At 35.5% G+C, this 288,358-nt stretch overlaps 2 long non-coding RNA genes and 1 other non-coding gene across 3 annotated transcripts; 1 reads left to right on the top strand and 2 right to left on the bottom strand.

The window, feature by feature from the left end:
* Window positions 1–93,197: 93,197 nt before the first annotated feature.
* LOC123836594 (U6 spliceosomal RNA) lies at window positions 93,198–93,306 on the bottom strand. Its single transcript, XR_006789000.1, has one exon. It is a non-coding gene; the product is annotated as a U6 spliceosomal RNA (small nuclear RNA).
* Window positions 93,307–111,125: 17,819 nt separating this feature from the next.
* LOC135365260 (uncharacterized) lies at window positions 111,126–272,022 on the top strand. Its single transcript, XR_010412898.1, has 3 exons — window positions 111,126–111,220; window positions 168,713–168,826; window positions 271,898–272,022. It is a non-coding gene; the product is annotated as an uncharacterized LOC135365260 (long non-coding RNA).
* LOC135365259 (uncharacterized) lies at window positions 210,625–215,823 on the bottom strand. The gene is made up of 3 exons (XR_010412897.1): window positions 215,715–215,823; window positions 215,130–215,211; window positions 210,625–211,199 (listed from the first exon to the last, which is right to left on the bottom strand). It is a non-coding gene; the product is annotated as an uncharacterized LOC135365259 (long non-coding RNA).
* Window positions 272,023–288,358: the final 16,336 nt, after the last annotated feature.

Genomic DNA, 288,358 nt, shown 5'->3' with positions numbered 1-288,358 from the left:
CTCAGAGAGAGTGAGGGAAATCTCTTGATTTTTTTTTTTTTTTTCTCTCTTCTTTCTCCCTTCTGTAACCGTCCATACCCAGTTGATCTTGCAGCCAAAACCGAGGCAGGGGAAACTTCTTTTCCCTTTGGTGAAGCTGCATCTCCAAGAGGGTGATGCCAAACTGTTGATGTTTGTCCTCTCCCTCTGTCCTTCTTCCTCATGCCTTGAAGGCAGTGGAATTACAGAAGACAGTTTCTTACCAGAAGACCAAAAAGCAAAACACCATACCACTGAAAAGTACCAGTGATATTATAGACAGAAAATATCTAGGGAAAGCAATAATTCTGTTTATTAATTCTTGGGAGAGCCCCTGACCTATGTAAACATGAATCTGATCCTAAAGAGTATACCATATACTTTGAAAACTGTGCTAAGGAGTAGATTTCTCACCCAGACTGACCGCTGGGCCATGCAAATGCAGAATAGAAAAGGTAGCATGGCAGAAGCTTTGAAAATGGAACTGACATTGGAAATATAGCCTTTAGAAGGCTGAAAGAAAATGATCATTCTCATAGAATATAAATAAGACCCAAAGTTTCATAAGATAATATTCAAAATGAATACAATACAACAAAAATCACTTGGCAGAGGAAGAACTATAGAAATCTCAACTCATATGGGAAAATGAAATCAAGAAATACAAATGAAAAGATGACAAAGATGATGGAATTACCTGGCAAGGACTTTAACGCCTCTGCTTCATACATTGCTGTCATGCTTTTCACTTATTCATAGCCTATGATTACCCAACACATTGTTACTATAATTACTTTAAACAGGTGTTTTTTTAGATCAGTTAAGAATAAGAAAAATAAGATTTCATTTTACCTTCATTTATTATTTCTCCATTACTTTTCCTTTTTTAATATAGATTCAACTTTAAACCTATATAATTTTCCTTCAGCATGAAGAACTTCTAATCTTTCCTATAAGTTTGGTCTTCTGGTGAGACATTCCCTCAGTTTTGTTCATCTGTGAAAATCTTTATTTCTTTATTTTGAAGATGGTTTTGCTGGATATAAAATTATAGATTGGTTAGTTGGGTTTTTTCCAACATATTAAATATTTGACTCTCTTTTCTTGTTCTTGACATAGTTTCTGTTGAGAAGTCACTTAATTCTTATCCTTGCTCTTCTACAGACAAGGTGCCCCTGCTGAGCAGGGCACCGGCACTTGATGTGGGGCTTGATCCCGGAATTCCATGATCATGACCTGAGCCGAGGCAGATGTTTAATCAACTGAGCCACCCAGGCACTCCTAAACATAGTTATTTTAAATTCCTTGTCTGATAATTCCAACATCTATGTCATATCTGAGTGTGGTTGTGAGGATTATTTTTTCTCTTTAAACTGTAGGGTTTTTTGGGTTTTTTTTTCCTGCTTTTTAGCACGTCTTGCAATTTTTCTTGAGAGCTAGAATGTTGGAACTGAGGGAAGTAAGCCTTTAGTGTGAGGATTTATGGTAATCTGTTTAGGAGTTCTCCTGTTTAATACGTGCTGCAGCTATAAGCGCCGAGGGTTTCGAATTCCTATAGTATCCTTGTATTTGTCTCCCCTCTGCTTTGGGGCTTCCCTTTGTTCTGCTCCTCAGGTATAGTCTGTAACCTGCTGCTCTTTTAGCTGTAATCCATTCTGATTTTACTCGAGCCCTGTTGGCGTGGTCCTAAGGTGTGGGAGAGGGGAGGCTTCTCTATTCTTTAGATTAAATCTCAGTCTTTTCATGGGCTGTGTTTGGGGGATGCATCCTTTCCAGGTGTTTCTGTAGTGGCATAACTATCCCTCTCCTGCCCTCTAATCTCTCCTCTGGCTGCAGTGCCCACCACCTATTTCCTGGAAGCCTTGCCTCCTGTGATGAATGTTTTCCCCTCCTGAGTCTAAATACAAAGGCTAGAGAGGATGGAGTGGGATGAATTCTCTTCCCACTGCTGGGATAAGGCTTTGCAGTTGAGCTCTGGCAGCATCCTTTTTTCTGGATAGCAGGCCTTTGTTATGGATATATTTCACAAGGGTTACTATTCTTCGCTGGCCTGCACCACCAAGGAATCTTAGTGGATCCCTCAGGATCCATCCATTTGTCAAAATTATTATTATTATTATTTTAAAGATTTTATTTATTTATTTGAGAGAGTGAGAGAGAAAGTGCGTGTGCACATACACAAGAAGGGGAAAGGGGCAGAGGGAGAGAGAGAAGCAGACTCCCTGCTCAGTAGGGAGCTGGACACGGGGATTGATCCTAGGACTCTGGGATCATGACCAGAGCCAAAGGCAGACGCTTAAGGAAATGAGCCACCCAGGTGCCCCCAAAGTTATTATAAGTGTTTTTTTCTAGCTTAAGGCTTCATTGACTTCTGCTTTACATTAGCACTTCTCATCTGCTCTCTCTCTGGAAGCACCTTTCCAAACTGATTTCAAGGTGACAGTTTGCCTTATGCTCTCAGTTCTCTTACGGGTCAAAAAAGTCATTAATATTCAGCATGTCCAGCTTCTTCTTGCTATGAAGATGGAGTGACAACTTCTAAACTCTTTATCTCATTTCATTTAGAGATGAAGCCAGAAGTCCCTTCTCTGCTTTTTCTCCCTTATATACATCACAGGCTAACAAGATCTGTATTTTGTTATTAACTGGTTAATTGTTTTTCTCTCCAAATCGTCATGTAAGTTTCATTCAGGCAGAACTCTTAGCTTTCTGTCTCTATAGCATTTCTGTTTACTGGCAGCAATCCAAAGTGAATGCCCAGATATTAATAGAGAAACAATTGGTTTGATGGTGATTGTTTTTGGGATAATTGATTTCAGAGATGAGAAATCATTTTCATCTCACATATAATAGATGAGCAATAGTTGCCTGGAAAACGGAAAATAGGAGAAAAAATTTCCGTGACCAATGAGATTTTTTTTTTCTACTTAGCAGGAAGAACACTTGTAGTACCCTTGGCCTATGTGCGCCATCTCTGGCCATGGGTGCACAGACATCAATTAGTTATTTTTCAATAGGTGACCACATGGTTTCTCTGCACTGCTCTTACTAGCTATATACTTTCTAATTTAGTCAAATTCTCAAAAATACGTGTGTGTAATTGATCTATTAATAATATATAATTATTTACACAAATAATTTCAACATAATTTTAGTCCTTTCTAGTGAAAAAACAAAAATCTTTTTAAAATTTCCAGTAACTAGTGATCTTTCTACCAATATGAGTAATCTTATTTCAACCGACTTATATTTAACTTGTATTCTCCAGTAGCTTTATATATGTTAGATTTTCCATTTTAATCATATTTCCATTAGTCCTACAAAATCAGATTCACTAGGGTCAAATACAATCAACTTGAAAGTTATTTGGATAGATTCGCTTTCTGGGAATTCAGATTCATATTAAGTGGTTGGAATTTAACATCTTTATTTTAGATAGTAAGAATTTTCAACAACTGGCACTCTAGAGTTATCAAGAACATCACCACTTAAATTCTTAGAAAGGCTACCAGATACTGTATTAACCCAAAATAACAAGGTGGGTTTTTGTCTCTTGTATCAGATGAATGTTAAAAAGAAATATTTTAAAACTTGGTTGTTTTTTTTTTTTTTTTTGGTACACCTATCAATAAAATCATTTGGACAAAGAGCTTCCAAATTTAATTTCCAAGTCTGGAAAATATTGAGGAAATTTTCTGTTTTAATTGCAAAATGAAAAAAGGAGTCTTTTTTTTTCTCTCTGTGAAAGCCTTGATACAACACAACATACTTCTTGTCTCTGAGACATTTCTTCTTATTATTTTTTGATGATTTTTTTTGGAGTGAAATGAAATTTATTTGAATTACTGGTAGCATTTTCAAAAACTGAGAACCCTAAAATAATCCCAAGAGTTAAAATTCTAGGGAAATAAACATGTACTAGCTGAACACAATGTAGTTTTGATTTGTCGAAAGAGATAAAACACAGTGAAGTACAACAGGATGTATAGACATTGATGTATTTGGATTGGATCCAGGTCTGCTCTAGAAACTCCATTATTTTTATCCCATTGAGTAGTTCTGTATAATTGTTTGATATACTGCCCTTACTGCCCTCCAAAACCATGCCCTTTTAGATTCCTTAGGCTGGCATTTAAGGCTTGTGAGTAAAACATGAAGTAAAATTAGATCTGGTTATCTGTTCTAAAATGCTCTAATGCAATTGCATATATTAAAGCTTAGATTAAGAAAGTTAGAAAATTTTTTCAATTTGAAAGTCACCAGACTAGAGCTAATCTCTAGCCTGTCTAGGGACAAGCGAGATGTTCTTTTTCCCCTCTCTTGATTTGCTTTGCCTTGGTGCCATCGAGGTGCTAATTTTATTCCATCCAGTTTTTAAATATTAATTGTACATGTCAAAACAAAAATTTCTTCCTGGAACAGGATGTCATATAAAAAAATGTCATCTTGAAAGAAACTGAAGCATGAACTCTAAAAGCTTTAGCTAGCTAAATGAATATTGACTGGCTAATGCTACCTATAATGAAAAAAGCTTTAATAAGGTCTCAAGTAATAATATGAAGACTGCATCTCAGTTACCAATGTTTTATTACATCTTAAAAACATAAGGTTTAACTCCATTAAGATGGTCCAGATGATCTAGAAGTATCTGTGACCTCCCGTTTAGTTTACCAGATGGGCAGTGACTAGAATAGAATTAAATATGCGGTTCTGTTCGCTGCCTGGAGTTTGCAGTGATGGCTGAAGTGGTAAAGTTGAAGCATTCTCAGCTATTTCCTATGCTCTACAGTGAAGAGTCAAAGGAAAGTGCATCATTATTTAAATCCAGTAGTGACATCATTGGCAAGATCATTCATACAACATTGACTTAGCAGTTTGTGGGATATGCTATATGTTAAGGGACAGGTCCAAGAAAGATGAAGCAACAATTAATGTATTTCAAGGGTTGTACTAAGCACCTTGCATGGACCATAGCATGTAAGCTTCAAAAGAATCCCTTGAGACGCCTGTTTTTTTGTTTTGATTTTTTTTTATCATCGCCTTTCCAGGTGTAAATACTGAGACTCAGAGAGCTTCAGTGACTGCCCCTTAGGGACACATGATTAGTACATTAGTAAACAGGTTTTGGTTCAACCCAGGCATGGTTTGCCCTCCTTTCTACTCTCGACTATAGTAATATACTACATTCCTAGAAAAATGACCAGAGGCAGAGATAGTTAAGGAAGTACAGTCCCTCCACCCCAGGTATTTAAATCTCTGTGCCCTGATTTATGGCTTTTATTGTTGCTGTGTAGATGTAGACTGTGGTAGGAAGGATAAGGGCTCCTCAAAAATGTCCTTAGCCTAATTACCAGAACTTGTGAATATGTTACCTTATGTGGTAAATAGGGACTTTGTAGATGTAATTAAGTTCAGGATCTTGGGCAGATTATCCTGGATTATCCCCATGAGTCCAATGTAATGATAAGGGTCCTTATAAATAAGTGAAAGAGGGAGGCAGGAGACTCAGAGTGATTGGATGTGAAAACTCAACCAACGCTTGCTGGTTTTGAAGATGGAGGAAAAGAATGAGGAGCCAAGGAATACAAGCAGTCTCTAGAAGCTAGAAATGGCACAAAACAGATTATCCCCTAGAGCTTCCATAGGGAGCACAGTCATGCCAACAATTTGATTTTAGTCCCATGAAAGCCATTTCAGACTTCTGACCTCCAGAACTGTAAGAAAATATTTTGCATTGTTTTCAGTCACAAAGTGTCTGTTAACTTTGCTACAGCAGCAATAGGAAACTCACCTAAAACCCAAAAGCAAAATCTTTCCAAAAACGTCTTTTTTCCTTCCTCCCTGTCCCTCTCCCTCTGTACCCTATAAAAGATTTGGAATGTTTAAGCAACATGTGTTCAGGTGATCTTTATTTGTAAGCAACCACCCAACCTCTCTGGGAGATATTAAAAGCATCGCCGACTGCATACTCTGAACCCCCCTCCACCTGTCTAACACCCCCATTACAGTGTGGTGTAGGGCAAGGGATGGATAAGCTTTTCATCTTCCAATGCTGGTTCTTTTTTAATAGCGACATCATTTGAAGTGCAAGTTTGAGAAAAATTCTTAAAGCCATGTGGAGGCTCACTAGGAAAAAGCATTGTGGTCAATTATCCATGTAAACATTTGCCACAAGCTAAGGAGGAGGACAACAATGTTATGTCCAGAAGTGGGAGAGACTTGGGAGGACTCTTTAGAGTTATGAAGGAGAGCTGATTCATTGGGAACAGTCAGAGATTGTAAAGAAACTTGAAGGTATTAGGTAAAGGGTGAGGGAACAGGTATCCCAAAATAAAATTCTTGCCTTATTGCAAATATTTTTCTTGGGCATCAACTGGGATTACTATTTCCTGGGCCTCATGACTTGCTCAAGAACGGGCATGTCACAGAATTGGAGTAACAGTTTTTCAGAGACTCCTAGTTTTTTTTTTTTTTTATTTTTTAAAGATTTTATTTATTTATTTGAGACAGAGAGAATGAGAGAGAGAGAGAGAGCACATGAGAGGGGGGAGGGTCAGAGGGAAAAGCGGGCTCCCTGCCGAGCAGGGAGCCCAATGCGGGACTCGATCCCGGGACTCCAGGATCATGACCTGAGCCGAAGGCAGTCGCTCAACCATCTGAGCCACCCAGGCGCCCCAGAGACTCCTAGTTTTTAGGAGACTGTAATCCATACACAGAAATACTTTCTTTGACCTAGGGAGATTTATACACCTTGCAGAACCATGAATTCTTTTGCTTGTCATTACAGTTAATAAAAATACCATCAGCAACTTTTAGTAGCTAGACAAGTATCCCAAACTTAAATGTGGCTTGATTATATATAAAACTTTGGATTGTGTTTGATGAGCCCTAATTAAATATCAGATTGGAGATCTTTCTCCTTTATTTAAGAACAAATTACCTGAAAAAAAATACTTGTTAGAATTATTTGTCAGATACTCTGTTTTATCATTACAGCAGTGCTTCAAAATCGACTGAAGGGAAAGGTCAAAATACTAATTTTTGCTTGGAGTTCTCAATATATATTGACCAAGAGCAATGCTTCCTATCTGTAATCACTGGCAAGTTGATAGCTTTGGGGAACATGATGGTCTGGAATGCATATTGAAGCAACAGATATTTCCCCTCAAATATTAAACTCTTTTAAGTTTTCATTTTTATTTACATATAACCTAGATATTTCCTTGAATCATTTTCACTGATTGTTTTTATTAACTGAGATGAGAAAAAATCGTTATCTAAGCATAGGAAGAAAAGCTCTTCTCAATTGATGTGTTCATCATTTTAATTGGGCATAGTTTATAATTATACACACTTGACAAAGGATATGTTTACAATTAAGGCTTCTTTACATTTGTTGTGACATTAACTTAGTTTGGCCAGCTCAGCTTTTAAATCATCTGCTAATTTAATACTAAATATATGCTACAGTTGAAAGATTCATAGTATCAAAATGTTAGTAGGTATAAAATAAAATGCCTTCTTTTTGCAATTAAATCTACTAATTAGCAATCTCTTCTTGTTGTATTTATGGCACACAAACTTGTCACCAATCATATGGGCTGTTGGCAGGTTAAAAAGAAAAAAAAAACTGTTTTGTGAATGTTGAAAAAATACAGAGATTCCTAGTATATAGTAATCCTTTAAGATTCAATCAAAATGTCTGTGGTTAAATATAAGCAGGACATAACACACAGGGAAGTAGAAAGAGAGCAATGTTTTAGGACTGATATACAGGGAATAGCTTTGCATAAAAAATTAAGATTCATCTGAACCTACCTTAAATAAAGCATCCGGTGCATGATAGAGATGGATCACTTGCTCTCATAAATCTGGCATTTAAACTGAACTAGTTATGAATATTCGTGACAGAAAGATTTAGCTGTATGCCTCATCCCCCCACCAGTGACTAAATGATTAGTCTTTCATTTAATCTTCATTACCATTGTCATCTTCCACCTTGTCCCTTGAAAACAAGATTGAAATAGAAGGATATCTAGAAATTCATACTGAGAAATATGAGAGCTGTAAGCCATTCATATGACAAAGGTGCTTGAAGAGACAGCAAAAGTTATTTCATCTAATCTATAGATACACCAATGTTAAATTGATTAAAATTTCAAAGGAGATTTCAGTGAATGGTAATGCTGATGAATAGTCTATAGACAGCAAAGGGTAAGATGAAATGCAGGCTAGGAGGAAGCTTAGTAAATTGTCTTTCACATTCCTCGTGCCTCTCTATTGTTCCTGCCCCCTGCCCTCAAACACATGTAGCTGCTCCTTCAATCTCATGGTATAAATTTGTTTCTGGAAAGGAATATACGTGATAAGAACTAAGATCTTGAATATGCTTTTGTTCTACGAGAACAAGAGAGACTGACTGAAACTTATCCTTAGAAGTTAAATTTTTTGTCACTGGGAGGGCAACTTCGTTTAAGCACTACTGACTCCTGAATCACCAGAAATAGGAAGTGCATTAACAGAAAAATGAAGCTAATGATAATACTATTTATTTAGCACCTAGTAGGCATTAGGCAGTTTGATCATGTTACCGGATGATCCCCACAGTCCTGCCCTATAGGTGTTAATCTGCCTTCACAGGTGAGGAAATTGAGGCCCACGAGGGAAAAATAACTTGTTCAAAGTAAGAACAAGTTTATGGTAGGACAGTGACTTCAAATCATATTTGTAAGATTTTAAGCAAAAACTGTCAGATCGTTTTACTTGTGGGCCACATATCTCAATTACTTCTTCTACTTTTTAGGTAAACCAAAGAGAGAGAAAGGGTACTAAGAAAATTCAGCTGTGTGGAGAAAAGCAAAAGTAAATAGACTTAAAGTAAATAGTAAAAAAAGAAATAGACTTAAAGGGTTTTCTTAAGGTTAGATTTTTTTTTTTTTAGCTGAAATTATGCTGGTAATAGCCATTTTATTCATTTATTTAAAAAAAAAAAATCTTTGGGTGCTCATGTGTCCAGGAACCACATGTTTCTGTGTAGGCAAGGTTTGTTGGTGTTAGCGCTTGTTTAACTAAAGTTATTGATAAGATCTGACAGTTTCATCCATTTTTTTTACTTTCATAGACAGCTCTTCCTTGGAGGTCCTCTGAGTCCTTTACCTGGCCTGAGTATAGAAGGTATCATGCTGCCTTCATTTGTTTGCAAGGGTGCAGGGACAGAAGCTTCACTGACATTCAACAAGAGGGAATCTTTCCAGTGAAATTTAGAGAAGTCACCTTCCTGTCAATAGCAGCTTTAAGGAAGTTTTGTTTTCAGTATTCCTCCATAACCTCAGCCACTTATTATTCAATATTTTCTTTCAAGATCTAGTATCTAAATCAAGCAAGAACATCTTGTATTGTCACCAAATGATGAATTTATTTGTGAAAGAAAGAGTTGCTCTTTTGTTTTTCATTTAGACATAAATAAATGCATTTTTCTTCCTAGACATGAATTAATTAATGCTTTTCTGTCCCAGACTACAACATGAAAAGAATGTAAATCCAGAACTATCAATACAATTAACATTGGAAACAGAAGAGTCGGAAGAGACATAGTCCAACAATAAATTTATAAACTTTAAGTCCATCAGAAACTAACAAAATACATTGTGAATTAAAAGGAAAAAGAAAACTCACTGGATTCCAGATAAGGTACTTTTTAGTTGGGCTGTGTGATCCTCCATGTTATCTTTCTGCCACAGTGAATTGTTACAGTTGAAATAGTTGGTTAATTTCAACACACAAAAATTGTGACATTTTGGGTGCCCGATCTGCAAGAAACTGCTACCTTTGCTTATAGGTGCCTCTTTGTACGGTAGTCAAATTTCTTCTAATCTAGTTGGAACATTAATTAAGATCATTATGGCTCAATAGCAGAAACTTTTGGCACCTATCTTAGAGATGCATATGCTTTGAACCTAAACAGCAATGCAAAATTATAGCAGTCTAGGCTCTTTTCAAAAGTCAGGTTCAGAGAAGCATTCAATCATTCCTTAAAATACTTTTAACTCAAAACCTGGATTACTTTAGACCACCAGAAGAGTATATAATTAGGAGAAATTAGTTCAGATCAGGGAGATTAAATATGGAATGCTCTATCATTCTCTCATCTTGAGGAAGATACAGCAATTTGCGCCCCCACTGTATCCAGAACTGACTATAAACTTACTCTGGGAAGAGTTTGATATCTTCCCTGGAATCATATTTACAAAAGTGTATTTTATAATGTCATCATGTTTGTTAGAAGATATTTAAGGAAATTTAAAATAAAATTTATGTTTGTTTTTGCCATACATTTTTTTGAGGAAATTGTGTCCTACATATAAGTTTCAAGAATGATCCTTGCTTCTACCTAGAAATTTAAATTTTTTCCTCCTTTTTAATGCGGGCACATAACTATGTTTCCCATTTGATTTCACTGCTGGAAACTTCAGATCCAAATTATAAGCAAGCATAATCATGTTAGTCATGCAGACCTTTATCACCAATGAATCTTTATAATCTTTTCCTTGGTTCTGATGTTCCATTTCTCTTTTACTTTTTATTATGTGTCTTTTCTTAAAATCTGCTTCAAATTCTCTATGGGCAGAGGTGAGATTATAAACAAATAAAAATTTAAAAATATATGTGGTGGGAGTGAATATTACTGGATAAAAAATTGCTTACTATTTTTTCAATGAAGATGTTCCCACTAAGAAAGAAAGACCTTCTGTTCCAAGTAAACTTTCAGATATTTGAATGCTAAAATTCTAAAGCTCACATAGCACAATAAATATTAATGATGAGATAAGATTTGGGGTTTTGAGGTTCTTGACCCCTAGAGCTAAGTACTTCTGTACATATGGGTTTAGTCCTATTTAGAATAGGCTGCTCCAGATTTCCAAACAATTCAGCTTTTGGGTCCCATGCTTTCATGCCTCAGCTCCTTAAAACCTACCTACAGCTCTTGCTGTGAAAAATCAGCCAATTTTATGCCATTTCTGTTCAAAATGGTAAATGACTTGTGCTTGATAGTTGAATCTAGGTGGTAGAGAGGTGTTAAATACAAGGCAAACAAGTAACTTTTCATTTTGGGGAAGGAGAAAGAAAAACCTTGAGAATATTAAAAATTTAAACCATTAAAAATTGTTTTTTGAAGATTTATTTGCTAACTTTAAGACATTCCATTCTCTCATTTCAGATTCATGCTTATTAAAATATTAAACATTGCTTTACCCATACTTTCAAACTCTAACCATATAGGCTCATTAGAAATTTATAATTGAAAAAATGAAAGATTTCATGTTAAGTCCAGAAAGATTTCCATTTGTTTTTCAAAGCAGTAGGTCTCTTTTTACCCATTCAAAAATGAAAAATAATGCCTCAGTTTTCTTTTCCCATGCAAATCCAAAGTAACAACAAATCTAAGATGGTAACAAGTGTGAGATGGTGGCCCATAAAAATTAACTCACACCACTGAAAACCAAACAGTCAGTGAAATCAGTACCTCACTATTTAATAAACTGAAGTTAGATTCCTGTGAATTCTTGCCAGAACTGAAAATTTAATGTTAGGTATTCTCGTACCTATGGGACCCATTTCCAAAACACCCCCAATGAAGCATCTGTAATCTCTCTGCTTTGCATGCATTTAAAAAAGATAGATAAGAATTGTTACTAAATCTTTCCTAGCGTGTCTTAAAATGAAATTATTTCCTTTAAAAAGAATGGTCAAAATCAAAGAAATGTAGAACAGAAAATGGGTTGCCAGGGGTTAGAGAAGGCAGGGAGTGTGTGATTATAAAGGGACAGCATGAGGAGTTTCTTTGTGGTGATGAAACAATTCTGTATCTTGATTGTGGGGGTGGTTTTAAGATATATATATTTATTTATAGTAACATGTCATAGAATGGTTTAAAAAACATACAAAAGGGAATAAATGTAAAAAATGGTGAAATCTGAGTAAGATCTATGACCCAGGTACCTGAATTGTGCCAATCAAGTTTTGGTTTTGATAAGACACTGTGGTTTTGTAAGATGTCACCACTGGAAAAAGCTGGGTGATGGGTACCCAGGACGTCTCCGTTTGCAACTTCATGTGAGTTTAAATTATTTCAAAAGAAAAAGCTTTTTTACAAAGTAATCCAATTAGCTGAAGGTGAGGCACATTTTATTGATTTTGTTTTCAATAAACAGTCACGTAATACACAGTAAGAAGAAAATGAACTTAGGTATAAAGTAGAAATAAATACATGAAAGAGGAATTATGTTTAGATATTTTTAAAATTGATTTCCTACATTTTGATTTTAATATGATATTATAATTGCATTAAAAATTGTACTCATTGTTTTGCTATTATGTTGTGGTAGAAAATAGCATTTCTCATGCACTAATCTATGGGTCTAGATGTACGAGACCATTTCAGATGTGATACCATTGTTCCTAAAGAAAGTAGAATACCTAGGTTCAATTCAACACTTTCTCAATAGGCTGCCTGGCTGGCTGCTTCTGCACCCCCTTGGTGTATAATGACATATATAATTTATGGTGAATAATTCCTGTCAAAGTACACCAGTGCCTCTTCTCTGTACTCTATGGCTATAAATAGGTAACATTTATTGAGTACCTTTATGTTAACATGAACAGTGCTAAAAGCTTTATAAATTATCTCATTTAATATCCATCCTCACCCAATGTAGTCAGTTCTTATCAGTGCGGTCTTACAAGACTGGCCTAAATATGCCACAGGCTTTCCTTCTGAACCTCATCCTGCCGGGTACTGGTTTGCTTACCATTAGTAATGTACATGTTTACCATTAGTGTGTATCTCCTGAAGTGTGGACTTTGATCCTAGGTCCCCCTGGTCGCTTCTGAAACAGCCTCATGGTCTGAGGCTCTCGACAATACGCAAGGGTTCACAGTTCTCTAGTTTCAGCACAAAACTCACCTCATGACGGGTTCTATCCCGTCATCCATGAACATAACCCATGAGTCCAGTTTGCAGTTCACATTCCCCAAATGAAGCGCTGTTGGCATTGTCTGCTCCCAGAGAAGGGGTGTCCCCATTTTCTAGTTGAAATGTCTGCTTTTACATTAAGAGACTAATGGGATCAGTATAATTGCTCTAATTTATAAAAAAAGCAATGTATTAACGGAGGCTTCAGAAGTTTAGTGATAGCCCAGTTCAGTGTTGCATGATTAAGTCAGGTTTTAAAACACAAAAGAAACAAAGTAAACCCTTGCCCCAAGCTTCAAATATACAGATTCCCAAAACTATAAAGGGATGATGATCACATGGTGGTGGTGGTCGTGGTGGTGGTGATGATGATACACAAAGGATCAGTTTACTTTGGGTGAGGGATTTATTGATTTACCTATAGATTTTGTATGAATTAGGTTTTTGCAGTTGATTTGAAAGCACAGCACAGAACATGTGGCACCTAATTAAACGGTGGTATTTATTTGTTTAACCTTAATTCATGTTTTCAAAAGTTAAATGCTCCTAAGTTGGGCGCTTTAAAGTTCCCTGAGAGCAAGAACTGTGTGATTTGTAATCACACAATAAGTTCCCAGCATAGGAGACATGCAGTAAGTATGTGATGGATTGATGTTTGGAGACAAGAAGTGTAACTGATTTAAAGCAAACAAACACTGTAATACATCAAAACCATTCAAATAAAACTGAATCACTGTATCCTTCAAATTGCCACAGATGTTAAGAAAATTCTTTATTCACATTTCTATTGTTATGTATTTCTCTGTGGTATATTGTGTTATGTGTAATGTAGTCTCTAAATTATATTTGTATATATATGTGTATATGCATTCAACTTATTTTCATAAAAATACTCCCATTTTAATAAGGTAATTATGATTAAAAATTAAAGCAATAGCCAGGTTAAAAAAACAGTGTTTGGATCAACCCCCTTCCATAGACCAAATGACCCTTATGTACTTATTTTTTAAGAGGAGTTTGGGAAATTTCCAAATTTCTTTGTTCTTTAACCTTCTATATAAAATTAGCCCGAAGGGGATAGGGATACAGAAAATAATTGCCATGCAAGGAATTCTTAATCACAGGAAACAAACTGAGGGTTTCTGGAGCGGAGGGTGGGGTGGGAGGGATGGGGTGACTGGGTGATAGACACTGGGGAGGGTATGTGCTCTGGTAAGCGCTGTGAATTGTGCAAGACTGTTGAATCTCAGATCTGTACCTCTGAAACAAATAATGCAATATATGTTAAGAAAAAAAAAAAGAAGAAGAAGAAGGTAGCGGGAGGGGAAGAATGAAGCGGGGGAAATCGGAGGGGTAGACGAACCATGAGAGACGATGGACTCTGAAAAACAAACAGGGTTCTGGAGGGGAGGGGGGTGGGAGGATGGGTTAGCCTGGTGGTGGGTATTGAGGAGGGCACATTCTGCATGGAGCACTGGGTGTTGTGCACAAACAATGAATCATGGAACACTTCATCTAAAACTAATGATGTAATGTATGGGGATTAACATAAGAATTAAAAAAAAGAAATTAAAAAATAATTGCCATGCAAAATATATTCAACTGGGATCTAAACTGTGAGAAGTGAGCAGCACACATATTCCTAATACCTGAGATAATTGCTCTTAATGTGTTGGCATAAACATAATGGTTCCAAAGTAGAAATGAGCTAAATGTCCACTAACTGGTGAATGGATAGACAAAATATAGTAGATCTATATAATGGAATACTATTTAGCAATAAAAAAATAGTGCCACATTTTTAAGGAATTAACAGTAAATGGCATGAGGGATTTTATTGGATTTATGGTTATGGTTGCACTACTTGGTAAAGTTACTAAAACCACTGAACTGTCTACTTGAAATAGGTGAACTTTAGGATATGAAAAAAAAAAAAAAAAACCCGCTAAAGTTGTTAACAAACGTGTTGGCATAAAGCTTTCCCAACTTTTTCTAATACATATATTAAAAAGGGTTGTAATCTCTAGGCTGATTTATAATTTTTTTTTGATTGAGCACATATCATAGATTTTTTTTATTTCAGCTTAGTGCTACATCACTATTTTTGGTAGACTATAGTATTTTATTAAACAGTTGTACCATAATTGATTTATTGTTTTTCTAATTTTTTTAACTTTAATATATGTGTGTGTATAAAGCTTTATACATTGGTTTGTTTTTTTGTGTCAACTAAAATATTATACATATCCAAATATAAGTATTTGGATATATTTTATTCATATCTATTTTTCTATTAACAGATCATTCTCCATAACATATTACTAATTTATATTTTCATCTCTAAGTAATGAGATTACTCATTTACTCTCACCCTTAGCAGCCACGGACATTATCAACGTTATTAACCCGAGCCAATATTTTTAAAAATTATAATAATGTTACTATAATGTGCAGTACCTACATGGAGAGATCAACATCTCTTCATATATTATATGTTCATTTTATATATTTTTTTGAGAATTGCCTGCTTGTTTACATTGCTTTTGTTTTAAATAGAGTTGTTTTTAATTTAGCAGTTAAGATTTATTTACTTACTAACATTATTATTTGCCTTTTATGTATTTTGCAGCATTTTTTATAAATTTTTATTTGACTTGAAGATTGTCATATAAAAGCTTTACATTTTTATGTAGTCAAATCTATCAAATTCTCTTAATTGTTTTTTCTTTTGATGCTATGATTATGAAATCCTTCCCTCCTTAAGGGATTATAAAAATATTCACTTAAGATTTTTTTCAGTACTTTTTTGATTTTAATTTTTATCTTAAATATTTAAATCACTTGTGATTTAGTTTGGTATTAGTAGTGTGGTAAATATGCAACTTTCCTTTTTATTTTTATGACTCCTTAGTTGTGTCAGCAACAGTGACTGGATAACCTCTTCCTTCCCTAAACTAGTTTAGGGAGTTAACATATACCACTCAGGAGTAACAGAAATGGGTTTCAGATAATTTTAAAAAATACATACATTTATCATAAATCTTTGGCAGGGTATTCTCATTCCTGACAGACAATTTTGCAGTCCTGGGTTTTTACATATCACCAAGATCAAGTAAAAATTAGGACAAGAACTATTTCCCATTTGAGTGATGAAGTAGGAACATCGTTTCTTCAGGTGCGGATTGACATTTTATCTGAGCTATCTGATAGGAGAGATGTAATGTCCATTTTTCGTTTGGTACTTCTGAGAAAATTCTGTGTCGTCATTGACTTGGAGTGAATTCTCTCCATTTACTCCTTTTTCCTGGATAGGGTATTTTAAATTACATGGTAACTTAGAAATCCCTATGAATTATGATAGATATAATAAAACTATAAATATAAAAGATTAGGATCACAGCACTTAAATATAGCATTTAGAGTATACACATGTTGCCATGATTTAAAATGAATCATAAAATACATAAGTGTATTTGAAGGTAAATTTTAAAGATTTTTGAAGAAAGCACTTTCTTTCTAGCACAGGGCAGGAAGGACCCTCGGCTTGAAATGATAAATGCTGAGAACTGTTGAATGTTTTCTATTTGCTAGGCACCGTTCTAAGCAATTTACAGAGGTTGACTGCTTTGATTCTCACACTGACGCCTTGATGAGACCATGGAAGCCCAAGAGCTTGGGTAACTCACTGAAGAGCTCACACTTGCAAACAGCTGAGCCAACATTCACTCCAAGCAGTTGGTTCTGGAGTCCAGCCCTTAACCACTACACTGGCTCTCTCAAAACTCCAGTGGTTTCCAACTCTGCTTCTTCCATAGTCTTGTGCTCTCATACTGTCACATGCACAGATGTAAGTTTCAGCTTTTATATAAAAGGGTGAAATATAGACCACTTTCTTCACAGAATGACTATGAAGATCAAATGAAAATGTTGGACAAGCTGTTAACGTATCAAAGCACAGTGAAAAATACGAGTTTTTATCATCATTATAAAAACATTTCCTGTTCATTTTTATGGTATTTCATAATGAAAAAATAATCACTCTAGGCTCTATGGTTACGTACACTTCATGTGTTCATTCACCCAGCTTTCCTTCAAATAATAAATATATGAGCCCATCTTTGTAAAAGTTGGGAATACAGTGGTGAACACGATAGCAAGGATTTCTACTCTCATGGAACTTCCAAAGGGCTTGGGATAGGAGAGAAGGACTTTGCAGAAAACAAGCAACATTTTAGGAGATGCAGAGTTCTGGGATGATGCTAATGAAATTAGTCCAAAGGAAGTACAATTTTCTATACTTAACACCATGAAAATCAATTCAGCTGAAGAAACATTTCATGAAATCCTCTTCAAAATTAAAACCACATCATGTTAGAAGACAGAGTGATTCTTTAACATATGAAATCAATTATTATTTTAGTGCTGTTACATCTCAAATCACTGTTGATGGAGGTTACATCAATCTAGAAAAAGTGATTCTTTTTTTTAAAGATTTTATTTATTTATTTGACAGAGAGAGACACAGTGAGAGAGGGAACACAAGTAGGGAGAGTGGGAGAGGGAGAAGCAAGCTTCCCACTGAGCAGGGAGCCTGATGCAGGGCTCGATCCCAGGCCCCTGGGATCATGACCTGAGTAGAAGGCAGACGCTGAACAACTGAGCCACCCAGGTGCCCCTAGAAAAAGTGATTCTTAAGAATAAAACTCAGACTGAGTACTTTGTAACAGGAAGTATATAATTCATTTTATTTTAGGTCTGGGCTTTTGAAAGCTAACACTTGAGAACTAAGGTTTTGAACCTTACTATAAACCCAGGATAGCAGTAACCAAGTAAACACTTTGAGTTTCCAGTCTCTGGAGGAAGCACACAATAGATACTACCAAAGAGATAATTTAGCATTTTGTCGATACTTGAAAATAAAATCCTAGATTCAACTAATCTTAATAATTAGCCAGGAAAATCATCAGAACTTCCACCAGATTAGATAAACCAATAGGATTTGTAATGCTAGTAGTTGTATTTTATCAATAAGCCGGAATGTTAATTTACGCCTAGTCTTTGGTTTTATTTTTGCACTTTTCTCCTGGGTTGGAATGTGCCCCAAAGCCAATGTGACCAGAAAAGGAAAGAGACTGAAATAGAAATCATGCTCCAGGATGAACTGCAAGATGTGAGCAATCTTTTAAGTATTAGTGTATTATTAAGAAATATCCTGCATGGTGGGGCACCTGGGTGGCTCAGTCGTTACGCGTCCGCCTATGGCTCAGGTCATGATCCCAGGGTTCTGGGCTTGAGCCCCACATCGGGCCCCCTGCTCAGCGGGAAGCGTGCTTCTCCTTCTCCCACTCCCCCTGCTGTGTTCCCTCTCTCACTGTGTCTTTCTCTGTCAAATAAATAAATAAAATCTTAAAAAAAAAAAAATATCCTGCATGGTGATGAGTCTTTCCTCTTAGCCATTAATGCGCTTCCTTATCATAGTTTATTTATAATACATTTATTCATGGACTTATTTATTCTTTATTTATCTTTCCAGATATCTAGTAGTAACATCTCATGAACAAAGTTAAACTATGAACTTCTAAGTTTTAATTGAGACACATGCTACCAACTCACCTAAACTACCTCTGTATTTCACCATCAGCCATTATCTGAATCAGATTACCTAAATCAGCTGCTTGCAAATTGCCAAATTCTCCTATTTACCCTTCTCATATTCGCTGACCCCCAATCTGGGTGGCTCCATCGTTAAGTATCTGCCTAAGTTATTTCCTTAGTTTGATTACTTAGCATTTTGCACTTCCCTGATGTTGGCTTTTGGCATTTTCTACTCAGATGTCAATGTCCTCAGAGTATGAACAGTGTACTTTTTTTTTTAAGATTTTATTTATTTGACAGAGAGAGACACAGCAAGAGAGGGAACACAAGCAGGGAGAATGGGAGAGGGAGAAGCAGGCTTCCCGCGGAGCAGAGAGCCTGATGTGGGGCTCGATCCCAGGAACCTAGGATCATGACCTGAGCTGAAGGCAGACGCTTAACGACTGAGCCACCCAGGCGCCCCTGAACAGTGTACTTTTATTTACACCGTATTGACATCATACAGTAGGGCTAATAGAGAATGGTTGTTCAGTAAATATTTATTTCATAAAGAAACAACTACACTATTCGAGTAGTCCGGTGAGTTACTTAGTAACAAAAATTATTGAAAATTAAATTCAGTCTGATGATTTAGAGGTTTCAGAACAGGAAGAATTAATTTTGTTAGAGTTATACTCTCTTAATTTTTGTGAAGTTTTGAAATCATTTGGTGTATGGAATGCCATTTAATGAGTTAAAGTGCCTTTATCTTTAAAGGTCCCAGAATCCAATAAATGTAATATTTGCTAGAAAACTTAGATTGTTGTCAGCACTAATAATTACTCACACATACATAGTGGAAACTTAACATTCAGAATTTCCAACCCTTTCAGTGCTGCTGAAAGTTTTAAGAGGAAGCTTTTCAGAGACGGAGCATGTAGAAACTTTATTTCTTTTCTTTTAATCAAAGGAAGAATTCATTTCCAAAAGCTGTCCATCTGGTTCCTTTCATGAGCTCTAAATTTACATGATAAAAAGGCAGAAATATAATTAATATATTTTTTCAATAAGAGACAGTTTTAGGCATGTGCTTCAGCAATGAATTGTGAAAGCTTTGACACATCTAATTTTGAAATCTATGTCTCCGCCCTGAGAGAGGATGAAGGAGAAGGCAGGGCCTGCAGCCTTTTGCGTATAAGATCTTTTTGGTGATCTATAGCTGCAAACCATGGGAGGATAGTTTCAATTTTGCTCTTGAAACATGTATCAAGCCCTATTGCCAACACATAGTCTTTCCTGTCACACATTTCACTGATTCTAAATCAGTGAAGGAGCTGCCTTCTGGCAGCATTACTGCATTTGAATCTCTTCTCTTTCAAATCTAATCTGCAATTGCTAAACCTGGCAATCTGCATTACCCCCTCCAAAAAAAAAAAAAAGGCAGTGACTGTAATAATGTTAGGCCATTAATATTTCCAAGAAATAGATTGACAGGAAATGGAACATCTGTAGAGGAGGGAAAAGAAGATATGGGAGAATCCAATAGTATATTTTCAAAAGTGGAAAGGCTGGGAGGGGAACAAGATCAGACTGTTGGTATTTCAAGGTCAGGTGCATTGATTTATTGCAGAAGTTCAGTCACAACACCACCAGTGTGCCGCGGATTCATACCAAAAGAGAAAGAAGTGTATAGTTGTTGGAAAACTCTGTCATAAATATTAGATTCACTAGTAATTGTTGCATGACAAAACACTTAATTTCAGTCAGCATTTTCTGTAAAATATTACACATGGGTTGAATCTATCTAATGAAGTTCTTTTGATTAGTGCCTGACCTGGAACTAGGGAGGATATTATAGGAAGGAAACTTAGAGTTTGGGGGTTCACCCTGGCTCATTTTCCATGGATAATGGATGTCTATAAATTGAACACGAATTACTCTTACTGTGTAGCTCATCCAAGTCTTGCCCAACATGGGTGCCCATGGGAGGAGTTTCAGGGGAATATTTTAGAATATGATTCTGTTGAAGTTTTCACATATACATATCAGGCACATAAGGAACCAGAATTTTCTTCACTTGGTGATACGGACTGATTGGTAAAAAGGGCTTGAAGACAAACATTGTTGTTGGAATGTGTTTATGCAAGGAAGATGAATGTCATTTATGCGTCCACATCCGTGCCAACTTCGTATTGAGTTAATCAGAATACATATGTGTGATCCCTGTTGAACACAGTGACAGGAGAAGTAGACTGTGAGAGCAAAAAGGGGAGAACAAGAACAGGTATGGTTTACTTTTCTAATGCTCTTCCATACATTTTTGGTAGTTCAAAAATATTTGTGTAGAAACATTCATGGAGTTAGCTGCTTATTTCCAAGAAATGGCAAGTTGCTTTCTCACATGGCTTAGAAGTTACACTCATAAGCATCCCAGGCCTCCATGCCCAGAGAAAATTAACTGTCCAGTATGGAAAGAGAATTTTGAATCTTTGCTACATTCATCCAGGAAAAACACACATTCATAGGCATTTGAACTCAGTTAACCCTCAACAAAGAGTAGGGAAAACAAATGTATTAACCAATAAGACATTGCTAAACACAAACTGATTGTTGCTTATTGGTAAAGTCTTCCTCTCCAAGAAGCAAATTTGTTTTCTAGTTTTTTTCCAATGGGTGTTTCAAAATATATTTGAAAAATCAAACGCAGGTTAGAGAGCAGATGTACATTCATATCAGTCATCTTTCAACATGTGTTCAGCTTTGTTGGCTTTGAAAAATCTAACTTAGTTTTTCCCCAAATTGTCCAAACATAAAATGTAATTTAAATTAGATTTTTAAAATATATTCCCTGGCCCTGATCCCGTACATATTGATTATTACACAAACCTGTGCCCTTTTGTAATATCTGTGAGCACTCAGAATTCCACATGTTGAATAAACCCTATTTACTTTTCTGTATATTTCTCATACTGAAGGCAACATTGAGGGCAAATTCCTTTTAGGTAAGTAGTAACTATGTGTTAGTAGTTTATGTCAGGACATAGCTTATGTCAGAAAGTCTGAATAATCCAAATTATTTGCACAAATCACAAGAAGAATAATTTGGGCATTCTTTGAACTCACTATGTAATTTTTAGCAGATGTTCTGAGTGACTTGCATTTCCCTGGTTAACCAAATTACATGAAAAATGTTAAATTAGGCTGATGATCTGTCATCATATTTTAATAGCTCTTACTATACTTATGGAATATTTTTATAATCTTGTGTTAATTACTAACTGCCCTATTCTTGGAAGAAAAGAGCTAAGAATGAGAATAGAGAACCAAGTCTGGTATTTGATGCTATCTGCCCTTATAATGCCAAATACATTTATTTACATACACTTTTAAAGGAAATAGATGAAAAAAAAAGTGGCAAGGTGGAATTTCCTCTTCTGATAAGCTATTTCCCAAATATAACAACATAATGTAAATTTTCCGATGTTGACTATCTTTTCTTCCAAAAATTTCAACAATGTCACTTGCCACATGATGGAATTATTTACTCCTCAAGTCACTGATTAATGAATTCAGTAAATGATTGCAGATCTCCTATGGGTTAAGAGCTGGGGCAAATAAGTCACATGTGGTCATCACCTGCCTGGAGTTCATAGTGATGATGAAGTCCGGGTAGAGGATGGAGTTTGTTCTAGATTTGCAAAGCCCAGAACCAAGAATGAAAATGGCTCCTTTATGCAACTCCCAGGGCCATGGATGGACACAGCTGCGGTGTCAGGAGAGAGCATCACCTTGACACTGACCTATATCCCTGTTCCCAGTAAGAAACACTTCTCCTTGGACTGTCCATCCCTATTTATCACATGTTCTTGTGAAAGTCTGTCTTCCAGGTCATTTGTTACAAGCATCCCTACCATGTTGTGCTCATGCCCCAGTCTGGTGCTCCCTACCCCTACATGCTCTGATTTCATAGAGACCTCAGTCCACAGAGGACCCCTTTTCAGGCTTGGCTTCATGGGTATACAACCCTACTGTTGCACAGAGTCCCTATTCAGACAGGCCTAGCACTTAATGTCTCTACTGTCACCATCTTGAAATTCTTAATAATTTTTAAACAAGGGCCTTGCATTTTCATTTTGGTCTGGGCCCTCCAAATTCTGTTACCAATCCCAAGTACCCACTTCTGCCGTTGCAGCATTATAGCTTTGAGATTTAGTTATTTCTGCTTAAAGTTGTTAATTCAACTCTTCAAACAACTGGCCCATATTCTTAAGATCTTAGCAAAAATTCACTTTCTCATAGAGCCTTTGCTCCACCACCATTTTTATAGAAGTCCTCTTTGTCCAGTTCCCTCTATCCATGTCACTGGATTATCACTAAAGCATTTATGACCATGTAGAACTATTTTATCTGTTTACTTCTCTCCCTGCTGTAGGTATACTCCGTGAAGGAGGGGACCTGATATAGTCTCTTTCTCGGTGACACTACTATAAAACCCCTTTTATTTTTTCAAGCCAAAATAAAGACTGAGTCACTGATTTTACCTCCATGTCTTATGATGTAGAGTCAATATTTATTGAATAAATAAATGAGTGCATGAAACTTAGTGAATCTGAAGCATAGGAAGCATGAAGGAAGTGATACAAGATAAAGCTGTTGAAGGAAGGAAAGATCATGAGTTAGGGATATTTATCTTTATCCTCTCAAAGGGGGAAAGATAGGAGTTAGGGTATAGTGATTCTTTTTTCAATATTAGAAAGTTTTAAATTGCATTTTTGTTTAAAGTTGACCTTTCTGATAATCTATTTCTCGTTACAAATCATCATCTAGAGTGATATTTTACTTAAGGGAAAAAAATAATAATCAAATTTTTAGCTTTTCGGACTTCAGAATGTTTCAATGCTCTCCTTAAAAGAGCAACAGACACTGTATTATGAATATATAGAAAAATAGACCAATTATCCTCAGTCTGGCGCTACCTAGAAACTATGACTGTCATTTTGTTAATACTTCTACTTTTTTAAAGAGAAATATCAAAAAAAGAAATTATATCTAAATTAACATCTCAAGGGTCATTGTGTATATTACAAATGTTTAGGTCATTCAGCACATGAGTGTGATCTTAATCCAAAATTATACTATTTTTCTTATGAACATCATTTTTTCTCTGGGCATGTATTCTTTTCCCAGAAAAAAAAAAATTATATATTCAGTTAAAGTGATCTTATAATCAAGTGAGTAGGTGTATAGAAATGTCAAATAGGAATGATAATATTTCCCACCTACCTGCCTTCACAGGATGCTTTGAGACTTGATACGAAAATGTCTTTGAAGTGTTTTGAACTCCTTAGAAGAAAGATATGATATAAATACAGAGTCGTATTTTTGGAAGTATGATTCCAATGGCCTGTGTGATAAATCTTAGGACTTTAGAAGTAGAAGCAATATGGCTGCCTTCTTGTCCTATCTCCTCATTATAGATTTGAACCCCAGAGAGATGACCATTTTTGGTGACGCTACTATATAACACCTTTTATTTTTTCAAGCCAAAATAAACACTGATTCAGTGAACCGTTAGCATTGACTTCATAGCTTTGGACACTGAAGGATGCTGTACCAGCAACACACTGTATTAGTTTGCTAGGGCAGCCATAACAATGTAAAACATCCTGGGTGGCTTAAAAAACAGAAATTCATTTTTTTCACAGTTATGGAGGCTAGGAGTCCAAGATCAAGCTGTCAGCAGGATTGATATCTTCTGAGGCCTGTCTCCTTGGTTTGTAGATGGTTATCTTCTCTTTGTGTCTTCACATGGTCTTTCCTTTGTATCTGCTTGTATCCTAATTTCCTTTTCATATAAAGACATTGGTTATATTGAAGTAGGACCTACCCTAATGACCTCATTTTAATTCAATTACACAGTAACATCCCTGAGTACTGGGGACTGGCACTTTGACATACAATTTGGGGTGGACACGATTCAGCCTATAACACTCAGATACCTGGGTGTGGGCCTGGTATAAAGTCACTGATTAGTCACTCCATACACCCACACTATTAATGCTTCCCATTGCTCTTTGGATAACATGTAAACCTCTTACTATAATCTGTATGGGCCTGTATCTCATGCTATTCTCCCTGCCCCTCACTTTTTTCCACATTGTTAGTCTTCCTGGTTTTCAACATGCTCTGCCCCTTCTCTCCTAGGTTCTTTGCACCTGTCTTTGCCTGGTAAGTTTGTCTTTTTTTTTTTTTTAAGCTCTTCATGTCATTATGCCTCAGGTCTTAGCTTAATGTCATCTTCATGAAGAGGTCTCTTTTGGGCCACATTATGTATATTAGTCCTAGTGATATTTATTATCGTATCCTGTTTATTTTCTGAGTAATCTATGGGAAAAAAAAAGAAGCAACCCCTGATGTCTGGGAACTGATATATCACTCAGACCTAGGCCTCAATGCTGTTGCAAACTGATCTTGCTGTTACAGCTAAGCCCTGTTGTTCTCCTGCGGGACATAATGTCTCACACAGAACATTCGCATCATCGAGGTCACTGGGCGACCCACGAAATAACCACAACCCCCCCTCCCTAAATGAATGACTATTTTAAAAAGCCAGTTACAGCTTTAAACTTGCCTTAATCTGTCTTCTCTCTAGATAAGATTTATTGAGATCTCCAATGATAGAATTGCCCCTTCTCTATGACAACACCCAATCTACCCCTAAACTATCCCCAACCTTACCCAAACAAGCTCAAATGCTATAATAAGCTTTTGCTATTGCCCTTGTTGAGACACACCACAGTTCCCAAGGGTGCGTTCTCCCTCTGTTGTAACAAGTCATACATACAACTTGTTCAGCTACAGGTATTCCTGGTGGCCTTTGACTGAGTTAACTGTTATCAGGATGGTTGTCTGTCCCTTCCATGAGGGGATAAGCTACAGGAGGGAAAATATCTGGGTTTTCCCCCCTCACCTCTTCGTTGGTAGTAGCTTTCATAGCAGCTCCCACTGTGCTGGACACATAATAGGCACTCAGTTAATATTGGATGAACAAATGAATGAAATCGACACCAGAATATTTATAACTTAACGTACCTTCAAGTGATTTCCTTTAGAACTTTGCGGGCCTTCCTAATAATATTACAGATATACAAAGGGGATATATTCCCTACATAGGGAATGGCATATTGCAAATTGTATGTGAGGAGGAGTATCACTGCTGTTGAGAGTAGAACAGAGTCCAAGGGGGGAAATAATAAATATTACTGTGTTAGGTAATGGAAGATAAGTTTTGGGTGGACACCTGGTTACAACAATTTGTACGTGGCATGGAAATCTATTTAAAAAAACCTCAACTGTTTTCTTCATTATAACCTTATCCTGTAAAAATCATTTGTATGTATATTCTTCAAAGCCATTTTTATCTGGAATAGGTTTGTTTTCAATAGAAAAGAAACAATAGAATTGTTTTCTTTCAAAAAATTGAATGGTAGCTATGCTCTTTGTGGAAAAGAATCAACCCAATTAAAATACCCGAGCCCAATTTAAAAACCTTTTAGCTATTGGATAAGAAACTATACCACACCAAGTATGAAATGTGATATTGATAGAGAACTGTTTAATTTCACTAATATTTTTGAGCTAAGTTTTTGTAAAACAATATACAACATGAGGACTGCAAAGATAGAAGAAACAATTTCTATTCTGTATCTGTGGGATATGGATGATCCATGCAATAAGTTCTGATTCTAAATTTTAAGTCCTAAATCTACTGCTTCAGTGCTTTTGAGATAATCTTACAGAAAACAGACTTTCTGAATCTTACAATTGGATTTTGTTTGCCCACATAATTATAAATATTGGGTGTACTAGTAATTAAAGATGTTGTATATTTTTCTGTTTATATTAGTATAAAATATTAATTTAAATTTCTGTAAGTAATAATGATGTGTATCTAGATGTTTTCAATTCTACACAATCCTATGTTTTGTGCTTAATGCAAAACAAAACAAAACAAAACCCTCTGATTACTGAATTTAGCAATGTATAATTCTATGTGGAAATTACTGCTGAAGTAGTAAATAGTATTATATTCATGTTTTATAAGGAGGAACGTAGGCTCACTTATGAAGCACCTACTTAGAATCTGTCGATTTCTTTCTTTTAATTTGTAAGCTCAAATTCTTTTAAGTGGCCAACAATGAAAACTTGAAAGGAATGCTTTGTTAATTATATTTCTCCTAATACAGGTATGTAGATGTTTCATTTCTAAATGTTTAAATAGAAAGTTTAATGCTACTTTTCTAAGACTTAAGTTTTTTGTGACTTTATCTTTCACTATGAGCTATTGTTGCTTTCACATCTTTTAATCTTTTGAGTTCTGAATTACACATCTAACTCTCTGGAAAACATAGGCTTAAAATGCACTTTCCTATCAGAAGGAAAACTATTTTATGGAATGTGAATGGCTGTGTTAAATACTGACTTACTGTTAGAATTACCACTGAGAACAAAAGTGTGGCAGTTTCTTTTATTTAATTAAAAAAGCAAAAGTTTGTAAGTGCTACCCTCAAAGTGTGACAAGGCAACAAGAATAAAGAGAGTAGAGACCATCACTTCATGTTACTGGAAAACAATCCACCATGAGGACCTGGAATATAACAGTGTGGGTTGTCTCTTACTATAGTTTTGTTTATTTCTATCTCTACACACAGTATAATGTCCTCAAGTATTTACTTACTTTTTTTTAAATCAGGTTTGTTTTTGTTGTTGTTGTTTTGTTTTTTTCCTGCTCAGATAATTTCTCAACTAGTTAGTTTAAGTGGAGGAGTGGAAAAAAATTCTGGTGTGACTCACACAAAGAGGCAAGCTTAAGACAACATCAAGGGAACACACTGGCAGGAACTGATCTTGAATGATGTTCATAGTCTCTGAGTCATTTTGCTTTGAGACTAACACAAAGAGCTCTTTAATCTGGGGGAGGAGAAAGGGATGGTAGAGGGAGAGCTTTAGCTGTCTCTTCAGTGGGTCTCCAGAGGAAGAAGTCTAGTATTTGTTTATTTTTATCAAAATATTAGGTGAGAATGGCTAGAGTAGACAAAACTTAATTTCTCTTGTTTGTTTAAGGGTGAAACATGGGCACCCGTGGCCTACATCTAGGCAGAAGGGATCAAGTTCCACTTAGCCATGTTCTCCTTTCAGACCTCAAGTATTTGGAAAAAGAAAAATCTGTAGCCTTTTTATACCTATTACACAGAGTGATCATTAGAATTAAAGGCACACACACAAAAAAATCTTTATTATGATCTATTCAATCCAATTTAAAAGTACTTGGTTTAGAAATTTTTTTGAAACTTGATTTCTTTTTTTTAGATTGGAATAGAATGGGATTATATTCTTATTTTACCCCTATCTATTAAATAATTATTCTAATAGGCCATTCCTTTCTTATATACTTCCATCATTCTTAGATGTGGATTTTCTAACAATAAAAAAAGCATTCCTGAAGCATAGCCCATTAACCACTAGGGATTTATAGGACAGTCTTTTAAAATGTTCATGCTTATGACTTAAGAAAAAAAGTGACTAGATTCTTAGTAAATTACAGTTCAGCTAAACATTTCAGGATTCATTGATGTTCATCCCAATATTACTCGTCCATTTTACCAGTATTAGTTCTGAGAAACCTGTATACTTTTACTTTGTTTCTTCAGTTCAATAGGATTTTACTTCATATTCCCTAATATGAAGTATTTCACACATATGTCCCTTAGCTGTACTCTCTGAAATGAAAAAAAAAAAAATCTCCTTTAGACATAGTTCTCCTTTCTTGCATCACCAACATTTGAGCATTTCTCCCCTATGATGTGAGCTTTTGGGATAGTTCTAAAGGCAAGACTATATAGAAAAGTTTTTCTGGTGTGTTTTTTGCTTCATGTAATAATTTATAATGAGTCTATTTCACAATCTTATAACAAGTCAAGTATTTTACGCATGGCTAGACTCGTCTAAAATCTAGAGGCAAACCATATATCTGACAAAGAATTGATATCCAAAATATTTGAAGAAGATATACAACTCAGTAGTAAAACAAAAACAAAATCAGGCCAATTAAAAGGACCTGAATATTTTTCCAAGGAAGATATTATTTGCTGACGGGTACATGAAGATGTGTTCAACATCATTAATCATCAGGGAACTGCAAATCAAAAACACAATGAGCTATCACCTCACACCTTTAAGAATGTCTCTTATCAAGAAGACAAGAGATAACACTGTTGACAAGAATGTGGAAAAAAGAAATACCTTGTAATGCTATTGGCGGGAATGTAAATTGGTGTAGCAGCTATGAAGAACAGTATAGAAGTTCCTCAAAGAATTGAAATTAGGACTACTATATGATCCAGAAATCCCACTTCTGGGTATGAAACCAAAGGCTATTAAGTCACTCTCTCAAAGACATATCTTTATCCTCATGTTCATTACAGCATTATTTATAATGCACAAGCCAAGGAAATAACCTAAATGCCAGCTGACAGATGAATGGAGAGAAAAAATGTGGCATTTTATGTACAATGGAATATTATTCAGCCATAAAAGGAGGAAATCCTGCCATTTGCAACAGAATGGATGAAACATGAGGGCATTATGCTAAGTGAAGTAAATCAGAAACAAATACCATATGATCTCATTTATATATGAAATCTTAAAAAAAAAAAACTCATAGGAACAGAGAACAGATTGTTAGTTTCCAGATTTTTTTGGGGGGGTGGGGTATTGGGAAATGGGTGAAGATGGTCAAAAGGTACAAATTTCCAGTCATGATATAAATAAGTTCTAGAGATATAATGTACAGCAGAATAACTATAGTTAACAATACTATATCATATATTTGAAAGTTGCTAAGATTAGATTTTATTTAATTTTTTTTTTTTTAAGATTTTATTTATTTGCGAGAGAGAGAATGAGAGACAGAGAGCATGAGAGGGAGGGGGGTCAGAGGGAAAAGCAGACTCCCTGCCGAGCAGGGAGCCCGATGCGGGACTTGATCCCGGGACTCCGGGATCATGACCTGAGCCGAAGGCAGTTGCTTAACCAACTGAGCCACCCAGGCACCCCTAGAATAGATTTTAAATTGGTCTCATCACAAGAAAAAATTGTAACTATGTGAAGTGATGGATGTGTTAACCAAACTTGTTGCAGTAATCATTTTGTAAAACATATATCAAATCATTATGTTATACCTTAAAGTTATATAATGTTATATGGCAATTATATATCAATAAAGCTGGAAACAAAATTAGGATAATAGTAAAAGACAGGGATGTTGGAGGATGAAACCAGACCTTAATTGAATTAGCCTGTTGTAAAGAACGGCAAAATGACATTTATTATTACTATTGTTATTATTACTCCTATATTTTCTATTACTCTGGAAGAACCTGATTTGAACGGTATAAATCATTCACATAAAGTCTCATGATGCTTTGTATAGACTAGAAGGCAAACCAGTAGAAAGTTGTAGAAAATCTCTAAAAACAATTTATTTCACTTGTTATAGCAAGGGAACTGACTGAGCTTATAAAGCTTACAGTCCTTGACTTATGTAATTGGGTAGCTATAATCATTCCTACTGATCTGTGGAGAAAGAGTAACGAATGGGATTTGGTAGGTTTTACAGGAACACATGCAAGGAGGAAGTAAAAAGGTATTTTTAAATCTTAAAACTTTCCATTCAGAAAGGGAGGGCTACACAAAGCTAAAGCAATACAAAAGGCAGCTCTATCTTCCCTTTACAAAATATGTGCCTGGAGGAAAAGCACATCCCTGAAATTTAAGAGTTGGTCGCAGCTTAAGCAGTATTAGACTGTGTTAGAAGTCTAGCAGGTAGTTTGCTCAAGGACATTTTGGCATTCCTCTCATGATTTTCACAGGCTTCTAAGTACTCTTGAGAAATCAAAGTTATGTTCAGTACTTAATGTTCGTAGTTGACTCTGTAAAAGGTAAAGGGAAACCATTAGACCGATTCCCCTTCCTTACAGTTTTACAACATTCTCTCTTGAAGAGTGGTGATACCGGGCGCCTGGGTGGCTCAGATGGTTAAGTGACTGCCTTTGGCTCAGGTCATGATCTCAGGGTCCTGGGATCGAGTCCCGCATCGGGCTCCCTGCTCGGCAGGGAGCCTGCTTCTCCCTCTGCCTCTCTCTCTCTCTCTGTCTCTCATGAATAAATAAATAAAATCTTTAAAAAAAAAAAAGAGTGGTGATACTATGCAACGTGTACTATTGCCTTAATTTCGGTAAATGAATTTCCAGAAGGTGGAGACCTCTTTCATCTTCAGCCTTCCTCACTTTTCAGTTCATTTTCACACGTTGCCTTACTTTGTAACAGCATCTGCCATGCTCCTTTCTGAAATTTTTAGGGCCAGAAGTAATTAAGAGTAACTTGGATCTGCTCTAGAAATGGCCTAGAGAAATTAAGCATCAACCTCCAGCATCAGCTGGTTTTTGGCTGCCCTCACAATGTGCCAGAAATGAAAATCCGGACTAGATCCTAGTGTCCAAACTCTCATTATAGAATGTTCTTTTTCATTCAGATGTTTTGAGTACCTATCTGCCCATAGGTTTGGCCTTCTCTAATTATTTGTTCCCCATTTCAGTATATAGAATAAAATCTTATTCCTACAATGTTTTACAATATATTTTATTTGTCACAGGGGGGTGGTTAGTAGGGAAGTAGAAAGCTAATAAATAAGACTCAGTAATGATAAAATTTTGGGGGGGAGGAAACCTAGCAGAAATCAAAACGCAAGTGTGCCTGCCGAGCTATCAGAGTTCCTGAAGAGAGGAGGAGGGATGCTTTGCTGTCAGGACCAGGAACAGCACAGGTGTCCCGGTCGGGAGGGCAGTTGGTATAGGGAGAGGGGATGGGGTGCCAAAGGAGTGGTATACGTTGCTTGAGAAACAGAGTAAATGGGAAAAGTCTATGAAAGACGAAAATAATTTCTCCATGCCAGCCAGAGACGCTGAAAAGATTTAGCAGACTTGCCTTTAGGCTCTCTTCCAAATACCTATGGAACTGCTACCAAGTAACTTAAGCAACCAAGCAGAAGCTTTTCTGTCCCTCTGCTTGACAGTACCCTGACCGTCATGGCGGGGTTAAGTCCTAGCTCTAATCACTCTGTGGTGTTCAGAAGCCATGTACCAAATAGATCTCAATTGAGTCGTTCTAGAGAGGACATTTTATTCTATTTTAGTTTTATTATTACGTTATGTTAATCACCATACATTACATCATTAGTTTTCGATGTAGTGTTCCATGATTCATTGTTTGCATATAACACCCAGTGCTCCGTGAAAGGACATTTTAAACAAAAAGCACGATCGACACATTCCTATAAAAATAATCCAATTTGTCCTTGTTTAATTAGGAAATAGGGTTAGAAATAAGAGAAAATAAAAGTCATCCCGAGGTGAGTAATGGCTTCAGGTAAAGAATACTGTGCATTGGAGACAAGTGGAGACAGATCGTGAGACCTCATGACTTCCTCAGGACCCACCTGTTTTATCGCAACCAATCTATGCTCAGAGGTGTGTTTTGTCAAACAGTTAAAATTGCAAACAGCAACATTTTACATGATATGATTTTGGGTTTTTTTTTTTTTTAACACTGTGGATTTCTTATACTTCTCAGCTCATAGGTAATTTTTAAATCAAGCTGTTTTTATTATTGAATGGTAATTTCTGCCTTTTATTTAAAAATATGTATCAAATTAGGAGTTGAATTTCATGATAAATGCTCCCTTAGATGACTCAGATGTTACTTATTATTAAACTTACAAAGCGGTCAGGGGAGATTAGGTTGCTGAGAAACGCAAGTGGTTTAATACATTCTTGTATCAAACTAAAAATTTGTCTAAGGGACCCTTTGAACAAGATGAAGCTCTTTGGGAGGCTGGTGTGTAAGTTTGTGTTTAAAAAGTGAATAAAACGCAAAAATAAAATCCAGTGATCTCAGGGCTTAACTACATTCATAATTAATGTTCTCACTCTTGCAATGAAGGTCTAAAATGTATTTAAAAATGCATGTGTGACCCTAGTTTATACATATTTCAATGTTTCAAGAGCAATCTCTTTTAACCGACACTCAGTTTTTTAAATGTGGAGATAAATGTATTGGGGAGGAGCTGGGCAGAGAAAGACAAATGTAAATTTGTTTCAGAATATTTTATTTTCACTATGACTGTGTCATATTTCAAAGGGAATTACATCAATATGTTTATTCTGTTACTTAGGAACCACAATTAATTTCCCTAAAATGTAATTTTTCTTTGTAATACATTTTCCAGTACATTGCCTTTTAATCTCAAAAATACATTTTATTTGTAAATCAAAATGGTGACAGAGTTTGCTTTTCTTTCGTCGTGATGGCTCAGAACGTGCAAATTACCTGATGGGTCTGGCAACAAAGAGACAAAGAGGTAAATAGGATCCAAGTTACATTTTCGCAAGTTTGCTTTCCTGATGTGTATTCTGATGCTTCTCGTTGTAAGTCCACTTTATGGCTGTCGAGGGGTGGCCATTTCCAGTGGGTGGTCATTTATGAAAGTACATTGTTTTGTGACAGGACAGTGCTTGCTAGAAAGGAGTCAGTAGGTGGAGAGATAGTTGCATGCATTGGTCTGTTTACAGTTTTCAGTGGAAAAAAATTGTGTGGGCAGCTGTTTAATCTGCACTAGGAAATGTAGAGTAATTAGAGGTTTAATAAAATGTTCATTGATGGTAATTGTGAGTGTGAAGGAAGTCAGGAAAGCCTCAAGTTATATCTTTTTAAATTTATTTGTATTATTATTTTACAACTGTTAATATGTATCTTTAGGTCACTGGCAGAAGGAGGACTCTTACAAGGATCAGAAGAGAGTATCTGACAGGGGGAATGTATTTTACACTCAGCAGTAGCAATTCTACTTTGAGTTCTGTGGAGAAAAATGTTTAGATATTGATCCAACTGACCAGCTAGCTTGTATTTTTCAGAAGAGAGTAAAAGAGAATTCAACTTTTGACTGTGGTGGGTAAAATGCCGTTATTCGGAACAAGTTGTTATTATTATTATTATTTTTAATAGTGGATTCATTTAAGTAAAAAACAACCCTCATGAAATCTCTTTATTCTGCATGTAGAATTAGTCATCGTGTTTTACCTTTTGAGGAACTGTGGCACTAGGGATCCACACATAGATTCTATTCAGCTTTGCTCATGTTTTATTAACTCTGGGACCTTTATAGGATAAAACCTATAGAGATAATGTGGGTCGCACGCTAAAAATCAAGTTTTCCCTCAAAGCACACAGCATGTTCCCATCTTCTACTCTTGGGCATTTCCTTTTCAGAACAGGTCCCCTAATGGATATTAGACCAAAAGTCAAAAATATAGTGTCTCTTTTCAAATCTTTCATTACAGAGACAAAGAGAGTTTGCTAATTTCCCTCCTTTTATTCTCACTTAAACATTAATATTAACTGAATCCCTGACAATCAGCACTCAGTCAAATAAACAAATAAATCAACAACGTAACTATTTGTAAGATAAATGTGATCTAAATTGTCACTGAGAAAGGCCAAAGCTGAATTCATTTTATGCAGACCTCAAGCAACTCAATTTCTAAAGGATGATTTTAATGGTGGCCTTCACTAAAATGCATATTTTAACAAGGCATATTTACAGTACATAATAAATGTTTAAATTAGATTAATTAGTATGTATGGTTGAGGCTTTCTTACTGTTTAGAATTATTTGCCTTGCTAAAGTAGTAAATCTAGATGAGCAGAGCACTCAAATGATTCCAATAAAAACACTTGGCATTTGTCTAGCGCATTATATTTTCTAAGTACTTTATAATTACAGTATTAATTCGTTACGTGACACAGTGATCTTGTGAAGAGGTCTGCATCATTATCCCCTTTCACAAATGAGGAAACTTTAAATGCAAAGGACACAGTAATTCACATAGCAAGTAAATAAGGTTAAGACTGAAAAACCTTTTGCATGACTAGTACATGCCTGAAGCTACATTTTACTAAGGATAATTTATTTTGATGTCATATTCTCTTTGCTCAAGAGGTAAATGTTGCATCCCAAATATACATTTTCAGAAAGCTAGAAGACTAAGAATAGAAGAGAAGGAGTTCTTCGGTTTCATTGCACTTTGTATCCCAAAGTAAACTTTCATCGATCCTTGAGTCTGAGTTGTTTCCCAAATTTCTTTTTTGGATAGTTTGTTGTCAGCTCATAGAAATGCAACTGATTTTTGTAAGTTGATTTTGAACACTGCAAATTTAATGAACTTGTTTATTAGTTCTAATGCTTTTTTTTTTTTTTTGCACATGGAATTTTTAGGGTTCTTTTTTTTTTTTTTAAGATTTTTTATTTATTTATTTGAGACAGAGAGAATGAGAGAGAGAGAGCACATGAGAGGGGGGAGGGTCAGAGGGAGAAGCAGACTCCCTGCCGAGCAGGGAGCCCGATGTGGGACTCGATCCAGGGACTCCAGGATCACGACCTGAGCCGAAAGCAGTCGCTTAACCAACTGAGCCACCCAGGCGCCCCTTTAGGGTTCTTTTTATATGTAAGATCATGTCATCTGCAAACAGACCACTTTGCTTCTTCCTTTCCAATTTGGATACCTTTTATTTCTTCTTGCCTAATTCTTATCCCATACCCTATAAAATTAACTAAACATGAATCGTAGACTTAAATATAAGAGATAAAACTATAAAACTTCCAGAAGAAAACATGCAATAAAATTGTTGTGACTTGAATTAGGCTAAAATCTCTTACATAGGGTAAAAAAGGCACAAGCCATAAAAGAAAAAAATGTGAGTTGGACTTGATCAAAACAAAAAATTTTGCTTTTTGAAAGCCACCACCAATAAGAAAATACAAGGCAAGTCACAGACCTGACGAATGTGTTTCCACAATACATTTCTGATCAAGGATTAGCATGTTTAATATAGAAAAACTTTACAGCTCACTAATTAGAAAATAAAAGCTATATTTAAAAATGGGCAAAAAATTTGAACAGATACGTTTATAATAAAAGATATACCAATGGAAAATAGGGAAATGCAAATTAAAACCACAGTAATGTAACACTCATGCCCTCTAGAATGGCTCAGTTGTTTTTTTTTTTTTTTTTAAGACACGCCAAAAACTAGCGACGATGTAGAAGAACAGGGTATCTCACATGTTGCTAAAGAGGAAGCCAGCAGCTTGGAGAACTAGAACTAAACATACAATTAACTACGATCCTGAAACCTTGTTCCAGAGAAAAACTAAAACTCTTGTCCACACAAGAAGCTATATGTGAATGTTCCTAGGACTTTTATTTATAATTGACCAAAACCGCAAACAAGCTAAATGCCTATCAGGATAAACAAACTGTGGCACATTCATGCCATGGAATAACTCATCAGTGAAATGGAATGAAATGCATGCAACATCATAACAGGATCTTGTAAAAATTTTTTGTTAAATGTAAAGAACCAGACATAAAAATCTATATACTGCTGGGATCTATTTATGTGGCTTTCTGGAAAAGGCAATACTGTAGGAACAGAAAACATATCAGTGGTTCCCTAGGGGAAGGAAACAACTGAAAAGCGGCACAAGGGAACTTTTGGGGTGTTGGAAATGTTCTATATCTTGACTGTGGGCATGATGACACAATTGTATATATCTGTCAAAACTCATTAAACTTTATGCTTAATAAGAGTGATTTTTATTGCATGTAAATTGTATCTCAATCAACCTGACTTAAAAATGAATTTAAAGGCAGATGAAAGGGGACTTAAGGAGTTGGGTTAGAGCAGTAAATTATAGCTAAAAATAATATGGCACTCTATATAGCTATCAAAAAGAACAAAGTCATTTGTGTGTACATTTTTGAAGAATTTACTTAAGTGTATCATTAAGTTAATGAAAAACAAGGTGCATACCAAGAATGGATTATGAAGAAATAAAAAATCTGAAGAGACCTAAAAACTAGTAAAAGACTGAATCAGGCATCATAAAACTTCCAACAAAGAAAGTCCAGGACTAGATGGTTTCACTGATGTATTCTATCAAACATTTAATGAGGAGTTAACATCAATCCTCCTTAAATTCTTCCAAAAAATTGAAGAGAAGGAAAGACAAACTCCTTCTATGAGGTCAGTGTTACTCTGATACAAGGCCAGACAAAGAAACTATTGGAAAAGAAAATTAAAGACCAATATCTTTGATGAATACGCAAAAAACCTCAACAAAATCTTATCAATTGATATTCAGTAGTATATTAAATGTATTATTCACTATGACCAAGTAGAATTTATTCCTGCAGTGCAAAACGGTTCAACATATAGAAATCAACCAATGTAATACACCACGTTAACAGAATGAAGACAAAAACATAATATGATCATCTCTATTGATGCAGAAAAAACATTTGACAAAATACAATGTCCTTTTATGATAAAACACTCAACAAAAAAGAAATAGAAGGAAATGACATCAATTTAGTAAAAGTCATATATGAAAAGTCCGCAACTAACATCATACTCAATGGTAAAAGACAAAACTTTACCACTAAGGTCAGGAACAAGGCAAGGATGCTCACTTTCATCACTTCTATTAACATAATACTAGAAATCTGAACCAGAGAAATGAGGCAAGAAAAGAAATAAAAGGCATCCAAATCGGAAAGGAAGTAAAATTGTCTTTGTTCACAGATATTAGAATACACTAAAGATTACACACACACACACACACACACAACTGTTGGAAGTAAGAAACAAATTCAGTTAAGTTGCAGGATACAAATCAACACATAAAAATCAGTTGCATTTCTGTATCCTAACAATAAACAATTTGAAAAGGAAATTAAGAAAAAAATTTACCTTTAATAGCACTGGAAATGATCAAATACTTAGGAATAAACTTAATCAAGGAGACTAAAGATTTGTGTATTGAAAACTACAAAATATACTGCTGAAATAAATAAACACACAAATAAATGGGAAGATATTCCATGTTCATGGTTCAGAGGATTTAATACTGTTAAGATGTCAACATTATCCAAAATGATCTACAGATTTGATGCAACCTCTATAAAAATTCCAATGGCATTTTTTTTGCAGAAATAGAATAATCCATTCTAATACTTATATAGAATCTCAAGGGGTCCTGACTAGCCAAAATAATCTTGAAAAGAACAAAGTTGGAGGTCTCAAACTTCCTGAATACAAAACTTATTACTAAGCTATCATAGTCAAAAACAGTATGGTATTCACATAAAGATAGACATATAGACCAATGGAATAAAATTTCAGGCCCAGAAATAAACTTTTGCATATATGGTCAAATTATTTTTTACAAGGTTGCCAAGACCACTCAATAGGAAGAGGATGATCTTTTTAACAAACGACACTGGGAAAACAGGATATCCACATACCAAAGAATGAAGTTGGATTTTTACCTTACACTACCTGCAAAATTTAACTCAAAATGAATCAAAGACTTAAATGTAAGAGCTAACACTATAAAACCCAGAATAAAACCTGCGGAAAAGCTTCACAATATTGGATTTCTTGGGCATTATACCAAAAGCACAAGTTACAAAAGTAAATATAGATAAATTGGACATCAAAATTTAAAAAAATTCATCAAAAGACATAACCAACAGAGCAAAAGGCAGCCTATGAGGTGGGAAAAGTATTTGCAAATCATATACTTAAAAAGCAATTAATATTCACAATATATAGAGAAATAATAAAACTCAACAACAAAAAAACTCAATTAAAAAATGGGCAAAGGACTTGCATAGATATTTCTCCAAAGAAAATATACAAGTAGCTAGAAAGTGCATGAAAAGATGCTCAGTATTACTAATCATTACGGAAATGCAAACCAAAACCACAATGAGATCCCACCTCATACCCAGTAGGATAGATGCTATCAAAAAACAAAACAAAACAGAAAGTAACAAGTTTTGGTGAAGATGTGGATATTTGGGAATGATTGTGCACTGTTGGTGTGAATGTAAAATGGTGCAGCCACAGTGGAAAACAATAAGGCTGTTCCTCAAAAAATTAAGAATAGAATTTACCATACGATCCAGCAATTTCACTTCTAGCTATATACCCAAAGGAATTGAAAGTGGGATGTGAAAGAGATATTTGTACTGTTCATAGCAGCATTATTCAAAATAGCCAAAAGATGGAAGCAGCCCAGCTGTCCATTGATGGATAAATGGACAAATAAAATCTGTATATACATACACTAGAATATTATTCAGCCATAAAAAGGAAGGAAATTCTGACATATGCTACACTACACCTGAACCCCGAGGACATTATGCTAAGTGAAATAAGCCAGACACAGAAAGACAAATGCTATATGACTCCCCATGTATGAGGTACCTAGTCAAATTCATACAGATAGAAAGTAAAATGGTGGTTGCCAGGGTCTGGAGGAAGGGAGGAATAAGAAATTGTTTAATAAGCAGAGAGTTTCAGTTTTGCAAGATGAAAACAGTTCTGGAGATTGCCTGCCCAACAATATGAATGTATTCAACAGCACTGAACTTTACAGTTAAAAATGGTTAAGATGGTAAATTTTATGTTATGTGATTTAACCACAACTTAAAAAGTATTTAAAAGGTGAAAAATAAAAGCAAAGTGCAGAATAACAGCTATTTGTATACACCATTTATACAAATAAATTAACTATAATTTAAAAATTGAATTAGGGCAGGATACACCTGGGTGGCTCAGTTGGTTGAGCATCAGACTCTTGATCTTGGCTCAGGTCTTGATCTCACGGTCATGAGTTTGAGCCCTGGGTTGGGCTCATGCTGGGCATGGAGCCTACTTTAAAAAAAATGAATTAGGGCTGGAGAAAGAATGAGAGAAAAATAGAATAATTAATTTTGTGTTTTGTTTTTACCTTTGGTGTGTTTTGGAATTTTGTCCATGAGTATATATTACCTCTACTTTGATAAAAACACTTAGAAATGTAGATTGATATAGATGGATAGGTAGACAGATGGACTGGCATCAGATAGAGAAATAGATGGATAGATGCATATATAATTGGGAGGGACATATGAAATTGCTATTTGATCAATTTGACCCACAAAAAAAGGGCAACCTCATACAATTCAGTAAAATATGGAAATTAGCAAAAGAAAACAAAAGTGGCTTAATGTTTAAAATCCTTTCCAGTTTTGATTTTATGAATCCAAAAAAGATAGCTTAAGATATGTCTCAATTTAGTGTTAAAAAGTTAGAAGTCTATTCAGTTTTTGATATTATAGCCCAAATTGCTTCATTTGCAATTCTGGTTGCAAGTATTGGTTTTTGTGGAGCGTTTTAGCTCATCGAATTTCTAAGATTAGAATTTAGGCCTTACTGCATAGTTCATTCACAGCACATTTATTGAGACTTAAACAATACAGACATATGTAGCATCTTAAAGAATATTTCTAGACAAGTCAACTTTGTTGATTATCATAGAGTGTTTTCCACATACTAAATATATCAAGAGAGATAATTTGAATGTTATAGAAGTAGACTTGCCCTTTTTGGATCCACATCATTTTAAAAGAGGCAGAGCAGAAAAACCATGACTGTGAATTGGGAAGAAGCTTAGAGTGTTTGGTTCAAAAATCATTCTTTGCCCGTCATGGAGCTCATGTTCCTTAGGGAGATAATGTATAGTAATAGTTGAAGCATATAATAAACATCCTTTCTTACTAATGTATTACATTTTATTAGCTAGATCAATATTGCTGTAATTTCCACCCATTAGCATCTCATTGCTGTAAAGTACATAAAAATATTTACATTAACACTGATCAAAATTGCAACAGCGTATATTAAAATATGAATGACATATAATCAGAATTTTCTGTTTCTACTGCCTCCAGTTATTTGTGACCCCAGATATGAAGTTCAAGTTTATACTTAATAGCACAATTATGTAAATCTGTAATTCTAACACTGAATTACAGCTGGTAATGATCAATAATTATATTTATGTATGATGTGAAGTTAATACTGCCACCATAGATTAACGTAAACAACAAAATTATTTCTGCAGTCGAGAGCTAACAAATCATCATAAACAAAGAGAACTAAAACAATCTCTTCAGAGCCTAATTTCTCCAGCAGAGTAAACAGATTTTTCATTCCCAATGAATGTAAAGCCCCCAATTAGAGAGAACACAACTCTACCAAAATATCATGATGGCTGAGTGTTTCACTATACTCTTTGATTCTTATTTCAGTCTTCAGAAAAGGGACAATAACTCTGAGATATCTGATAAAGCTTTGTTGAGAAGAGCACTGGAAGAGGTGAAAGGCAGAGAAAGGCAGAAATTCCAAAAAAATACAACAAGCATTAAAAAAAAACCCAATTTGGAGAATATACACATATTTCTATACATTATAGAGTTCAGTCTTTCAAAAAAAAAAAAAAAGTTTTGTAAACACATCAGAAAATTGTGCAGTTATTTTTTTGTCTGACCCTTTTTTTTTTTTAAGAGAGAGAAAGAGAGAGAGAGAGAGGCACTAGTAGGGGAGGGACAAAGGGAGAGGGAGAGAACCTTAAGCATGAGCCCAACGTGGGCTCCTGAGATCATGACCTGAGTTGAAGTCGAGTCAGACGCTCAACTGACTGAGCCATCCAGGTGCCCCAGTCTGATCCTTTCTTGAATTATAACCACATTTGGAAGAAACAAATGCTTGAAATGTTCCATATAAAAAAGACTGTAAGTTTCAATAATTATGAATTTCTGAATCTGGGAGAAGACACAGGAATCATGCTACACGTATTTGCATTGCCTAGTGCTGTGTAAATAGTGTGCACTTGATCAACACACAGGGTATAGGTCGAAGAGCCATACTGAAATACAATGAAAGTAAGTGAAGAACAGTTGCAATACTGCAAAACAATTATACTCCTTGCTAAGACTAAAATCAATGTCTTATTTCCTATTTCATTACTAAGGTTAAAAGAGGAGGGATTGCCTGTAGGAGGATAGGTATTTTACATCTGTTTTATTTATTCATCAATCACTTATTTTTAGCTAATGTTTATATATTGTTTCCTAAGGGCCAGGAAATGTTCTAGGCAGTTTGTATATAAGAACTTATTATTTCTCACAATCACTCTGTGAAGTAGGTACTACCAGTATCTCCATTTTACAGATGAGAAAACTGAGGCATGAGGGCATGTAAGCTCATACAGTTAATGAGTGGAGGAGGTAGGATTTACATATGTTTTGCCTGAAACGGAAAATCATGTTCTTTGCCTCACACCACAGTGCAAAATCCAAATTATTACTATGTAGTGGAACTCTATTAAAATACTGAAAAATAAAACAAGATGAAAGCAGAGAGCGAGACAAACCATAAGAGACTCTTAATCATAGGAAACTGAGGGTTGCTGGCAGGGAGTGGGGAGGGGGAATGGGGTAACTGGGTGATGGACATTAAGAAAGGCACGTGATGTGATGAGTACTGGGTGTTATATAAGACTGATAAATTACTGAACTCTACCTCTGAAACTAATAATATATGTTAATTAATTGAATTCAAATTAAAAAAAGGGAAAAAATAAAGCAGTTACTGGAAAAAAAAAATCAATAATCTTTTGTAAACCTCACACTAATGACCTAGTATCTTTTCTTTTTATTATTAATTTCCACTAAAACCAATCTCATTCCAACAAGAGGTAATGTTTATCCATGGATACATAAATTCCATGAAAAGAGCAGTCCCCTCTAAAGAGATGCATTTATGTCTAAGAACTGTTTAACAAACAAAATCAAGAATATATTAAAAAAAGATAAGACTAACATTTGAGGGAAGAGACAAATGGAAACTAAGATTGCTGATTTGGAATTTTACTAAGACAAAAAAAAATACAATTTTTAGCTTCTTAATTTCGGCCAAGCTAGATTATTAAACACCACTCCACTGCACTCCACTTCAGGATTTCTCATTTTCTGTGCTATTGACACTTTGGGGTCAAATAGTACTTTGTTTTGGAGGCCGTCCTGTGCATTGTAAGATGTATGACATGTCTCTGGTTTGTTCCCTCTAGATATTAGTAGCACCTCCCCACTCAGTGGTAACCACCAAAATGTCCCTGGGGAGCTAAACCAACCCAAGTTGAGAACCACTGAATCCTAGACAAACCCTAACAACTGCATATGGTAAAATGAATTTTTAATAAATGCTTTTTAATAACCTAGAACACGTATTCAATAAAAGTCAGATATTATCTCTATCCTCAATCTACCTCAGACATGTCACATCTTTTTTTTTTTTAAAGTAACACTACTTTTTTTTTATTTATTTATTTTTATTCATGAGAGACAGAGCGAGAGAGAAAGGCAGAGGGAGAAGCAGGCTCCCAAGGAGCAGGGAGCCCGATGCGGGACTCGATCCCAGGACCCTGAGATCATGACCTGAGCCAAAGGCAGACGCTTAACCATCTGAGCCACCCAGGCGCCCAGACATGTCACATCTTGATACTATCAAGAATGAGTCTGGGAAATGAGAACTGACAACAAGAATTAGTCATTTCCATGTAACAACTTCTCATGGTGATGTTACCAGTGATGAGTGGCCTCCCTGTCTTTTACGGATTCTAATCTCTGACATAGCTTATTTTTCACTATATTGACTATATTGACAATATGAATAGACATCTGGAAAGAGAGAGTTTCTATTCCTCCTAACTCATCGACACAACTACTTTATATATCCAAAGATTGACTATTTCTAAGATAATAAGTTAAAGCTTTGCTTATGAATGTATTTCTGTTCTTAATTTAAATAAAGTTCTAGTGTCTTTTAAAGGTTCCCATAACAAAATAACTCCATTCACTTTCACACTATAGAAACTTTTCTTGGATTGGTAGTAAGGAATTATTGGCTGATGGGCCAATTTTCCCTGAAAAATCCTAGGCACTATTATAGCAAGGGGAAAAAAAAAAAGCAGAGTAATTCTACCCCTCTTGCAGAAGTTCCTTGTGACATGGTGTTCTCCTCACACTGTAAATTTTCACCCAGTAATATGGGATGATAGACTTATAGTTCTTACCGGTCCCTGTGGGACTTCTCAAGCAGCTTAACCAAGGATAAGCTGGTTTAGTCTCCCTTTTCTGTACAAAAATGTTTCCAAGACCATACATTTATGTGAAATTTATTACTTTGAAGAAAAAATACATATAAAATTTGTTATATGCTAGTCACTGGCCTTTGAGAGTCAAAAAATTAGCTAATTCAACTCTCACAGTGCTAGGAGGTTGGCAACTATTTTAATAATGACCTTGACCTCAAAAACAAAGAAACTGTGGCACAGAGGGTTTAAATAACTTGCCCAAGATCCACAGCTAATGAGTAGCAGAAGCAGGATTTAGACATAGGTGGTGTGGTTCCAGAGCAGGCACTCTCAGCTCTTGGCCACACTCCAGAATGTTTTGTATCATTTTTTAAAAGAGCCCATTTCTTTTCTAACTTGAAAATACCTCTACATTTATGCAAAGGAAAATTTGCTATTCTTAATATTTTTATTAATACAAAGATTTCCATTTATCAGATAGCTGAGATTTTTGAGACAAAGCTCTAATCCTAAATTTGCAAAATGGAGACTGTGAGCTAGATTTGCCCAGAGGGGTGTGTGTATGTGCGTGTGTGTGTGTGTGTGCACGTGTGTGTCTGTGTGTGTATGTATGTGTTGGACCAAATAAAGTTGTTATTATTACATTATTTGCCAACGTTTAAAGCTATGGGAAATTTCTCAGAAAAATATGGATATTGGGTTTTCTTGAAATAATTGGAAGATAAGAAAATAACAGATTTAGCTTTCCTATATGGCAACAATCTGTCACAGCTATGCAGCTGTCCTTTTTATATGGGACAAGCAAGCCCCAGCACTCTCTGTTATCTTACATCTTGCCAGTCTCACTCATTATGTTTCTTGATGATCTCTGTGGAACTTTAAGACCCCTGCTCTCGTCTCTGGAAAAACTGAAAAGAAGCAAGACAGAGCTTAGTTCTCAGAGGACATAGGGCCCGGGGAGGTATCATTTCTAGAATTTGAGAATAAGGTGAGATAATAAGCTTAGAAAAATGTTCAGAGATCAATGATTAAATCTGGGTTACAGATTACAATATTGTGATACTGTGTTATTAAGAAAACCCTAAATTCACCTGAGTACATTGTAAAGATCTTATTGGCTTTATTCAACAATTCCTGAATGGGCAGCATCCAATCTAGCAGATAGAAAGGAGCTCCAAGGAGTTGTACATAATGGAAGACTTTTACAGGCAGAAGGGAGTGGGAACAAGGAAGTTGCTCTAGTAAACTTAGTTGTGGCAGGGTCACTTACCTTTAGGGGACTGCAGGGGTCTATCAGGCAGATGACTTCACTAATGCTGATCAGGTAATTCCTGACTGACTAGTTTAACATTCTATTTGTGGGAGAGCTGGAAGTGTAATTAAGTCAAGTCTCAGGACCGTAATGTGGGGCTTAGTGTTAATGACTCCATTCTGGGCCTGTTGTCTTGTTTTAAACATGGTTTGTAAAAATATATGTTTGGTCATTTCAGGTGACCAAAAAATACTTCTTATATGTTCAGTCCTTGTCCACAGCTCCTGGCTCACAGCTCCCCAAACCCTTGGAATCTCCTGAGCAATAAGGGCAATGGAAACATCTTTCTTTCTTTTTTTTTTTAAAAAGATTTTATTTATTTATTTGACAGAGGGAGAGAGAGCACAAGTAGGCAGAGAGGCAGGCAGAGGGAGAGGGAGAAGCAGACTCTCCACTGAGCAGGGAGCCCAACGTGGGGCTCGATCCCAGGACTCTGAGATCATGACCTGAGCCGAAAGCAGCCGCTTAACCGACTGAGCCACCCAGGAGCCCCGGAAACATCTTTTGTTATAGTATTTAGTTCCTGAAAATGCTTCAGGGCCACAAGGGTGAAAAGGGTAGGCTGTCATTCTTAACAAGTCCCTTTCCACCACAACGGGGTTTGTGTTAATGAAGTAACTTTTGGAAAGCACCTGAGCTGGTTGCCAGTGAAACTAATCGCCGATGGAGGGGTGGAAGTTTCTGTCCCACCCCCTCATTTACAGGAAAGGAAGAGGGCGAAAGGTTGAATCATCACCAATGGCCAATGATTTAATCAATCATGCTCCTTTAATGGTCTCCATAACAACCCACAAGGAGATGGTTCAGAGTGCTTCCAAGTTGGTGGAGGTCCTGGAGGGGGCATGGAAGCTCCCTGTGCTTTCCTTATACTTCACCCTATACTTCTCTTCTATCTGGCTATAGCTGAGTTATATCCTTTTATCACAAACCAGTGATCAAGTAAGTAATTAGGTTTCCTGGGTTCTGTGAGCTTCTCTAGCAAATTAATCAAACCGAAGGAAGGGGTTGTGGGAAACCTGTGATTTATAGCCAGTTGGTCAGAAACATAGGTAAGAATGTGGGCTTGAGACTGCCATCTGAAATGGGTGGAGGTGAGGCGGAGCTGGGAAGAGTCTCGGAAGGTTGTGGAGGAGAGCAGTTTTGTGGGCCTAAGCCCTCACCCTATGGAATATGATGCTGTCACTAGGTAGACAGTGTCTGAATTGAGTTAAATTGTAAGACTCTCAGCTGGTGTTGAGAACTGTTTGTTGGTGTGGGAAATCCTTAACGCCCCCCCACCCCACCATGGAAATTGGGTTCCAGAACCCTATTAAATAGAAAAACCAGTAAGTCTGACCATGTACAATTACCATGCCATTACCCTAGAGTAGGCACTGTATCTTCCCCTTGATAAGAAATAGGAATTAAATTAGCAAGTGTGGCATCATTGATTGTTAAGTTGGCCCAGATGTGCAGAATGGAGGTTTGTAGAAGGCTCTAATTTTGTTTTTCCACTATTGAACTTGCAAAATGTGCACTCTTTTGATGAAATTATCAGTGTATTTCTCACCTTTGTATATTACCTGAGCTTCATTTTTGTCGAAGAATTATATAGAAATATAAGTATTATGTGATTTTCTTGTAAACATATATTAGAACTTATTCTCTGAATTCCATGAAAGGTGAAAATATTTAATTCACTAAATAGGAGAGGAGAAGGCTATTAAAAATGTCTTTAACTTCACTTAGCTAGACACTGAAATTTCACAAAACTCAACAGTGGTTAAATAGTTTAATTTGGAATGGTGGGCAATTAAGGGAAGCAGCTGATAGCTGGGAGATTGTAAATTATCTGCAAGTGGCCGTAAGTGGTTATGTGACAAAATCTTCGTAGAACAGTTAGTGAAATGCTTTAAACCTGAATCCAAGGGCACTTGAATATATATAAAAAGTGATAATTAAGGATGAAAGGACCTGTCAGTAAAGGGGTGATTCTCTAATGACACATCTGTCTATTAGCATTGTCTCCCTGGAAAACCAGAAACTGGAAGATCTTTAGTATTACAGTGGTATCAGTTACTTCATGAATGCCATTTTTGAGGAAACATTTTTCAGTAACTTTAATGCATTACAGAAAAACTTAGAGTTGCATGGATGTACTCCCAGGTACTCAGCCTCAGAAATAGTTTATATGATGGAATTTTCATTGATGGTATTTACGAATCAAGACGAGGCATTGAGGAATGACAGGTAGGCCAAGCCTATTCTGCAAGCAGCAAATCAGTTTGAGAACTAGAGATTCAAATGTGTTTAGAGAGTAAAATCAACGTGTGCAGTAAGAGAAGATGAATCAAAGCAGAATGAATGAGGAGAAAGTATTTGCAGATTGCTGATTAAAGCCATCATCAATACCCGAATGAAGAAAGCTTTGTCATTAGTTTCCAATTGGCAGGACATTTATCCTTAATGATTGTATACTTTGTGGTGTCAGCCAACATATATTATATATTTTTAAATTATCTGTTTCATAAATTCTCTATAGCTTAAGGTGTGAATTTTGTTCCTGTTCACTCATCTTCCACTGGCCATTTTAAAGTACAAAATTAACAGATTTTTTTGTTTGTTTTTTTGGAAGGAATCAAAGAGAAACTTTCCTGGGTGAATCTGCCTGGTATCTGAAGACTCTATTCTGGTGCAAAGACATAGACAACCAGGTTAGTGGCATCCCAGATAAGGAGGTAAATAAAAAAATAGGACTGACTGGGTAGAGTTCCAGGGCCTGGGTGGGACAGAGAGAATAGTGGTTCCGAGATTGGAGGTCTTTGCCATGGCCCCAGATCAAGAAGATGATGAAAAAGTACTCCTCAAGTTGTATTTTAATAGTCAATATTTGAAAAAACTCCGAACGAAGTTAGGTGGTCCGAACCCAGGTCATCAATCTAAGGTCTACTGGGAGAGAGGAAGATTAGGCACTACATGTATTATCTATTGCTGCACAGCAAGCCAGCCCCAAATTCTGTGGCTTGAAACCATAACAATTTACTATCCATCATGAGTTTGGGCAATTTCTTGGCTGATTTTTCCTCTTGGTTTCTCATGTGATTACCTTTTACTAGAGAATCTGCTAAGCTGGATTATCCAAGATGGCAGGTGGTGCACAGCATTAGCTAGGGAACCTCAGTTCTTCATGGACTGTTACCTTCCATGTGTCTAAATTGACTCCTTACCTGGCAGTCTCAGGGCAACATTGCCAGAGGTTAAAGGCTGAAGGGGCAGAGTATCTTGAGGCCCAGAGTCCATTACTTGTACAACTTTAATTTAGTCACATTTAATTAATTAATTAATTAATTAATTAATGTAAGTCCTAAGACTGCCTCAAATTCAAAGGGTGGGGATATAGGCCCTATTTCCTTATGGGAGGAGTTGAAAAGGATCTGGACATGGAATAGGGGCATTGAATCAATGGTGGTCTTGAAAACCAGGGACCCAGGAAAATTTCTCTTGAGTTAGAGAATGAAGAAGTCAAGAATAATTTTCAAGGCAAAATGTGAGTGCCCATAGTAAATGTTGAAGTGTTACTCCTGTGCTTACTTACTAGTGTTTTGGGTATGTTTAAAGATATTTAGAGGACGTGATCACCTACAGAATGTGGCTTAAGCAGGGATTTCTCTGTGGTAGCATGGTAACTTAATTATATATTTATACATTTGGTTGGGACAATTATGTCTTCATGTCTTTCATTATAACAGTATAACAAAGTTTTAAATGTTTTGGCTACAAAATAACTTTTCATTCATACTGGGTTTTATGTCCTAAAGGTATTTGAATGGTGGTGTTTCCTACCATACACTGTTAATACACTTTTCATTGAAAAATGATACTGTAATAGCATTCTAAGGTGACAGATGGTAGCAACACTTGTGGTGAGCATAGCATCCCATACAGAGAAGTTGAATCACTATGTTGTGCACCTGAAACTAATGTAACATTGTGTGTCAACTATACTCAAAATTAAAAAAAAAATGCAGAAGGATTGTTTTCTCATGGTCAGAAGAAGACATTTATCTATGGGCCTCAGAACTTCAGGGAATTTTTTCTTCTATCTTGGAATTGTAGGTTATGTGATTTCTCTTTTCTAGTTGCTACTCAGTGGTACAGAAAGCAGAGGACCCAATATTACTCAGATGGTGACGTCAATAAAAGAATCTTAGGTCTAAGCCTTTCTCATTGTAAGCTTGTTTTAAGGACAGCTGTGTATAACCGCATGTATTGAGGAATGCCTGGTTTGTTATTTTGTGTTGTCCACAACCTATTAGGTTTATCCACACATTAATCATTAGATTATGTTATAATGATCCAATATCCTCAGTTACACAGAGCCCTGAATGTGTTTAACAAATAAAGTGATAATCTGAATTCACTCTTTAAATGTCTAGTGTAGTCATAGAGTGGTCTAGATATTTAACCCAATGAGATCTTGACTTATTTTAGTTTTAATCTTCATTTGACTTCCTAATCATGGCAGATAATAGATCTAAATTACCTTCTTTAAATTAGATGAGAAAGATATGATTAAATTGAACTTTCGACCAAAGTATCATTTGTCACTTACTCAAGAAACAGCATGAACGATGCCTATATTTCCACTCGTGTTAAATTCTAAGTTTCCCTCCACTGTGCAAAGGTGAGCTTTATTTCTTTTTTTGCATTTCTTGGAACAGCAAGTACACACCACTTCCCATATTTAGCATGCATTTATATCACATTTAGGTTTGACTGCGTATTACATTTCTCCTAAATAAGAGTAGGCTAAAATGTTAATTTTTCTCTAGTGCTTAAAATAAGGCAGGCAGAACAGGGCTTATCTGGCAGCCCCCAAAGCTACTTCAGGTAACAAGTTCCTTTTAGATCATCTTTCTGTCATTCCTAAGGTGAGCCCATAGAACCCAGGGTGGTGAGTGGAAATCCAATTGTCATATGTATGTTCTAAAAAGCGGGAGAAGGGAAGAGGGGATAAAAGATAACTCCCTCTTTAAGTATGTAATACTTTACCTTACTGACTCAATCTTACTCAAATATATACACCTGCCAAGAAATCTGGGCAATGTAGTCTTTTAGCTGGGTACATGGAAACCCATCAATAATTAGGATTCTATTGTTAACAAAGAAGAAGAGGATGGATACTGAGAAGCAACCACCAGTTTTTTCCACAGTACTTAGTAAGAATTAATTGAATTGAATTGAATTGAATTGAATAGAGATCATAGAGATTTCTGATATGTGCTTTAAGAATCACTACTTGACAAGGTGTCGGAAATCACCTAACTTATTATTTGGTGCTTCATGCCATTTAAAGTATAACCTGAATTTAGATTACCAGAAGATGCTGTAACCTCTTAAAGTATGAATCTATTTATCTTCAATTTCTGTGCTGAAGGCAACAGCTGCATCTTACCAATGAACCCCCATCTGATAGAAACATGTGTCTGATTTCTATTTTAGTCTTGGCATAGTAACTGTGAAAGACTTTGGTTGGCACTTAGTTATATTGCTAATATGTCACCGACTATTATTGCTACTGAACCAGCTTTTCTGTCACATCCCTTATCATGTGGCATATCTATAACCCTCATAAGTAAGCTAGATTTCAATCTACTCTTTTATACAAATATACATCTTAATTCTGTCTCTAAACATGCACACTCCCACTGCCTTGTGCATTTCATATTTTGTCTTCTATTTTCACTTAAATTCTAATACCATTATTTAAAAATTGTCAAACACTCAAGAAAAACTGAAAAGAAGGAAATCAACTAGAAAATTATCCAGTTGGCAGCACTGTGTAAAAATGATAAAACTGTATATGTGTATTACTTTAAACACAAGAGATGATTATTTTGCTTGCTTTCTTTTGGTTTCTTAGAACATTAAATCTTAAAATTGGTATCTACTCAAAAATTTGTTCTATACTCCCTTTAGTAAAAGCATTGTCAATATCCTGAAATCAGAGTTTTAGGAGGTTTAAATTGTTTTTGTTTTTTTTAAACCAAATGTCCTTCACAATCTTCTGCTGTGTCTAAAATGCCACTGATACCATTTTGTATGTCCCTAATTTCAGGTATTTTATGTTTCAGTTAGGAGATTTCCATTTGATTCTCTTTAAAGGTTTAGTTTAGTGTTAAAATTTTTTGTTCATTTCCCTCCTTCTCATAAATATATTTATCATCATTATTTTATAACCTGTTAAATCTAATAATTAGGTGATCTAAGAACCTTTTTTTGTTGTTGTGGGTTCCCCCCCCCTTTTGGTTTTTAGGCATGCAGATCTGTCTTTAGCATGCCAAGTAACTTTTGATTAAATGTCAGATAGTATACATAAAAATCATGGGGGCTGCAGATGATGTTATCTTCGGAGATTAGAGAGAGTTCACTGTTTTCTTTGGTAGACGAAAGGAACGAAAGTTGATCACCCAAATAAATGGAGACTGCTGCTTTGACGTGTGGCAGTGGTGATGTGGCTTGGCCTTCCCAGGTTCACCTTGGACCTCTAGAGTCTCCAGTTGGGTAGATGGGGAAGATTTAGGGGCCCCATTCTCTTGGCAGGTCTCATACTCTAATTTTTATTTCCTGAGGCTGGTGTACACCTCCATCTACTTTTCAGATATTGTACACTTTAGCTTTTAACCTTTCATCTGCACAGTCCCTGAATGTGGCCATTCCTTTGAGGTAAAACCCATTCATGCACTTGAACTTCCTTTCTGAATACATATCACAAGGTCTTTTGGTATTTCTTTTCCCCAGGAGGAACACTCTATTAGTCTAAACCTCCAATTCTCAGGCTCCTGGTCAAGCCTAGGATTGGCAAATGCCTCAGGTAAAAGCAGCAGCCAAGGTCAGCTTACGCTCTGGAGAGGCTCCCCTCTCTGGAGTTTTAGACCCTTCAGTCCTTGGTGCCTCAGCAGTTCTCTGGTGTCTTTGAACAGATGATTTGCATGTTTTATCACGTTTTCTCTGAATTGTTCTCTGCAAGAGTTTTGGACTGCCAAAAATTACTCCATTCCATCTGGTAGATTGATTGATTGATTGATTGATTGATTTACTATTTGCTTACTTTATCTTTTTTTTTAAAGATTTTATTTATTTATTTGAGAGAGAGAGAAGGAGAGAGAGAGAACACATGAGAGGGGATAGGGTCAGAAGACGAAGCAGACTCCCTGCCGAGCAAGGAGCCCGATGCGGGTCTCGATCCAGGGACTCCAGGATCATGACCTGAGCCGAAGGCAGTCACTTAACCAACTGAGCCACCCAGGTGCCCTGCTTACTTTATCTTAAATAGTATACCATATGGACATGTTGGAAATTTACCTCTCTACCTTTGTAATCTGTTAATGACAGACTAAAATATCAATGGTCTGAATGTATACTCGTATATAGGGAGGTATATTACTTCACAAATGAAAACATAAAACTAAGATTATGTCACCAAATACATAAACTTAATAAAATGCTTTCAAAATTCTTAAACTTTATTAAATCTGTGTATTATATGATGTCTTTAAAAAGAGCACTTCAATCTCAAAAGTATATTTATGCATTCAGAAGAATTTTCCAAAATATTTGAAATGTTTATCTGACAGAATTTTTTTATGTGCTTTGTTTCCCCCCCTAATATCTAATGACATCTTATATTTTAAAAGTTTATCCGATTAACATATAACCTTTACACTTATATAATAAAGTCGATTCTTAGAAATTGATAGATCTAAATTTTCTAATTTCTATCTATAGCTTTTTCTCTTTGAGAAATCTCATCTATGCCTATTAATTCAAGCACAGGTTATACAGTAGAGATGACTTTCAGCCCAGACAACTCTTTTGGGCTCCAAATTTGTACATAGAAAAGTCACGAAGTTATTGTGACTTAAATGTCACATGGATATGTCAGACTCAACTTGCTGAAACTTTATTTCTACCCCATGACTCCCACTGTACCTGACATTTGGCAAGCACATACTATATATTGACTGATTGATTGAATGACATCCCCCACCCATCTCCAATCAAGATCTTCTTTATTCCTTACCTTGGTGAACCCAAGAAAACCAACCACCCCTTGTAATTATCCCAGGTTCCACATACCACTTTCTATTACTTATTTAAGAAGAAAATGTCTCTCCTTTTTTTTATTTGTTTCTTCTAATTTCTTTTTCCATAAGAGGTGTTCTCAAATACCTAAAACTACTTGCCTTTCCCTATCTATTAAGAATAAAACACACAAAAAAATTCTAACTGTAAGCTCAGTATCTCTTGCCAGGGCTTATTGAGTGATTGATTTCATACCAGGATATTGGGGAGGAGACCTGTCAGTTATATTGGAGAAACCCTCAAATATCAGCCTTTCTTCACAGGTCATTCAGTTTCATCAGAAAAGAGTCCTTAGGGCTTTTTTTTTTTTCTGGGAGCAATAGACCTGTAGACTTGATTGAATATGTTCTGGGAGTGATTTTTCTATCTCTGTCTCCGTGTGTGTGTGTGTGTGTGTGTGTGTTGGGGATGGGGGTGAGTTCACCATTAAGTATATAAACTTTTATTTAATATATTTCAATATTGTAAGTTAGCCTCACCCTTTGCTGTTTATTTTTATTTTATTTTTTAAAATTATGTTCAACATAGTACTAGAAGTCCTAGCCTCAGCAATCAGACAACAAAAAGAAATAAAAGGCATTCAAATTGGCAAAGAAGTCAAAATCTCTCTCTTCCCTTTGCTGTTTCTGATGTCCGTAAATCCACAGACTGTTTGAATTTCTCCAAATTATAAATCTCCAGGCTCTGTCACATGGAGAAGAGGCAACTAACTGACCTTGCTAGTTGGTAAAATCCTCAGTAGGTTTTTCATGTTCCTGTAATACCCTGTGCACAACTCTGTTACAACTATCATATTACATTATACTATGATAGATGTTTGTCTAGCTCTTTGCTTTCTGACTATGGATTCCTTGAAACCAGACTATTAGCACAAAGATAGTATTTAATGAGCACTTGAGATGATGAAATGATTGGAGATATATATATATAATTTATTATATGTATATTTATTTCTTGATTTTTTTTTAGACAAAACTTCTTCAACAAATGTTTATGAGTAAGTGTCATGCATGGTTTTAAGGAGTGCCGATATATCAGTCAACAAAACAGAAAATGACCAGTGCCTTCTGAAACTTAGAGTCTAGTGATGAGAGAAAAAAGAAATTAAAAACAAATGTAAGGAATATGTAAGGTATATAATGAATTAGAAGTTGATAAGTGCCATGAAAATAAAGACAAATTAGAGCAGGCTGAGGAGGAATGGGAGTGTTGGAAGAAGTTCAGTTTGTGGTATTAAAGTTGTTTCTTAGGCAATGTTGGTGAGACTAGAGGAAAGACTTGGAAAAAAAGTATGAGCTAAGTGAATAGCTGCAGGAAGAATGGTCCAGATAAAGAAAAACAAAGAACTAGAGCAATGGACCCGAAGGAGAAGAGTTCAGTGTGGCTAGAGTGGAGTGAGCAGGAAAGGGGGAGAGTATGGAAGATATGATAACAGAGGAGCAGGCCCCAGCTCATGTTGGGATTTTTAGGCCATCGTAAGGATCTTGGCTTTTACTTTAGGTGAAATGGTGAATCATGATGAATGTTGACAATGACATGACATGATCGCAATTACATCTTGTAGCATTGCCCTGTTTGTTATAGTAAGAATGGATTGTAGGAGGGAAGAGTGGACACAGGGAGATCTGATAGAGAAGTATAGCAGTAGTGATGAGGGAAGATGGTGGTTCTGACCAGGATGGTAGCAGGCGAAGTGAGCAGTGTTTAGAGCTTAGATATTTGAAGGTGAAGCTGATGAGATTTGCAGATGGATTAAATATGGCTTTTGGCCTGAATAACTGAAGGATAAATCTCTCATAAACTGGGGGACAAAAGGTAGGATTGATCTTGGGAGAGAAGATCAGATTTGGACATATATTGGATTTGTCTTTTAGACAATTTCCATGACTATGTCAGGTCATCAAATCAGGAGAGATATTTAAATTGGAAACATACATCTGAGAGTTTAAGCCTACAGATGCTATTTAAAGCCATAGGACTAAACGAGATCATCAAGGAATGGGGCAATGATAGAAAAGAGAAGATCAGGGAATGTGTTCTGGGGAACTTTCAAATGAATAGGCCTGGAAGAAGAGGAAGAACAGAAAAGGAGGCATTCATCAGGTAGGAGGAAAACCAAGAGACTGTGACCTAGGAACCAGGTAAAGGAAGTGTCTCAAGGAAGAGGGAATAATCAACTCTGTTGATTGCTGTTAAGTCAAACAGGGCAGGAACTTGGAATTGATCAATGGATTTACAATTAGGGAATCATGATCGAAGAGCAGAATTTGGTGGCAGTGGCCATGGCATGGTGGTGATCTAGACTATGGTGAATTTAATAGAGAATGGGAGGAGAGGAATTAGACATAGAAAAGTCTGTTGAGGGTTTTTGCTGAAAAGGGAACAAAAAAGAAAAAAAAAAGTTTGTCTAAACATGTGAGAAATAATATTATAAGAATCAGCATATTATTTCCCATATAATGATGGGCAAGGTCCAGCAAAGAGTGAATCATTGATATTATAGGAGAAAGTGAGGGGCATAATTCCTGGGGCTATGCCCATGAGGAGGGGAGAAAGATGGGAACTGGTGTGAAAGTCAGACTTTAATTGAGAAAAGAGCCTGAAAATGGCATGAGTCACACCAGGCAGGAAGGCAGAGTATGTGATCACATATACTGGTAATGTGGAGAGTGGATTCTTCGGAGGTTCTTTTCTGATTGCTTCATTTTTTTCAGTGAAGGAAAAAAAAAAATTATCCCTTGAGAGTGTGGATAAGGGAGAGGGTGTTGAGTTTCGAAGAATGAGAAGACATGAAATGTGCAGGAGAATAGAAGTGTAAATGTACTGGAGACATAGTTAATGATTACATGATATCATTAAGGGCCCACTATAGACAATAAACAGGAATATGAGACCAGTCAGCATGATGGAGTATTATTCTCTAGCCAGATTTTGCTGTATAGCTGTGGGATTTAACCAAAATCAAGAGAGGGCAAAAGAATTAAAGATGTATGTAAGGAAATGTTTATAATGTTTGACTATGGAGATTTTTTTGTTTTTCTTGTTTTAATTCCTGCTTAAATTTAAAGAAATCAAACAGAATTCTTATTTTTGTAAACCAAGATAGTATTTCCTGGAAATGGAATGATAATAATAATGGGTTCATTAATATTAACATACCAAAGGGGTGCCTGAGTGGCTCAGTCAGTTTGCCTTTGGCTCAGGTCATGATCTCAGGGTCCTGGGATTGAGCCCCGCATTGGGCTCCCTGCTCAGTGGGGAGTCTGCTTCTCCTCCCTCTGCCCCTCCCCCTGCTTGTGCTCTCTCTCTCTCAAATAAATAAATAAAATCTTTAAAAATTAATAATAATAATATACCAAAGAAAAACCCAATTTGAGTATTTAAAGTTTAAATGTATCTTTGAAATTTCTTCATCTCTTTTTTAGAACTTCAATGAGATGTCACTACTGATATTTCAGCAATTGACTATTTTGTGTATATTCTCTAAATGGGAGCATTATTAACTACCATAGCAGTAAAGCAATGATGTTAAAAAACAAGATCTGTGACTGTCCAATCATTTGAAGCATCTCTTCTGGAGCAGATAATTAAGGAAACCACTGGTATAAGGGAGAATAATGGATAACACACAGAAAAGCATTGAATTTACTTCCAAATCTCATTTTCAAAATTGTTATTAGAACTATATATCTGTACAGTTGACCCTCAAACAACATGAGTTTGAACTGCATGAGTCCACTTATGTGGATTTTTTTTCAATAAATATCATGCAGTACTGTAAATGTATTTTCACTACCTTATGATTTTCTCAGTATCAGTGCCCCTAACCCTTGCATTATTCAAAGGTCAACTGTATCCTTTATTTAGCTGACCATTGAAATTATGCTAAAAATCTAGAAAAAATGAAAACTGCATATTCACTGAAGTAAGACATCTTTTTAATAAGTACAAAATAGTCTTTAAGTGATCCTGGTTCTAGAAGAGGCGATGCAAATTAATGTGTATATTCTTTTTGCCAATGTTTTTATGTTGTCTGCGCAGTATGGCCCATTATTTGACACAAAACATGTAATCGATCTTTATAACATGGTACTTAATTGCTTCTTTCCTATATGATTAGTTAGAAACTTTTTTCCTCTAAGTTAGCATTCTCATTGGCACTAAAAGAAGTCTATTTCGAAATAATTCTATTGAAAGGGGTCTTAGCCTAACGTATATGAATTGTTGTCTGTAGTCATATTTTTGGCAAAAATGTGTGTGTGTGTGTGTGTGTGTACTTAAGCACACACTCCTGGGTAGAGATTCCTTCCTTTCATGAACTTCTCAGAGGGATCTTTGACCCCCCCCAAAATAGTGGTGATAACTGACAAGTCTACAATAAAGGGACAGGTTTTTTCCTATGTTCTCAAGAGGAGTAATTCTTTAGCATCCCTACATCTATGACACAGAGTAAAAATTTGCATGTGGTAGTTTTAATTCATATGTAATGAAATCGGGTTGCTAAAGGGAACAAATGGATGTACCCAAATCACCCAAAAGGCAACAGTGTCAAACACAAAAGCCACATAAAAAAAAAAAAAAAAATCCTTCTCCAATGGACTAACCAGGAGCATGCAGTTTTTCAGCTGTGAGCAATTGGCTACTGATAACCTTGTTCGTTAACAAACCAAGCAGCTGTTCAGATCTGCAGAGAAGCCCCCATGTTGTCCCTAAATACTCCAGTACAAAATCAGTGTAAACCAATTAACTTACACAATGGGAAAAAGATCAGATGTGTAACTGACGCTTCACTTAACCTCAGCCTACCCTTCGTTTAGATTTCAATTCTCAACCTCCAGAAAATGATAAATTTTTACATCAAACTCCAATAAATGTTCCAGAGTAAATTCTACTATTTAAAGAGGAACATATTTTAGAAATCTAAAATTTTGCGGGGCTACTTGAACTTTAATTATTTTTTACACTGAAAAAAATAAATCAGTGACTGGAAGGAATCTGTGGTCCAAGAGATTTTATTATTTATGTTAAGAAATACTGTTTGCACTTACAAAGTTGTCAATTATCTGTGGAAGAAATGGTGGAGGTATTATTTTCAAATTATACTATTGTAATTGAATCAAACTGTCAAGATGTACTTAGTACACTTAAGATATGTCAACAAGAAATCTAAATTAGGATTTTAAGGGTGTGGCAAATTTCACACACAAAATTATACACATTTATATTTTTCACACAAATGGAGTAAAGCATATGGTCTACCTCAGCCTTTGTAGCTATTAGCATTTTGAAATAATTTATGTCAAAACTCATTGTGAGAGAGTTGAAATGATTTTACCTATAGCTTCTTAGTTCATCTTTATAATCTATTACTTCCTTTTGTTTGGATAGTATCAAAATTGTGGTAAATGTTAATCTTAAAATTACAGAAATTTCAGAACTTCAAACGATTCTCAAGGTCGTTGGGTCCAACTCCTTTATTTTACTTCCCCAATAAAAACTCATTAGGAAAATAATCCTGTTTTTCACATTCATTTCTAAAGGGAACACAGATTTCTATGCTCTGTCACCCAGCCCAGTTCTCTCAGTGAAAGGAATGACCTTGAATTGAACTGTAGAAAGTACATGGAAGAAAAGTTTACTGAAAAAGTTTAGTAAGGATACAGGAGATTAATGCATATATTTGTGTTGGACACCCTTTCCTGTGCCGCATATTCAAAGTGATGGGATCATGTTATTTATTATATTTTTCAGATCATTTGCAATGTTAATTTATATGAGTTTGATATTGCTTTTGTCTTTTAGTTATGTGTTATTCTGAGAAATCCCTGGGGAAGCAGAGGATTTATATGCTTTGTGTACACGTTCTGCAGACTAAGCGCTCTGGTATAATTATTTTTGGCACTCGCTAACTGATTAAAACATCCAATTTAACTCATGATCAGTAAGATTAAACCTTTTTAATATACCTCAAAAGTAAATTATCATTTACTACTCAAACATCCCCTTCTGCACATGTCCTCAATAAAGCTTTTCTTTTTTCGTTAATGTACCTTTTAACGAGGATTCTTTTTTATTCCTTCCTTTGGGCAAAACCGCCTTACCCTTTATAGAGAGGTAGGAACAAAGATGAGATGGGAGCTGACTAGATAAATACATGGAGTTTTAATGTGATACCAATTACCAGCCTTCATTTTTGTTGTATTTTGTAAAGGATCTGCTGTTCAAGAAAACATGTCCCTGCTTTGGGTTTACTTGATGTACAGACAAATGGGAACAGTTAGAAAGAAATAATATTTGAAAAAAATCGTTCACGTGACTTGGCAAAACATCTGTCTTTTGTTTAATTTTACATTAGTTGCTTTGTAAAACTTAAGTGTTGCGTTTCAGTTTTGCAGTGCAACCCATTTGGCGGAATATCCAAAACACATTTCAACCTCACAGAATTTGTAGGGAAAAAATGTTCCCAAGGATTAATAAGTGTGATATAGTCTTGAATTAGAATAATTGCAGTTTGCAGGTCCTCTTCCTGCTGAGGACTCTTGCAGTGGATCATCCCTGTAATGGGAGATGTGGAAAGCAGAATGCTCTAGGTAACATGCCTTGGTTAAGTTAGGGCCCCATGGAGCTTGAAAACAGTCACAGGTGTAAACACCTCACACACTGAGGGAGGTAGGGGGGAGGAGAAGATCAGATTAGTAGAATCCTCCTGCATGGATGCTCGAGTGTTATTGTGTACAAATGTTGTGGTTACTGCCTTTTATGCATAGGATTAACATCAAATGAAACAAGAATTATGGAGTAGGGCTTTAGATAGAAAATAGGTCAAGTCAATGCAATAAATATCCTGTCAGAATTTTGATCCAGATTTACAAATACTTCACCAGATTGCTAATAAGCCTGTAGCCCAGCATGTAAATATTTGAACAGTATGAAAAATGCTTCTGAGTTAAACAACACTACTATGCCCCAAATAGGTTGAACTGCTGAAATGTCATAAACCAAGCAGAAGGGAGACCTGTCTGGAATGTGTGGTAGATAGAACAAAAACACTGCCAAAGGTGGTTTCCTAAATTGTTAGGAAATCAAAATCTAAAAATGAGTAAGTCTAGTAGTTGATTACACAAATTCTAAGAACTAGAAGAAACAGGCTTATAAACTTTGTATAGATTTCCCATTCTTGGATCTAGAAGTGTTGGAGTCTTCTGAAAATACCAAGGGAAAAAAAATGACCACTCCTAACAATATCCTTAAAGTTACCGTATCCATAGAGTGGTCTCCCTGTCAAGATGTATTCTGGACATGGGAATATTTTGAGGAGCCACTAATAAATGTGATATTTTATTAGGCGTGCGTGTGCCAGCCCCCTGGACCTTAGGGGCTGCACATAGGCATAAGCTTGGTGGGCAAATATTTTCTCCATCTCACATAAAATTAGAGACTAAATTGCTTTTGAAGTCCAACATATGATTCCCTAGGTTAATGTATTAATTTCAACAGTTATTAAAGCTTGCATAAGACCGGTCACATTTCCCTTGTACCACGGTACCTAATTTATGGTCTTGATTTTTTCCCCCTAACTTTTTGGCCAAATATGACACTAAAGCCCGCAAGTAAAACATTTGGTTAAAAAGTGAAAACAATAATAATAAATGTTTTATTTTTTCTCCTCTGGTTCTAGCAGCAATTATACCAAGTTTCTAGTATATTTACTTGTTGCTAATTGATGAAATAATAATGGGCATTCTTTTCTATTAAGAAGCAAGTTCAATTATTGATCCCACCATCTGTAAAAAGGCAATATTCTATCACTTTCCAAGTGTGTGATTTATTTTTAACTAAGAATGAAAAAACTTTGAACATGGGAGAGGGTAAGCTTGTTGTGCTTAAATTTTCATAAATTGGCAACTTTGGGCACAGATTCTAAAGACAGAACAAGAATAAATGTCTCAAGCCTTGGTTGTTAGGGTCTGATCATGAGCATTGTGGTGTAGAATTCATGGATTATTCATGTGTAATTACAGATAGCTATTGTGCTCCTTTAAATCATCCCGATGGCCCATTATGGCCCATAACAACTGAAATAGCAATTGTCATAGTAAGGTTTGGGCTCTGTCACAGAGTGTGGACTCTAATCAATAATGATGAATGGTAAAATTTTACATCAAGCAGTCCAAAGTCTGGTTGGCCCCCTCCATAAATCTGTACAAACACTAAGCAGAGCAGCTGCAGGGTCTGGAAATTTAAAAGCCAACACTAGCCTTACCCCCTATATGCATTTACCTCTGTAAAAGTTAAAAAAAAAATGGGGGGAGGAGGGAGAAAAGGAAATGCTCAATATATCAATTCTAATAATTCACATGCTGTTGGAAGAATTTTCCCTCTATTTAAATAGGAGTGAACCCTAGGTTGTTTTCAAGGTCAATTTCAGGTGAAAGGGGGGTCATCTAAAGGTCACTTCAGCTCCCATGCAGGTCAATAACACCTCTTCACTTCCACAGCAGACAAGCGCTCACACCCAATCAATCCACCAACGCTGCTGCGGCACCCAGCGTAATGAACAGTGAATAAATGTAGCCTATCATCGCAAAACATGCTTTTTAAGTACCTTTCCTTTTCATGTAAAACCTCTCGCTGTCAAATTCTACATTCACTCATCCAGCAGTGAGTAGCAAAAGTGAGAAATCAGACTCTCATTGGGGTTGGTAAAAGGTCACAGCTGACAGACATGGAGGTTAAACTGCCGAGTTAAAATACTGTTCATTACCCACGGCAGCTTTTTGCTAACTACACTTCTTTGTGTTATAGTCAAGCAGTACATCAATATGCCCCTCCTCTTAATTTATTAGCAATTGTTGAATTGTGTGGGGTAGGGGCTAAAAGAGAAATTGATGGCTTATATGTGGCATACATATGTCTGTATCTATATCTACCTATCTATTTTACTTTTGCTTTTTGAATACTTCTAATTCCTTATCTATTTTAATACTTAGTACTCTGCGCAGCATTGTGTCTACTTGAGATGCACCCTAATGATTCAGGAAACATAATTCCTAAGATCATAAGAGACTGGGTAATCTGAATTCCAAAAGTCCGGGGTCCGTTGTTTGAAGATTGTTTTTATTCAGGTATCTTTTTTCTTAAATGAATTGTGTATGAGACATTTTGATTTTTTTCTCAAAAAAAACCCTGATTAAATATATAGGACCTTGTAATTTCCATCAAACATGCAAAAAATGCATGTTAAATGTACATGGTTTTCAAAATTCATTTTCTTAAAAACTGGAAGATAGTCTTATGCTGACAAGGTTAGCACCTATCAAACACATTGTCAGTCTAGAATATAATCTGTTACTTTTTCAGAGAAGTGTGTAATACCTGTATTTTTTCCCCCTAATTCTGATGTAGTCAAAGGAGCCTTTAAAAGCGGTGAGTAATCATTGGAGTTGAAGTGGAAACAGTACTTTTTCTGAAGTCAGTTGACTAAATGAAATGGTTTGGTGTGAAATCTGAATGGATTAGAACAATTTTCCAAAACTGAAATTTCACTCTTTGATTAATTAATACGTAGGTGGAATTCCCTTTATTGAAACACAGAAGCTTTGTATTTAAAGATACCGATATGAAAACAAGTTGTAGAGTGTTACAATGCAAAATCACAAATCATGAATAAAATAAAGGTTTATTTACATGCTCTCTACAACAATAACTTAACTCAACAAAATTACCATTATCTATTTACATCTTTAAAAAATGCATTTTGAGATTTATTCTAGAAAAATATATCTTTTTCCCCCTCCTGTATGCCTTCTCTCTCAGTGGGACTGAAAATAAAATGTTATGACTTAAATCACAAGAGGCTAACATCATTTTTAGCAACAAGGGCTGCATAATTTCAAGACTATGAGTGAGTGGCTGACTTTAACTAAAATGTTTCAGTTCTCTGCGTATATAGGTACATAAATAATTCAGAATTAATCCCTGCAGAGGGGACAATGGGAATCGTAAATTATCCATGTGCCGTCCTCAACATTAGAGGCAATGAACCTATAGTAACAAACTATGAGTGTTACTCATTACATACATTTCACAGACACCTTAACCTTTTGAATATTAATTTCCCTCTGCAGCTTGTAGCTAGGCAGATCATTTTTTTAATTTTCCTTCCCACTCTTCTTGCCTTCATTTCGTTCTCTCACAAAATCTCCCAAACCGTAGTTAAGCCACAGCTAAGAGTGGATGTATTGGAATACATTGATTTGTTACAGAAAGGGTGTTTTTGTTTTGTTTTTTTTTTAAGCTGAATGTTATTCTGTAAAAACCCCTTACTATCACATGTAGCCTTTCTGTAGAATGTAAGGCGAGGTTCATCAGTCAGGCTGTTTTTGTAAAGATAAATGGGGTTGCAAATCTGGGCCAATCTGACTCCACTGTGGTTGGCAATGTCCTTTGAATTTCATAAATATGTATTATACTTTTTTAAGCTAAAAGGATACTGCAGAATTGTCAAAATTTTCATTTGGAGGTGAAAATAAAGTTAAAAAAAGAGAGATGATAAATCCTAATTATAAAATTTATTAAATTATAAAATTTAACTTAGGGAGTTTATTTTTTAAAAAAGACTTAGATGGAACAATGTGTAGTTTCACTTTTGTCTCTAAATTAAACTTCCAGTTAAAAATACTCCAATTAGCTTTAGAACTCTTATTTTGAATAACATAGAGATTAAAGAAAGATTTCTTCCTAGTCTAATTCATTATGCCCCATTCCTGTTTATTAGAAAAAATAAATCGAAATGTTTATCATAAATTTTTATGAGAAATAAAATTTTAAGATAATTACAGATATTTATAAGGATATACATAAATATAGGCACACATGCATATATGTATTATACATGTATGCATATAAATTGATGTGAACAGTATTATAAATCTCTGCATTTAACTGAACTATACATCATAGGAAGGGGTGCCAACAGATATGGCTGGAGTGAAGTTCAACAGAATCCTTGTGCACCAAGCTCTTCAGAGTTTTCCACATGTTTTTCCTCAGCATAGTTGCATGCCTTACTCCCCCCTCTCTTTAAGGTCTTTTTTTTTTTTTTTAAGATTTTTATTTATTTATTTGACAGAGAAAGACAGCATGAGAGGGAACACAAGCAGGAACACAAGCAGGGGGAGTGGGAGAGGGAGAGGCAGGCTTCCCGCTGAGCAGGGACCCCGATGCGGGGCTCGATCCCAGGACCCTGGGATCATGATCTGAGCCAAAGGCAGACACTTAACGACTGAGCCACCCGGGCACCCCTCTTTAAGGTCTTTAATTACCTCTCTTTACCTTCCATTAGTGCCTAATTTAAAATTACAAACCCACCAATATCCATGATCTCTCTGTTTTGTTTCCTTCCTTTATCTCTGAAACTCTTGTAGCTCTGACATAATAGATAATGTGCTCTTTTATAGACTTATGTCCAGACTGGAAAATTTTTGAGGATAGGAACTTTTGTGGATTTTGTTCACTGCAGTATCCTGAATGCCTGAGAGATAGTAGGAGCTCAATAAAGATGCTAAAGAAATGAAACATGGTAGTAAATTTTAGGTGTCAAGAACTATTTGAGAATCACTCTAGTCCCAGTACGGGCGACTAATGGGGCAAATCATGACATGAATCTAAGGCAACATTGCCTTCTCTTTCCGTGGCATTTCCTGCACCTTGTACAAAGCCTTACCTTTGGGCATCCATTGCTTTTGGACTCTCCCTGCAACTGCTTTTATTGACATTCAAACTTGCTCTCACTAAAAGTCTGCTATCATTCACTGACAAATTACATTGTACATGTAATTAATTTGTTCCACAAAATGCATTTGCATTTTTAAGACTTGTGCTATACAGTTAAAGGATTTGTTTTCTATGAAACAAACAAAAATTGCCTCTACAAACAGTAGAGGCAATTAAGTTAGATGTAATACCTTTTTTTTTGTTTGGTTTAATGGACTTTTGATTTTAGATCTTCAATTCATGTTATATAAATTTCCATTCCTCTCACCTATATATAAAGACAATCCTGCCTATCGTTCATTTAAATTCCCTGGGGGCTGGGGTGTGGCCAACAGGTGCTCACTCATTTGTGCACACACACACACTTTTTCATGGGAGGGAAGTAACTAATTCTTTGTATTTTATATTTTTTAATTTTTAAAAATTTTATTATGTTATGTTCATCACCATACATTACATCATTAGTTTTTGATGTAGTGTTCCATGATTCATTGTTTGCATATAACACCCAGTGCTCCATTCAATACGTGCCCTCCTTAATACCCATCACCAGGCTAACCCATCCCCTCACTCCCTCCGCTCTAGAACCCTCAGTTTGTTTCTCAGAGTCCACAGTCTCTCATGGTTCGTCTCCCCCTCTGATCCCCCCCCTTCATTTTTCCCTTCCTACTATCTTCTTTTTTTTAACATATAATGAATTATTTGTTTCAGAGGTACAGGTCTGTGATTCAACAGTCTTACACAATTCACAGTGCTCACCATAGCACATACCCTCCCCAATGTATTTTAAATCCTTTGTAACAAATTTTATTTTTTAAAAAGCAGACATTTTTTTCTCTAAAGTCCAAAGGGTTCTTTGAATTTATTGAATATCTGGATTTAGATTTTACTTCGGAGATGGTATTTGTAGTTGTTAAGAAAATCAAAGAAAGAACTTGATCTCAGGCCATCTGCCCCCAGTTTTACCCCAGGAGAGCATTGGCTGTTTTTGTAGGATTGAGTCATAAATTTTATCCTATCATTTTGGCATCAATGATATTGGTGTAAAATAATGATTAGGAAATCACAGTTTATAAAAATAACATATGGACTCTTTTGTAACTCAATTTTTATGAACAAACCACAGTTGAAGCTATAGGGTCTGATTAAACTGTTGTTCACCATATTTATGTGGGATTGTGAAAGCAAGGACCCAACACATAAGTAAATCACAGCTTTTTTTATAACAAGTTGTATGTTGTTTGAGTATATTTTTTCGAGACATACCCTTTTTGGTAACCCAATCCTTTGTGCGTTGAGCAGAAGTGCTTATCATTTAGTGAAGAATGGCTGTGTTGTAGCAGGAATGAATCTCAGTACTTAATTATAGTTGTGTACGAAGCAAAACATTTTAATTTTCTGTACCTGAACGTAGGTTCTACTTTAGGTCTAAATTGGAAGATAATATTAGCCATTCCAGGTGTTCTTTATCCATTCCTGTGGGTAGAAACCTACACTGCTGGGGGTTGTACCGTAGCAAGGCTTTGGGGGTGATGATGGGTATCTTGCTCACCACCATTGACATCACCTACACTGGCAACTGCAGGGGCATCTCGTTACCTAAAGAATTTGGCTTTCAGACCAAGCACATCCCTCCTGTATTCTTCTCTTCTGAACCTACATGACCTCTCTTTCTCTCTGAACTCCTTAAAGACCTCGTTCATGCATAGGACATTGCAATTTATTTGACTCTTTCTGGGGCCACAGGAAGCTTGTAGCTTTCCCTCTGACTTAGTGGATCATGTTTTGTGTCAGAACCATATGGCTGGACACCCCACTGAGCCATCTTTACTCTCCCTCTCCTGACATCCATGCTGGTTGAGGAGATAACACTAGGCTGATAGAGATTTTCTGATCACTACATTAAATGTGAGCAGTAAGCACCAACCCTCTTTCTCCTTTGGTTTTCCCAAACTCATTTGAACATGGTTCTCCCATAGTTGCCCCCGCCCCCTGTTTTCCTCTTCTCTTATGAATCTCTTTAAGAGTAGGGCAGTGGATCCTGATTGTAAAACAGAACTTCAGGGTGGAATTACTAGAGTACTTGTAATTATCCTTCATGATGCCATCAAGTTTAGAAAAGACTATTATAGAATAGGCATGTTTATATATCCCAGTTAAGGTGCATTATTATTGATAATTTTTTACCCCACAGTGGGATATGTGGTATTGGGACATTTGCTTCAGTTTGGAGCAGTGGAGAACAGAGTACATTCTCTTTCTGTAGAAAATAATGAGAGCAGGGGAAAAGCAGACTTCTCTGTAGCTTATCTCGACACACTCTTGAGGAGTACAGAGTAGGGGTAGTTGATTTTAAAGTGAGAAAAACAACTCAGAAGGGGTCTGAGTTGTTACTTGATGAGGAGCCAGGTATCCCTAGTGGAAAATAGGTTAGTCTTGTGGAAAGTAGTTTCCTTAATTCCTTCTTTTCTTCAAGCCACCATTTCTAATGGTAGCCAGACTATGGTTTAGCAGGCACATATCTTCTTTGGAAACATGAATGTTTACATTCTCGTAATTTCGACCTCATTCTGCAGGGAAAGAAAGGAATTAGTGAACATGTGTCCTAGTTATTCACTTTTATCATTTTTACTCCCCAGACCCAAAATATATGAATATAGTGCTGGAGGGCCATTTTAGTACTTTCCTTTAAAAGTTAAGAACAAAAAGAGGCAACAAGGTGGGTTTTTTTTGTTTTTTTGTTTTGTTTTGTTTTGTTTGTTTGTTTTTTTGCTGTTAGTGACCTTCTGTAAACAAAAGATTCTGTTGTATTGTTGCAACATCTTCATAGTGAATTCAAACTGAGTGATCCTATTCAACCAGGTAAGTCTTGCAAGTGGACCTGAAGGAGTGAAAAATTGCAATGTCTTTTTCAAAATTAAAGTTGGAGTGTGTAGTAATATCAAATTGTTAAATTTTGTGCTCACATTTAAATCAATTCCATTTCTATGAAAAGGACAACCAGGGTAGTTTAGAATCTAAAATGAAATCATGTTGCCAAAGAACTCTTCCTGTGTGTGGTGTGGAATGAATACACCAGCCTTCTAGACTTTTTTAGTACTTAGTACACAGTAAACGTGAAATAAATGCTTGCTGAATCACTTTAGGAAACCATCTCTCCTTATACCCATAAGTGCCCACAAAGTATTTCTTCCTGAAGGATTTTAGATCAGTCTCTAAGGACATACCATCCTTAGCAATATAGTTTATTGGTTTAAAACATGATAATGTAATATAATAAGAGTATGTGATAATCTACAAGTAGCTGGCAGAGAATTAACATAACTAGCTATACATTAACTTTTTTGAGAGTTATATGAATAGATATAAGAAAGTATGTAATGAGACCATGAAGCTACTATGCATCTGAAGATGAAGGTAGTGCCATAGAGATGAAAAAAAATTTAAAAATGCAGAGTCTGGTGACATCAAAGAAATTGTTTGCTTATTTCTTAATTTTGGTGTTCCCAATTTTTACTGTTCCCATTTAGAGGCTACACAATGGCTACCATCAACTACTTAAAACTTAAATGTTCATCCTGTGAAAATAAATATCTGAATTATGCTATTGTAGGGAAATATAAATATAAATTAACATACTAAATTAGCAAAATAATAGTTATTGCAGTCAAATGCTCTACCACTGAGCTATACCTCCAAAATAATAGTTATTGGATCATTAATTGTAGCTGTGGAAAATCTAGGCATTGATCAAAGTACCCTTTTCTTTACTTATGTAATTGTTAAAATAAAACTGCTCAAATGAAAATTATTTTGCAATGCAAAGCAAATCTAGATGGTGCTTTCAACATATCAATGCTTTTTTAATATAACAAATAATATTACTTATAGTGTTATAATGTATTTTGAGATAATGTTACATAAAAACTTCTTAGTGAAATTAATGAAAATATACATTCTTTTAAAAATCAACTTTTTAAAAAAACTAATCTTAAATAATTTTATAGTTGTGACATACAACCATTAGGGTATTTCTAGAAGTGATATTATACTTAACACCCAACTTTGCCTTTCTCCACTTTTACACTTATAATCTTGTGTTCTACCATGATCAGTGTCCCCAAGGCTATTGCTTCTCTGCGATAGTATTTCTGGGAATGACCTTATAACATTATCAGAAATATTGCTGCCAACTCTGATAATAGTGGGTAGAGAAAGGTCTAGGACCTTATTGTAGGGACTAGGCAAAACTATCAAAAAATGTTAAAATTTAGAGGCTCTGTAGTTTAACTCCTCCATAAACATATACACAGTCACGTACATGATTCCAAGAAAATTAACTTCCAGAGGTCAAGTCTGTATTATATAAATGATAGTACAATTCATTGAATGATTCCTATGTAAGAAGTTCTCTATACATTTATTTTATATGCCTCAAGGTACTCAGAACCCAGGAGTTTCTCTGAAAATTTAAGACCAAAGATCCACTAATGTAGGCGTTACAGGATATCCATATTGTAATTTTTTTTAGTGCCTGATTTCTGAAGGGCACCACAAGTGCTTTTGAATTCTTTCTTAAAGCTCATGGATAAACTGAATAATTGAAAAATATCTTAAAAGTTGATGAGTCAACTAGAGAGAACCTGGTGAAAAATGTTCATCTACTCAACATTTTCCATGAGCCTTGATCAAAAAATTGAAAAAGTAGCAAACAGTATCTGTTTAGGTAATTCTTCAGAGTATCATTCTGTAGATAGAAGAAACCAATGCCAATTTACTGAATAATAAAGGACCCAAGATTAGTTGAAATTTCACTTAAAAATTTGGATTATAACAAATCCTTCAGGCTTAAATTAAGAAACAGTAATGTCCATTTCCATCATGGATTTAGACTACATGTTCCTTTATAGCAGACATTTTTATCTTCTTAATGGTTACATCACTGGCATCCGGGATATAGACATTCAGTTCATATCAACTGAATTGATGAGTGACTAAATGAGTGAATGATTGAAAAAAGGAGTTGAAATACTTTTTCAGTTTGTCATCAAGTTATAAGTACTTTACAGTTTCGCCTAGCAGAGCACATTCTATTATAGAACATAATGTGAGAATAGAATGGGTAAAGATATAATAAATGCAATATTTGTAAGAGGTACTCATTCAAAATAAATCTTTGCCTCAAAGGCAAATACAAGTCAAATTGGTTTTATCTTTTCACAATGGTGTAATTCAGATGTCGACTCTCAAGTGTTTCATTTACTAAGGGGGCATACATTTTTTTTATTTTTCTTAATATTGCTTTCAATTTATATTGAAATTAAATAGTAGATTTTTATTCAGAAAAACTCTAAGCGAATGGAAAACTATTGTGTAGATATTGTAGTAAAAGAGTGAGAAAAACCTATGCTTGATTATTTTTATTTGTAGTTATGTTAAATGAATTATGTTAAAATAAATCAAGTAAGCCCACTTGACTAGGACTTAAAGATTACGTGATTTTTATTTTTAGAGAAAAACCCCTCATAAACCATAGTCCAATTATTCAATTTTGCTTACTAATTATGGAAACTACTCATTTCTTGGCCTCAAGCAGTAGATGATACATCTCTGAAGGGTGACACAAAATCTGTCACCATCTATGGCTCATTTTATTCAATGTAAATATTTTTGGAAAACAAAAATACATAGTTTAGAAATTCCTACATTCAATGTGGTTGATATATGCACCATTTCTGATTATGTGAGCCTTGGTTCATATCCTCCTTTAGATAAGGTTGTGGATTATGCTTTTTTTCCCTCTGGGACAGTGAAAAACACAGAAAGACATCAGTTGGAACAAAATTATAAACATGTTTTCTCATAATAAAAGCTGGTGTTTAAGCTATCAATAAAATTAGAATTAAATTGGGCCAATAGCTCATATTTTTAGAACTATCATTTGAGAAATTGTATCTATTTCTTTCCTATATGGCACAAAAGGAATATTGCTGAGTAACAAGTTGAAATAAATCTCCTTCCATGCTTTTTCAAATGTCCTCTGAAGCAGCTAAAGATATAGAGCTGAATTAAACTCTTCAAAAAATGTATTTTAAATAGTTTAAGATTATAGGGAGGATTGATGAGATATGTATGGAATTTTCTCCCTGCATTCATGGGATCCTGTACTAAATATAACTGTTAAAATTTCAAACAAGTTTCATAGCAACCATGACTTATAAGATATGGAGCTCACAAATACCATTATTGGATAGGAGATAAAGATTTTAGAAAAATTTTCCACTTTAACAATATTAATCTAGAAAAGGTGGCCCTCATATTTATTTATGGAGTAGTTATTCTTGCCATTTTTAATTCTTCCAGCAGTCCTCACTGCATTGTTTTAAGAGCTTTATGAGAAGTTAGGAGCTTACTAACTTAGCTCATAAAACATATTGGTATATTCTAAAGACAATCACTTATCATGAAAATCATATTTTTCACTTTTTATTTAACTATGTAGACTACTTAACAAGTATGAATTTGAAAGAAACTGATGATAGTGATTCCGTTTATTATTATTGGTGGATAATATTGGAAACAATTTAAAATAATTAAACTCTTAGAATTTTTATCCCTCTTCATATATTACTTAAAAAAACATTATTTTTAACTTTTTTTTCTATTTTACCATATTTCTCCATATGTTTTTTTTTTATGTTATGTTAGTTTTAACTTTTTGAGGAAACTTCATACTGTTTTCCAGAGTCGCTGCACCAGTTTGCATTCCCATCAACCCTGCAGGAGGGTTCCCCTTTCTCCACATTCTCACTAACACCTGTTTTCTATTGTGCTGATTTTAGCCACTTTGACATGTGTGAAGTGATAGCTCATTGTAGTATTGATTTCTATTTCCCTGATGATCAGTGATGTTGAGCATCTTTTCATGTGTCTGTTGGCCACGTGAATGTCTTCTTTGGAAAAAATGTCTATTCATGTCTTCTGCCCATTTTTAAATTGCATTATTTGTTTTTTTGGGTGATGAGTTGTAGAAGTTCTTTATGTATTTTGGATACTAACCCTTTATCAGATATGTCATTTGCAAATATCTTCTCCCATTTGATAGATTGCCTTTTAGTTTTCTTGATCATTCCCTTCAATGTGCAGAAATTTTATTTTATTTTTTGATGAAGTCCCAATAGTTTATTTTTACTTTTGTTTCCCTTGCCTCAGGAGACATATCTAGTAAGATGTTGCTATGGCCAATATCAAAGAGGTTACTGCCTGTGTTCTTTTCCAGGATTTTTATGGTTTCATGTCTTACAGTTAGATGTTTAATCCATTTTGAATATTATACTATGTTAACTAACTGGAATCTAAAGAAAAACTTTTAAAAACCCATTATTTGGGTGCCTGGGTGGCTCAGATGGTTAAGCGTCTGCCTTCGGCTCAGGTCATGATCCCAGGGTCCTGGGATCGAGTCCCACATTGAGCTCCCTGCTCCTTGGGAGCCTGCTTCTCCCTCTGCCTCTCCCTCTGCCTCTCTCTCTCTCTCTGTCTCTCATGAATAAATAAATAAAATCTTTAAAAAAAACATTATTTTGTGAAATCACAGAGGGCAATATTTTGAGAATCATGTTTAACTTGAAACAATAAATCATTTCAAAGATAGAAATGTGAGATAAAAATTAATAATATTTAAATGATTGGAAGTTAGAAACAAATTCCTGACTGGGTATTTTTAAAAGCAGAAGAACCATCTATTTTTTTAAAAGTTTAGATATTACTAAACTAAAGAGAGGACGTGGATAAATACCAGTCTAATAATTGGGTTGCCTTGTAATGATGCATTCCACAATGTAGTGATAGAAGAGATTCAAGGGCTAGATTCCATGTTTTATAGAGTATAAACTACAATTACTTATATAATAATCATCCAAATGACTAAACAAATCTTAAATAAAGGGCTATGTATATGTGATTTAAATCACTTAGTGTAATTCTGCCTGCTACCTGTTAGTTGAATTGGATTTCAATGTTTTAACATTAGGTAACGTTAGGTAATTAGGTATTTTAGACCATTTTAAGTCTGATAAAACTGATAGAACATCAGTTAGATTTTTAGTTAAAATTTCCTTTGTTATTTCCTTCTACTTTATATTTCACATAAAACAAAACTTACTGAGCTGAGGGGGTGAAAATAGTAGAAAGATCATACTATTGATATCAGCTGGATCATAAAATAAATGGGTACACATGGGTACATCTAAGTCCTTTGTTGTTTTTGTGCCCTGACTTCATTTTATCTGTAGCATCTATTACCACTTAACATATTCTCTCTCCTCTCACTAGGTTGTGTACTCCCTGGGTATAAGAACTTCATCTTGTATGTTCATTTCTGGATCCTCAGAACCTGGTATGTAGTAGGATTTGAATAAATATTTGTGGAATGGAATAATTGACATAAAAATTTATATAGATGCATTTATGAAAACATCTATGCTCTTACATAAGTCGAAAAGATAGTGACATATATTACTTCCAGTGTTTGCCATAGTATTTCTCCCTTATATTTCCTCTTGTTAGTTTATACTTATTAGTACATGTGGATGACTTCATAGATTTTTTTTCAAAGAAAATATAGATACTATTCTCGAGATACAAAGAACATTAAATTTATAACTAGCTATTTAAAGACTAGAGCAGGGGACAAGAAAAGATACCCCAAACTAAAAAGAATGTATTTTCTTTTCAATAGAATTTTAGTTGGCTGATAATAATTATGCACAAAATGAGACTTATCTCTAGGGTATGTGTTTCCTGTGTGTGGTGGTTCTATAAAGAGCAGCAGGATAACTTTCTTTTCAAAATACAGCCAAGGATTACCTTCAGTCTAGGTATTCCAATGGAGAATAGAATAATTCTTTAGAGTTGAAGAGGAAAGACAAATGCTTAGAGATAGGCAGGTTTGGGACACTAGGTGATAAAGTAGGCAAAAAAAAAAAACAAAACACTTCCATAATTTTAGCTCATTAACTGTATCATTGATATTTAACCCTCATTTATAAATAACCAAAGACTACATACACATAAATATCTTTCCATTAGATTAATTTCTTACACTTTTTGGTATGATCATATATAATTTGCTAGCATTTCAGATACCATTAGATAATCTTGTCTGAATTTTGATAATAAGTAATGATGCCAGTAGATAATCTTGTCTGAACTTTGATAATAGGTAATGAAACCTTGTAAATTCAGTTTATGGCTGAGACTAAAATCACATATTCTGATTTCACTTCATTTAATAATTAAAAGAAGAAATTTTGCACCTCAGAAAATACAGGTTCCTTAAGAATTCCTTAAGAATTGCTTCCATAAAATAGATACTTAGCTAACAGTAAATGTGTAATAATGATTTTATTGTATGAGAAGTTTGTTTCTTAAAATTGTGCTCCAGTTAAAGAACATTAAAAGTATCCCCAAAATGTAACAGTCTTTTAAAACATAGTTTCAATTAATGTTCTATGAAAAAAAGACATCAGACTATTTTTTCACTAAGTTCACCTAATTCTTTTTACCGAATTTATCAGATATTTTTGTGTCATGAAATATTTCTAAAATTATACACTGGAGGTAATGATAATACTGGAAGTAGACCTTGAATTCTGTGTTTTATAATGAAGTTAAGCATTAAAAAATTGAAGTGGTAATTATTAGCTCTTTCCTTCAATTGTCTGAGCATCTAGACTAAAAGTGATATTTTTACCATAGTTATTTTGACAAATAATTCTTTTATTCAGTTTGAACATAATTCTTATATAAGCAAATTTGTAAAACTTTTTGTAGCCATATTTCAAATGTAATTTATTGGAGAGAGATGCCATTTTAGAACAGACATCCTCATGTTGCATCCATCTTATTCATAATTTTTAAAGCCCCCACATGGTTAACATACTTGTTCTAGATTTTTTTTTTCTTGCCCTTTATAAGTGAACTGGAGGTCTATGGGACTCAAGCATCCACCCCTTTTGTCAACACACACATTCTAGCTTAAAATACCTATATGATTTATTTAATTTACTGATCATTATTGTTATTGTTTAGATACTGTTTTTCATCAAATTTAGAATTAATATTCCATACATAGCTACTTGGGCATCAATTTCAACCTTTACAACTATTAGCAGAAATACATGTCTTTGAAAATATTGGAAGCAACAAAGTGATGGGGGCATTCTGTGCTGATTTTTCAGTATTTGACACAAATTTAGCTGACAGATATTTTAATTAAAAAAAAAAAAAGCTAGAGTAGAAAGTTATTCACCAGGAGGTAAGTGAAGACTACCAGGAATCAGCTAATAACTTGTTCTTCCATTAGACTGAACCTAGGTCAGAAAGGTAAGCATCTAGCTATTATACAGCCAACTTTATATCATTCAAGTCAAGCTTGAAAAAGCAGGTTTCAGATGTTGACTTTTGCTTTCCCCTGATATATGTGATCTTTGGAGGAGAAAAGGACAGCTTTAGGCTCTTGGTGCTGGCATTTTCATGTCTTTCTCAATACCGCAACCATGCTGTGTCCTTTGGAGATGTTCTTTTACTGGACTGCTCCCCAATGAAACTGGGTCTTGAAGTGTCAATGGTATCAAGAGAGATCATAGGATACCCCTCTAAATCTGCCTCTGGTTGATGTCAGTCCTGCTAGCCCTGTGGATTCTGGTCATAGCTGCCAACTTTCTCTTTGAAACTTCTTCCTTTTCATTATGTTTAGGTGCCTCTCAAGTCACCGAGCTTTGGTCCAGACTCAAAATCAAATTTCTTTTTTCTCGTCTCTCCCTGACTGATCTCAGAGATATTACAAAGCACATTAAATCTCCAAAGAGAGACAGCACTTAAAAGTGCTATTTCACTTTTGTGTTAACTCACAAAAGTCAGTATCTCTGACTGATCACCTATGAAAGAACCCTTAAAAAGAACAGTATCACATTAAAAAAAAATTAAAGCATTTTAAACTGCTCTTTGGGGTCTATCTTCTTTTAGACACTTCAACCTGATATAATGGGGGGGGGGTTGGTGGGTGGAAACTTGGTCTAAAAAATAATGATTAGCAAATTTAGGAAATTCTTTAAATTTGGCTGGATACTTTTTGCTTTGTCAGAACTGTCAGTGTGTATATTTTACTTTTGATTTGGCCGGTTCCAATTACTTTATAAGAGTTTCTGTTTTTGAAAAACTGGTTTCTTTTGTTTTTTTCCCTCGGATAAAAGAAGTCATGATAATACTAGAGGTAGACACAGAATTCTGTGTTTTCATAAATATAAAATTAGGAGTATTAATTTAGAAAAGTTATGCCATCTTTCAAAATGTTAGGAAAACTAAACATTACATGATGGTGGGATTTTATCAAAGAGAGGGAGTCAGGTTAATCAGCTTGGCCAGTACATGGAGATGATCTAATATTTATAATTATGACTTACTGTGCTCTCAGAGCAGAGGATATTAACTTGAACATATTTACCAAGAAGCTTGAACATCTTGCCAAGTAGATAGAACAAAGCTCAGAAAAATCAAGCTGGTTCAACCTTTCCAAAATAGTTTTTATACAATGCTTATACTGTAAAAGTGGAATCTATATAGCTTTAACTAGATCTTATAGCACAGCATGAAATACCAAGCAAAGGTATGTGGTTAATAATCGTTTTTATTATGTCATGGGAAAACTGAATAATTCTCAGTCTCACATACCAGTAAGAATTATCCATTTATATGTGGAATCTAAAACAAACAAACATACACCTCATAGAAAAAGAGATCACATTGACGACTACCAGAAGCAGGGAGTGGAGGGAGGAGGAAGTGGAAGAAAGTCGTCAAAAGGTACAAATTTCCACTTATAATAAAATAAATTAGTACTCAGGATGGAATGAGCAACATGATGCCTATAGTTACCACTGCTGTATGATATACATGAACGTTGGTAAGAGAGTAAATCCTGAGAGTTTTCATTACAAGGAGAATACTTTTCTTTTTCCCCCCCATTTCTTGTATCTATATGAGATGATGGATGTTAACTTACTGTGTTAATCATTTCACAGTGTATGTAAGTCAAATGTTTATGCTATACACCTGAAATTCATATAGTAATGTATATCAGTTATATCTCAATAAAACTGGGAAAAAATTTTGCTGAGCTAAATTGGATAGAAGTGTGTGTCACATTACTTTTCCCTGCACTTTGCTGTAGTCTGAGGATGCTACGGTAGACACGGGGACTGACTCCAAATTAAGTGTTAGGTGAATTTTTGATCTACCCAGTGAATGATATTAGACGATTTTCGAAGAGTGCAACTGTCTTATACTTTTTTGGGCTTAATTTTTATTTCAGAAACCCATCAGTCTACATAAACTCAGTTGATACCCCATACTAAGGACATTCAGATAAAAATGCATGAAGAGTGAGAAAACATTTGCTTTTGTAAATGAATAATCGGATATCAGATGTTTGATTTATGTTGTCACATGGGATCCATGAGCATATATGTGAAACTATATATCTAGTGTTTCGAATTATGCCTGTGACATTATAGATGCTCAATAAATATTTGTTGAATGCTTGAATAAGAAAAAAAGAATTATCAAGGCCTGGGAAGTCACATACAGATTTGATTCCCATAAAATATTTCTTATGACTTAAATTTCCCAAACTAGGCATCAGAATTTTGGGAACACTTATTTGATTTTAACATTTCCAAATGGTTTGTGTACATGTGCATGTGTATGTGTGATCTTCATTTTCTGGTCTTTGTAAACGACATACTGAGAGGAGGAAATCTAGAAACCACATTTTGACAAAACTGGTGCAGTTAATGTGAAAAATCATTGCAAAGTATTACAGCCTCTCAACTAAAATTTTAAGATCACCTTCCATGTGGTAAAAGCAAACTATACTACAAAATATTCTTTCTCCAATAATTTTTATTACTGGCATCAAATAGATATTTCTTTTTGTAATTGATACTTCTTTTTGTTCCCCCTGAGTTTTAAGCAACTGCTAGAACTCTTTATATCTTAAACCTTGAGGCAAAATGCATAAAGGTATTTATATCCTATAGAGTAACTTTTAAACCTTTTATACTTTTGGATGGAATAGATACTATATGTGAATATAAGAACACTTTTAGAGCTTAGTGAGTTCTTATACATTTATATAGTGTGAGGGTTTAGTTTATAATTCAATTTGCTCCAAGTCAGAGCAGTTGACATTTTGATTTCGATTTTCACATATTGAAGTGTTGTTACAAATTCCACTTTCTAGCTTGTTCATTTGCATTGAGTTTTTTTAGATGAACAAGACTGCGCATCATTAAAAGGTTTTCCACATTTTGAGATAACATAAATTCAAATCAAACTTAAATCTATATTTTTAATTTTTAAAAAAATCTATTTGACAGAGAGCATAATGGAGCACAAACATTATTAGTATATCATATTATACATCAATTACAATATTGGTGCCCACTAAATAAATGGTTAATATCTATGGACAAATAATTTATAAGGTTTATAAATACAAAAAATATTTATCTAGTATGCTATTTAAAACATGGATGGGGGCGCCTGGATGGCTCAGTCATTTAAGCATCCTACTCTTGATTTCTGCTCAGATCATGATCTCAGGGTCATGAGACTGAGTCCCACGTCAGGCTCCATGCACAGCGTGGAGTCTACTTGAGATTCTCTTTCTCCCTCTCCCTTTGTCCCTCTCCCTGCTCTCTCTCTCTCTAAAATAAATAAATAAAATCTTAAAAAAAAAAACAAAAAACTTACAGCACTCACCTGTATGATGACCATAATGTGAGAAGATATAACCTAAAGTTATATAATTCCTAGCTGGCAGACTGTTTGCTAAGTCTTCAATTTGAAAGATTCATAAAATAAAATGTATTCTTATAGTATTGTCCTGGTTATTCTAAAAGGGAATAAACTTACATCTTATCTAAGATAGCCTTCTTAAATATTTTACCTTAAATGTATACTTTAAGTTTTGAAAAAGTAATAGTTACTGTTTCCAGATACATTGAGTGAACTAATGTGAGCTGATTTTTCTAGCAAAATAATTGTTCTCATTAAAATTAGCATGGTAATAGCTAATATTTTTGAGCAATTATTACATGTCAGACATTTCCTTATGCATCAACAAGTATAAACTTATTTAATACCCACAGCAGTTCTGTGTGGTAAATACCATCATGAGATAATTTTGAACGTAAGGAAACTGGGTTATAAAGTTGTAGAGAAAATTCCCAAGGTTCCACAGCTCACATAAGTTGGATTCAAAACCAATGCCTTTAATCAATGATCTATATTACCTATAAAATATTTGCAGGATTTCGCTTCTCTGTCCTGATCTCTATGTCCTTTAGTTTGTGTTGCTTCTCCAGGGGATGGATATTGAGATGAAAGTGAAAATTTTAGTTTATCATTTGGGATTTCTATTATTTTTCTGTTACAAGGTATGGGAGAAAGACAAACTGATTTCATAATTTGTTATTTTTTGCAGTTTATTTCATTTCATCAAGATTTTTGATCCTATCTTGACATAGCTTAACTTAAATAGAGACAAGCATGCCCTGGGGAGGAGAGAAAGGTTGGTTGTACACACTTCATGACTGCGTCTATTTTTTCCCTAAGAAGTTGGTGTAAAGAAACAAAACAACCCAAATCTTAAAACAACCTTTAAATCTCTTAAAAAACTTTATAAGATATTTTAGTTGAGAAGCTATGTTAAAATATATGAAATATTGGGCTCACCAAATTAATTACTACTTACACTCTTAATATTTGTCCTCACAAGAGCATAGTGTATTACACCCTATGTGATCAAGAGGGAAAAAGCATTATTTCATTATTTCAGTTTAGAAATCTACAAAGGAAGAAGTTGGGCTTGATGAGAACTCAAGATGAACATCAGATCCGGAGGGGAAAAGTGCTGAAATAAACAGAAGTTTTTATCAGGTAGTGCATTAAGTTTTATGCAATAAACTAATTAACTAAAAAAAAAAAAAGCAATTTACACAGATGCCCCGTCAAACACTACAGGGGAAGCACAGATGGGACACTATCAAGTAGCATAATGCTCTAGTACTCATTTATAAAATCTGCATAATTCTTCCAAACATCTGAAGCCCTGTAAAGAAACACATGCTAAATTTAAAAAAAATATATATTACTCTAAATTCAAACACTCTTTTACATACTGCAATATATTTGAGTGGGTGAAGTGCTATTTGTGGGTAGTATTTGCTTCGCATTCAGTAAAGTTTGGAGATGGAAACAAATGTACACATACAGGGAATTCCCTTGAATAAGCAATATATCTGCCCAATATTGCGATGTACACTGTATTTTCAGCGTATTGCTCTACCTAATTGAATCAATATAGAATATCTTGAGTAGTTGAACCATTCACTTGTTTGAAGGTAAGTGTAAAATTCAGGAAACTTTATCTACACTGGAGGAGAGATTTATTTTCTCCTTTTAAATTATTTTGTTTTTCAGGCTTCAAAAGCTCGTTTTATTTAATTCATACTGATGTTGCTTGTGTTATAATGTTTTTTGGACTGACGTTCAAAGCAAAAGCACCTAAATTTAATAATCACTGCTAAGTGCACCCATGCATTTTCCTCTAATGATATTAGTGGACAAATTTATATTGTTTTGCTTTGTGTTTATCTTTTAAGGATGTATTTTTGAAAATGACTCTAGTGCCCTAAGCAGTGTGTAGAACAAACCATTAACTAAATGCCTGACTCCTCTTTCTCTGGCTTACGCCTTATCTTTTTCTGCAGAGATTCTTGATAGTCCTTTATGATTTTATTTTTTTGCTTTTTTTGTTTTCTTAATGTTATAAGCCAACACATCAAATGCAAGAAGTGAAGTTTGGGTTAAGGTTGGGGGCAGGGCATGAAAAGCCTCTATGAGCATTGCTTTATTTTCCCCCCAATCTCTCTGCTACCTCTATTATAAAACATACAATATGCAATCTCATTGCCTTTGACCTTATTGGTTTCTCTTTCGCATGGGCAGTAATAATTAATACAGAGCCATTGAGTGATGCGAATATATTCTGCGTTGCATTGTTGAACATGCTAAATAATTTAAAATGCACAGAAGACTCTCTAATGCTTGGTGGGGGAGGCAAAACCATACCCATTTGGAAGGGGCAGGGGGTTGGGGGGTCTTTGCTTTTTTGTTTCTATTGAATGCTTTTCGGCTGTACAGCTGGAAAGGGCATTCCTATAGGACTTTAAAGGCAAAGTAGAAAAATGACATAAAAGCCTTGCTTGGATTTGATTGATGCACTCTCATATTTGAAGTTCACTCAGAGCTTTGTGCTAGAAGGCCTGGGTCACTCTATCCAGCACTCTAATGAGACTGTGTGTGAACACTTCCAGCTTTGTAGGCCTTCCTTTAATCAGAGATTGGAAAACACTCCTGACTGATAGGCTCCAGAATCAGATCTAAACAGAAAATAACATGCTCGATTTGGCCTCTGAAGGTGGGTTGAGCAAATCTTTGTGATGTATTGGAACATTTGCTGAGTGCAAGTGCACGTGGGGTGGTTCCTATTTCTGTCGGCAAATACAAATTTTTCACTCAGCAGGCGTAATCAGAGCTAACTCGAGAGGAGAAATAACAAAAACTCAACAGCCCTTAGCAACTCAGCATGGCATAGAGGGATTTAAGACTTTAGCATTTTATCTCCATCAGTATGAAAATGTATGAGGAAATCTGAACTTTGAAAGTACAAATAAACACATTTAACACGTTGCGAGCCACTGATACTACTGGGTCTTTAGCTGGGCACTTTCAATTCTTCTTTTTTTTAAATCAATTGTTTATTTATTTATTTTTTTAAAGGTTTTTTTTAAGATTTTATTTATTTGCGAGAGAGAGAATGAGAGACAGAGAGCATGAGAGGGAGGAGGGTCAGAGGGAGAAGCAGACTCCCTGCCGAGCAGGGAGCCTGATGTGGGACTCGATCCCGGGACTCCAGGATCATGACCTGAGCCGAAGGCAGTCGCTTAACCAACTGAGCCACCCAGGCGCCCTAAATCAATTGTTTATTAATTTCACCTAAGATTTTCAAATTTCATAAAACTTATTTCCTAACTGGTACCACTTAACTGACTGAGTTCATTTGGATGAGCAAAAAATAATGTAAGTAGTATTTCCTAATGAATTGCTAGTACTTAGTGATATTCTGAAGTTTAAAATTTTGTGCTGGATGACAAAAGGTAATGTCATTCACTGATGAGCAAAAATTATCCTCATGCTTCATAAGAAATACTAGAAATCCCTGACAATCACCTTTCAAAGACACCTGAGTCAGAGGCGCTTTTGGAACTCAGTTGTAGAACTTTCTTATACATGTTAAAAAATAATGCAATCGGGGCTCCTGGGTGGCTCAGTCGTTAAGCGTCTGCCTTTGGCTCAGGTCATGGTCCCAGGTCCTGGGATCGAGCCCCACATCGGGCTCCCTGCTCCACGGGAAGCCTGCTTCTCCCTCTCCCACTCCCTCTGCTTGTGTTCCCTCTCTCGCTGTGTCTCTCTCTGTCAAATAAATAAATAAAATCTTAAAAAAAATAATGCAATCATGCAAGTAACTAAGAAGCATTCATGCCCAGTGTTTTATTTACATAAATTTGATATAAGTTCTCATTGTTTTGTGATTTTCTTATCCTTATTAATGTCATTTCTTGGAAACAGTGAAATATCAAAACTTATGGTATCAGTGTTTAATATTGAACCTCATGTCCCTTTGTCATCATGTCTGATATATGAGATCCTTCTTAGAGCAATATATGAGCACTATATACCAATGTTGCCCAAGCATCTATGGTGTTAAAGTTCTGTTAGTAAGGTACTCATGTATTTTATTACCCAAAGTTAGATGCTTTTAGAATGAAAGAGCACTATTATTAATAAGGCCAAGAGAGCAGATATATTATGGATTGTACTGGGAAACCATGACGTACGGTGTCCTACCCACAGGAAACTTCCTACCCACAGGAAACTTTCTGTACATCCTTCTGATGTTGAAGCCTTATTAATAAATCTTAGAAGGATCATTTTACCATAATGAAAATTTTACTTCTCATTTTTCACATAGTTAGTAGTCTTGAGTCAGCTTTGTTTCCAACAGCACTCTAAAGATACTTGGCTCGCATTTTATAGATTCCTTGGCAATTAAAATTTTAGATGTAATCTTGTTTGAAAATCCTAAGGAAATGTTAACAAGTCCAAATACATGCTGCACTTTTTTTTTATTATTAATATTCAGCCCGACTCCTGGAAGGACCAGAGTGATATGAGTAGTTAAAGGGATACTACATTTTCTCTGACTTTTGGGCACTGGAATTATCATCTTCATTATGAAAGTGGGCATTGGACATCAAAACAAAGAGTGGGGAACTAACAGACTTCCATAGTCCATATCCTAACTTATGTTCTAACCTCATTCTACCTTTTTTCCTTAATCCCTGGGGATGTTTATTATGAACCCAAAGAAACTGCCAGATCAAATGATTCTGCCTCATAAAGGAGCCAGGGATGGACTGCTGTCAAAATTGTAAATTCTGGGATCAAATATTCTAGGTAAATGTCTCCTTTGACTATTGCCGAGATTTTTTCACTTACTCCCTGGGTTTGTTTTTCAGGATGCAAGTGAATTCTTTGGTTTAAACTAAATTGTGCACTCTCTCTCTCTCTCTCTCTCGATCCTTCTCTGCAACAATGTTTAAAAATAATAAACCTGAAATGAAGGATTCTTGTAAACCGCATAATCCCTTTGGCTTTTATATTGCATAATTTGCATAAATGTTTGCATGTATATCGTAAAATAGCTTATTGAATGAGTAAATAAATAGAACTATAGTAAAAGGTTAATGCAATCATTTCTATATATACTTAAATGAATAATTATACAAACACAAGTTTGTGAATATTTTAATATTTCTTACTAAAGGGTTTTTTTGTTCCAATTGCCATTTATATTAAAAATTAAAAAAGATTATAAGTTATTAAGTATACTCTCTGCAGTTCACTGGTTGGCAAATATTTATAATTCTACATATGCCACTGTTGTTCTTATTTTTGGACTTTTATGTAGTTTTCTGTAAAATATATGTAATTTTCTTTTAACTTGGAAAGAATTAGTAAAACTAAAATTGTTACAAAAGAATCATGCTCGATTGGACTATGAGACTATGGACTCTGAGAGACTATGGACTCTGAGAAACAAACTGAGGGTTCTAGAGGGGAGGAGGGTGGGGGGATGGGTTAGCCTGGTGATGGGTATTAAACAGGGCACGTTCTGCATGGAGCACTGGGTGTTATACGAAAACAATGGATCGTGGATCACTACACCAAAAACTAACAATGTAATGTATGGTGATTAACATAACATAATAAAATAAAATTTAAAAAAATCATGCTCTCACTAAAATGAGAAAAATATCATGGTGTTTAAGATTTTAGAGAGTATATAGATGGATAAACTTATTTATACCACGTGCTTCTTTATGGTAAAATTTCAGTATATTTGGGGTTGTTGTCAGGTGGCACATAAACATACTTTAAATGTTGCATGCAATAATCTGGTATGATTATTACTTGGTAAAATATTATAATATTGTTTATATCCTTAACTACTCCTTTTCTACCACATCCAGTCCAAGACTAATCTCTGTCCACTCGACCTTCTAAATAGCTGTCAGACAGAGCTGCTTCTCCCATAGCCTGTCACTGATTTAGTTCAGACCATAGTCTCCGACATGAACTGTTTGCCTCCAGTTTTGTCACTTTTCAATCCATTCTTCACATGGTGAGGATCAGCTTTCTAAAATGCAAATTTTTTATCATTCCCCTGCTTACAACTCTTTGAAAGCCCTCTGCTACTTGAAGATAAAGCTGAACTCCTAACGTTACTAACAACTCTCTATCATGGTCCTTGCTGACCTATCACTCACACCTTTCCTCCAGTGCATGCTCCCGCTCATTTTCCCAAACATTCTCTTTTTTAATCCTTCCCTTTTCTCTTCTATAGTAATTTAATTCTTTCCTTCATTCAGAACTGTTTTGTCACGCCGCCTGAAAGCCTTCCCTGATTTTTGGAGTCTGGGTTAGGTGTTCCTTCTATGTGCACCAGTATTAACCTACACTTACCTTGTGATACTTGTCCATTTATTTATCTGAACTCCTGCTGTACTGTAAGTTTCATAATATTCTTCACCTTCCTTTTCTTATTCACAATGATAAGCCAGATATAAATGTAGTATCTGGTCCCTAGTAGGGTTCAGTGTTTTTTTTATTTACTTAATGAAATAACAATCTCTATGAGAACAAGTTGATATTAAAGACATATAGATTTCCATCTTGTTACCCACATTTCCTAACACAATTCTATGTAGTGATCTGGCTTCAGTTACATGAAGCAATTTACAAACAAATTCATTATTTGATTTTAAATGTTTAGCCATCTATTCTTGTTATTTTTCTCCTTTATAAGCATAGGCTCACCTCTCTCTCACTTTTTCTCTCTGTCTCTATCTCTGGTCCTCGTTATGTTTCAAAGTAAAATACATCATCAGTAGGTCACAGAAAAAAGAGTAGACCTTTTTCATGAAATGTTCTGAACGAATTCCAAAATCTCTGAAAGAAGAATGTTGACACAGATTCTCAGTCTGTATTGGTAGTCATTAACAGAGACATTTGCATTAATGCATAGTTCTACGTAAAGAAAAAAACATAGTTTATGTAAGTTTATTGCTACCTCACTGTGAAGTGAATGTACACTCACTTAGCTATTAATTTTCTATTAAACCATTTTTTTAAGATTTTATTTATTTATTTGAGAGAGAGAGAATGAGAGACAGATAGCAAGAGAGGGAAGAGGGTCAGAGGGAGAAGCAGACCCCCTGCTGAGCAGGGAGCCCGATGTGGGACTCGATCCCGGGACTCCAGGATCATGACCTGAGCTGAAGGCAGTCGCTTAACCAACTGAGCCACCCAGGTGCCCACTATTAAACCATTTTTAAGATCAGGCAGCATATTTTATCTTCTCCATCTCATACTTCTGGGTCTGAATCTTATTTTATGTGTCTGAATGATGTTTAAGGAGGGATAAATTAGCTTAATTAATTAAATGTATTAGTTAAATACACTTAACTAATGAATTGATTGTAATATTTTCCTATCTGCAACTGTGACACAATAAAGCTTATGAGAGGAACATATTTAATATATAATAAATAAATGAAACTTATAAAAAATAAGTATCCCAGATTTCTTCCTTTTTATTCTAATTATTTTCAAATTCTTAAAATAAAATGGACATGGAAGAAATGAAACAGGAATAAAAATCTAGTTATCTTAAAAAGCATAAAGTTAGAAGTAAAGAAAATATCTAAATTCAGATCAATTTAACTTTAAAAATTAAGAGAAAAAATTCTAAGGGTTAAATAAGTCAATTGAAATATAAATAAATAAATACAATACATTTGGTGGGAAAGATCAAGTACCAAACATGTCAAGAGACTTGAGACTAGTCTGCTTCATGTTGGATATACAGTTGACCCTGAGAAAGCACAGGAGGTGGGGCACCAACCCCACATGTAGTCAAAAATCCACCTACACCTTCTTACTCCCTAAAACTTGACTACTAATAGTCTACTGTTGACTGGAAGGCTTACCGATAACGTATGCAGTTGGTTAACACACATTTTGTACATTATATGCATTCTATATTCTTACAATAAAGTAAGCCAGATGAAAGAGAATGTTAAGAAAATCACAGGAATAGAAATACATTTGCAAAAAAAAAAAAAGAAAATACATTTGCTTATTGAGAAAAAATCCACTTATAAGTGCACCTGCACAGTTCAAACATGTGTTGTTCAAGGGTTGACTATAATTTCCAAGTGTTTTATGTTTACTCATAAGCCCAGTTGCCTTTCTCTTTGCTTCTCAATTTTTGACCTGATTTCATGATTTGGAATGTTTTGGTAAAGTTTAATTAATATGGACAGGCGGCTTAGCATTTTCTAACACATGACATCTTTTTTCTGTGATGGGACCACAAGTGGTAAGCAACACATTTCTCTTGAGGGAGCAAAATGGCTCTTGTTCTGACAGTACAAGGGGGAAGCTACATTTACTTGAGCAGCTCATATTCCCCTCCAAATTGCATAACCCTAAAGCAGCATAGTCTGAGCTCCAGACGAGTGTGTCCACTGCATTTACACAGTTTGCACTGTTACCTGCAGGTAGAGCATAGAAGATGCATTTGAAGACCAACAACCTTAAGATAGATTTTCCTGAGTAGCCCAATAGTTGGTTTCCATCACAGGCAACGTGGAAACTTAGAGTTAATATATTTAATTCAAGCTCCCTCTGCTTTATTATTTAATTACATAAATAAAAAAATGTTTAAGTATTGCTTCTGTTTGTATAGGTGAAATCATTTTGGAAAAGTCAGGGTTGATCAGTTACTACATCATCCACACAGAGGTTACTTACTAAGATCAAGTGCTTCTTTCAAGTTCCCCTTTAGTTGTGGAAGTCTGACAAATGAAGCTCATTTCTACTAAATGTTTTAAAAAGTGCTTTATGTTTCTTTGTATTTTTATGAAGAAATGACAGTTTTCTAATAGCATTAATAGATATATAGTTTAAAAATATCCCAAACTGGTTTAGTCTTAAACTAAAAGTTCAAGATGTTTCCAGAGGTCAGACTAATTGTGATTGAAACATCCCCCCGCTTTTTAAAAAAGCACCACGATGCAGTAAATCATCCTAATAGTTCTTCAGCAATCATCATGATATGTTTGTTTATTTACATATCATGTTGTTTGAGATGAGATAGTTTATTACAAAGAGAACTTGATATTTGGATGGTAAAGTAGTAGAAATTGGTATCAGAAAAAATCATTTTTGTTTTTCAGTACTTTGGTTAATTTCTTCTTAGTGTTTTCTTTTTGTAAAACACAATTTATTCTTTAAATCATTAAGCCTTATCTAAAGTGTTTAAGATGAGGGGCGCCTGGCTGGCTCAGTTGGTTAAGCGACTGCCTTCGGCTCAGGTCATGATCCTGGAGTCCTGGGATCGAGTCCCGCATCGGGCTCCCTGCTAGGCAGGGAGCCTGCTTCTCCCTCTGACCCTCCCCCCTCTCTTGTGCTCTCTGTCTCTCTCTGTCTCAAATAAATAAATAAAATCTTAAAAAAAAAATAAAAATAAAGTGTTTAAGATGAAACAGAAAAAAATAAGCTAATAACAAATGAAATGTTTGCTTACATTTATTTCCTACTAAAATTCTAAATATTTCTCCTTAACTATGTTTTTTTTTTTTAAGATACACTTTAAGTTTTCTCAGTTTCAGGCAAATTGTGGAAAGCAATTAGATATGATTACAAGGGATAAAAATATATGAAGATAGGACTTATTAAAGTACAAAGAAGCAAAACTGAAATAAGTCCTTTTCTTTCCAAAGAAAAGAATCTCAATGTTTTTAAATCAAGGGGAAAAAAAAAAAACAAAGGTCTAACTACCGTGTAAACTCATTTTAAATGTCATGTCTTATTAGAGCCTAATAATCAGAATGCCTATTTCCCTCTTTTGCTTGAGCTATCAAATTTGTCAAAATTTTATGATAATTCATCCCATCATTCCTTAGACATTTAAATGACAGACAGTCATGGTAAAGGGGGAAAAAGCCTCTGTAATCCTACTCCTCATGTTAAAACTGCCTCCGGAGAGGTTTTAAAAATATTCCGTATCATAGCATGTGGAGCAGCTAAACGTCTCAATTCCACTTATGATTCCCTGCCTTTTTGGAAAATGACAATAAATTGGCTACCCACCATTCTTGACCTTTTGACTTTTGAACCATGGCTGACCAAATCTTTGCTGACTTGTTTAAGTCAGTAGCTCTAGTATCTCTTAGATCCTCTCCCAAAGGGTCTGAAGCTTTCTCTCTCCTGAACGGGTAAGCTCCCCCTCTAGCGTTCACTGCTCATCAGATTATTCCTCCAACAAATAAGGGAACTGCCCGGTTTTGGGCTCCCCACAGACAGACATAGCTTGGAGTGACATTTATAAGTGTTTAATGGCACAAAGAGGAAAAGGTAAGCATGAATTCTACATTTTAAAATATGTTCTTTCCTTTCAACAGCAGCCCTACTATTTGGCTCTGGAAATCTAGGAAATGCTGTTTCGTGTTCCTTGCAGGCAGAATGTAGGCTGAATAGATGGGATGATTTTGGAAGCTATAAGATGACCTGGTAAAAACGATCCTTTCTGTTGAGAGATTTGAAGCCTTGTTACAAATAAGTGACTTTTTATTGAAAGCTGACAACCCAGGACCTCTTTATTTGCAGACCAACTACCAATAGAGGAGCAGGATTGGGGAGTACAGAGGGCTAGAGGCTCCAGTTTTGTTTTTTTTTTTTTTCTTTTCAAGAATTTTGAGAAAGACCAGCAAAAGAATTAAAACCCCTCCATTTGCTGTTACAAAGAGTTTAGGTAAATAAGGTTCCGTATACTGTAAGGCTTATTCTTACTATATCTGGAGCAGAACCACTGAAAATAAGTACAATGGATATTGGTGATAGTTTTAAAGTGTGTTGGTCTCAGAGGTTAAAAGTTCAGCCTCTTCATTAAATCTAGTGTTGAAACTTCAGTGAGACATAATCCAGAATTTATCATGAAGTTGAAAGTAAGAGAAAGAAAGGAAAAGAAAAGAAAGATCAAACAAAAGAAGGGAAAAAATAAAAAGAAAATCTGAAATAGTCCTGAAAAACTCTGCCGTTGGTTACCAAACTAATATCTAGAAGGCTTATTTATTTTTAATTATGGCACATAATGTTAAATTAAAAAACAAAAACAAGCTAGAAAGCATACACCAAAATTTTTGAAGAAGGCCCAAAGAATCCTACTTAAGTGATTGTTTCAAAATTTGTTTCAAAGGATAGGATATGTCATGGAATAAATCATATAGTTCATTTAAAATTCAGGTTAGAAATAGCATGATATTAAATTAGCTTTGGTGTTAATCGTCTGAATTTTGAGGAATAATGGAAGCCCTCAAACAATATTTTTCTTAATATCGTGATTCTAAAAACATGGTTGGTTAGTATTATTCTTGTATTACAAGTTAACATACATTTCTTACTGTCAGTACTAAGAATTTTAAAACTGATGATAAATAAAGATGACCTCCTAAACTCAAGAGAGAAACTTCCTTTTAAAGTGTTCTGTTTTCATATTCATGATCAAATAATCACTATTACCCTCGTTATCACTCAGCATGTATCAAGTACCTATAAATTATATAAAATATACATCCCGTGAGAACACAACTTACATTTTGTTATGGTGTTTTGATCTAATAAATACGTTAAGATATTTTCTAAAGTAAAGTAAAGCATCCCTTAAAAATATTCCTTCCTTTGTTGTTGTTGTTTTTCTCTTTACTGGGTCATTTTGACTAGATTGCTTAATATAGCAGCAAAAGAATAATGCCGTCAAGCCCTGCAATGTTAGACCATCTTAAGTTTTTCCTATTTTCAATTTTCCTGGTTCTGTGTTTTATTAAATTCCATTTTAGAGCTCTCTTTTAAAGTTGACTCAAGGGTCTTCTTAAAAAGATCACCCTTCGTGAACTGATAGGATCAGGTGAGTAAGGCCTATCTTTGATCCACAGGAGCCCCTTTGAAGGTTAGAGTCCTAGTATGGTCCATGGGTCCATTTAGTTTTGAACTTCTTGGATGAGACTGATAACACAGAGGATGATCATTTCCACTGAGCTGAGGGTTTGCCAGGTGGACACTCTGCTCTGAACTGGACTGAGATCACACACACTTCTCTCTGCACAGTTGTTTGACAGGAATATCCATCAGTCATATGTCTCATACTAGATTGCATTATAAGGCACACGGAATTAATTGGAGGCCAGCACAAATATATTACCATCTTTAATTTTTTGTTGTTGTTTTAGATGGTGCTCTAAGCCACTGGTTTAGGTAAATTTCAAACCATCAATAAAATTCCAAAGTAAATAGAATACCATATATTACAGGAAAACTGAATTTTATGACATTTCTGTAGCTTAAGTTTAAATGTACAAAATTCACACATCAAAATTTCTAGTATGAAGGAGGTAATGAGTTAGCTTGACTAATTTTTAATTACTAAAGATTATATAGCATTGCAAAGAATAGATGAAGGGGCTTCTGTTTATCAAAGTGGTTATAGAAAAACACACAGAAAAATATGGAAAACAACAAAAATAAAAGCATGAAATAAAGTTAACTACACAGAACCTAAGGGTCCTGGTAGTTTGGAACGACTTATAATAAGATTATGAAATATAAGAACCATAAGGGACCTTATAGATGATCTCATCTACTTTTCTTATTTGCCAAATCTCAGATTCAGGAAAACTTAGAAAAATAAGTTGCTTACTTATTATTATGTGGCTACAAAATGGAGAACAAAGCATCAGATCCTGATCTTGGGGCTTCAATTACAGTGCTCTTTTTTTACCAAGGGAGCTTTGGTCATGCCCTGAGGGGGACAGGGGTGGTTTTACAGAAATAGAAAGAAAGACATTTTTGGAAAGTTTGGAATAGGTGGGAGTTAGTCAAGTAGTTGGGAAATATTTAGAGAGGGCGCAAGTTAAATGTTTGATGGGAGTAAAATGTACTTGTTACACTCTTAAAACTCATGATCTTGGAATTTACCTTCACTAAGATAACCACTAGTAAGATACAGTTTGTTATTGAGACTGGGAATAAAAGAATAAATGATGGTTGACTGAACCATATACTCTGTAACAAATATATTAGAAATGTTTATCAACTATGTACTTACTCATTAGGTCTCTATAATAAATCCACAGTCCTGGGCCCTGGAAAAGGCATAAGCATGGTTCTTATGAGTTACGATGGAAACTTTAGTCAAGTGGGCTCATTTATTTTTAGAAGAAACTGCATTCATTGATTAATCAGCAGCCATTCCAGTGGTGATGAGAGAAAACTGCTACAGGACTTTGGGACACAAGAAAGAAAGGAAGGTGCTGGTTTCGAAAGGAGTGTAAGTAGGTAAAAGTCTAGATTTAGTTAAAAGAAAATGATCATAATGGAGTATAGATGACACCTTTCAGAGTTGGAAATCAGCAAGGAAATAAGGAGGGACATTTACCTGCAGGGACAGGTAGCTTCAAAATGTGGTTCACTGTTCTCATTGTGCTGCTGAAGTTCTTGAACTAAATAAGAAACAAGAGTATTGTTGACATTTACATTTAAGACAAAACTTGCAAATTGCAGATTGTTCTTTAATGTAAGTGCAAAGAACATATACATTAAACATGAATCAAATTGCTTAGAATCAGTTTTTTTTTTATTCTGTTATGTTAGTCACCATACAGTACATCATTAGTTTTTGTTGCAGTGTTCCGTGATGCATTCTTTTCATATAACATCCAGTGCTCCATGCAATACCTGCCCTCCTTAATACCCATCACCAGTCTAACCCATCCCCTCACCACTCTCCCCTCTAAAACCCTTAGTTTGTTTCTCAGAGTCCATAGTCTCTCATGGTTCATCTCCCCCTCCGAGTCCCCCCCTTCATTTTTCCCTTCCTTCTCCTAATGTCCTCCATGCTATTCCTTATGTTCCACAAATAAGTGAAATCATATGATAATTGACTTTCTCTGCTTGACTTATTTCACTTAGCATAATCTCCTCCAGTCCCATCCATGTTGATGTAAAAGTTGGGTATTCATCCTTTCTGATGGCTGAGTAATATTCTATTGTATATATGGACCACATCTTCTTTGTTCATTCATCTGTTGAAGGGCATCTCGGCTCTTTCCATAGTTTGACTATTGGGGACATTGCTGCTATGAACACTGGGGTGCAGAATCAGTTTTAATTAGTGGAAATTGCTAGTCCACACGGTAAAGAAGTTATCATGGGCATATTGAAATGTGATTATTTTGATCGTCCTACATAACTTCTATTCATTTATAAGAACACCCATCATTAATAGTCTCCATTCAGAGGCCGGCTTTGTTACCCCTGTCCTCCCTTGCTCACTTCCTCCTCACTCTATTAGGAGCCCAGTTCTTTGCTTTATTTAGATACTAGCCTTTTCCACACCTCAACTATAGATTTCCTCATTCTATTCAGCCAAAAAATAGTCAAAAGTGTTGATTATATCTTTCTTTTCTGCATCTACATGAATTTGTGTGTCATCCTTGCACAGGGGCCATGCTAATCTCTGTATCTTTCCAGTGTTAATATGTGAGCTGCCCAAGGGAGTACTTTTTTCTGCATCTATAGTGTCTTCTTCTCTGTGTCTGGCAAATAATAAGCACTCAATGGAAAATTCTTTCTCTCTTTCTTCTTTCTTTCTTTCTTTCTTTCTTTCTCTTTCTCTTTCTTTCTTTCTTTCCTCCTTCCTTCCTTCCTTCCTTCCTTCCTTCCTTCCTTCCTTCCTTCCTTCCTTCCTTCTTTCTTTTTCTTCCTTTCTTTCTTTCTTTCTTTCTTTCTTTCTTTCTTTCTTTCTTTCTTTCTTTCTTTCTTTCTCTTTTTCTTGCTTTTCTTTCTTTCAGATTGTATTTATTTATTTGACGGAGAGAGAGAGTGCAAGCACAAGCAGGGAGGCGGGGAGCGGCAAACAGAGGGAGAGGTAGAAGCAAGCTCACTGCTGAGCAGAGAGCCCAATGTGGGATTCGATCCCAGGACCCTGAGATCATGACCTGAGGCAACAGACTGAGCCACCCAGGCACCCCAGAAAATTATTTCATGAATGAAATCATGATTAGAAGGAAAGAAAACTTTGGTTTCCCAGTATCTGTTCTATAGTTACTCATTATTTTGTAGATATGGCAATGAAGTTTCCATGATACTCAACATTTTTTTTTTCAAGGTGAAATGATGTATTCAGAATTGGAGCCATACATGGAAATTATGACTTTAACTCTAAATTTATGAATAATTGTAAAACTGCTTTGCTTTAGAATGTCAAAATTATATCTCTTTTAACAAGTATCTCTTTATATACTATATAATACCAACACAGGCATTTTAATCTCATTATTTTTTCTGTGATATATTAACCATTTCACGGCATTCATTCAGTGAGTATTTAAGGAATGTCCTGGCAGCACAGTAGTAATTAAATTTTCTTTTCTTCATGAAGTTATATAGTAGGACAAGAGGCAGATGACAAATAAACATGACAAAAATGCAATGGATGAAAAGAATAGCCAAATACAGGAGTTACAGGATGCTAAAAAAAGGTCATACCTGAAGTTGCTGTATGTCCTATGTATGTTGTATTGTGGTGGTAGGTCACAAAAGTCTGTCTATGTTCATACAAATATTACTCTATACAGACAACAGTGTGTCCAATTGTTCTTCCTTATTTTTTTTTTTAAGAGATTCAATCCAAGAATACCATGAGGCTCCAGTGTGTTTTCAAGTATATATTGAATGCTTCCCTTATTGCACTGGGTTGAGTAGTCTGCTGTTGGTTATTCTCCAGACATATTCAGTCCAGTGTAATTTGTAGCAAAAATTATTATTTTAATAATGTTTGAGAGATATGGGGGAAATGTCCAGAAAAAAAAAAGAAGATTTTTTTGAGAAACAATGGAAATAATGAAGAAAGAAGAAAAGGGGCTATAGTAGGTACCCAGGTATCATTAGGAGAAACAAAGCAGGTGATCTCTTACAAAACTTACAGTTTCAGCAAGATATCAGGTAAACTGAACAGGATTTAAAATATTATTATGTACACATTTGTACAAATTTGATGTAATAGAAGGAGTAAAAAGTGATACTGGTTGCAAATCAGTCATTCTACTTTCAATAAATTCCATAAACCTTAGACTGGAAATGTGTCTGATGGAATTTAAGTAGGAATTAAAAGAAACAGAACCAGCCATGACATGAGTGTAGAAGTACAGCATTTAAGAGATAAAATAGATCTTAGAGGGAGATTTAGATAAAAGTTTTAACTTTATAGATGAAGCTAAATTGAGGGGAACTGTTGAGTACAGACCACCTTGCAAGAGAGAAGATGTGGATAATGCTGTCATACTATAAATGTTAATGTAAGCTTAGCTCGGTTGCTTACTTCTCTCATACATCTCATCACATCATATGAATGTAAACTTCATGATTGTGGGAGCTATCTCTCATATACTGCTGAAATCCTGTTGTTTAGCACAGAACCTGGTATGATAGTTCTATAAATCCTCATAAATAGTTCTTATAAATGCTTGATTACTACATTGCTTGCTGAATAAACAAGTGAAGGAATGATGAATGAATAGATGGCTGACTCTATGCAGACTATGATAAGCCAGAGAGCCAACAACAGTGCATCTGACAGAACTTGACTTACTTTTGGAAAAATTTCTCTCACACTTCTAAGAAATAATGAGAACAATTGCCTCTTTAATCTTAGTTCTAATAAAAGTAAAATCAAAATTACTGAGTGTGAAACATATGCCAAAGCACTTTGCTTATGTTAAGTTGATTCACCCCACAACCCCCTGAGACATATGTTATCCTCCATGAGAAGAAAAAGAAACCAAAGTCTAAGAGAATTTAAGTAAATTGCCCAAAGTCACACAGCTTGCAAACAGCAGAGCTCGATTTGAATGCACCTGGCTGACTGCACAGCCAAAGCCCGGTGCTTTTCTCTTCTTCCATTCTCCCTTCTATTGTAACATGATTTGGAGAAGTGGTGTTTAAGAACCTAGGAGGATGTGATATTATTAACTTAGAATTTATAAAAACATGGAGAGGAACATTGAATGTAATTTAACCTCTACCCTAGACTTTAAGGAGGAGACACATTTCAAAAATGTTGAGAGAAAAGAGACTTGATTCCATGGTCATCCATTTTGAACTGGAAGGTGGTTCTAGTGTTATAAAAGACTCTGAAACATGAAATACCAGTAAAATCACTGAGCTGCATTCTTCTAAATCCTGGCTCTGTCCCTTACTAGTGTATAATTCTGGGGACAGGGCTTCTTGGCACCTCATGTTCCTCATTTATAAAACAGTGGTGACAGCCATACTTTTCCTTAAAAAAAATTGGACAATTGCATGAGATGTAAATGTAAAGAAAATTTAGAAGGAACGATTGGCATATAGTAGACATTTAATGAATGTTAGCTATTATACTGAAGATGGAGACATTCAAGTGTCCAAATGGTTCTATAACACAAGACACAGGGTCAAACAAGTGGCAGTAGAGAGAAAGGAGTAAGTCAAGACAGTAGGGGACAAAGGTCAGTGGAACCAATTGGGACGGAAAAGTCAATTTTCTTTAGAGGGAGGGTTGCAATAGCAGTCTAAATTTCTGAAGAATAAAATGAATCTGGAAAAGTTGAATACGGTCTGCTGTGGCTCTGGGTGGCATGAGTGGTATGGTCTGACTGGCCATCAGCTGTTTAGAGAATAAAAATATCAGGAATCACAAAGAAGTTAAAATCCGGGGAAAAGCAACTACAATTTATAGGATTAGATATAATAGAAGTAAATATAAAGGTCTGCATTGAGGTCAAAAGGTCAAGATAATGTGGAAAGATTGGCATCACCTTGGAGACAAGTTTGTTTATTGATTACTGAAAATTATCTTTATATAAGATACTTACCACTAATATTGCATATTTTCTTTTACATGTTCATCCACAATGTGTTCCTACTAGAATGCATGTTTCCAGATAGCAGGGAGCTCATGCAACTTGTCCACAGAAGCCCACGATGTGCTTAGCACAGTGAGCGGCACATAGGATGTACTCCAGAAATATTTTTCAAAGAAGGTACTGATTTCACCTTACCTTTGTGGGGAAAGTTGCTTAACCTAAGCTCCAGAGTCTTTATCTGCAAAACTGTTATAATAAATGAGATAATATACGTAAAGTGCTTGGCGTGATGCCTGGCACATTGCAGCTTCTCATAAATACTAATTTTATTCTTCCTGCCTAGTCCTGTTGCACGGTAGATAAATCCTATGCTTTGTAGAGACACTCAGTGGTACGGAATGACACAGGACTGGTCTTCTTTAAATACCATGCCTCACAAACTACATAATCCTTTATGTATTTTATCTTTGCTAGAAACTCCTAAATTATTTTACAATGAAAGTTGCTATTTACACTATATCTTTAGTAAAATATTGATAAAAGTATCAAAGAAATTCATTTATATTAAATTCAGTAAGCACTTACTGATTTTTATTACATAACATAAAGATGATACTATTTTTGTCTTCAAAGACTGTATATATGGCCCAGCTGGGTGGACTTAGATTAAATAGCTATATTGCAAGGAATATATTTTTAAAAATGTAAAGAGGAACTGGAGTCACCATCATCTTCAGCAGATGATTTCTTTTTTTTTTTTTAACAAGCTGGTATTGAACTCTTGGAGACATCAATTTCAATACTACTAATCACCTACTCAGAGTTTCCTTGGGTTAGACAGAAGCGCTGCAAAGCAGTAAAACAAATCACGGAGGATTATTTAGCTATTTTTTTTTTAACTCCAACTCCAAATGAAAACAATTATATTGGAGACATGCATTTAAGAAATGGGTGAATCATAAGGTCAAATTATCTTTAAAACAATCAAATGACCATTGAAATCCGTTACAAAAGACATTTGGCTTAGGAAAATTGTTTCTTTTACTTGAGACTCAGCATTTATACATTTGCTGTTTTAAAATTACTTCTAAAGATTATCTCTGTATTATAATGGAATTGTTGTGCAAATATGGCTTAATACATAAAATGAGGGCTATTATGGTTTCCCTTATGGTTCCATCACGATCTGTAAAGAGGCCTCCCAGGTCTCTGTGCAGTCTGCCCTCTGCTGCCCTCAGACTGCGCTGCCACAGTCCCATCACATCCGCCTGCTTATCAGCCCTGAAAGAAAAAGCAAATTCTGAGCTCCATCAGAGACTCCCTAGATGCAGCCTAAATTCAAATTAAGAAAATCAAATACTATCAAAGGCTGATTTTGGAAGAATGCTTTCCACCACTAAAAACCAAAACAAAAAATAATGTATCTTAAAAGGCCAGTTGAGCATAGGGCTCATTATCAAGAAAAAAGGTAGGATATGGCAGCAACTTTCAATTTATCACATTTAACTCTCTGCAAGGATTATACATTAATTGTAGAATTTCTGAAGACGAGTGCTTCTACTAGGAAAATAATCTCTACAATAATATGCTTAGTAATGAGTTCAGTCTTCATTATTTCATAGATTCCTTCATAGGAAAAAACAAGCAAACAAACAAAAACAACAACAAATTATAGCTGGAACAAGTTCTACTTTTTCTTCCCATAGATATTTAAAAAAATTAAGCAGAGATTCAAATACATTTACTTACTGATCGTATGCTAACTTGTAAAATTTCTTCTTTTAAGCTTGGTGCCAAAACTCTTATACTTTAAATAAACATAGGAAGTAAATTCTAGGAAAGGAAAAGCATGTACTGAAACTCTAAAATATGGTTTAGAGTTCATAAATCACATAATGAAAATTTATTTCATTAATTTAAACAAGCTGCCAGACTTTATGAAAGACATCTTCATATTCTAATTTGGCATTTAAAATGTGATAGGTCTATAGTCTTATTTTAACCTGAAATGATCAAAATCAGGCTACTTAATACTTCATTAACTGTAATCCATTAAAGAAGATGACTAAATTCAGAATCCACTAGTTGAATATGTGATAAAAGCTGACATTTTGTGGTATTAACAGTTTATAATTGTCTTTTTGCATATGGAATATTATTGATATGATTAGCACTACACAAAATGAATAGCAAGTTATGTGTCTTGCAGAGGAAGAGCTAGCGTTTTTTTTTTAATTATATATATAGCATTGGAAAACTCACAAATCTGAGAATTGTGCCTTAATTGAACTATTATGAATTAATTTGTTAGGGGAGGAAGCAGACTTCTGGGTGATTTTAATGATGAGCTATATTGAATTTCTTGCACAATAGCATGCGTGTCTTTGATGATATCAACCTCAGAAATAGATCATTTTAAACAGCCAAGGTGGCAATTATAGAAGGTTGTCAGATTACAAAAATTCAGCAATTACACAAGTATTTTATCAGGGGATGATTCAGTGTAGGTATGGGTTTTTAAAATATATATATATAAATTTCTGTTACATCTCTTTATAATAAAACATTTTACTCTCTCTCAAGATCTCTCTAGTTTAACAAAATCCTCCCACCAGATATGCAAACTAGAGCCAGGCTAGTCATTTTGGAATTGTGAAAAAAAAAAAAGGGGGTAATAACGTGTTGCGTTACACTCTACTGTTCCAATTCATTTCAATGAGAATCAGTCAATAAAAAGTCTCTGTTTCAGCAAAGGCGGGAGGAGAAACAAAAGGACTTAATGAAATGATCTGTTTACAAAATGCTAAGTGAGGGTTCTATGAGAAAACAGCATTAAATCCAATTTTTGTTTCCTAATGCAATTTAGGAAATCTCATATTCTCCCAGTTTTTGCTTGTCATTTTTTTTTTTTTTTTTTTTGTAAATGGACTGAGGCCTGTGGCCTTTTTTCTTAATGTTAATTTTTTTTAAAAGCTGTTTAACTTTCTTTCTCTTCAACTTTGCTACAGTATTTCTAAATAGCCCAGAAGAGATAAATCAACGTCTGAACTGTAACCTTACACTTATATACTTGTTAAATGACTTTTTTACAGTCTGTTATTGCTAGAAATTGGATTGCTTTTAAACTAATGCTGTCTGGCGGGCAAAAGTGAGTGAAACCGCGAAGCCTGGAGGAACACTAATTACTTGTTTTAATTAGCAGCAACTTTCACTAGAGTATAATCTCCCTACAGGCCACTTTTCGGTAGGTGTGGAAAAAAAAAAAATCATGTAGGAACAAACTGATAATCTCTTACTCGCGCCTAAATGAGAGCAGACCTCTGCGTCTAGTGTAGACATATTCTGTACTAGCCTCTAAACCCGCCGGGAACAGGGCCTACAGGCTTGGCTACCCAATTCAAAGATCTTTAGCAATCAGTTGCACTATAGAGCTCCCTATTTTATGCTGCTACATCATAAAAGTGGTCCTTTTGTTACATTTCCATCCTGAAAAGGGTCTTAATCCCTTTCTTTTCAGACCAGTCTATGGCAAATTCCATTGGGACATCCCATTCGCCACAAGGACTGAAATGACCCACTCCGAAAGCAGCATGTGAAGCTTTGAGCCTTTTTTCCCCCTGCCACTCTCCAGAGAACATTAAATCAGACTTTTCATTCCCCTCACCATAGGGGGAACCCCCTTAATGATGACAGAGAAAGAAAAATTCCATCACACTGTCCTATGATACCATTCTGTTGTCAAGCAGGCGTTTCCCTGGTCAGAGAATCAAACATGGCTTCCAGCAGGTGGATAGTGTTGAAGGTCAAAGGCAGCCAAATGCAGAGGTTACACACAGAGGAAGCGCAGGTTCCCACAGCAAATTAAGTCATCTGTGAAGCCTTCTCATTTCCCAGCGACTAAATTGATGACGGCTCTAAAGGGTCATCATTGCTTACATGCTCATGTGTTTAATGAAAGTAGTTGAGAGTTTAGGAGAGTGAGAGCGGCCCAATTAAAACGCATACATGAGCTACATGTTTAGAGGAATGAATGAAATATTAAAATCTGTGTATGTGACTCTTTTATTAGTTATTAAGGAGATAGACACTTCATAATATTTAATAATTTAAAAATCAGGCCTTAAATAACAGGTTGAACGTGGGTGTACTTCCAAAGTAAAAGTGGAGGTATTGGGAAATAGTAACATTTTTTTCTTTGATTAGAAAAACTATTTTAACTTTTACCTTAAAGATACTGAAAAAAACCCACAATATTATGGTTGTGTAATGCTATTATAAATCTTGATTATTATTGTGTGGTTTTATAGATAGCTCAAAATATGCATTTCATTTAAAAAAATCAAAGCTGACTTAAAATAATTTTTTACAAAATAAAAAATATGGAGTAGTAAATTAGTAGTTTTCATTAGATTTGATGACCTGAGCTTGGTTAACTTTATTCAAATTAAAAATAAAATTTTTTTCATAGATTTTACCATATTTATTTTTTTTATTTAAAATACCTTTTAAATTATACTGTAGCTCTTGCTCAAAAGATGAAATTGAATAAGACTCCATTCCATTTTACACAAATGACTTAGAGAATAAACTTTCACAGGTGTTGACATGTCCAACTGTAAATAGTGATATCATTATAAATACTCCCTTGATCTGATTATGATATTTTTTTAAATGTAGATATTTGTTGAAAAAATATTCATTTTCCAATTAATAACTGAGGAGGGGCCTTAATTGAAAGGTTCTCTCACCCCTCTACAGGTATAACTTCTTGCAAAGTTATTTCTATATAGGGAGCTATTTTTTTTGTGTATATATAAATATATATATATATATATATATATATATATATATATATATATATATATATATATATATATAACTTCACGTGGTAATATATACACATTTATTTATCCCCTACTCCAGGATTTAAAAATTTCTGAATTATGAAAATAACCTTAGAAAATAAAAGCAAATTCAAAACTAAGCATATCAACTCTATAATACAACAGATATTTTATTCTGCCATTTTTATATTACTCAGGTGATATTTTCCCGTGCTTTGTTATTTAAAATATCAAGGAAACAAACCCTCCAAAATGCTTAAACTGTAACTTCCCTTTTGTTGCTGCAGAGTATTTCTCCCCAGAAATTTATTTTAGCTTGCATGAAGGTACCTTTAGTTACTGTTTTGTAAAAAGTGAAAACTCACAAAGCCTTTATACAAATGATTGAATCTTTGGCCTGAGATTCGTTTTCTTCAATGGGGAAGGCTTGTGGTTTGGTTGTGTTCAGGGTGCAGCTTGCTGGAGGGTGGGGTATGCTGTGCATGAGATAGCAAAAAAAGATCTGAATGAGTTTAAGTAAACATCCAGAATAAAGGAGCAGTTGAAAGGGGCTTTGTGAACTAGGAGTGTTGCAGTGGAGGAGAATGGGTGAGGGTGGGGCTGCCCCAACCCTTTGTTTCCCCTCACAGTAGTGCCTCTGAGGGACCTGCATTGTGCCCTGAATGAACTGACCATCTCTCAAACGGGCTAATAGTCCCCCTGTAAGCACATTTAAACTATTTAGCCTAAATATTTAGAGTTATTTAGGGCTCTTTTTTCATTAATTAGTGGCTACCTACCTGCCACTCCTCAATATTCCGTACACTCTGTCCCTGATACTTTCTACAAGACACATGCTGAAATCCCTGGCTATAAGTTATGACTGGGACTTGGTGCTATTGAATTAAGTCTGAAGAAAAATCATTTAATTTTCATAAGATTTATATGCTATTTAGAGAGACTGCACATCAAATGAGATGCAAACTCAAACACAATTTATTCCTATTTTCAAGTTTTAATTTCTGGACAGAAAGGTTATTTGAGCACAGTTTTCATTTATTTGTTCTTAAGTGTGAGAAGAAAACCCATGTCTGAAGAGTTGTCTTGCAGAATCTACACACCACCGAGGAAAGTTGACTTGGTATAGGCTGCAAAAAGATAAAGAAAAAAGGAAACAAATTTTTTTTTCCGTTCACTAAATATCAAAGTATTTGTGTTTTATAATTCTGAAGATTCTCTAGGTAGGTATCTTGATGGGAAATCAAACTTGAAAGTCCATGAGGGACTCAACCACAATTTCCAAGTGTCATTTAAATTCCATTACTAACTTTTTCAGTATTGTGACCAGTGATTAACCTCCTAGGGAAACACCATCGATAAAATGACTTAAATTAAGTACCGAAAACCTAAGTATAGGAGCCATGTGTACTTTACTGTTATTTATAAATGTACATACATGTATCATATATAGCTGATAGCTTATTTGATAAGGCGTTATGTAAAGGGTAAATTTTTCTTCTGAGGTAACAAGTGATAAAACTATAAGGGATTTTGATTATTGACCTTTGAAACAAACATTCCTGACTCAAAATAGCTTCACCAATTCTGTATAAGGCAAAAATTTGAAGGTGTCGTCATACTTAGCATTTTGGTAATGGAATTCTTTTTATCTTTGGAGAATATTTGTCTTTGACTTTGAAATATAAATGCCAAAACAAAGATAATCTTATATTTGAGAAGATGTGATAATATAAACAAATATTTTAATTATAAATAATTATAACTATCAGTACTTAAATATGGGTTCTGGTTACATGGCTGTGTTCAAATTGTGAAAATTAATTAAGCTGGTGTTTATTATTTGTTTCCTCTCAGTATGTATATTTTATTTCAATAAATATCCTATTTAAAAATTTAAATAATTTCCAGAATCATAGAACTCCAAGAGTTACCTTACAAATTGTCTAATACAGATTTTCCAATGGGTCTTTCCTTTTTAATTTTTTTAAGATTTTATTTATTTATTTGACAGAAAGAGAGAGACAGAGAGACAGCGAGAGAAGTAATACAAACAGGGAAAGTGGGAGAGGGAGAAGCAGGCTTCCTGATGAGCAGGGAGCTCAATGCAGAGCTTGATCCCAGGACCCTGGGATCATGACCTGAGCTGAAGGCAGACAGTTAATGACTGAGCCACCCAGGCGCCCCTGGGTCTTTCCTTTCTGAATGGACAATTTTATACCCAGACTATTTTGGCAGGGTGGAAGCCCTAGACAACCCACTTATGGCATCTTTAAAAAGGGTATAAACAATAAACATGACAGAACTCTGAAAACCAAGATACGAACTATAATTACAAAAGATTGTTAAATTTTCTAAGTGATAGCAAGTTGCACAAGACAAGTTTGTTTACCTCCAAGAACTCAAAATACAGAAAGGACAAAGTTAGACATATTCATAAGTAAGTGTGCCAGTTCTTCTGATTGAAATACAAAAAATTATGGAGTATCTTTGATAGATGCTTACAATGTTATTTTTCCAGAGGTTTTACCTGAATAATAGTTATTTTTCTTAACAGTCCTGTGAAATAGTTACTATTATTTCCACTTACAGATGGAGAAACTAAGACTTTAAAATCATCAAAAAACATAAAGTTAGTAAGTGTTGAAGAATGGATTTGAGTGAAGGCAGTCTGACTCTGGAATCTATGTTCTTCTCTACTATTGGAGACTAAAATATTTCTTAGGTCCCCTGGAGGTCTCCAAGAGGGAGGAAGAAAATGTAGAGTTCTGAACTTCTTCAGATGAAATGCATATTCAATATGAATTAGACAATGACAGAATTCAAAACATGTGTTCTCCAACTTGTTAATTTAGACCTTGAAATGGATTTACACATAGAAATGCTATTATAAATTTATTCCCCAGTTTACAAATATCTGTTTAACTCCTAGTTAAGATTTTCTGTGCCAAACTTATGGATCAATTTGCTGTGTTTTAAGTCTGATGAAGTATTCATTGTCTAATATATATTTATTGAGTATGTACTCTGTGCCACAGCAAAACATTACACTGATTATTAGGCCCCCATATTCTAACAGAAGAAACATGGAATTATTGAATGCATTGTGGTAAGTCCTATAGTAAATATGCTTTCATAGTGTTTTAGGAGTACAGTAGAAGGTAGATTTATCTTGCCTAGTGGATTTGGGGAAGACTTTAAATTACATATATACTGTTACAGAACTGTTTGTCATTATTCTTTTATGCCCCTTAATGGTAGAACTATGATTTTTGGTCCTTGTTTATCTAGAACTCAATTAACATAGTTTTGGAGAGTCTAAATATTGTTGAGATTTTAATACATGATTGAAAATTCTTTAACACTTCTCAATGGAGAAGAGGGGTCAGTGTTTCCTCCCTTTCAATTTGGGAGGCCATGTGACTGCTGTGAACACTAGAGAGTGCTGGGAATGGCCCTATATCTGAGACCAATTCATTAAAGGCCATGGTGCTTGTCTTATTTGCCAGGACAGAACACTTGCTCTTGGAGCTGTGAGCTGCCATATAAAAGGTCTGACTTGGAATCATATATTTTGAGAATTAGTCAAGTGAGAAACATGACTATTAAAATAAAAAAAAAAAAAAAAAGAAGTCTGACTAACTAGAGGCCTTCATGTTAAAGATGATCCAGTCAAGATTCCCAACTGAGCCTTGCCTTCCTTCCATCATCCCCAAGAGGGTACTAGAAATGTGAATGGAGCCATCTTGGATTTTAATGACCGCTGAACTTTACCAAGTTACCTCTATCCATGGTACATGGAAAAAAAAAAAAAAAAAAGGAGTCTCCCAGCCAGGCTCCATCCAAATTCCTGACCTGCAAAATCATAAGGTATAATAAAGTGGTGGGTGCCTGGTGGCTCAGTTGGTTAAGCGACTGCCTTCAGCTCAGGTCATGATCCTGGAGTCCCTGGATCGAGTCCCGCATCGGGCTCCCTGCTCGGCAGGGAGTCTGCTTCTCCCTCTGACCCTCCCCCCTCTCATGTGCTCTCTCTCATTCTCTCTCTCTCAAATAAATAAATAAAAAATCTTTTTTAAAAAAAGGTATAATAAAGTGGTTATTATTTAAAGCCACTAAATTATGAAAAAATTCATTACACAGCTCTACATAGCTGTAACAAACTAGACAAACATGTTCAAAATTATCTTCCATATATTAAAATATTTGACTTTCATATCTCTCTAACTATACTCTTATCTCTTTCTTTCCTTCACTAGAATTGCTGAATGAATGAATAAAAGATAGAATTATGAATCAGGGCTTTTACACTAAATAAACACACAAAATAAATATAATAAATTGTGATAAATGCTCTGAAGTAAGTTAAGAAGGTGTTGTGAAGAGCAACTTTTAGGAGAATCTAGTCCACATTAAGTGCTCAGAGAAAATTACTCTTCAGAAGTGAGATGAAGGATGGGAAGGAGTAGGTGGGAGGAAATTAAAAGAATGAATTTTCTAAGAAGAAAGAATAGCTAGGTGGCAAGTCTATAAAATAGGAAAGAGATTGGAATATTCTAGAAACTGAAGGAAAAAGAAATAACCACTATAACTGAAACATAAAAAGCAAATAAGAGGACAGCTCAAAGTGATTTTGGAAATGTGGCTCAAGAGCCATATTATAGAGGAAAACTTCTTTTAAGAACTTGGATTTAATCCAAAATTCAATGGGAAATTATGTAAATTCTTTATAGGCATTAGCTATTATTATTTCTACTTATGTTGTAAAATATTTGCCAGATCTCTTTCTAATAAAACATTATATTTATAATACTAATATAACATTGAACTTTTAATATTTTTTTCTTTGTAGAAATTTGAATGCTTCTCAAACCAAAAGCAGGTTCTCAGCAGAAAGAATAATGCCATTTCTTCCCATAATTTGTCCCTACATGGTAACTCCTAGGCAGCCTCTGGAAGCTACCACAGCACAGGAGTTAAGTGGAAAAAGAAAAAAGGCTCCAGGGAAACAGAGAATCGAGGTCCATCTGTTGTCAACACTGAAAAAAAAAAAAAAAAAAAAAAAAAAAACCACATTCCCAATGGTCATAGTGAGGGCCCAAACAGTATTTCCCATGGCAGTTGTGAGGTTTAAATAAAATAATCTATATATTTCTCTCATGACATGATGTGCCACACAATGGTGTTTTAGTAAGTGTTAGTTATTATTGTTACATTTGATGTATAATTATGATGAGGTAACTTTTCTCCCGAAATGATGTAAAGCGTACTTGTGAAGTAAGCATTCACAAGCTGAGTATTTCTTGTCAGTAGTCCTTATTTAGGGAGGCTAGCTTTTCTCTTATAAGTTATAGGCAATATACCAAGCTGTCACTGAATAGAGCCATTATTTTGAGGGCAAGTGTGTTAACTAATTTTATAAATAAGCCCAGACAAAAGTTTGATTGCTTAAAAAGGAAGATTTTGCTCCTTTCTCACGTACCATTTAGGATCACTTCACCCAAACTTGGATAGTTAATGTAATCTAATAAGACTAAGGAGGTGTGGACTCTACTTCCTCCTCTTTCCTTCACACTCCAACATGCTACAGTTATAAGAATGTGGTCATTACTCCCAAATCAGTTTTCTTTCTCTGTGTCTTCCCCCATCTGCATCTAGATGAAGAGGCTCCTGCAGGGGATTCCCAGGGGAGAGGTATAACCATGAGATGCAGGGACCGTGGTTCCCTAAATCACCATGTGAGAGCTCTCAAACCAAACCCTGGGCTTGAGCTGCTGTGTGAGCAAGAAAGAGACAATTTGCCTAGTAAGCCACTCATTGAGATCTTTGGATTTTATGTTTAGCTATTGGAGTAACTTGATTAACTACTTGAGAGACTGCAGAAAATACCATTCTCTCAAGATATAAATGAATTTTTAAAATTTCACTTAAAGGGGAGCCTGGGTGGCTGTCATTAAGCGTCTGCCTTCAGTTCAGGTCATGATCCCAGGGTCCTGGGATGGAGCCCTGCACTGGGCTCCCTGCTCTGCGGGAAGCATGCTTCTCCCTCTCCCACTCCCCCTGCTTGTGTTCCCTCGCTGTCTCTCTCTCTGTCAAATAAATAAAAAATAAATAATAAATAAATAAATAAATAAATAAAATAAAAATCACTTAAAATTACCATCTTTTTCTCCTCTTTAGTTGTCTGCTTCTCCTAATAGTACCATCATTTTCCCAGGCTCTCAGTCTCAAAATCTTGATGTTATCACTGGCTCTGTTTTGTTCCTCGTATATAATTTGTTCCCATCTTCAGTGAAGTTGGAATCCTCAGTGATTTTTCCACTTAGCCCTTCTTCAACAAATATAGCAGTTTATATCATTGGTATAAACTTAGGTATATAAACAGTATATACCTCTTTCCTTGATCATTATTTTAGTAATTCAACCACAATTTATTTGGTTCTCAATATGTGCCGAGCATTGTGCTAGGGAGTGTATCAGTCAGTCCAGCCAGGAGACAGAAACCACACAGTAATTTGAATCTGGAAAATTCAGTATTTTAACTTATTTAACTTATTTAACTAGCAAAAAGGATTTAAAAAAGACTCTATGGCTAGACAAGTAGCAAATGCAAAAAGCACAGGGAATCAGAGAATAACACCAAAGTCCCCATATTCTATTAGCTCAGAAACTACTTGGGCCATGATACAGAAGTAAGTATTTATAATAGATTTGGATAAGTGCTATGATAGGGGTATATAAAATATTTATAGGAATATAGAGAAGTTCACTTAATCCATCCTGGGAAATGGGAGAATGATCATGGAAGAGCTGACATTTTGGGTGAGTTACGAAGAGTGAGCAAGCACTAGCTGGATGGGGCATGGGTAAAGAGGAGGAAACTCTCCAGACAGGAAACAGTAAGGGCAAAGGCCAAGACTGAGCTAGAGCATTGCTCATATGATGAATCATAAATTATGTAAGCTGCAAACTATGGGAAAAAAGTGACCCTAATCTGTCAGCATGGGCTAGATCATAAATTTGTCTGTTTTTTTGTTTTTTAAATGTTATTCTAAAAAGCTTGGATTTTATCTTGAAGACACCAGAGAGTAACCTAAGGATTAGAAACAGTTGGTTAGGGTGGGGTGTGGATTGTCAAAATTAGAATCACAATACTGAAAATCCATTGCCAGGGTGAACTTGGTGTAAATTCTGCAAGGATGGATATCTCTATTCACTGGCAAGGCCCCCATGCCTATAATAGTACCTGGTACTTAGCACAGGCTCAAATACTTGTACTTAGCAATAGTACCTGGTACTTAGCACAGGCTCAAATACTTGTACTTAGCAATAGTACCTGGTACTTAGCACAGGCTCAAATACTTGTACTTAGCAATAGTACCTGGTACTTAGCACAGGCTCAAATACTTGTACTTAGCAATAGTACCTGGTACTTAGCACAGGCTCAAATACTTGTACTTAGCAATAGTACCTGGTACTTAGCACAGGCTCAAATACTTGTAGCCAAACAAATGGACAAATGAGTGAGTGAGAGTTCATTGTGAAGATGGCACCTAATTTGAGTTGGGTTAGAAGTAATTGAGTATTCACTTGTGGAAGTTGAGGAGCCAGGTGGATATAAATCTCCAGCTCAAGAGCGATTCTGTCAAGAAATTTAGTTTGGGGAGGTGCCAAGATACAGGCAGGATTTGAGCTCTTGAGTTTAAATAAAATCATTTAAGGAGAGTGTAATGGAATGATATGAAATAGACTTTAGGAAACTTCAGTAGTTACTACAGAAGTAGAGAAAAAGGAGTCAGAAATGAGATTGAGACATAACCAAAGATTTTGGACAAGATCATGAGAGAAAGGTAATTCGAAGACAGGGGAGGAGAGAGAGATCAAGAAAGAAGCAATAGTGGACTGAGCGTAAGAGTCAAGTGAGATTAAAAAAAAAAAAAAAGTAATGTTAGTATCTTTTAATCTGGCTTTTTCTCCCTAATCTTATAATACAGCCTACATGTTGCTCTCTGTGGAGCCTTCCTAAAGTCTAGTTCTAATCATTTAACTTCCTCTTTAAAAACTTTCAATGATTCCTCACTGCCCTTGATTCATGATCAGGAATAATCAAGGAGGCCTTACCCTCAGGACAGGTGTGACCTCTGCTTTGAGTCCCATTGCATTGCACTGGAACTTGCCACACTCAGCCTTTTCAGTACCACATCTGTAATCCCCCTCAACTAGACTGTAAGTTTTCTGAGAACAGGAGCTGAGTCTCACTCTTTGTATCTCTGCAGATTTAGCATGATGCTTAATTTTTAGAAAATAAAATGTATTAAATACCATATTCTAAAAATCAAGCTAAATTGCCTTTCCTGATAGTGCTATTAATTAACATTGAAACCTATAAGTTAGGTAAGATACTCCCATTTTGCCTCTTCAGTGGACCAAAAATTCCTTCCTACATTACTCTTACGTGGAAAACCAGAGCTTCAAACCAAGGCTGTGTGCCCTTTAAGACTGAAATGTTTTCCACGCTGTACCACACTATAGATGGAAGGACACCAAGAGATATTTATTTAATTAAATTGGTTTGAATTGATAACGACCTTGGAAATGGTTTTCTGTTGTGTCGGTAGAGCTCCTTGCTTTGCCTTTTTGCCTCTTATTTTAGTGATATGATTTGGATGATGATATAGCAAGCAGGGGTGGGGGATACAAGGACAATAAGTTGTAGAGGACAGAATTAGGATTTTGAATGATGCTGACAGGTTGAAATGATGGGTTAAAGTGAATGAGTTGAAATTTAACAGGAAGAATTCTGGAGGATGTATTAGCAGTGGGAAGGCTCAAAAGGTGAAAGAGCAGTTAGGATGGTTTTAAACAGTCCAGGAGAGAAGAAATGGGGACTGAACTCTGTTAACGGGAATGGATGTGAGTGACACGGTGCATTTAGAATAAATATACCTTGACAAGTGAATGGATGCAAGGATGAGGAAGAAAGATTCAAATGGGACTTTAAATATTTGAGCCTGAATAACCCAGAAAAGGTGAAGACATTGGCAGAGACAGAGAAGTCAGAAAAGGGGCCTGGATGGGGAGTGGAATGAGAGGAAGCACAGGGATTTCGGCTTCAGGAATGCAAGTAATTCAAGTGGACATAAAACCATTTTCTTTTTGAAAATTGGGACACTATTGATTCACCTCATTTATTTTAGGCAAGGTGTTAAACCTATTCATAAGTTTTACAGCTACATAGTATTGAGCAAATACTTTGCGCCGGCAACACAGCGGAGTGCTTTATGTACATCCTCTCACCTAATTGCCCTAACTTGCTTTGAAAGTCCATTTACATCTGAGGAAATTGAAGCTGGCAACTAGAAAAGACAACTTAAGACAACCAGAGACATTTCTTAAGACATCCAAAGACCTTGGTGGAAATCACTAAAGCTCATACTGAATCCATTATTAAAGCTTCTATTAAATGAAATTGCTCTCTTTTTGTAATATTTCTGCCCAATGCAAACCATTAGTTAAGCTGTGTCCATCTCAATGGACTTGATACGTCACTTTGTTTCCTGTTTTGTCACCATTTTGGCATTTACTCATTGGCTGAATCTATCTGTTCCTGACCTTCTTGCTTAAGGGGGAGCTCTAGCACCTGGAACTAAAATTCTGAGTCTGATCCATCAGGCCTACCCTTAGCTGGCCTTATTCTCCCACTCTGAGGAAAGGATCTTGGATATTCTCTGCCAGGTATGTCTTCTTGAAACTCTCCTACTCTCTCTGGGCTTTCTAGGATTATTGTTTGAACCAGATTTTGAAGCTGGAGGGAGAGTTTCATGAGTGAATATGAGAAGAAAGATATTCCAGACAATAGAAACAGTATGTGCAAAGCAGACTAAGGTAATTGTCTTAATGATACTTGTTATACTTTTTTCAGTATAAAGAGTCTTGACAGTGAAGGTTGAAGATGAAGACTTAGAGATTCATAGTTCTGTGTTTTACTTTCATCTCCTCAGAACAGTGGTTTTCCCTTTTTGTTCATTTTTGTATACCAAGCATAGCTGAAGTGGACTTCCCTGTTTCCGGTCTTACCCTTAAAACTTTCTGTCATCTTTGACTTACTCTCCTTGGCAATGGTCACAAAGGTCCATGACATTTTTTTATTTATAAATCTTAGCTCATCAAAACTCTGTGGTTTCTGAGGATAGTCCTTCTTTATCTCTTCATAGATTTTGCTTTTATTTTTGTTTGGTTCAACTGTTCTGCCCACAAGAATCTTCTTTGGGGAGGGAGTTCTAGACACCAGATCATGCCTACAATGTTGCTTTATTTTATCAATGGCTTTCTGAAAAGCCTAAGGTACATGTTTAAGAATCTCCAATAGGCAATTTTCATGCTTTCATGAACTCATAGATGACATATGGCAGTTAACTGTTGGTTGTTCCTCCCAATGTTTAATTTTTCATTATGTCCTCAGTGATAAATTCACAAGTTTTACTGGGATATAGAATAAAGACCATATTTCTCATGTTCATGGGCCTAAATTATGGCCAATTGGATGTAAGTAGAGATTATGTTTTGTGTATATCGGAAGTGTCTTTCAAGGATGGTGATAAAAACTTTTCTTTTAATAAAGTTGAAATGATTGGCGCTCTAGCTGTCATCTCAGACTGATTAAGAGGGCCCCATCAGAAAAGCAGTAGCAGTAATGATGGCCAGCAGAATATGTAGCATTTGCCATGTGCCAGGAATTACTCTTTACACTTTGCCTATGTTAACTCATATGCAACTCATGTGCATATAATAATCATATGAAATGGAGATCTCAGTTCCCTTATCTCTAAGTAGTGCTTAAGAGCAGGGTTCATATAGCCACACTGCCACATCGATGCTGCTTTTTATCATCTGTACCTTACTTAGCAAGTAAAGAGTTAAAAAGAACAGCCCCTATATGTGAGAAACACTCATTAAATGTTAGCTACTGTTACTTTGGAATACTTATTAGAAATTACTACCCACAGTTCCAATTAACAATTTCCATTAAAGTAATTTATAGTTAGTAATTATAAATCTATTTACAGATGTAGATATGGAGGCACAGAGAAGTGAAGTGACTTGCCAAAGACTGAACAACTAGAAAGTGGTGAAGTTAGATTCTATGTCCATGTTCTTAATCCATCCCGTTTTGAATGAAGGGCTGAGAGGGGCCTGGAATCTGCACGAATGTGTGATGTTGCTACCCTAACCCTGGAGAGCTGACCTTTGGACGTTTTCAGCAAAGATTCTAATCTTATGCACTATGCCAGTTAATTTGGATTTTCTCTTGCATGCAGCTAAACTTAATTCCAACTGTATCATGTCTTAATTTCTCCCAAGGGCATTTCCACTTTCAGATCATTACCCAGTTGTTTCTTCTAGATCAGAGTGAAGTGCAGAGTAACAATTTCTTGTTCCCCTTGTATCTTCTGTGAGGTAAATTATCAGCAACATTAGTGAAGCATTTTAAACAGGAAGTTCAAGTTTTAATGGAGTTCATGTTCTCAGATATGTGGGTAGATGTAGGCTGCATAGCTCCGTCAGCATCTTCCCCCAGGTCTGTATCATTTATTGCCTATGTTAGGAGATCATTGTTCACATCCTCTGCATGCTCGGGCATTTAATAGTACACTTTCACCAGCGAAACACTAGCGTCTCTCTCTTTTTTTATTTTCACCCGGTCTCAAGCATGCTTCTATCTTCATGGTCATGAAGTTTAGTAGAAATACCTATCTGACTAGTTTATGTCCAAGACCTCTTGTAGCTAAACTCATGATTTTAAGAACAAGAAGGTATTGAGAAATGGTGGACCTCTTTGTTTAACACAAGCGCTTCATCGTTTCCGCTGGGTGTGTCTAACAGAAGTACGGTGGGATTTGAGTCTTGCTTTGAGCTTTGGCTCTTGGGAACTATTAAAATTGTTTGGTATAAAATGTCATAAGTTAAAAAGCAGGGCAAAATGACGAGCAAATTATTAACATTTAAACTAACAAATTTAGGGATGCCTGGGTGACTCAGGGGGTTGAGCATCTGACTCTTGATTTCAGCACAGGTCATGATCTCAGGATCATGAGATGGAGCCCTGAGTCAGGCTCCATGTTGGGCATGCATCCTGCTTGGATTTCTCTCTTTCCCTCCTCTGCCCCTCCCCTGCCCCTGCTCATGCTCTCTCTCTCTCTTTCACAAAAAATTTTTTTAAATAAAAATTAAAAAAAAATAAACTAACCAATTTAGAAGTGTAGTTGAATCTAATCTAATATTTTCTATTTGTTTTATCTGATGCTGCTATTAGATAATGTTTAGCTGTAGTATAGAAACTCACCTATAGATCTTATTTTCTATAATTTCAATGATATGGCTAGATAAAGAAATTCATATTAGCACATTTTAATAATTTGCTTTTTTACTTAATTTTGTTTTTACGAATTCTCAGAAGTGAGAACTGGGGAATCCGTAAGTGTTTGAACATGAGGAGGCAAAAAAATTACGTGTAAATTTTAGGCCGGAATAACCAAATAGAATATCTTTTGAAAACTGGTCCATCTTTTGTTACTGCTGCCTAAGCAGTCAACCACAAGGATGTTTTTTTTTTTTAATTTTTTTAATTAATTAATTAATTAATTATTTTATTCTTATGTTAATCCCCATACATTACATCATTAAGGATGTTTTGATTTAACCTCAAATCTTCTCAGATATACTCAGAGGTGTAACACTAACACACTAAAGTAAATACCACAAAATATCCTTTGCCTTTGAAACATAACTGCTGTCATAATGACCATCTGCCGGCTGTAAGTTTCGAACATTCAGTGACCTCTGACATTTATGACAAATTATGTACCAAAGTGCTAGTGACGCCTTGTTAAAATGAAGCCAGAGGCCCTCAAGTTCTCAACCCCTCTTGTCTTTAAAAGCATGGGTTAAATAGCAGCAAGAGGCAGCCTGGACAGAAAACAGACATGGCGACAGCTAAAAGGAAATGAAGCCCTAATCCTCTACCCTTTGACTTTTGCAGCTGGCTTCACTGCAATGTGCTTTCAACCATTAAACTACCTTAACCTTCGGAAGAGCCAAACCAGTTAAAATTGACTGAAAATTTGCACATCACCACATAAGACTTGATTGATTCTTATTTGAAAATTGTGGGGAGGACGGTCGCTTACTGCAATATTTTTAACCAACAAAATACGTTTCTCAGTCACCTCTGGTGCACAGTGATGTTGATGTCATATAAAAAGCAATGTGAAGAAAACTTTTCAAAGTCACAAAGTTAGTCTAGTTGCAAAATACAGTAGTGTCAGTTGGATTTAGACAGAGTAGACTATATTGTGTAATGGCTTTTAAAAATACATAAAAAACAATCTTATTTTTGATTCCAATTCCGAAGATATTGGATATCCCATATGCATTTTACACATATGGGATAAAACAAGATCAATTAGTATTTATTATAAAAATCTATCGGTATATTTTTGTAACCAATAGTTATTTTATTACAATTGTCATGAGAAACAGTGAAAATAATGTACACAAAATAAACTTATACAACGCAATTTCTTCATAAAAAAAACCCCAAGGCATTTTTAACTTATGATCTCGTGACACAAGGTAATGCTCTGAAGACCAAAATCTTCAAGTTAACATAGTAATTGGTAAACTTATGAGGCAAGCCATATAAAAGAATGGCGTATAACTAACTCTACATGATGGGATGACACAAGAATGTTGACATACTGTGAAATATTAAGACATTTCTTAAGCAAAACCTTTAGAAAAATTGGAGCTCCTAAGTATCCAGTTTCTCACCTGTGTTTTCTTGACTCTTCAGTCAAATAGATTGTGCAGTCTCTGGCATGGAAAAAAAAAAAAAAAAGAGGAACCGAGTGAGGAGACCATAGAGCACGAAGGCATGTACTTAAACAATGCAAAAATCTACATTGTACCCCCAAGCTTATCTAAAAAGTAGTTTACCTATATATTTTTAAAGAAATTACAAAGTTTTCATAACTTTGCTCTGTTGGAAATATTATCTACAGTTTCAAAAATTGTTTTAGATAAAATTCTAACTTGTCCAAATGAGAATGTATGACACCACCCAGGTGTCCCTCTTATCTTTTTTTTTTTGGACTACTTTTAGAGGGCACGGGTCACAGATATAGATATTGCACATTCTCTACTATTAGTATTTTATAAATCATTGGTGCCCGTATAAAGTATACACATAAATATATGAATATGTTTGTATATATATATATATATAAATTTTATAATTATAACTATCATTTTTATTTTAATATTCAAACTGATATTCCAGAGACAAAATCTGGTCTTAAGCAAAATTTATAGTATATTTCCAGTTCCTTTTCTGCCTTTGCATTTCAGTGGATTCTTTCATCCACATCCAGTGCCTTTCTTTGTCCTTTTTGCCTCTCCAAAGACCAGTACGTCCTTTTCCTCCTGTTCCCCATCAAAATTAGCAGCTACATTGTGGTCCCCAGACCATGTTTTCTTTTCTGGAAATGAACAAAATAGTACCAATGAATATAGAAACATTCACAGATTTTTTCCATGGGATGTTAGATCCAAAATCTTATGGATCACAGAACCCAGTGATTTTTCATAAACATATTTTTTTAATTAATGGGATTCCTTTTATTTTCCTAAAGATATCTCTGTTTGAAGTAGAAGGGAGAAGACAAGAGCCCTCATTGCTCATCTTGATTTCTGCCTCTTTGAGCTTCTCTTTAGCTACTGTGGCTTATGAAAGACTCCTTGAACAGAGTTTGAAAAGCATTCTGTAGCCTAACTATACAGACGGATAACTAAGTCCAAAAGAAGTGAAGTGACTTTGGCTCCTTGTCTGAAAGGCTCCTCCTTAGTCTATATCTTCATTTTTAAAAGCTCTTTTTATAGGATTCCTGTTCCATCATGACCGAACTGACTTCTCCTAGAGAAAGTCATTATATACTCTGTTGTTGTCACCTATTTTTCCTTACAGTTTTTAAATAATACTCTGCTGCAATTGTTTGTGTACTTTTTGGGGACAGAAACTAACTCATTTTTATCTCTGGCATCTACCAGTGTCTAACCATAGCAGGTACTCATTAAATGTTAACATGTATCAGTACTGTCTTTAGAGTTGACAAGAGTTATGTACAGCCTGATACCGGCAGGGAAAACAAAACAAAAACCTAGAATGACCAGTTCTCCAATCTTTATTGCAATGCTTTATCTACTATGTGGTTTTTGCTTTAGATTCTTTTCTAATAAGACTGTGTATTAAGACCTTTATCTCAGTACTCAACTCAAAACAAATACAAAAATATGAGAATTTCAGATATAGAATAAAATGCTACTGATATACCTATGCCAGAGAAGTCCTATTGTATTTTTTTAAAGATTTTATTTATTTATTTGTCAGAGAGAGCAAGAGACAGACAGAGCATAAGCAGGAGGAGCAGCAGCAGAGGGAGAAGAAGGGAGCCTGATGCTGGGCTCGATCCCAGTACCCTGGGATCATGACCTGAGCTAAAGGCAGATGCTTAACCCACGAGCCACCCAGGAGCCACCCCCCCTTTCTTTTTGTAGCTAAATTTGTCTGTTAACACTTGTGACTGCCAAAACAATCTTTTTCACTGCATGCATACTTCTGGCTGCTTCTTATTTTGCAGCAAGTATGTCTCTTCCACCCATACCCAGGACTTTACAGTTCCACTCTATACTCGTTGGCTCTGTATCATGGGAAGAAATTTTGATATTCTAGGAGTGTCTGAAATAGAATGGGTTGTTCTAAAATATAAATATTCAGTGTTGTTGGTGGGTTCAAGTAGAAGATGAACTGTCTGTTTTGTAGATGTTCAGAAGCGAATTTATTCTTTGAATCAGGGATCAAACATATATCCACATTATTTAATGTACCAATGTGCTCCTATCTATATCCAAAAGCTCTGCCTTCCCCTGTTAAACTGTTACAAAGTCTGTGCTTCTAAGGTAAAATCCTGTATTTGTCCCTAATAAAATCCCTCCTCATCTACTCAAAGACGTCACTCCAGCAATTCTCCCTCTGTCTCCTGTATCTTCAGTGTTTCCACTAGACAAACATAATGTAATACTCTCCATCTTTAACACAATTCCCCTTGAGGAGGAATAAGCTCTCTCACTGCTTATCTTTGTCTACTTACCACCACCGCACTTCTCTACTCTGCCTTGCAGCAACACTCTTAGAAATAGATCTTCCATACATCTCAATTTCCTCCCTTTGCTTTGCTTTGATTTTCTGTTGACTCAACACCAGTCAGCTTTTTTGTTATTCTGAAACTCAGAATTATCTCACCAAAGGATAGAAGGTGGGGGCATTTATAACCTGGAGTCCCATCTACTCGCTACTGTGGGGGTCCTTAATTCCATACATGACCATGGAGGCTGAGTGAGTTTTTTCCGTTTTGGAAAAAGCTTTCAGAAGTTAAGCAGAAAATCTTGGAGGCTGTTAGCATGAACTGAACTGTCTACCATGATACAGAGCTAAATACCACAGTTTCACCTGAGCTTGGAGATTGACCAAAGGAATATGATGCACAGGATGCAAAACAGTGTCTGCTTTGGCCTTTCCTGTGTTTGGTCCATCTTATTCTCTTTTCCCAAATCCTCCTCATTTTCCTAACCTTTAAACTGGCATGCCCCAGGAGTTAATCCTTGACCTTTTTCCTTTTCTAGCTACATTTACTACTTATCTGACCTTACATGGTCCAATCACTTTGAAATACTGTTTTTAATGTTAAATTCCAACTTTATATTTACCTCTTTCCTAAATTCTTGACCAATATATCAGGTACCTACACAACATATCTACTTGTATATTAGCTCAAAACCAAACTTTTCACATAGATTTACCATACAACCCAGCAACTTTCCTCCAAGCAATCTACCCCTGAGAAATAAAAACATATGACTTGTATGTGAATGGTTAATGCTGCCTTATTTATAATAACCCTGAACTGGGGGAGGGGGAGGGTGGGGGTAACATATCCATACTATGAAATACTATTTAGCAATAAAAAGGAGTGAAGTACTGATGCCTACTATAATACAGATGAGTCTCAAAACTGTACTAAGTGAAAGAAGCCAAATACCAAAGCCTATGTATTGTATGATTCTGTTTCTATGAAATGTCAGAATAGGTGAATCTGCCAAGACAGAAAGTAGTTTAGTGATTGCCAGGGGCTTGAGATGTATGTGAGGAGTTACTACTGCAAGTAGGCACAAAGCATCTTTTTGAGGGTGATAAAAATATTCTGAAATTAGATCAGATTGATGGTTGCACTACTCTAAATTTACTAAAAATCATTACATTATAAACACTTAATGGGTGAAATTTATGGTATGGGACCTATACTTCAAAAATGATGCTAAAAATAACCCTAATTTTGATCTCCTGCCTTATTGCTTCTCGGCCTTTTGGCTAAGATCAAGTGTGATCTCCTGCCTTAAATTTTCTTCTATCTTTCTCATTTCAGGACATATCAGCTCTGTTTTACCAGTTCCTCCAGCAAGAAACCTTGGAATCATTTTTGACTCCTTTCTCTTCCGTCACAAACCTAATCTGTCACCTCTACCACCACTGATCTCCTTCCCCATTCCCACATTAGCATTGTGGGATATGCTAATAATTAGGAATTACCATTCCTCTCTTGCATTGACTACAACAGCCCCAACCAGTCTCCATGTGTTTATCCCTATGATTTCTTTTCCATACAACAGATTATTCTACTTATTTGTTCAAAATGCTTCAGCACCTTTCCTTCTTACTCAGAGTAAAATCCAAAGATGTCATCATTGTAGGGTTTCCAGATAAAATACAGGCCACCCAGTTCAACATGAATTTCAAATGAATGACAATATATATATGTGATATATATATATATATATATGTGATATATATATATCTCATACATATCATATCATATGATATATATATGTATAATATATATATTATACATATATATTACATATGTCCTCTGCAATATTTGGGACATACATATATTAGAACCATTAGTTGTTTATCTAAAATTCAAACTTAAATGAGCATTCTGTATCTTCATTTGCTAAATCTCACAACCCTCCATCCAAAAGTGCTCTATGATCTGGGCTCTCACTCTCTTATCTCACCTTCCTCCTCATTCTTTCTGTTCAAACGACTGAGGCCTTTTCACCACTTTCAAACAAGCTAAGACTATTCTAGCCATAGTGCCTTTGAGTTTGCTCTTCCCTGTATCCAGAAAACTTTTCCTCCACATATCTGCCTGGTTTGTTTTGTCATTTCATTTACCTTTCTGGCCAAATGACAGATCAGCATAGTAGCCTTTCCTGATCCACTAGGTCACCAACTGCTCTTGCCATGTGCCATTCTCAGTTCTCTTGTGTGGCTCTTTCTATCTTCTTAACACTTTTCATAAATGGGCATGTAACACATTTGTTTTTGTCTATCTCTAACAATGAAGTAGAGGCAGAAAATTTGCCTTTTGGCACTTCTGTACCTAAAAGGACTAGAATAATATATGACAGATAATAAGTGATCAGTAAATGCAATCATCCATCCATCCATCCATCCATCCATTCATTGATATATCTATTCATCCATTCAACACTTTTCCTTTTCTAGGTTCTAGGTTTCAAATCACATGTAGTGATCCTGTCCATGTATCAAGTAGTGTATTTTTAGAAGGCAAGTGGAAAAAGAGAAGGAAGGGTGTGGTGAAGCTAACAGAGACAAATTGACAGACAGAAATAGATATGTGTCTGTAGACTAAGAATAGCAGGAGAAGTTGGATGGGAGCATGGTTGCTGCACTTGTATCCCTGAGTGACAAGCCCACCCACCCAACTGGAGTTCAGGGGAAAGGTTAAATCAAGAGACAGTATTTGGGACTCATCTGCCTAGGGGGGATAGTTAAAACTGACGTATCCTGAGTTCCTGTCAGCAGCTGTTCCCACGCACTCGAGAACTCTCCATTAACATTTAAACTGACTGTCAAGTCCATAATTTTGTCCTCTCTCTTCCATCAATTACCTTCTTCCTTTTAAAATGTTGAAGTCCTCCCTGTCTGTTGGCACATTCGCCATTGCCTATCCAGTTCTCCAGGATTTTCTCTCTTCAAAACGATTTCACTTTACTCTTCAGGCTTGTTCCATCTTTTACCTCCTTTCTTTCATTTCTCTACTTCCTCATTAACTCACTTCAACCAATGGACTGAAAATTGAATTCTTCAAGGTCAGCAATCCCAAATCCATTTGTGTTCTTTTGATCTTCATTCTCCTGGACTTCTCAGGTGAATTGAGACAATTGGCCACAAATAAACAAACACACATACATTTATACACACATGCACACACACACATACATATTTCCCCTGCTTTGGGTTCTCCAGTACTACTCAACAAAACCTGTTTTGTTTTGTTTTTTTCTTCCATCTTTATTACCTTGATTCTTCTCTGAATAATTCATTTATCTTTTTCTCTATGTTTTTGTCTTCAAATGCAAATAATCCTCAACATTCTGTTACCAACTCTCTGTTGCTCCTTTTATAGTCTCTTGCCTGTGGAAGCTATTTATAGCCTTATGACTTCAAATTGCAATAGAGGTATATGCCTCCCCAGTCTACATAAACTGCCTGGTTTCTTACTCCTCCAACTCCAGTAATACATCACTATTTGTTTGTTTTGTGTATTCATTTTAATGTACTAAAGATATATACATTTTAACATGTTACAGTGTAATTTAATAATTGATACGTCTTGGCCTCCCAAACAGATTTTTTTCTTACTTAGCAGAATAAGTTCTGACACATATTTCTTTCCAAAAATTATCTTTATATATCTGATAATTGAACAAATACTGTTTTAGATGAAAAGGAAACTGAAAAGCTTTATTTATTTATATAGATTAAGGAGCATACATAAATGTGTACCAAGCGTTTTCCTTTTTTTATTAGTCAGCTTACTCTTACCAGTTTAGGGCTTAAAGTACCAGTGGTACTTTAGGAAAGCAGGATGGGAAAAATTGTAGATACATACACATTTATGTTCATACTCACATTTTTTGGTGGCTTTAATCATACTAAACTTCATATCATCTTCATTTATGCCAGATATAGCCATCAACTCCTGCTCTAAACCTGTGTTCTATGCTTCTTTCTGATTCTGCCCAATTCCAAAGATAGTGATTCAGCAGCCAGCCCGTTGGGAGAACTCTGACTGTGATCTCTGGTCAAAACTAACCTCCCTTATTTCTAGTGAGCCCCCTCTGTTTCTCCGTGGGTAGAAGGATTGCCACGCAATAGAACTTTGCTAGAATTGACATTCTGCCTCTTTAAAAATGTTTAGAGTTTGTACTTGCTTACAAATTTTTGAATTTGAGAGAATTTAAATATACTGAAAAGGAATTTATATACAGAACTTTATAAAGAATCAACAGTGATATGGGTAAGCATGGATATGGACATAATCTTTTAATCAATACATATGTTTTGGTTCTTAAATATTTATAGAAAACAAAGTTAGGGCACCTCAGTCATTAAGCGTCTGCCTTCGGCTCAGGTCATGATCCCTGGGTCCTGGGATCGAGTCCCGCATCGGGCTCCTTGCTTGGCGGGAAGCCTGCTTCTCCCTCTCCCACTCTCCCTGCTTGTTGTGTTCCCTCTCTCACTGTCTCTCTCTCTCTGTTAAAAAAAAAAAAAAAAGAAAAAGAAAAAGAAAGAAAACAAAGTTAGATATAAATGAATACCTGTTGAATTTATAGTCTGATTGGGACAACGGGAAACTTGGGAGTTTGCAGAGGGATGATGAAAATGTAAGAAGGAGGTTCTAATTTAATAAAAAGACAAAATGAAAGGCAGGATAGGGAGAATTAAGAGGAAAGGGAAAATGGCAATTTAGAAAAGGCAAGAATAATCAGAGAAATATATAAATCTACCAACACAAAAGGTCTGTCAGTTTCATTGTAGGAGTGTACTATTCCCAAAGCAACACGGCTTTTAATTTCTTAGAAAAGCACTATGACCAAATCTTTAAAAATACATTAGTGATATACAATGTTCATTTCAGTCATGTGGAAACAAATAAAAGAATTTCAAATAATTGCCATGGTGTGAAATAGCAGTTACTTAACTTCCTAGACCATTAGGTAAGTGATTTTAACATGTACACAAGAATATCTACATAACACATACAAAGTTAGAAAGAAAATCATCAAGAATAACAGCCATTACTATATCATAGAGTTAGTAGAGCTTGAGTGCTTAATGTTGCTTAGGCCCAATTTGATAATTTGATTGAGGTGTCAAAAGTAAGCTATTATATATAATCTGTTTCTATTATATAACATATAATTATATGACTCCATATTATATCATATTGTTGGAGCACAATTATATGCTAGAAATTTTCTTATACAATTTATATTTATCTTATTAATTTTCATAAAATTTATGAATGTGTTTACCGTTATTTTTACTTCATCAGTGAGGAAATGGGAGTAAGAAATATTAAGCAACTTCCATATTACATAGGAGGTATTAAGATAATGTCTTAGTGAATCCCAAATATCATGTTCTGTCTACCACAGTATATTGCCTCCCTCTACATGCAAATCAAAATGAGGATATAGTTTCCATGGATTAATTGTCTTTATATCTCAAATACAGCCTGCATTATACTTCACAATCCACTGTAAGCGATTGGCTTATTTGGGCTAAAATTTGTGAATCGAGGAGTCTACCATTAAAATGCAAATATTATTAAAATGGTATCATGTAGTTATCTCTATTAAATTTCCTAGCTCAAAATAATATATGAGATCAATATCTAATAGTGACAAGAAGGAGGGAAGGAGTTGGAAGGAGAAGTACGGAGTACTGGCTCTCTCTGGAAAGCAAGGCTCAGAAAGGACTCACTGCTGACAGAGCTGTATGCGTGCGTGCGCGCGCGCGCACGCGCGCGTGTGTGTGTGTGTGTGTGTGTGTGTGTGTGTGTGTTTGGGAGTGGGGAAGAAGGAGCATTGAACTCCTTAGCTAAGGGAAGAGGCACCAAAATGGGAAAAGAAGTGTGAGTCCACGAAAAGCAAATTTCTTACTGTGTCTTGGATTTGGTGCTTAATAGTAGGACATGACATTCAGATTCAAGTTGGTATAACTAGCATACTTCACTGATTTGAACATGTATATGTTTTCACATTTTAAGCTCTTTGAAATCAAGATGTACATTTACATTTTAGATGATAAGAGAGTATTAAATCATTGTTAAATTGGCAGCATTTTTATTTCTTAGTAGTGGTGTATTTTACAAGTGATTGTACCTTAGATTTGATGAAGAGAATTAAGTGAGGCTCATCTGAAATTTAAAAGAAAATGTATGAGTCTGTTCTGAGATACTCTTGTGATGCTCAGTATCACTTCTGGTGGTGTTTCTATTCTTCTCTGAATTTTCTTAGTCTTTAATAATAAGAATAAGAGCTCAAAAGTGTGCCATTGAAGTTTCTTGTCTGCTGCATTCCTCTATGAAGATGGTTAATTGAGAAAAGGTGTTAAAGCTCCATTTAAATAAGCAGAATATAGAAAACTATGAAGTCTTCATGGCATTTAAAATAGAATTTTAAAAATCTCATAGGATTCAGGATACTTTTACTTTCTAAGGAGTTTTCCTAGTTTGCAAGCTGTGTGATTTTTGTAATCTTCTGTAGTCAAAAAATATTTTAACTAAGTTAAAATATTTAGCTGGTCTGAGATATAAAGGTTGAGTTCATTGTAAAAGAAAGTCTTCCGTCAAATAAGTTGAGTAGTAGTTAAACTCAGAAAGCAAAAGCTCTGAGCTGTATGTTTCTAGCTGGATTCTCAGTTTTTGTTTTGTTTTTTAATAAGGCATAGTTTCCCATGCAGTAACATATGGTTTCAATATTTGAGCATTCTCAGCCATTTTCCCCATATGTTTGTTGTAATCAACTAACCACACATGGCCAAATTCTGCCCTTAGAGGAGTGTGGAGGATGCTCGCTGGGGTCGAGGAAAGCAAGCACACTTCATGCAGCAACCTACGGTGTACAAACCAGACTTCTGTCACTATTTGCACAACAATGAATAGTGCAAATGAATGATTATTAATATATTTTAGGAGTGACTCTGATTGCAGAAGCTCTTTTGTTTTGAGGATGTCTGAGATTAGCTGTTTGATGAAGGAGTTATTGAAAGACTCTGGGAAGTCAAGTGTGAGGATATGCATGCATTGGCTACGGGAATGGGGAGCATCAAACATTGTTTGGGGTGTGGCATGCCAGAGATATCCAAGGCATTATTCACTTAGTTCATTCATGCCACAAGTCAGCACTCTTGGAAGCACTGAGTAGATGTTGTCTGCTCTCATAGAGCTCCCATTCTGGACGTCATACCGACAATAAACAAGTAAACTAATATGTAAACCAGGAAATTTATGTTAGTCCAATAAAGTCCAAAAATATGTGTCCTGATAAAACAGGATAATATTATTGAGAGTGAGACGAATATTTTTGGTAGGGTAGTTAGAGAAAGTCCTCTCTGTCTAGAAGTGATATTTGATCTGAGACCACATGGTGAGAAGGTGCCAACCATGTGAAATTGGGAGTGTAAGTAAGAACTTACTAGACAAGAGGAGGGCTCTAAGGCTTGGACAATCTGATGGTTCTGGAAAGAGGTAGGATTGCATGTACAGACCAGATCATACAGGTTTGGATAGACCATGGTAAATTTTATGGATATTACTTTAAGCACAATGGAGTGTTTTAAGCAAAAGAGTGAAGCAAATTGATTTATTTACACATTTATATTTAATATACCATTACAGCTGATTTGCCCAATGAATGATGACAATGATAATTATTTAGGATAGTAATGGAAGGTAGAGAAAATTCCACTATTTGATGGGAATGAAAGTTGTGACACTGGCAGGAACGTTTCAAGACACATTAAAAATCTGGGACATAATTTTGATTTTCTGAGATATAATTTCTTTAGGCATAGAGCCCTTGTCTGTCTACATATAATCTTTTAAAAAGTATTTTATTTATTCACTCATTCATTTTAGAGAGAGAGCGAGAATGCAAGCGGGGAAAGGAGCAAGGGTGGAAGGAGAGGGAGGGGGAAAGAATCCCAAGGAGATTCCGCACTGAGCCCTAAATGGGACTTTACCTCACAACCCTGAGATCATGACCTGAGCCCAAACTAAGAGTCAGATGCTCAACTGACAGAGCCACCCAGGCCCCCCAAATCTAAGAAGATATTTCCTGTGAGTTTTGAGGGAAAAATTAAGACATGGAATGATCTACATGTAAACCTCACATAGTTAACATAAACACACTTACATCTATGGTGATTATGTAATTCATTACATTAGTTGAAATGAAAATTATTGTGATGATAGAATTCTTTTTGACTGGTAAGGATTTTTGAAAATAGAAAAAAAAATGGTTGTATTTGGAAATCATAAAGTGCTTTCCAAAATTGAAGTTCAGCAGATGCATATACAATACGTCTTCATCACTCCTGTGCAATTTCAATTTGGATCAATTTTTATTCACTTTAAATGTGATATAGTGACATTTATACATCAATATTAAGGATATTAGAATTCTTTGAAAGAGGTTTAATTTTCAAAATAGCAGAAGGAAATTTTTGACATATGAGAACATAATTACCCAGCATCTAATCTTTCCTTTTCTGTTAAGATAATGATAAAAGTAAAATCACAGAAAAGCTAAACATCTGAAAATGTTTAACATATATTTGCAGATAGATTTATTTTCCAGATATTTGCTGTGTATTTTCAGCTTTTAAGGTCCTCACTAAGTTCCATGGCACTTTCAAATAGTTATATATGTTCAGTGACATAGAGATTTATATTGAGCCAAGATTATCTTGCTACAGAAAAATGTAATCTGATAAATGTAGGATGATTGAACTTTGGGGATTTTGAAAGGGCATGGATTTTCCCAACACATGTACTGTATCTATTAACAGCGACTCCTTTTTTTTTTTTTTTTAAGATTTTATTTATTTATTCACAAGAGACAGAGACAGAGAGAAGCAGAGGGAGAAACAGGCTCCCAAGGAGGAGGGACCCCGATATGGGACTCGATCCCAGGACCCTGGGATCATGACCTGAGCCGAAGGCAGACGCCTAACCATCTGAGCCACCCAGGCGCCCCTTAACAGCGACTCCTAATTCTGGTTTCTCTTACCCCTGAGCAAACATTAATCTACTTTCTGTCTTTATGGATTTGCCTATTCTGGAAATTTCATGTAAGTAGAGTCATACCATCATTAGTCTTTTGAGACTGGCTCCTTTCACTGGCATAATATTTTTAAGGTTCTTCCATTTTGTGGCATGCAGCAATGCATCTTTCCTTTTTATTCCCAAACAATATTCCACTGTAAGGATATAACACATTTGTTTATGCATTTGTCAGTTGGTGAACATTTGGATTGTTTCCACTTTTTGGATATTATGAAGAATCCTGTTATGAACATTTGTGTACACGTTTTTGTGTGAACATGTTTTCAATTGTCTTAGGTGTAGACGTACAAGTGAAATAGCCGTAACATATGGGAACTCTATATTTAGCTCTTTGAGGGATTGCCAAAGCTGTTTTCCACAGCTGCGCTGTTTTTATATTTCTACCAGCAATGTGTGTAGTTTCAGTTTCTCCACATCCTCACCAACACTTGTTATTTTCGCTCTCTTTTTTTTTAATGCACATCCTTGTGGGGAAGAAGTGGCATTTCACTGTGGTTTTAATTTGCATTTCCCAAATGATGAATAGTGTTGGGCATCTTATGTGTTTTTTGGCTATTTGTATACCCTCATTGGGGTAATGGTCTATTCAAGTCTTTTGCCAGTTTTGTATTTCTCTTTTTGTTATAAGAATTCTTTTTATATTCTAAATAACTAGATCCTTATCAGATATATGATTTGCAAGTATTTTCACTAATTCTGTGGTTGTCTTTTTATTTTATTGATATTACCTTCTGAAGCATAACATTTTTATATGTAGACAAAGTTCAATTTATTTTTTATTTGTTGCTTTTGCAAGGTCATGTGGATTTATATCTATGAGTCCTTCTAAGATTTTTATCATATTGGCTCTTACATTTATGTTTGTGATCCTCTCTGAGTTCGTTGTGTACCTTGTGTGAGCAGTCCAAATTCATTCTTTTATCTGTGAATATCCACTCTTTCTGAAACTAATTGTTGAAAATATTCTACTTTTCCATTAAACACTCTTGGTACCTCTGTCAAAAATTGATTGACCATAAAAAGTTGATTGACCATAGATGAATGGGTTTATTTCTCAACTCTCACTATTATTCCCTTGATCTATATATTTAGCCTTGTGCCAGTATTGTATTAATTACTGTAGCTTTGTAGTAAGTTTTAAAATAGGAGCCTGTGAGTCCTCCAAACTTATTCAAGATTGCTTTTGCTATCTGAAGTCCCTCTCATTTCATTATAAATTTTAGAGTCAGCTTGTCCTGTTCTGCAAAAAATCAACCTGGAATTTTGATAGGGATTACACTGAATCTGTACATCAATTTGAGGAATATTGCCATCTTAATGATATTAAGTCTTCTAACACATTAACAAGGAATATCTTTCCATTTATTTAAATCTTGATTTATTTAAAAATGTTTTGTAGTTTTCAGCATACAAGTCTTACCCTTCTTTGGTTAAATTTTTTTCCTAAGTATATTTTTCCTTTGATGCTGTTAAAAATAGAATTGTTTTCTTAATTTCATTTTTAAATTGTTGATGGCTAATATATAGAAATACAATTTGAAATTTTGTGTATTCATTTTCTAACTTGTAACTTCGCTGAACTTATTTGCCACCTCTGACTCTGTGTGTGTGTATTCTTTAGTGTTTTTTTATTTTTTTAATGTTTTATTTTTTAATTATAGTATAACTGATAGAGTTATATTAGTTTCAGGTGTACAATATAGTGATTCAACAATTCTATACATTACTCAGTGCTCATCACAATAAGTGTACTCTTAATCTCCTTCACCTATTTTTACCCATCCCTCTACCCACCTCCCCTCTGATAACCATCAGTTTGTTCTCTATAGTTAAGAGTTGGGGTTTTTTGCTTGTCTCTTTTTTCCTTTGATCATTCATCTTGTTTCTTAAATTCCACATAGGAGTGAAATCATATGGTATTTGTCTTTCTCTGATGGACTTATTTCTTTTAGCCTTACCCTCTAGATCCATCCATGTTGTTGTAAATGGCAAGATTTCATTCTTTTTTATAGCTGAGTAATATTCCATTGTGTATATATCCACATCTTCTTTATCCATTTATCTATAGATGTGCACTTAGGTTGCTTCCATATTTTGGCTATTGTAAGTAATGCTGCAATAAACATAGAGGTGCATATATCTTTTCAAATTAGTGTTTTTGTATTCTTAAATAAACACCCAGTAGTGGAATTACTGGATCATATGGTAGTTTTGTCAAATGCTTTCTCTGTGTCTATGGAGAGTGTGTGTGTGTGTGTGTGTGTATTTATTCTTTTAATATGGCATATGATATTTATTAATTTTAATATGTTCACCAAATTTTGCATTCCTGGGATACATCCCACTTGGTAATGTTATGTCATCCTTTTTACATACTGCTGAATTCTACTTATTAGAGTTTTATGTATATTCATGAAAATATTGATTTTTAGTTTTCTTGTAATATCTTTGACTTTAGAATTAGGATAACATTGGCGTCATAGAGTGAGTTAAGAAACATTTTTCTCCTCGATTTTTTGGAGGAGTTTGAAAAGGATAATGTCAATTCTTTTAAATCTTTGGTGTAATACACTGGTGAAGCTATCTGGCTCTGGGTTGTTTCGTTTTTGTAGTAGATTTTTGATTACTAACTTTATCATTTTGTTTGTAATAGTTCTATCCAGAGTTTCTATTTCTTCTTCATTTCTTCTTACATCAATTTTGGTAGGTTGTGTGTTTCTAAGAATTTCATGTGCATTTCATCCAGGTTACCTGATCTGTTGAAATACAATTACTCATATAATGTTTTCTTATAACCATTTTTATTTCTGTAAAGTGAGAAGTAATGTCACCACTGTCATTTCTGATTTTAGTAGTCTTCTCTTTGTTCTTTATCAGTATATTCATAGGTCTATTTGTTTTCATTGGTTTTTCTATTTTTTAATTTCTTATTTCAGTTATTTCCACTCTATATTATTCCTTCCTTCTCCTAGCTTTGAGTTTACTTTTCTCCACTTTTTCTAGTTTCCTAAGATGGAAGATTGATTTGCAATCTTTCTCTTTTATTAAAGTAAGTATAGCTACTTATTTTTCTTTAAGGACTGCATTTCCTGTATCTCATAAGTTTTGGTATTTTGGTATTTTCGGTATTTTCTAATTTCTCTTGTGATTTCTTCTTTGACTCATTTGTTATTTAGGAGCATGTTGTTTAATTTCCACACATTTGTGAATTCTTCATTTTCCATTCTGTTACGGATTTTTAGTTTCATTTAATTGTATTATAGAATATACTTTTACAATTTCAATCATATTACATTTATTGAAATTTGTTTTCTGCCCTATTATATTGTCATTTCTGGAGAATGCTCCATGTACTCTTGAGAAGAATGTGAATTCTGATCTTTTTGGATGGAATGTTCTATGGATGTCTACTTGTCTATTTGGTTAGATCTATTTGGTTTACACTATTATTTGGTATACACTATTTGCCTTAGTACAGTTTGTTCAAGCCCTTTATTGGCTTATTGATCTTCTGTCAAGTTCTAGTTTGTTTTTTTTTTTTTTAAAGTAGGATGTTGACGTCTCCCACAGTTATTATTGACATATTTTCCCTTCACATTGTCAGTTTTTTGCTTTGTGTATTTTGGACTTCTGTTATTAGGTGCATATATATTTATAATTGTTATATCTTCTTCATAGATCATTATATAATGATATGATTATATAATTCCCTCCTTTGTCTCTATTAACAATTTTTGTCTTAAAGTCTATTTTGTTTTTTATTTGTATAGACACTCCAGCTTTCTTTTGATTACTATTTGCATGGAATATCTTTTTCCATCCTTTTATTTTCAACTTATTTTATTATACCATTTTAATTCCTTTGTCATATCTTTTAATATGTATTTTTAGTTATTTTCTTTTTGTTGCCCTAGTGATTTTAATAAACATTTTAATTTGTAATAATCTAGTTCAGATTAATGCTAACTTAATTTCAATAGTATACAAATAGTTTGCTCCTCTATGACTCTGTTCTCCCCCCACACACCTTTAAGCTCTTATTGTCAGAAGTTATCTCTTTATATATTTTGTGTCCAAGAAGACAGATGTATAATTATTATCTATGCTATCAAATCTGGGAAGTTTTCAGACATTATTTTTTCCAAATATTCTGTTTATTCCTTTTCCTTCTCCCTCCTTTTCTGAGATGTGAATTGTATTTATTGTTATGCTTGATGGTATCCCATGGATCTCTTAGACTCAATTCATTTTTAAAAATTCTTCTTTTCTCTGTTCCTCAAATGGCATAATTTCAACAGACCTATCTTCAAGTTCACTGATTTATTTTTCTGCTGGCTTGAAACTGTTGTTCAACCCCTCTAGTGAATTTTTCATTTCACTTGTGCTTTTTAACTCTAGAAAGACTATATATATTCATATATATATTTCATATATTTTAATATATAAAAAGCTACATAAATGTGTAGCTATTAAAAGTGTCCTCATATTCCCATTTTTTTCTTTCATCTCTAACTCTGATGATCAATTAAAATTGCCTATTCTGTAAGAACTTCCCTCTAAACATCATATTTATTATGTCTCCTTCCTATGTATATAGCATTCTTTGTTATTGTTCACTGTGATGATTCAGCAATGAAGGAAGAGACTTCTTAAATGATAAGATGTTTTAAATGATCAACCTAGTAGTTATTAGGGATACTGACAAGTCTTGTATAATAGAGATCTTAAAAGGGGGCAAAGAAGCAAGATTTGTGAAGCTGATATCTAGACCCCTGGCAAAACCCTATCCAACTGCCATCACTACCATCCTGCATTCTCTTTATTTGGTCCTTCTGCCCTGTGAAGGTAGGTTGACAAAAACTTATTTGAAAGGAAGGATAAAAATGAAGGTGGTGCCTGCTCTAGTTTCTCTGTCAGTGTCATTACAGGCAAGAAAACATATCCTCTACTGTCTATACCTCTTGTCAAGTATCTTTACTTATCCATTTTTCCCCACTTCCCATCTCCATCTTCTGCTGTTTGACCCTGGTGAATGAAGAGAATAAAACATAGGTACTGGCTATGAAAGGGTAGAGTATTGAATAGAGGGATTTTAGTTAAGTCTTCTTTTCTTTCCATCATCATTGCATGTGATTTTAAGACCTTTATCATTAACTAGTGCAGACCATGAAAAAGAAAGTATATATCCCATTTCTAAAGATTTTCAGAAGATAAAATTCCAAATTTATTTTTAATTTTTTTTTGTTGTTTCATCCTTTAACATGGAAATAGAAAGTTGCCTCCTGCCTTTATTTTTCTTAGGAAAAACAATTCAAAGAAACATCAGTTCTACAAAGGAGCTAACCATCATTTCCATGGTCTCTTCAACATATGTTCTTTCCATTAATACTGATGGTTCAATATTTTGCTGTTACAAAGCAGCATAAATAAGCCTGATGATGATTCTATTGAAAAAGTTCCAGAGTACAAGAGTAAAACCTAGCTAATTTAGCATACCTTTGTGGGTACCACACATGCCCTGAGCATATAGTTAGTAAATTACTCAGACTCTGTACTTCCTTGCACTCAAATCTGAATACAGGTGAGGTGTGTTTATGTGTGTGTGTACGTGTGTGTTTTAGTTTTTAATTTTTATTGTTTTTAAGTAGGCTCCATACCCAAAATGGGGCTTGAACTCATGACCCCAAGATTAAGAGTTGCATGTTCTACCAACTGAGCTAGCCAGGTGACTGTGTGTGTATGTGTTTTAAATAAATTCCTGTCTTCATGAGTGAAACAAAAAAACCCAAAATAAACAAAACAAACAAACAAACAAACAAACTCAGCAGCCTAGGACACCTCACAATTCATTATGCAAACATTTTTATTAAAACTTTTATGTGTGTTTCTGTGCCACAAAAGTCCAAGCTCAGGTCCAACTGCTCCCATTGTATGACTCCAGCATGAAGCCCTGAAGTTGTATTTTAGTTTTTATAGAAAACTTCGGAGGTCAATAGTTTTCAGAGTCCACACAAATTCTTGAAGTAGGAATCTCGGTACTGATGGGTGTGGGTATACCGATGTCATAAGACATGGGAAGGTTTATTAAAACTTTTAAAAAGTTCACAAAGAGAGCACAAATTCTGCCCCATAACTGTACTAAATCAAAAGTTGATTTGCTACAAAGCATGTAGGGACTCCCACATGGTAGTAATGATTGCAAAGGCTTATGTGAGCCTGATATAACGAACATAAGAGAGTTAATCCTGGAGACATGGCCGAAAGCCTGCATAACTTTCTTTTTTTTTTTTTAAAGATTTTATTTATTTATTTGACTTTCTTTAGTACGTAGTATGATACTTTGTACGCAATGGACATTAATTGAATATTGTGTTTGATTACTAAAGAAACTGAAATACAATGAAGAATAAGATGAGACAAGATAATGAGATTTCCCTTTTTGTCTCTTTAGCCACTAACAAAATCTTCATCAGTCTTGCTATACCAGACTTCATAATAATGTTTTCATATATTTTAAAGATAGAACCACATTAAACATTTGTATTTAAGAGATAAACAAGGGAAAATAACCAGGCAAAATTCCAAGAGAAGGAATGACCAAAGTTTGAGAAAACAATAGTGTTCAAACAAGCCAAGGGGTAGGGTAAGGAGAAGGCAGGGGTGAGAAATACTTAAGAACAATGAAGTTTTTTCTAGTGTCAACTTGTACTAAGGATAAATAAGAGAATGACTAAAACTTACCCATGTGCAACACTTTTGGCAATGATTTTGGTAGAGTGATACGAGTAGCAGGAGAGAGGGGAGAAAGAATTCAGGGTAGATAGCTGTTGGAGGTCAGCAAGTTGAAAAAGTTGACTGTCAAAAGTTTCTATTTGCCCTGCTGAATGGGAGGAAAGGTTATTTCCTAGGAGTGATGGATTAGGGTTATGGTACATGTTTTGGAAAGATGGGACTGAGTTTGAAATAGTTGCTGTGAAGAATGGGTGAGGGAGCTGACCGGGCAGCCCTATGGACCTCATTGGGGCTGCAGACCATGACCGTAGAGAGTCACAAATGTTTTAGTGGGGATCCAGGAACTGCTGTGAATTGTCCTGTTAAACTCTTGAAGATAAGGACCATATCTCAGCTCTCTAACCTCAGCAGATAACATAATGCCTGAACTCTATATACAGGCATACCTCAGAGATATTGTGGGTTCGGTTCTGGACCACCACAATAAAGCGTGTGTCACAATAAGGTAAGCAAAATGATTTTTTTTTTGCTTCCTAGTGCATATAAAAGTTATGTTTGGACTATACTGTACTGTATTAAGTGTGCACTAGCATTATGCTCCCAAAAAACAATGTACATAACTTAATTAAAAAGCACTTCAGGGATGCCTGGGTGGCTCAGTCAGTTAAGAGTCTGCCTTCGGCTCCTGGGATCCAGTCCCGCATGGGGCTCCTTTCTCAGCAGGGAGCCTGTTTCTCCCTCTGGCTGCAGCTCCCCGTTTGTGCGCTCTCTCTCTCTTTCATTTTCTCTCTCTCTGTCTCCCTCCCCACAAATAAATAAATGAAATCTTTTAAAAAGAAAAGTACTTCAGTGCTAAAAAATGCTCACCATCATCTGAGCTTTCAGTGAGACGTAATCACTGATCACAGATCACCATAACAATTATAACAATAATGAAAAAGTCGGAAATATTGCAAAAATTACCAAAATGTGACTCAGAGATATGAACTGAACAAATTCTGTTGGAAAAATGATGCCAATAGGCTTGCTCGATGCAGAGTTGCCACGAACCTTAAAAAACAAAACCAAAACCAAAAAACACACTATCTGTGAAGTGCAGTAAAGCAAAGTGCAATAAAGCAAGTTAAGCCTGTAATTATCTACAGTTATTTCCTGTATGACAAAATGCTCACCTTTGTCATAGGATGACAACAACAATTATTGACTCTTATTCATGGGCATCAACAGATACGTAAACTTCCTGTTATTGGACTATGACAGTCATGTCCCTAAACTCTCCCTTCTAACTCTTTGTGGCCCAACTTTTTTCCTGGTCAAATGATGATAATTATAGATTCCTAATCATCCATCAAATTTAGCAGTTGCAAAACCTTTTCAGTGGAGATTCTTGGTAACATAGCTATATCAGGGAAACACCCAAGAAAAAGAAGAGCCTACTGGTATAATAAACCTGTTTCTTGATCCTCATTTATGAAGTCTATTTTTCATCACAGCAATATACCATTTGTTACTGGTATTTAGAGATTCAGTTTCAATTCACAAAATCAATCTTTGGTGCTAGATAAATAGTATTAGAACTCTCTATCTCATGCCAACCAAATGGAAAAGCATCCTATTTGCTCTGACCCATAAAACTCTAGGTAGAGTTAATTCACGACTAAAACTTAAATTAAAACTCTCAGCTGGTTTAGTGGAAGGATTAAAAATATTGTCTCTCATTGTCTCTGTTTCCTTAATGCCTCATGATGAGGACTGCCCCCTGCCACCATGTGTGGGTAGAAGTAAGCAATGATGATTATAAAAGAGAAAAAGGAGTCAGGGCTTGTATTCTGTATAGACTCATAGGAAGGAATCAACTTGAATGCATGATGGCCAGTCTCAGCCATGCCATGGGACAGCTGGGACAAGGCACATTTCACATCAATTCAAAATAATCTCTGTGCTTTCAATTCGTTTTAGCCATACTAAAGAAGGGGACAGGCGGGGACTCAGGAAGATCATATAGCTAATAGCTTTCAAATTGAGACTCTCTGGCATGTATATCAGTCCTTCATTCTAAATTGTGCAGACTCTAGTCTTCCCTTAAAAAGTGTACCAAAAAAACTGCCTGATCATAGCTATGTTTTAAGATCTTTAATGCTTGTCTATGATTAGGGGTGAAATGGCTTTAAATTTTTTTTTAAATAGAAATTCTGGCTTTTCTGTGAAGATCAGCCTCTTCCTAAGCTGCATCGACTTCAAATATTCTGCTGGCAGTGTCCGCACAAGAAGCTGCTAGGCTTCAGTCTGCCACAGGCCCTGGGATTCTACAGGGGCTAGAATCCTATGGTGTATGTCTAGTCATTTCAAATAGTTTTCAAAAATAGAAAAATGTGAGAGGATGAATGCTTAATATTAAATGAAAGGGATCTTGGGCTACAAAGCACACATTCTGCCTCTGTCGTATAGAATCATAATTTTGAGGTTGAAATTTATATTCTTAATGTGATTTCAAAGTGGAACATAGCTTTTAAAACAGTAAAACAATAAAGGTGGCCATGCATAGCTTACAGATACCGCAGTGCTGATAATGCCGGAGCCGAAGGTGTCAGAGTTCTCCATGCACAGGTTACTTTTAAAACCAGTCAAGATACGAAGATAAGTATTAAAACGCTTGGACCATACTCTGAGAAAATAGGGAGCAAGCAAGAGAGAGACCTGTGAGTTTTGCATCAACACTTCCAATATTGAGACTTAAATTCTCATTTTGTTTCTGCCTGGGTTCTCCAGGCACACTGTAATGTTAATTATATCTTGCAACTCCAGGATGGCATTAACAATATGCGAAATCCTTTTTATATTGTCTTCAGTTTGCATTTATTCTTATACATCTTTTAGGGCTTCAATAATGATAAAAGGTGAAAACTCAAGAAGTCCAACAAAAATCTCCTTATGAATCACAGTGATGAACATGGAATATGGATTTGGTAGTACCCTGTACCCATTTAATAGAACTACAGTCACCAAGTGTTTTCCTTTCCAACCGCAGAAGAGAAGGCCATTCGTGGATTCCTAGTTTCTAAAGAAGATGCAAATGAAAATTGCAGCAAACGGTTCTCCAGCACAATGCTTACCTTACAAGTGAGAGGTGATTTTGGAAATCCATTACGTCAACTTTCACATTCCTTACCTTGACGATATTTTCAACTGCATTAATTTCTAATTTAGGTTATTAAGTATCTGACAAATCTGAATATCCACTTGCATTTTATCTCATATTTTAGCATGATCCAATTACACAAAGAGTCAGACGTAGAATACTTTTATTTTAGGATCAATTATACCCTACTGATAAATGAAAATGACACTGTACCTTATTATTTTCATTAATAAACTTTTCATTCAGCGGGAAACTTCCGTCGTTTTTCTCCAAGGCTCAAGATTTTTCTTACCAATAGGTGTCATATGTCTTTCAGGAAACAACAAATAAATTAAACGAGTGGAACAGTGAACACTACAACTTTCAGCATCCTCTCCCCCTGCCCCCCAACCCCCGTCCCCTCCCACCCCCCAACAAAAACAACAGAAAATTATTTGAAGTCCCCAGGAAGAGTTGGCTGTGATTAATCACCTTTCCGGGTGCGTGTGCCACCCTTCATTTTATGATTAAGATTTCTGACTCAAGCAAAAGACAGTATATATCAAAGTTTAAATATCAGTAATAAAACAGTACAGGAGATATTCTGTGACTGCTTAGATCTGAAAGCATTTTCGTGAAAAAGGTTTGTTTTCTTTGGCAGCCTTCCATGACCTCCTACTGTTGACAAAACTAGCAGCCGGTCCTGTCTGGAGTGTAGCTGCGGCCGAAGCCGCTGGCTCGGAGTGCTTACAGGATTTATCTCTAAATTAATATTTTCATCGAACACACCCACGATATACCTTACATAATCTTTAAATTACAGGGAAACGCTGGGAGGGTGTTCTGCAAGTCACTGGCTGGAGTCACGCTGGAGATTGATTGCTCTCCGCAGTCGACGTTTGTGACTGACCTACAGCGCACCAGGCTGCTCGATCCCTTCCCTGATTCATGATAAGCGCAGCTGCCTCCAAATAAGCCTCACGAGCCCATTAATGCCCAGGCCATTCCCTTATGGTAAATACGCCCATCCTCGGTCTCCCTGCTTCGCGTTCAGCTGCGCCAAAGTTGAATCGAAAATCAGGTTGCCTTTTCCTGCTTGAAACCCTCTGCCAGGTACCCTGCCACGGAAATGTGGGTGCCCCAAAGCCCAACATACCTCTGGCTCTAATTAAGGAGCTACTTTCCAATACAGTTGACTCCCAGAAAAGAGCAAAATGGTTTTCCCCTCGCAACATGCGTCCTTAAGGTCCTGCACTGCGATGCCTTCGTGTTTTGCTGCCAGCGCCATAGCTAATTAACAAAATTGCATAAAGATTGATATGAAGGTAAATATTAAAGGCACAAAAGGGAAAGGAAAGCAAATTATTTAAAATGTCAGAAAAGCCAAGACATTCATCTTCCCTGCCGCAATTTTGTTTTTCATTAATAAAATATACATTGTTTTCCATTTGGAAAAGTTATTAGTGGCAACACGGTCTGCACGAAGCTTTGTCTCTTCGGAAATGAAGCCTTTGTTTAGACATCGGTGATGAGGGTTTTGTGCCATTGTCTAATCTGTCAGATTAGATGAGCAAGTGTATTTAGGGGTGCAAAGATGTGCAGCCACACCTGCTGTGCAAAGCTGTGAATTCACAACTCTTCTGACTATTAAAATGTGTTATCCTGGGAGCTCTTTTGTTGTAATGGAACTGTTGGTGGTTGTGTGTTTGAAGTGGCGCAAGTGCCAGGCCTTATTACAATCATAATAATCACTCCAAAAATAACCTCGTATCTCGGCCATTTAATGTTAATGTGCAAAAAATTAAAGGCTAAGCACCTAATAGATTTGAAGACGTTAAACTGATTTTGCACTCAAATTTTTCTAAGCAAAACCAAAAATCCATTAATGCAATAATAGTCACAATCCAGAAAAACTAGCCGTTTGACAGAGAGTTTGGAAATAATACAGGAAGCAAACAAAGGATACACAACAAAATGTGAAGCCAATATTGTGAGGATGAAATTGTTGTCGAGGGAAAGGATATTAAATGTGATCCTTAAAGAATGCTAATTATCGTTTCTTTATTTGTTGATGTTTGTGCTTTTCATATGAACATACCTTGGTGTTCTATTCCCTCAACTAAATATTGGACTATGCCTAAGCAGAGTGTTTTCTACTTCTCCCTGATTATATTGGCCAGGTTTTTTTTTTCTTTTTTGCAATTCCTATTCTTTTACTTTGCCAAAATGTGGCTGCATTTAATAATCTTAAAACAAAACAAGGAAATAGAACTGCCTCATTTATTAACTCACCACTCAGTTTCTTCAACCTACTCTTCCTCCTAATTTATATTTCTGATTTTTGTTTTGAGTGTTAGTGTTCTTTAAAGAATTTTTGAGTATCTAATTAATCTGTAGGACTTTCTTCTGTGTAAGTTAGCAGGGTGTTTGCTGAAGAATGAAATTATTTTTTTCCATAATCTAAAAAGAAAAGGAAAAAAGGAAAGGACAGAATGCTAAGCCTCTGTTGTTACTTTTCTAACACTAAGCAGCTTGTGGCAGGTTTAATAGACCCTAATCTAGAGAGGCCTTTTTAGGGACCTTAGACCTGTATGGCCTCATTAATTCACATGGTACGTGACAGTTCAGAGGTGTCCTAAACCAGCCATTACCTGCATAAACAGGCTCTGATGCCAGGGTGGCACGTACACTGTCCTCAGATCAGAATCCCTCGTCCTTGGTAGCTAGGATTAGACAAAACCTCTGTCATACGAGAATATTTCCTTTTTCTGTCTCTGTAAATACTAATGAAATCTGATCATGAGGTGTCGTTCGGTACCTTCCAAAACAGATTTTTAAATATCTGTAACGCTATCCGAGAAGAAGATTGCGCCAACTGAACAGAGAAAAGGTAGTGGTTTAAAATAATTGAAAGATATTGGCCTCCGTCAACTCTCCCCAAATTGTCATTTTCCTGAGACTCGGGCTTACAGTTAGGTTGTCCTCGTTTGACAATCATCACAATGCTGAGACCTGGATTTCATATTGTGTAACATCTGGATTGTCCTGCACATGTAGCCGGGCAACAGCTTCCCACACGCCTTGAAAAGAGGCAGCCACACACTGACAGTTACTCATCATTCAGAACAAGGGGAAAAAAATGAAATGGAAGAAAGATTTTCCTCCTGACTCTTAATTTAGGCTAATCTATGTAAAATACATCATCTACTAGCAACCAGCACAAGAGCGGTTTTCTGGCACTATTGCAAATTGCAGCTGGTCTGAATTACAGCAAGAAATATTTTACCTTGTGATAGAAGAGGGAAAAAGTTTTTACCAAAGGCCAAACTATGTAATAAAGGAAATTATGAGTAATTGAAGATTTGATTTAATTTAATTAACTTTGTAATAATCTTAAATTACTTCTCTTTTTTTATCCCTATATAAATGCCCACTGAAGACACTGAATATGAAAATGCTAAAATAATATGTAAACCTCGTATTTTAATTAAATCAGTGCCAAACTAATTTCCAGCTATTACTTGTTGAAAGAAGTCTTCTTGAGAACAGGATTGTTCATCTGAAGGCTTTATAATATGATACAAAAATATGTAAATAAGTGAAAATTAATATCTACATATGTATTTTTTTTCTTTTTAAGTATGCTGAAATCTTCTACAATCCTTTCTTACCTTTGCACTCAGTCACCCCAACCGTATTGGTATTTTACTCTCTTCTATTTTCCTCAGAACCCCGTGCCCTTGTTTTCCAGGCCAGTTTTGATCTGGAGAGGCAAAATACTGATGCTTGCTTAAAAGTTTCCTGCACAGAAAACATTTAAAGCGAGGCAGATTCAAAGATTGGTTTCCATTTCCTGAAATTAATGAAAGTCACTCTATGCAGTGGATCTTCAAGAGAGGAAATGCATTACTTTATGGAAGATATTTTTTAAAATGTTATGCAGACGTCTCTTGTTCTGCAGTGTATCCACACCAGCTAAAAAGATTCAATAGTCTGACTTATACTTTTACGTGCTGGATTAGTCTTTATATTTGTTTTGATAGAAAAGCAGGCAACAGCCTATTTCATGGACAATAAATTCAAGATAGTAATGATGAGATAGTATTGCCTCAGCTAAGTGCACCCAGATTGGAGGGTCACATATTTGACCTTGATCTAGTATGGTCCTTAATGAATCTATATACTTGATTAGAGTTACTGTCTTTTTATGGCTCAAAATAGCTTTGCATGGAAAACTAGCTCATTTTAAGTAGAACTGAGAGAATCATTTTGCTTCCAACGAATCTCTGAAACTTTTCCGAGGACTTTTAAGTGCTTGCTTTAAAATTTTAACCTTCCAGAAAACTATCCATCTCCTTGATAATTTTGGTTTTGTTTTACAACCTTCATTGCATAGGAAATACATACTTTTCTGTCACATTTTAAAGGTATGAGAAATGTGGATTTTTCAAATAATCAGCCGAATTACTGGGATATTGTATTAAAGCCCTAGTCTAGGAATTTTTCAGATCTTCCTTACCTACCCCATTTCTGAGAACAGAATAGGAGAACTGATGTTGGCATGCCATGTCGAGAGATTAGTGTAAGTAGCAGTAAAAAACAAACAACAAAACAAAGCAAAACAAAAAACAAGCAGTAATGTTTAGAACTCAGAGCCATTATGTCTTCTGTCCTATTTTGTCTGTGCTTTGTTTCTTTTATTCATTTATTTTTATTTATATTCTGTCAGCTTCAAAATGAGTGGAATTTCTTTAGGGTCTAGTTACACAAATCACCATCAGTGTTCCAGTTTGCATGCAATGCACCTCCTTTATTATACGATGGTCTTTTGCAATCTCCCTGCTTCTGTGATGTAGCTCTCTCCTTCTCTGTGCTTCCAACTCCATCTCTCTGTCTCTCTGCTTCTCCGGCTTCATCGCTCACTCTTAATTCAAGAAAGTGATTTCTTACTTCTTGTCACTCTCTTTCTTTCTACCACTCACTCTCAATCTATCAGAACTCGTTTCCTGATTTTTTGACTACTCTGGGCTCATGTATCTCCCTCACTCCATTCCTCTTCCAGAATTATGATCGAAATTCTTTCCCTCTTCTTCTTTTTTTTAAAATGCAGCTTTCAGAAACTTTTATTTTCCTTCTTTGTCTTTTCTACCACTTAGGATTTGGAGAGTAAACAAAATTAGGCAGTAAAATATCAAGTTCACATCACTCTATGTACTTCTGAAGAAATAAATATTTTCTAAAAGAATCCACAAGTATGAAATGGTAGGCTCTCATGGTGTTACTCATTAATAAATATAATGAAGGTTTTAAATCAAGGATATTTGGAGATGAAAGAAATAACTCTTAAGTGTGAGGTATTGACCCTAATAACAACAAACAATTAGGATACACATGGATGATTGTGCATATTTCCAGTTGCGTTCCTTAGCGTTGGACTCAGATCTGAATCTGCAAAGACCAAAAATACTGGGATTTTACATTCTTTAGTGTATCATTTCATACGTTTAGGTTGCTTTTATATTACTACTCCTTCATGGTTGGAGATGGGTTGGTCATGTATTCTTTTTAATATATGATTTCAAGTGGGTATGTCAACATAACAGTGCCAAAATAGTTAAATCATTCTAACAGTATCAGGAATTTCATATGTAATTAATAGTTACAAGATTTTTTAAATAGCATCCCTCAGCCCTTTGCTGTGAATACATGATATAGGTCAATCAGTTTTGCCTAAGTTTTAAAGGTAAAACAAAAATGCAACTTAAAAAGAGATTACTGCCTCTGCTCTAGAACTTCTTTTTTTACTGGGGTTACAAAATGACACACATTTCCAAACACATGGCACCCAAAGTAAGCATCTCAAAAAATGACCATTTTAATACTTTAATTCCATGTAATTCCAATTTGGAATGGGAATTCTTCAGTAACTCTGTCAAATGTAGTCTGTCTTAAAACAAAAACAAATTAAAAACCCTCTATTGGCATAGAGACTTCCAAATACTAATGAAAGTGAAAAAGTTAGAAACAAACAAACACACATGAGGGGAAAACTAAACCTCACAGTTAAAACTAAATTGAGGACACTGGAGCCATCTTTACCATTTCTGTATAATTTGTAAATTAGTTTTTTTTCTTGGTAAGATAATGACACATGCATCCTTCCAACAATTACTAGGAAAAAAAAAAAAACCCTGAATGATATAAATGTAATTCAAAAGAAAATAAATTGATTTTCCTTTGTTCCATGTAACTGTCACATAAGTAGGCCGTAAGCTATGATGTAGGCAACACCCATGGCTTATTGTAAGCGAGCTCACATTCCCATAGTCCAGCTTCACATACCCTAATAAGCAGAATAAAATATTTAACATGATGGTAAAGCTCAGTTTTCTTTCACTTCTTGACAATAATTCCATAGCTCAATATCCTGTATATTTTTGCTTGAAGAGGATGAAGTATTTCTTCTTTTTGAATGATATTAATCTATTTCGCTATCTTAGCAGGATACATTAACCAGGCCGAACTCTGAACACGTTTTTATTTCTTCCCATAGAAAAGACAGCCAGATAGCTCATTAAAATATATCAATGAATAATACCTTCTTCCTTTAAATTAACTAATATCTAAGTTTAATGAAGCTCAGTTTATAGTAATTTTCTGGCTGAAGTGCTCTTCTTTCTGCCTAATTATGTGCACCATTTTCAGACAACAAGGAGTGTCTTTAACATTAGATAAGAACCTGGGCTTTTATCTCAATCAATAGTCTTTAGCCTTTGAACTCGTGTCAGTGGAAGACCAGTCCGTCACATTCAGTTCTACCTGATCTCGTTTTCTTCTTGATGCATGCTGCCATTTACAAAAGAAACACACACGCGCGCACGCGCATGCACACGCACGCATGCACGCACTCACACATGCTCATACACACCCAAGCACACACCTAAGATACAAGCAGCCCAGGTGTTCACATTATTTGTGTGTCGGTGTGTGTATGTTCATGCGCGCAAGCATGTGTGGATGGGCTCCTTTATAGCTGTAAAGATGTGTGACTGTAATGATGATGTTAAAATTTCCTTGTTTCCTTTCACTGGGCTTTGTGTATCTCAAAGGAGCCCCATATGGTGCTCTTTGTCCGTGTCATTACCTCGTTACAGCCACTGTCTGCCAGCCAAAGGTAGACCGAGCGCTGCAGCTGTAGACAGCGATACAACTGGAATTGTCTAAGGTCAACAGTGCCGTAATTACTTTAAAATGTCAGCGTACAATAAAATACAACAGTTCATCTGGCAGAAAGCAAATTAGCTTTGACCATAGCGTAATTACCCTTTTCTCAGCACCATTAGAAGAGATCAAATCTCCACATTCAGTGTTTGAGGAAAGGCCATCAGAGTACACTCTACCTGACAAGGATGCACATTTGCCATTTTCAGATGTAATTAATTGTCCCTATAATAGAAATTTTTATATTTGACTCTGGAATTGAAATGTGTAATAACCTGGCTTCTTCATTTTAACCATTTTGATGCTGGAAGGAAAGGTATGTTTTGCCAAGTCCAAGTAAGTGGTATTGATATCATCCAGAACATATTTTTCATTTTGATAACAATTAGTTCTCCTGCAGGAGTGATTTTTCTGAAGTGACTTCCACATATATTAAGAATGGTGCTAATGTCTAGATCCTACATCAGAGGAGCCGAATTAAGAAATTAACATCATTAAACACTACTTTTCATAGCTTCTTTTTCTTTTTTGCATGTGCATTTCCTATCTGGCTGGGATAATGTGAAGTGAAGTGGCTTTTAGACTGACTTATTAAAGGTTGATTTCCGCTGAGATCTTCATCTAGCCCTCTACCTCACAAGCAAGGGCAATCTAGGTAAAGAGTACCCCTCCCGCATCTCCCACAGGATTAATGAGCCATTATGCCAAGAACATCCTCTTTTTTTCAAAGACACTCATCATTAATGGTGGAGGGTACAAATGCACCAATGATATAGTAATTTGATTAACTCAGAAACAAACAGCAAGGAGCTGACCAGTGACAGTCCCTGTAGGGCAAAGACTTCGCTGCTTGTTGACTTTCATTAATATTTAAGGGTGCCAAAGATGCTTTAAGCTGATGTGAAATGACTTAGGGTGTCTGAGCAGCATTTCTCCCTGTGCCTGGTTGTAGATACACATGAAAAACAGCTGTTTTGTATCAGAAGAGCCTTGCACCGTATTGAGGGAATTCTACCACCATAAGGATGTTTACATTTTCTTGATGTTTCATTCACTGTGTTGTGGGCTTCTTCATAGTTTTTCAAATGAAAGCGTGCTCTCTTGAGTTCAAAATTCTCCCTTTTGAGCACAGATTTCCTGGGGGGAAAACGCTCCATGAAACCAACAAGAAACTTTATAGTTGGCAAGAAAATTCTTAACACAACCCCTTCTTGTTGAACCATTGCTAGTTTTAATGTGCTAAAGCCAAAACAATAAACAAGCTTTCTGGTAAAATCACTGTAGCATATCATTGATCAGTTTATCTCTTCAGAGCAGAAAATTATGACACATACTGAGCTTTCTCCCCAACTGCTGAGTTGCTTTGTTCTTCTTCAATGTCATTTATGACTCAGATCATTTCACAGTGTAAGGAAAAAAAAAAATAAGCCAGAGGAATGTTTAAAAAATAAGCAAAATGATCGAAAAAGCTTTTAAATAAGTGTGAACATTTGGAAAGAAAGAGAAAAAACAATTCGTTTTTGAGGTCCATCTAGTTCCAGATTAAATCAAGATACCTGTTAATATAGTTGATGGATAATTTGTAGAATTCAGGGAAGTAAATCTCGCAGGGTGGACTGGGGTGCCTGGGTGGCTCAGTCAGTTAAGCATCTGACTCTTGACTGAGGTTCAGGTCATGATCTCAGGGTCCTGAGATCAAGCCCTACATTGGGCTCTATGCTCAGTGGGAAGTTGGCTTGAGATTCTCTGTCTTCCTCTGCCCCTCCCCCATCTAAAATAAATAAGTATAAATAAATAAATAAATAAATAAATAAATAAATAAATAAATAAATAGATTGGCATGACTGACCAAACTGGAACTTTTAGCTGCCTGTGAATGGCATAAATTAATGACTTGCTATTATTTTTAAAGAGAAGTGATTTTTTTTTCCCACCTACTAATAATTAGAAGAGCCCTTAGCAGGCTAAAGGGCCTCTGAAGTATTTCAAAACTTACATTAGCCCAGAATATAAGGCCTTTGACAACGTACCGACATTCACCTTTATTCTCACCTTTTCCCAATGAAAACTTACCCTCCAACACTGCCCCTCCCCATGTAACCACAGGTCTCTCTCCTTCAGTGCTTAGGATGCTCTCTCTGTGTTGCCTTCCCTTCTGCCTATGACTGCTCTAAATACAATTGATACTCCACTGTCTTATCTCAGTAGTATGTCCACTATCGTGCTCTCCTTATCCATTTCATAATTGTTTCTTTCTCTTTTGAACATCTAAAAATTTTATCATCTGTTGAAATAATCCAGCTATTAGATGGTGTTTAGATGTTTTTGGTATTCTTTTAATTCGTTTGTGTTAATCTTGTTTTAATAATAAAAAATGAGTTCTTATGAATGGCAGGGATCACACATTACTTGCCATTTTTTCTACCACTGGTGTGCTATAATGTTATGCATATATAAGTATTTTTTAAATTATTGAATAAATTAATTTGCTCAAGAATTTGGGAAATTTGGGACAGATATGAAGGTATCAGTGACTACACAGAATTAATGACTATGAATTACACATGGCAAAAATGATTAGGAAAAACCCAAATGCTAAATTCCTAAATCCAAACAATTCTTGAAGTTTTTATATTAAATTCATCCATGATCCAAAAAAATCACCTTATTTTCATTCGATCCAGTGGCATAAAACAAATAACTCAAGGTGAAAACATAGTTTACAAATACTACACGTGACATAAAGCCAGGAAGATGTAGATCAAAGCTCCCACTGTTCACTGTGTTACATACTTAGTATGTGGAAAAATGGAGAAAAAATAAAAGCATTCTTGATGAAATAAAAACATAGATTTATGAGAAGATATAAAAATGTGAAAGAGGGATAAATCTTGGGGGAAAAAAGATTAAAATTAACCTTACGTGCAACATGTAGAGCTAATATGTTCCTTATGGGATTCAGCCTCTATTACAGAAAGGCAAATAAGCTGTATAGAGAACAATGCATCAGTTTTCCTCAATCAACTGAGCAGGCAGTCATTTAAGGGCACCCAATTATCCATTTGACATTTTCTTTACATTACTAACCCAAATTGCTAAGATTATGTTTTTATAATTACATATTTGTTAAAACTATCAGCCCACTCTACTTTTTTCTTTAAATCTTGACATCAGAAAGCATTTCCTTTTCAGTTAATTGAAGCCATTAAACTGCAAGTAGAATTGGACATGCAAGGTCTAGTAACTGGGTTTCAGATTAAAAATAAAGACAGGTTAAAAAAAATAAAGACAGATTTAACATGAGGAGTTAAAGATGTTTTAATTTATGCACATTTATGTCTCAACCCTTTTCAGAAGACTTTAATTTAGAGCTAATTTTACATATAATGCCTTGTAATCTTAATACATTTTCAAGAGTAGATTCACATTACTATTCTTTAAGAGAACTATTTCATGCCTTTACTTCTCTCATTAAAACTCAAATCCCTACACCCCTTCTCATTCTCAGCTGATCATTTTGCTTTTATTCCACGGATGAAAACAAAACAAAACAAAAACAAAGAAATAAATGACTTCTATCTCTGGTCAAGATGAGAAAACAGGGATCAGGTTTACCCTCCAGACCCAAATTATCAAAAATCAGAAAATATAAAAACTAAAAAGTTTTCAAGACAATGGAAATCAAGCAACAAAGTACAATGACTCCTGAGAGATGGGGAATCGACTAGGTAAACTCTATTACTGCCACAGTTTACTGCTTTAAGAGAGATTCCAGGTTGTGGTACAAGGAGAGAAAACACAAGGAAACCCAGTACACTTCCCACGTTGAGGAGACAAGAGCTGAGAGTCTGGGTGGATGAAGGTAGGCAGATGTCCCAGGGCAGAGTGCCAGAGAAAAGAGATCTGCAAGAAAAAGAGACGCCCAGAGACCTGTAGAAAATACTAGAGCAATACTCATAGCCTCCATATGAAGGAACCACCAAGGCCAGAGAAAGAACCATCCAGTAGAGTTAAAGGGAACAGTGCCAAGGTTCACACAGGATCCAGAATAAAGCCTGTTCCCATCAACTAGATAGGAAAATTTCATAATTTATGGGATACCTGGTAGAATATTCAAGAAGGTTGTGCCTCAGCAGTGGGAAATAATTAGCCCTAGGCCAAGTACTGTCCCATATCTGATTTTGAAAAATCATAATAAATTCCTAAAAGGATCAAAATGTTTTCAAGTACTTTAATTACATTCCAAAGCAAAACTCAGGAATATTTATAGGAATACAAAATACCCAGCATCTAAGGTAAAATTAACAATATCTGGCATCCAATCAAAGAGTGCAGGAAACAGGAAAACAAGATACATAATGAATAATCAATCAAAATACACACAGATATTAGAATAAGCAGACAGAGAATTAAAGCAGTTATTATAATTGTATTTTATGTGTAAAAAATTTCAAAAAGAACCATGAAAGATGTAGAATAACAAGTGACAGAACAAAACCCCTTATCAAACTTCTAGACAGAAAGGCAAAAATATCTGAGATGAAAAATACACTGAATGAGATTAGTGGCAAATCAGACTTCTTATGAATATAGATGTAAAATTCTAAACATAATTTTAATGTATGTCCAACAATATATAGAAAAACAATACATCATGATCAAATAGGGTTTATCCCAGCAATTGAGGATTAATTTCTCTTTAAAAAAATCGAACATTGAACATTATTATATTAACAAACTAAAAAGAAAAATAAAAGATCATCTCAATAAATGAAGAAAAGCGCTTGACAAAAATCCACTACCCATTTATGATAAAAACTCAGCAAACTAGTATTCAAGGGAAACTTCATCAACCTTATAAAGGCCAACTACAAAACCCATACAGCTAACACATTTAAAGGTGAAAGATTTAATGTTTTCCCCCTAAGAACAACGAAACATGGATCCCACATGCTAATTTCTACTCAGTATTGTACTGTGGCTCTAGACAGCAAAATGGGGCAAAAAATAGAAGGCATCTGAATAGAAAAAGAAGAAAAATAACTATATTTTTAGGTAATATGAACATCTAAGTAGAAAATTCAATGAAAGCTAGAAACAAGCTCTAGGAACTAATAAGCAAGTTTGGCAGGATTGCAGGATATGGAATAAATATACAAAATTAATTATGTATTTATATACTAGCAATGACTAATCAAAAATTTAAATTGAGAAAATACCATTTAAAACAGGTCTCATTCTTCTTCATGTTAAACCTCATTCAATATGCTCCAGCCACACTGAGTTATTCCCTATTTCTCAAAATGCCAAGTTTCTAATGGCTTTAGAAATCATATACTTGCTATTCTCTGTCAGAAACATTTCTCGGGCGCCTGGGTGGCTCAGTTGGTTAAGCGACTGCCTTCGGCTCAGGTCATGATCCTGGAGTCCCAGGATCGAGTCCCGCATCGGGCTCCCTGCTCAGCAGGGAGTCTGCTTCTCCCTCTGACCTCACCCCTCTCATGTGCTCTCTCTCTCTCAAATAAATAAAATCTTTAAAAAAAAAAAAAAGAAGCATTTCTCTACCTGCTTATGGCTAATTATTATTTTTTAAGATTTTATTTATTTATTTGTCAGAGAGAGAGAGTGAGCCCAAGCAGGGGGAGCAGCAGGCAGAGGGAGAAGCAGGCTCCCTGCTGAGCAAGGAGCCTGATGCGGGACTCAATCTCAGGTCCCTGGGATCATGACAGGAGCTGAAGGCAGATGCTAACCAGCTGAGCCACCCAGGCATCCCTGCTTATGGCTAATTATTGAAGTATCAAGCTCTCTGAAGATATATGACCTCCACTGACAGAACATCTCTGATCATCGTATCTGAAATAGCCACCACATTGGAACCCTCAAGCACTGTTGATGGGAATATAAATTGGTACAGCCACTATGGAAAACAGTATGGGGTTCCTCAAAAAATTAAAAATAGAAATACCATATGATCCAGTAATTCCACTACTGGTATTTACCTAAAGAAAATGAAAACACTAATTCAAAAAGATATCTGCATTGCAAAAGAATATACATTTATCAAAGCATTATTTATAATAGCCAAGATATAGAAGCAACCCAAGTGTCCATTAGTAGATGAATGGATAAAGAACACACACACACACACACACACACAATGGAATATTAGCCATAAAAAAAGAATGAGATCTTGCCATTTGAGACAATATGGATGAAATTTGAAGGTACTATGCAAAGTGAAATAAGTCACACAGAGAAAGACAAATGCCATATGGTTTCATTGATATGTAGAATCCAAAAAACAAAACAAACAAACAAAAAGCAGAAACAGACTATAAATACAGAGAACAAACTGATGGTTGCCAGAGGGAAGGGGAGTGGGAGGATGAGCAAAATGGGTGAATGGAACAGGCTTTCAGTTATGGAATGAATGAGTCACAGGAATAAAAAGGACTATAGTCAATGGTATTTTAATAGCATTGCATGGTGACAGAAGGTAGCTACACTTGTAAGCATAACATAATGTATACACTTGTTGAATCACTATGTTGTACATCTGAAACTAATGTAACATTGTGTGTCAACTATACTTTGATTTAAAAAAGTTAAAAAGAAAAACACCACCACGACCACCCCCAATCACTTTATATCCTCTCACTATAAAATTTTCTTTAGAGCTCCATCACTGTCTACTCATTTGTTTATTTTTGTCTCTCCAATTAGGTGGTGAGCTTCATGAGAGAAGAGACTTCACTATCTTGTTCACTGTTTATATTTCATCATCTAGAATAGTGTTTCAGAGATAATAAACACAACATATAACAAACATGTATTGATCGTTACTCAATGAATCAAGGAATGTCCATCGTATATTTTGCGTGTAGCATACTTAAATGTGAGCTGTTTTATTTTAAAGTGTTAGTCTGTTTTTAAAGAGATTCTGCTTCCTGTCTTGAAACTTTTCTAAAAATAATTAATTTTCCAGACTATAGGGAAACAGTTATTACTTGTCTCTGTGGTATCAGATAATGTGATGGCATCATAATTCTTCCTGGTTGTCATCTGATGGCAATAGTGGGATAGGACTAGTGGGCTCCAGATGTACTTGCAATCAGAATAACTCTATCCTGGGTATACTACATACATGTGAGTTGCCTTATGTATGCTCTCCCATTTACTAAAAAATACAACTATGAGCATTTCCATATCTATTTTTTTTTAAAGGTTTTAGTTCTTTATTTGACAGAGAGAGAGAGTGAGAGCGCAAGCACAAGCAGGGGGAGTGGTAGGCAGAGGGAGAGGGAGAAGCAGGCTCACCCAGATCAGGGAGCCCCACATGGGGCTCAATCCCAGGACCCTGGGATCATGACCTGACCTGAAGGCAGGTGCTTAACTGACTGAGACCCCCAGGGACCCCTCCATATTTATTTTTTATATGAAGTAATTGAGTCTTAGTAAAGAAAGTTAACTTACCTTTTATAACAGAGAAACCTGCCTAAGCCAGTTTGGGGTTGATCTGACCTGAGTTTTACCTGGGAAATTTCTATTATACCACATAGGTTTTTGCAGACAAAATGTTAGGTGAATATGGCTCTACATGTTTCAAGATAGGTTTTTTTTTTACTCAGTCTTCTATTTTTATGCATTATTCCTTTGTTGTTATTGTTGTGGGTTGGTTTATTTGTTTTTTTCTGTCCCTTTTTTTCCCATTCATTTACTGAAGAAATAAAGACATACCCAACAAAAGCCAATAGAAAAATTTTATTAGATAATTTGATGAAATTTTTCACTGATTCACATGTTTTTTAAAGTATAACCAATAAAAGACCACAAAGACCAGGATGACTGTGTTGATTAGAGACTCCAGTGCTAAGTAAGGAAAGCAAAATTTCTCATTTATAATTACTTTACACAGCACATTTCCTCCGTTTCACTTAGGGCCTGCTTTATTTATATAACCATGTCATCAATACAGGCAACTACTCAAAAAATTACATTGGGCAAGAAATGGTGGAAGGCTTGGAGCTACTTATTTTTAAGAGAGGTCATTACCTTTACCTTTTGCAAAATACTTTTAAAGTCTTTGTGCTAAGTGTCACCTTGGAAACTAGGCACTTTTTTGACTATGTTGTTTTCAAAATTAACACACACTAAAAAAGTGGAATAATCTTCCCATCCCTCCATCCCCACAAAGGTGGAGTTACCATCTTATTCTATTATGGAAGCTTAATTACTTTTTTTCCTCTGGATGCATTTCTCTCTTTTTTAAAAAATGGCCATCATTGTACGTATCCCTAAATAGAGGCATGTGTTAGCACAGAGCCCATGGAAAGGATCAGGTGCATATGCTTAAGGAAAAAACTTTGTCAGAATGAATTTCATATTGATACAGGGTAATAGAGACAGGCAAGGGAAAGCCAAGTACCACATGGAGGCCATTTGTTCCTTCAAAGCATGATGCAGATTCAAACCTTCAGATAAAAATGTACAAGCTTCCAGCTTCAAAGGAAAAGCATTAAAAAAAAAAAAAAAAAAAAAAAAAAAGAATTGTACCTTGCCTACATAAACACTTAGTGTGCACATGTGTGCTGGTACCTCATGTTCATAGAGCATATCTGATGTCAAAACTTATTATCTTAATAGCTGAATTAGAAGATAACTGTTGAAAACTCTGAATTCCTAATGCTTTGTGTACATAAAAAAATTCATAAGTTTCTGTGGAAATCCTGGCATATACAACATTTAACATTATTTACATTTAATTAGGTAAAATCAAATCCTATGAAGTTGGTTCATTAGATTTCTCCAAGGCCAGTTGTTTATGTAAGCAATGAATCATTAATATGCAGTTTCTTCCATAATTATAAGGCTATCAGATAAGAAACCTGCTGCCTAGAACAGATAAAGAAACTTGGAGATAGTCACAGATGCAAACCCCAAGTCACACTGCTAGAGCATATAGAGAAGTCTTGCATGAAAATGTGAATCACTTTACAGGGGCAGACAATAGGAACCCAAATGGAGCAGTAAAAAAACAAGTTAATTTGCCTTTTCTCCTTTTTAAATAGAGAATCAGGTAGGTGAATAAAATAGTGAAAATACTTATTTGCGCTAGCATTTTCTTATTTAAAGAATCGATTACAAAAGTAGAAAACATCTTTTTCTCAACGTAGATATTTAGATGAAGATGGACCCAAGTTATAATATACCTCCATCTGTGATAATAATGACCTAAAATGTTGCCACCCTATTTCTCTGAGTACTATTCCAAACAGTAAGTTCTGGGTGATTAGAAATGTGTGTATCTGAGAGTTTGTTGAATTCTGCAAGGAGAAGTTAACTACAGTGATTCTGTTTTCTATAATCTCTCATTTATGTATAACCCAAATACTCATGCTCTCAGTGAATTGTTTTCACTCCTGTCTATTGATTCTCATATAGCTTATTCTCATTCCTCTTCACTATTGCTGGACTGCGCCGAATGTCCACGTCAGGTGCTTGCTCCTTTACACTTTAAGTCGAACCCATTTCCGCCTCCGTAATCCTCAGTCCCTCTTCCAGACAGGCCTTCCACTACAACTTTCTTCTTTGCCTAGTGACAAAAAAAAAAAAAAAATCATGACACTGGTACAAAATCTTCTCCGTTGCTTCACCTTTTCCGATATATCTCCCTTTGATTCAGTGTCAAATTCCCTGTGGCCCAAGTCACTGAGGTCTTAACTCTCCTCCGCCTAACAGAGGATGGAGTCATTCTCTCCAAGGCAACAAAAGCAACATTTTACCAGTTTCTTGAGAGGTCCTGAGAGGGGAGAAAGGAGATTATTTTTGTTAAACATAATATACCTTTTCCTCTTAGAGTTTCTCAATGTTAATCAATTAACAATTCTAGAGGGGAGGGGGTGGGAGGATGGGTTAGCCTGGTGATGGGTATTGAAGAGGGCATGTTCTGCATGGAGCACTGGGTGTTATATGCAAACAATGAATCAAGGAACACTACATCAAAAACTAATGATGTAATGTATGGTGATTAACATAACATAACAATAAAAAATGCTGAAAGCAGAGCAGAAAAGGAACGTGGGTTTCTTTGTTAACCTAGTATTTTCCAATCTATTTCAACATAAAAACCTTTTCTTTCATATAATATTTGAGAAACATTTAGGAAGTAGATTTTAAAATTACAGATATTACCATCTTGGATACTTACTGTTGTCTTTAATACATAATGTTAGGAAATACATCATGCTTTTATTTTTACCCTGTGTTGTCTCATCATCCTCAGTGATTTCCACATACATTCAAATTGCCCATCTAAAACCAAGCCTCCCAGTCCACTGCTTTCCTTTATTCAATTTCTTTTTATTCTACATTGACCTTCTTAACATGACCACACCCTTTATTTCTTTATCTCAAAACAGGACTTTAAATTCTAAATTTCCCTGGCATCAACTCCAACCTCTTTGCCTGACACACCTCTACTCAGAATATCCAATGACCAGTGCTTTACCTACTTTAAAGACTCTGGTCATGTTACCACTCTCAATTAGCCCACTCCTTTCAGTCTTTCTTCACTATGCTGGCCCACTGGAGCTTCATGACTAGCTATTTCAGGGCTGCCCATCCTCTCTTGAGGGGTGCCATTGTTCCCTTAATCTTTCATGGCTAATCCTCGACTCAACTCTTATCTGTCATTTATTTCTTTGCTTCTGCCCCAAATTTATTCTAGAAAAACTCAAAGAATCTTTTAGATACTGGTCTACTTTAACATGACTGAACTAGGTATTAGTGGTGGTAACTCCACAGCAGTGGGTGCACTATTAGACACTGAACTATTCTAGCGTTGGCCATGGCTTGCTTGAGTAAATAGTGATTTTGGAGAAGAGACTTACAACTCAAAGATAGATCCGTCAGAGTTCCTGGATTAAAGATGTACCTCCGTTAGTGAAAGTGTCCCCAGACCTTCTTGAAATTATTTAAGGTACCATTTCTCTCACTTTTTTGAGCTTTAATTTGAAAACCAGATTATTTCCTTCTTCAGTTCTTTGACTAGAATGAGGAAAGAGGAAAAAAAGAGAGGTAAAATTTTGGACTTTGAAGGATAAGGCAACTCAAGACTCAGTGAAGTTCTAAAGAAATGATTTGGGTAGTCAGAGATCAGTACCTACAAATTAAGCTCCTGGAGGGTAAAAGAAATCTGTCTCAGAAATTAATCAAAGGGAACTTCAGCTAAACTATAATTCTGATAGAATATTTGCTAATGACTCCACCCACATGCTCTAGAAAAAATCCTCTCCCAGATGCCTTTGGGCCACCTGATAGAAATTGCCAATATTTGCATCTTCTGTAGTCCTGTTTGTACCTCACTCCTTCCCATAACGCCATAGTGTTTTTCTTGGTTTCAGGTCCAATCTTAAAACTTCTCTCCCTCTTCCTCTTGATAAGTTTATTTAGTCTCATGCCTCAGGTAGTATGAGAGGGTTCACAAAGAATTGACCTAATCTCCCCCTTTAAATTCTGGTGTCTGCTTTCCAGTGCGAGGTTCACACTATTATCTCAAGTCAAAAGCCAGTCCCTCTGACCCTCATCTTGCACTCTCCCTTTGTGATAAGGTGATCTTCACTTTCATAGCCTGGCAAGTAAATCATTCCTGGATCCTCTTTTACTTTTTTTTTTTTCTCTCAATATTATCTGATTCATCATCAAATGTATCCTCCTTATGGCCATACATTCCTTTATTTTTTAAAACAGTGCCATTGTCTTCTTTTTGATCCTTATTATCTCATATTTATATTATATAAATAGTCTAAATAATTTGCTTACTATTATTTTCTTCCATATTGTAATCTATCCTTTATTATACTGTCAGATTCATCTGTCTTAAGCATCACCAGTCACTTCGATGCTTGAAAATCTTCAAAGACACGGAATATAAAACCAAAGCCTTTAACCTTGCATTTGGACCCCTTATAATTTGCCTCTCCTACATTTTCAAATGTGTCCTTCATTATTCCTTACCCATAAGCTTTCTTTCAGCTATTTCCATTTATTTGCTGTCCTTCAAGTCTGCCTTGATCATTTTTTACCTTACTATGTCTTTCCTCCTCACTACCCTCACTCAATAGCCTAATCCTATCCTTTCTTAAATATGTAGCCCAAGATTCAAACTTTCCATGAACCTTCTATGACCCCTCTAGGCCACAGTAGACTCTGGTTCCTCTGAATTCTAAAATATTATGGCTTATACCATTGGTATGACACTAATACATATGACTTTGTATGGTTATCTCATTTTACTTTGTGTATATAAGGATTTTTTGTTATTTTGTATTCCCCAAAGCTTCTAGCACATGTTAGGTATAAAATAATTGCCACTCATATGAATGAATGATATTTAACATCCACAGACCCTTAAACCAAATCACAAAGGACTTCTGAAACTTCAAAGACAAAAAACATTCAGGACTATTTTAGTATTGGTGATATTTTAATAAGTTATAATTGTTTAAAGCATGACAATCCACGTCTAACACAGTGGCTCTCAATTTATTAGGGTACTTATTTGAGAACAAACTCCAGGGTAATGTGGGGTTCATATTTCCTCATCTCCTCTATATTTACCATCTAACAAATTTCTATACTAACAAAATGAATTTCAGTCTCATAAAGAAAAATGCCCCAGTCATATAAACAGAAAATATTCCCCAGAACTTTAGCAAAGAGGTAAGACAAAAATATAAATTTTTAAGGAATAAAAGAGTCTCATTTAAAACATTGCCTAGGAAGATGAAAGTCAATGTTATTTACTATCAATCAAAAGCTTTTAAAATATAGGGTATATTTGGGCTCCTGGGTGGCTCAGTTGGTTAAGCGACTGCCTTCGGCTCAGGTCATGATCCTGGAGTCCCTGGATCGAGTCCCGCATCAGGCTCCCTGCTCAGTGGGGCGTCTGCTTCTCCCTCTGACCATCCCCCGTCTCATGCTCTCTCTCTATCTCATTCTCTCTCTCAAATAAATAAAATCTTAAAAAAATAAAATAAAATATAGGTATATTTTGATGCAGCAATTATCTTACTGTAAAATAAAGAAATAAGTTTGCATAAGTGTCTGTATGAGGATGTTCACTACAGCACTATTTATAATGGCCCAAAACAAGAAATGCCATAACATGTGATAATAGAAAATGTATTAAATGAATTAAGGTACATGTAGATATTAGGATGTACTGGAAAAGTGGTCACAACAAAATTTCTAAGATATTCTATTGTGACTGTGGATTACTTGTACAATTTTAAAAATCAACTGCATGTACTATTGAAGCAGGGAAAATGATTTATGTAATGTCATACTTTGGGAGTTGCAGTCATAAGTGTTAAAGAAAAGAAGAAGTAACAAATTTTTCTCATTTTTATCTTAACATGTAAGGATTAATTTTATAAATTATATTTATAAATTATTAAATAAATTTATGAACTTAAACTTATTTTGCTGAATATCCATGAGGTTCCAAATTTAAAGTTAATATATAAAAGGCAGTACAAATGTCTTCAATTAGAATCACATTTCTCCTGAGAGAACATAATGCAGGTGTACCACATTGACTTCTACATTAAGTCCCATTTGGGAATCATGGGATTAAAGGTTTAAATATTTTTTTTGTATATAACCCAGATAAATATATGTTCAATTCCTTATAACCATTTAGACACAACCAAAAAGGTGTTTTAAATAAATTCCTTTATGAATAGGGATCATCCATTGATAAAGCAAATAAAAAAGTATTATTTCATAATACTGATCTTTCCTAAGTTATATACACAAATATAATTGTTTCTTCTTATCATGATTATGATAATAGTAGCATCAGTATCTTGCTACAGTGGAACTAAAAACTATCTTTCAAAGCTTTAGACCAAATAAAAATTTAAAAAATTAATATAATTTATGATGAACTCCATTGAAAGTAACATAGATAAGTATTGTCTCTATATAGTTATCTGTAATATAATAATTTTATAATTTTTTAAAACACAATCTTAAAAATTAAATTAAAAACCCAAAGCACAATCTTCAAATTGTTTGTTTAGGTTAGTGATTGTCCACATATAAAAATATGTATAAGGCTTGAAATTTTTTTTTGTAACCAAACAATTTTTATTCTTTTTGCTAGTGAAAATCTTAGGCACAGTCAGTTGAAATTTGGGCAAATTAATGTTGAAAATGTTTTCAAATGTTTGCCACATTATGTTAGGTTCTCTACATTTAAAAGTCTGATAATCGACAGCAAAAAACAAAAACAAAAGCAAACAAACAAAAAAACCTAGAATTTTTTTGCAAAGCATTGCTCATGAATCTACTGGGTCTGAATCACCTAGGTGCTGGTTGAAGATTTATAGATTCTTGGGTGACATTCAAAATATTGGAAGATAATCTGTGCTGTAAAGCCCAGATATCTACATTTTATTAAAGTTTGTATTTAGGGGCACCTGGGTGGCTCAGTCATGAGCCTTTGGCTCCGGTCATGATCCCAGGGTCCTGGGATCGAGCCCTGCATTGGGCTCCCTGCCCCGCGGGAAGCCTGCTTCTCCCTCTCCCACTCCCCCTTCTTGTGTTCCCTCTCTCACTATGTCTCTCTCTGTCAAATAAATAAATAAAAAGTCTTTAAAAAAAGTTTATATTTAAATTCTAGTTAAGATACAGTGTAATATTAGTTTCAGGTGTACAATATAATGATTCCACACTTCTATATATCACCCGGTGCTCATCACAAGTGCACTCCTTAATCCACATCACCTACTTCACCCATCGCCCCCCATCTCTCCACTGCTAACCATCAGTTTGTTCTCTGTAGTTAAGAATCTGTTTCTTGGTTTGCCTCTCTCTTTCTCTTCTTTCTCTTCTTTCCCTATGCTCATTTGTTTTGTTTCTTAAATTCCACATGAGTGAAATCATATGGTATTTGCCTTTCTCTGACTGGCTTATTTTGAATTTATTTTTGTGTAAAAAGAAAAAAAAATGTGATCCAGTTTCATTCTTTTGCATGTTGCTGTCCAGTTTCCCCAACACCATTTCTTGAAGAGACTTTTCCCACTGGATATTCCTTCCAGCTTTGTCAAAGATGAATTGATCATATAGTGTGGGTTCCTTTCTGAGTTTTCTATTCTGTCTTGATCACTACAGCTTTGTAATATAACTTGAAGGCCGGAATTGTGTTGCCTCCAGCTTTGCTTTTACAAGATTGCTTTGGCTACTCGAGATCTTTTGTCGTTCCATACAAGTTTTAGGATTGTTTGTTCTAGCTCTGTGAAAAATGCTGGTGGTATTTTGATAGGGACTTCATTAAATGTGTAGATTGCTTTGGGTACTATAGACATTTTAACAATAATTATTCTTCCAACCTATGAGAATGACCATTTCTTTGTGTCCTCTTCAATTTCTCTCATTAGTGTTTTATAGGTTTACAGATCTTTAGCCTCTTTGATTAGATTTATTCCTAGGTATCTTATTGTTTTTGGTGCAATTGTTAATAGGATTAATTCTTTAATTTCTCTTTCTGCTGCACAACTTCCCAAATAGCCTCTGATCCACAATCAAATCTGAGAGTCAGTACTCTATGAAGATATTCTTACAGGACGTCTAATCAGAATCTCAGAGGCTAGTTGTAAAATGTGGAATAGATAATCATGAGTTAAAAAAAAAAAGGAGAATTTGGAGGAAATGTCTATTCCTGAATAAAATAACTTACAAGAAGTAGGCTTCCAACAGTTAGTCCCCTCATTACTTCTTGCCTTTCATTTTGTTCCAGGGGATAACAGAAGCAGAAGAGTTCGTGGACTCCTACCTCAATGCATTTATAAAGTTATCCAAGTACAATCTTTAATTAAGAAGCTTCATTGCTTAATGCACTAAATTTTGCTACTACTAACCTCTGTCCTAGATTTAACAGATTATTAGCAACTTAAGTCTATAGGGTCTGCTGTGATCCTTGAGTTTTCATATCTTAAGAGATGGGCAAGAGCCAGTGGATAACTTCAGATTACATGCAAAGGCAATCAGTTTATTGCTTTAACCTAAGAATTCTTATTCAATATGTACCTGGCTGCAGAGTAGAAGACAAATAGTACAAATTACTTCTACTACTAAGAAGTTATTTTTTAAATTAATTTTATCTTATAGCATTATTGCATTCATACTAATGCTATAGTTTAGTATTGTATTATATAAGCAGAAATTCTTTTGTTTGCAAAAACCAAATAGAAGCAAAAGAAACAAAAAACAAAAAACAACAAAAAACTGTGGGGCAGGGCAGCGGGTGTTTGGAGCTCCCTGTAAGAAGGTGTAAGAACATAGCTGAACAGGACTTGGGTTGTAATTTCGAGCCACTCGTTGGGTGTGGAAATTGCTTTAAGAATAAGATCTTAAAAAAGAAAAGAAAGTTACCTGAAAACATGAAAAAAATCTGAAGTTGCTTGACTTGTGCTCCGTAAGCAAGAGCTTTCCAACCTTTTAGCAATTGTGTCTAAATTCTAGAAACTGATCCTTAAGAGGTAACACAGCATAACTGTATTAAGAGGAAGCTTCTGTTAAGACTGCTCCCAGCCGGGTGCTTCCTTTACATTATTTCTTTTTATTCCCTGCAGCTCAATCATTACTTCCATTTTACAGATTAAAAAACCTGACATTCACTAACAAGTGGTAAAAAATGCAGCCAGGCATTGAAACCAGGTCTAGCCTCTGAGATTCTGATTAGCCTGGGTGGCTCAGTTGGTTAGGCGTCTGCCTTTGGCTCAGGTCAGGATCCTGGGGTCCCAGGATTGAGCCCCATGTGGGGCTCCCTGCTCAGCGGGGAGCCTGCTTCTCCCTCTCCCTCTGCCTGCTGCTTCCCCTGCTTGTGCTCTCTCTCTCTCTCACACACACACACTCTCAAATAAGTAAAATCTTAAAAAAAAAAATACTAAAAAGCCATGCTTATTCCACTACTCAATTCATATTTTCTGAGTTCAAGGACATATTCTGAATAATTGTAACATTATTTTAATAATGAAAATTATTAGCCACTATGCGTAAAAGGAGAAATGATCAGAGAATAGGGTGAAACATGACGGAATCGTCATTGTCATCGCTCAGAAATCCCCTCAACATTTCAGATGAAAACTTCTTCAACTGAGGTCTGTACCCCAATGTGCACCTTTACTCCTTTACCTAGATCCCTAAATATGAGAGCAGATAGTTTATTTTGTGGAAGAGGATAATGAGAGAATGTAACGACAGACTTCTTTAAGGGATATATCTGGTATTTGGAGAAGTAGACTTGTATAATAAGGCTGCTTTGCAATGTGCAGTGGCCTGAAAGAATGCAGGGTCCTGAAGTAATCTTCTTGAGTTACTTGGGTACTAGCAAAATTTGTCTTTACTCATATCCTTATTCTGAGAGCGGGAGGTGTGGGTACAAATTTTCCAGACTGCTATTTTCGGAACATATGGGCAAAGCTGAAATATATGAACATATGTATGTATGTTTGTGTACGTATATGAGCATGTATATTTGTATAAGCAACCACGTTTTTATTCTCCCCCTCATTCTCCCGCCCTCTTCTACATTTGGAAGATATTTGAAATATGGAACATGTGCTTGGTGGGCAGGCAGTATTATTTTTTAATGATCAAACAATCGTGCGTGTGTGTGTGTGTGTTGTTTGTGTATGTGTACCTTCCTTAACAAACCTACAGGCAATTAATCTATTCTGTAGCTAAAAACTATTCCATATGAGTAATTCCCATTTTATTTGTATGCATACATTATATATTCTTTGTGAAGACAAAGACAATTTGTTATAATCTTGTTGAAGAAAATTCGATCCTGAATTATTGTATATACACCAGTCAAATAGAAATTTGCCAAAATTTTAAAATACACGAATATTAATAAAATAGCTTTTGGCATCATTTTAGGGCATTCAGTATAAATGCACAGCCTGTAGAAATGGGCTTTTGTGCACTCACAGATAAATGGTGTCCATGAGGTGTATGGTTTGTGAGCATACGTATGGGGACAATCTGTGATGTTGGTTCTTACTCGTGCTTTTATTCTTTTGTTTGACAAATTTTGGTGGAACTACGGATTTTCTTAATCTTTTAAGTACTCAATTATATTCACGATATGTTATATTTGACAGTGTGCCAAATATGAAAGGCATAAAATTATATAATTTTCTCTAGTAATGTATTCTTTCTTAAGCTGATCCATGATTTACCATGCCTTCCGTTTTCTTTTTAGTTTCTCTATTATTTGTGCCTAACACAAATAAACAAAAATGGCTAAAAATATGTTTGATTTTTTGTAACTTTAAGTGTGGGTGGTCCATTTGAAATCTTCACATCCCAAATAGGATGTTGGTCAAATGGTACCATCAGCAATTTCGGAAAATGGAAAGCTAAAGAGTAGACAATAAACTGAAAAGAACAAAATGGTACTAAATAATTACTGATTAGAAGTTCTTGATCTTTGCACATTTAAACATTGCATGGTATTTTGGTCATCTCATATGATGTAACAACCTCACTCCATGAGATTTTGGAAGTCCTGAGGGATTTTTTTTGAAGCATCATCTCTGACCCAAGGGACACAGTATCTCACTTTAATGCCGAATGCAGCCATTCTCTAAATGTGAACTGCGTCTACACCAGATGCAGGACGCACAATGTCTCTGTGGGCTGCAAAGAACAATACCTATTTGTATCTCAAGAACCCTGGGAAAGCCAGGTGAAGAAGAGAGGATAGGAAACACGTGGTGCAACCTTTCACTCAGTACTGCTCCCCTGCAAGCTCAAGGTGTTCGGGGAAAGCTATTTTACTCAAAGATCTGTTTCTCTTTCAGTAAGTCAACATATTCTCCCTGAGGATTTACCCAACCTCAATGATTGTTCCTTTACTTTGAACACGTTAAGCTGCGTCTTTTAAAAACAGCAATAGGAACAAGATTAGTATGTTTTTAACACAGTGATAGCATACATGTCAGCCTGCTACCCGATTTCTATGCTTCCTATCACGGGTCTCTTATTACACACACACAAGCACTGTTTTCCTAAAAGCACCTTTCAAGTACCCTGCCTTTCACTGAAATGTGGCTGCTACTGTGGACTTATTTTAAAAATGGCTTGACAGAATTGCTAATGTTCTCATTCCTTCAGGATATTTCCTAATACTTGTAGCCTTTTCATGTTTCTAATTAGGCCAGTAATGGTCCCTGAAGTTAAACCAATTAAAATTATTTACTGTGACACACAGTGTGGAGATAATTATCTGATATCTGAATCCAACTTCTGCTTACTTCGCAACATTACTTAATAGAAAACAGAGAAACTGATGCCCATGCTTTCATTTTAGTTGTCTACCAAATGTGTTTGCCCTATAGCAAATTGTTTAAATAAAGCACTAAAATCTTTGTGGTGCTAATCAAAATGTTTAAAATCCACTCACAGTCCCTTTATAGTTCTGAAAAGCATATAAAACTCTTCCACATTACCTTTTACATTATAGTTGCTGACCAATGTAGTATTATAGGAGCATTATATACAGATAATGCTGCTTCTGCAGTTTCTAGTGACTTTACTTTTCTCTCTTCCTCCACTCATTTTCTCTAATTATTTTTGTTTCTTTTTAACATTTCTCTTCTTTTCTCTTTTTTTTTTTTTTTCCTTTTTCTCTTTGCCTTGTGCTTTGTTTCAGGACCATGTGGTTCACCGTTAGGGGCACAAATCCAACAGACTTTGAAATACAAGTTTCATACAACAGAAGCGAATTCTCTATAGTCTAAACAACTGTGGTAGCCTGGAAACACAACAGGTTAGGTTTATTACTGTTTCATCTTTGCATAGGGTTGGGTGTTTGGAAGATGGGAGGCTTAAAAAGAGGATTTTAATCAATAGTAGAAGTCTTAGTAAAAGTTCAGTTTATATTTAATATAAAGCAAAAATCCCTCTAGAAAAAAAATGCACAGAGCAAGTAAATCATGTCATGAAGCAATGCTTTTCATTAAAAGTTGGCTGGCATTGTGTGGAGAATTTGGACAAATGTAAAGACTAAGCCGGCAAGTTAGGCTTGCATATGCTGCAGTTAAATGCCAAAGTGCAGTCTCATAAAGAATTATAGCTTAGACACTTTTAGAACATTTAGCCCATAATCCCAATGCAAATTATTCTAAGAGAAAATTGAGTTTCATGCCAAAATGCCACCTTGAGAATGGCAACGTAAAGTTGGATATTAAGCCTGATCTTAGGATGGATTCCTTTACTGTTTCCTGCTTTCTGTTCAAATATTCATGAAAACCAGTACAGACACAGATACATTTTCCAAGCCACCATGTGCTTAACTAGAGCCCCTTGGCTATTTGTTATAACCTTACTTCGGAAAAACAGATTGCAACAGGGAGAAGTTAGGCATGCCATTGAATTCGGACCCACAGCCCAAGAGTGTGGTGTTTGGGAACTTCCGGTCCAGACCCTGGCTTTGGAATGATAATGGATCAAATCTGAGAATCCCTGTTGCGAGTGGGATGATCTGAGATGCCCAGTTATTTTTCCCCAGCAGATAGTAGGGAATGTCTATCTGTATTAACACCTACACTTGAAAAGGCATTAGGTCAGCACAGTGCCAGGAAGGGTAGAGAAGACTTTTCTGAGAGCCTTGAGATCACGCAAGTATGGGGTGGAATCCTTTGCACAAGCTCTCTTTCCTGTAGCGCTGGGTTTAATCTTTGCAGAACTAACATTTGTTTATGGTGGCTTATAATTGAAGAAATCTGTGCTCCTTTTCCTGTATCATCATGTATTTTGCACATACCTTCATTAACACAACACACGTTTGCATTCTAATTATTTGTCTTTGTTGGTGAATAAATGTTGCCAAATTTAACTGCAACAACATTTCTTCACGGTTAGTGATTACGAATCTTTTGGAATAGGTGGAGGAATACATTATAAAATTTTTAAAAGCCTTAAAATATTAGCAAAAGATGACTTTTCCAACTCTTTCTATTTAACTAAAGTCTGCTGACTATTTTATTTCTTTTGATTTTACTTCTGTACAATATTTTACATTAATGCATATCATATCTTGAACATCTTACCAGCACTACCTTTGTCTTCACAACTATTTTAGGATTGTGGTCTAAGTAGCTGTGACTTGTAAAGCATTTAACACAGAGAACATTACAGACTAAACATGCTATTATTAAATTTGAACACAAATTCAGAGCCCTGGATTCTGTGCTATGAATACAGCAAGGGCTCAATAAATGGTTTTGTGTACCATGAGCTCCAGAAATTTGTACCCCACCATTCTGATTAATAATTTGCAAGTGAGTTTATCTGGGTTCCATGAGGACACAAGAGTGAGAGGAGGAAGGAAATTTAATTTTTTTTCAAGCTATAAGTATTAATTTGACTCTTCACCTAAATTTTTGAAGTTTGATCTACTACCATTATGGCACCACTCATTTTCATCTTTTGTTCTATTTATAAGCATGAAAGATACTGTTAGTAATAAAATAAAATTATTTCCCAGACTCTTGCCCCTCTGCTTTCACATCCTCCCATAATACTGATGAACAGAGACATATGTTTAAATAACATATAACAATAACGTAGGTTATAACTTTCTATTCACCATAGAGGCTGGGAGCGGGATGATCAGGGAAAAAAAATTCTTCCAGTGTTGGAAGTTAAAATCATTGAAGGAGGAAAGACAAACACAAAGAGAGGGTGGTACTGAGCATGTGAATAGAAGAAAAAAAGCATTACTAAGACACTAGTACCTGCAGTAGCGGAAAAACAGTTTGGAGGCAATAGTAACACTATCGTGAGCAAATTTCGAATATCCAAGGTTAGAAAAAATGTGCGTGAACCAATCAAACATTTCTAGGCTTTCTTGGAGATGATGCAAGAAAATCATGAAAGGTTTAGAATTCAATTCTAAAATAAATAAATTTTATCATTTTAATCTCATAGGAACTTGCATGCTAGAAATTGAATAACACACATTATGAAGACTCCATTGTTGCAAACTTTCATCTAGCCCAGCCTGGCCTGTTAATCAGAGTAGTGGAGGGGAGTGGGGGAGGAAAGGAATGATAACGTTGCTTTGAAAGACCGTCTAGCCACTATACTTATGTTAATAAGCAAAATGTGAAAAATATAGATGATAAGTCCTATAAGTGGGCAGAAATTAAGCCATCCTGCTCATTTTAGAGTCAATCAGTCAAAAAATATTGGTGGAGCACTTTTTCTGTCTCTCACCACTGGGATGCAGGGATAAACAATAATGACAGAGTCCCTCTCCTCAAGAAGATTAAATTCTAGGGGAGAGAGAAGAGACAATAAGCACATCAATAAGTAAGATTATATCAGGAGTAAATAAATGTGAAAAAAAAGATAAAACAAGATAATGGGGTAGAACTATCAATGGCGGGAGTTAGAATTTCATTAGCTACGGTGGTTGGTACGGAAAGATGAAAGTTATGTGCCAAGGTCCTGTGAAGAGAATGACTAGATTATTTGGGCAGTGTGGCTAAAGAGCGCAAGGAAGAGGACAAAAGGAAGGGTTTGGGTTTAGAGACATAAGCAATCTCCAGATCATATGGATGTGGGGACCACACTAAGGAGCTTGAATTCTTAATATCGCTGTTGTTGCTAAGGGAAGCCATTATAGGATTTGAAAACATGGGAGTGAAACAATTTGAATTTATTTTCAGATGAAAACCAGAAACTCATAAAGGTTAAGTAATACATAGGTCTTTTAAAGTTGAGCAAAATGATGAAAATTGTGGAGGGAAAGTTTCCAATATTAAAACAAAAATGACTAAAATATATTAATTAATAATTAAAACAGAAGGAACGGTCTCAATCGGTGAATAATTGTGTTAATTTACTAGGGCTGCCAGAGAAAAGCACTGCAAACTGGATGGCTTCCCAACAGAAATTTATTATCTCACAGTTCAGGAGGTAGAAGTCTGAAATTAAGGTGTGGGCAGGGTTGGTTCCTTCCGAGGGCTGTGGGGGAACATCTGACCCAGGTCTTCATCCTTGGTTTGTAGATGACCATCTTAATTTTCATGTGGTGTTCTCCTTATATGTATGCCTGTATCCCAAGCCCCCATTTTTATAAGAGAACCTGTCATACTGGACTAGGACTCAACTTAATCCAGTATGTCCTCGTTTTTAACTAATTACATCTGCAATGACTATTTCCAGAGGACACCTATAGGGAGGAAGGTATGAACAGGGTATTCTCTTTCCTAGCTCCAGCTCCTACTTTGGGATTACTTTAGTATTTTACCCTGGTGGGGAGAGTGATTTAGGGCAAATGGCCTTACAAGAAGACACGATTGTGTACCCAGCTAGGGAAATATTTAAAGCTGGCTTTTGACCTCCTGGGCTACTTTTGTAGATGTAAAAAAATATATAAATACATAAATAACGCTTTTTGACAACTTCTAACTGCACGTTTCAAGGTGGAGGGAAAAGGGATGACCTTTTCTGTTAGGACACCACTACTCAGTTCTTGTGTGTTGCCTACATGGACTTGTTTTGGTTGAGGCCACTGGCCCTTCACGGTTCATGGCTATCTTGAGCTGAGTTTCATTTCAGATAGCTTTAGGTTTCTGCCTGTGGTTCACATTTAAGCTTCTGGAACCACATAAATTTTCTCTGCAGGCAGTGCCGGGATAGTCTGCTCCCAATTCCTCTCATTTTTTTTTCTATGCTCTTGTGACTCAGAGCCACACTGCACCCCACATTTAGATTTCCAAAATATGAATCAGATACTAGCCCACCATGGCCCCTGTTCTAGTGATCATAAAGCACGCATTCTCGGGGCGCCTGGGTGGCTCAGTTGGTTAAGCAACTGCCTTCGGCTCAGGTCATGATCCTGGAGTCCCGGGATCGAGTCCCGCATCGGGCTCCCTGCTCGGCAGGGAGTCTGCTTCTCCCTCTGACCCTCCCCCCTCTCCTGCTCTCTCTCTCTCTCATTCTCTCTCTCAAATAAATACATAAATAAAATCTTAAAAAAAAAAAAAAGCACGCATTCTCAGTAATCCCCGTGAAGCCTTCTCTGTGGTCCTGAATTGAGGAGGATGCAGCCTCTACCCATCTCCCAAGGGGAGGACTTGACTAACAGTTTAAAAGAGGGGGTTGGAAAACTTCTACAACTTTCTCAGATTTTTTTCTGCAGAAACAAACAAACAAACAAACAAAAAACTTCTCTTCCCATTGTTCTTTGACTTCAGTCTTTCATTATTTGTCTGTGGGTGTTAGATGAAGGGCCCCCCCCCAGCACTTTTGAGGCATCACTTTTACAAGTCTGGCAGAGGTCTTTGGAATATAGGGGAAATGGCACAGATCTTTTTGTTCTTGATTTTCATGGTCTCACCTGGACTTGAGATAAAGGAGTCCCAGCTGCCATTTGGTTACACACCTAACAGTGAAGTTCAGGTTAGAGGGGGGATGAAATCTGTGAGGCTGACACTCAAAGTCCTCTTAGTTCATTTAAGGCACTTCTGCCTGAATGTGAAGAAGTGCCCAGGAAGATGATTTGCTGATGTATATCTCTCTGTAATTGATAGAAATGTCAGAATTGGATTTGTTTTGATGCCCTCTAGAGATACATTTACCTCAAATGTCCTGACACCACTAAAAATCAGGGATCTTTTCTAGAACACAGATGATATACTGCTATGGATCTTCATCTGGGCATTTTGGAAAGACTTCAAGTAGTGAAAAACTTCTCTCAACAAGTTTTTTACTGTTTTGTTTATATCCCTTTAGGAGCTGGTTCACCACCTTCTGCTCCAGTGTTGGATCCAATGGTTTACACCTGTGACCTCTAAAGATGTGCCCTCAGCTGACCCTAGCGAGATCACCTCACCTGGAGATGGCTAGGTAATTAGGCCCTCTATGCAGGGGTAGATGATAAGTTCTAGGGGACAAAAAGCGGGCTTCCTTGCTTCAAGATGCCTCTGTTTGATTATGCTTCCAAGTTTTGTCTCTGGATGGTTAGACTTTACCTGAGATCATATTCACAGTTTACCTCTTTTCCTTTCTTTGTTGTCTTCTTTCTCCTGCTAAGAGATTTCTCTTGAGAGCACTTATGTCCTGACATGGGAAAGTTCTTAACTCCTTATTCTGTCCTCATAGCAGTCAAATTTTTCTATTACTCCTGGAGGTCAGATTTAGTCATTTCCAATTTTTCAAGAAAGTGTCTATTTCACTTCACTTTCAAATTTATTGACCTAAATGTTTTCATTATATTTAATATCTTTGCTGCAATGATGTCTCCTTTTTCACTCTAAATTTTAAAGTCTGTTGTTTTCATAAGTGGTATTATATTGCGTTTGATTAACCTGCATAGTGGTGTTCCTAACTTTTGGATCTGTTTGATCTATCACTGAGAGGTGTATTACTATCTCCCTTTACCTTGTTGGATTTAACAGTGTTTGCCTATCAGTTTTGTTTACTTTTTTTTGCTTAGTGTATTTTGAATATGCATTGTAGGTTCACACCAGTTTAAAAATTATATCATCAGTTAAGAATTTTAACCATGCCTAATGACTGTCTTTATCACTAACAATGCTTTTTGCCTCAAAGTATGTTTTGACCTGAGAGTAATATAGCGCTGTTAGCTCTTGTTAAGTTAGTATTCGCTTGATATATATATATATTTCCATTCATCTTGCTTCTTATTTTTCGATGTCCTTATATTCTAGACTGGTTTTTTTCATTCAGTATTTGAAGGGAGGGGTTGGTGTTTTACCCATCCTGGCAAACTTTATTTTTTCTACTAGACTGTTTAATATATTATAATTGCTGATAATGTATAACTGTTAAATGATTTTCTATCACTGTTTTGTTTTTAATTTTTTTCTACTTCTCTAAATTTGTTTGGTATTAAGGGTTTTTGGGTTTTGCCATTAATTGGGTCAGTTAAGTGTGTGAAATTCAATCCTTTTCTAAATTGTTTTATAGTTGCCAATAGAGAAGTGTCAATGTCTGTTTTAGTGCTACTTCTAAAAAATTTTAACATGAGTAGTTAAATGAAAAACTTAAATCAGTAACATCCTTCATCAATGCAAAATGGGAAAGTTTTAATGCTTATAAATCCCCACCCAATTTACATAATGCTGTCCAATGTTTTATTATGTATTGTTTTTATTCCACAAATAATACTATCTTAATAGACAAATTTATTTAGCTTTACATGAATTTACCATTTTCATTGCTTTCACTCCTCCTTGCATGATTTTCTGGGATGATTTTCCTTATTTTCACAAATGTGATAATGTGATTTATAATAAATACATACTTGGTTTTTGTCCCTGTTTCTGGCACAGAGCTCTTAAAACCCTCGGAATCTCTAAGTGATAAGAGCAGAAAAGGTGTCTTGATATTCATAACAAACCCCTTTAAACCACATGTGAGTTTGTGTTAATGAAATGACTTTTAAAAAGCTTCTAAGGTTGGGGCTTGGTTGCCAGGGTAACCAACCAGGAAATTGGAGAGTGGGAACTTGTGGTCCCACCGGCACACACACCTATTCCCCACTGGAAGGGTAGAGGGGCTGGAGGTTGAGTTGCTTGCCAGTGGCCAGTGTTGCAGTCATTCATGCTTATATATTGAAGCCTCCATTTAAAAACCCAAAGGACCGGGTTTGAAGAACTTTGGGATTGGTGAACATGTGGAGTCAGTTGGGGAAAAGCGTGCTCCTGGGAAGGGCATGGAAACACTGTGTCCTTTTCCTCTTCTTTGGCCTGTGCCTCTCTTCCATCTGGGTTTTCTGAGTTATATCCTTTTATAATAAACTGGTAATCTAGTAAGTGAAATGTTTCTCTGAGTTCCAAGAGGTGATCTAGCAAATTAATTGAACCCAAGAAGGGAGTGGTTGGAACCTCCGATCTTTAGCCTGAAGGTCAGAAGCCCAGGTCATTTGCTTCTGAAAAGGGGCAGGGACAGAGAAGCGGTAGTCTTGTAGGACTGAGTTCTTAACCTGTGAGATCTGATACTATCTCCAGGTGAATAAATAGTGTCAGAATTGAGTTAAATTGTGGGACACCCAGCAGGTGTCAGAGAATTGATTGGTGGTGTGGAAAAACCCCCACATTGTAATTTGGAGTCAGAATATTATTGAAATACCTTTTTAGATATTATGCTAGTGTGGGTCAGTTGTAATTCATTTAGATTTAGATTTAGATTTTTGAGCACTTACATTATTCATGAATCCTGAAAAATTCTTAGCTGTACCTTTTCTACTAATTCTGGCAATCTCGTTTGGTATATTGGAGATCTCACCATATTCTTTGGTCTTTTAATGTCTTTTTCACATTTTCTAGTTGTTTTTGTGTATTATATTCCAAATTATTTAGATCTATCTTCCATCTATCTTCCAGTTTCCTTACAGTGTATTTTTTCCAACATACTGCTGTGTATAAGTGATTTCTAATACCAATTAAAATGATTTCACTTAAAAAAATGATTTGCCTACCATAGTTTCCATTAGTTGTTCAAGTCTGTTACTGTTTTGTCAAAGGAGTAGGTTGTGAATAGGGAGGGAAACATGATGAAGGAGTTGGTTAAAATTGGCCTTGAAGAATGGATAGGATACATGTTTCTCAGCTTTATAAATCTTTTTCCAATCTATAATAAAGTTAAAACATCAGTATAATAAAATTAGACACACATGCACACATGAACTCATGTGTGTATGTTTTTTTGCAATTTGAAACAAAGTATATTATTTTACCTCTCAATAATTTACCATGTATATCCCAGGAAACTGAATAAATAAACTTTAATACAGTATTTTCTTTACAATCAATATTCAGGATTTTCCAGTTGTATACAAATTATAAACTGTTTTATTTAATCCAAGATCCAGTGAAGGATCATATATTGCATTTGGTTGTCATTTCTCTCTTGTGTCTTTAATCTAGAATAGTATTTTTCACTGGAGCAATTTTGTCCTCAGATGTGTGGCATTATTCAGACATGTTAGTTTAAAATGTGTGGGAAGTGGGGAAAGAGCTATTGGCCTCTCATGGGTAGAGACTAGAGATGGTGCTGATCATTCTACAATGTACAGGACGGTCACCTAAAACAATTCTGCAGTCTGAAATGTCAACAGTGCTGAGGTTGAGAAACCCCAATCTAGAACTTTCCCTTCATTATTTTTCCTTTCATGACATTGTTATTTTTGAAGCAACAAGGACAGTTGGCTTGTAAAATATTGTAGAATGTTGAACAGTCTGGCTTTGTCTGTTTCTTCATGACTAAATTAAACATTTTGGCAAGAATATCATGTAGTGATCTATGCCTTGTAATTTTTATGGTCTCTTGTTCTTCATTTTTCCAATACCTTGCTTTATTTCTTTAATTATAATAAATAATTTATTTCATTACATGCTATTTCTTTGGGTCTGAAGTCTTTGGTGGAGTTTCTTGGTTTTGTTTACTTGTTTCAACTGATTCACAATCATAGTAGTATATTGTTTTGGTTTTTTGGGTGGTAATATTTGATGATAAACTTGTATCCTTTGCTTTATATGTAGGAACTCTGGCACTCAAAATTAAAGAGACTCTTTTTTACTTTTAATTTTCAAAAAGTATTTAAATTTTCCTTTTTTTTTTCCTTGCCAAATGGTTAATAAGAATTAATGGACCCAAATGCACAGGACTGCTTACAAAGTCTCTAGGAAGATAGGCAAGTATTTCTACCATTTTCTTCTTCTTTTTTTAAAGATTTTATTTATTTATTTGAAAGAGAGAGAATGAGAGAGAGCACATGAGAGGGGGGAGGGTCAGAGGGAGAAGCAGACTCCCTGCCGAGCAGGGAGCCCAACGCGGGACTCAATCCCGGGACTCCAGGATCATGACCTGAGCCGAAGGCAGTCGCTTAACCAACTGAGCCACACAGGCGCCCTTTTTTCTTCTTTTTTTGGCAGGGTTTTAATTAGTTCATTGACTGAGGGTGTTACCCTTCTGGAGTATAGCAGTATGCTGTATCCCCTCAGTGTTTTCTTCCTCTAGCCCCAAGTCTGTTCTCTGCTTAGGTGGACACAGGTGCTAGGTTGATGGAGATTGGCATACTCCCCAGAGCAAACACCATTACTTCTTACCTTCTTGGTACTGGGCTCTCTTATTGCCTTCAGCCCCCAAATACTTCTTTACTTTTCTGACAGCTCATCTATGAATGTGGAAATATCTTTTCCCAATTTGGCCAGCATTTTAAGCATCTCCTGCCCTCCCTCTTGAGAATTTTTCAATATATGTATATTTTGTCAGAAACAATGTCCTTTTATTTAAAATGTACATTAGATAGTCACTCCAAGACACCTACTTAAGACTTTGATGCAAACGAATGGTATCCTAAGCAGTATCCAGGAGTAGATAGCTATTGTAAAACTGGGCTAAAGAAACTTCCAAAGTGGGAACTCACATCACTGCTTTTCATTTTTCCCACTGGCTGTTATTTATACCAAATCAAGATCAAAATTTACCTCTGTAACCATGTTGATTAAATGCTAGCTACGGAATGAATTGCTCTCATTTCTCCTTCCTAATTAATGGCTTATGTATGTCATATCATCTCTTTTTCTCGGCTGGTGTGCCATTTTCAGCTGGATGCCTGACTGTTCTTTGGCTCTCTGCAACTTTTGAAAGGACGCAAATTTCATTTTCTTGTGTGTCAGGGGAGTAGAGGCCATAAAATTTAGTAGATATACAGTAGATATTTCTATTTTTATTAAAGATTTATTTATTTTAGAGGGGGAGAGAGAGAGCGCACAGCATGCCAGAGTGCACAGGGAGGGGGAAGTGGGGGGGAGAGAGAGAATGAGAGAGAGAGAGTCTCCAGCAGACTCCCTGCTAAGCAAGAAGTCCAAGGCAGGCTAAATCCCACCACCCTGAGATCATGACCTAAGCTGAAATCAAGAGTCTGATGTTTCACTTACTGAGCCACCCAGGCACCCGCAGTAGATATTTTTAAAGTCCTTAAATAGTAATATTTTTAGTTTAATTTATTTGCTAAATAAGTATTGAGCTTCTTCCTTGCAACAGGCATAAAAACAAAGTTGGGAGGATAGCAGTGGACAGATATTGCCTGATTTTATGTGACTTAGTAAACAATTTGAGGATCCAGCTAATACAGCATTACAAATAGTAATTGAGAAAAATGATAGAGACTTGTAGAGAAATAACAGGGTTTTATTAGAATAAAAGAATAATAGAAGTTGAATCCTAAGTGAAGGATAGGCTATTTGAGTAATGGAGGAAAAAAAAAATATATTTAAAAGTAGAGCCAAAAGTGAAACTTCAGTGGATATGAGGAACTGAACAAAGGCAAGGGGTTGGACTTGTGAAAGAAGATAATGTTATAAGGTTAGAGGACAAAGTGTATCCATGTAAACTACTTTAAGATGTTCTAGCTTATTAAAAAAAAGTAGGGAGCCAAAAAAGAGTTTTAGAAGTAAGACAGCTCACACTTGCACAAACAGATTCTGACTAATCTTTGTAACACGGGAATGATGGAGAAAAGCAGTAGAAGAGGAAGCATGTTGTTAGGAAGTTGGTGCAGTAAACCATATGAGATCAATAGGACTTAGATGGTGCTAAGATCCTGAGGGTGAAGGGAAACAGGGGCAAAATATGTTTTGAACACTGAGTTAGTAATAACTTTGATGGATTGGATTTGGAGACTTAGAAAAAAAAAACCCTAAAATCCAAGGACAGTAGAATTACAAAAGGTGTAACATACTCCTAACTGGAACACAAACATGGTAGTTATTAATGCAACTGTATTGATAATCGCTTTAAGTGAAATAATTTAAATGCACTGAGTAAAAGGCAGATGGCAGATGTTGTCAGAGTAGACTACAAAAAACCTCAACTATATTTTTATCTCTAAGAAACCCACCTTAAGTGATCAAAGAAGGGTTAAAAGCAAACAAACCCACTTAGAGAAGCCCAAAGTTAGGAGTAGGGACAAAAATAAAAAGAATTTGAAGTCTCCGGCAGCAATAGGTAGAACAGATAATAATCATAGGCAAATTAGCCCAAATCCTCATATTAAAGGCTTATTTACCTCAGTTCCTATTGCCCAGCATAATATGTCCATCTTCCAACCAGAATAATTAGAAGGCATTCTGAGGGCAAAACAAAATGAACAATTTGAAGAACCAAAGCGATCATCAGAACCAGTTCACTTTTGACCTGGGTCTTGATAATAGCAGATAAGGATTTTTTTTTTTAAAGATTTTATTTATTTATTTGACAAACAGACACAGCAAGAGAGGGAATACAAGCAGGGGGAGTGGGAGAGGGAGAAGCAGGCTTCCCGCCGAGCAGGGAGCCCAATGCAGGGCTCGATCCCAGGACCTGGAATCATGATCTGAGCCAAAGGCAGATGCTTAACGACTGAGCCACCCAGGCGCCCCCAGATAAGGATTTTTAAATAACTATGATTAATATGCTAAGGACTCTACTGGAAAGAGGGGACTACATACAAGAACAAGTTGGTAGTGTTCTCATTGATAATGAGAACCCTAAGAAACAAAATGAACTACTTGACAGAAAAAAACCACTGAAACAAATATAGAACACCTCTGATAGGCTTGTTAATAGACGAGACATAGCTGAGCAAAGAAATCTGTGAGCATAAGTGTGTCAATAGAAACTTCTCAAGCTGAAATTCAAAGAGAAAACGATGAGAAGAAAAGTGATGAAGAAAGATATACTATGCCAACACTAATTAAAAGAAGGTTGAAAAGCTGTATTCCAGATAAAGTAGCCTTTATAAGGAAAATTATCAGGTATAGAGGTATTACATAATGATAAAGGGTCAATTCTTCAAGAAGGCACAACAATCTTAAACAGTATGAACTAAAAAAAGTGTAAGAACCTAACAGAGCAGCAAAATATATGAAACAAAAACTGATAGAGCTGAAAGTAGAAGAGACAAATCCCCTAATATAGTTGGTGACTTCAATATCCATGTCCTTAACAGAGCCATAGGGCATAAAATCAGTAGATACATAAGTGACTCAATAGTTTTATCAATTAAGTTCATCTAATTGGCATTTAAAGATCTCTTTATCAAACAACAATTGAAATCCTTTTCTTAAATTCACATAGAACATTCACCAAGGTAGCTCACATTCTTGGTGGTAGAATACACCTTAACAAATTTAAAAGATCAGTAATCCTGCAAATTATATTCTTAGACCATTATGTAATTAAAAACATTCCTAAACAACTGATGGATCAAAGAAGAGGTCTCAAAATAAATTGGAAAATATTTATAACAAAATAAAAATATATACTTTACCAAATTTACAGGATATAGTGAAAGCAGTCCTTAGAGGGAAATTGATAGCTCTATGTGCATATCATGCAGAAGAAGAAAGATCTAAAATTAATAACTTTGTTGTCACCTTAAGAAACTAGAACAGAAATTTAAGTCCAAACCAAGGAGAAGGAAAGAAATAATTAAAAATAGGGTAGAAATCATTAGGGTGCCTGGGTGGCTCAGTCGTTAAGCGGCTGCCTTCGGCTCAGGTCATGATCCCGGGGTCCTGGAATAGAGCCCTTCATCGGGCTCCCTGCTTGGCAGGATGCCCACTTCTCCCTCTCCTACTCCCCCTGCTTGTGCTCCTGCTTTCTCTATCTCTCTCTCTGTCAAATAAATAAAATCTTTAAGAAATAAAATTAGGATAGAAATCAATGAAAGAGAAAACAGGGAGATAAAACCAACAAAACCAAAAGCTGGTTCTTTGAGAAGAATGACGCAAGTTTCTAAGCATTGGCAGCTGATTCAAATGAAAGCTAGAGGTGTAGCAAGGTCTGGAGGATAGAACTACTCATTCTCCTGAATGTGTGCAGAACTGACTCCTAAAGAAAGGGAAATTCGAAGATGCGGAAGGAGGTTTCTGAGGCCAAGAGGGAGCTAGTTACACAGTATATGTAGACAGGCTAACTACCCAATATCGTCTATGGACTATGTGTTCTGTGGTTAAACTCAGAGCTTATGTCGACTACTTAAGCATCCTCTGGGTTTGATATTGTCTCCATTTTATAGTGTGAGAATTAAAGTTAAGAGAAATTATTAGCCCAAACTTTGAGATCTAGTAAGAGGTTAAGCCAAATTCTAACTGGGTCTGAGGCCAAGGCCTACATTTTTTTTTTTTTAACTGTCCTGCTTTGCTGCTGCTTCTTTACTCCACTCCCCCACATCTGTAACCACCTGAACCTGCAACCGAATGAACTAAGTATGACTTGCCGGTGATGATAAAATTCGGAAATCAGAGTAGAGCTATGCCCTGAGGAGAGTGGTTCCCAGATCTGCCACATTGGCCTATGAATCAAATTGATGAATAGACATAGACTGCATGCTCTTTGCTTCAATCTATTCTTGTGTATCCAACACTACACACTTAATATTCTTTCTTACCTGGGGTGCTTCTTCCTGATTATTTGTAGGATTGCTGCTTGCTTTTTCCCCAAGTGGGTCCTTAAAGATCACTTCCTTAGAGAACCTGAAGCAGGAGTCCATATCAGGGGTAATTACTGAAAAAGAGAATCATGGGCAGAGGTTGGCAGTGCCCACTGCCCAAAAACTGTCCAGAGGAGATACTGAGATACTGAGAATTGAGGCTCCATTGATACATTCATTCTCTGTCTGCCCCGTTCTTGCTTCGTGATCCTAACCAAGTTAATGAGCTACTCTGTGCTAGTTTCTTCACTGTAAAGTGGAGATAATAATAGAACTTCTTAGAAGGGCTTTTATAAATATTAAATGAATTAATTAATATAAAGTGCTTAGAACGGTGCATGGCACATAAATGTTCCACAGGGTTAGCTTCTAATATTACTAAAGTCATCTCTATTGTGAGATGGGTTGCATTATTATGCTCTCTTAGCATGATGATGTTAAAACATTTGGTCAATCTAATTCCCCTTTGCTTTGATTTCGTATTTACAAAGGAATTTCCCATTGATTGATTGGCTTCACTTTTCATTTACAGACAAGAGTCTGGCCCCCTCTGCTTAAGATCTATGACAGTTAGTTTCCTTGTAAATTAATAAATTAACTTGCTTATTAAAATGACCATATAAATCTGCCCATAAGGGGAAATTGTGTAGACTATCTAAACACAGAATATTCTGGTTCCCTGTGTCAGTTATTTCTCCATTAATGAAGCTTAATTTAAAGCTTCTTGAGCTTGGGAAATATAAGTATATCCTGATATTAATCTGCTTTAGAGGTGTTCAGAAAAGCAGATTGGACAGCAGATTAGTGACTTTCTGGATGATGTGTCAATGTCTTAGGAGAGAGTGGACAGCCTTATCCCAGGCAGATAGCATACAATCCCCTTACACCTCCTTGTGCAGAGTTTTCTCATTTGCATTTTTAGAATCCATGCTATTATCTTCATGTTACAGATGGTGATCAGAGAAGCTAAGTAACTTGCTCAAGGTTGCATAAGGATAAGTGGCAGAACCTATACTCAGACTACGCTTTGACTGACAGCAAAGTCTTCTCACGATATATACACTTGGTTCCAATAATAGTAAATACAAGAATGATCAGAAAATTGTCCCTTTGAGGATAAAAAAGTCATTTGAAATATCTGTTTAATAATGAGAGCTCTGTAGAAAGATCTTAGTAAAATCAAAGGGATACTTAAATATGCATTTATGCATATACCTACTGTCTCATACACACAAGTGTGCACATTTATGCCCCTTAAACAGATTTGCCAGTATTTGGTTTGTCATTCTTTATGTTACTATTTTAAACTCAACAAACTGTGGGCTAATAGATTTAATTGATGTGCAAGAAGAACATGCTTGGGGTAAATTAAAAAGACATTTCAGAAAATTGCTATTTATTTAATGTGGTGTACAGGTTATAGCTTCTTTAGGTAATTGAGTAACTTGGTCATTCTAATTTTTTTCCATTCCAACCCCCACTGAAAAGTTTGGACATTCGTAACTGACTTGCTGTAAGTACCAACTTAACACGTACATAAGTAATGTGGCTTATAAACTCATTGATAAGGTGGTAGAAGCTGAAGTAACCTAATAATGCTGCTCTATGGAGTGTTGTTTGGCTCTTATTCTTGCTCTAAGCATCTCAGCTTGAAGTGGTTCCTAGAGAAGAGTTTAACCACATTCCAGCCAGTCTCTTCATCTTTGGCTGCCATCTGCATGTTGAACTCTGTGGACCTGGTTTCATCCATGGCTCAGGTTCTGTAGCATCTTTATTAATGCTACAAAAAATATTAACAAATCCATCCACATGTCAGAGAAGGCAGAAAAAAATACAAGTAGGTCAAAATGGAAGTTTACAGACTTCTGTAGTAAAGAACAATGCATATAATACCTACAAAAGAAAATGATCACAAATAGATTCAAGAGACTGTGGAGGGAGGAGGGAAAATGCAGCAATGTTCCCCTGCCCCAAAGGCTTAAGAAGAATAATATGAAAAACTAAAAATTCACTTACATGTAATTTGGTAAGAAAGAAATCCAACAGTATTAAGAATGCTTATATAAAAAGACTACCATTAAAGGTGAATTTGAGGATCTTTTCTTACAGCATCTCTAAGATTGATTCTTTTTATTCCCCTTGTATTGTTCTGCTTCAGTTTCCCATCACCCCTCATTTCTGGTTTCATTTTCTCTTCCAGGCATGGCTTTTTCAGCAAATTCTAGACTGACAGAAAAGTCTTCTCCAAATACCACTCTCATCACATGATCATCTACTCCGGCCATTCTTTTATTTTCTACCTCTTGTGTCTTTGGGTAGCACTATGCACCTTGTCAATATTAACGTATTTCTCAAACTTTTCTACTTGGGTTTATTTGTCCTCTAGTTCTATGCTATCATCTCATGAACATAGTTTATATTTTTAGTATTTCGTCAGCTTAAACAGATGCTTAAATAGAATCTTCTCCAACAAAATACTTCTCTACATGTAGCATTTTCATTTTGTGGAAGAATAGATTCTTGTAACAGATACTGTTAAAGATAATGAATTATATCCAAATAGGAAAATAAAGAAACTACTAATGTGTGCCTATGCAATAATAGAGAAAGACAAAATGAAGATTATAGTAGCATGAATGGCATCTTCAAATACAAGCTTTGTCGCTTAGTTCTAAGACTTTGGGCAAATTTCTTAATCTGTTCCTGAGTAGTAAAATAGAGAAAACAATGCTGAATTCATACACTTGATCGTCTAGACATTTGGGTATTTTTGGTTTATAAACAAACATTTGTAGGGAAAGCCATGTTTCTTAATTCTTACTACTTTTCCTATTTCCATTGTCTTAGATGTTAATGATTTTCTATCAAACCATATTTCCCTATGCAAATTCTTTTATGAAGTTTGTGGCGAATATTCTTTTGACAGTGTTTTGCTCTACTGAGAAGCAATAGGAAAAATTGAAATTTAGATGGCACAGGTTTAGAAAAAATAATAAATATGGTCTCTTAGATCTAGCTTAAGAAATAAAAAACTCAATTTTCTACCATTATACCAATTAAATGAGAAAGCTAATTGTTGAAATATAGTAATTTCAGGATCTTAGTTTAAAAATCGTATCAATCATATGAAACTTAAGCACAGTCTATGGAAGTTTTAAAATAGGCATTCCATAACACTACTAAATGAAGTTCGTTGCATTGATAAAATTTAGACATTTCTTTAGGTATTCTGCCAATGTAAGCAAAGACAAGTGATTCTAGTCCTAATGTCAGTCTTCTAATCACCATAGCTAATCAGTCCTGGCATTCTCATGGTTCAGTGGCCAGCAATGGAGTAAATGGCCAGTCTTTGGCATTAAGGAGTTAAATGCTCCTTAGTCCAAACTTTGAAAAAGTTTTGCTCCATGCCCTTTTAGACAATGACTAGCTCTTAAGCTCAAAACTAATTAACATTTCAAAAACTAGTGTTAATCAGTATTAGGAAGACTCTAGGGAAACACTTCCCTGCAGAGACCCTTTTCTTCCTTTGCTTTAAAGCAATAACTTCTAAATTATTACTTTAATTTTAAGTTGTGTTTGGCACATAGTAAACAAACCTAAAAATCACTAAGCTAAAAGAAATGGAATCACAGGTTGTTTCCTTATTTCTTATTCTTACGAGGCAATGTCTGTTGACTTGACTGTACTTGTTTATAGAAACTAACTCTAATACGTGCAATAATCTTGCTCCTCTTTAATATGGGTCCCTAAACTCATACTCCTAGAATGTATGAATAGATACAACTTAATCCCCTATAGCATTACTGTTTTACTCTCCCTTTCTGCAGATTTAGAAATAGGGCTGAATGATTGTTCAATTGTTTGAGATTAAAGTAATTGGATTTAAAATTTCATATTTGACATTGGAAAATGTCTTCTTGAGCAAAATTCCTGCCCACCACTCCATTTTACATACGGAGACCCTGAGGCCCAACCTCAGAGAAGTAGCTGTTGATGGACATGTACTGAGAATGCAGATGTTTCCAGTTTCTTTCTCTGATCGTCTCACTCATGAGCATCTGATCAAGTGATAGTAACCATGTGTTTAAAATTCAGTTTTCATTTAAATGGAATATGTGAGTCACAATGAACCTTTACTTTGCCAAGAATTTCTATGTGTAAGATCTTATAAGAGTTCGTGTGTGTGTGTGTTGTTTTCTATAGGAAATAGTTTTTTTTAATGGTGACAGATCTGTGTAAGTCTTCTAGTAGGTACTTGGTGGCACATGGGGTTACATCTGGACTCAGGACTTTATGGACTCCAATCCTTGTTCATACATTGGATAATTGTGTATACTGTAGCTAAGGTCATCTCGCTAAGATTTTGTTTTCTCATCTATGAAGAGAAGACAGCAATAACAGCTGCCTCATGCTCACTGTGAGGCAGAAAGGAGACAATATATGTCCTCTTGCCTAGTAAGAGTTTAAAAAGCACTCAAAGCAATAAATAGGTATTTAGATTGTAAGGTCAGGACCAATTGGAAAAATGAGCTCATGCCCTGAAACATTGAAGTACTAAAAAATACCTCTGAAACCATTGATACATTTGTGGGGATATTTGTTTGATTTGCAGTTGTTTTGTCAAAGAAGCTGCATGTGACATACAAAGTGAGGGGTTCCTTGCTACCTTGGCTTTAAAAAATAAAGTGGTTCTAGAAAGTTCATGGGAAATAACCTGAGAAAAATCCTACCTGTGAAGATTACAAATAGTCACAGTAAGAGCAAGGGAAGTGATGACTGACAGAGTTTTTTTTCTAGCTTAAGGCTGCATCTTACAACATAAATAATAAAATCTTGAAGCCTATAATGATTTGAGACTGTGGGGAAAGCAACATTGAAGACTTCTGCTTTGGTCGGCACAACGTGCTCATCTTAAAGCCCTCTGTGAATTGCCCCTCTTCCTAGCAGCCCAAGGCTCTGCACAGACTTAATTGTAACCTTGAGAGTTTTGCAAGAGACTTTTACACATAATGACATCCAGTCCAGCAAGCTTCCAAGAATGTTTGTTTTGGCCACCCACACCGAAATAACATTTTCCCCAAATCAAATTCCTTACTAGCCCAGAAAGGGCTCTTGGGATTTACGTGTAGCTAAGGAAAACTCTGATTTTTCTCAATCATTATTTAGAGTAGCTTCAGACCCATTCATGAAAAGACCAGTGACCCTGTTCTTCACGCCTCTTTGCAATAATTCCAGTAATTAGAACAGACAAAACAACAGAAATTGTGAGAAATGTGTTCTTTTCTGTGGTCATATTTAGTTCTTTGAGGCCTGAAACCCTGCTGCCGTTAGCCTAGTCTCTAGGGCGCAGCATGTGTGGGTGGCAGGCTGCAGTACTTCTGTGAATAGTTATGGTTTCTGTTTACTTTTTTTTTAATTCATGCAACCTAAGAGCTTGCAAGGGGCAGATACACTTTCCACCCATGTAATAACTGAGAGACCAGAAAGAGAATAAAGGGGAATAAAGGAAGAGGATCGTCTTCCTAATTGAAAACTAGGAACTTAATTCCAAACTGTTGTTGCTCTTAGATAAACTTGCCTACCACTTCAGCATCAGGAGGTGAAAGTTGGCCAAGAAAGGATTATTTAGGAGGAAGTTGGGTTGAAGTGAAATTCTAAGACCGTAAGAATTAATGTACATAAACATTTATTGGAAAAAAGGAATGGTCCGGTTGTATACAATTCTGTGCAAATTGAGGGGTGAGTTATTCAAGGTGGATAACATGTATTTTTAAAACATAAGTAACTACATATTTCAAATATCACTTTTGAAGCAAAGTAAATCACAGGTACATTTATGAGTATATGGCATATGTAGTTTCATAGGCTGTTAAACAGCATGATTTTACATGTACAGGACAATAATCCATGTACCAGAAGCTTAAAAATGCTTATCTCAATGGAGAAGATGATATTAAGAGAGAAGGGATTTTTCTCTCTCTACATAATATGTACCTCTAAAGTTTGAAATTTAGCAGCAAGCATGGCTTACTCTTAACAAGGCATTGGTGAAGAACCCAGACTCTAGATTCAGACTCTTGTGATTACTAGGGATTTTTTTCCTTTTTTTTTTTTTAAAAAAAAAAAGATTTTATTTGAGAAAGTCGCATACTCTACCAGCTGAGCCAATCAGATGCTCTGGCCTCACATCTTAGAACTTCCCTATCTTTTTTTTTTTTTTTTTCTAAGTATGTTTCCCTATTTTTCACTATGCCAGGACCATGTAAGTGTTCTTCTTAACATGTTCTACTTGATCATTTACTATGAGTTTTATTTATTTGTTGAGCTACCTCCCTTGTGAGCATGTTAATATTAGTTAATATTAGTGAGGATAGGGTCGATACCCAATTCTGGAGCAGCGGCTCCAGAAACCCAGTTCTGGCACAGTGTGCATCCGTAGTATACAGAATACTAATGTTTGGGTCAGTACTCTTGGTTTCACGTGATTTGGCTGTTGAAATGGTCATAAAGAAGGATCTATTGGTTTGAGCAACCAAAATGGAAAACGTGCTGTAAGCAAGCCTCAGTGTAGCCTAGATTCAAGGACTTGCCAGTGTTGGTACACTATTCCTCTTTCTCTTTCCTTCTCTTCAACTTTTTGAAGCTCTTGTTGGTCACAGAGACTGTGTGATTTCGAAGTCTTCTAGTTTGTCATCTGAAGGGAAATAGAGAGCTGCACTAGAGAAAGATGATGAGTCAAGCCCATGTCACATGCTTAATCCTTGATAGGAATAGGGTGTTCAGACTGTAAACCCTGAGCCCAGGGCTGTTACCAGACAGGGAAAGAAATGTTGGGAAGTAGGAAAAAAAATTGGGGTGCCTGGGTGGCTAAGTGGGTTAAGCATCTGACTTGGGCTCAGGTCATGATTTCAGGGTCTTGAGATCAAGCCCCACGTTGGGCTCCATGCTCAGTGGGAGTCTGCTTGTCCCTCTCTCTCTCTCTCTCTCAGCCCTTCTCTCTCTCCCTCTGCCCCTTACCTTGCTTGTGCTTGCCTGTTCTCTCTTTCTCAAATAAAAAAACTTTTTTTAAAAAAAGGAAAAAATAGCTTTTTATTATACACTTAAAAAACAATAGTTGTTTATATAGTGGTTCAGATTTTCAAAAGCTGCTGTGTTTTCAAATATCTTGGGCCACTTGTACATGATAGAAACAAAAACTCTGGTAGATGAGGTGTGGCTACTTTTAATGTCACCTATTTAGGTCAGTGGTGATGAATGTCAACCATTGATAAGGCCAGCCCATTCCTCCACCTTGTCAGGGAAAGCCATTGCTGAATAGAGAAATATGGACTTAATTGGTGGGGATAAAGCTGTTAGAGAAGGGGGTAATTGGAAATGAATGCTATAATCCTATCCTGAGATCCTTGTCATGGAATCATGCAAGAAACAAACATATGGAAACTAGTTTTTCCATAGCAATTACTAGGAGAAAAGTGGAATGAAAACCCTATACTATATTTAAAAATGCAATAATACAGAATGCTGTAAACTGACCAGATTTCAAATTATATTTGTAATTTAGAAATAGGAACTCGGAAGACTCCCTAAAATCAGATAATATTTTCACTGAGTTAGGTTTAAAAGAATTGGTGCAATAGGAGGCTTACCTTTCCTTCACTGTTTTTATTTTTTATCTATTGCTACTTCACCTTTCGTGTACATGAAATTAATGGGTCTGGATGACTAGATTGAGGAACTAGTGATACCTAGCTTCTGATATTTCTAGAAATGTTATTTTTATTTTCAGAATCAAAGATGTTGGTCTTTGAATACTGTATGTGTATGCTGGAAATACTTTGGCCTTTGATCTTACGATATTGCATAAAAATTGGTGAGGTTTTTTTTGTACTTGATAACACACAGCAAAGAATAGTTATGAAAGGGGAGGTAGACCTGGTGTTGTTCCATGAGTCATGAATGGACATGCACAGGGTCGTTAACTGACGGAGAAGTTTCGCCAAGGAAAATCTTTGACTGCTTTGATAAATGCAGATGATGATTAAGTATGTGACATTGTTCCCATTTATTCAGTGCTGAATCAATCAGTGCCCCAAGTCAGCCTGATGCAATGGGCTACTCTCGATGTGGTCTTCTGAATAAGACAGAGTGTTAAAATGAGGTCATGACCACTTTTCATGGTACTTTTTTTGCTTGGCTACATTCCAGCTTCGCTAATTAAAGTCTGTATTTCTAAGACCCCTTTACAGTTTTAATTGGGTATGTTATTTCTTGTGAATTGTATGGAATTGTTATTCACTGTCATAAGCAGTGGCTGTATTTCACCATAGAGGTGGTTGCATTTCATCATCGGGATCAAAGGAAGGGAAACATGAATATAACTTTTTTTAAAGAGCACTTTGCAATGCTTTGAGCTCTATGGAAGAAAGCATTAAAAAGGAAAATAATGGTGTTCTTAAAATGTAAAGTATTGCTATTATCATTTTTGAAAGAAAACCTGGAGATTGAGAATGTGTTTTCTGGCGAGCTTCAGGAAAAATTACTTTACAGTTTCAGAAAAAGGGCATAAATAGGATTATTAATTGCAAATTTAATGACAAACTTTGTTCTTTCTGAAAAGTCTCTATTATCTGCATCTAGGGAAAATAGTTGGAACTTCTAAGCCTTTCTGAGAAGAGATTTTTGTACAATACACTTGTTTCTAAGTGCTGAAAAGACTACAACTGCTTCTCAGTTTATATTAGCTAAGGTTTTATTTACAGTTAATTTTCTCTACTTTCTATACAGATTGACAGTCTATATTGAACAAATATACTCCTAGACAAATGATAAATTTTCACATCACACTGAGCCTTTGTTTAGCCTATTTTTAGTTACCTTAATTGATTGGTGAGTCACACCTCTTGGAAGGGTGCCCCCACACACATACTCATGAACACGTATGAAATAAGAGTCTCTTGAGCACAATAGCTGGATGGAAGGAAGGGGAAAAGTAGCTTTCTGCTACAGTGCTAAAACCAATAAAACTATTGGCAATTTTCCATGTACTTAAATTTTTAAGATCAAGAAATTCAGTTGATCTAACAGAATAAAGTAAAATGGAATACCACAGAAATAGAATAAAAAGTGCGAAATGCAGAGATGAGATAGATACGCGGTTGTGATTTAAAAAACAGAACAGAACAGTGACAGGTGACACTTGTACTATAAGTACAGCTCCCAGGTGGGTCTGTACGTCTTAACAATTAACAGAATAAAAGATTTTTAAGATACGCCTGAGCTGCGTAGTTCATTTTTTTTTTTTTTCTAAGATAAACTCCAAGTTGCTTGGCAATAGAGAACTATTTCTTGAAATCATTTGAGATTTCCTTCGGTTAGGGAAATACTATGCAATTTAACAACAAAATACCCTCAGAAACAACCCTAGAGGAGACATGATTTTTCACAGAATTGTTCACTGTAAAGATCTTCAGACTAAACGTACAGTATTGCCCCAAAACACAATCCAATAAACTTTTGGTCATGGTTGTCCAAGCTAACATGTAATGTAACTCACGTTACCTCTACACTTGTCTGCCTGCTAAGTTCATAATTTACACCTCATCATATTGTACTATTAAATATGGCAGCATTGACTTATAATGCTGTTTATTCAGTAACATGAGAACAGTGCTCCATGACAGAGCTGTCTCACTATTTAAATTTCATGTATGGTTATATATACAAATATTCACGTGTATGTACATACACAGTATAAAAAAATACCTTATAAATTTTTATCTCTGACCCCATTTTCTTTTTCTTGGTTAAACTTATCAGTTACTACTACCTTAGAAAAAGGTGTACGTGTGGGGCACCTGGGTGGCTCAGTCGTTAAGCGTCTGCCTTCGGCTCAGGTCATGATCCCAGGGTCCTGGGATCGAGCCCCACATCGGGCTCCCTGCTCAGCGGGAGGCCTGCTTCTCCCTCTCCCACTCCCCCTGCTTGTGTTCCCTCTCTCGCTGCCTCTCTGTCAGATAAATAAAATCTTAAAAAAAAAAAAAAGGTGTATGTGTGATACACACAGACACACATACATCACTCTCAGGAGTACAGAATGGGATTAACCCGAATTCTTGGTTTTTAACACACTACCATCTCCGATCCTTGTATGGTCCTATCCATTCACTCACTCACTCACTCGCTCGGGATGTAATGAACATCACTGAACCCAAAACCCTAGCCCTAGATCTAAAATATTACAAATAAGTTTCACTGATGTTCTTTGTCTAGCCAACCCTTGTCTTCTTCAGAGGCAGTTAAGCACTATCTTAATTCTGTTTTTATCATGCTGTTGCCTAAACACACACATACACGCTTACATGCTTGAACAATGACTTCAATAAAAATTTTAAATTTTATAAAAAGTTTTTATGCTGAATGTAGTCCTCTGTGGCCTGCTTCTTGCACTCAAGTATAGTCTAACCATAGTATTTCAGGCATCTGTGCTTGCCTATACTGTAATATTTGATAGTATAAATAAACCATTTTTCCCTCTTTTCCTGTGTATGGTAGTTTCTAATTTTTGCTATTAGACATATTACTACACACATTTCTGTGTATATCTCCTGGTGCAAATGTGCAAGAGTTTCTCTTCAGTAAGTACCTAGGAATAGAATTACTGGGCCTTACGTCATGTTCAACTTAACAAGGCAAAAAGTCCTTCAATTTACATTCCTGCCAGGCTTATTTAAGATATTCTTTCAGCCCACATTGTTTCTAATAGTATTATAAAACTTCTTGGGGCGCCTGGGTGGCTCAGTCATTAAGCGTCTGCCTTCGGCTCAGGTCATGATCCCAGGGTCCTGGGATCGAGTCCCACATCGGGCTCCCTGCTCGGGGGGAAGCCTGCTTCTCCCGCTCCCACTCCCCCTGCTTGTGTTCCCTCTCTCGCTGTGTCTCTGTCAAATAAAAAACAAAACAAAAAAAAAAACTTCTTAATATTCACCAAATTAGTGTAAAATGGTATTTAACTTCGGTGACATTTTATTATTTATTACTTAGTAATTTATAACCTGTTTTCTTCTACTAGAATATAATCTTCATAAAGCCTGGTACTTTGTCTTTCTTATTTTAATCCCAGAACCTATGATAGTGTCTGGCACACAGACGTGCTCAATGAATAATTATTAAGTGATTTACTATGAAGTTACATACACTGAATCATAAAATTGATCTTTGGTACCATATTTATTTATGAGAAAATACACATATAATTAGGGCCTATAGTAAAATTTTAAAAGTAAGTATTTATGATAAAAGTAATCACAGTCTACTTATTCACCTTTCTGAACAGGAAAACTATGATTTTATTTAAATGAAAAATAGTAAGTGACATTACTAAGATTTAAAAGGGAATTTTCCCTCTAATAGTCACAAAGATCTCTCCAAAACACAAACACACCCATTAAAACAGTGAAGAAGGTGTTAATTCATGGTTGGCTCTCCAAAGACCTAGAATAGCTGCCTTGCAACACAAACTATTTTAAAATCTATTTACATAATGATTTAAAGGCATCTCAGAGTGTTACAGTATGCATTTATATTATATAGCTTTATATTAAATAGCTTATCAGAACCCTTAATTTTTTTTAATTTTCTGATCTAGGAGTTTTAATTTCATTAATAGAGAATGCAATGTTGGTAAATAAATTTTAGTAAGATTTGAATGTAAATTGTCTGGGACAGTGATTGTCAAAGTACGGTTTAAGGAACTGTGAAGATCTCTCAGAGCCTTTCAGGGGGCTTAGAAGGCCCTTTCTTAACTATGTATCTTTGTGGGACCAGATTTTTTTTTTCCATATACTATATTTAAAGTAACCAAGGCAACAGATTGAATGCCAAAGCAGATACGAGCATCTAACGGTCTTTTTTAAACCTGAGATTTTTTTAAAAATGCCACTTTGCTCACTGTTTGTTTTGGAAAATATAATTTCTGTAAAAACATTTTCTTAAATTTTAATGAGTTTATTTTAAAAGAATCAAAATATCTCTATTTTAATAGCTAATATAGTTAGCATCAATAGATGAAACCTATCTAAACAAAAGCTCTTTGCAAGTCTCAATATTTAAAAATTTTAATGAGTCCGAGTAGCAAAATGTTTGAGAACTGTTGCTCTTGGGAAACACCTTTTTTAAATACATAATGATAAACACAAAAAATGTGCTTATATTTAATAAAAGAGTCACTGACATAATCAATCATCAAACATTTATTGAACTCTTAACTATATATGCGAGATACAGTGCTAAGCTGTTGGGATACAATGATGCAAATTGAATATATAGTCCCTTCCCTTGTAAAGTACAACTGGTCTAAGCTGGCGGTTACAAAGTAGTTGAAGAGCTGTGGCTTCAGAGAAGAAGAGTTTTGCCAATATTGTTATTTAAGTTATAATACTGGTATTATGCAAAAATAACTACTGAGTAAGGCATACCTCAGAGACACTGTGGGCTGTGTTCCAAACCACTGCAATAACATGAGTCAAATGAAACTTTTCATTTTCCAGTGCATATAAAATTTAAAACCACAGATCACCATAACAAATATATTAATAGTGGAAAAAATGTAAAATATTTCAAAAATCACCAAAATGTGACACCTCGTGTGAAGTGAACAAATGATGTGGGGAAAATGATGCTAATAGACTTCCTGGAGGTGAGGTTGCCACAAACCTTTGGTTTGTTAAAAAACAAAAAAAGCAGTAAAAGCAGTATCTGTGAAGCACAATATTGTGAAGTGCAATTAAGAGGAGGTATGCCTGTAAAGTGGGATAGATTAGCATTTGTTGCTTAAAACGTATGCTGTGGTTTGCAGTACCTGAGTGGCTCAGTGGGTTAAGCTCTTGATTTCAGCTCGGGTCATGATCTCAGGGTCACAGGGTCACCCTCCCCCCACTCAGCGGGGAGTCTGCTTCAGGATTCTCTCTCCTTCTAGCTGTCCCCCCATGCTTGTTCTCTCTCTCTCTAAAATAGATAAATCTTAAAAAGTATGCTTATGTTTCACTCCTGCTTACACATACACATATAAATTATGTAAAAAATTTTAAATTGGAGACAATGTGTTGAAAAGCAATCATTTAAAATGTATTGCATTAAAATAAATGGACGTTAAGTGGAGAGGCACATAATTTATAAACCATTTCAAAAGATTGCATGTGAACAAACAATATGCAAAAATGCCCATTTTGCTTAGTTTAGATGTTTAATGAATGTATTTTCCATAGGTATAGAATCAAATGTACTTCTCATTTATTAATGTTTTTGAATGATAGCTTTAGTTTTTTTTTAAAGGATATTAAAAATATATTAAAAACTATAATGGCATTATGCCCTATTTCACTCACCAACCTATAGTGTCAGAATATACGTTTTTGGGCAAAACTCTTCTGAAAATAAAGACATGTATAAAATATTTCTAAGTTATTTCTGAAGCTATAAAAACACCAAATCTGATAAGGGAAATAAACTACATATAATGAAAACAAGTCAACGGGCTAGAAAAATATTCATTTAATTATTTTCTTTGACGATTAATTAAAACCTATGTGCCAGGCTTCATAAGCCTGGGCACAATATATTCCTCATATGCTCTGATATCTCTATAATGCTACAGGTTCCTAAGGACACAATCTCCAGTGAAGTGCATGTTTGCTATGAATTGATAGGGTTTTAGAATCCTGAGGAGAAACCAGAGGAAGCTGTAATGCTCACTTCATTACCCTGTTGCCATCTTGGATTTTACAAGCTGTTTTATATATTGATTTGGTGCATTTTTACCTTATTGATCTAGGCTCTTATATCAAATGCTTCTCCTCATTCTGCCTAGCTATCCTCCTAGGTATTTTCAACTTGATGTAAAGGTAGTTGCAATGCATTGTCTAATTATGATTATAATTTCTTTTATGACTGACATCCTTCACTGGGTAAGAGAGTGCAACCACAGGCCCACCATTAATGTTTCTTAAATCATCTCTATACCAAAGAGGAAAAATGTGCTCTCAACATTATGTTTGGAACACTAAAGTATGGCTTTATGCATTTGAAACTGTATTGGCAGGTTCATGCTATTTTATGATACACTTGGCTTTCTAGCTTCTTCTTGTTCACTGCAGCGATTGGCTTGTTCCATGGTGCCCACCCCCTTTCTGTCTGGCCTAGTGTCTGAGCCAAGCACCGTGGGCACCCATGGGGTGAACTTGGCAACTGTGAGACCCAGATGCTGAGCTCTAGTATGTAATTTTCCAGCAACAGCATCTGGGTGTTTGGTTGGCCTTTTATGTGGCTTATGTTGTCTGTCATGGTAGCTGTAGAAAGTCTGTAAACCTGGCACAAGATTTGTCTCCTCATCTGGGGGCCTGTCTTGTCCGTACAAAATGTCATTTTCTATCGATGCTTATTTGGTGTTGTACAGTGAACCTCGGCGATACATCTGGATAAGGAACAGAATGAAATGTCCTGGCAGTCACCGACACATTTAACCTTTGCACATCTTTGCCTTCTAACTTCCCTGCCCAATCACATGCTCTATGTTTTCTACTTAGATTCTGTGGTTCTTTGTTCACTCTTTGTCCCCATTTCTATTGTGAATCAGAAAGTGTAATAAAATGATTCAGTGGTTGGCACGTGTGTGCAAGAGCCATTTCTCCTTGATTGGGCCCCTAGGGCTCTAGGCTTCTCTTGGTTTCAAGTTCTAATTTTAGTCCTGGACTATGAAAATCCAATTCATATCTCCTATGCCATATTCTTTGTTGCAATAAAAGAACAAGATTATTAAAGTTTAAATAGGGGAGCTCTTTTAATCAGGGTTTTAACACAACATCGATGTCTGTCTTTCACACAGTACTTCGGCAAATATCAAATACTTTGTCACTTTGTGTCTCCACTACACAAGATCCTATCATTTGAAAAGATGGTGTGTTTTTCTTTTTTTTCCTTCGTGGTTTGATATCAAGGAATTAAAAAAAAAAAACCTACCCTTTAATAAGAATTTGTAAGACTGCAGTTCATTGCAGAATAGTTTCTTACTATATTCAAATTTACATAGTTTTGTTTCTATTAAGCTGGTAAAATGAATGAAACTGAAATATTGAGTCATCGTAATTTTTGTAAAATTAAGTTTGATATGAGAAAAAATATTATAAAATTGTGAGAACTGGATTTATTTTCCCTATAATCTAACTTAATAAAGAGCAAAAATAATGTAGGTGCACAGTTGTCCTTGATGTGAAAACATAACTCCCTATATGGTAAGATATGTGACATCTTTCCTACTGATAAGTGCTTACAGTCCTGTTCATTAATTTTATCACTAACATAAACTTTTAATATGCATATGATCAGAATATAGGACTTCCAGGGCAGCTTAAAGTGACTGTAACCTGTAATTACTGTTCCTGTACTTGATTATAATAATCTGATTGCAATTATTCAGTGATTTTAATACAAGCCTCAAGCTACATAACAATAATTCAAGTTCAGTGATTGGGAACATGTTTCTGTTTGGCTGTGAAATGATGTTTTAATCCATAGTGATTCAAAGATCTGAACTATACTTCTGTTCAGGTAATTAAAGAACATTTATATTGTGAGGTAGAGTAACCTTATTTTGAAAAATATTAATTAATGAAAAAATTTCATATAAATCAAAATAGATCATTACTATGTATTTAAGAAAATGTAATAAAGCAAAGATACTTTTGGCTGGATAACTTGACCTCTATGACTGTGTATCTAAAAATGGCAGATGGAGATGGAAGGAAGAGACAAGCTGGAGACTGTCAAAGGATCTGTCAGGTATAGCACATGAATGGTACTCTAAATAGAAATAATTATAGTGCTTGAAAGGCTTAAAAGTCAATTAACAGGTATTTATTCTATAGAAAAGTTTCTAGAAATACCAAAAATGAAGAAAAACAATGGACACAGGAATGATTTCAAATTAGAGGAAGAATAAATGGCAAGAACAAACACACCTTGATCAGATTCTTTAAAGAAAGCTTTTTTAGAAAAGATAGAATCTTTGGAGAGAAAAAAGGTATTGCATACTAGATCTCTGATGATCTGCTGACTTCTTACTTTGGCATTTGTTTGCTTTTTTTTTTTTTTTTTTTTTTAATTTAACAAGCAGTAAATCTTTACTCTAAAAAATAAATAGGGAACATCAAATAATGCTCCCAGACACTTCAACTTAATCTAATGGTGAAGTTCAAAATGAGAGGTATACAGAGCTATAAGAGAGGGATAATAGTTTGAAGATACTACACTGAACTAGAATGTCAAAATTACTGGACTGCCTGAAGGGGTAGAAAAGGCAGACCCAATAGACTTCCTTGAAAAATGGATCCCTAAGGCTCTTCAACTCAATCTAATGAGCGACCCAATTTTCTTCTAGAGGTGCTTAAGAATTCCAGGAAACAAAGGAACAAGGAGACAAAGCATAATCCTGATGTTTAAAGTCCCCAGTTGGAGAAATAAAGAATGAATTATCTGTATCCATACCATATGAAGTGCCCAATACAGAAAAACTATACATACGCTTTCTGACGTGAGAACCACATTCAGGTGAAAGACATGGAAAGTATTTTTCATGCTGGTTGATTTCAAAAACTGTATTATAACTGGGGAAATGCGGGTAAAATGTATATCTGTAGATTAATTTTAGCAGGCAAATTGTGAGATGAAGTCAATAGAAGGGATCTGTTTGAGAGTAAATTCCCAAGGACAACTCCTAAAGGCAACATTTCTAAACAATTGACCAGGATGAACTTGAAGTGCTTTTTCACAGCACAGGAGGGATTTGGCATATGATCACCAGATGCAGTTGGCAGTGTTTTTGAACTGCATTCCCAAGTGAATTTACTCCCTTTCCCTTCCCAGTGTATTTCTGAAGAATGTGCTTTACCAGACTTAATATCTTAGTCTAATGTCAAACCATCTCTTGATTTAGGAGAAAAAAAAAAATGTAGAGACTTACAGCATGGTATTTGACCAGTGAATTCTTGTTAAGATTATATACCTTGCCTGGTTTTGAAGGGTTGGGAGTGGTCAGAGGAAAAACAGTTTTGTTTCTCAAGCTATTTTCTTTTGGTCTACCTGGGCAGGGGAGGAGGACCCTCATAGTAGTGAAAAATACGCACAAGTTTGAGAAATGTAAAAAAAGCTTAAATTCTTCCATAGGCATGGTATTGAATATAAATCTCTTTAACAATGTGGATTCTGTTTGTTTTCTTGCCCCATACATGATACAGAGATTTCTAGTATCTATATATTAAAAGATCCTACAGAGCTGGATAGAATATTTCAAGCAATGCAAGTAGCCTATCTTTGAGTTAAATCTGAAACCTAAAAATACAAAATAAAATATTTTCCAAACAATTTTGAGACTATATCTATAATGCAGAAATGAAGAAAAAGGGCGCCTGGGTGGCTCAGTTGGTTAAGCGACTGCCTTTGGCTCAGGTCATGATCCTGGAGTCCCTGGATCAAGTCCCGCATTGGGCTCCCTGCTCGTCAGGGAGTCTTCTTCTCCCTCTGACCCTCCCCCGTCTCATGTGCTCTCTCTCATCCTCTCTCTCTCTCAAATAAATAAAATCTTTAAAAAAATGAAGAAAAATATGAAATCATTTTCATGTTTTATGATCTGTATTCCTTTAAAAAAAAATTTAAAAGATTTTACTTATTTGAGAAAGAGAGAGAAAGAGCAAACACGAGGTGGAGGGAGAGTAGCAGAGGGGGTGGGAAGAGAGAAGCACACTCCCAACTGAGCAGGGAGATTGATGTGGCTTGAACCAGGACTCAGGGATCATGACCTGAGCTGAAGACAGACACTTAACGGACTGAGCACCCAGGCACCCTGACCTGTAACTTCTTTTTTAATGTCCTGTATTTGTCATCACTTACTTTTTCAAAGCCAACTCAAAATAATTTTTCTAAGTTTTAGAGAAAGTAATGATTTACTTAATTAACAGGTTTATGTAGTTTTAGTTTAAGCCTCAAAGATGATGGCACATCAGACTAAGGCCATCCCTTAGCTACTGCATGAAGCTAAGGAAGAATTTAAATGCTTCATGGTAAACTTTAAAATTATGCAATCAAAATGTAAGTGCTGTTATTCTCCACTATCCTAGTGTCATTAGGCAAAAGCAATTGTGGAAGTAGTGGTTAGATATTCACCTTGGGTATTGAGGCCTTGGCATATTTTTGTATGATAGCTATCTATACATATAATAACTATCAGTTTTGAACTATCAGTTCCACAGTATTTATTCTGCATAAATATCGCCCAATGATGATTTAAGATCAACTTCAGTGAGTTGGTGGCAAAATTGTGATTATGTTCTGTGGAAAGTTAACTGTTACCTAAAGATATGTAAAATACACCGTAGACAACTACTTAGAAAATTGGCACAAATATAATCTCAGCACATAAAGATTTAACTTGTTTATAGAAGCATATCTCATAATCATGGGTTTTGTTTTAGAAGGGAACTAAGTATCAAATAATAGAACATTCACATGTCCAAAAGCATAAAGCAGTTCTCTAAGGTTACATGTTTGGTCAGTGGTGAAACCAAGAAAACCATGTTTCCTGACTACTTGGGATACTTTCCAATGCCTTATTCATATTTCAACACTGAGTGAATTATTCTAAAAATGTGTATTTTATATTGCACTCAAAGAATAGAAAGACACTAATAGGAATGAATCAAACTAACAAATTCTCTTACTGTTTTCTTAGAAACAATACATATATGAAACACAGAAGTTTAATATATATGTATTAAACATTAAATTTATTCCTCTGAATTGTATATTGTAATTCTCCAGTTAATTACAAAGTAAAGCTCAGAGAAATTGTGTAGTCTTCCCTTATCTTTACACATTCCTCTTGGCTACATAACACAAGACAAAGTCTCCACGATTATAATAATCTCTTAACACATCTGTGAGAATCAAATGTTATTAAGAGGAAAATCTATAATTTATCCAGAAATGTTGCTTTACGATACCCTTGGGAAGGCCAACACTTGTAACTAAAAAAAACAATAGTAGTCTGGTCTCAGCACCTCTGTTTTAAAGTACCAACTAGCTGTGAGTACTCTAAATATTAATCTTACCCAAGCCATTTTTTCCTCATCCCACTTCAGTAGACTGGTTTTTATTCATCTGAAGTGGTTTCAATTTCCAATAGGGCATCAAAGTCAATAAAAGAAACGGATATACTGCACCTACTTTTAAATCTCTGGATATTTTTTTCCAAATCATTAACCAAGGTGAACATCTTACCACTGCTTCCACAATTGCTTTTGCCTAATGACACTTGGTTAATATCTACCAGAAGGATGCTTCTATCATCATCATAAACTATTGGTTCCAACTGTATATCATGTAGGAAACCACACTTTCATTGACCACAGCCACCACAAATTCACATTGTAACTTCCTTTTTCTGCGTAAGCAGTAGTTGATTATAGACTCATCCATTAGCATCTCTAGCCCTAAAAGTTCCAATGACCATCTCTATCCTAACCTATATGTGGTAATTTTAACAATGGTGGTGCAGCTGTAAGTTTAAATCTGTTTTACGAAATTAGGGTAATTGATTTTAATAGCCAGACATGTTCAGTGCTGGGTAAAAGTCAAAAGACCTAAATTATAGCCCCAGTTAAGGTTCTAGAGAAGTGACTTACCTTCAGTATGGCAAGTTGTTTTATAATCTTTTCTCATCCATGTAATGGATACAAATATACCTAGAAGAGCTTGGTAGTAAATTATGTGTAATCAAGTTATAAATATTCAAACTATGTATGAAGTTAAGTACTGGATGTATTGTGGATTGAGTATGAGTTTAAAAACACTACAGAAATATTAAATGGAGAACATGTTAATTCATAAAGGTGACATTTCACATTACAATGAAAAACAAACTGCTTATAGGTTTTTCTTTTAACAACACTGTTTTTTTTCAGGCTTGACTGGAAGGTAAATGCTTTTTGAAGAATATCAATAACTCTTCTGTGTCCTATTTGGGGAATTCCAGGTATCACAGCCTGAAAGTTCGCAGGTATTATTACCATTACATGTACAATACTGTCTTTAAAATTGACCTTTCCATTGGCTTGCATAGCTTCTAGCATATCAAAACAGTTAATAAAAAAAAGAAAGAGGAGCACCTTCACAGTTTAAGACAGTGATTCTCAAAGTGTGTTTGCTTAACCAATGGTGTAAGTGTCATCTGGAAACACACTAGAAATAGGACTTCTTGAACCTAGCCCTAAACATACTGAATCAGAAATTGTGTGGGTGGGGCCCATCAATTGTTTTTATTAGCTCTCCATTCTGACAACCTTGAAGAGCATTGGTTTAAACAAATATTTCAGGCTTTGTGGATCATATGGTTTCTAAAGCAATCATAACACATAAATGAGTAGACACAGCTGTATTACAATAAAACTTTATTAAAAAAAAAAACAGGTGATAGGTTGAATTTCGCCTGTAGTTTGCCAACTCCTAGTTTAAAGAAACTTTTTTTATTAACATATAATGTATTATTTGTTTCAGGGGTACAGGTCTGTGATTCATCAGTCTTAAACAATTCACAGAGCTCACCATAGCACATACCCTCCCCAGTGTCTGTCACCCAGCCACCCCATCCCTCCCACCCCCCACCACTCCAGCAACCTTCAGTTTGTTTCCTGAGATTAAGAGTCTCTTATGGTTTTTTAAATAGTTATCTCCCATTTGCTAGTTGACCCCTATTAGAACCTAAAAGTCCTATAAGGCTACCCAAATATAATTAGAAATGTGATATAAAGGGGGAAGAGGATGAATAAAGACCCGGAAATAATGAGGACAGAACTGTGGAAAAGATCATAAGGGGCAGACATTTTGAGTCTGTAGGAAGAGCAATAGCTGACTTGGTACTGGCTGGTTTGATCTAAAAGTGGTGCTGCTTTGATGTGGACAGTATTGTACATGTAATGGTAATAATACCTGCGAACTTTCAGGCTGTGATACCTGGAATTCCCCAAATAGGACACAGAAAACCATAGTTTGGTAAAATAGAAGGTATCTCACATTTACTGTAGAACTACTAATTGAATGGTTTTCTATTTAGAGATAAACTTTGAATCATTACTTAGATTTAAGCATTGACTCCTGTAGCCATGTGAGGTAATAATGTCCATCTTTGTTTTTATTTCCTTAAAGAAATAAAGAGCAAAAAAGCATAATGAAAAAAAAAGGTACACAAATAATGACTTACAGTCACCTTTAAAAAATATAGATACCATTTTAAAATAAAGTTACTTGAAGACCATTTACAGTCGCGTTGCTTAACCAGTAATATCTAATAGGCCCTTTGTTTTTCCCTTTGTATAGACAAAGTAACCCATGCCCACTTCTATCACAGAGGTAAGGCAATGGTAAAACCTAGAAAAGAATCGGTTTCCAGACTCTAACCATGCTCAATCCTAAGCATTTTAGAAGGTGCATTTCCAAACACCTTACTTGTATCTTTGGGAATGGGCCATTTAATGTCTAGAAAATGGTCAAGAACAAAAATTTTCAAACTAATAAACAGCAACAACAACAACAAAAACAGAGCTAGGTGTTCTGTTTTTTGAGGAAGAGGCACAGGTGTGTTTTGGATCAGGGATAGAGTGAGATCTCAAATATTTCAAGTTGAAATGGTAATGAATCATAACCTTAACACCAGAATACATACAGACTTGAAAAAGTAATCCTAGTGCCAGCTACATTTATTAATGAAAACTTAACAGATTATAAAGAACTTTAATTATACCTTATTCTATTCAAATGTGAAAATAGGTTTTGCTAGAGAACTTAGAAGAAATAGAAGGTAGGAAAATAAACTTGCATAATTTCCTCCGTGATTAAGTGATCTTAACTTGCCATGTAAAGTCATTAGATCATCATTAAAATTATCCCTAGAGACCATATTTAAAGTTCTGTATTGTGTGCAAAGAGAGTTTGATTGTAAATTCTGTGAACTATAAACTGGACATATTTATAAAGAGTTAAGAGCTACTGTGTTGGATTGAAATATACTTTTGGGGTACTTAAAAACTTGTAAAATGATAGTATATTACTTCTTTTTGATGGAATATGCAATATTGAAGTCAGTTCCTTAAAACAATGAAGATGGAAACCCTTAGGAATTTCAAACCCCTAAAATTATTTTCTGTGTTGTAGAATTCAAACCTATGAGTATCTGTATGAACTTAGTGTACATTTATAGAAATAGAATCCAATTTTGAACTATACTATTAGATTATGTGCAACGTAAATGAAATATCATGGGTATAGATAATGTTATCATTAGGTTAAAATAATTTATCAAGTCACATCAAACACTATACCACTGATAAAGAAATACATAGCTGAAATAAAGTGAGTCCTTTGCAAAGATAACTGATGGAAAGAGTGTTAAAGTAGAATTAAGCTCTAAATTAACTTGAGTCTGAGAATTACAACCAGGAAGTAGAATGAATCAACTACGGTCATTTTGCATAGCCTCTGGCCTTGTTTGACTAGCAACAATTTTGAGCCATGTTTTACCTTAAAGAACATGACAAGGTCACAAATGAAATTCTGAAACTCATCCAGATTTAGTGTTTGTAACATGCATCAGATATTAATTCTTAAAATTTGGAACAAGAAATTGGAATTCCTATGAATTCTTGAGATTGCTCAAATCCTAAACTATTCTATGTTTTTATAACATTTTATTTTCGTGTTTTTAAGTATTAATGACTGAACAAAATAATGAGCAGTTAACATTTTTATGTTGTAGGGTTATAAGTTTGAGGACTATTTTATGAAATAAACAATAACAAATGCATATATTACACACAAAATACTGACAAGATTGAATATTTCAATGAACTACAAAAATTATATTGATTAGGGATACTTGATAATAGGTAACACTAAAGGAGGAGAAATAGCATAAAATTATGCCAAATAAAAATCATTTAAAACAATGAAAATATTAAATACTTCTAAGTTACCTTTCTTAATTTTAAAACACCCAAATCACTAATTTCCCCCACTTAAAAGTATTGGTATTTGCTTCATGATGATAAATATTCCAGATGTAGAAGAATTTACTTCCTATTGAGATTGGTTGAGTAGTTACAAGTGCTTACAAAAGCATTTTCAACTTGGGCATTCAAGTATATGTTGCTTCATGTAAGTTCATGGATCTTTTTTTTTTTCTGCTTTAATTTTGATTTTGCTTTTGAAATTAATTTTGCTTGTGTTGACTTTTTCTTAAGGTCAGTTTAGGATTTCACGTTGGGAATCTCATACATGCTGTCTTCCCTTTGAATTTATTCTAGAATGTTTTAAGGAATTATAGCCTATAGAAAGAACTGAAATACAGCAGTGAACATTATTAAATAGAAAATACAACTATTTTATTTTTTTAAACACTGTCAAGTTGAACAGCAGTACATGCGTCAATTGCCAATTTAATAAGTTACTTCCAAATTTGTTTCCTGGAACACCACTCATAGTGTTTGTATAAAGTATACAATATGTATAAACTTATTAATATTTTATTTTAAACAACAACTCATTGTAAGCAGCTCACAGAGCCAAGAACAAACACTTAAAACATGGCAATGAATGCAATCAAGATCAACTGATTAGATCATGACTGCCTCTGGCTTATGTGATCTTGTTCTGGTTCCAGGAAATGTCCACCTTGACATTTGACCCTGAGTGTCAGGGTGTCTTCATTTTAACTTGATGTCAGTGGATTCTTTCAAACCAATAACGTCTCTGTATTGATTTTAAGGTCTAATCCTCACAGAATACATTTTTAGTTTTTTTTCCCACTTCCTCAACTGATAATTCTTAAATATTCAAAACTCAGAAAAACACAAATTTCCCAAAGGACACTGGGAAGAAATTGCCATGTGAGGACAGTATTCAGGCCAATTGTATTATAGTCATATTTCTGTAATGAGTCCATATACCAGCATGTTTTTAAACTTATGTCCCACAGAGCAAGGAAAATGGCATTGATAGGATCCCTGTACTTACTAATGCAAAATAAAGCACCAGTCACCATCAGAAAATTACCCCCAGATATTAGCCTCAAAAGTAACAGCTGTCCAATAACCTACTGGCATATTATTTGGGGAAAGAGTAAATTGTTCTTGAAAAAGTACACAGCAGTCATTGAGATGGGGAAATAAATGGGTCAATAGTGACAGACTCTGCAAACAAAAGTTATATTCAATAAGTAAGGAAGTGATTCTAACAGTTTACAATGGAAAACATGTGATTCCTTTTATTTTGAAACTAACTCAGTTAACCAGCATGTCAAGTCATGATTTATGTGTGCTAAAGACAAAATACACTGTGAATGATAAAAGTGGTGCCAAGAAGCATAATTTAAGAGGAATGCAAATTCCTTTCATTTATACAACCATCCGCTGCAGGGGTGTGTGTGTGTGTGTGTGTGTGTGTGTGTGTGTGTGTGTCTGAAGTTGTTAAGTTGGTAAATGCTTGCTGACCTAATTTCATTAAAATGATAAAGTTTTATTAAACGATTATGTAATTTGCTTGGCTTTGGATTTATTTAGAAAGGATAGGGCATTTGTTTTTCTGTTGGTAGCTATAATTTGGCCTAAAGTTAATTGATAGTTAATATTGTTACTAAAGTGTATGAACTCTAAGAAAATGAGCAAAGTAACCTTTAAAGGAGGACTGTCAAAATGAGAAAGACAAATGCAAAACAGGGGTCCTAGAAAATGATTTAAGCTTTGTTTATTCTTTTGCGTTATTTATGATAATGAAAATACGCTGTTTAAATGTTTTTTCATTTAGAACCAACAACATTGATAACACACTTTGCCCTTAGAAAATAGATAAATTTGAAAAAAAAAAGAAAATAGATAAATTTGAACAAATACCCACACACAACTCTTTGATCTATATGACTGAAGATTCCAGAGGTGTTCAATGATTAATACTGTCATTTGGCATATTTTTCTCTAAGAATTCCTCAAGTTTTTGGTGAGGGCTGAATTTAGTTACCATGTCCTTAGCATATGTTCTTTTGAAGAGCAGCTGTTCTTCAGCTTTGTGAAGCAAAAAGCATTAAGACTAATATGGGATCTAAAGCAAGCACAGGGGTGGTCAAATGGTCGGTTATTACAGCAGGTTGGGCAATCTTCCAGTCCATCAGCTCTACAGTGCCCATTAAAGCAAGCATCAATAAGAAACATGCCTCACTTGACAGCTATAGGCTTTAGTTTAAATTGTGTAAATAATGAGGAAGATCCATGGAGTCAAATTTTGATTTAAAAAAATTTCATTTGAGAAAACAAGGAATTATTTTATGTAGCATAATCTACATTGAGTCAAGGATTGGGCTCACCAATCACAGGCACCTCAAAATTATTAATTTTATTAAATATTGAGGTAGTTTACTTGGCTTAAAATAACTCTTATTTCCTCTTTCTATAAATGTTATGGCTCTTAGCTGGTTAGGTAATATGACATTAGGCAGAAGTGTTAAATTTGTCAATCTAATTAAGATCAAAATGAAAAGGAATAATAGCTGTTTCTTCTGCTACCTGTACTTGGAGAAGCTGTGAAAAACTAGCATTGAGTAAATCAAGCTACAGTGCCACTTTTTAAATAGAGATATATAGGTAGGTGTATGTACACATAAATGTATGTATATTTACATATATAGTTATACAGATTTATATATGTACATATACATGTACAGCTTAGGAAAGTTAATAGAAAGCTGTATTGCATTTTTTTAATTTAAAGAATGGACAAATGGCAACTTTTATATTTTACAATTAAAGTTCTTACTTTACTCATAAATCAAGTATAAAGCAGTTTACCTTTGTAGGCTTGTACTCTTTTGAGATAGCTAATGAGTTGCCACATGGTGGCAACCCATTAGAACATTCTCAATTGTAGGGATGAGGGATTTGCAGATGAGACAGTTCTACAACATTTTTTATCTAATCGAAAATTGACTCCAATTAATATTTCCTCTAAGGCAAGAGAGAGATTCCACTGAGACATATACCTTCCTTCACTCAAAGGTAATTATCAAGCTCCAGGAATGATTGGTTTAATAAAATTTCTAGTGATCATATACAATGCATAACATAAATCAGAAGACTGAGCATTCCTATAAATACTACCAATACTTTATGAAATACAGCTATCCTCTTCTCAGATTTATCTACAATGCAGGTCTCAGTTAAGCATTTTACAAATATTCAGCTGTAGGTTGTTTTTTTCTTTTAAAAAAAATCTTCTTGGAAAATGTGTACGAACATACATATGTATAAACTGAAATCAGTGACAAGGCACAAATTATTAAGTAGAATGAAAGACTTTACCATAAATGGTTATATGCAAACATTACAGCATATAGTTTTGTAACTTTCTTTGTTGAGTTTTTCATTAAAGTAATTTGATTTCTGAAATTCTTCTCTATTTAGAATCACTGGAAAGAACACTTGACCTACTGGGAGAGATATTAAAATAGATTCCTATCCGGAGAGAAAATAGAAGGGAATACTTTCTATTCATACTAATCCTGAAAATGTTCCAGGTCACTGACCCACACTGATAGGGTGTACATTAAACTCCACCTATCGTTTCATGATGCATTTAATTTCTGGATACTAAATCTTAAAATGTTCCCGTTATAACCTAATACATTGTTTTTTCATCTTTCAAGGGGAAAGAAGATACCATGCAATTTAAGCTCTTTGCACACAAAAATAGAAATACTGGACAATGTATATGGCTTAATACTTATGCCAAATTTTAAATATCTATGTGGAATCAAAGATAATGTTAAATCTCTGCTGCTAGCCTTGCCTTAGAAGCAAGAGAAAATAAATGCATTTTATTTTTATGGGCTTGGTAACTCTCCAGAAAAATGTTTAGGTTAGAGACAATGCAAAGATTTAAAACTAAGTTTTTATTTTTTTCCTTAATCACTTTTTGTCATTAATCACTGTACAAATGTACTCTGGAGATACTGTGTAGAAGCATTTCAGTCAAAGATCTGTAACGAACACTTAATTGAAAAGAATTGTGTATTTTCACTTATTAACTTAGGTATTGTAATATGGGGAAATGAGTATTTCAAATCTTTTTAGGACTTTAATGAGCACATTTTAAGAGATTAGTAACGCCTCTTCAACTCACCCAACTTCTCAACCCTGCTCTAAGGGAATCACATGAGCACTTGACCTCAGTAAGATTTTAAGAAGAAAAACAAACTTCATAAAATTTAATCACATTAGTTGAAAGCTGGAAGGATGTTTTAATGCTTCTCCTAAGCCACCAAGTTCCATTACCTGAATCCTATCAACATAATCCTTTCTGAGGAAGAAAAGAATGAATCAAATGGAAAAGATTTGTAATTGAATTATCTTCAGTCTCAGGGCCAATTAGAAACATTTTTTATCAGCACACCTAGATATAACCTTGACTGTTTCTAATTAGTCCCTCAACTCAGATAATAAGAAATGCAAGAACATTTTTACAGGGTTGTAAATTGAGAAGAGTTCATATTGTTGATAGCATTTGTATTATCCATGTATGAATAGATGGGGAGAGAAGAAGGGAAGAAGTGCATTTATAATAGGGTGAAGTGTTAGGACATAAAGTATTTCCATTAGTGAGTAAAGAAGGTCATTCTTTTGCACAGGAAGAATTATAATTCTGTTGCTGCCTATGTTATATCCTTTTCAAGATATTACCGGGTTTTAGCCAGTTGTGCTCTTTGACAAAAAATGAGTGTGGTATGTAGTTTGTATTAAAGTGGAACTATCAGCACGACCCAGATTTTTGGCATGATTTTCCACAGAACAATGATATTAAAAACTGGATATTGGGAGTGATGGAATATATGCATTTCTGAGTTCTGAGTAGTTAAACCATTTTTAAATGTCAAAGTCCATTTGGGAAGTAAAATTGAATTCAAATGGAAGCATGCTCAATGCTGCATTCTGATATTCTGTGTTAAAGAATATAATATTCCTGTTATTTCTTGGAAAGTTTGATAAATGAACACTCTGAGTTCTCCTGAAAAGTGCTATTATGAAATTAAATGGAAAATGATCATTGTTGCATGGATTACTGCCTGAGTGTGGAATGGGTTATTTTTATTTGATCCTTTTCCCAACTAATATGTACTTCATACCTTTGGGTTTAAAAAGTAATGAGTTAAAGAGGACCTCTCTGAACAGAAGTTTTCCTTGTGCAAATAAGAAATATAATGGTTTGATAATACATTCAAACTATTTTTACAATTAGTGAAAGTTTTTTTTTTTTAATTTCACCTGAAGTAACTTTAAAAACTTTCTTTAACCCAGTTATTTGGGAACCCCCCCCCCTTTTTTTCCATTTGTCGGTTTCCATCTGAGTATTTTTGTGTTGCTTTTTCTAACAGATGAGTAATTGTGAATAGCTTTAAAGCAAATTTTATGTACCCAATGAGTAAAGTTTTTGTTTCTCCACTGCATACCTATTTACTGGATAGTTACTAGAAACAAGCCACTTAATGTAGATTTGTAGGTTAAAAAATAAGACATGGTCACTGCAGTCAAGCAGCTTTTGCTCTAGACATTGTTGGCTATATGCCTTAATATGAGAAACTGGGCATGGGCAGTATCTTGATCATAATGATCATTCTGCCATTGTTGATATGATGAAAGACTAAAGTTGAACTTCTTCCAATCCTTACAAATTTTAATTTTTAAATATCTACAAATATACCTTTTATGCTGTTTTTCTTCATTTCTAGAAATTGACTAATATATTTCAAATAAGAGCTAAAATTTACCATGAAAATGAAACCTTTCCTTACACCAAAACACCTATTTGATGATGTTGAGCTACAATAAAGGAATTAAGGTGGAAAAGGAATTTTATTTCATTCAAATATAAAATGTGTTGCATGCATTTAGAGTTTAATGGTGAAAATAAAGATTGACTTAATTGATTTGGGAAGATCTTTAACTTTTGAAGTTAGTTACAAAGCTGGAAAGAAAGTAGTCTTAGTGTGAACACACCGCCTGAAATTTCTAGCTATAATTCAGAAGGGTTATTCGGAGTGTAAGAATTTCAACATTTATCACTTTTGGTTTTATATAAATTAAATGAATTATCATGGCTAGAATAAAGAATTATTAGCCCTACTCAGTATCTATTTTTATTTATTTATTTTTAAAGATTTTATTTATTTGAGAGAGAGAGAGAGAGAGCACATGAGACGGGGGAGGGTCAGAGGGAGAAGCAGACTCCCTGCTGAGCAGGGAGCCCGATGCAGGACTCAATCCCAGGACCCCAGGATCATGACCTGAGCCGAAGGCAGTCGCTTAACCAACTGAGCCACCCAGGCACCCTATTTTTATTTATCTTTTGATACTGTTAGTAACTTTATTTATAATGGGGGGTGTCATTTTTACTAGTTCTCTCTATAGATAGTAGAGTATACTATCTTGAGCATTTTCCTATTATGTTTGCATATACAAACTGATGAGGGTGGGGAGAGTAGCAGGCAATTTCCAACTGCTCCTGTGAATTTGCAGTTGAGAGATTGTATTGCTAGGTCCTGGTTCTTTTGCTGAGTGACTCAGAATCACTTAAGAAAAATGTCCCCTTACTGGTCCTTGTTCTTTCCAGAAAGATGTAGGTCATATACAGTCTCCTGATGTCATTCCCGTGTGCACAAGGCCATATGTGTCCGTTATAAAATATGACTTCATACTTTGCCCCTGGGGAGAAAGAAAAATTATGCAAATATATAAAACTGAAATGCTCCTTTCCAATCTACAGTCAAGAGAGCATTTCATAGGGGCTAGAAAAAGAAAAAAGACTGTGAGGAGTTAAATTTGGGTTAAAACCTACGCATTAAAGGAAGTCAAGTTTGTAATTAGTTTCTTGCCTGAAATGGCACTAATTGTAAATTATAAAAAAAAAATCCTGTTTACTGTGATGTTACGTATTTTTACTTACATAGTGATAATTATCTTTAAAAATGTAAGAAACTGAAAGAGACAACAGACCGAATATAGCTATATAGCTAAAAAAAAAGTTTTGCTTGGACTCTAAGAATGAAACGGTATCATTTTGGCATACATTAGGTAGTGAGAAAGGAAGGGCTAAAATACTAATGGTCAATCCTAATCAAAACTTAATATTTGCGGGCGCCTGGGTGGCTCAGTCGGTTGAGCGACTGCCTTCAGCTCAGGTCATGATCCTGGAGTCTCGGGATCGAGTCCCGCATCAGGCTCCCTGCTCGGCGGGGAGTCTGCTTCTCCCTCTGACCCTCCCCCCTCTCATGTGCTCTCTCTCTCTCATTCTCTCTGTCAAATAATAAATAAAAATCTTTAAAAAAAAAAACTTAATATTTGCTGCCTTTTCTTTTAGTCTTCTCATTCGCAAATCTCTTTCCCCACCTTCTTTGTAAACAGTTTGAAATCTCCTCTTTGAACATCTGAACACGAAGATACCTTTTCTTTGCAGATTTCCAAAAAGGGCAGTGGTGGCAGGTATTTGAAAACTTTAACCATAAACTTGCATTTGTTACTGATGTCTTAATGTCCCAAAGTTGCTATAAGTAGTTAAAAGAAAGCACAAGAAAAATCATGAGCCGGGAGAAACACCTTTTTTTAACCCGTAGAACATTAATATGCCATTTTCATTTTTCTCTACTGAAAACTGTAGTGAAATAAAAATGTCTTTCCTGCAGTCAAATCTTACCTTGAGGTTAGATGCCATCTATCTGTAACTCAGGTATTCAAAAACAATATAATTCTTAGCAACAGAAAAAACAAAACCAAGGCTCTGAAGGACTGTCTCATTCTTTATAATTATTTTATGCTTAATCATAGTCTTTGAATTTATAGTCCTCTCAGTTTTTCTGCTTTTTCCATTAAAGATGAGTTTTTGACATTATTGGTGCCCAAAAAAGCCAAAGCAAGAGCATAATGAAGTGAAAGAGATAACTACTAACAGTGACCGCATATTTGCTTAAGTTCTTCACAATTGACACGGTATCGTGAAACTCTTAAGTGGAGAAATGGAAGTCCAGATTCAAAGGCTAAATAAGTTTCTTAATACTAATACTGCTTGACCAACTGAAGGTTTGCTGTAGAGAGATCTGGTCTTTATTTTGAGGGGTGAATTGTAATGATTAAACAGTATAAACCGTGTATTTCACCTCTCATAGCAAAGCTAGTTTAGGTTAATAAATCCTTTCCATTCAGAAACAACTGTTGCAAGTATGTAAATTCTAGATAATGAAACAGTGGCCTTGAATCCTGTAGTCTATCAGAAGCCCCCACATCGTACTGGAGTTACTTAATTTCATAGTACAAGATATATCTCACATAGTTTTGTTCTGTAAAGGCAGCAAATCGAATGTCTATTTTGGAGGGTATTCTTTTTCTTTTAACTTTCAGATGTCAGAGGATAGTACTTGGATTTTACATAGATATATTTTATTTCTTCAGGATGCAAGCTCTGATTTCGGATTTAGTCAGAAAAGAGATACACATAAATCTATATGACCAGAAGAGATAAGTAGATCATAAAAAGTCCACACACATCATAACCCTGCACATCTAACACAGATAAGGACAGTTACAGATTATTACGGCATGGGTAGCTTGATAATCTATGGTGAATCTATGATAAATTTCAAACTATAACAAATACAATGACTCATATTTTTTTAAAGAAACAAACCACGGAGGCATAAATTTACCCTGAGATTTGTGTCACTAAGAAACTGAATAGTTCAAAGTCAAACATTATGTGACATGCTTTAGATTGCTCTTATGAAAGGCACTATAGAAATGTCACCCTATTATAACCTACTGTATTTAAGAATTAACTGCTGCAGAACAGCCAGGGGAGATGAATATATACTGATGTGATCATCCCCATCTATTACTCGCCAGCAGTTAATACAAAGCACACTTTAGAAAAGAGTCTATAAGACAAAGAAATAAACACATTGTTAAAAGGGGTGCATTTAATATCAGGATTTCTTTTTATTAATTCTAACAGACCCTTAGACTATAGTATTTTCTCTTTAATAATAGGAGTCTTTCATGTAAATGATGCAATCAGTATGCCACAAGCGGGTTCTTTCTTTAGTGGGAGGAGTTAGCAGCTCCAACATTCAATTGACCTGTTTCCAAATAATCTACAGGAAAAAAATGAAGATTAAGTCCTCTAACAAGAGCAGTTTTCACAGCCTTGCGTACAAAGAGAAGGATTCGGTAAAAAGATGAGAGGGCAAGCCGCATTGTGCTGGCCCACTTAAATCTTATTTCCAATTCACTAAATGTGTTATTTGACTTGGCAAGTGAGCTAGTATGTGTATTAGATCAGCAGGGAGCCTAATCAAGGAGATGCCAAGTTTACTGCAGCCCCTCTGAGCTGCATTAGCCTCAACTAGTGACCTTAAGCAAAGTGGGTGGTTGAACCCAAAAGAGAATAGCATTAACTTTTGCTTGAAGTTCAGCCTGATTTGAAGTCTCCTTTTGTGCCTTATCCCCCCCCAAAAGAAAGAAAGAAAGAAAGAAAGAAAGAAAGAAAGAAAGAAAGAAAGAAAGAAAGAAAGAAAGAAAGAAAGAAAAAGCAAAAAGCATTTAACAGAATTGAATCTAGTCAGCTCAGCACCATCTTCACACGCAAGGCTTCATAGAAGCTTGCCTCCATTAATGCTGACACATGCAAAAGAAATGAAAAGCATTAACTCAGCTAAGGCACTTGATTTTGCAGCTGCAGAACAATTCACTTTGTAACTCAGTAACTCAGATGGGGCTTTTCCACCCAGATAAACTGCTAATTTGTTAATTGATACAAAAAGTATTTTCAAATATTAAATAAACTGCAAATAAAGCAAAAAAAGGAACAGAAATTACAAGGATGCATGAAAGATACATAGCTTAGTTTGAACATTTCTAACAAGTGAAGTATTGATAGACCTCTCTCCAAAAATAGCTTTAACCATGTATTCAGCATTCCTACTAGGCATTCTGTTTCACAGAATAGATCGCATGTGTGAGTGAACTCTTCAATTATATTTTGCACCAAGTAAATCACAAACCTTTGTAGTTCAGGAAGTTGTTACATAACTAATGCAGACTATAGATTTAGCTATAAAAACAGATTTGTTCTCAATTTGTTTTCCCCATTTTAAATTCAGCTATCTTGTTTACAAAGGCAAAGATTTCTATACTCTGCTTTTTTTTTAAAGATTTTATTTATTTATTTGAGAGAGAGAGAGAGCGCACATGAGAGGGGGGGAGGGTAAGAGGAAGAAGCAGACTCCCTGCCGAGCAGGGAGCCTGATGCAGGACTCAATCCCAGGACCCCAGGATCATGACCTGAGCCGAAGGCAGTCGCTTAACCAACTGAGCCACCCAGGTGCCCTATACTCTGCTTTTTATACTCTGCTTAAAAACATTTGGGATTCAACTTTCAGTTCCAGGATGATGGGCTCACAAATACTCATACAGGAAAAATATGTTGGATATGTGGAACGTATAGGTATCAAAGTTCAAAACCACGAATATTTTACAGGATGTTCTGTGAGGCCATTGGCCTAAACTTTTTTCCCCACACAAAATGTAAGCTGAGGTTCTTTTTTATTCCATCCTTGATGTTCACCGTTGGCTTGACTTCCCTCTTCAAATCTGTCTGAAACATGAAGCAGAGCAAAGCATCATCACCTTCTGGTAGCTGTGGAAATTACAATCAAAATCAACAAAGCAAAGCACCCTTCACACAGATTCATCTCCTTGGTGTTTAAATGATGAGATGAGTCTACAAAACTCAGATTCAGCATCGAACTAGATGGTCCAGGTCACAGAGAGATTCTACTGAGGCAGGTTTTTTTTTTTTTTTTTTTTTAAGATTTTATTTATTTATTTGACAGCGAGAGACACAGTGAAAGAGGAGCACAGGCAGGGGGAGTGGAGGGGGGGAGAGGCAGGCTTCCCGCCGAGCGGGGAGCCCGATGCCGGGGAGCCCGATGCCGGGGAGCCCGATGCAGGGCTCGATCCCAGAACGCTGGGATCATGACCTGAGCTGAAGGCAGGCGCTTAACGACTGAGCCACCCAGGCGCCCCTCTACTGAGGCAGTTTTAAAAAGACCATAAAACCACCGTATCAGTTTATGCTTCCAGATAGGATAAATTGCCTTTGTATCACATATATTTAGAGAAAGTGGCTTAAAATAATTTGGTGTTTGGAAATAGGATGCTTAAGTAATTGCCATTGACACTGCCTTTTTAAACTCTGGGATTTCAAAACATTTTCTAAACATTAATGCAATGGGACCCCTGTGAGGCTGATATTATCATACCTATTTTCCAGGACAATAAGCAGGGAACACAGGGCCCATTTCTTGCCTTGCCCCATGCGCTTCAGAGCTTGCCCAAGCTCAGCGTTCCCTTAAAAACCATTGGATCAGCTCCATGGGAGCACAGAGGAAAATGAGAAATGGGCTCTTGGACATTTAAGGGATTTTCATAAGGTCGTGTGTGCAAGTGAGCTGTAGCTGAAAGTCAAAGCCAAAATTCTAAGACCCCTTATTCAGTGGTTATATATATTTCTTCACCAATATAATACATGGAGAATATCAGGCTTGCAGGAATATGCTGGTAAGAAATGGAATCGGTTGCACATTTTTTTAGTAACTTAATTAACAAATGTCCCCCCTTCTGATTTGAGTAAAAATGACTAGATCTTCACAGGCAGCGTGTATAGGAGACCAGCAAGGACCAAGAGTGAATTTCAGCCTCGACTTTCAGAAATTGTGAAAGAGGTGCCAGTAGCCTAATTTGAGGCAGAGACTAGATTTTGCCCCTCTATCAGGTTGTGGTATAAAGAAGAGGCATATTCAGAAGGTGGAATGAGGGGTTAAAAGTCACACCAAACATGCTGCAAAGGCCTGTGGGCATCTCAACCTTTTTTTCTTTAATTGGGAGAAGAAGAGCTTTTGACTAAAGACTAAGTTCTACAATGTAGGCCGGTAGCCCAACTGGGAAATACTCTTGATTTGAACAGTTTGCAGCAGTTCTATTCTGAACTCTTTATATAGATTCTCTTTCAATACTGGGACACCTATTTTAAGGCAAAAGGGGTATTTTACTAATTTCTTTAATAAGCTTTGACTGCAAGCAATACTTGGAGTTGGTAATCATCAGCTGGTTCCTTTCCCCTTACGCACTGCAGGAATGAGGACAGTTTCACAGCTGGTTGTCAGCACAGGTCTTATCACTAACACCAATTATTGATTTTTAAAAGGCCTACACTATTAGTACCCTGCGACATCTCTTCATACGCAATATGTGTTTTAAAAATTCCTTTTTAAAAAACATAAAATCTAAGTCTAACCTTTCTATCATCAGTGTGCTTGCTCTTAACATTTTATCTTAAATCTTCACAGGAAAGCAAACCAGGAATCTTTTTCTTTTTCTTTTTTTTCCCCCTGGTCTAATTTAGAAGCAGAGATGCTTGCCCATATGATCTCTCTGGCAGGTATCACATTAGGAAAAAGCAAATGGTGGGCAGTGAAGAGAGAATAAAAGAACACAATTAGAAATTTTAGGATCTTCTATGCCCTTTTCTTTGCCTTTATTTCATGCTATCCCAATCCGTGCTAAAGCCACTCATAAAAACCCACCTGGCTTCATTCTCCCTAGGATACCTGCTTTTGCATAGGTCTTCAACTCAAATTGTTACTTTTCTCTTCCTTTATAAGTTCCCAATGGTTCATTCTAGGAATTCTTTCAAAATAAACTACACACATTTTAGTCACTCTATTCATCTTGTCCTCAAATAATTAGTTCTGGCCATATTCTTCTTCAGCAGTAGTTTAGAGAAATCTGACTCTGCTAGGGTTCCCCTAACAAAGTACCGCAGACTGAATGAGGAAACAACAGAAATGTACTGTCTTGCTGTTCTGGGGGTTAGAAGTCTGAGATCAAAGGGTCAGCAAGCTTGGTTATTTCTAAGGGCTAGTGGGGAGAATCTGTTCCATGCCTCTCTTCAGCTTCTGGCAGTTTTCTGGCAATTTTTGGCGTTCCTGAGCTTACAGACACATCTCCCAGATGTAACTTCATATGTACATAGTGTTCTCCCTGTGTGTGTGTGTGTGTGTGTATTCAACTTCCCTGCTTTTATTTTTTTTTAAAGATTTTATTTATTTATCTGAGACAGAGAGAATGAGAGAGACAGAGAGCACATGAGAGGGGGGAAGGTCAGAGGGAGAAGCAGGCTCCCTGCCGAGCAGGGAGCCCGATGCGGGACTCGATTCTGGGACTCCAGGATCATGACCTGAGCTGAAGGCAGTCGCCCAACCAACTGAGCCACCTTGGCGCCCAACTTCCCTCCTTTTATAAGGACACGGTCATTGGATTAGGGCCCACTCCAATGATCTCATCTTTACTATATCATCTGCCAAGACCCTACTTTTAAATAGGGTCACATCCACGGGTACTGGAGGTTAGAACTTAAACATTTTGGAGGGCATACATCTCAAATCAAAATAATAGTTTTTGTTAAATGTCTTTACATGTGTCACTACTACAAAATCCCAATGCCTCAGCAAAGGCAAAAAATAATACATTAATTACTATGTGGGTGGTTTATAGATATTGATAAATAGAAAAACAAATTTCATGAGGATGCAAGAAATTTGTAAGTAAAAAAATCAAGGTAATCCATTTTAATACGTATAGAATCAATATCTGAAATATGTACCCACATTCTGATATTTTTCAGTAGCAAATTCAGTATAAAAAACTGAACCTACATTTTCTGGAGCAACTAATACACACATTACTGCTGTTGGGCATTAGAATTCTAAAGATAAATGAGAAATGTTTATCTCCAGATAAGTTAGGAAGAGTGAAGTATAAGCAGATCATTGAAATTTGGAGGGCATCACCAAAGAAAGCCATAGAAGTGGGGGGAAGAAAAGGCAGGAGTCAACTCAGCCTGAGTAGCCTCATAGTTGGGAGGAAGTCTCTCGAAAGAAGTGAGCGTATCTCTTTATAAAAGAACAGATCTGGACAGACTTACCTAAAAAGAAGGCTGCCTTACCTAAAAGGGAGGCCCACACTTCATATATATAAATATTTAAAATGATCAATTAACAAACTACTATGTTTTAATGTTCTACCTTGCCAAGCATAACTTTTGAGCAACAAAATATAAAAAAATATGATTGTGAGTTTTTTATATGGAATAGGAAAAATAGGAAACATGATAGAATTTCATTATTGCCAGTGTTTAGGTCTGCTATTGAACTGGTGATGTTTGAACAAAAATTAAGAAACTTAAATAATTCAGAAATACATATGTATGTATTTTGTACATTTTTTTCACTTTCATTTTTTCACTGAGATTTTTAGAGGTTGTGAAAAAATTTGCTCTTAAGAACTTAACTTTTTTAGTGTATCTTCAGACATTATTAAAATGAAATCTAGTTACTTAAGAGCATTTAGCCTACATTATCATCATCTGTGCCAGAATACGAGGTCAAATCTGATGTTTATTTTCTCATAAAATATACATAATCATCTGGGTAAGTGACATATAAGAAGGTAAATATAAACTTACTTAGAACAAGAAAAATATTAGTCTTTTATTTTTCTGTCTCCTCACTTCAGAGTAGTAATTTTAGTGACATTTTCTGGAAATTCTAAAAGCAATAGAAACAAATGAAAATGAAAAAATAAACAACATGCACATTTTATAAGACTTTTGAAAACATCGGCAATCACAATAGCTGTAAACCTGACAACATCAAACCTCCAAAACATCTGGATATAGGATTTTTTTTCCTTTTTTTTTTTTTTTTTTGCCTGCAGTTTTGGCTTAGTGCAGACACAAATTGCAAAGAATTAATAAAGTTTCCTTGATTTGCAATTTTTTTTCCTCCATAATTTTCCAGGAAAATGCACCCAGGCTTGGTGGTCTGATCCTTTGAAATCTCTAAAGGAGCTTAGATATAAGTAAACATCAATGTGAAATCATAAATACAAAACTGATTGTTACTTCCAACTGCACAGACTCAATGTTAATGCCCACCCACAAAGGCAAATCCTTGGCTCAATTCTCCAACACTGTACTAAAATATCAACCTGTGACGATTTGCTATAGATACAACAATCGTTTTCATGTTAAGAGGAAATTAGTCTTTACCATCAGGAGTTGGGGGCATCATATCTTCATTTTGCTGGTGAGCCAATAATGAACTACAGAGCACGTGGCAAATATTATAGCTTCTGCATCTTCTGCTTAGTTATATAGCTTACTTGAGCATATTACATGAATTAATCCTAATTTTATCACTTAATCACAGTAGATCCTGTGATTCTGAAATTCCTGTAGTTCAATAACATCCTGCAGCTGGAACTTCAATGCCACCCCCCTGCTCACTCCAGAAGCTAGCCAGGAAACATAGGCTCCGGGGACCTGAGTGGAACTTACTAGACTATAACTTTCACAAAAGGAGTTATAACATCCAAGATTATTACCGCAAGAATGCTATTGTTTAAATAATGAGTGTGTTGACCATTTAAGTTGACAGTCTTGGTCATAATTTATTAGAGGCAAATTAGCATAGTTAAGGTCACCAAAAGGAAACTATTAAAACATAAATGTTTTCATTTCTTCTGATCTCGTGCTTTTCCTACAGCACTATATATCACTTTAGTACTTCTTAATTAAGAATGAGGGCTTCTTCCAACTCTAGATCTATGGTGCAAGCATTCCCCTGTCTGTTTATTTTGATTTACAAAATAGGATATAAAGCTGGATTGTATCATCTTAAAATCAAATCAACACCAACATGTAGCTTTTAGTGGTTTATAAAAATGATTTCACTACATGCAATAAAAATGTATCTGGGAAAATTTCTCTTTTCAAAAATTGAATCTTTCTCAATCTCTTTCTCTGTCTCCCCCCTTTTTAAATTTATCTCTCTCTTCCCCTCTTTCTCTTTCCTTCTCTTTTTTAAAATATTGTATTTATTTATTTGAGAGAGAGAGAATGAGAGAGAAAGCATGAGAGAGGGGAGGGTCAGAGGGAGAAGCAGACTCCCTGCTGAGCAGGGAGCCTGATGCGGGACTCAGTCCAAGGACTCCAGGATCATGACCTGAGCCGAAGGCAGTCGGTTAACCAACTGAGCCATCCAGACGCCCTTTCTCTTTCCTTCTAAATTAAGATTATATTATTTTAGAAAGTTTCATCATCTAAGTACACCTAACATAGTAAATTAGGATATAGTTTTTATGTTTTGTTAAAATGCGTAGAGCATAGATTGAAAAAAACCTAAGATGCCTATCCCTTTTGTCAAATTAGAAGCTGCAAATAGATAAAATAATAATGACGTGGGCGCCTGGGTGGCTCAGATGGTTAAGCGTCTGCCTTCGGCTCAGGTCATGATCCCAGGGTCCTGGGATCGAGCCCCGCATCGGGCTCCCTGCTAGGCAGGGAGCCTGCTTCTCCCTCTGCCTCTGCCTCTCTCTCTCTCTCTCTCTGACTCTCATGAATAAAAAACATTTAAAAAAAATGATTAAAAAAATAATGACGTAACATTTCATTTTTTAGTTGAAATTTTTGAGATAATTATAGATGCACATAAAATTTTCCAAAATTTTCCCAAATTAATCCCAGATTTTTCCCACATTAAAAGAAATAGTTGAGAGACCCTGTGTATGCGTTACCTACTTCCTGCCAATGGTAAACCATAGTAGTATATCAAATCAGGATATTAATGTTGATAGAACTCAATAGTCTTATCCGGCTTTACCCAGTTTTACTTGTACCCATTTGTGTATAGTGTATTTAGTTGTATATGCTTTTACCACCGTAACAGTTAATTTGAACATGTCAATATTTTCTTCTATTTTAAACACCTATGCCTAACACATGCATATGGGTTAGATTACATATAGCTAATCCTAAAACATATAAAAATACTTACTGAAAAATAGATTTTCTTTTAGAATTCTAACCAATGTGCATTTCACATTTTTAGAGCTGGCTCAATATTACTACCAAATAGTTTGAAAAGATTGACTATTGTTGCCCAAAATGAAGAAGACAGTTAAAAATGAGTATAGATGACTTTTTTTTTCTTATAAAAGCACATTATGAAATCAGAGATTCAAAGAGGTTAAGAAATAGGAATGAATTTTCAGTGTTTGGGGCATCAGCTCATTAAGAGTAATAGAGCAGGCTTCCAGTCTGAAAAAGGCACTGACTCAAATGTGTAATGATTTCACTTTCAAATTTCTTTTATCTCAGCTGCTTCTACTTCAACAAATACAAGCGCTTCAGATATAATAAGACTAATGAGCATTGCAGATGATTACAAAAATATAATACTTCCCAAGGCATAATGATATCTTTTTTCCCAAATTAAAAAAAAAAAAAGGAAGTTTCCCTTGTTAGAGTCTTCATTGCCTGAAAACGACCTCAGTTAAAACTAAAAACTCAAGTTTTTGAACACATCTATGAAGAAAGTGTTTTGTGAGCAGAACTCTTGAGCTTGTAAGGGAAGTTTTATTAACTTTAGCAAAGACTATGTAGGTGCTATAGGATTAAATCCTTAAAATAAAATGTGCCAAAATGGGGCATTTGAAATCACTGCCTCATTGCAGCTTGGAGTTGGCATTTTGCTGATCAGCTCACCGTGTACTCTTGGGTACTTTTCTCTATAAAGTCGTTACAAGTCCAGCCTTCCGATGTTATAGTTGGATGCACCGTATAAAAGGGCCATTTTCTAATAAGTACCTTACTTGTTTCAGAGCCAGAGTGCAGAAGCTCCTTCCCATCAGTCACAGTTTTGAAACAACAAGGGGGGCAATGTTTCAGTTTGTTCGAAGTAGACATTGTGCTTTTAACATAGACATGGTAACAGAAATCAGGAAAGAATTTACAACCAATGTCATGCAATATAATTTAAAAAACAACAAAAAAAATTGCCTAATCTGACCCACAAAATAAGACATCTGCAAACCGCTGTAGCAAATTGTGTCATGAACAGCATCTCCAGGGTCTTGTCATGTAATTCAGAGCTGTTTCTGGCTCTCTTTCATTTTGTTTGAAGACAGATTGTTTTACAAGGTACATCAGCCTTCAGGGAACAGTAATTTCCTCCCCCCAGCCCCCACAACCCTGTGCCCAACAACACAAATGTAACTTTTTAAACTGTTTATCTTTGATCAAAAATATATTACTTAGCACACTAAGTAAACTGCCTAACAATTTGTCATAGAAATTACTGCTTCCTGTGATTATTTTTAGTGTTTTTTTAAAACATTTGCTTGGCAATTGGTAATGAGACCTGATAACCCTGCCATTTGTTTTTTATTTTTGTAATGATCTCAGAAAAACGTTTTGAAATATGAACTGCTCTTTAATGGATAAACTACTATGCTGCCAGGAATTATACCCAACTTCCTCCCCCAATAGTCATGGGAACTCAAGCAACAACCACAACCCACACACATAATGCAGGAAGTGATAAGGAACACATATATTACATTTCTGTGGTGATGTGTTTACCAAGAAGGGCCATTTAAGCATCACTGAAGCTACAGAAATGCTAAATCAGTAAGATTCAGAATATGGAAATGCTGATAGAAGAATATGCCCAATTGTAAAGTATTTTGCTTTTTTGATACAGTCTGATAGCCACCTATTAAATAATGAATGTTATTTAAAGTAATACATTTAAATATGAAAAGGAAAACAGTTTAAATAGAAAACTAGTCCATTTTGTTCTTTGCTGCTATGCAAAACCATTTTAAGCCCTATATTTTGATATATATACTTCTGATATATATACTTTATCTATTTATACTTTAATCAATCTTGACTACAGCTTTGTTTTTATCTTAATTTTTGTTTGATATGGATATTATAATCTATTTGGTAAAACAGTCTTCAGAACTCTATTATTTATGGTTCTTATTTATTTTAAAGATGTTATTTATTTATTTATTTATTTATTTATTTATTTATTTATTTGAGTGACCAAGAGTGAGAGCACAAGCAGGGGGAGGAGCAGAGGGAGAGGGAGAAGCAGGATCCCAGGATCATGACTTGAGCCTAAGGCAGATGCTTAACCTACTGAGCCACCCAGGTGCCCCTATGGTTCCTACTTTTGAATCAACATTAGAGCAGTTAGGTCTTTCTACATATTACCTGTCTGTTCCTCAATTGTTTATGGAGAATATATTTTCTTTCTTTTTTTTTTTTTAACTATTGTTTTGGAGATACATTGCATTTCATGTTTGGAATAGTCCTAAAAAAGTTGGGGTTATCAGTTTCATTTTCCCCCTATATCAGATATGCATCTAGAACACACAGAACAAGTTCTCACTCGTTCAGTGATACAGACTATATGATGGATAATTTTAATTTATCTTCAAATATTGTCTTTATAATAATAAATATATGTAATATAATTTGTATTCTATGTTCAAGAATCTTATTTGATTTCTTAAAAGAATAAGAGTAATTTTATTGTTGGTGGAAAAAATAGTTTTATTTCTTGTCTTCTGATATCAGTCTTACCAGTCTGATAGTTTTGAAAAAGACAACATAACATTTCATGCTCCATGCTGTGCTTTCCAAATCCTGTGCCCCATAAAAAAACTATGGAATCCAAAGAGAAAAGAAATGGAAACTAAACAATGTCTCAGATGTATTCAAGATTCTGTCAAGTCCCTTCTGATGTGGGGGTGACTTTTGAAGGTTTAAAATGAGAATGTTGAGCCATCTCTCTACCTTTCCTTTGTTTCTCTACCATCTCTTAAGTTGAGAGTCAGAAGTACTGTGTTAATGAAGTTATGAACCAAGCTAAGAATCCCCCAGAGTTTTCCTGAACTGTTAAGTATTGAGATAGTTTAAAACTGTGACCAGAACTCTTTTTTAAATACTTTATTATTAAATATGCAACATTGGATATATATATATACACACTCAGTTTCTCTGTGTACTACATATAGGTGTGTGCAAAGCAGTTATATATTCCTGACTGCCTAACTCCGTAAAGAATTGTGAAATTACCTGCAACAATTCTCAAGGTCTGTTTCTTGATGGAAAGAGGGTGCACATGTAAAATCTTACCTTTTTCCTTCCACAAACTGTCACAGACACAAGCCCCTTCTTTTATGGTTCCTCCTTGAACCCAGAACACATGGGTAGTTAATGCAACAAGATAAAAAATCAGTTGTTGTGTGTCATAAAGATGTGAAACATGGCTTTTAAACACCCCCAGAAAACATAAATTTGGAACTATATTAAAGATGGTATTCATTTTTTAAAGTAATACTCTGATTTGATTTGAGTATACATTTTGAGAAGCAAAAGATAAATTACAGGATTTCAATATTGTAAAAACTGTATAAATCATAATGTATGACAAAAGAAAATAAAAATATTTGCATATAGCCTCTATTCAAATTCGTACAAGAAAAAAGTATACAGGGGCGCCTGGGTGGCTCAGTTGTCAAGCGTCTGCCTTCGGCTCAGGTCATGGTCTCAGAGTCCTGGGATCGAGCCCCGCATCGGGCTCCCTGCTCAGCGGGAAGCCTGCTTCTCCCGCTCCCACTCCCCCTGCTTGTGTTCCCTCTCTCGCTGTGTCTCTCTCTGTCAAATAAATAAATAAAATCTTTAAAAAAAAAAAAAGAAAAAAGTATACACCCAAAAGTACAATTTTGTCATCATTTCCAAATGTCTAAGTTTAAGAAAATGTTTCTGCACAAACAAAATCTGACAATGCCTTGCCAATTTTCCTAATGCTTAGGAAGTAGAACATATTGATGACCAACAGTCACCTCTTAAAATTCTAATATAAGTTGTAAGGAGATAATTCTACATAATAAAAGTAGAATTTTGTTCTTAATTCAATTTTCTTGTTTTCCATTCTCCATAATTTCAAAAATAAACCAGTGCTTAAAATGGAAAACCAACCTTAAGATATTATAAATGATAAACACATGGTATGTATCAGATAATTTCAAAAGTAAAAGCTGTGTATTAATATAAAAGGTATTTGAGGAACAGTGCTCTGATGGGAGGCTTTCCATACAGAATCCATTAAAACTTGACTTTTCAAGGAATGCATTTTAATGTCCTTTTTTTTTTTTATGCACAAGCCTTGTTATGAAAAAAAAAAAATAGAAGTGGACTGCAAGGAAATTACATTCTGCACCTTACATTGAAGAGAAGGGCCAATCAAGACAGTTGTGTATTAGACCAGCCTTTGTCCCATTAGAAACCTAAAGTTGAAAATAAACATTTTCCTTGAGCAGTTAAAACTGTACTCTAATACCTATCTGCTTTTCTCCAAAATAAAACTTTTTGCCCCCCCATTATCCATTCTGCAGTGCACTTCCTCTGGTTCTGCGTTTGCAGCTGCATATTAAGTCGCAGGAGAAGGCACAGGGGCTTTTCACCTCATCTTCTCTGGTACTTTTCATTCACTAGCTATGTGACTCAGTTTCATTTGGAGGAATACCTGCAAGAACACATGTAAAGATTCCTCACAGTACTGGAACCAACTTGGTTTTTACAAGACTGCTCTTATGATTCTCTTCTTGACATATGTTCAGAAATCCGGCCATAGTTTGAATCCGCCTGTTTTCTCCATTTCTCTCTCAGTCCACATAAAATATATGTTCTTAGATGAGCATTTCTGTGTCTTCATAGGATTTTTATCTTTCTTAAATCCAGCACTCTTATGATTAATAATTATACTCTCTACCACAGAGTAAATACTTTCTATATGCCAAGTGCTTTATTTACATGGGTATCATTATCCCTCTTGTCTTAAATGAAACTACACTTCAGAAGCCAGATCTCCCTATTGAGGGTTGCAGAGTCAAAATTCAAAGCTAGTCTTTTGGATTTCAAATCCAGTGCTTCTCTGCATGTGACATACTGACTCCTTTGGCATATTAGCCCCGGTATCTCAAATTGTAAGTCAGACAAAAAGTTAAAATATTTTAAATTAGACCTACAGGGTCTTAATATTGACTTCTGTTTCTTTTTTTGTGTAGATTGTTATAAAGTTTTTCTTGAAATTCAAACTTGTCGGCTTTTCATATTGATAATCTTCTATTTCATAAGCTGTTACTAAGGATTATATTAGTTATTCTAAAAGAATACAGTTTCCATATTTTTTCATTTTCTCCATCTTAAAACAACTCCTTTAAACGCTAACTTTGCTCTATTATTTATAAATATTTTTTTTATTTTGAGAAATACTGAAATATATCAAAATGTAAGTGAAGAGAAAATACTCTTTTCACATTGTAATTAACTTTGAAAGTGATGGAGTAACTAAAATAATTGCAGGAGTGAAATGAACATTAACCTTAGAACTTCCAAGAAGGGTTAGCAATGGAAAAAAATTATTTTAAGTCTACTTTCCCAGGGATAGGCTTTACTTCTTTCAGGGAAGGCTAAGCCAAATGGTCATGGTAAGAACACTGACTCTGTTTGGACAGGCAGTTGCTGAAGGCACCTTTAGTTGATGGTGAAGTGTAATGGTTAGAAGCTGTTGCTTAAAAAAAAAAAAAAAGGAGGAAAGAAAGCATCACTAGATGACACTCTGATGGTGACTAAAACTGGGATCCAGTTTCATTTACCTCAAAATTTGGATGTCAAAACATGTTAGTAAAATGATGATACTTGTATCTGTGTTATGTTTACTACAAATTCTTAAGAAGTTGTCCGACCTAGGGAAGATAATTACAAAACAAACTTGCAATTACCCGTTAGACTATAAGCTCCTCAGTAACAGGGATCCTCATCTATTTTGTTCAGTAATGTGTCTGAGGTGTCAGGAGCAACCCAGCATCATAGTAAATACTTGATAAACACTTTATGCTTGAATTATTTCAGAATATTTTCATATTGTATTCTGTGCTCAATGAAGAAATTGAGGAGAAAACCAACAATGTTTTTGGTTTTGTTTTTACTGTGTCAGCATTTTATATGAAATTCTGGTTGTAATTTGTATTGATTTTAATATCACATGAATTAAAGCAATCCTTCCCTAGGGGACTCGTGCTGGTTGAGGGTGATGACCCTGCAGTCAGACTGCCTGTGTTACTGTTGGCATTGGCATCACCACTTACTAACTTTGTGATCTTGGGAAAATGGCTTGATATATCTATGAGTTGGTTTCCTTTCTGCACAACGTAAGTGTTATAAAGTTGTGACAACTGTATATTCAAGAAGATATTAGGTTTTCAGGGATGGCTGGATGGCTCGGTTAAGCATCTGCCTTTGGCTCAGGTCATGATCCCAGGGTCCTGGGATCGAGTCCCATGCAGTCTCCTTGCTCTTCCAGGAGCCCGCTTCTCCTTCTGCCTGCCACTCCCCCTGCTTTGTGTGTGCTCTCTCTTTCTCTCTCCGACAAGTAAATAAATTCTTTAAAAAGAGAGGATATTAGGTTTTAAGGTGTGTACTCCAATCATTATATAAAATGGATATTATTCAATGATTTATAAATGTGGTTCGTATATATAGATAGGCTGTAGGTAACTTACTGAATAACAGGATCTGAAGGGTTTTTAAAAACTTAGTCATCTTAAAAACATGTACATTATCTTTGTTGTTGGAATTGACATGCATATATTGGTCCCTCTTTTGTAGTATATATCTGATAAAAGTATGCATTAAACCAGTATCAGCTTAAATGCGTTACTTCACATGGATTTAACAGAATGGCTAGACAAATAAGCAGAGTATGGAGATAATAATTATATAGCCCTTTCTATATCCCAGATACTGCACTCGGTGCTCAAATGACAAAGTTTTGATGAGGACACAAAGGGTAACCAGAATGACATTTCTGGAGGAGAGGGAAACCCCCAGAAAAGTAGGGTCCCAGTACAAAATCACAGACGTTATTACAGCAAAAGGGATTCGGAAATTACAGTTTGTTCACTTAAGAACAATCCTTGGGTGTATAACATATGCCAAGAACTGAGAAGCAGGGGCCCGGAGAGGTAGTGTATGACTATCTAAGCCCGGATAGGTAGTGGTACACCTTGCTTTTAGTTGGCGAGTGAAGTTAAAAACATTAAAAAACAAACAAACACACACACACACACACACACACAAAATGTTGATGACTTTGTGCATTAGTTGATCTCTCTCTCCCCCTCTTTATTTTGTTTTCTGTCTCAATGAGGATATAGTTGGAAATGGTTCTATTACTAGAAACACTCAGAGCAAGAACACAGTTCCTGACAACTTACATTTGATTTATTCAACAAACATCACATACACAGAAGCAGTTTCCTGGCTTCATTGTCTTGACACCATCTCCTCCCTTAGTTTCCAGCAAAGGCTATAATTTCTATACTTAATAGGGTCTCAGGAAGCAGAAGTAAGAAAGAAGAGTATAAAAGGTAAGTGTAGAGTGACAGTCTTTGATGTGAAAGATAGTGTAGAAGGCTCAAGAAAATCTTAACCATTGAGACCACTGGCCATGTAAGGAAATATTCAACCCTGTAAAATTATACTATCTCATCGGTGGCTAAGGGACAAGGTTTCTTCTAATTCAGGGCAATCTTAATGAATATTTTCATTTCACATTAAAATAAAGGATACGGAAAGTATTTTATTCTCTGTCAAATAGGTAAACATAGCAGTGGCAGCCATTTAATATAATGGGTTAGCCAGCACTTAGAATTTGAGTCTTTCAGGTGAGTTTCACATCTCTAAATTGCAGCTCAATACTAACTGCTCCAGTAAACTGGGACCCTTTGGACTAGAATTTAAACCAGGATCATGACACATTTAAGAGTTAATTAGCCAAACAAATCCAAACAGAACTAAATACCTAATAAAAAGCAGAAGCCTGTGTTAAGAAATATTTTTCTTCTCCTCTCTGTACACTATTGTGTTCTACTCACGGATGGGCCAAATCCAGCCTGCCACCTGTTTTCGTACAGCCCACGAGCTAAGAATCATTTTTATCTTTTTAAGTGGCTGAAGAAAAACAAGAATATTTTGTGAAATGTAAAAATTATATACAATTCAAATTTCAGTGTCTATAGTTACGGTTTTATTGGAACATAGACACTCTCATTTGTTTCTGTATCGTCTAGGGCTGCTTTCACACCACAATGGGAGAGTGGAGTAGCTGTGACGGAGACCGTATGGCCCACGACGCCTAAAATATTCACTCCCTTGTCCGTCACAGAAAAAGTTTGCCGACCCCTGTTCCAGCTCACTCGCCGACCCTCCTGGGAAGCAAAAATCCTTGAGAAAATGGCCACTTGCACCATAGTCTGAGCCCAGGAGACTTCAGCAAAATAACTAGGTGGTCATTCTCTTTAGCACTCTAGTCTTAATTAACAGGTAATAAACATTTCCAAAAAAGTTCCAGGACCAGTAGAAAAGCCGCACTCAAAAGTTTTGCAGCTTGATATGAGGAATTCTTAATTGCAGGAAACAAACTGAGGGTTGCTGGAGTGGGGGGTGAGGTGGGAGGGATGGGGTGACTGGGTGATAGACACTGGGGAGGGTATGTGCTCTGGTAAGCGCTGTGAATTGTGCAAGACTGTTGAATCTCAGATCTGTACCTCTGAAACAAATAATGCAATATATGTTAAGAAAAAAAAAAAGAAGAAGAAGAAGGTAGCAGGAGGGGAAGAATAGAGCGGTGGAAATCGGAGGGGTAGACGAACCATGAAAGACGATGGACTCTGAAAAACTAACAGGGTTCTAGAGGGGAGGGGGGTGGGAGGATGGGTTAGCCTGGTGGTGGGTATTGAGGAGGGCACATTCTGCATGGAGCACTGGGTGTTATACACAAACAACCAATCATGGAACACTACATCTAAAACTAATGATGTAATGTATGGGGATTAACATAAGAATAAAAATAAAAATAAATAAATAAATAAATAAATAAATAAATAAATAAATAAATAAATAAAATTCAATCATAATTAACATAAAAAAAAAAGTTTTGCAGCTTACAAGAGCAGTAGAGCCACGCTGGTCCGTAGGGCTTGGTTAGTGCCACGCTCGATCGAGACGTGCCACGATTTCAAGGAGGAACACCTATGGGAGGAGTGGACAGGGCTGGCAAAAATCTGACTTCTAAATCAGCTGCTCCGGTGAATTTGCTCCCATATCCTACAGCGTCCCTGGATCATCAGCTGCCTAATGAAAACACAGATTAACTGGTTGTCTCCTCAGTAAAGACCTGCTCTCTGTTCTCCAGGCTGGTTGACTTCACATAATTCAGCAGGTCATTTTTTTTTTTTTTCCTGTTTCTCTCAGAGCCAGGGCTACCATCCATTATAAAGTAGGTACCAAGCCATAGCAGGAATGTAAAATATTTACTTTCATGCAAATGTGGGCATATATCTGGAAATTCTTGTTCCAACCTAATGGGTCAGGCTTTGAAAATAACTTTCTCAATGGGTTGAAGAATATTTTCTTCATTTCTGTGGCATCGCGTTACTTACTTTATAGTGATTGTTGTACCCCATTACACTTTAAATATATGTTTATCCCTTTACACACTTTGCTCATCATATGTACTTTAAAAAGATGACTTTAAATAGAATAAAAAGACACGTATTTTCATTTATGACAATTCCACTCTGTGAGGGAAAGATGATAGTTTGAATCCTTATATTGAAAAATTTAAGCCATACAATTTGCACTTAACACACTTATTTAAAGTTACTACTCTTTAAGCAGAAGCTAATATCCTGCACTTAGAATTTAGGTAATTAAGACTTTGACTAGCAGTGTAAAATTATTGCATTGCTTTTTAATTTTGGTTTAAAGATTCACTAGACCCTTAAAAATCTCTGTTAGGTTTACCAGCTTTAAAAACATGGGGTAAAAACTGAAGGCTAAAAAGGATGTTAGCTATCAAACTGCTTGAGTGTTTAAACTCCAGCCAAGTACTTAAATTGTAGAAAAATGGTTCCCAGGTCAACTGATCTCAAGCTGTTCAAACACCTACCAGGCTAATTTTTCCCACCAGTATGCAAAGAGGAAGTTAATAATAAAAAAAAATAATAAGGAAGTTTAAGCAACAAGTTTATATTGTACATAGCAAACCTCATATGTATAAAATCCACAGAAGTGTGAGGGCTGCCAAATTCCAATCTCACATATACGTTTAGATTGGATCTAATTTACAAACATAAAACAAGTTTAGCATGCAGACCGGCAAATTAAAATGAGAAAAAAATAGCTTCTTCCTTGTTCACAATGACAGACACAGCACGAGTGACTTGTTCTTGCTGTTATCATTAGAAATGCTGAGCTTATATCCTTGAATGTTAGTTCAAGTGTTGTCAAACTTATGTAAGTTTTAATGTATGTATGTATGTTTTTTTCATAAAGTTGATTTGATAACTGGTGCTTTTTTTCATAGCTGGCTTTATAAGATTTTGTTATAAAATAAAAACAAAAGAGGCACTTCCTAAATCTTTGTGTTAGAAATACCTCTAAATTTGTATGCATTCATGATATCTTTGCTCAGTTGGTTCTCTCACCCTAAAATGAGAAACTTGTGAGCACCTGGTGAGTATCTATTCAATATATATGTTAGCTTTGCACTGCCAGTGTCTTTGACTTTGTAGGAGGGTCCTGCTCTCTCTTCCACATTAGAGTCATTTTCTTCATGTGAGAGGAAAAACAATACTATTTATAATAACTTAGCATTTTTTTTCCAAGTTTATAAAAGCTACGATCTATTCCAGAGCGTGGAGAATTGTTTTCTACTCAACTCAGCCACATTTGTCAATTCTTACTACGTTCTTTCCATGTGCTTAGTGTCCAAAAGAACCTCTCATGAAAATAGTTCCTCCCACTTTGAAAGAACTTAACAGTTAGCCCTCCTCTTCTTCCATTCTTGCCTCCTTGTCTCCAGTGAAGGAAATGAGAGAAGTTGATCTATAGTCTTCTGTTGCAGAATTTTTTTTCTTTTTAACCTTTTTTATGATTTTAATTTTTTATTGTTATGTTAATCACCATACATCATTAGTTTTTGATGTAGTGTTCCATTTTTGTTGCAGGAAGGTATTGGAAACTTTTATTACTATAGGTTTATTGATTACATTTATTTTTTGCTTAGCTATTTATATGAGATGACAACACCAGATGAAGATAATTAGGGCTAAAATAATGCACTATCCTTGTGCAAGTATAGTTGAAAATAAAATAAAAGGTACCAAATTTGTGATTTGTAATAGAACGTGGAATAACTTTCAAAATCCGTGATGTTTCAAGCAGTAGAATCCTCAACTGGATTTGAACTAATAATGTAGATATAAAGACTGCGTGAGCCATTAATTGCAGCCCTTAGGCACCAAGTCCACTAAGCATATAGTTTCAGTTTGTGTGACCTTTAAAACAATAAACAGGTAGATAAGGTAGTAAATTTGCCAGTTTAAATGGATACAATCAATTCATCATATTGATTTCCCAATATAACACATATATTCATTGAAACTCAGCATGTGTGTATATACATTTCTTTACACACATGCATATATAGCATAATATATAATTTTATACATTTTTACAAATTTTACAATTTGAAAACTTAGGAAATAATATAAACTTATTTTTTTTTCATCATATCTGCTCTGTCAGTAGTAGAGTTATCAGGTTGGTATAGTTTGAAGCATAAGGAGATATTTTTAAAGGGCTCATTTTCTAAAAATACTGGATTTTTGGACTGAAAGTTAATAGAAGTTATTGATATTCCAAGATGATATGGTTAGGAGGCATTGTTTTAGGATGCGGTATGAGAAGTTAGAAAACTTGGTTTCTTAATAATTGCTAAATAGTCATTGCAAATCAATTCACTTGACTGAAGTTACTTTTATACTGTCAATTCGAAGACAGAGAAATAGACAAAAGTTTTGAAAGGACATTTTATTTCTAAGGTCCAAAAGCATATGGTTTCAACTGACATTTTAAATTGAAAATATCAGTATCAATCAAGAATTTGGTAAAACTAGCCCCAAATAAAATGTTAGAATTTTTACCATTTTTTCCCTGGGGTTTAGATAATTTGTTTGCTAAGATACATTTTGATCCATACTTATTTAATTTTTAACTATGTTTGCTTTAAGTTAAAGATACTTATTGCCAATAAGTACTTTACAAGAGCATGTGGAAACAGTTTTGAGAACTTAATCAAAATGGATATTATTAAGAAGTTTTTGGCTATATATGGTAATGATGACAAAGAGTTACCAAAGTGTTAGAAAAAGTGAAGATTCCTCAGCATAGACATGTCCAAATATTAAAGTTATTAAAAATTGGGTTTTAAAATGTTTTAAGTGCTATAACTAGAATTCACTTAGTGATGAAATGTTGAGCTGAGAATATATTTTAGTTTACACAATTATTTTTGAACAGAATTCCAGCTAAGGACTTTCAATGTGGAGAAATATTCAGTAAGAGAAGAGTAATAAATAGAATGAAAATTAAAAACAGAAATCGAGGACATTGGTTCAGTCAGAGATGGGTTCAGTTCTTTTCAATGAATATTGCTTATCTCAAGAGGATAATATGGGGGAAGAGGATAGTAAAGGAAAATCAACTTTTTAATTTATTTGTCTCTGAACTGCATTTGATTTGTTAATAGGATATGTATTTTTTATAATTAACCAATGGTACACACTGTGAGTAATGCAAATGAGTCAAAATTCATAATTTTTTGCACAAGGAGAGAAGAATTTATGTAAAAGGGATATTCACTAAACACTTACCCAGCTTGGGATATTCAAGGATGTTTAATTTGATCCAACAAGAACACTGATGGATACTGTCTTTACGATTACACTAGGCATCCAGGGGTTCTCTTTAGCTTTATCTTTGTCCTGCAGGATGCTACGCACAGGCATCCATTCTCCTGGGTCTGCTAAACGCTGTCAAGGGAAGACTCATGGCGTGAGAGTTCATTGTTTCTGCTGCTTGATGCTAAGGTTGCTGGGGATAAATTGATGAGCGTACTTGGTGCAATTGGTGCAAAGATCTAGTCAAGTAAGAACTTGACTTGACTTACAGTGACATAAATGTTTAAAGTGCCTACCCCAGTGAAGCAGTTGCCTGGTAGGAACACATCAAACATGACCTGGGTACCCAAATGGTACTGTGCCAAGCAAAACTTGTTTTCATTTCTCTCCAGCACTACCGGGCAGCATCCCTATTGTATCATTAGTGTGACCAATGGTGGAGTGAGCCAGAAAGGGAATATTTTATTGATTTAAAATTCCAATAAATAAGGTTTCTATTTTTAATGCGACATAGCTAGACCGCATGTCATCTTAGAATCAAATTCTTTCATATCTGGCCAAAATTATTTTTGCCAGAAGTAAAAACATTAAATGTTTATGCCATGAGTTTTAATGTTGGAACCACAGATTTTTTTGGAAGGTGAGGTGAATCTATTGGATATCTTTGAGTTTATTCTACCTGGAATTTATTGAAATTCTTTGACATATAAACTAATATTTTTCATGACATTTGGAGAGTTTGGGGCCATTTCTTCAAACATCATTTGTGTCTTTTTCTCTTTCTCCTGAGACTTCCATTACGTGAATGTTGGTGGGCTACATGGAGTCCCACAGGTGTCTGAGCTAATGTTCCTTTTTGCATTCTTTTTTATTTTTTCCTGTTCCTCAGACTGGATAACCTCATCTTCAATGAACCTTTTTTCATATTCACGGATTGTTTATTCCTCCAGCCTAGATATGCTATTAAGTCCTTCTAGTGAATTTTTAATTTCAGTTCTTTTCAACTCTAAAACTTGTGGTCCATTTTTAATAATTTCTCTCTTCTTAATAGTATACACTACTTGATGAGACACTGTTTTATAGTTTATTCTATGCACATTGCTTTCTTTAGTTTGGGAAGTATTTATAAGAACTGATTTAAAGTCTCTGTCTAGTAAGTCCAACATCTGGAATGAAGTTGAGAAATGAGCCTTAGGACAGATTTTTTGACCATTAAATTTCTTTGTGTACGGGCTATACTTTCCTGTTCATTGGCATGAGTCATATATTTATGTTTAAATGTTTTAGATAAAGTTCCATTTCTGAAACTAGATTTCTACCTTCCCCATGCATTTTATTCTAGGTTAGCGTGATGGTCATCCAATGATTGTTGACACATTCCTTTTAATGGCTTGAACGGATGAATCATCAACCTTTCCTAAGGGGTCTGTGTTTTGTTTGGGCATGCCTTCCTGGTCAGGCAGTTTATAAGTCTGTCTAGCATTTACTCTTTGTGTAGGGACACAAAGTCAGTCACAGAGTTATTGGGGTCCTCTTAGGTCTTTCCTGTGTATGCTTACAGAACTGCACATAAGTGCAACCTTCCAGATCCTGAAGAGTATGTCAGGGCTTTACAAAGCCCCTGATGGACATATTCTCCAGATTTTTCTTTTGAATTTTTAGCCAGGATCTTTTTTTGCCCTACCTAGTATCATACACTCATGTAGCCTTTATAATCGAAGATAACTTTCAAGTAATTAAAAATTTGACTTCACATACTGAAAAAGGGCACATATTATTGAGGAAAGTGAAACATATTTGTCAACCCTGTCAACCCTGGGATATATACTAGTAAATCTAAAGATAAAAGAGAAAATCCTTGGGCTCTTCAGACAAAAAGAGCAAATAATTTATGAGGACCATAGAATTAAACTGGCATCATTCTACAACATAGACAAGTGATACACCAATCAAGTCAAGGATAAAGAGGCATTGAAGAAGGAGAAGGAGAAAGAGAGGAGAGTGGGAAGGACAGAAATTTAAGGGGAATATGACTTAAGGATTTTATATCCATTCAAGCTGCTCTTTAATTATCAAGGCTATAGGAAAACATTTCCAGCATGCAAGAATTCAGGAAATGCTGTTCCAAACAGATATCTTAGAAAATCTATTATGTACATATACTATTAACTTCATCTGTAGTCTTTTTCCTGTTATTAAGATATAATTGGCATATAATATCATGCTACTTTTCGGGGTACAAATAATTCTAATCTCATCTTAATAGAGATATCAACCTTTTTTGGGAGCTAATCAATATGACATTAAAATTCACATGAAAAATAAACCTGCAAGAATGTTCAATACTAAAACTAAGTTATGAGAGGGAACCAATCTTATATTAAAATATGCTATAAAAATCCTCTTTAATTAAAATTGCATAATTATATGGATCTGCTTTGAGTTGACTGACCCCCCTCCTTTTTTTTTTTTTTTGCTATTTGAATCTGCTGTCAAGAAAGTCAGCTACTTTTTGTTCCACTTCAGTTATACTTCTTAATTCTATAATTTCCAATCCAATTTTTTTATAGGTTTCCTTTTTCACCCAAGATTTTCTATCCAATCATTAATAACATATTTTTCTTTCAGTCTCTCAATCTCTGTCCCTGTCTGTCTATCTATGAAATCCAGTATCTAAAATATCTTGGGGTCAGTTAAAAAGTTTTTTTAAACTACAAGTTAAATTCTCCTGTAACAAATTTTGATTGTGTACTTAACTTTTTGGCATATATATTGGATAATGCTCCTGGAGAGTGTTGCTTTAGTGTTGTTTGTTTCCTGTTGACAGAGGTCCAAGTTGGAGTGCATCTATAGAAACCCCAGTATTTTTCCAAGCTCCTCTCTTTTGGTGGAATTCTATTTCCAAATTATGTCTCCTTAATGATTTTGTTGAGGCTTGGATTTTGGCTTTGTTAGGGCTGATCTAGTGTAAATATTACTATAGGTATGGACTTGATTCCTAATATAGGACCTTTCTTGAGACTCCGATGGTTTCTCCTTTCTGGCTAGGGTTGGAATTCTAATGTTTCCCAGTACTACTTGACTTTCATTATCTGTGTTTGCCCTGTAGCAGCTGTTGTGCCATAACCTTATGTAAGCAGCCAGTAACCGTGATCTCTGCTTGATCTCCAGCTTTCTGTAGAGATCCAGAATAATCATGGGGCTTGTCCTCCTGAATGTCTCTTTTCTCAGGAATTGCAGTATGCACTGGCTGTTGCCCAATGTCTGAAAACAGTTGCCTCATGCATTTTCCTCCCAATTTTATGGTTGTTTACCACACCAGGGTGAATTTAGTTCCAGTTATTTACACATTGCCAGAAGAAATTCATGCATGGTTTTTAATTGTTTGATTTACTGTTATTTCATAGGTCTTAGTCCATAAGTGCAATAAGTTATAGCAATTTACATTTATTACATTTTAACTCCAGTATAGTTAACATACATTGTTAGATTAGTTTCAGGTGTACATTATAGTGCTTCATCAATTCCATACATCACCCAGTGCTCATCACACAAGTGCAGTCCTTAATTTCATCACCCTTTTCACTCATCCCCCCACCCACCTTCCCTCTGTTAACCATCAGTTTGTTCTCCATAGTTTGGACTCTGTCTCTTGCCTTCTCTCTCTCTCTCTCACTCACTCTTTTTTTTTCTTTGCTCATTTATTTTATTTGTTTTATTTCTTAAATTCCACATATGAGTGAAATCATATGGGATTTATATTTCTCTGGGTGACGTATTTTGCATAGCACTATACTCTCCATCTCCATCCATGTAATTGCAAATGGAAGACTTCATTCTTTTTATGACTGAATAATATTCCATTACACACACACACACACACACACACACCATTTCTTCTCTATCCATTCTTCTATCAGTGGACACTTGGACTGCTTTCATAATTTGGTTATTGTAAATAATGCCATAATAAACGTAGGAGTGCATATATCTTTTTGAAATAATGTTTTTGTAGTCTTTGGGTAAATACCCAGTAATGGAATTACTGGATCATATGGTAATTCTATTTTTAATTTTTTGGGGACTCTCTAGCCTTTATTTCACAGTGGTTGCACCAGTTTGCATTCCCACCAACAGTACACAGAGTTCCTTTTTCTCCACATCCTCACCAACTCCTGTTGTTTCTTGTGTTGTTGATTTTAACCATTCTGACAGGTGAGATGTGGTATCTTATTGTAGCTTTGATTTGCATTTCCCCGATGATGAGTGATGTTGAGCATCTTTTCATGTGTCTGTTGGTCATGTGGATGTCTTCTTTGGAGAAATGTCTGTTCACGACTTCTGCCCATTTTTAAAATGGGTTATTTGTTTTTTGGGTGTTAAGTTTTATAAGTTCTTTATATATTTTGGATGCTAACCCTTTATCAGAAATGTCATTTGCAAATATCTTCTCCTATTCTGTAGATAGATTTGTTTTTATTGTTTCCTTTGAAGTGCCGAAACTTTATTATATTGATAAAACACCAATAGTTTAGTTTTGCTTTTATTTCCCTTGCCGAGGGAGACCTATTTAGTAAAATGTTGCTATGGCCAATGTCAGAGATATTACTGTCTGTGCTCTCCTCTAGAATTGTATGGTTTCAGGTCTCACATTTAGATCCTTAAACCATTTTGAGTCTGTTTTTGTGTATGGTGAAAAGAAATTGGTCTAGTTTCATTCTTCTGCATATGGCTGTCCAGTTTTCCCAACACCACTTGTTGAAGAGATTGTCTTTTTCCCATTGGATATTCTTTCCTGCTTTGATGAGGATTAATTGACCGTGTAACTATGGGCTTACTTCAGGGTTTTCTGTTCTGTTCTATTTATCCCTGTGTCTATTTTCTGCATGGGTGTTCCCATGTTGGGTGCGTAAATATTTACAATTGTTATAGCTTCTTGTTGGATTGTCCCCTTTACTATCTTATAGTGTCCTTCTTTGTCTCTTTTTACAGACTTTGTTTTAAAGTCTATTTTGTCCAATATAAGTTTTGCTACTCTGGCTTTCTCTTGATATCCATTTGCATGATAAATATTTCTCCATCCCCTCACTTTTAATTTGCAGGTGTCTTTAGGTCTGGAATGAGTCTCTTGTAGGCAGCATACAGATGGGTCTGATTTGTTTTTAATCCATTCTGTCCCCCTTTGTCTTTTGATTGGAGCACTGAGTCCATTTACATTTAAAGTAATTATTGATAGATATGTATTTATTATTACTTTGTTACTTGTTTTGTGGTTATATTTGTAGTTTTTCTGTGACCCCTTCTCTTTCTGGCTTTCATAGTTTGTTGGTTTTCTTTAGTGATATTCTTGGAGTCTTTACTCTTTATTTCTTGAATATGTACTGCTGTGTTTTGATTTGTGGTTACCATTTGGTTTATATATAACATCTTTCACTATAGTAGTCTACATTAAGCTAATGGTCACTTAATTTTGAACTCATTCTTGACTCCTTTCCCCTCCATGTTTCAGATATTTGGTCTATTTTACATCCTTTTTTTTTTTTTTTTTGTGCTTCTCTTGGCTGATTTTTTACAGATATATTTAATTTTTATTTTTTAATCTTTTTAAATTTATTTATTTTGCTTTTGTGCTTCCTACTTTTTCTTACTCTTACTTATGGTTTTTCACTCACAGAGTCCCCCTTAACATTTTTTTGTAGGGCTGGTTTAATGGGCATGAATTCTTTTAACTTTTCTTTGGGAAATTCTTTATCTCTCCTATTCTGATTAATAGCCTTGCTGGATACAATATTCTTGACTGCAGATTTTCCTTTTCAGCACTTTGAATACATCGTGCCAGTTCCTTACGTCCTGAAGTTTCTGCTGAAAAATCAGCTGATTACCTTATGTGGTTTCCTTTGCTTGTAACAGTCTTCTCTCTTGTAACCTTTTAAAATTCTTTATCACTAATTTTTGCCATTTTAATTACTGTGTGTCTTGATGTAGACCTCCTTGTGTTGAATTTGTTGGGGGTCTCTGTACCTCTTGAATCTGGATCTCTGTTTCCTTCACCAGATTTGGGAAGTTCTCCGCTATTACTTCCTCACATACACTCTCTGCCCCCCTTTCTCTCTCCTCTCCTTCTGAGATCCATATAATATGAATATTATTATGCTTGATGATATTATTGAATTCTCTAAGTCTGTTCTCATTATGCAGTATTCGTTTGTCTCTCACCTGTCCAGCTTCACTGCTTTCCATGACTCTATCCTCCAGGTCATTGATAAGTTCCTCTGATTTCTGTAGCCTCCCATTTATCCCATCTATTGTATTTTTAATTTCTTTTATTGAGTTGTTCATCTCTGATATATTTTTATCTCTTTGTCAAGGGTCTCATTGATGTCCTCCACACTTTTCTGAAGTCCAGTGAGTATCTTTATGATCATGACTTTAAAATTCTTTATCGGGCATGTTATTTAAATCTATTTCACTTAGATCTCCTGCTAAATGATTATGTCCTGTTCTTTCATTTGGGACAGATTCCTTTGTCTCCTCATTTTGTATACCTCCCTGTGTCTGTTTCTGTGTGTTCCAAAAGTCAGCTATGTCTTCTGCTCTTAAAAGTAGCAGCTTTTATGAAGAAGAGCTGCTGTAGTTCCCTGCAATGCAGTGTCCCCTGTTCACCAGAATCTGGCACTTCACAGGAATCTCCTATGTGTGTTGCTGGCATCCTGTTGTTGTGTCTGGGTCACTTTTCCTTTCAGTCCAGAGGTCTGCTCCTACTTGCCTGTTGGGGCTGCGCTAGCTCTCTGTGGTGATAGCAAGATCCAGGCAGACCGAGTATGAAGGGGTGTGACTGCCAGAGGGCTGGAAGCAGAGCAGCCGTGTTAGCAAAATTTGTGATAAACAGCTAGTCCCAGGCCAGTTCTGAATCCCCTGAAGTGTGGTGGCTGCCAAGGGCCTGGTGCACAGGCTTTGTGGCTTGGTGGAGTAAACACTTCATTAACAAAACGGGAGCTGAGCCCCAGACAGAGACCAGCAAGCTTGGAGTAGGCAAGTCCTCAGGAGAACTGATGGGCAGGCTGCACTGCAAGGAGGTTAGGTAGCAAGTGTCTGTGCAGTGCAGCCTCCTGCAGGTAGCCCTGTGTTTATGCCAGGGGAGCAGGAGGGAAAATAGCACCTGCCAGCTCCTTCATATCTGCAGAAGTCACCCACCAGCTCTGAAATCCTTGAAACAGGTCCCTCCCATTTGCCCTGGGTATTGAGCAAACTGTTGTTACTTTGTTGCCTTTCTGAAGGCTGTTGTCTCTTTAAAGGCAGGAACCCACCTATCACTCACCCTCCCTGCTGGCCCAGTGCTGAATCAGCTGACTTTTCCAGCTCCAGGCTCCAAGTCCACTGGTTATACAAGCTCAGGAAACTGAGCCTCTCTGGCTTTCAAGGCCAGATGTTACAGGATTTCACTTTCCTCCTTTGGGCTCCCTGGTGCTTCTCCTTCTCCATGCCTGCAATTTCCTCCCTCCTGTGGCAGCTCCGGACCACTGTTTCTGCCCTTCCTAACCTCTATAGTGTGGCTTCTTCTTCACATGTGGTTGTGCAGTTTGCTCTGCAAACTGGATCACTTTGGTGATCACTCTCCAGTTTATTTATTTGGATGTGAATGATAACTTGTAAATAACTTGTTGTAAATTTGGAATGGGGTGAGCTAAGAGTTCTACTCTGCCATCTTTTCCCATCCACAATATATGTTTTTGATGCAGAAGATCCTTGCCTTCTTGGAATTAAATAGATTAGCCAAATTGCATCTCTCCTTTTATATACAATTTCAAGTATTTTGATATCTTATCTGGTATTTTATGTTATAATCACAGGTGAAACTAATGTCTAGATTAATATTTTGTGATAACTTTTTGTGTGTGTCAGACAAATGCTAACTTCAAGAAGGAACTGCACAGCTTTTTATATATCCTTATATATTGAGACCATTTAGATAATAAAGTTATGATCTTTAATTTAAATACTAGATAGATTTTTGGTGGTGCCTGGGTGACTCAGTTGGTTAAGCATCTGCCTTCGGCTCAGGTCATGATCCTGGGGTCCTGGGATGGAGCCCTGTGTCTGGCTCCCTGCTCAGTGGAGAGTCGCTTCACCCTCTCTCTGCCCCTCCTCCCCCCACTTGTGCTATCTCTCTCTCTCTCGCTCACTCTCTCGTTCTCTCAGATAAATAAAATATTGAAAAAGAAATAAATATTAGATAGATTTTTGCCTGCTATTTTAGACCTAGTATCTCATTTCAGGCGTACATGTTCATAATTCCTTACTATTAAAAATACTATTGTAAAAATAATTCCATTGTGTTTTCTAATATACAAGAATTAATTTAGGGTACATAATTGGGTTCAGACTTGGTATATTGTAGGACGCAAACATATTTCTCCAAAGTGGTTGTACTTACTTACATTTCTGCCAGTAAGGTATGAACCTATCTCCTTATTTATATCCTCATCCATACTTGTTATAGTAAGTCTTTTGATTTGATAAATTTGATGTATGGGAAATATTTTATTTTGTTTTGAATTCTTATAATTTTAAATTTCATGACTTAAAATCAGGCTCTTTTTATATTATCATTTTCCATTTTTTATTCCAAACCTTTATACATTTTTCTGTTTGGTATTTGGAATGTTTCTCATCAATTCATAGGAATTCTTTTTAAAATCTAGGTGCCAATCCGATGTCAAATTTTTCCATTGCAAGTATCTTTTACTAGATTGTAGCTAGTTTTTAACTTCATTGTCCCTTTTATTGGAATGTTTTCATTTCATTGTAGTCCTTTTATTATCATTTATCACTTTACCATTTTTGCCTTTTCTAAGAAAACCTTTCTTATTCAAATGTCATATAGATATTTATTTCTATTTTGTGTACAGAAATCTTAGCTTTCTCATTAGTTGTAATAATTTTCTACCTTCATTCTTGGATTCTCCAGTTAAATCACCATTTTCAATGTTTATATCTCTTTTTCTTTGTCTAGTTAAACTGGCTCCTTGCTCCAAAAAAATGTAAAATGAGAGTGGAGGCAAAGATTATTGTTATGTTCATGTTTTTAATTTTAATAGGAATGCTCCCAATGCCTTCTCATTCAGGATGAGGTTGACATTTGGGATAATGGTGTACAAAGAAAATATTAATTTTTACTTTTAGGGGCGACTGGGTGGCTCGGTCATTAAGCATCTGCCTTCAGCTCATGTCATGATCCCTGAGTCCTGGGATCTAGCCCCATATCAGGCTCCTGCACGGCAGGAAGCCTGCTTCTCCCTCTCCCACTCGCCCTGCTTGTGTTCCTGCTCTCGCTATCTCTCTCTCTGTCAAATAAATAAATAAAATCTTTAAAAAAATAAAAAATAATTTTTACTTTTAAAATCTTGACATTATACAAGATGTATTTTTTACATATATGAAGGTAATTGTATCAGTAACTCATAACTCGTTTTTGAGCACTTACTCTCAAATTTGTTCTAAATCCTGGGGATAGAGTAATGATTAAAATAGTCAAAGTCCCTGCTCTACGCATCTAGCATTTCAGCAAAGAAGACAGATAATGAACAAGTAATAAAAATATAAATAATGTAGAGTTAGGTAGCAGTTACTGTTAGGTAGAAAAATAAACAGAATAAGGGGTTCTAGAAAGGTACTAAATACCTTTTAAAAAGGGTAGTCCAGTAAGGCCTCTTGCAGAGGGGACATATAAATGAACACCAAAATGGCCTGGGGTGGGGAAAGCCTTCAAAATGTATGGGAGAGAAGGATGTGTTCTAAACAAAGGTAACAAGTGCTTTATGTACAAATATGATTAACTATTTTAACACATTTCCTAATATTGAATTACATTTGAATTTCTAGATTAAGGTCCACATAATCACAGTATGTACATTTTTTTCCCCCTGGAAACTATTTTTTATTCCTCTTCTCTGGGGCCATTGCTTTGGTGCAGATGTTCTTCATCTAGACTATTCAGTTGTTTTCATCTAGATTCTTCTAGCCAATTTTAACTGCTTCCTGTCAGGCCTCTTGTTTTCTATTCTTTTCTCTGTTTTCCATCTTCAATCAAATTAGGATTGTCTTTCTAAAATGCAAACTTTTTTTTTTTTTTTTGCACATCTACTGAAACAACTTCCTACAGGTTCCCTTTGCCTCCAGAATAAAACTCCAATGCACCAATCAAAGCATTTAGAACTCTAATGTGTCATTTTAGACACAACTCTTGCTCCGCCCTCATTGTAGCATCACCTCTTTTACACACTGTTTTCCAGCCACCCTACATTTCTGTAAATAGAACATGCATTGAGATCCATGGGTAATATGCTAATTCTTGTAATAAAATAATTAATGACACATAGAACTTTCCTTCCAGAAACTGGCAATATGGAGACTCAGATCATACAATAAATAATTTCTACATAATAAAACCAGTATGTATATAAAATTATTCCATACATGAGTCAGTAAATTCTATATTATCAAAAGAAAAACAAATTATGCTCAAAGATGTGATGTATGGATTTTATTTTTTAAATTTTGTTTTTTATTAAAGTATTATTGGCATAAAGATCTGTTAATTTATAGATGTACATCATAGTGATTCAATATTTTTATAGATTACTAAATGATCTTCACAATAACTCTTATTACTACTTGTTACCATGCATATTAGATGTGTAACATCATGCCAGTTTAAAGTGTACAGTGTATTACTTTGATATATTTATATATTATAATACTGCTATATCAACAATCATTTTTATCACATATATCACATATACTACACATAATATACTATTATTTTCTATATTCATTATATTGTGCATTAAGGCTCTGCTGGCTTATTTACTCATTACAATTTTGTACCTTTAAACACCATCACTTTTTTTTAAATGAGGTATAATTGACACACAATGTTACATTCATTTCAGGTGTACAATATAGTGATTCAACAAGTCTATATATTATGCTATGCTCACCACAAGTGTAGCTACCATCCTACAAATGCTATTATCCTACAAATGCTGTTACAATACTGTTGACCATATTCCCTATGCTGTGTCCTTAATTCCCCTGACTTAGTCATTCCATAAGCACAAGCCTGTAGCTCCCATTCCCTTTCACCCATTTTACCGATCTCCCCACCCCTACAACTCTGGCAACATCAGATCTCTGTGTTTATGACTGGTTCTACTTTTTGTTTATTTTGTTTGTTAATTCATTTTGTTTTTTTAAATTCCATGTATAACTGAAATCATATGGTATTTGCCTTTCTCTGTGACTTACTTCACTTAGCATAATAACTTCTAGGTCCATCCATGTTGTCACAATGGCAAGATCTCGTTCTTTTTAATGCCTGAGTAATATTCCCTTGTATATATACCACATCTTTTTTATCCATTTCTCTATCAATGAAAATTTAGGTGTTTTGGCTGTTGTAAATAATGCTGCAATAAACAGGGGTGCATAATCTTTTTGAATTAGTGTTTTCATTTTCTTTGGATCAATATCCAGTAGTAGAATTATTGAATCATCTGATAATTTTTTTTAATTTTTTGAAGAAATTTAATACCCTTTCTCACAGTGGCTGCACCAATTTACATTTTCACTAACAGTGTGCAAGTGTTCCATTTTCTCCATATCCTTGTTAACACTGTTATTTTCTTTTTTTTTTTTTATTCTAGCTATTCTGACAGGTGTAAGGTGATACTTCACTGTGGTTTTGATTTGCATTTCCATGATGATGAGTGATGTTAAACATCTTTACCTGTGTCATTTGGCCATTTCTGCTTCTTTGGGAAATATCTATTCAGGTCTTCTTCCCATTTTTAATTGCATTTTTTTTTCTTTGTATTGAGTTTCCTAAGTTCTTTATGTGTTTCAGATATTAACTCCTTATTAAATATATCATTTGAGAATACTTTCTCCCATTCAGTAGGTTCCCTTTTTATTTGTCAATGGTTTCTTTTGCTGTGCATATGCTTTTTAGTTTGATATAAACACCATCACCCTTATCCCCACCCTCCATCCTCTTATAACCACTATTTTATTGTTTTTTGTTTTTTTACAAGTTTAACTTTTTTAGATTCTACATCTAAGTGATATTGTACTTTTTCTTTCTCTATCTGACTTATCTCATTCACCATAATGTGCTCAAGGTCCATCCATGCTGTCACAAATGGGAAGATATCTTCCTTTCTTATGGATGAAAAATATTCTATTATATATATGTACCACATTTTTAATCCACTCATTAGTTGATGGACATTTGAGTCATTTTCATATCTCAGCTCTTTTGACTAATGCTATGATGAATATGGGAGAGCATATACCTCATCAAAATCCTGTCTTCATTTCCTTTGGGTATATACCCAGAAGTGGAATTGCTAGATCATATGGTGGGTCAATTTTTAATTTTTTTAGGGAACTCCATATTGTGTTCCATAGTTGTGGGACCATTTACATTCCCACCAGTGAAATACAAGGGCCCTCTTTTCATCATATCCTCATCAGTACTGTTGTCTTTGTCTTCTTGTGGTGGCGATTCTAACAGGTATCAGGTGATACCTCATTGTGTTTTTTTTTTTTTTTTTAAGATTTTATTTATTTGAGAGAGAGAGAATGAGAGAGAGCGAGCACGTGAGAGGGGGGAGGGTAAGAGGGAGAAGCAGACTCCCTGCCGAGCAGGGAGCCCGATGCGGGACTCGATCCCAGGACTCCAGGATCATGACCTGAGCCGAAGGCAGTCGCTCAACCAACTGAGCCACCCAGGCGCCCTTCATTGTGGTTTTGATTTGTATTTCCCTGACAGTTAATGATGTTGAACCTCTTTTCATGTGTCAGCCATTTTGATGTCCTCTTTGGAGAAATGTCTATTTAATTCTTGCCATTTTTTAATCAGATTATTTTTGTTGTTATGGAGTTGACTGAATTCTTTATGCATTTTAGATATTAACGCCTTATGATTTGCAAAAATTGTCTCCCACTATGTAGGTTGTTTTTTTCATTTCCTTAATGGTTTATTCTGCTGTGTAGAATTTTTTGAGTTTGATGAAGTTTTGATTTTTTTTTCTTTTGTTGTTGGTGCTTTTGGTATTATGTCCAAAAACTTAATGATAGGACAAATATTGATGAGCTTCTTCCCTACATTTTCTTCTAGCAGTTCTATGGTATCAGGTCTTATACTTAGAGCTTTGATATTTTTTGTGTCAATTTTTTTGAGTGGTGTGAGATAAGGATCCATTTTCATTGTTCTGTATGTGTTTCTTCAGTTGTCTCCACTCCATTTGTTGGAGAGACCATCATTTCCCCTTTGGGTATTCTTGGATCCCTTGCTGAATATTAGTTGACCATATGTGCCAGGGTTTAATATTGGGCTCTTTCTCCTGTTCCACTGGTCCATGCATCTGTTTTTGTGCCAGTACAATACTATTTTTATTACTATGGCTTTGTAGTATAATTTGAAATCCAGAAGCATGATACTTCCAGCTTTGTCCTTTTTTTTTCCTCAACATTGCTTTGCTTATTCCAGGTATTTTGTAGTTGCAGACAAATTTTAGGAATGTTCCTTTATTTATGTAAAGAATGCCTTTGGTATATTGATAGGGATTGCATTGAATCTTTAGAGGGCTTTTGATGGATTTTACTTTTTTGAATATGGTTAAATAATCTTTGTATGCTTGCTAACTATCAGTTTAAAAAAAAAATCCATTAATGAAAAACTTATACCTAAAGCAAGTGGAAATTTTTTTAAAGATTTATTTATTTATTAGAGAGAGAGTGAGTGAGTGGGCAGAGGGGCAGAGGAAGAGAATATTTCAAGCAGACTCCCCATTAACACAACACATTGTGTTGCTTGATCCTATAGTCCATGAGATCATGACCTGAGCTGAAACCAAGAGTCAGATGCTCAACTGACTGAGCCACCCAGATTCCCCCTAAAGCAAGTGCAAATTTAATGACATTTTATTAAAAGCATATTTAAAAAAAAATTTTAAGTAAGGTACATGTGTGAGGACTTTAAAATACATGAGATATTTTTTCTTAAATTATGGGCACACCTATATTTTCTATAGTTAGATTATTGTCTTTAATTTCAGATAAAAAATTTATGAACCATGAGAGACTATGGACTCTGAGAAACAAACTGAGGGTTCTAGAAGGGAGGGGGATGGAGGGATGGGTTAGTCTGGTGATGGGTATTAAAGAGGGCACATATTGAATGGAGCACTGGGTGTTACACACAAACAATCATGGAACACTACATCAAAAACTATTGATGTATGGTGATTAACATAACATAATACAATAAAGTTTTAAAAAAATTAGTAACAACTCTGTACTTGTGTACATACAAGTAAGTTCATCAATTTAAAGGACACCACTGGGAAATCAAGCTAATGAACAACAAATAAGCAGAAATTATTAAGAGTTACCAATTAGTCACTTGACTTACCTGTGGTGGAAATTACCTGTAGTTTCTCCATATTTTAAATTCAGCTAATTACATATTCTGTATAGAGTATGGAATAATTCCATAATTTAAATTTAGCTCTCATACAGTTTCTTTCCAAGGGTTCTATCTAGAGTCACAGAAGTACCTGGAAGTCTTGAGAAAGTCTGTGGCCCCTGAACTGTGAATATAAAATTGTATATTTCTGTGCATGTAATAATACTTTAAAAAATCAGCATCTCAAAGGAATAGGTAGTTCTAAAATATTGAAAAAGCATTTGAAAGCATTTGAACTCCTTTCTTTTTCCCTGCCTACTCTGACCAGTCTCAGAATTCTAGCTCTCAGGTAGTAGGGCTGGCTATAATAGTGTATTGAAGATGCATTCGTGAAGAGTAGCCTCTTCCAAATATGTTATATTACTTAAACTTTAAGGTCCCTGAGGGTAATCTTGCTTTTTGGAGGTGCTAATTTCTTTTTTTTTTTTTTAAGATTTTATTTATTTATTTGACAGAGAGAGAGAGATAGCGAGAGCAGGAACACAAGCAGGGGGAGTGGGAGAGGGAGAAGCAGGCTTCCCGCCGAGCAGGGAGCCCGATGTGGGGCTCGATCCCAGGACCCTGGGATCATGACCTGAGCCGAAGGCAGATGCTTAACGACTGAGCCACCCAGGCGCCCTGGAGGTGCTAATTTCTATCTTCATTTTGCTTGATTCTGCTTTGACAATAATGTCTGCTTTGTAATGTGGGCTTTAGCCAAGGATTTTATCACTTGGGCCACTGGTTTTGGCCTTGGTCCTTTGCCTAGATTTGTTGGTTTTGATTTAAGTTGTCTAATTCCCCATCATTGTGATTTCAGTGACATCACTGGTCTACTCACATGTTTCAATCTTGCTTAATCATCCTGATTTTTTCCTTACTCCTGCTTTGATGCCGTACCTTATGATGTGGCTCCCATAGCTTACTGTTATAGATACTACATTTTATTTATACCCTTAAAACTTTTTGATACTTAATCTTCCTAGAATTGATACTAATTTATGCACTTAAATTCCATTTCATTCATTAAACTTTTTTTATATGGTAAGTACTGCACCAAAAGTTAGGAATATAAATATGAATAAATCCCAATGACTTTCCTTCCAGAATTGAAATTTTATTAACAAGAAAGAAATTTATACAACTAGATAATAGTAACACCATGTATTGTTGGTTAAGTGTAATTTTATAATTGTGAAAAGAGTGTCCTGGGGGGTTCATTGGAGAGAGTATATCATTTTATCTGGGTGGTGGCAAAGGAGATAAGTGGTCCACAGAGAGCTGGCTCTTGAAAGATGTCTAGGAAGGTATATAGGACTAGAAGTTTCGAACACCTCTCAAATGGGGAATTTTATCCTTTATCTCAGAGATCTCAATTGCCCATAATTGTCTGACAGAAATAAGTACCATTGCTCTTTGATAGCAAATGTCAGCATCACAGTCTTATACATTGTTTTTTCCACTGGCTGCAAATTCTGAATCTTTCCTTCATGTTAACCTGCAATCTGGCATCAGACAAATCCCAGTTTGGCTACTAACCAGCTCTATGAAACTACTAGCCCCATGAACCTTGATGAAATTAACCTCCATAGGTTTTATTTTCTTCAGTACAAATTGAAGTGTGAACTCCACTATTGCCTAACTCACTTTCCTGATTGACCTAATGAAGAAAAAAATCAAAGATAAGTTGAAAATACAGTTATTCATATGTAAAATTTATTCATCGGTTTTAATAATTTGTAGATAATTGTATGTAACATTATCAGAATTTCCTAAGTCAATAAACAGACAAGTCATGCCACATTTTCCATTTCCTTGGATAGATTTCAACAGGATGAAATGGTGAATGTCTCCCAATTTAAGAAATAAATCTATGTACCTTAAGAAAAATGATCACATTTAGATTTACTATATTATTGTGTTTAAATTATAATGGAATCAAAATTTGAATACTTTGAAACAAATTTGATACTCCTAAGATTGTAGTTACAATTTGTTACAAAAGAATATATGACACTTACATTGCAATTTAAAGAGGCCCAATTGGAAATCTTCTGTTTTAAAGATATTCATCTGAGAGAAAATTGAGGCAGAGATAAAAATCTCAAGTATATCTGAAAGTTTTGAGTTTGCTTTGCTATGTGAGATCATCCAAAATAAAAATCAAGGGTGAAATGACCTGGTTTGAAAGTATCATGAAACCCAAATGCAAATCTATATATAGTAAATTCTAGTGATGTTTTGAAAACAACTTAGGTGACTCATGTAATAAATGATAGTGTGGCTTCTTTGGAATTCTCAATATTTGAACTTTTTCTTACCTAACTTCCTTTATCCTATCCACTCCATCTTTCTACTCTTTCACATTTTTATGTCCAAAGAATGGGTAGGGACTAAGGCATTTTTGTATTCTACCTCTTAACATTTATATTCCCATATTCCTTCAGTTCTCACTAATACTATTTAGCTATCACATGGATTTAAATTTATAGTTCTGAAAAAGCTTTCTTTAGATATTGAGATCAATATAGATGGGAGTAAGGAATCAGATGATAACTTCACATTCTGGTTTCACATAATCTTAGAAGTAAATCATTTAATTTCACTGGGACTCAATTGCTTTATCTTTTTAAAATTCCATAGTTAAAACTTTTGGTGATCTCAGTTAACTTGTTTATTTAACAACTATGTATTAGGTGCCTCCTAAGTGCCCGTTACTGTACAGGACACTCACACAATCACAACCTTGAAATAGCTGAAACCACTATTTTTTTTTAAAGATTTTATTTATTTATTTGAGAGAGAGAGAATGAGAGAGAGAGAGAGCACATGAGAGGCGGGAGGGCCAGAGGGAGAAGCAGACTCCCCGCCGAGCAGGGAGCCCGATGCGGGACTCGATCCCGGGACTCCAGGATCATGACCTGAGCCGAAGGCAGTGGCTTAACCAACTGAGCCACCCAGGCGCCCCTGAAACCACTGTTTAAGCTGAGTGATCCAATTAGATTTTGCTCTGTTCTCTTACTGCATTGCAAGAGGGAGGATGACAAGAGTCAGATCATCTTACAGGACAGGTCAAGGTGACAGGTTTATTGCTTCTTTCTGTCTGTATAAAATAGGACAATTACTTATATGTGACATTATTAATTTATATGAAATATTGTTACCTGAATCAAAACAGAGAATTCTGACATAAAACCAAATTAAAATTACCTTTTGTTCTGCTTCAATTGAAAAGCAGTTTTCTGAGTTTTTTTTTTTTTCCTCTTTGGAGTTTCTGAAATGTATTAATCTATTTTTTAAATATTTTGGTTTTAGAATAACCCATTTTGCTAGACACTTTCCCAATAATTTTTAAATTCATGTTTATTTTTAAAGCAATACAATCCATGTGTTTATGTTTCATTTCACTTTATCTTTCCAAATGTTGTTGACTGTGAGTGTACTAATGTTCTGGAGCTTCTTTTATTGGGTGTTTGAAATACTTTAAAGAAATAACAATTTTCCGGGGCGCCTGGGTGGCTCAGTCGTTAAGTGTCTGCCTTTGGCTCTGGTCATGATCCCAGGGTCCTGGGATTGAGCCCCGCATCCAGCTCCCTGCTCGGCGGGAAGCCTGCTTCTCCCTCTCCCACTCCCCCTGCTTGTGTTCCCTCTCTTGCTGTCTCTCTCTGTCAAATAAATAAATAAAATCTTAAAAACAAAACAAAACAATAACAACAAAACAATTTTCCAAGAAGTAAAGTAATTTCTGAAAGTTTGATGGTCTTGGTATCTATGAAACATATTTAACTAAATTTATTCAAGCACTTTGTTCAAGAATCCTCACAAAAGAAAGAACTACAGATTGAACTAAATCAAGATCTTGCATTCTTTTCCTTTTCAAACTGTATGGACCTAATGTCCAGATCTTCATAATCTGATTGAACAACTTTCTTCAGATTCCTATTTGTGTTTTAGACAAAAAAAAAAAAAAAAAAAGAAATCTAATGTATTGCTATAGAGACTCAGATTGAGAATAACTGAATTGCTGAATATGAATAGGAGGAAAATACTATTATTTCCACATGCCAGTGAATATTAAGCAATTAACATAAAAATAAGAAGAAAACAATCTGGCTTTTCAAAATAAGTGGCATGAACTTTCCCATACTTTGATTTATCCACTGAATACAAACAACTTCAATTTTTTCCTTATTTTCTTCCCTAAAGGAAACTTTCCTCCAGGTATATGCATGTTCAAACAATAACAAAAACACCAACAAAGACAATAAAATTCCTTCAGTGTTCCTTCCTTAGATACAAGCTACCATGTTGTAAGGACTCCTAGAAACAGACCTATGTACAAACCCAAGCTCTACCATTTACAAACTGTTTGACTTAAAAAAAAAAAAAAAGTTTTTTAACTTCCCAAGACATTGAATATGAATTTTTTTTTGGTACAGATAATAATATCTGAGTTGTAAAAATGCAGAAAGCTACTTAAAACATTTTATCCTCCCCTCCTCCTTTCTAAAATATATCCTATTTAGTTGTAGGTGTTGATGGACTACCAAATATTTGCTGAGTCTTTTAAACCATGTGTTTATGGATTCAATTTAATAATAGATTTTTTAAAGGAAATACTTAATTGCTGCTCTCTTTCTATCAGTTTGTATACTATTTTCCACAGCCAGATCCTCACATGATTTTCAATATTTTTCAAGTTTTTCAGTGCAACTTAGAATTCCTAAACTTAAAGGATTGCTACTTTGTTTAATTTTTTATTTGACAGAGAGAGAGAGAGAGAGAGAGTGAGTATGAGCAGGGGAAGAGGCAGAGGGAGAAGCATGCTCCCTGCTGAGCAGGGAGCCCCACTCAGGACTCAATCCCAGGACCCTGGATCTAAGATCCTAATCTAAGATCATGACCTGAGCTGAAGGTAGACTGAGCCACCCAGGCACCCCAGGATTGCTACTTTGGGGGGAGTATTTTCTTTGATGGATTGAATTTTAAATTCTTTAGTTGGTATTTGTCTTTTTTCAAACTCTCTAATTTTGATCAAAATCAATTTATCTCTCATTTGAAGATCTGAAATAGCAGCTGGCAATTTGGACTGTTGGCAAAACTAAAAAATAAAGCGATTTTATGTGATTCCTGAGGGGGAGAAAAGTCCCTCAGGCAATATTTGAGTAATTAAAAATCAGAAAGAATAGCAAAAGATAATAAAGAAAATGTGCCAGCTATCTTTTGAGAAAGATTCTTGGAAGCTGACACAAAATCTTGTACTTATATATCACTGGCCAGAATGTAATCACAAGGCCACACCAAGATCTTATGAGCACTTAGAAATGTAATCTGAATATCCATGTGCCCAGCTTTTTACTTATCAGAACAGATACTGGGAACAATGTGTTCTCTTGCCTCATGATTCAAATCTGGTTCTTTTAAAAATTCTATAAGATATTTCTTGCTCAATAAGTATAAGGCAATGTAGGAAAATAACCTTCTTGTCTAAAGAACTTAACCCTTCACTGTATGTGAAATCTCTATTAAAATAAATGGAGAACACACATACTTAGTAAAAGTATAAATGGGTAAAAATAAATCCTGTTTCTTCTTGTTTATAATTATCATTGTTACTCTTTTATAAAAGAACAATTACATGATCAATTCTTCCTTGAAATTGCCATGATCTCTCTTTGACCTTCTTAGTCCTGCTCTAACTAAATATTTCCTTCTATCTTTCTTAGTCTTATTTTCAATTTTCGTGTACTTATTTTCTGCTCCCATATTCTAATTTTAAAATATTTATCAAAAATCTATCTTTATCTTCAAGTAAAATAATGGTGGAAAATATATCCACTTTCTGATATATATTTGCCAATTCACATTATAAAGTCAAAATATCTATTTAGCAAAAAAAAATAGTTTGATTTACTTGCTAAGGAGAATACAGAAGAAATAAACAGCACAATTCATGTTCACATTTTGGCGAGTTGACACTTACATGCGCAAAAATATAATAAGCAATCTAAGATCTTAAATATTTCCATGCCAAATTTGGAGATAAAGACTAAAATCCTACAAGCATTTCATCCTGGAACCCTCCAATCTCCTAAATACTTTTTTTTTATTTGTATACAGGGGTGCCTTTTTGTGCTGTAAAGTGTTAGGGGTTTTAACAAATGGTTAGTGTCATGTATCGACCTTTACGGTGTCCTATATAGTATTTTCACCACTGTGAAAAAAATTAAAAGAAAATCTGTGCTTCGCCTATTCAACCCTCTCTTCCTCCCAAAGCCCTGGACACCATTGAATAAAGTCAATTCTTAAAGGTAATTTTTATAGAACTATAATAGAAAAATTAAATATTTATGATGCTGGAATACTTGATTAATTTTTACCTTATGGCTACAAATAATAATAGAAAAATTGTTTCATGTTCTTAGAGTTTAAAGACTTTATGGTGTATTACAGTAAAATAGTTCCTCTATATCAGATTTCCCATATCGTTTAAATCTCTTCATGATAGTGTAATGTTGGCTTTTGCATGCAACAACTAAATAAAAAAGTACAATATTCATCATACATGGAAATTTTTATTCAATCATTGAAAACTGGAAGCCACAGTTTGTCAAATGAAGTTTGTTCAGGATCCTAGTCTATACTAGCAAATACTGCATTAAATTTCGTGGAATACTCTCACAAGAATTGTAAATGTTCTTTTTTCTCTCTCATTTTTCAATATTTGAAATTTCATGCAATTTGGAAATCTGATGTTAATAAGACAGGATACACACACACACACACACACACATATCCTACCACCACACATTTCTGTCACATTTCTCAAATAAGATTGTAAATATTGTAGAGACTAGACATGTGATTTTACAGTGAAAGCCATATAGTTTTATTCAGTGGAAGGAATTTAAAAAATACTGTAGGATTTTGATTTCTAACAAGAATGTGATACATATTTGGCAATAAGTCTCATACTCTAGCTTGTCTTAAATGTCCCAATACTGTCTTTGAAATGATTCAGGTTGTCCCTAATTATGCTTATGGGGTTAACAAAATACTTTTGAAAAGCCCATTCTAAGACTAAAATGTATTTTGATTTAACATGTTGATATGTGTTCCTCTAAACACACACACACACGATGAAATATGCCCCATTCACCTGCTACTCTCTTACTCAAACTTTATGTGCCTAATGCCCCTCCACTCCCTAACCCAACCTTGTGATTACATTCTGGCCAGTGATACATAAGTACAAGATTTTGTGTCAGCTTCCAAAAACCTATCAGCACCTTCAGAAATGTTTACAAATACCTTAACCAGATTTTGGCACCAAGTTAAGCTGTTTGGCCCAGTGTATTTTATAGGTCATGGATGCATTACTATGTTATATTTCTTAAATTTTTGGTACAAGGAAATGGCTTAGGAAGAAAACAAACCAGGGCCTTAAATGTTGTATACAAATGTGACAAAGATTTTCCTTTTCTAAAGTACGGTTGGGTTAGGGAGTGGAGGGGCATCAGGCACATAAAGTTTGAGTAAGAGAGTAGCAGGTCAATGGGGCATATTTCATCTTGAAAATCCTTCATTTCTCATCCAGGTAAGAACCTCTATGTAATCCTAGCACAGCGGTATGTGGCAGAGCATGCAGGGCTACATCCACTACACCAGAGACCCAAGGGTCAGTACTTGAAGAATTGCTACTATTGGAAAACAAACAGGCATGCAAACTAGGAAGCTGTTCTGACCTTCTACTCTTTGGTCCCCAGGAAGGTCTTTTTTTTTAAGGGGAAAACCATTGATTTTTTATATCAGCAAGATACATATCACAACTAGTTGTAAATTGCCCATGATTCCCTGTATTATGTTCCCCAGGGAGGCTTCTGTAAGGGGAAACCACTGATTTCAACTTTTCAGGTATGAAGTTGCCCTTAAATTATCTCCTTTATGGTCTTAGTCCATACTGTGTCAATAACAGGAAAACAAAAAGGGAACATATTTCAAGCATATAAAGAAAGGATATTTGCTAAAAAGTAGAGGACAAAAAAATGTACTCGAATATGTCTGACTACTTTATATACAGCTTAACATTATTTTTCTCCGTAAATATAGGAATGCTTTATGTACCAATGAATACACACATTTGCAATAAGACAGGATTAACTCCCTATTGGATTCCTACTCATAGTTATCATCTCTAAGTAAAATACACAGTTGGAATGTAAAAAATATCCACACATTATTTCCTTTTCTAATACCATTATTCTAGCTTTCAAATACCCGCTTTTGTGGTATCTTAGACTAACTTCTGTTCAGAGGAACTCCTTTAAAATAAGGTAATATTTAAGAATTCAGTGGGGATAAAAGAAAAAAAGTGAAAACCAATCCAAATGCACTGATAGCTTTATTTACTGCCTAATTTTTGAAAAATGATGGTTTTGGGGGTATCAGTCTAATATATAAGGCATGCAGAATTTGATTACTACAAGAGTTCAGAAAAATGTGTAATGAAGTAGAATGTACACAACGCTAATACTTTTTGAACTCATATAATTTGGCACCTCTGAAACAGGTGCCATGTACTTTTATGATGTTTATTTTTCACTGAATATCTTACATTTTCAGATGCTTTCTTTTTTACTCATATGATGCTTTCTAGCAACAATGCATCTCTACTCTGGCCCATTAATAACTATAGCAACTACAGAGTACCTGTAGGAAGGGGGTATTTGTAAAATCCTATAGTTAACTCAGACTGATTTGTTTCAGGGACCCGTGGCATGACCTAATCATGGTGGCCCAGGTGATATGACATTCTCATTGGTCTGATCTGACTCCAATAGAATTGTGAATGTAGTCAGCCCAATTCCCATGGGTGGGAATTTTATTTAAGGGAAATCAGGCTGCAAAAATCAAAAGATGGGGAAATAGATGACTGCAGAGTCATCCTCTGTAGGTTGATATTTTGAGAAATGAATAGTGTTGGGAGCTAATGTATGTGTGGACTCAACTGTATTTATTTAAAAACTATTTTTCCCATAATTTTCTGATCATCCTCTTCTGAAATGAGAGCAAAAGTGTTAGAAGGAAAAGGTGCCAACCGAGCTTAAAAGTGGAAGAACTAATTACTAATTTCAGTTTTACCACTGAACTGGGCCAGACTCTTTGAGTAGTCAAAAGAAGAGATTCATTAGATCATTTCTAGGTCTCTTCCACCTCTTTGACTCCATAATCCATGAGTACTGCCAGCGACCTATAACAGTGTATGTCTGAAGGAGTTTAAACCAGATGGGTGGCCTCATGTGATCTGAACAACTGAGGATGAAAGACTTATCATATTTGGGAGGACTCCAGAGTTTATGCATTATCCCAAGGGCTTGTGTTTTTATTCATATTTTCCTTATAATTTGTTGTAATTACTCAATAATTTTAAACACCACCCAAAACATGCATTACGAGATTGCATTTTCATTTTAGCCTGCCTAGTTGTTGCATACCTAAAGAAAAATAAATAAAAACCCTGAAAGGCAGCCAACTCAAATATTGCACACCTGGCTCCCATTTGTTATAAGATTATCACTGAAAACAAAGATTCTTGACTTTTACGACCTTCAATCCTATGGCCTCCTCAGCAATACTCCCAGTCTAATCTGGTGGAAACTGAACCAAGAACAAAAGAAACCTCTCAAAAAGATCCATGCTATGATCTCCATATTAACGTCTCCCTCTCCTGGCCCCTGAACTCAATGACAGCATTTAAAACAAAGGTATAAAAAAGGAAATATGACAGCAAGAAACATGTTGGGTTTCTTCCATCCTCCCACCCATGTGTAACGATAAATCTAAAATACGACAAAAACATTTTCCTTTGGCAGGAGGGTTTTGCTTTTCTTTTGGAGATACCAAGGCCCTATAAAAGAAAAACATTTCTCTCTTGAGTTGTTTCAGTTTTAAAAATGTTTCAGTTTTTTAAATATGCCATTGGATTAGAAATCATGAAGAACAACACAATAGAACAGACTGCCAGAAGGGCTGCCTGCTGCCTAGGTGTGTCTACATTTAACTATTCCATTTTGCTCCAGCTCTAAATTGTAATTTCTAATTACAGTAGCCTTGCCAGGTTCACTGGGTCTGTGAAGAAAGTAAACACAGACAACAGAATTCTAAATATAGAATTCTATTCAAAAAGACCCCAAGATCATTCAGACCAACTTTCTGGCTCTAACTGCTCCTCAAGTATCCCAGATATTGAGCAGTTTGCTATCTTTTTTTTTTTTCCTTGAAGGTCTAGATACATATATTTGAATAATAACCTCATCTCATTTAAAAGCAACCACGTTATCTGAAAATCTTTACTGAAAGGAAATTCTGTGTTACAATTCATGTACAGCTATTATGTCTTTTTAAAGCCCATTAAAAAATCAATCTCATTATATATGGAAAACTGTGATATTGTATCCTTCTATGTTACATGAATAGTGCGGATATATTAGGTATTGGCTAATATAAAATAACAGCACCTCACACTTGGACCAGCCTTAATAATCTATCAGATGTGTTCAGCCCAAACACAGGGCAATATTCTCTTTCTCTTTTATTTTCTCTAAGAGATTCTAGATACACTGCATCTGAACTCCCTTCTCTTAATATGACTAAGAACTGCTGTTAACTATTGTGAATAGTTTAATCATGACACAGGAGAGCTGAGTGAATAGTGGGTCTAAGGATTCTAAGTGATTGATTAGGGAAAGACAGTGGGAAATAGGGTGAAATTCTATCACCGTGCTTAGGGGAAACTGGAAACATGGAAGATAAATAGATGTAGAGAGGTGTCTGTTATAGGAGTTAACCATGGAGGAAATGCTGGAGGTTAGTATGAATACATATGATGCCTGGTGATTATTAGAGGACTTAATTTTGCATGGACAAGAAAGTGAGAGATGGGCTTTCAGGAAATGAGGATGCTAGCTAAAGCTCCATGTGGGAATATTGGCAGGAGATGGCAGGTTCAGTCCAGGTCAGAAAGAAAGGTGAGGATCTCTTGCTAGTGAACTGAAATATGTGCTAGAAGACAAAAACTCCATAACAAATCCTGGAGAGGAGGGGTGGAGGTAGATATTTTCTGTGGATTACATCATCTCTTCTACTTCTCACCAAACCACCTACCCAGGTTGACAGTTACAGTTAATGAACTGAATTACTTTGCAAGATTTAAGAAGGCTGCTTTGTATCTCTTCTTGGGCAGTTAGCAGGTGTGAAATCCAAAGTGAAGAGTAGTTGCAAGAACAACTGTATCTGCAAAAGTTCTTCATCTATGTTGTGGCTTCACATTAATAGTTTTTGAACATATGAAAATATGGGGCACCTGGATGGTTAAGCTACCGACTCTTGGTTTCAGCTCAGGTCATGATTTCATGGGTCATGGGATTGAGCCCAGTGTCAGGCTCTGCCCGAAGTGGGGAGTCTTGAAGATTCTCTTTGCCCCTCCCACCACCACTTGCATGCTCACTCGCTCTCTCACTCTCTCTCAAATAAATAAATCTTAAAAAAAAAGAAAATATGAAAACAAAATAAGGAAATTCTTCTTGAAAAAATTGAATTTATAATTTGTTTAAAACTTCTATTACCAATGTTGCCAAAAACAAAATGAAGGAGATGTTCTCATTTATTACTCTTGGTGGAAAATATCTAGGTGATACCTTGTCAATATGCACACAGTTTTAAAAAAAATATTGATACTATTCTTAGAAAATTATCTTAAAAGTTACAGCTAAGATAAATTCTAAATGAGAATATTAGACTATAATTTATAATAGTATCAAATTAGAATCAGTTCAAATGACCAACAATTAGGAATTGGATGGTAAAAATGGTTTATTCATGCCAAAGAATATCCAGTCATTAAAAAGTCAGCCTGGGGGCGCCTGGGTGGCTCAGTCATTAAGCATCTGCCTTCGGCTCGGGTCATGATTCCAGGGTCCTGGGATTGAGCCCCACATCGGGCTCCCTGCTCCGCTGGGAGCCTGCTTCTCCCTCTCCCACTCCTCCTGCTTGTGTTCCCTCTCTCACTGTGTCTCTGTCAAATAAATAAAATCTTAAAAAAAAAAAAAAGTCAGCCTGTTGGGTGCCTGGGTGGCTCAGTTGGTTGAGCGGCTGCTTTCAGCTCAGGTCATGATCCTGGAGTCCCTGGATCGAGTCCCGCATCGGGCTCCCTGCTCAGCAGGGAGTCTGCTTCTCCCTCTGACCCTCCCCCCTCTCACGTGCTCTCTCTCTCTCATTCTCTCTGTCTCAAATAAATAAATAAAATCTTAAAAAAAAAAGTCAGCCTGTTGAAGAATAATGACAATAGAGCATTTCTTGTGTGGTGAAAAGCAGTATATTGAAATGTGTATGGTTCATAATCTTGATTTTGCAAAAACAAATTTAAAAAGATGGAAAAAATAGCAAAAGTCACCAAAATTAATTTATTTACTCATTTATTTTGTCAACAAGTAGTTACTGAGCACCCAGCACTGAGTTTACAAGTTCCTGTCTTGTTGAGTTTATACCTTGTAGATAGGAGACAGATAATAACTACACAGCTAGCTAGCTAGGGATATAAAGTTAGGTGTGTGTGTGAGACACTTAACACGACTTCATTGAGTTTCCTGCATAGATAAAATATGGAAAATTATAAAAGTGTCTACCTGATAGTAATGCTATAAAACCAAATATCTGCGAAGTGTTTGATACAGTAAACATGAAATAAATGTTACAGTTAGTTTTTATTATTGTTAGCCCTCTTCCCTACCTATAAGTAAACTTTATGAACGGGGTCCTCCAGGCTTTGACTGTAATAATGCAAATTTGACAATTTCCCTTATTCTGTAAAGATGGCTTTCAAACTTAGTGTTTTGTTAAAGTTCTAAAATCAACCCTCTTCTCATTTAGGTGTATAGGCTTCATGACTGAATCAGAGAATGAGAAACTGTAATAAAATTATTTAAAAGATGAATTGAAATAGGTGAGCTTACTATTTGATGACTATTATACCTGATATATCCTTTTAGGGTGGATTAATGGATGGGTGGTAGGTGAAGAAATGGGAAGAGAGAATAAAAATTTTTCCAAAAGTTTGGCTATAAAGAGAAAGAAGACAGGAAATGCAGGAAATGTAACTGGTTCTAGAAGGTTTGCTTGTGTTACTTCTTTTCAGTTGATGAGTTTTTTAAGATGGAATATTGGGTTAAACCTTTGCCAAATAGGACCACCAACAGTTCCCACCTCTCATGACTTTCATGAAGACACATAATCTAGTTCCTTTCACCTTGAATCTGAGCTGGACTTGTGACTTGGATTGACCTTTAGAGTGTGATGGAAGAGAGATTTTCAGACTTCTACTATTAGACTTAGGAGACCTGTAGCTTCTACCTTTACCTTCCTGAGATCAAGCATCCATATACAGAAGCTCAGGCTTGTCCATGGAGAGAGAGAGATTTGATGAGCCTCCAGATAATGGAGGCACCACATGTTAGTGAAGCCATCTTGGCTTTTTTTGTGTGTGTGTGTGACTATTAAATGAAGACAGTGGCATAAGTGACCCCGACTTACACCACATAGAGCAGAAACTACTTGTCCATGATGTTTCCTGGCCAAATTTTGAAATTGAAAGCAATTAAATTAAACAGTCTATTGAGATACAATGCACATACCATACAATTCACCCATTTAAGTAACAACTCAATATTTTTTAGTGTATACAGAAATGAGTGCAGCCATCATCATAGACAATTTTGGAACATTTTAATCACCCCCAAATTAAAACCTCTTGCCCTTTAGCTATCATTCCCTGTGCTTCACTCCTCTATGCCCCAATAGACACACAAGTAGCTGAAATAGGGACCTGAGTTCTGGGTAGACACCTGGAGAAGGGAAAGGAGTCTGAGGACAAGGCCAGTGCCTTGGGATCCTGGTTAAGATCCACCCAGAATGTGTCTGGTTCCTGAACTGGGAAATTTGTTCTGTTCATAAACTGCCATAGTCCAGAATGAAGAGGGGACAGCCCTGCTACGCTTCAGTGACAATGCAGACCCCCTGGCACATGCCTGTGCAGGCAGGACTAGCCTTCAACAACAATCCCAATTTTCTCTCTTCAGCTCAAGATGACAATGGTACATTTTTGGAACAGAGAGGAAGAGTTCCCTTGTTTAAAAAAAAAAAAAAAAAAAAACCCAAAGGCCCTAAGCAACCTCTAATCTACCCTCTTTATCTATAGATTTTCCTATGCCAGAGATTCATATGAATGAAATCATGTAATACATGGACTTTTGTGCCTGTTGTCTTTTATTTAGCATAATGCTTTCAAGGTCCATACAAGCTGTAACATGTATCAGTACTTCATTTCTATTTGTAGCAGAATAATATTACATTGTATGTATAAACCACCTTCCATTATCCATTAGTCTATTGGTTGATATTTGGGTTGTTTGACTGATTTGCTTCTACTTTTTAACTATTATGAATAATGCTGTTACAAGCATTCATATAATTTTTTTCTGGATATATGTTTTTATTTTTCTTGTATATATACCTAGGATTAGAGGATCACAACTGTTTAATCATTTGAGGAGCTGCCAGACTGTCTTTCAAAGCAGCTGTAGTATTTCATCTTCCCACCAGCAGCCTATGAGAGTTAAATTTTCTCTATATTGTCACTAATACTTCTTACTATTTGTCTTTTTTATTATGGCCATGCTGGTGGGTATAAAGTTGTATCTCATTGTGATTTTGATTTTCATTTTACTGGAAGTTAATGATGAGCATCTTTTGTGTGCTTATTAGGCAGTTGTCTATTTTCTTCAGAGAAATGACTATTCAGATCCTTTGCCAATTTTTAATGTGGTTATTTTTCTTTGACACTGAATTGTGAGAATTCTTCATATATTATAGATTTTATCCCTTTATCAGATATATAATTGGAAAATATTGTCTTTCCTTCCATTGGTTATATTTTTCACTTTTTGTTGGTGTCCTTTGAAGCACCAAAGTTTTTAATTTCGAAAAGTCCAATTTACCTGTTTTTTTTTTTTCTTTAGTTGCTCATGATTTTGGTGTCATATTTAAAAACCCTTTGCAAAATCCCAGGTCATGAAGATTTACCTCTATGTTTTCTTTTAAGAGACTTACAGTGTTAGCTTTTACATTTAGTTATTTGATCCATTTTGAATTAATTTTTATCTGTGGTCTGACTTCATTCTTTTGTTTCTGGCTATTCACTTGTCACAGGCCCATTAGAAGAAAATATTTTTATTTCCGCAATCACTGGTTTTGGCACCCTTGTCAAAAATCAATTTGACCATGGATACGGATTTATTTCTGTGCTCTCGATTTTATTCCATGGATCTATATGTCTTTTTCTGTCCCAGTATCACAGTTTTGATAACCATTGCTTTATAGAAAGTTTTGAAATCAGAAAGTCAGTGTCCTTTTACTTTTTTCTTTTTCAGAATTGCTTTGGCTATTCTGGGTCCTTGGAATTTCATATGGATTTTTAAAATAATTTTTGATTTCTACAAAGAAGTAAGCTGAGATTCTGATATGGATTGCATAGAATATGTAGATCAATTTGGGGAGTATTAGCACTTTAATGTCTTTTGACTCAGAAACAGACTATTTTTAAAAATATATTTAGGTTGTTAAAAATTGTGTATGATGATGTTTTATTATTTTGAGAGTCTAAGTTTTGGCTCTTTATATTAAATTTATTCTTAAGTATTTTATTCTTTTTGATCTTATTGTGAATAGACTTGTTTTCTGAATTTCCTTTTTAGATTGATCATTATAAGTATATAGAATACAACTGAGTTTTACATATTGAGCATGTATCTTGCAATCTTGCTGAGCTCATTGATTAATTCTAACAGTTTTTAGAAGATTCTTCAGGATTTTCTGTATATGAGATCATGTCACTTGTGAATAGAGTTATACTTCCTGCCTAATTTGGATGACTTTTATTTCTTTTTTTGTCTAATTATTCTGGATAAAACTTCCAGTACAAAATTTAATAGAAGTGAGAAACGGAGATTCTTGTTTTGTTCCTGATTTTAGGTGAAAAACAACCAGTCTTTCATCATTAAATAAGATGGTAGCTGTGTTATTTTGTTTGTTTGTTGTTGTTTATAGATGCCCTTTATAAGTTGCCCCTTTGTTTCTAGTTTCTTGAGTGCTTTTTTACCTCATGAAAGAGTGTTTGATTTTGTCAAATGCTTCTGGTTGGCCTTTCGAAATGATCATGTGATTTTTAAAAATTTTGTTGCTATGATGCATTGCATTAATTGATTTTCAGATGTTGGACCAAGCTTCCATTCCTGAACTAAATGCCAGTTGCTCATGGTATATAATTCTTTCTTTTTGATGCTGGATTCAGTTTGCTAATGTATTTTTTGGTGGTAAAATATACATAACAGAAAATTCTACATTTTATCCATTTTTAAGTTGTTATTTGTTATTTGCATAATATATATTTTCCATCTTTTTACTTTAAATTTCTTTGTAATCTTAAATATTTGTATTCAGACTATTTTTAAACCAGTTTTAAAATCTAGATTTCAAAAATATCTGTGTTTTTGGTTGCATTGCTTAATACCTTGACATTTAATGTTATTGATACAGTTGGGATTATGTGAGTTTGCACTTTGTTTTCTATATGTCTTACATCTTTTGTTGTTGTTCCTCTATTCTTTTTCTGCTGCTTTCTTTTGCATTAAGTGGATATTTTCCAACGTGACATTTTAATTTTCTTAAATGGTTATTCAGTGTATTTTTTTTTTAACTGGTAACTCCAGGCTTAACTGTACACATTTTAACTTAGCAGAATCAGCTTCAGATTTATACTTGCTTGATTCTAGTGATACAGAAACATTACTCCAATATAGCTCTCTATTCCTTTTTTGTCCTTTTGTATGGTATTATTATTATATGTATTACATCTATTAATGTTACAAACCCAGCAACATGTTGTTTACTTTGCTGTCTGTAGTCATTTCTTGAGTCCATTACAGCTTGGTTTCCTCCCACCTTGTTTGTGCTGTTATTGACAAATGTACTCCTACATGTCTATATACTATAGGCCCAACATTATATTATATGTATACTATTTTATACCATTGCTTTTTAAATCCGTTATGGGAGTAAATGATAAAAATGCTTTTTTATATATGTTTATTTTCTTTCTATAATTACTTTTACCAGTGTTCTTCGTTTTTTTCCTGAGGACTTGAATTACTATTGAGTGTCACTTGCTTTCTGTCTAAAGGACTTCCTAAGTATTTCTTGTAAGGCAGATCTGATAGCAACAAATTCTCTTCTTTATGTTTATCTGGAAGGTTTTTACTTCCCCTTCATTTTTGAAAGATAGCTTTGCTAAATATGGGATTCTTGGTTGACAGTTTTTCTTTGAACACTGAATATGTCATTCTGGTGCCTTCTGGCCTCATTTATTCCTGCTGAGAAGTCAACTGTTAATTTTACTGGGATCCCCCTGAAAATGAAGGTCATTTGTCTCTTGCTGCCTGAAAAAATACTCTCCTTGTCTTTGACTTTCAGTATTTTGAATATGATGTGATAATATGATCTGTTGTGGGTCTCTTTGTATCTATCTGACACAATTCATTGATCTTCCTATTGTGTAGGTAGGTTATTATTTTTTAATAAACTTGGGAAGCTTCACTAATTATTTTTTAATATTTATTTGTTTTTCTTCTCTGTCTCCTTTCCTCCTGGTATTCCTATTACATGTACAGTTGACCTTTGAGCAACATGAATTTGAACTTCATGGGTTCAGTTGCATGCAAATTTTTTTCAATAGATAGAGTGCAGTACTATAAATTTATTTTCTCTTATGATTCTCTTAACATTTTCTTTTCTCTAACTTTATTAGAAAAATACAGTATATAATACATATAACATGTGTTATGTGTTAATTGTGTGTTTATTGATTGTTTATATTCGTAAGGCTTCTAGTCAACAGTGGGCTATTAGTAGTTAAGTTTTGGGGGAATCAAAAGTTACATGCAGGTTTTGACTGCACAGGGACAGGCACTCCTAACTTCTCCATTGTTCAAAGGTGAATCGTTTGTGTGCTTAATGATGTCCCATGGTTCTCTGTGGCTCTGTTCATTTTCCTTTCTTTTTCTTATTGTTCTTTGGTTTGCATAATCTCTATCCATCCTCAAGTTTTTAAATTTTTTATTCTGCTAGTTCAAATTTACTGATAAGGCCCCCTAGTGATTTTTTTTAAATTTCAGTTACTGTACTTTTCAGCTCCAGAATTTCCATTTGCTTTTATAAAAAATTCCTCTTGGTTGCTGTTCTCTATTTGATATGGCATTGTCATTATATCTTCCTTCACTTTTGTAATTATGCTTTCCTTTAGTTTATAAACACTTAGAATGTCTACTTTGAAATCTTTCAGTACTAAATCTGGTATCTGTTCACTCTCCCAGGCAGTTTCTGTTGCCTGCTTTTTTTTTCTGTCTTCCCAGTGGATGAGTAATACTTTATGGTTTCTTATTTTTTTTCTTTGAAAACTGGACATTTTGGATACTATATTGTAGCAACTCTGCATACTAGTTCTCCTGTTCCAGGGTTTGTTACTGTTTTTTGCCAAGTGTGGTTAATGACTGGCTGTATTATTTTAGTGAAGTCTGTCCCCACCCTTTCTTAACGGCGTTAAGTCTCTGATGTGGCTGCTCAGAGAGGCAGAGCTTGGGCATGCCCACAGTCACCCTGGGATTGCAGTGGCACCTGTAGGGCTCTCTACTGTGCTTTCTCTGATTGCACCCAGCTGTTAATAAAGTCCACTGTTTGCCCACTGATTGCTTAGTTGTTTTCAATATTACCGTGAGACATAAATTCCTATACAAATTGATTTAATAAAATAGTGGTTCCTTTGAGGGAATAATTTCTGAAGTTACTGTTTGATATTTGTTCTAGCCCCAGGAGGGCTCTTCCTAGCTGTCTTATTTCCTGGGTTCTCTTCTGCAAATTAGCCAGCCTATAGTGTGTATGTCACATAGGGTATATTTTCATTGGATCTGTAATCTCCTCCATATTGTCTTTCACCTCAACCTCCAACGTTTTTGAAAGCAACTATAGGTTAAACATCCTCCATACTTTGTTGCAAATAAAGTATGTTCCTTTGGGAAGAGTTTAAGGATATATTTGTCTTATGGCTTGCCTCTCCCCCAGGCAAAATCTCTGAGTCCAGGTTCTGGAGCTAGGGGTGGGGGAGAAAATGGCAAGCTTTTCTCTGAATGACGTCCAGCCCTAGGAGCTAAGCACATGATTGAGGGGAGTGAGCAGCAGTCTGTTATCTTCTTGGCTTGCCTATCCTAGCGTGGAGCCACCACCTCCTGAGCAGGAGGAAGGGTAATTAGGGTCTTAGTATTCTTAGTTTACTATACCCAGACAGAACCTACCTTTCATGATGGGGGTTGCTAGGAAGGAGTCCTCACATCATGATGGCACTCACCCCAGGACTTAGCCTCAACAACAAGTAGCTGGGGACAGGATGAGAAATGTTGATGTCTTGCTCCTCCCAGGAAGAAAAGCCCTCCAGGTGGGCACTAGGGAGAGAAGGTATGTGTTCAGTCCTGTTTCAAATATCAGCTCCCACCTTTCTTGGTGAATTTTCATAGATTTTTTTTTGAATAGATGTATGTCTCCATTTGCTCTTTACCTTTAGGACCTTTTTGAGAGGCTTTGCATGGGTGTGTTTTTTAAATTTTTTTCTCAGTTTCACTGGGATATGGGTCAGCAGAACAACTCATGCCATATGTCAGAAGTCAGTAAGGGTTCACATGGTTTACAACAACACCGATAGACATATAACATGAAGAAATAACGAGATTAGAGGAATAACCTCGTGATATAAACAGCTGTGGAAGTCATATTGCAGAGAGTGGTTAGGCTTTGAGATTGAGTTGAATTGAAGGATTACGTTATATATGTGGTAAATAATAACTAGTTTTTTTTTTTCTTGGAACATTTGTGGCAAAGGCTTTAAAGAGTAGACATATATATATATATTCGAAGTTCTTTTGAAGTAAGTCCACTGAACAGGAGGCTGGACAAGGTATCTGAAGTTTTTTTCTCTGACAAAGGAAACAGTGTTGAAGGGACTATAAGATTTGGGGATTGAATCAATGGTGGTAGTAGTTGCGGTATTCCCACTTATGTATGTTCTTCAAAGTAGTGATACAGGAAGTAGTTTGGGTTATTTCTGGATTAGAATTCCTGCCAGCCGGTATGATGTAAACATATGAGCAAGAGAATTTAAGATATTAATTTAAAAAGTTGATTTAAATCCTGAAGGTTGCGATACACTTAAAATAAAAATGGGTATTTATGAACAGAAACAAAGTTGAGAAGTCCTTGCACTTGAGGTTCCCATGAGGTCAAAGAACAACTAATAGGAAAGACTGAACAGGTGATCTGAAATAAGAGTAGGTTGTTGGAGATTAATTCACCTGATGACAAAGTCAGGGTTTGATCACAAGAGTTTGTAGATGAGAGAGTGAGAATTTCTGTCATCAGAATGGGAAAAGCCAAAGAATTGAAAAAATTAGTATTTTTTGTGTGTGTGTTGTTCACATTGAAAGCTTTTAAGGTAATGGCTAAAGTTGGATTATAGAAAAACACAGTGAGCTGTGTTACAATATGTTAAGGGATGGAGAGAAGGACCAAAGTGTCAGCAGATGGCAGCAACAATGACTAGACTAAATTTCTCATGGCATGAGCTGAAAAATAATGGTTTTTAAGTCTACTCATTATTACAGAATTGGTGTATTGGATTAAGATTTTTCAGGCATTAAACAAATGTAGTTCTTTTTAATATAGAGAACTCCCTATTACCATATGAGGAGAGCATATAAAGTATGATGTAATGTTTAGAAAATTATGCATCAAATCAGAACAACATAGGCATATATGGTCAATAGTGATAATTTCTGTGTAGACTTGGCTGATTTTTTCTTTTATTTTAATATATTGTTTAAAATATAAGCACATATTACTTTGAAGTTCAGGAAAGATACAATAAAACTCATTGTTATTTTGAAAAACAAAATAAAATTAATTCAAATTTTTCATCAAACTAGTCCTTTGTTTTATCCATAGGAAATGCAAATTATAATTAGATGTCACCTATATAGCTCTATGTAAAAGTATACTAAGGAAATAGTAAAAGGGGTGTCAGGAAGCTTAAATGCCACAACCTCAAAATTCAAATGCATGTTATTCAAAGATTAATGAGTGTGAGCATCAGTTTTGAACATGAACTTTGCTCTTGAGAAAATGTTAACATGTAAACATAGAAATATGTTACTTCCTCTATTTTGCAGTTAAAAATGTGTTTTTCAAATTGCAGGTATGTGATGGTAAACCTCTGGGAAAGAATTAATTTACTGAAAGTAATCAGGTTATTTTGTGTCTGTCACTGGGTATGGCAGAAACTAATAACCAAAAAAAAAAAAATTATGTATATTCCAGATTAAGGTAAAGGAAATCTAGTTACATACTCAGGAAAGAAATTATACAGAAAAGAGATTAAAATTTTTAACAATACTGAAAACTAGGAATGGTAGTCATAAATACATGAGTTTCCAAAAAGAAAACATTGAATGGGAGGCCTAGGGGAGAATAACATAGTCAAGTAAGCAGATATTAGATTCTCTTATACTTTATTACTAATTCCTACTTCAAGCACTGGGAGAGTGAGGAAGGTCTCACTAATCATAGGATGTCAAAATTCAACTATTTTCATCTGAATTTTCTCTCAGGTATAAAGACAACATACGTCAACCATCTCTGGATTCTAGAGTGTGATGGGGCAATGCCAACTCATACCATTAAGGTGGTCAAAAAGAGGTCTACAACTTTCCTGAGCTTTTATTCTCCTCTTGAGCAGTCTTCCGTTGTAATTCCTTCTGGCATTTCTACTTCACTTTGTGTGGGTCATTACTTTATCCAAGTTTTGGGAGCTAACTAGCTGTGTGTTTATTCACCCACATTTTGGAGTCCTTTAGAAGATACTACATTTTTATTCTGGAAGAGCATGCCATTTCAGTAAACCCTCCTTTCATCCGGCCCCCTCAGGATCGTGAGTTCTTGATGCAGCCTCTCAAGTATGGCTAGTATACATTAGCTAGATTCTGCAGTTTCTTCAAGCTATAGTTCTTTTCCTTCTTTATGTCTCAGCAATCCTTGCCAGGATATGTAGTAACTTAATCTAGTTATTCGCTTAGAGGCCAGGGATGGAAGTGTAGGGGTAGATCCTGAGCAGGGCACATGGTACTTTGCTGAAGAGAGGTCTCTAAGGAGAGGAAGTACCTTAAAAGAGAGTAGTGGGCCACTTCTCAGAAAGGTTTAGGGAAATCTGGGGATTCAAGACTTGACATTCTATCCATCTCGATGTCCTCCTCTAGTACCTCAGGGTCCCAATCAGGACACTGTCTTTGGCATAGCAGATCTATCTGGCTAGAGAACTTTCTCCAGAAATCTATTACTCTTATCACTAAGCCCTGGGCCAACCCACTAGCTTTTTCTGCCCTGCAGCTGCAGGATGTGAATCTCTTTACATGCTACCAAAAAGCTCCCCTACTTGCAGAATTAGCTTTAAATCAACAATTGATACACTTTAATATTTTATTACACTTTTTCTGTGAACATCAGTTGCCCCCAGATAAGCAAATTAATCCATTTTCCTTATACCATTCCTGCTGTATTTCTGAAATACTTTCTATTATACCCACTAGTGCAATCATCTCTGTTGGTATGCTATCCCTACTCTTTCCTGGATGAAATTATAACAGTGATACTGCTACCTTGTGCCAGGGGCTATCTGTGCTCTACCTATCATCAGTGGTTTTTAATCCAAAACCCCATCTTGTCATCTGCTCCACTGGAACCTTCCTGATACCAATTCTTAAAAATCAGTGACTGTGGGGAAAATGGGGATTCGTAGAGAGGAAATGAATTTGTGAATATTCTCAGGATCAGCCTCTATAGGGGAAAGAAAGAAGAAGAACTGGGCAGAGATGAAGTTGAGCGGTAACCAAACACATGAGGGAATTCTGAATGTGAGATAGGGCTTCAGAGTTGTTCAGAGTTGGGACAAGTCGAGACATTGATATTCCTACATTTACCTGTTAGTGGATGTAGGCTGCCCTGGATAGGAGGCATGAGCTTGGGCAAATCACCTCTGTTCAGATGAGGGCAATTCACAAAGAAGGGTAATAAAGAGAGGGCTATGAGCTGGCTACAATCCAGAATATTGGGAAATAAGTCCTTCATTCCTGAAGAAGGATCTTAATTAATATTTACTAGGTACCTCTTAGTCATCCCAATTGAGCCTATAACATGGTTGGGGAGGGGAATATCTGAAGAAGATTGTTTAGAAAGCTGTGGGTATTTTTATTTCTACCTATTTCTCCCTTATTCCCCTCTATTCACATGTTCATTCTCCTACTTCCTTTCTACAGGGTAATTTTCTTTTACTTAAAATGTAGGAAAGGGGGCTTTAATTGGTCCACTTAGAGAACTTGATGTGTATCTCCTGGAATTGGGAGGATACATTAGACCGGTATCTGACTCACAATGTTTAGCTGTTGTCTATGAAGCATAAAACAGTCAGTGACTTGGGATTAGCAATGGAAGTACACTGAGTTTCTGCTATGAACCAGTCTCAAAACAAAACCTGGTTCTAAAAAAATGAACAGGCTTTGCAGAGGATGGCATAGCATTGCTCCAAAAACCTAGCAGGCCCACCAAAGACTCCTTACAACTGCCCTACCTGTCACAGATATTTTAAGTACCATTTGATCTTTTGGGTCATCCAGCCCAAGAAGCAGAGTAGTTTACACAGTAGCCTGGAACTGTAGAAGAGCCTTCTTTTGTTCTGGGCCCACTCAAAACTGGTAGCCTTTCAGATTACTTTGAAATTTGAGGATAATTACTACCCCAGATGAAGTATATATTTCCCTAAAAATTCAAAAAGGTCCACTAGGTGATATGCCTCTTCCTTAATGGAAGAGACAAAGACAGTAACCTGCTCTTCACTATGGAAGGATTATACCAGGTAATCACCAAAGCACTGAGACTCTGGCATTGTGTGGTACCAAATATTTGTGGGATTTATGTCAGACCCTCTCTTATGCACGCATCTTACCAAGTTGCCACCTCCTTTTCACCAAGTGCAGTCAGCACAGTGTCATGTAGTGCAGTACACAAATGTTATGTCCTGTGGATTGGGAAAGCAATTAATGTCCTTGCAGGCTAGATTGTGGTAACAAGCTAAAGAGATGATACATCCCTCAGGTAAAAAGAGTGTGTATTGATGGTCCTACCACCTGAAAGCAAACTACTTCTGATAGTCTTTACTAGAAGGTATGGATAAAAAAGCATTCACTAAATCAATAGTTGCATACCAGCTGTCAGAAGATATGTTGATTTGCTCCAGCAGTGAAATCATGCTTGAATAGCAGTTGTAATTGGAGTCAACATCCAATTAGGTTTACAATAGTCCACTGTAATTCCCTAAATACCATTTTACACACATTCCATTTTATATCCAAATAGGTGAGTTATATAGGATATATGGTAGAAATCACCATCCTTGCACCTGCAATTCCTTGGTGATGGCACTGACCTCTAATCCTTCCAGAAAAGTACTATTGGTTTTGGTTTACTATTTTGGTAGTAGAAAAATTCTAGTGACTTTCACTTAGCCTTTACTGTTATAATAGCACCATCTCCACCAGTCCGGGAACTTATGCAGGGAATAGGTCATTTGGTGAGTATCTTTATTGCAATTGTACATTCTGGAAGTGAGGAAATAGCCAAAGTTGGATTGGAGAGCTACTGGGCCTCCTACAAGGTGGACTTAAACATCTTGAGTTGATAGGAATTAGTGTCAATCAGAGTCAGTGTCCAGTAACCCCTGAAAAGTCTTCTTACTTCCTCTATCCTCTATTCCTTTTACCATGCTGGTAAATGGCTTCAGATACTTTTGGGAAAGCTAGAAGAAATTTAAATATAAAAATTCGGCTGCAGTAATGTCTTCCTCAAGAATACTTGGCTTCCTTTATTCAAGGGTCTTTGGGTCTATGAACTGAAAAATTTTGGAATTGGTAAAGGGGCTATGACTTGCTCATGTTGTGATTCAAGTTAGATTTCTTTTCACCAAACCAAGAGTTTTTCCTTTTGGAGAAAAGAAGAAAGATTTTAGTAAGCTGCCGATCTATTTTAGTTTTAGGGATGCTATGATCAACTAGACAACACCAAAATTCTCCTCTGATTATGCCTTGGCTTTGCTTTTTATTATAGTGACTCTACTCGCCTTGTCTTTGGTGACTAAATACTGCCCTTCACCCCTGACATCTACAATCTAATCATCTCCATTGTATTGGGGGAGCTCACTTTGATGACAGCAGTCCTGCTGTAAGTCCAGGTCTATAGTGTGCAACCAGTACTGAGCTCTTCAGGATGTGGTTGCTCCCCCACAATGCTTTTCTCATCATGTTGGTGAAAAGAGTGTTTCCTGAACCCTCCATGTGGACTTACTGTGATGTGTGAGGGTGACTGGTGATGAGGTGTTCCTAATGTAGTATCCCAATATCCCTCTATCTTCCCTTATATTGTACCAAAGATACCCTGATATTTCAAGTCCATTTAGTTTAGTAGAGGCCATATTTGGTCCTAGGTTTCAGTCAATAAACCAGATTTCTCTAGTCACTCTCAACTACCTAAATTGATACACTTAATCCAAATCTTTGTAAGAGTCTTCTTCCAAGGAGGGACTAACATTAGGGGAAGAAAGGTTTCTTCTAGTGGCAAATGAGGCTCAGCAGAATTTAGGGGTTTACTCTCTCCAGTTTCTTTGAAGTAAGCCCACTTGCTCCAATTCCATTTTCAGGGTTTTACTCTTTCCCAATAACTGTTCTAACTTTAATATTACCAAACCCATACTTGTGGTAATTTAATTTCCATTGTAACTCAACCATCTTGAGAAATAGACTTTGGTTTGGTTTGTTTCATAGAAGCTTTGGACCTCTCACTACAGAGGACACTGTTTCTTTGGGGGCAGCCATGGAAACTTTTGGTCCTTTATCCAGATTTTGGGCTGATAATTTCAAGCTCTGCATTAACATTTCTTTCCCTAAATTCTTCAGTACACTTAGAAGAAACCATCCATCTCAATAACCATATTCCCTGTTTTCACTATAATGTTCTATATCATTAACAACTTGGTTTCCCAAAGCGTTGTCTTCTGTAGATACTTTACTACAGATATTTACAGGTGATCATTAAATATCTGATTTACCAATGTTTTCCCTAGACTATGTGTATTCCCTTCACCAATAAAAATAGAAACATCCATACCTTTAGTCTTACCAGATATGAGGCCAATTCCAGATATCTTAGAGTCAATTCTGAAAACTTACTCCTAAGGTTCTGCTCCTCTGGAATATTACTGTCCAATAGAAGTAGAATGAAAACCACAAATGCAAGCTACTTCTGTACTGATAAAATATTTAGTAGCCACTTTAAAAATGTTTAAAAAAGCAAAATTTTTAATTTTAATAATTTATTTTATTTAAATCAGTATATCCAAAATACTATTATTTCAACATGTAGTCAGTATAAAAATTATTAAGAAGATATTTTCCTTATTTTTTTCTTACTTACCTTTGAAATTTTGTGTGTATTTTACAGATAAAGAACATTTTTGACTAACCATATTTCAGGTTGCTCAATAGCCACATGCGGCTAGTAGTTACTCTTTTGGATAGCACATACCTAGAAGTTTTCATTATCAGTCGGGGTTTTATTAAAGAAGCAAAACAACATTAGTGATACAGAGTAAGGGGTTTCGTATAAGGACTAGAAGTTACACAATTATGGAAATTGGAAGAGGCATCCTTGTGATGCTGTTGTTTCTGCATCTGATATTGAGAGTGAAGTCATTTGCTATTAGCCATTAGGTATCAGTCAGACCAGCAGCGTCATTGTCTCTGTGTCTCCAGCTAGTGCGGGGGAACCATGTGGGCGCAGCTACTGCCCTTTACCACAGACCTGCATCCTCACCTGGCCCAGGGATGTAAGAAGCTGGAAGGAGGCTCCTATGACACCAAAGTGAGACCTCAGATTGGTGAGTGTGACATGCCACAAGGCATGGTATTCTACACTAATCTTGGGAGGATTAAAAAAAAAAAAATGTGACCACTGCTTCACTTCGCCCTTCCAAATTCAGACAAATTTCTTTTGCAGCCACTATGAATCTAGAGCCATACAGGACAGGGAATTTTAAGGAAACATTTCCAGCCTAACTAAGGTGAGACAGTAATAAGCCACTACAACTATGTTACATTTAAAAAATGTAAAAAGATGGGCGCCTGGGTGGCTCAGTTGGTTAAGCGACTGCCTTCGGCTCAGGTCGTGATCCCGGAGTCCCGGGATCGAGTCCCACATCGGGCTCCCTGCTCGGCGGGGAGTCTGCTTCTCCCTCTAACCCTTCCCCCTCTTGCGCGCTCTCTCTCACTCTCTCTCTCTCTAATAAATAAATTTAAAAAAATAATAAAAAATAAAAAATGTAAAAAGAACCACAAATTGAGAAATAAAACCTACGTGAAATATCACAGGACAGATGAATATCCATAATTTGTAAAGGACTCACACTAGTTATTTACATAATAATAGTAACCACCAGTGAGTAAATTGAACATCGATCATAGCTTTAAAATGTCCTTTCTTACTGGATGTGTTCTTTACGTGTGGGATACAAGTCCTAGCTCATGTTTATGTAGTGCAGAATACTTTCTCCACTCTATACCTGGCATTTGCATTTGCTGTTTTTTTTTTTTTTTTAATGAAAATGACACCTTAATTTTAATGTGGTTCAACTTACTAAGCATCTCCTTTAGGGTTAGTGCTCTTCATGGCTAAGGGTCTTTTTAAGAAGTCTCTGCCTACTCCGAGGTCATGAACATATTTTTGTATGTTATCTTTTAGAAGTTTTATTGTTGGACCTTTCACATTTAAATCTGTGGTCCGTCTTCTTGATTGTTGTGTATTCTGTGAGGTAGAATTTAAAATATACTTCTTTTTTTCCTAAACAGAAATTTTGATTAAGCATCATTTATCTTGCAGACTGTTTATGGTGTTAGTGATTTTGCTTTGACTTGGATGATTATATGCGTGTGGATCTAAATCTAGACACTTAGTTCTACTGCACTGCTGGCTTTGCCTATTGCGCGTCTATATCACATTGTTTTGAATACTGTAGCTTCATAAAGAGCCTTTACATCTAGTAGTGTCCATCTTTTAACTGAGTTCTTCAATTCTTTTTTTTTTTTTCAGTCGATATGTAATTGACATATATGAGTTTCAGGTGTACAACATAGTGATAGGATGCATGTACATATTACAAAAGGATCACTACAATAAATCTAATTAATATCCACTACCATAGGGTTGGAATTTTTTCTTTCTTGTGAAGAGAACTTTTAAGATCTCTGTTAGCAATTTTCAAATATATAATTACTTTTTTAAGCTTTTATTTATTCATTTGGGGGAGAGAGGCAGAGAGAGCATACAAGCAGGGGGAGTGGGAGAAGCAAGCTCCCCACTGAGCCAGCCAGGAGCCTAATGTGTGGCTTGATCCCAGGCCCTGGAGAGCATGACCTGAGCCTAAGGCAGATGCCTAAACATCTGAGCCAACCAGGGGCACTGTATATAATACATTATTATTAACTATAGTTACACTGCTGTACATTATTTCCCTCGAACTTATAACCTGACATTTGTACCTGTTGAACAGCTTCACCCATTTTGCCCATCCTCCATCCCCACCACCTGCCCCTGGCAACCACTGAACTGTTCTTCGCGTCTATAAGTTGTTGTGTTGTTGTTATTGTTCTTTACATTCCACATGTACAGTTTTATTTATCTCTTTCTGACTTCTTTCACTTAGCATAGTGCCCTCAAGGTCTATCCCTGGTGCCACAAATGGCTTAATTGCCTTGTTTTTTTAATGTCTGAATAATATTCTTCTGTGTGTGTGTGTGTGTGTGCGTGTGCATGGATGCATGCATGTGTATAGTGCCAACTTTTTTTTATTCATCCATCTATCATTGGACACTTAGGTTCTTTTCATGTCTTGGCTCTTGCAAATAATGCTACAATGAGCATGGGAGTGCATATATCTTTTTGACTTATCTTTTTGTTCCATTTGGATAAGTACCCAAAAATGAAACTGCTGGATTATACAGTAATTCCATTTTTAAATTTTCTGAGGATCCTCTGTACTGGTTGCCACAGTGGCTGTACCAATTTCCCATCAACACTGCAAGTGTTTACTTTTGTCCACATCCTCTCTAATACCTATTTTTTCTTATCTTTTTGATGATAGAATTCTAACAAGTATGAAGTGATGTCTCATAGTGTGTCTGATTTGCATTTCCTTGATGATTAGCGATGTTAAGCACTTTTTCATGTACCTGTTGGCCATCTGTATGTCTTCTTTGAAAAAGTATCTACTCAGATCATCTGCTCATCTTTTAATCAGATTATTAGTTTTTGCTGTTGAGTTGTATTAGTGCTTTCATATATTTTGGGTGTTAACCCCTTATTAGATATAGAATTTGTAAATATTTTCTTCCATTTGATAGGTTTCTTTTTCATTTTCTTGATGGTTTACTTTACTGTACAGAAGAAGCTTTTGAGTTTGAGGAAGTCCCACTTTTTAATTTTTGCTCTCATTGCCTTTGCTTTCAGTGTCAAGTCCAAAATATTATCATCAAGACCAATGTCAAGGAGCTTACCACCTATGTTTGATTTTAGGAGTTGTATGGTTTCAGGTCTTATGTTCAAGTCTTTAATCCACTTTTAGTTTATTTTTGTGTATGTATGGTGTAAAGTTACAAGCATTCTGACAGTTAATGGATCAGTCCCTCAACTTTATATTAAAATTTTCATAGACATTGGAATATTTGTCTATGTTTCCCCTTTACTGATGGCTGATTCTTATATGAAATTGCAGTTAAAATATGTGAAAAATTGAGTCGAGCTCCCCAACTTCATAACGTATGATAAGAAGTATATGTCATTTAACTTTTAGTGAGAAACTGAGAGAGGAGGGAAGAATTGCTTTCAGTTTATAGTCTTAAGTCCTGTAAAGTCTGAAGTAAATGGCTTAATAAGAGTGAGTATACAAATAAGTTGAGTGATTCTAAGTAGCATAGAAAGCACACAGAAATGGAAATTTATGAATATAGAGGAACATACTATTTTGACCTTCCATATCAATTTGTTCACACTCTTGCCTCTATAGTTTATCACCATGCTATTTTATCATAGTCCAAATGTGGGGTTTATCTCACAAGATAATCTTGTTATAGACAATCTAGTTATTGAATGTCTTCAACAAAGAACAGCTTTGTTAATAGCTTTTTGTGTCACTTTAAATCCATCTAATACCTGGAACTTCATTAGATATATCTTACAAAAATCTCTCCTTCCTCAAACTGATGCTGATTACTTTGTCTAGAAGTCATAGTGTTTTACAAAACAAAACAAAAAACAAAAAAACCCACCCCAAACCAAAAACCAAACAAACTTGCTTAGCTGGTAGAGTTTCTCAATTCTATTCTTTTATTTTTCCTTAAAAAGAAAAATAAATAAATAAAACAAGGATTTGATTGACCTAGGATTTATTCCAACAGTCAGTGTCTTTCTCACTTCGAAGCACATAGAGGCCATTTTTGTAACATTTCTTGAGCAATATTATCCTTTATATCAGACTTGCTATAAAAAGATAGGCATTTTCAAAGCGTTTTCTGTATATAAACTTAAACGCTGCTTACTGTCATCACCCCAATGTGTTTTCCACCTGAAATAAAAAAGGTACATTCTAAGCTTTTTCATGGAAGGAAAACCTATGTTTAGTATCAAAGGAGAACTTAAAATTTCATCTTTCAGGTAATCTGAAAGACAAACTACAGTTCCACAAGGAATATTTCCCCAGGTAAGTTTACTTACTGTCAGGATAAATGGTGTATTTGAAGGAAAGGGGGATAGCAGGTGTGAGCGTGGAAACTGTGAGCTTGATACTGTGTCAGGGATCAAAAGAGGGTCTACAGTTGGTATACAGCAGGGGCAATTAGTTCAAGTTCAGAGAGACAGTGAAAAAGAGAAGCACAGAAGAAAACACTTATAATAAGTAGAGAGTTTCAGGAAAGCACTATGTGTGACACTATCAACACAATGATGCTGGATCTACTTGGAGTAAGAACTCATATTGCTGACATTTCCAGATGCTTCCTTCTTACTCTGTGCTCCTGAAGCACTTTGAATGTGTAAGTGTTGGTTCATTTATCTTAGTGTTTTTGTTTATGGTCAGCTGAAAAGACAGACATGAAAACTAATAATTTTGGTGGAACTATCTTTTTTGTCTCTGTATCCTTAGCACCAGCGATGCATTGTGTTAGTCTAATTCTTAACATTTTTTTGTTTAAATTGGTTTTTCTTTATTTTAAATAATATTTGACTTGAAACTCTGAGATTTTTTCCTATTCTCCGTGAAAGATTAGAGAGATATGACTGGAGGCATATTGGAAAAGAGAAAGATATGATTGTAATTAAGGTTACCAATCTGACTTTTGTCTACCTGAGTAATGGATAAATGGTAAGGATGGGAGCTGAATTGTTTAGGCAAAGGGAAGGGATTTGGGGGCTTATTAGAGAGGAGATAAAGCAGATGATAAGAGAGAAGAATTTGGGGAGAATAGGAAATTCTAAGGGAAATTTAAGTTTCTTTGATGTGGTGTATAGTGTAAATATTCTTGTCTATTACCCTAAGGAATCCTCAGTAAAATATCTAATTTTTATTAATACATTTTTGAAAACTGAAATTACTTTAGAAGCTGTATCCAAGTACCAAGTCTTGAGTCAAGATGGGTTTTGGCTTAAGAACAGGGGCAATCCACAGGAACACTGTTAAAACAACTTCATAAAGAGTAAGTAAAATAGCTCCTTGGTGAGATTGACAGTAGAAAAAATACATAATCATGGAAACTATCACTAAGTTTTTATAGTAGTTAACATTTATTTAATACCTATTATTTATTAGGCATATGCTAATACCTTTCTATGCATTATTTCATTTAATCTCACACAATAGGCAATTGTGATATTTTGGTTCAGTTATGGCCCCCAATTAAACATAGCATTCTCTTTTGTAGTCCCTTCTAATATTGACTCTAGCTTTGGTAGTGTGACTTACTTGAACAGTATGTTATTAACATAGGGAATAGAAATAGAGACTTGAAAAGCACTGGGACATTGGAGCTTGCCCTCTTAGACTGCTGGTATTATCACAAAGTGAAGAAACCTGGTCTAATCTCCTTAAAGAAGAAAGACCCTCTAGGAGAATAAAGCCCAACAGTCCTAGCTGAGTCCAGTTTGGATCCAACTCACCATCTGAAAGCAGTGTCATGAATAAGCACAAGCACGACCAGTGGGATTAATCTAGGAATTGTGAAAAACCAATAAACTCTGTTTGCTTCAAGTTTTGAGGAAATGGCTGGTCCCTTACAAAAACCTGTTATGTAACATTTGCTTTGGAATGAGGTAGAGTTAAAGCTGTAAAGGAACAAGGTCATTGTTATTGGAGGTTGAAAACTCAGTGGGTAAACTGCTATTGGAAGATGGAAAGATTGATGGCCCATGTTTTATAGTAAAACAATTGGCAAAATTATTAACTGCTTTTGAGTATAAGATAGTGATCTGGCAAAGCAGATTTCCAAGTATCATGCTAAAAATGCCAGTTGATTCTCAAAGCTGCTGAGTAATAACTGATAAAACCGTAGAGGTAAATACCATTATTGTCACCAATTTATAGATGAAGAAATAAAGCCTAAACAGGCATGCTTACTCAAGGTCACTGCAATGTGATTTGTTACAGGGCGGATTTGACTATATTGGTTTATTGGTACTCATCATAGAGTCTATTCAAGTGGGGATTTATTTATAATATTATTATGAAATAATTATATATGGTTAAAATATTTCATGAATCATAAACCATAAAGGTAGTATGGTGGCACATTTTCTACATAATGGAAGTACAAAAAGTTCAATATTTCTCATATATTTTGAAATATTTTGTATGGTATCCACAACGGTATGTATTACTTTGCCTAGTTCTTATAATAAATACTCCTTAAAAAATTATTCTTAACACATACAAGTCAACAAGCTTTAGTCTTAAATTCAATCAACTGGTCTTAAATTTTCTCTAGTCTTTTATTCAGCTAACATGAACATTGCTCAGGCCCTTGTAAGTCACTTTTAGTCTGTGGTATAGCAATAGCTACTTAAAAGTCTTCCTTCGACTCATGTCTTCCCTTGATAGTTCATTCCCTTTGTTGAATGTCTTTAGATGAACACCTGAAAATACCATTTTTTAGGTCAGATTTATACTGAGATATTTTCAATAGTTTCTCTCTGGCTAAATTTATTCTGAAACTGTATCTCTCCTCAACTTACACTTTTTCTTTTACTCTCTTAAATTAGCTCTATTTATTTGCCCAGTTGGTCTAATCAAATTTCTTTGGACACATCTGTCATCTCCTTATATGTGTATATTGTGTTCTTTCACCTAGAATGCTCTTCTATATCCTTTATTAAGTCTTACCAGCCATTATTATCTGCTAGCATTCATAGGAATAGTGGAGATAACAATTTGGATTTTTTTTTTAACAATTCCTCCTACATCCAACTGATTGTGTCTTCCGGAGCCACTGCTTTGAAATTATTACTTTTGTCATATTCATGGTGATGGCACCTTCCCAAGATACTCTACAACATGCTGAAATCCCAAGGGAGAAAAAGAAAAACCATTGTCTTCAGTGTTTAGTCAGTAGACAGACATGCTATAGCATGAATTCTGAAACAATTCAGATAAAAAAAAGAAAACTTTTGTTACTAAAAGGCTTGCTTCAGATCTCCTCTGATTATACTGCAACAGATATTTAAATGCACATTATATTTTCCATCTTCCAACACTTGGATGTTTAAAGCCATGTAATCCAAACATTCTGACTTTTTTGTTTGTTTGTTTGGCATTGATGAGATACAGCCAAACATTATTTAAGACATTAAGTATATTAAGTGATTATGGCTGGTTTAATGGTGAAGTAGAATTGTTAACACTACGAAATGAGTCATAGATGAATCTAACTTGACGTTGTTATAAATATAGCTCTACCAGAAAAAGAAGTTTATTCAAGATGAAATGGAAAGGGTAAATATTCCTAAAACATTTTTATGTTAAAAATAGTTATTAAAAGGCACCTGGGTGGCTCAGTCGTTAAGCGTCTGCCTTCGGCTCAGGTCATGATCCCAGGGTCCTGGGATCCAGCCCCACATCGGGCTCCCTATTCTATGGGAAGCCTGCTTCTCCCTCTCCCCTCCCCCTGCTTGTGTTCCCTCTCTTGCTGTGTCTCTCTCTGTCAAATAAGTAAATAAAATTAAAAAAAATAGTTATTAAAACTTTGAAAATAACAGATTCATAATGATACCTTATTTTTTATAACAAAATATTAACTAAAAATCAATGCAAGTTTTAGAGTCCAGAAACTACATCTTCCAGTTAATCTGATAATTTGAGATGACATCATTCTGAAGAATAAAATCATTTTTTACTTACAAGACAATTTTGATAATAGATTTCTATTGTAATTGTTCATTTACTTTATATCAAAGCAAGGGTAATGAGAAAAGTCTTGTGGTAATGATACTAATGAATTTGCCTGCTTAATTACTGTCACAGGTATAAAATGAATTAAAATTTGCAAATATATTCTTTACTATTTTTTTAATGTCATTGTTGAAGACAGAAAGGCAAGGAAGGGGGGGGGGAGGACAGTGACATAAAGGCAGGAGCCTCAGACAGGGAAAGGTCTTCTTTTAAAATATGTCATCACCAAATAATTGCTTCTTGTTATGAACTGAATGTCTTTATCCCTCCCCCGCAATTCATATGTTGAAGCCTTAACCCCAATGTGTTAGTATTTCAAGATGGGGCCTTTGGGGTAATTGGATTTAGTTGAGGTCATGGGGGTGGGGTCCTCATGGTGGGATTAGTGCTCTTAGAAGAAAAGACCAGACAGCTAGGTATCTTTTTCTCAGCTGTGTGAGGATGCAATGAGAATTTGGTCATCTTCAAGCCAGGAAGAGGGCTGTCACCAAAAACCAAATCGGTAAGCACCTTGATCTTCAGCTTCTCACCTCTAGAAGTGTCCAGTACATGTCTATTGTTTAAGCCATATAGTTTGTGGAATTTTGTTATAGCAGCCCAAACTACATAATGTACCTCTTAAGGATTATACTTTAATAATAAACCATTGGTCGGGCGCCTGGGTGGCTCAGATGGTTAAGCATCTGCCTTCAGCTCAGGTCGTGATCCCAGGCTCCTGGGATCCAGCCCCGCATCGGACTCCCTGCTCAGCAGGTAATCTGCTTCTCCCTCTCCCTCTGCCTGCTGCTCCCCCTGCTTGTGCTCTCTGTCTCTCTCTGACAAATAAATAACTAAAATCTTTTTAAAAAATAAATAAATAAATAAACAAACCATTGGTCATCTTCAGTCATCAATGGAACATGCTGGCATAGCATTTAAAATACTGATAGGTAGAACTGACAGGTTTATTAAAAAAAAGAAAAAAGAAAAAAGATCATTGTGGGGCGCCTGGGTGGCTCAGTTGGTTAAGCAACTGCCCTCGGCTCAGGTCATGGTCCTGGAGTCCCGGGATCGAGTCCCACATCGGGCTCCCTGCTCATCGGGGAGTCTGCTTCTCCCTCTGATCCTCCCCCTCTCATGCTCTCTGTCTCCCATTCTCTCTGAGATTAAAAAAAAAAAAAAAAAAAAAGATCATTGTGTTCCATGAAAAGGCAAGGAGTCTGCGTCTTTCATATTCTGGGCCCTAGCACAATCTTTCTCAAAAAGATACTGGGAGTGAATGAAGAATGAATGAATGCTATTTCTGATACTGCATAGAATATCCAGTCCAAATAAAAATGACTGCCTATAAAATAATTAGAAAATTCAAGAACTTTTTATGTTGCAAAATAATGACTGATAAATGTTGCCTTCATTGCTTACCAATTTAGGAGGCCACAGTATTCACTTAAATATACACAAGTGAGTGTGTGTGTGGGGGGGGGGTGCTAAATGTCAATGGCGTAACAGAGAACTCTTTGTTACTCACACCAATTTGGTTACATGGTTACCTTTCACAGATTATTACCTTTATCTAAAATCTGCATTCCCTTTTTTCTTACTTGTATCTCCCTTTGCAAATAACCAAGAAACACCATTTAGAGAGAATATGGGAGATGCCTGATAATTATACTGTAGTATGTAGTTGCAAACACCCTCTAAAAATAGGGACACTTTTTAAATATTGAACTTTTTGAACTATTAATATAGGTGTGGAAAAGTTCACAAATAATAAGGGTACATCTTGATGAATTTTAACCCAATAAATAAGCAAACCTAACGTAACCAGCATCCATGTAAAGAAACAGGATTCCTGGGATTGTCTCATGCCCAACCCATGTCCCAAGTGTCCCTGCTAGCTCATTAGTTATGACTAGGTTTGAACTTCAGGTGAACAGAATCATGGAGTGTACATCTGGTTTCTTTGGCTCAGCATTCCTCATGAGATTTGGCTATGTGTTATGCATAGCTGCAGTTTCTGGACTTTTGTTGCCATATAGTATTTCATTGGATTAAGAAATGTACAGCCCAGTCTATCCACTCTAGTGTTAATCAACACTTAGGTGGTTTTTATTTTATTTATATTAAAAAGTTGTATACACTCACCATACATATTTTGTGTATATGTTTTGCATACATATTTTGGCTTTTATGACTGATTGCTCATGTGCTTTACATGTCCTTTTGTAAATGTATATTGGTGTATCTTTGGGAGAGGGGTTGTTCATAAAGTACATGCATAATCATCTTTAGTAAGCTTAAACAAAAATGTCCAAAGTGATTGGCCCATTCACTCCTGCCAGCAGAACAGAAGGGTTTGGGTTAAGTAAAAGTTGGGTATTTTATATAAACTCTAATTTTGAACTTTAAATCTGCCTGACTACATACAACCCTATTTTTCCCTTCTCAGTCATAAGTTAGAAAATTGCAAATGGGTAGATGTGTATAAAGGATGGATACATTACACTTTATTAAATTCTGAAAACTGTTTCTTAGAAATATATTTCTATTTATATACAAATTTCTATTTGTGTATAATATATTTATTTTTCCAAATTATTAGGCTGTTTACTAATTTTAATGATTTGATTAAAAGAGAATGGATCTAATGAATTATTCAAGACAATAGCAAAATGGTTATCTTAATTCTATTTATTTCTTCTCTATGAGATAACATATACCCACCTTTATCTGGAGCCTGAGCACTCACCAAGTAAATAAGAGTCATTTTTAGTGTTCTACTAAAAACCTCCATAGGAAGAAAAAAAATACATATTCATAAACAAACAAAATTAGAAGTCAGTGTTCTGAAAAAGGAGTGCTTGAAAAACACCATGATTTTAAGCTTTACAGAACATATCATTGTACTCAGTGTAGGAGGTGAAGACAAGAGGCAATTTATTCTGCAGCTGGTTTCGAAATAAACACAGCAAAGAAAGATAAGGAGTGAAAAAGGGATAAATCCGCCGGTAGCAAACTTGATGGACAGACAGGCTGCCATTAACAATGCTGTTGCCTTTGTAAGTACAGAGTGATGTGGAGATACCCTGGCATTTATACTGTAGACATGGTCCTTGAAGATTTTACACCTCCAATTCCTTAGAATTATCGGCTATCTCCAGCCTGTCAGTCATCTAAGCAATCTTAGATTTTTAGCTTGCAGGCCAGGCAGATTATTGACAAAGCAATCCAGGGTGATATAACACACCCTGACAAACAACAGTGAGGGGATTGTGTTTACCACTTTCACTGCACCAATTCAGCCAAATTAATTCTTAACACTGAAAGTAAACTTTCTCTTGATAACCATTCACTGCCTACCACTGTTGTTTTGCTACATAGCACTAGCTCCGATGGAGGTGGAATAGTGCCTTGATGCGACTAATTTAATCTGGTGGGGACTAATAGAAGCAAAGAAGGTATCTGTCTCCACAGCAAGACGGCTAATGAGGGCATCTGTAAATAAAAAACTCGATGTTAGAATTGAGTTAAGGGTTTAACTTAAGTATACAAAAGGAGGAGATTTCTAAATTAGGTCTGCCTCTCTATCCTTAACTCACCCCTCTGTCTGTAGAAATTGAACACAGGCAACTCTTCAATGATGTCTCAAGTCTAAAATGCAAAGATAACAAAACAATAACTACAGAACAAAGACAAATAAACAAAAAGATTTAACAAAATTTATCCCAGGCAGGTTTTTTAATTGTATTTAATTAATTAATTGTATTGTATTGTACTTAATGGTTTAGGTAATAAACTCTTAAAGCAGGGACAAGGAGAGTTTGAAGGGGCACAAAATACAAGTTTTGAAGGCAAAACATTGACACACCCTTAATTTTAGCTGTTGTTTCGGGCACTGTTAGCATTCAGAGCTAATTTTTTGGACTATGCTAATCCTAAAAATTATGTTACATGTTAAAGACTTACAGAACATCAGTGCCATGTGTAATTGCTATATTTAAATCATTACTCTGGTCTCATAGTTTAGATTTTTAAAGCTAACTTTAATAGTATTAGACTAAAACTCACATGTTTTTCATGGAGAATTTTAATGCTGTCATATGAAAATATTATGCCTTTTAAATGCTTTTGAAATATCTTAGCATGTATACTTATTTACAGAATTGTCTAAATTTGATGAACTTTAACATGAATGTTGGCTTTCTTCTAAACTAGAAGTTGAGTATAACTTCTAAAATGGAGAATTTTTATAAAATACATGAATATATTTGGTTAAATATATTCACATGTTATACACAGTCCCCAACACAATGCATAATTAAGTTTTACAGTCAGCTAAAAACTCAAAATAGTTAAAAATATGAAAATCAGAGAAATCAAATGACTTAGTAAAATTTCGTCAGCTTCGATTCATCTCCTCTGCATTTTTTTCAACATGTAGGAATTTTTGCTGGTGTATTTATTTTAGAATCTCGTTCTTGTCTTTCTTTTTAAATCTAACCTGTTCAAACACCCCACACATTGAGTAATTGCCAACACCCTGAATTCGTTGCTCTTTTTCACAAATGCCAAGTTCATTGCCACCCCAAGTCTTTCTGTGGCTGCCATCCCCAAATTTTTGCATTATCAGATTCTTCACAGGAGGAGCTTTAATACAATCTTCTCCAAGATGCCCTTATTAATATCCTCATGAAAACACTATCTTTCATTCATCTTCCATCCCCTTACCCTTCTTTATTTGCCTTATGTATCATTTATCTGTTTACTTGTTCATTACCTATTTCCTCCACAAGAACATAAGGTCCATGATTGGATCTTTGTCTTCTTGTCACTAGAGTACATCTACCACTGGGTGGGTGTTGGCATAACTCTGTTGAAAGAATGAGAGACCAATTCTGGTACGTGTGAGTGGGATTACATGGAGTTAAATGGTAAAAAATACTGGCATTGCATATTTAACACAATTTACTAGATTAACTGTAGAAAGCAAGAGAGAGAAAAATAAAGGTTGTTATGTATTTTCTATCTTGGTTACTTAGAAAAGTAGGTAAGACAATATGTAAAACTTGTCTAGAAAGAACATGGTAAATTTACCTTTGGACATATGTTGAGGCAACAAAGAGACATCTGTAGAAAGATATCCTTAGACAGAAAGTTTTCACCTAGGGGTGATTTTGATCCCCAGAGGATATTTGGCAACATCTGGAGACAATTATTTTTTGTGTTAAAACCAGGGTTGCTACTTACTTCTAGTGGGTAAAAGCTAGCGATATTGCTAACCATGCTGTTATGTGCAGGACAGCTCCCCACGATAAAGAATTGTCCAGCTTCACATGTCACTAGTGGTGATACTGAGAAACTGAGTTAGAAATACACACAGAGGTGAGACGGCTGTATGCAGATGGTTGATGAAATGAGGGTAGATAAACTATCCAAAAGAGCTGCTGCAGAGAGATAATAGGATTGACATTTATCCAGCACTGACTGTCAGACACAATTCTAGTCATTTTATGTATATTAACTTATTTAATCCATAAAGCAACCATGTGAGCTAGAAGCCAATATTGTCATGATTTTATAGATAAAAACATTAAAGTGCATAAAGTGAAGCAACCTGCTCAAAATCATAAAGCCAAAAAATGGTAAAGAATCAAAACCAGGTAATTGGATTTTAGAGGTCAAAATAGTTTTTACAAACTACTGTCTTTTCCAGTAAAAGTAGGGGAAAACAAATAGAACTGGGTTCTCTCCAAGAAATACGAAATTGGAGAAACCCGCAAATATTCCTAAAAGCCTCTCTCCACTGGTGTCAGATGCTGAATTGAGCAAAGAGAATGTCATTGGAATTGGTACATGGTGGTTGGTGACTTTGTGGAGAACAATTTCAGTCAAGGACAAATAGTGATACTCAAAACTGATTGGATGTCTATATAGTTCTGAAGGAAATGTATTGTTCAGTAATTTGAGGGAGTATCTGGATTGAGAGAAATATTTTTGGAGCTTAGGAATCTCAGTCTTGAGAAGCAGAAAATAAGACTGAGTGTTAAATGTTTTGAAATAAAATTTGGCCCTTGAGGGTAGAGAAAGCTTGGAACAACCCTATGGACAATGTAATGAGTCAACATGAAGTCAACATTTTTAAGTGTGAGGCCAATGCCCACATGAAATATAAAAGCATGAGTTTGTAAAAATCCCAAATATTCACTTTCTTTTCTTTTTTTATAAAGATGTAATTCATAGTTCATACTGCCTGAGACTGGGCTTGGAATGGCATATAATAAAATGTAATTGGCATGAGAATGTCTCATTGTTAAAATGACTGGCATACAATGAGATGGATGAGAACATGGTCTAGAGAGGTTGGCTGGATAAGGTCAAGGGTCTGGGAGTTGTTACAATAAACAAGAGTGAGATTAGGGGTACAAAGGCATCAGGAATGAACAGGGCTATAGCTCAGAAAACCATCTTTCCTAATTTATCCAACCCAAAGCTAGCTAACTATGAAAGATTGTTCTATTTCAGTCAAGTTCGCAAAACTCATTAAAAAGTAATAGCAAACTTTCCTCTGTGAAATTTACGTGTAAGAAAATAGTTGAAAAATTTGATCTTAGATCTCCCTCCCCACTTAAGGTGTTGTCTGACAAACAGTGGGATATGTATTACTTGTTAGAAATGCACAATCCTGGGTGCCTGGGTGGCTCAGTTGGTTAAGTGACTGCCTTCGGCTCAGGTCATGATCCCAGGGTCCTGGGATCGAGTCCCACATCGGGCTCCCTGCTCGGCGGGAGGCCTGCTTCTTCCTCTCCCACTCCCCCTGCTTGTGTTCCTGCTCTCACTGTCTCTGTCTCTGTCAAATAAATAAATAAAATCTTAAAAAAAAAAAAAAAAGAAAGAAAGAAATGCACACTCCTGGGTCCCATCCTAGATCTATTGAATTAGAATCTGCTTTTAATAAGATGCCCTAAGATTCATGTACCTATTACATGAATAGGTGAATAAGCTATACATACAGGTGAATAAGCACTTACCTGGATTTCTGATCCACATACCGATTTTCTTCTGTTTTGTTCTAAACCATGGATAAATATTACATGACTCCACATTAGTGTAGTTGAATTAGAGATGGGACCATGGCTAATGCCATGCCTTCTTACTGATCTGCACTACCCTCTCGGGAGTTTCTAGTGTCCTGCAGAAAATAGTTTGCAAACCACTGGCTGATGATTTTTTAAGATCTTTTATTATATATTCACATGTTGTAATCTCTGACACTGTTCTTGCTGTGTGACACTGGCCTGGCTATGTGGAATGCTGAGTTGTGCTCATTCTTGACCATTAAATAGTTTATAATTGACTTGCCGTTGATGAAACCACAGTTCCTCTTGTCTAATAAATTAGAGCACTTTGTTAGACTTTAAAATTATATGTAAATTGTTTTATTTTTTAACTGATCTCTAGACTATTTGTATTTACCAGTCTTTCTGAATGTTCTCTTTTTGTTCTAGATCCAATCCAGAGAACCACATTTCATTTAGTTGTCATGGCTCCCCAGCCTCCTCTGGTCTGTGAAAACATTTCAGGCTTTTCTTGTTTGTCATGACTTTGACAGTCTTGGGGAATACTGGCTAGGTATCCTATAGAACTGTCAGCCAATCTAGGATTTATCCAGTGTTTTTCTCAGACTAGTCTGGGGTTAGAAATTTTTGGAAGAATACCTGAAGGGTGAAAAATCCCTTCTTAATCACGTGTCAGAGAGAAATGATATCTACGGGACATCCCTGACAATGTTAGCTTTCATTGCTAGGTTAAGGTCATTTTTGTCAGGTTTCTCCACTGCAAAGTTACTATTTTTTTCTCTTATTATTTGGAAGCCAGCCACTGTGTCTCAAGGGTAGGGGGATTAGGTGCCACTTCTAGAAGGTGGGCTATTGCATATGTAAATTTTTAATTTAGTTTCTCACAACTGCTCCACTCTAGGTATTTGACAGGTGACCTCCTGCCAAATACTTAATCTCTGCATTCCCAGCATTAAGCAAAATGCCTGGGATGCACTGTGCATTTCAGAAATGTCCACTTTTTAATAAACTAGTTATTTCCACATGAAATAAACATATCACACATCACATAGTCTTTGTTTCTAAAAGATGAATTTTCCTCAGGTAGTAAATTTAAAAGTTTCATTGTGTGCTAGAAACTTTTATAGTCTATACTGAATATATTGACCAAATGATTCCATCAAGTCCTCAAAACTTGTCCGAATTAACCTATTTATTAGGTTGTATAGTTTGGTATTTACTGTTTTATGAAACATACAATTTAGGGACTTTGATGTAACAATGAGTTGCCATGGCAACTAAAAACTAAAACTGTGTCAAATTATTAAGTATAAATAGATATAGATTGATATTAATTTCACCAAGATAGTACATATCACTATATGGATTTTATATTTAAACCTTCATCTATATACAGAGAGATGTATGTAATGACCTCTTTTCAATAGTTTACTGCCACTGATTAATTTTTAGGTAATACTGATAATTAACTTACGGGATAGCTTAGAGGGTATGGAAATATATTTTAATAGTAGTAGATTTGGAAGTCATAATATTTTTCCTACATTGATTATATTTTGAAAAATAAAACCATAATATGTGTGTATATAAATATATATATACACAGAGTAATAATATAAACAATGACATGTTTCTTTATCCATTAGTATGAAAAATGCAAACACATATATACA

Source organism: Mirounga angustirostris, unplaced genomic scaffold (genome assembly GCF_029215605.1).
Source record: "Mirounga angustirostris isolate CCGP_5_RB_7025 unplaced genomic scaffold, mMirAng1.0.hap1 SCAF_7, whole genome shotgun sequence".
NCBI classification, from domain to species: Eukaryota; Metazoa; Chordata; class Mammalia; order Carnivora; family Phocidae; genus Mirounga; species Mirounga angustirostris.
The sequence above is the reverse complement of the archived record's forward strand: the minus strand, read 5'-3'. Positions and strand labels throughout refer to the sequence as shown.